The 285423-nt window shown below is 43.8% G+C and overlaps 1 protein-coding gene across 9 annotated transcripts; it reads left to right on the top strand.

Annotated features, from left to right (window-relative positions):
* The first annotated feature begins 104441 nt into the window (after positions 1–104441).
* On the top strand, positions 104442–272359 carry LOC110521825 (microtubule-associated serine/threonine-protein kinase 2). 9 transcript variants are annotated; one of them, XM_036969236.1, is made up of 26 exons: positions 140396–140661; positions 142710–142833; positions 143591–143785; positions 189247–189338; positions 189533–189586; positions 218473–218548; positions 224890–224968; positions 230018–230169; positions 244855–244930; positions 245147–245356; positions 251226–251327; positions 253831–254132; positions 254438–254646; positions 254999–255137; positions 255299–255431; positions 256035–256200; positions 256361–256585; positions 257044–257153; positions 257254–257408; positions 257795–258117; positions 264733–264942; positions 265198–265424; positions 265654–265776; positions 265898–266037; positions 266188–266375; positions 266494–272359. In XM_036969236.1, exons 2-26 carry the CDS (start codon positions 142784–142786, stop codon positions 268590–268592), a joined length of 5835 nt encoding a protein of 1944 aa, XP_036825131.1. In that variant the 5' UTR covers positions 140396–140661; positions 142710–142783; the 3' UTR covers positions 268593–272359. The 9 variants fall into 9 exon arrangements, with proteins under 9 accessions (XP_036825134.1, XP_036825138.1, XP_036825137.1 ...); XM_036969235.1 differs by having other exon boundaries at positions 140397–140661; positions 266185–266375; XM_036969239.1 differs by lacking the exons at positions 140396–140661; positions 142710–142833; positions 143591–143785 and adding exons at positions 104442–106555; positions 138301–138332 and having other exon boundaries at positions 266185–266375.
* Positions 272360–285423: the final 13064 nt, after the last annotated feature.

Raw genomic sequence — 285423 nt, 5'->3', positions numbered from 1 at the left:
CGAAAATATCTGCCAGCAATTTGTTGGATCCATTGAAACCCGCAAACATATGTTTGGTTATTTTGTTCAGTAGTGTGTGTATAGCAATGGTTCTCAACAGTTTTTGGGTACTGGAACCCCTGCATATTTTGAGGCAAGGCGGGCAAGGTTTTGAGCGGTCCTCAGGGATCTCCACTCCTATATTATATGTAAAGTTACTGGAATCCTTGTGGATCTGAATACATTCATTACACTTTTTTATTTCACGGACCCCTTCCAATTTCACCAGGGACCCAATGGAGTCCACGGACCCCTTCCAATTTCACCAAGGACCCAATGGAGTCCACGTACCCCTTCCAATTTCACCAGGGACCCAATGGAGTCCACGGACCCCTTCCAATTTCACCAGGGACCCAATGGAGTCCACGGACCCCTTCCAATTTCACCAGGGACCCAATGGAGTCCACGGACCCCTGTTTAAGAACCCCTGGTGTATAGTATGATATTTGTTCAGTAGTTTTCAGTTTTTAGTACATGACAAAACACTTACTAATTATTTATTTTATGTTATTTTATTTAAAATTACATACTTTGTGTGACATACTTGCCCATAGCTGTTACGGTGAGTGAATGAGGACCCAAAAGCGAACTAACTTAAACAGAGCTTCTTTAATAACCAAACATAGGTAGGCTCAGATAGACCGGCAGATTCCGACAGGACAGGACAAGGTTACAGCAAACATGACGATAGTCTGGCTCAGGCATGAAACACAACAAACAAGAATCCGACAAGGACAGGAACAAAAACAGAGAGAGATATAGGGGACTAATCAGAGGGAAAAGGGGAACAGGTGGGAGAAGGGGTGACGAGGTAGTCAAGAGGAGACAAGGAACAGCTGGGGGAAAGCGGGGGAGAAAAGGTAACCTAATACGACCAGCAGAGGGAGACAGGGTGAAAGGAAAGGACAGAAAGACACAACATGACAATACATGACATAGCTGCTGTTTAAAGAGTTGAGACACTGACTGAACAATAAATAAGTATTTTTGAAGGGTATTTTGGTTGATTTTATTTGGGTTATTCATTGAAGTAGTTATTTCGCTTTTAGAACTGTACTTATTTTGAGCTTTTGGTTCTTGTTAAGCTATTGTGCCACACACATATTTAATGACTATATAAATGTATCAGAAAAAGTCAAATAAAAAGGTCAATTCAATACGGAGACCAACTTTGTGATGGTTCTCAATGGAGATTATTTTAGATGAGATCGCACCATGTTCATTGTATTTACAAAAACTGCACCCATACACAGTGTACAGTACCATTTCCACCTACTGGCCTTTCTTGGTGTTGCTGGTTGTAAATACAAATATCTGCATACATACTGGACTGATAAGGAACACTGCTATAACTGTTATTAGTAGTAGTATTATAATGATTTAAACATTTGAACAAGTTGGGACAACCCTTCAGTTAACTACCTATCAATTATCCAGTAGTAGTAATTATGGTTCCTCAATATACATTTAACATATTACAACGTAGGCTATGTGTTACAGCACTACTTTTGGTGTTCCCCTCAGGAATGGCTATTGAGAAAATGTCATGTAATTGTCCCCTCCAAAGTTGATATCAGATTTTCGCCCCTGCCTCCGAAGCTGTACGTTAAATTGTGATGTGTCATGACGTAACGTATAGCACGCATAGAGCAACTCATTCTTTGACATACAGCCTCGCTCCACCAGGTGAGCGCTTCTCTCACAGTTTAAAAATAAGAAAGGGACAGGGTGAGGGGGGATACCTAGTTAATTGCCCAACTGAATGCATTCATTTTTTGCGTCATCACTTCAAGCCATCATGACTCTCAAAAGCCGCAACAGCCGGTGTTTACTTCTGAAGATAACTTTAGTGCCACCCTAAAAACTGGATTTAAAATTCGACACAAACCTTCAAATAGGTAATGACACATTATATAAACTCTTTATAGTGTTTCATTTACATTTTAGAGGTGATAAATTGGACAGATTGGGTGAAAAAATCAGTTTCCCCACACGGCTTATCTCCCACTTTCCCTATGACGCAGTAGGTTTCGCTTCCCCAGCCGCCATTTTTAAAAGACCCAACGGAGCTCATTGCCTTCTTCAATCATGGAGAGACGAACGTCATTGATTTTGCTGGAAAGGGGAGAAATCTTGCTTTTCAATGGTATTCATATTACAGTTGACCTGGAAATATTACGTTACAGCGCGACGTACAGAAATGCGGTAGCTTACAGTACATTTTCAGATATTGACAGAAAGTGGTTTAATTTCAAGCTAAAGCGTATTGTTATCTAGCTAGCTAGTGTTAGCTGGCTGGCTCCCTAGCTGATGATATTGTTCGTATCCCAGAGCCGTATTCATGCAGGGTAGTAACGACATGATTTGGCACTGTGTTCATTGTTATTTAACTAGCTAACTGTAGCTGGCTGGCTCGTTAGCTAACATGTGTACAACATCCATTGAATATGGCCAGTGTAAGTAAACGTCTGCAAAAAAAGCTAAATGAAATTGTTGCCAGCAGAGCTGGTTAGGCTATTTTCATGTTACCCATCAGTAAACAAATCATCGGCCAAAGTGTCAAGTGTGCATTCCGAGAGCAAAACAAGATGGGTGGGGCTAAAGCTTAAGAGGGTGTGAACGATGCTGAATGGATGTAGACAAAGCTCTTCACTAGATACCAAAACATTCAAAGGCCATTTTCTCAGAAGTGAGTTAAGAAATTGATCAACTTTCAGAGCAGAATTACTTACCCATTGTTCCTCAAATGCAGTGTATGATATACCATTTGGTAGCACTTAGTCTCTACTTTTATCCAATGTAAAAAACACAATGTCAAATTTTTCTGCATAAGACCGAATCCAGGTGGTGAGTCACATACAGTTGAAGTTGGAAGTTTACATACACGTTAGCCAAATATATTTAAACTCAGTTTTCCACAATTCCTGACATTTAATCCTAGTAAAAATTCCCTGTCTTAGGTCAGTTAGGATCACCATTTTATTTTAAGAATGTGAAATGTCAGAATAATAGTATAGAGAATTATTTATTTAAACTTTTAGTTATTTCATCACATTCACAGTGGGTCAGAAGTTTACATACACTCAATTAGTATTTGGTGGCATTGCCTTTAAATTGTTTAATTTGGGTCAAACATTTTCGGTAGCCTTCCACAAGCTTCCCACAATAAGTTGGGTGAATTTTGGCCCTTTCCTCCTGACAGAGCTGGTGTAACTGAGTCATGCTCGCACATGCTTTTTCAGTACTGCCCACAAATCTATAGGTTTGAGGTCAGAGCTTTGTGATGGCCACTCCAATACCTTGACTTTGTTGTCCTTAAGCCATTTTGCCACAACTTTGGAAGTATGCTTGGGGTCAATGTCCATTTGGAAGACGGATTTGCGACCAAGCTTTAACTTCCTGACTGATGTCTTGAGGTGTTGCTTCAATAATTTTCCACCCTCATGATGCCATCTACTTTGTGAAGTGCACCAGTCCCTTCTGCAGCAAAGCACCCCCACAACATGATGCCGCCACCCCCTTGCTTCACAGTTGTGATGGTGTTTTTTGGCTCACAAGCCTGACCCTTTCTCCTCCAAACATAATGATGGTCATTATGGCCAAACAGTTCAATTTTTTGTTTCATCAGACCAGAGGACATTTCTCACAAAAGTGCAATCTTTGTCCCCATGTGCAGTTGTAAACCGCAGTCTGGCTTTTTATTTTTTTACAATTAAATGTTACCCAATTTTCTCCCCAATTTCGTGATATCCAATTGTTAGTAGTTACTATCTTGTCTCATCGCTACAACTCCTGTACGGACTCGGGAGAGACAAAAGTCGAAAGCCATGAGTCCTCCGAAACACAACCCAATTAAGCCGCACTGCTTCTTAACACAGCGCGCATCCAATCCGGAAGCCAGCCGCACCAATATGTCGGAGGAAACACCGTGCGCCTGGCAACCTGGTTAGTGCGCACTGCGCCCGGCCCGCCACAGGAGTCGCTGGTGCGCGATGAGACAAGGATATCCCTACCGGCCAAACCCTCCCTAACCCGGACGATGCTAGGCCAATTGTGCGTCGTCCCACGGACCTCCCGGTCTTGGCTGGCTGCGACAGAACCTGGGCGCGAACCCAGAGTCTCTGGTGGCACAGTGAAGCAATGCTAGACCACTGGAGTTTTTTGAGCAGTGGCTTCTTCCTTGCTGAGCGGCCTTTCAGGTTATGTCGATATAGGACTCGTTTTACTGTGGATATAGATACTTTTGTAACAGTTTCCTCCAGCATCCTCACAAGGTCCCTTGCTGTTGTTCTGGGGTTGATTTGCACTTTTCACACAAGTACGTTCATCTCTAGGAGACAGAACGCGTCTCCTTCCTGAGCGGTATGACAGCTGCGTGGTCCCATGATGTAGGCAGCAGCCTCTAATGTGCTAGTGATGGCTGTTTAACAGTCTGATGGCCTTGAGATAGAAGCTGTTTTTTCTCTTGGTCCCAGCTTTGATGCACCTGTACTGACCTCGCGTTCTTGATAATAGCTGTTTGAACAGGCAGTGGCTCGGGTGGTTGATGTCCTTGATGATCTTTTTGGCCTTCCTGTGACATCGGGTGCTGTAGGTGTCCTGGAGGGCAGGTAGTTTGCCCCTGGTGATGCATTGGGCAGACTGCACCAACATCTGGAGAGCCTTGCAGTTGCGGGCGGTGCTGTTGCCATACCAGGCGGTGATACAGCCTGATGGGATGCTTTCAATTGTGCATCTGTAAAAGTTTGTGAGGGTTTTAGGTGACAAGCCAAATTTCTTTAGCCTCCTGAGGTTGAAGAGGCTCTGTTGCGCTTTCTTCACCACACTGTCTGTGTGGGTGGTCCATTTCTGTTTGTCAGTGATGTGTATGCCAAGAAACTTGAAGCTTTCCACCTTCTCCGGTGCGGCCCCATCGATGTAGATAGGGCAGTGCATCCCCCTGTTTCCTGATGTCCTTTTAACAAGGCACATCTGTTTATTGAAATGCATTCCATAAAGCTGGTTGAGAGAGTGCCAAGCGTGTGCAAAGTTGTCATCAAGGCAAAGGGTGGCTACTTTGAAGAATCTCAAATATAAAATATATATTGATGTGTTTAACACGTTTTTGGTTAGTACATGATTCCATGTTATTTCATAGTTTTGAAGTCTTCACTATTATTCTACAATGTAGAAAATAGTAAAAATAAATACAATTACTGGAATCAGTAGGTGTGTTCAAACTGTTGACTGGTACTCTTATTTATTTACATTTTTTCCCCATTTTGTTATTGAATGTTTAATACAATATACCTGCAGTGAAGCTGCTCAACAACTACATCACATTGTTAGATGACTAGACTCCCATCCAGAGCGACACACAGAACCAAGTAGGGTCAACTCCCTGATCAAGGGCACGTCGACAGATCTCCCACAAAGTAAAAAAACTGGGACCCAAACCAGGTATTGATCAGCCCAACCGCCAGCCCTCCAAGATCCCTCCCCCCACAGTTCCCCAAGAGCTGCCCCTCAACCATCTGAGACCCCCCACCCACACACACCCCCAAATTAAAAATATATATTACTAGTACTTAAAAAAAACATTTTACATTCCTCACCCCAAGGCCTCCCCATACCCAATGCACCAACAACCAAAAAAATTAACAAAAGAGAAAAAATAGAAATACAAAGGAAAACAACAATGCAAAAAACAACAGACATCAAGGACAACAAAAATCATAACAGCAAGGTCAATTGAATATGTTTGAGTGCATGTATGGCACTATTTACCAGTGTGTGTGTCCGTCTATGTGCACATGTGTGCATTTGAATGAGACTGTGTGTATATGCATGTGTACAAACACCTGCACGGCATCAGCCTCAGGAAAAACCTCAGCCTCAGAAAGACACTAACCCTCAGTGTCATTCAAACTTACTTTTTGTCATGTTTTATTTTGACTTGAAAAATATTTTTTGTACTTTTATCTTTGACCATCATTCTATCTCCCGCCCAGCAACTCCACACCGTCTCCAATTACACATCCCAGCCATCAGCTTCCCTCAGCCCCTCCCACCTACAGTGCCTTGCAAAGGTATTCATCCCCCTTGGTGTTTTTCCTATTTTGTTGCATTACAACCTGTAATATGAATTTAGATTTTTATTTGGATTTCATGTAAATGGACATACACAAAATAGTCCAAATTGGTGAAGTGAAATTAAAAAAATAAATTGTTAAATTATTTTTTTTTTAAACGGAAAAGTGGTGCATGCATTCACTCTCTTTGCCATGAAGCTCCTAAGTAAGATCTGGTGCCACCAATTACCTTCAGAAGTCACATAATTACATAAATAAAGTCCACCTGTGTGCATTCTAAGTGTCACATGATCTGTCACATGATCTCATTATATATACAGTTGTTCTGACAGGCCACAGAGTCTGCAACACCACTAAGCAAGGTACACCACTAAGCAAGGGGCACCACTAAGCAAGGGGCACCACAAAGCAAGCGGCACCATGAAGACCAAGGAGTTCTCCAAACAGGTCAGGGACAAAGTTGTGGAGCAGTACAGATCAGGGTTGGGTTAGTTATATAAAAACATCCGAACCTTTGAACATCCCACAGAGCATCACTAAACCCATTATTAAAAATGAAAAGAATATGGCACCGCAACAAACGTGCCAAGAGAAGGCCACCCACCAAAACTCACGGACCAGGCAGGGAGGGCATTTATCAGAGAGGCAACAAAGAGACCAAAGATAACCCTGAAGGAGCTGGAAAGCTCCACAGCAGAGATTGGAGTATCTGTCCATAGGACCACTTTAAGCCATACATTCCACAGAGATGGGCTTTACGGAAGAGTGGCAAGAAAGAAAGCCATTGCTTAAAGAAAAAAATTAGCAAGCACGTTTGGTGTTCACCAAAAATAATGTGGGATACTCTCCAAACATTTGGTAGAAGGTACTCTGGTCAGAAGAGACTAAAATTGAGTTTTGGCCATCTAGGAAAACACTTTGCCTGGCGCAAACCCAACACCTCTCATCACCCCGAGAACACCATCCCCACAGTGAAGCATGGTGGTGACAGCATCATGCTTTGGGGATGTTTTTCAGCAGCAGGGACTGGGAGACTAGTCAGGATCAAGGGAAAGCTGAATGGAGCAAAGTACAGAGAGATCCTTGATGAAAACCTGCTCCAGCGCTCTCAGGACCTCAGACTGGTGCGAAGGTTCACCTTTCAACAGGACAACAACCCTAAGCACACAGCCAGGAGTGGCTTCGGGAGTGGCTTCAGGACAAGTCTCTGAATGACCTTGTGTGGCCCAGCCAAAGCACAGACTTGAACCCGATCTAACATCTCTGGAGAGACCTGAAAATAGCTGTGCAGCAACTCTCCCCATCCAACCTGACAGTGCTTGAGAGGATCTGCAGAAAATAATGGGGGAAACTCAGGTGTGCCAAGCTTTTAGCGTCATACCCAAGAAGACTTGATTCTGTAATTGCTGCCAAAGGTGCTTCAACAAAGTACTGAGTAAAGGGTCTGAATACTTATGTAATGTGATATTTCAGTTTTTCTTTTTTTATAAATTAGCAAAAATTTCTACAAACCTGTTTTTATTTAGTCATTATGGGTATTGTGTGTGGATTGATGAGGGGGAAAACGATTTAATACATTTTAGAATAAGGCTGAAACATAAAATGTTGGAAAAGTAAAGGGGTCTTGAATACTTTCCGAATGCACTGTATTTCCAATAAAATGGTAGATATACACTCAGCAGCCAGTTTATTAGGTACACCACTACAGAAAGTGAGTCACGTGGCTATGGCTCGCTACAGTATATGAAGCAGGCAGACAGGCATCGATGCGTTCAGTTACTGTTCGATTGAACGTTACAATGGGCAAAACAATTGACTCAAAACTAATGATCGTCGGTGCTAGGTGCACCGGATCCAGTACCTCAGAAACAGCCACTTTCCTGGGCTTTTAACACACAACGATGTCCAGGGTTAATCGAGAATGGTGCAAACAAAAAAATCAAGTGGCAGTCCTGTGGGCGAAAACAGCTAGTTGATGAGAGGTCGAAAGAGAATAAGCAAGCTAACAGGTGGGCCACAAACAGACAAATAATGGCACAGTTCAAAAGTGAGAATAGTGTGACAAACAGCGGCATCTCGGAATGCACAATTCATCGATCCTTGTCCCAGATGGGCTATTGCAGCAGACGACAACACTGGGTTCCACTCCTATCAGCTAAAAACAAGAAGAAGCAGGTCTAGTGGGCACGCAATCACAAACACGGGACAATTGAGGTGTGGAAAACATTGCCTGGAACATGACAGTGAGTTCAGTTTACTCAAGTGGCCTGGACAGTCCCGACCTAAACCCAATGGAACATCTTTGGGATGAGATGGAACGGGCTGTTCGCAACATGAATGTACCGTTGTCCAATCTGGAGCAACTGTGTGATGCCAAAGCGTCAGCATGGACCAACCTCCCTGTGGAACGTTTCCGACACCTTGTAGAATGCCCCAAAGAATTCAGGCTGTTCTGTAGGCAAAGGAGTGTTCGACCCGGTACCAGATGTGTGCACCTAATTAACTATGTCGATGTAAGGCATTGAAGCCATCACTCGGCCACCTACTGTAGCTGGTCAGATATAGTGATTACTTTATTAGGAGAGATTGCTGGTATTCATAGGATTCTTGTTTTGTTTCTAAATTACAACACACAAAACCAATGTGAATAACACTTTAGAAATATTTTTATATACTTCATCATTGTTAAAAAAAACAAAACAAGATATTTTTCTGTGTCTGGTTTAGAAGGAACCACATCAGAATGGCAGGAGTGTACATTAAAACAGTACATAGCAGGAAGTCGGGGTCTGGTGTCAAGGGCAGAACCCCCCCCAAAATTTGTTTTGCATGTGTTATACAAAATAAGATGTTTTAGGGAGCTTTTAAATAAAAAGGAATAAAATAAAGTTTTCTATAAATGTTGTCCAACACTATTAAAATAAACTTCAAGAACTGAACAATTATATAAAGTGCTCGATAGGGAGAATTATACGTGGAAAATGTGACATGTAAAAAAATGAAAAATCATGTGCTTGGCAGCTGGTTAGAATGTTACCTATTTCAAACATGGGATGGCAGCAGTTACCAACACATTCCCTCTTCTTGCCTAGGGTCTAACGCCAAGGGCTGCATGCTTGTATTCATTGCGCACAATGTCTACATATGAAAAGCTGATGACAGATCAGATCTGAATTACTTTAGTGTGTGTTAAATACAACTTGAAGACTGCTGCTTAGTACTGGTTCAGGGCCAGTTGGATTTTTCCTCCTGATGGTTTACATGGAATTGGGTCAGGGAAATCTGACCAGTTAACTATTGTTTTTGAATTGGCCTGTGTCCTACTGTTACATGGCACATCTCTGGGTTTGTTTGTAAATGTAGTTAGGTATACAATGTATGAGTCACATGAGGTAAGTACTGTGTTTTGCCAGTGTTTAGTCTAGTGTGTGTATGTTTTGTCTGCCACTCCCCAGCCTGATTTGGGGCTCTAAACCCCTGGGCATAGGTGTAAAATTGCGTGACAAATCTCCTTTAAAAATGTCCAAATGTGTTATGTGTTATTTTGGATTAATTTGGACTATTTTGAGGAAGTGTATACTGGCTACGGCGTCTTCATGACAAACAGTACAATTGCTGCTTTTTTCTCATTGAAGGTTGAAGGTTTTTTAAGGGAGTATGCGAGCACACTCGTTCAGTTCGAACTAGTGTAGGCGCCAGCCGAACTGAATCATGCTGACACCTTTTAAAGCATTCCATGAAACTGAGTAGACTGGGAGCAGGGTTGAGTAGTAACGGATTACATGTAGCAGTAGTAACGTAATATGATTACAAAAATGTAAACTTTAATCAACCTGGGTAAATAAAAAAAAGAAAGTAATCAGGATTAGTTATTTTTATATAAAATTGCTGATTTACATTTTGGATTACTTCATCTAATATCAATAGGAACATTTGATGACATTGTCAGTCTTGCTGTTATTTCGCTCACCTTCAAGACTTCTCACATGCTCTCAACTCAGCAAGATTCTATTGTCCAGCTGATCGATGACCCATCAAGTGTAGATGGCTCCAGTTGATTGAATGAATAGGCAAGGTTTCCAAATCATTTACACCTGGCCCACTGGTCAATCAGACATTTGTAGCATATTTACAGTCAACTTGAACTTTGTCTCTGAATAGCGGGAGAGAAAATGCTTCCTGATTGCTGGACGCTCTGGCGGAGGAGTAGGGTTGATCCGAGCGTTCTGACCTCAACGGCAGTCGAGCACCCAATCTAATTGGCTAAAGTTGGCTAGCTTGCTAGCTACTTCCAGGACACAAATAAGAACACATCTCTTTGACTATTTTACTCACCCTAGCAGAGCTGGTTAGTCAGTTTTCATGTTACCTAGAGCGTTGGTGACTGTCACTGTGCTGCTGGCAACAATTTAATTACGTTGTTTTGCCAACATTTATTGACACTGTTCATATTCAACAGGTGTTGAGCGTTTGTAAATTCATCAGTTATTCTGTGCTCTGGCACACTCAGAAGAGTGCTCTAAAATCAGAGTAGATAACCAGAGTGAATTTACGAACGATTTGTAGACTGGAAATTGATCGCCCAACAGATATAATATTTCGCTAAAACATTACAATTTCAAACCTTAACATATCTCTCTGTTATGCGTGGGAATACTTTGGAAGAGATTTCCAAATTTAATATAATTAAATGTAATATAATTTGGAGCTGATTTGCTGGTGTTTTCACGGTATTTTATGTCCCAAAAATAAAATGTTATATATATATTTTTTACTTAGAAACCTTGAGGGTACAAATAAAAATCACTGCCAGTTGGGGAACCCTGGCATAGACCTATTAATTAAATTTACTGTTAGATAGTTTGCAGTGTAATTGATAGGCCTATCAGTGATAATTAGGCTATATTTAGAGTTTGCAAACTAACCACTTCCTCATGTGGTGAATTAGTCCCACATTAATTATTTTAGGTGATATTAGTGCCCAAAAAGATGTTAGCAAATTTCTCTATATTGAAAAAATTGGAACATTTTGGAACCCTAATTTGGATTCGTAGCCCAGTTGTCAAACCAAAAATTCATGACAATCACTGGTTAAGGTTGCACATCAAAGTATCTTGAATAATGCATTCCTGCTTGGACATGCTAATTAGTTTAACCCCGTAGAGTCGATTGTAACATAAAAAAATCCCCATAAAAATCTGTTCGTTTAAACTAGAGATATCTGTTGCACTTCCGCATCTGCGGTGAAAGGGCAGTGTTTGTCAGACCATGAAACATCCCGAAAAATCGGTCTTCTCACACAAACGTCTGTAGCGTCCGAACGGTTTGACCTACAACCTATATACCCCACGGGACTTGTCTGAAGGTAACCAGTACCAGTTTAGAAAAACATGTGTGCCTACTGAATAATTGGGTTAAGTATGAGTGAATAAAAAATACATATATCATTTCCTAGATCTAGGACAAACACTGCAAAACCTGTTTTCTTATTTATTTTTTTACCGTCTTTTTTTGCCATTTATGAATGTATTATTCAATGTACGTCTCTGGGCCATGGTAGTAAATGCCATTCTATTAATTTGTGTGCGTGTGTGTTAAAAGGGTCCTAAAATTCAAAATCAAGTAGCCAAATGATCCATAGTACAATTAGGGATGCACGATATATCGGTGAACATATTGGAATAGCCCGATATTAGCTAAAAATGCCAACATCGGTGTCGTCCGATGTCTAGTTTAACGCCTTGATGTGCAAAACCGATGTCAAAGCGGATGTGCATACCTATATAACGTGACGTTTTGACTCCACGTCAAATGTTGCCCTAAACGTGCAACACAGCATTCCTAAACTAGCCCACAATGACTGCTGTGGATCGAGCAGTCATTTTCAAAGAGTAACAACATTTCAGCGAGACAACTCAAAAGACGAAGATAAATGAAGATGAAGATAAAGCCAAAATAATGGAATTCATTTCCCTTGACAATCACCCACGAGAGACCGGTTGATGTTGGCTTTCACTGACTGGTCGGGCACCGGTACAAACAACCAAGTGCGCTATTTTTCAATTGTTGCCCTACCGGAGTTATATATACTATGGAACGCCGTTTGACTCTTTGTGTGTCAAAAAAGATACAGTAGCACTGTCAAAGCTGTACAAAAGTCTGCAAACATCGGCCACGAACAATGTGTTTACAATACAGCATTGGTAATTAAGCATCATTTGTTCGACCGCAACTTCTGCGGTAGCTAGCTTTAGCTTGGTACCTTACTAGCACCAATACAAAACAGCCTGAAAACAATGACCAGTAGAACCTGCAGTCATTTTCATTATTCTTAGCAATGATTTAGGAATCCATGTGAATAAGTATTAGCTAGGTTGCCACTTGTTGTTTGCCTATTGAAATTGAACTTCAGCTCATGAAAATTAATAGCTAGTCAGCAACTTAACTCTGTTGCCCAAAGCTAACGTTATAAGCAGCCAGCTAGCTTCATCTGGCTGGTGAGGCTTGGCCGCTCCGGATTTTGTGTTGTGAAGCTAGCCACAATAAGGATTAGGCACGATAGTGAAATTTGGTTTGCCTTCAAAATAAAAGTATGTAATTGACAGTAATGCAAATTAATACAAATAGTATAATAATGCTATACCTTTATTTTGAAGGCTAACCGCAAAGTCCACTATTGTGGCTAATTCTTATTATGGCTAGCTTCACATAGATGGGTCCGACCACCATTAACCAAACAAGAACTGTCTTATAAATTAGGGTTATTTTAGATGATGACACCTAGCAATATAGTTAGCTAGCTAACCATAGCTACTGAAACAGATGTTGCGTGTCAAAAAAGATACACATCAAATAACACAACGACCCAAACAGCGTTCCATAGAAATCCTGGTTGAGAATGAAACGACTAAACAAAATGAACAATGAAACAGCACAGCAAGTAAGTGAAATAAATAGGTTTTGATTATGTTTTACTGGTAATGGGGCCATACGTAAATGCCAACAAAATAACTTTTTGGTCAGTGTGTGTAAACTTCAGTTAAGAACAAATTCTTATTTACAATGACGGTAGGGACGACGTTGGACCAATTGTGCGCCCCACTATGGGACTCCCAATCACGGCCAGATGTGATACAGCCTGGATTCGAACCAGGGACTGTAGTGACGCCTATTGCACTGAGATGCAGTGCCTTAGACCGCTGTGTCCATCTGTGTGTGTTAACTATTTAACTGTACTAGAATGCTTAAAAGGCCGCAAAAATGGTAAATATTGGTTATCGTTATCAGTTTTTTTGGCAAGGAAACTATCGGTATCGGCCAAAAATGTCATATCGTGTATCACTAATGACCATCTTAAAATAATTCCATATGTCAGCTTGGATAAACCCCTGGGAAGCATCCATAGGTGCTTCAATCCCAGTACATACCATCTGAAAAACATCCCGCTTCCCTCTGTTATTGGACACAAGTCCTTTAGTTTCCAACTGGGCCCAGTTCAGACCCCCTAATCACAGGAAATCTGCTAGTGACTTCCCAGGGACCAGAATTGCAATTTCATTTTGAGATGTTGCTCAACTGTCAGTATGCTTGCACTTATCAGAATGCATCTCTCCCTTCACTCTGTGTGCAAAGAGGGGAGATGGATTTAGAGCCAGCAGCGAAAGAAGCAGGTTAATTAACCTACTGTTGACCAAATAATGGTTTTAGAACCCAAAAACCTGCAGGAACGTTGTGTAGCATAGTCACCAAAATTAGCGATGTAAGCAAAATTGCTTCGGTAAGAGGAGGGCAATGTTGTCTGTAATTTTCGGTTTATCGTCCCAGCTCTACTGATTTACTTAATTTTTTATGTAACTGTAATCGGTAACAGATTAAATTTTTCAATTAATCCACCCAACCCTGACTGGTAGTAACGGAGCTCCTCCTATGTTTTTCTCCTTCCTTCCCTCATCTCCTCTTTCTCTCCTCTCCTCGCTCTTTCTCTTTCTTCACCTGGGGCCTGACAATTAAACATGAACTATGGTGTGATTATGATAACAAGTGCCACAGATATTCTCCTCTTTTCTCTGATTTTGTTTCTTGGGGTTGTAAGTGTTAACACGGCAGCTGCTGCTGCTCTTCTTTCTGTGCACTTTGAAGATATACAATACTACTGTATCATAAACTCCTCACCAGGGATGCCAGACACCCTCAGTAGATATAGGGTAAACTACACTGTCTTCGTTTTCCCTCCAATTTCAATCCATTTGTTGTGTGTTCGGACAATAGGGTATGCAGATAGGGCAATTCATTTGAACACTCATTCCCACTAATCCCAGGCTCCAATTACAACATATAAACTGGGCCACCTGTCTGGTGGTTAGGAGAAATGTTTAAGAAAAAATCAGAAGCCCTTCTCTCTTTGATTGGAATTACATCCTGTTCCGGCAGCAGGTGTCTTCTAACAAACATATGATTTTATTTTAAAATGTAAGAAGCAAAGCGAAATGTCGCCATTTATTTTGCACCAAGTTGCAGCAAATAATTGATTTATCAGATAACATACAAGCCATCAGTGTATAAACTATCCTGTTTTACAAGCCTGTTATTAACTAAGACCACGAACATGGCTGGTAGAGGTGACCGCAATACGCGCAGCAAAGACTTAGTCGATATTGATCGCACAGAGCTCACATCCATTATATAAGAGAAGTTTTACGTGAAGCAATCACTATAGGTTTTGATCAAAAGTTGAATCCGATCCAATAATCAAAAGGGCTCAAAAAAGCATGGGTGCAAACTCAAAATCTGGGAAATCTAGAGACATTAGCAACAGATTTCTCCCGCTGGCTTGTAGAGCTGGATAAGAACCATGCAGAAATCAAAGCAGAGCACATGTCATTAAAGGAGGAATGACAACAAATCGAGGATCATAGTCGGAAATTCAACATCCATGTGCTGGGCATTCCCGACGTAATTGAAAACAACAACCCTACTTCATTAATTTGTTATTTTCTCTGCGAGGTGTTCAGCTCCGACGAACTTGGACACGTACCACCCGCACCAGGCCGCGCATATACAAGCCAAGTTGTATGATCACAAGGCTGTTTATCCTGGAGACGAAGCAGACCATTACGCGGCTGGCTGGAGAGGCTGCTGGCAATATGATGTACCAGTGCCAGAGAGTGCACATCTATGCAGATCTTAGCTGAGATGGTGAAAAAGAGTGCATCGTTCAACGAAGTGCGTACGCACCTGTGGGATGCAAAAGTGAGATATGGGCTGCTATTTCCCTGCAGGCTGATTGTCACTTTCCGGGACATCACGGTTACTCTCACGGACTCGAGACGCCAAGAATCACAATGCATGTACAGGTCATCAAACGGGCCTGAAGAGCAACAGCGTTGTTAGTCTCCCATCTCATCATTCAGACAGTAGCCTAGCTCTACTTCCATTCTGATGTAAATATGTATTTTATTTTGGCTGCTGTCATTGACGGGTTATGCAGCCTCTTAAGATTCAAGTAGTCCATCGCCTTATGATTTGGCCGAAGGCAACACAGATGCTTTTTATTTTGCTGTATTAATTAGGCCAATGGATAAATATTATTATGCTCACCCGTCAGTCGATAAGTAAAATGATTCTATAGATTCAAACTGAGCAGACTGCCTGTTAATGATGCCAATGATCAACAAGCTGTTTCTATTTTTTACGGCAATTATTATTATATTTATTGGGGACCATAATGGACAATCATTGGTCTTCTTTGCACCGCTCTGTGGAATCAAGCAGAGCAGACCACTCCGACTTGGTCCAACTGGCTGAGAATTGGTCTAATAGTTGACAAACTTTTTTTGAACTGATGATCTACCAATAATTAAATCATGTTGTTTGGAGCCCTCTTATGTATATGGTTACAACGATCCGAATAATCTAGGCCTATACAATATCTAATACCTCTTAAAGTTGTATGGCCATATTAGGATGGATTACGGTCAGGTAATAAGAATCCTTTTCATTTTTTCAGGGAGCATCCATTGGGAGTGAGAGGGGATGCTTTTTTCCCTAATTTCTTGCTTATATATGTGCTTATTGTGTTATTCTGTCTTGTGGTTTTGTTTTTCCTGTGTTTATTATGTCACTCCTAAAAATATTATGAATTTCAAAATGAAATGCTCAAATACAACATAATGTGAATGGTTTGGGAAGCACTTTGAAAAAAAAAAGGTATTTATTTGAATAAAGAGAGAGGGCACAGCTTTTCTACAAGAGACCCATCTCTTACCAACTGCTCATGAGCAACTTCGATCGGTATGGCTTGGCAAAGTGTTCTATTCCTCTTTTACATCCAACTCTAGAGGTGTTGCCATCCTGATTAGTGTATTTTTTCCCCAGAAGGAATGAAGTCTGAATGGTTTATTTGTGTTAGATTTTCTTAACAATGTTGAGGTCATCTTACTAAACTGCTGCTTGCCTAATCTCGATGACCCCAAGTTTGTTAATGATCTCACCATCATGGTGCCACAATTTAAAGTTCCTATCTTTTGGGGGTGGGTGGGGAGATTTTAATTGTATTTTAGATGGCAATTTTGATCAATCATCGACTAACGTTCAATCATTAGCCAATATGTCTCAAGATTTGGGACTTCAAAAAGTATGGAGAACAAGACATCCTAATGAATGGTGCTTTTCTTTTTATTGTCATGTACACAAATCCTATTCAATAATATATTTTTTTCTTTCTTCCATAAATTAGTTTTTCCGGAATTTCTAATTGTGTTTATTATACTATAATTTTTATCTAACCACTCTTCAATTTTTCCATTGAATTTGAGGAACCTCCTGTGACACAAGTCTTGAAGATTCAACATATTGCTACTAGCAAAATGATTAATTTATTGACTATGTTAATAGTCACTTCGATATTTTCTTTGAAGTGCACCGGAATGCAGCAGTATGCACTTTAATGGGATTCCCTGAAAGCCTACATTAGACGGAACATCATACCATTTGCTTCTTCTCTAAAAAGGAACACTATAGATGAATTAAAATATACTGAAAAGGACAAACACTTGGAGAATCTGCATTTGGTTACTGAAGACCCTCTCACACCAACTAGAGATTAAAAATAAAAAAAAAGAAGAGCTACAACCCTTTGAATACTCACGCTATAGAACTATCTATTTGAAAAACAAAACAAAGATGTACAGTACCAGTCAAAAGTTTGGACTCAGCCACTCATTCAAAGGTTTTTCTGTATTTTTAATATTTTCTACATTGTAGAATAATAGTGAAGACATCAAAACTATGAAATAACACATGGAATCATCTAGTAACCAAGAAAGTGTTAAACAAATCCAAATATAATTTAGATTCTTCAAAGTAGCCACCCTTTGCCTTGATGACAGTTTTTGCGCACTCTTGGCATTTTCTCAACTAGCTTCATGAGGAATGCTTTTCTAACAGTCTTGAAGGAGTTGTTTTGTCATTGTCCTGTTGAAAAATAAATTATATTCAAATGATAGTCAAAGCCAGTGTGTTAAAGTAGGGGGACTATCTGACTTACAGAATAATGTTATAAATTTCTTTGCTGCGAGCACAGACAGATCCAATATTTTTTCTTATTCTTGTTCCATGGAACTAGTTCTCTAGTCCCAAACAGACACACGATGGGTGTGCGAGGGATAGAACTATAAACATTCTGACAATGTGTTGATTACTGATTCCCAAAATATTGAAATATGATTGCATGTCCAAAATGTGATAAAGTACCCTTTTGCCTCTTACAGCGCTGACAAAGGAAAGACATTTCATCATTCATTTTGTGAAGTTTTTCTGGTGTATAGTAAACACTGTCAATGATTTTTAACAGAGAGTTTGTGTCTGAGGTTGTAGGAACATTTGTGTGCTTTCAAACATACACTGAACAGAAATAAACACAACATGCTAAAAGGTTAAATATTTGACTGAATTACAGTAGTAGGTCCAAATCTTTGGATTTCACATGACTGGGAATACAGATATGCATCTGTTGGTCACAGATAACTTTAAAAAAAGGTAGGGGAGTGGATCAGAAAACCAGTCAGTATCTGGTGTGGCCACCATTTGCCTCAGGCAGCTCGACACATCGAGTTGATCAGGCTGTTGATTGTGGCTTGTGGAATGTTGTCCCACTCTTCAATGGCTGTGTGAAGTTGCTGAATATATATCTTTTTTTACCGTTATTTTACCAGGTAAGTTGACTGAGAACACATTCTCTTTACAGCAACGACCTGGGGAATAGTTACAGGGGAGAGGAGGGGGATGAATCAGCCAATTGTAAGCTGGGGATGATTAGGTGACCATGATGGTATGAGGGACAGCTTGGGAATTTAGCCAGGACACTGAGGTTAACACCCCTACTCTTACAATAAGTGCCATTGGATCTTTAATGACCTCAGAGAGTCAGGACACCCGTTTAACATCCCATCCGAAAGACGACACCCTACACAGAGCAGTGTCCCCAATCACTGCCCTGAGGCATTGGAATATTTATTTTTAGACCAGAGGAAAGAGTGCCTCCTACTGGCCCTCCAACACCACTTCCAGCAGCATCTGGTCTCCCAACCAGGACCAAACCTGCTTAGCTTCAGAAGCAAGCCAGCAGTGGGATGCAGGGTAGTATGCTGCTGGCATATTGGCGGGAACTGGAACACACTGTCGTACATGTCGATCCAGAGCATCCCAAACATGCTCAGTGGGTGGCATGTCTGGTGAGTATGCAGGACATGGATGAACTGGGACATTTTCAGCTTCCAGGAATTGTGTACAGATCCTTGCGACATGAGGCCGTGCATTATCATGCTGAAAAATGTGGTGATGGCAGAAGATGAATGGTACGACAATGGGCCTCAGGATCTCATCACAGTATCTCTGTGCATTCAAATTGCCATCAATAAAATACAATGGTGTTTGTTGTCCGTAACTTATGCCTGCCCATACCATAACCCCACCTCCAATATGGGGCACTCTGTTCACAACGTTGACGTCAGAAAACGGCTCACCCACATAATGCCACACACATGGTCTGCGGTTGTGAGGCCAGTTGGACGTACTGCCAAATTCTCTAAAACGACATTGGAGGTGGCTTATGATAGAGAAATGAACATTCAATTATCTGCAAACAGCTCTGGTGGGCATTCCCGCAGTCAGCATGGCAATTGCACGCTCCCTCAACTTGAGACATCTGTGAAATTGTGTTGTGTGACAACTGCACATTTTAGAGTGGCCTTTTATTGTCTCTAGCACAAGGTGCACCTGTGTAATGATCACTCTGTTTAATCAGCTTCTTGATATGCAACACCTGTCAGGTGGATGGATTATCTTGGCAAATGAGGAATGTTCACTAACAGGGATGTAAACAAATTTGTGCACAAAATATGAGAGAAATCAGCTTTTTGTGTGGTAACCATTTCAATAACTGGAATGTAGTTCAATTTACACAAATCATGTACATTACAGGGTATGACAATTCCTAAGTAGTTAACATTTGTCAAGGACCATTTCCATTGAATTGGTCTTGTAAAGGTTTGGGGCTGAAGGTGTGGGTAAATATAGGCATAATCTATGCATTGGACCAATTTGACTTTGAAGAGAGTTTACCAAACTCTTCAAGCAATGACAGGAGGAATGGCATTGAGTATGAGGGGTCTTGGAGATAGAGCATGACATCATTGGCATGCAATGATATAACATTGCATTCTATTCCAATTGTAATTCCTTTAATTTGGTCATGTGCTCTAATCATTTATTTGCACTTTTCACACCAAAGTACGTTCATCTCTAGGAGACAGAACGCGTCTCCTTCCTGAGCGGTATGATGGCTGCGTGGTCCCATGGTGTTTATACTTGCGTACTATTGTTTGTACAGATGAAGGTGGTACCTTCAGGCGTTTGGAAATTGCTCCCAAGGATGAACCAGACTTGTGGAGGTCTACAATTGTTTTCTGAGGTCTTGGCTAATTTCTATTGATTTTCCCATGATGTCAAGCAAAGAGGCACTGAGTTTGAAGGTGGGCCTTGAAATACATCCACAGGTACACCTCCAATTGACTAAAATTATGTCAATTAGCTTATCAGAAGCTTCTGAAAACACGATAATTTTCTGGAATTTTCCAAGCTGTTTAAAGGTACAGTCAACTTAGTGTATGTAGACTTCTGACCCACTGGAATTGTGATACAGTGAATTATAAGTGAAATAATCTGTCTGTAAACAATTGTTGGAAAAATGACTCATGCACAAAGTAGATGTCCTAACCGACTTGCCAAAACTATAGGTTGTTAACAAGAAATGTGTGGAGTGTTTGAAAAACAATTTTTAATGACTCCAACCTAAGTGTATTTAAACTTCCGACTTCAAATGTATAAATATATTTTAGATTCTTCAAAGTAGCCATCCTTCGCCTTGAAATGCATTCCAGGTGACTACCTCATGAAGCTGGTTGAGAGAATGCCATGAGTGAGCAAAGCTGTCATCAAAGCAAAAGGTGGCTACATCAAAGAATTTAAAATGTATTTAACACTTTTGGTTATTACATGATTCCATATGTGTTATTTCATAGTATTGATGTATTCAGTATTATTCTACAATGTAGAAAATAGTACAAATAAAGAAAAACCCTTGAGTGAGTAGGTGTGTCCAAACTTTTGACCGGTAGTGTATATAAAGTTCCAGCTAGGCTCTAAGATAATCTCTGTCTGCAGACAGAACTGTGCATACTCCCAAGCAAGTAAAACACGCACACTGTGGACTGCTGGATAAACACTCAACTCTCACTTTAATCCAGGTAGAATTAAACAGTCTGCTGCAGGCCGCTCTATTAGATAATTATTACTAAGATTACGATGTAATGCATGGGTTGTGTTTCCTTAATAGTGATGGGGGGGAAATTAGATTTTATCCATTATTATTTTGTACTCTCGATTTGTAAACCCCCCCCCCCCCCCCCCCCCCCCCACACACCAAAAAATTGTGTTAGCTAGCACTAGTCAGCACCAGTACCTTCCCCAAAACTCCTTTTTAAATAGTGACTCAACATGTTTGCAGCACTTTAATTTCCATTCCTACTAAACACATTTTCTCATGCTCTCTATTCTCTTTGCAGCAAACCTAATGTATAGTGAAGCAATATGTTTGCTGTCAAGTTGCAATACATATATATTTGTGAGAATTGCAATACACTTCATATTGGCACCCAAGTATTGTGATAATATTGTATTGTGGCGTCCCTGGCAATTCCAAGCCCTATTGTTTTACCTACTTGTTTGTTTATAGGGATGGCATTGTTTGTGTTGGCTTGAGGGTATAACTGGCTTCCAAAAACATGACCCTGTGGTTAAACTGGTGTTTGTCTTGCAGCCAATGGTGACGATATCTTACTGTAACCCATAGCTAGTAACTTCCTCGTGAGTGGTGTTTTGTTCTGTAGTGGAAAACTAGCTGTAAACATGAAAGGACCTGAAACAAACCAACTGGTATTGAGATACTATACTCCCCTCATATCTGAGGCCTGTACAACAGTCAAGGATCTGGTATTGCGTGAAATAGCCACATACCACTACACCAGGGGTCTCCAACAGGTGGATCGCGAGCTACCAATAGCTCGCAAGCCCACCTATGAGTAGGTCGCCAAACAATTCTGAAAGTACATGCAGTTTTTCACGTGTTCCACCGCAAACTGTCACAAATAAATCTCACAAGTTTCAGACACTGCAAGCTCCCAGCTACTATCTAATCAAAGCAACATTGACATTATCCCACCCCTGGTTAGCCCCTATTGGCTTAAAAAGCCAAACCTACCACAATATCTGCCAATTAATTTTCAGCAATATTGCCCCCGTCTGTCAGTGTGGTGCACGCGTTTGCTTATCATTCCGTGTGTAATCAGTTGATGTGATAGCCGTCTTGTGTGTTGACAAATACTTTCGCCAAAACCGTGTCAATTAAATGTTAACTGCAGAGTAGGCTTACCTGGCAGAAGCATATCATTAGTGAGTATATCATTTGTATCTATTATTTATTTGCAAACTTTGCCATGAAATGAGCAGCAGCAGTACAGAACCATCACTAGAATGGCACATTAGAAAGCACTGCTAGATGCACAATTGAACAAACATGCGCAATTAATGTCATGTACTGTCATGTTGTGTCTTGTCTCTGTCCTTTCCCTTCACCCTGTCTCCCTCTGCTGGTCGTTGTTAGGTTACCTTTTCTCCCCCTCTTTCCCCCAGCTGTGCCTTGTCTCCTCCTAACCACCTCGTCACCCCTTTTCCCACCTGTTCCCTTTTTCCCTCTGATTAGGTCCCTATATCTCTCTCTGTTTCTGCTCCTGTCCTTGTCGGATTCTTGTTTGTTGTGTTTCATGCCTGAACCAGACTGTCGTCATGTTTGCTGTAACCTTGTCTTGTCCTGTCGGAATCTGCCGGTCCGTCTGAGCCTACTTATGTTTGGTAATTAAAGAAGCTCTGTTTAAGTTAATTCGCTTTTGGGTCCTCATTCACGCACCGTAACAGAAGAATCCGACCAAGAATGGACCCAGCGACTTCGGATCCTCTCCACTCAGCCGTCGGGATCCAGGGAGCGATGCTAGGCAGACACGATCAGGAATTGTCTGCTGCTCGACATGCCGTTGAGACCCTGGCCACCCAAGTCTCCAACCTCACAGAACAGGTTCACCATCTCCGCCTCGATCCACCGGCCACTTCCAGGGCTTTCGAATCTCCGGAGCCCAGAATCAATAACCCGCCGTGTTACTCTGGGGAGCCCACTGAATGCCGCTCGTTCCTCACCCAGTGTGATATTGTGTTTTCTCTCCAGCCCTACACTTTCTCCAGGAGCACTGCTCGTGTCGCCTACGTCATATCTCTCCTTATTGGACGGGCTCGTGAGTGGGGCACGGCAATCTGGGAGGCAAGGGCTGAGTGTACTAACCAGTATCAGGACTTTAAGGAGGAGATGATACGGGTTTTTGATCGATCTGTTTTTGGGGAGGAGGCTTCCAGGGCCCTGTCTTCCCTATGTCAAGGTAATCGATCCATAACAGACTACTCTATTGAGTTTCGCACTCTTGCTGCCTCCAGTGGCTGGAACGAGCCGGCTTTGCTCGCTCGTTTTCTGGAGGGTCTCCGCGCAGAGGTAAAGGATGAGATTCTCTCCCGGGAGGTTCCTTCCAGCGTGGATTCCTTGATTGAACTCGCTATTCGCATTGAGCGACGGGTTGATCTTCGTCACCGAGCTCGTGGAAAGGAGCTCGCGTTCTCCGTTGCCCCCCTCTCCGCATCACTACCATCTTCCTCTGCCGGCTCGGGTGCTGAGCCCATGCAGCTGGGAGGTATCCGCATCTCGACTAAGGAGAGGGAACGGAGAATCACCAACCGCCTCTGTCTCTATTGCGGTTCCGCTGGTCATTTTGTCACTTCATGTCCAGTAAAAGGCCAGAGCTCATCAGTAAGCGGAGGGCTACTGGTGAGCGCTACTACTCCTGTCTCTCCTTCAAGATCCTGCACTACCTTGTCGGTCCATCTACGCTGGACCGGTTCGTCAGCTTCCTGCAGTGCCTTAATAGACTCTGGGGCGGAGGGCTGTTTTATGGACGAGACCTGGGCTCGGGAACATGACATTCCTCTCAGACAGTTAAAGGAGCCCACGGCCTTGTTCGCCCTGGATGGTAGTCCTCTCCCCAGGATTCAGCGTGAGACGCTACCTTTAACCCTCACTGTTTCTGGTAATCATAGTGAAACCATTTCTTTTTTAATTTTTCGTTCACCTTTTACACCTGTTGTTTTGGGCCATCCCTGGCTAGTTTGTCATAATCCTTCCATTAATTGGTCTAGTAATTCTATCCTCTCCTGGAACGTCTCTTGTCATGTGAAATGTTTAATGTCTGCTATCCCTCCTGTTTCCTCTGTCTCTTCTTCACAGGAGGAGCCTGGTGATTTGACAGGGGTGCCGGAGGAATATCACGATCTGCGCACGGTGTTCAGTCGGTCCAGGGCCACCTCTCTTCCTCCACACCGGTCGTATGATTGTAGTATTGATCTCCTTCCGGGAACCACCCCCCCCCGGGGTAGACTATACTCTCTGTCGGCTCCCGAACGTAAGGCTCTCGAAGATTATTTGTCTGTAGCTCTTGACGCCGGTACCATAGTCCCCTCCTCCTCTCCCGCCGGAGCGGGGTTTTTTTTTTGTCAAGAAGAAGGACGGGTCTCTGCGCCCCTGCATAGATTATCGAGGGCTGAATGACATAACAGTGAAGAATCGTTATCCGCTTCCTCTTATGTCTTCAGCCTTCGAGATCCTGCAGGGAGCCAGGTTTTTCACTAAGTTGGACCTTCGTAACGCTTACCATCTCGTGCGCATCAGGGAGGGGGACGAGTGGAAGACGGCGTTTAACACTCCGTTAGGGCACTTTGAATACCGGGTTCTTCCTTTCGGCCTCGCTAACGCTCCAGCTGTCTTTCAGGCATTAGTCAATGATGTCCTGAGAGACATGCTGAACATCTTTGTTTTCGTTTACCTTGACGATATCCTGATTTTTTCACCGTCACTCCAGATTCATGTTCAGCACGTTCGACGTGTCCTCCAGCGCCTTTTAGAGAATTGTCTTTTTGTGAAGGCTGAGAAGTGCACTTTTCATGCCTTCTCCGTCACATTTCTCGGTTCTGTTATTTCCGCTGAAGGCATTAAGATGGATCCCGCTAAGGTCCAAGCTGTCATTGATTGGCCCGTCCCTAAGTCACGCGTCGAGCTGCAGCGCTTTCTCGGCTTCGCGAACTTCTATCGTCGTTTCATCCGTAATTTCGGTCAGGTGGCAGCTCCTCTCACAGCCCTTACTTCTGTCAAGACGTGCTTTAAGTGGTCCGTTTCCGCCCAGGGAGCTTTTGATCTCCTCAAGAATCGTTTTACATCCGCTCCTATCCTTGTTACACCTGACGTCTCTAGACAGTTCGTTGTCGAGGTTGACGCGTCAGAGGTGGGCGTGGGAGCCATTCTTTCTCAGCGCTCCCTCTCTGACGACAAGGTCCACCCATGCGCGTATTTTTCTCATCGCCTGTCGCCGTCGGAACGTAACTATGATGTGGGTAACCGCGAACTGCTCGCCATCCGGTTAGCCCTAGGCGAATGGCGACAGTGGTTGGAGGGGGCGACCGTTCCTTTTGTCGTTTGGACTGACCATAGGAACCTTGAGTACATCCGTTCTGCCAAACGACTTAATGCGCGTCAGGCGCGTTGGGCGCTGTTTTTCGCTCGTTTCGAGTTCGTGATTTCTTATCGTCCGGGCTCTAAGAACACCAAGCCTGATGCTTTGTCTCGTCTCTTCAGTTCTTCAGTAGCCTCCACTGACCCCGAGGGGATTCTCCCTGAGGGGCGTGTTGTCGGGTTGACTGTCTGGGGAATTGAGAGGCAGGTAAAGCAAGCGCTCACTCACACTCCGTCGCCGCGCGCTTGTCCTAGGAACCTTCTTTTCGTTCCCGTTCCTACTCGTCTGGCCGTTCTTCAGTGGGCTCACTCTGCCAAGTTAGCCGGCCACCCTGGCGTTCGGGGTACGCTTGCTTCCATTCGCCAGCGTTTTTGGTGGCCCACCCGGGAGCATGACACGCGTCGTTTCGTGGCTGCTTGTTCGGTCTGCGCGCAGACTAAGTCCGGTAACTCTCCTCCTGCCGGCCGTCTCAGGCCGCTTCCTATTCCCTCTCGACCGTGGTCTCACATCGCCTTAGATTTTGTCACCGGACTGCCTTCGTCAGCGGGGAAGACTGTTATTCTTACGGTTGTCGATAGGTTCTCTAAGGCGGCTCATTTCATTCCCCTTGCTAAGCTTCCTTCTGCTAAAGAGACGGCACAAATCATCATCGAGAATGTTTTCAGAATTCATGGCCTTCCGTCAGACGTCGTTTCGGACAGAGGTCCGCAATTCACGTCTCAATTTTGGAGGGAGTTTTGCCGTTTGATTGGGGCTTCCGTCAGTCTCTCTTCCGGCTTTCACCCCCAGTCTAACGGTCAAGCAGAACGGGCCAATCAGACTATTGGTCGCATCTTACGCAGTCTTTCTTTTCGCAACCCTGCGTCTTGGTCAGAACAGCTCCCCTGGGCAGAATACGCCCACAACTCGCTTCCTTCGTCTGCGACCGGGCTATCTCCTTTTCAGAGTAGCCTCGGGTACCAGCCTCCGCTGTTCTCATCTCAGTTCGCCGAGTCCAGCGTCCCCTCCGCTCAGGCTTTTGTCCAACGTTGCGAGCGCACCTGGAAGAGGGTCAGGTCTGCACTTTGCCGTTATAGGACGCAGACTGTGAGGGCTGCTAATAAGCGTAGAACTAAGAGTCCTAGATATTGTCGCGGTCAGAGAGTTTGGCTCTCCACTCAGAACCTTCCCCTTAAGACGGCTTCTCGCAAGTTGACCCCGCGGTTCATTGGTCCGTTCCGTATTTCTCGGGTCATTAATCCTGTCGCAGTTCGACTTCTTCTTCCGCGATACCTTCGTCGCGTCCACCCGGTCTTCCATGTCTCCTGCATCAAGCCCGTCCTTCGCGCCCCCGCTCGTCTCCCCCCCCCCCCCATCCTTGTCGAGGGCGCACCCATCTACAGGGTCCGTAGAATTTTGGACATGCGTCCTCGGGGCCGTGGTCACCAGTACCTCGTAGATTGGGAGGGGTACGGTCCTGAGGAGAGGAGTTGGGTTCCCTCTCGGGACGTGCTGGACCGTGCGCTGATCGAGGATTTCCTCCGTTGCCGCCAGGTTTCCTCCTCGAGTGCGCCAGGAGGCGCTCGGTGAGTGGGGGGGTACTGTCATGTACTGTCATGTTGTGTCTTGTCTCTGTCCTTTCCCTTCACCCTGTCTCCCTCTGCTGGTCGTTGTTAGGTTACCTTTTCTCCCCCTCTTTCCCCCAGCTGTGCCTTGTCTCCTCCTAACCACCTCGTCACCCCTTTTCCCACCTGTTCCCTTTTTCCCTCTGATTAGGTCCCTATATCTCTCTCTGTTTCTGCTCCTGTCCTTGTCGGATTCTTGTTTGTTGTGTTTCATGCCTGAACCAGACTGTCGTCATGTTTGCTGTAACCTTGTCTTGTCCTGTCGGAATCTGCCGGTCCGTCTGAGCCTACTTATGTTTGGTAATTAAAGAAGCTCTGTTTAAGTTAATTCGCTTTTGGGTCCTCATTCACGCACCGTAACAATTAAAGGGGAATTACACTCTTCCAGACCTAAACACTTTTTTCCTGCTGTGATTTAAGCATGGCCATGGACTCAAAATCACAGATTTTATATGACCCCCCTTAGAGTTGTTTATTTAAGCAATAAGGCCAGAGGAGGTGTGGTTTATGGCCTATATACCACGGCTAAGGGCTGTTCTTAAGCACGCCGCAACACGCAGTGCCTGGAGACAGCCCTTAGCCGTGGTATATTAGCCATTTATCACAAACCCCCCAAGGTGCCTTATTGCTATTATAAACTGGTTACCAATGTAATAAGAGAAGTAAAATACATGTTTTTTTCATTCATTTCATAACCATTATTTAACAGGTATATTGACAGTGCACTACTTTCTCTTGTACACTAAGGACCCAGAAGAGAAGAATGTGCCTATTTGAAATCTAGAAAAATGTGTCTCTTGTGACGTTACATTTTTTAAAAGTAACTCTCAAGCTAGAAAAGGTTGGAGACCCCTGCACTACACAGTACCCACCTATCCCAAGGACGCAGGTGGCTTGACATGACTGAATGACTGACACAAGAGGGCATTGTTTTGCCGTGTGTGTGTTTGGAAAACTATTTTGTAGTACAGAACAGGAAGCTGAAGCTTTGCTCTGGGAACTGTCTCCTGTGTGTCATCTCCTAGCCAGGATACAACACCACTTTCTCATTGTGTGTTTGTTTGAGCCTGAACACTGCCCGTGTGTGTGTGTGTGTGTGTGTGCCTCTATTGATCAAGCCTGTCTCGGCAGATCTGTGCTGCGTGTCAGTGAGCCTGCTCTGTGCTGCTGACAGCTAGCTACCCATGGGCGGCAGAGGAGTAGTGGTGCAGAAAGACAGCAGCAGGGGCCTGGCCAGCCAACCAGCCACCTCCAGACCTGCACTGCGCAAGCTGAGCCTCCTCCCAGCTGAGCCTCCTTTTTGTATACAATCTACATTAACAATCTAAATGGATCAAAAAGAGACAATAGAAAAAACTGTCAATGGCAATGTGAGAAAATTATGGTAACTAGTCTGGCCCTAATTCAGGTTCTTTTTTAATTTTTTTCCAGACCCCCTCCACACACACACAGGCTGTGCTGGCTCACAGAAAGAGTGGGTCATCGTCATTTTGGTCAAGGCTCTCTATGGCATGTTCAGCAACTGTAGGAGCTGACTTAAATGAGTAAGTAGCTGATGTGCCAAAAAGCTGCAAAACATTATCATGCAGCTGGTGCTCATAGCAAGCCTCACCAGACAGCTTCAGTCCACATCGAATGTACAGGATGGAGTTAAGGGTCTGCAAGGACATCCGATTTCTAAGTTTGCTTTTTACCACACTCATCTGGCTGAATACTCTCTCGATTTAAGCATTCAAGTGTGGCAAGAACAACACAGACACAGCAGCCATGGCATGTACTTCAAACGTGCTGATATCAGCTGCATCCTGGAACTTCCAAATCTCACTCCAGAAGCCCAGTGTGTTTTTTGTCTCATTCCATTTACTAAGATGGATGGCACGCCATTGCTGGACAATCTTGTCTATCTCTGCAGGGGAGTAGCCAAGGAGTTTGGCTATTTTCTTCTATTTCTCCAGGGCTCTTATTGTGCTTTAGAGTTTCCTCCACATTGAAAACTGACATGTACTGCAATGCTTCGTTGTTGTCCGGCAGTCTCACCCTCAGCTCATTAGTGGATTGATGTGGATTAACAGGGCTAAGGGTTAAGATAGGGGCTTTCATATGGAGATGCACATTGATTTGCTACTGTGCATTGAATGTGTGCATCATCAAAGAAGTCAATGTTTATTTAAAAAAAAAAATAGTTTACCCATTTTTCTCCCCAATTTCGTGGTCTCCAATTGGTAGTTAGTCTTGTCCCATTGCTTCAACTCCCATACGGATTCGGGAGAGGCGAAGGTCGAGAGCCGTGCGTCCTCCGAAACACAACCCAGCGAAGTCGCACTGCTTCTTGACTCAATGCCCACTTAACCCGGAAGCCAGCCGCACCAATGTGTCCGAGGATACACCGTACACCTGGTGACCGTGTCAGCGTGCACTGCGCCCGGCCCGCCACAGGAGTCGCTAGTGAGCGAAGGAACAAGAACATCCTTGCCGGCCAAACCCTCCCTTAACCCGGACGACGCTGGGCCAACTGTGCGCTTCCCCGTGGGTCTCCCGGTCTCGGCCGGCTGCGACAGTCTTGACTCGATCCAGGATCTCTAGTGGCACAGCTAGTACTGCGATACAGTGTCTTAGACCACTGCGTCACTCGGGAGGCCCAGAAGTCAATGTTAACACCAGAGATGACAAGTGTGTGTTGTTTACAGTAGAACATAGTTCATATTGTGTACATCGAATCAAATGTTATTTGTCACATGCTTTTTAAACAACAGGTGTAGACTAACAGTGAAATGCTTACTTACGGGCCCTTCCCAACTATGCAGAGAGAGAAAATAGAGAAATAATAGAAAAGTACTCATAAATGCACAATGAGTAACGATAACTTAGCTATATACACGGGGTACAAGTACCGAGTTGATGTGCAGGGGTACGAGGTAATTGAAGTAGATACTTTTGGTCATGGAGTGTATATGGACACCTGCTCACTGAACATCTCATTCTAAAATCATGGGCTTTAATATGGAGTTTGTTCACCCTTTGCTGCTATAACAGCCTCCACTCTTCTAGGAAGATGTTGGAACATTTCTTCTATTCAGCCACGAGCAGTAGTGAGGTCGGGCACTGATTGTTGGGCGACAAGGCCTGGCTCACGGTCGGCGTTCCAATTCATCCCAAAGGTGTTCAATGGGGTTGAGGTCAGAGCTCTGTGCAGCCCAGTCAAGTTCAACTATTCCAATCTCGACAAACCAATTCTGTATGGACCTCGTATTATGCACCGGGTCATTGTCATGCTGAAACAGGAAAGGGCCTTCCCCAAATTGTCTAGAATGTCATTGTATGCTACAGCGTTAATATTTCCCTTCACTGGAACTAAGGGGCCTAGCCCAGACCATGACAAACAGCCCCAGACCATTTTACAGTTGGCATTATGCATTGGGGAAGGTAACAATTCTCCTGGAATCCGCCAAACTCAGATTCTTCCATCAGATTTCCAGATGGTGATGCGTGATTCATCACTGCGCCTGGTGATCTTACGCTTGTGTGCGGCTTCTCGGGCCATGGAACCCCATTTCATGAAGCTCCCGACAAACAGTTATTGTGTTGAAGTTGCTTCCAGAGGCAGTTTGGAAATTGGTAGTGAGTGTTGCAACCGAGAACAGGCGCTTTTTACGTGCTACACGCTTCAGCACTCTGCGGTCGGGTGTTCTGTGAGCTTGCATGGCTGTGTGCTCAATTTTTATACACCTGTCAGCAATGGGTGTGGCTGGAATAGCCGAATCCACTCATTTGAAGAGGTGTCCACATACAATAGGCAGAAATATACTATATATACAAAAGTATCTATATTATATAGTCCCAGGGTCTTTTAATTAGTTATGGGCTTGGAAGGGACTATGGTGTTGAACGCTGAGCTGTGGTCAATTAACAGATTTCTCATATAGGTGTTCCTCTTGTCCAGGTGGGAGACGGCAGTGTGGAGTGCAATAGAGATTGCGTCATCTGTGGATCTATTGGGGCGGTATGCGAATTGGAGTGGGTCTAGGATGATTGTTTTGATGTGAGCCGTGACCAGCCTTTCAATGCATTTCATGGCTACAGATGTGATTGTCATTTAGACGGGTTATCTTGGTGTTCTTGGGCACAGGGACTATGGTGGTCTGCTTGAAACACGTAGGTATTACAGATTGGGTCTGGGAGAGGTTGAAAATGTCAGTGACACTTGCCAGCTGGTCAGCACATGCTTTGAGTACACGTCCTGGCAATCCATCCTGGTTTGTGGTCTGTTAATTAGAAATATTCTGTCTTTGCAGTGGGTTTGTGTGTGTGTTTTCAGGGATTATCTGGCTGGCTGGCTGTGTGTGTGTGTCTGTGTCCATGTGTTTGGCTGCAGCCTGTGTGGTGACTGTGATCCATCCCATCCCAGCCAGCCAGTGGGGCTTTACAGTGCTGGAGTTGCACTTAACAGAACTCACACACACTTTTCTCTGGGTAAATCCATCTGAATTCAATCCCTTTTTGACAGCACCCTTTTTGATTTGAACGAAACCTTCCATACATATTTGCCCATTGTAGAAATGCTCAGAATGTACATTATTGGACCTGAATGCCAAAACATTCAAGAGATAAAGGTTCTCAAAGTTGAACTATTTTTGCATACCCCACCATGCCATGAGACATCCATGTCTTCATTACTGGAAAATATAAATGGTTGAGATTGATATATTTAAAAATCATACAAACAGGGTTAAAACGTTCTTGAAATAATAAGTAATTTTAACTTGTCTTTTAAAAAAAAACTTTTAAGCATTCAGGTCCAAAAACATGTAATATTCACATATGTTGTAGTTTAGGCCCTATTTTAAATCATCTGAGGTTTTTGAGTTGTGCCTGCCGTTGGTTGTGACGTATGCTCTTGAATACAAAGTGGGCGTCATGTTTAGGCTGATAAATGGTCTAAAATTGAGACTTTCAAGTGGCACCACAAAGATGGTTCGAGGTCCACGTTGACTTGAATGTGAATATCTGTTGTTTTAAATTATACTGTCAGTCCTCCATAGAAAATGTATGGAAATCATAGAAATGTAGATAATAGAATAGACATGACCATTTAAATTGACATTTGACGGTGGATGATTTGGCCGCCATCTTTGTGATAGTAGTGTGCCAGCTAAGTTGCAGTGGTCTGAAGTGATAGGTCCATTCGAACATTTCTATGATTGAAATGACGCCCGACTTGTATTCAAGAGCATGTTCAACCGATGGCGGGCACAACACAAAACCCTCAGATGATGTAAAGTAGGGTCTAAGCTAAAACATACGCAAATATGAAGGAAAAAATATTACGCCTTGGTTAAGATTGGACTCAGTGGCTTTGGTAAAAACGGTACCATACTGTACATACCACACTGTACACAGAATATCATACAGAGAGACCACTGGAACATGAGAGAAAACACTCTAAGGCTGCAGAGGTCAATCAGCCGGTGTCCAGTGCAGATGTGAGTCTACTCAGCCCCGAGCCCTGCCTGTACATGCAGACCCATTCTTCATGACATACTAAGGACATTCTAAGGCCTGAGTGAGAACACGCAATCTTCCTGATCACACTCCAGGCTCACATCATAGTCTCACAGCAAGCTTTGTGGTCCTCAGTTAGCTCTGCTCAGTTGGTATGACACTTGCAATGCCAGGATAGTGGATTCGATTCCCGGGATCATCCACACTTAAAAAAATGTATGTACACATTAGTGTAAATCGCTTTGGATAAAAGTGTCCGCTAAATGGCATATAATCTTATTATTGTTATATATTAGATAGTCTCACTGCCCAGTCTCAGGTTGTTGTCCATGGCCCATTGAGACGGTGGGGTGTCAGTCAGGGTAAGTAGTATGTGAAATGTAGAAAAAAGTACCCCGAATGCGTCGTCTAATGCGCGATTGTGTTGACTCCCGCCATTTGTTCATTTTGGTACAGCATGTCAATTTATCTGATATCAGCTGTTGTCAAACACGTGAGTCGGAAAAGACGAGTGAATTTAACCACATGATCATACGGCAAAATTGGTATGCAGTTTAAGTATGTAGTACGCTAGTATGGAGGAAACTCAGTGGAGACCGCTCACTATGGAAAACATCTGAACCAGAGAGAAAGAAGTCATGCAATAAAGGAGTAATGTAAGCCAAGCATCAGGAGCTTTCATTTGAGAGAGAAGGATGGAGAGCTGGAGCCAAGGCTTAGTGATTGTGTCACGTTCTAACCTCAGTTCCTTTATTTATGTCTTTGTGTTAGTTTGGTCAGGGCGTGAGTTGGGGTGGGTAGTCTATGTTCTTTTTTCTATGTTGTGTTTATGTGTTTGGCCTGGTATGGTTCTCAATCAGAGGCAGGTGTCGTTCGTTGTCTCTGATTGAGAATCATACTTAGGTAGCCTGTTTTCCCCATTTTAGTTGTGGTTGATTTGTTTCTGTCTCTGTGTCATTACCAGACAGAACTGTTTCGTTTTCGGTCGTTCTACTTGTTATTTTGTTTTTGGTGTTCAGTGTAAATAAATTATCAACATGGACACGTACCACGCTGCATATTGGTCCGATCCTTCATACTCCTCAGAGGAAGACGAATTTCATTACAGATTGCCTGTTAATAATTATCCTCTACGGGATCGGTGTCCCTGCACCGGGACGGTTGAGCTAATGTGATTAGCATGACGTTGTAAGTAACAATAACATTTCCCAGGACATGGACATGGGCAGAAATTGGCAGAAAGCTTAAATTTGTGTTAATCTAACTGCACTGTCCAATTTACAGTAGCTATTACAGTGATACAATACCATGCTATTGTTTGAGGAGAGTGCACAACAACACAACTTTTATCACGGCAACGGGTTTGATACATTCACCTCTGAAAGTAAATAATGTACTTACATTCAGTAATCTTGCTCTGATTTGTCATTCTGAGAGTCCCAGAGATAAAATGTAGCATAGTTTTGTTTGATACATTTTTATAATTCAAATGTAGGAACTGTTTTCAAATGATTTAACCCTTGCTGTTTTTTTGTATGTGTTATATTCTACTACATTAATTTCACATTTCCACAAATTTCAAAGTGTTTAATTTCAAATGGTTTCAAGAATATGCAGGTCCTGAGCTACAGGCATTTAGATTTGGGTAGGTCATTTTAGGCAAAAATGGAAAAAAAAGGGTCCGATCCTTACCAGCTGGTGTAGTATTGATAGTGACACTCCTCTACAGGGCCTCCTCAGGCTACAGGGCATAACTAACTACCCGTGTTCGCACACTAAAATTCCCTCTTAACAACCGATGGTATGTGTGCCTTTAACAGCTGTATTTTCCCCTACCTCTCAAGCCTGACTGAATGCATGTGTAACTCTGCCACCTAGGTGTAAAGGAGTGAAATGCAGTGGTGGAGGCATTGAAACATACCGTACATTAAGCTCTCTCCTATGGCTATTCCCGTCAGTGTCACATGCTGCAGACACATACGTGCTGCTCACTAGCGGGCTGGAAGACAGCCTGCCTTGCCCTGGGGTAGCCTACACACCTGTGGAATGCACAGACCGGCATTGATCAGGTATAGAGGAATGTGGTATTACTAACCAGAGACCGGGAGACTTACTTTGATTCTGCCTCAACTTTTGATTGTTGACTAGATATACAAAGCTTGAACTGCTGAATTCAGGTTGTCTGTGTGTGCTTTTGCATCTGTGTATTTTTCAGGGTATTATTTGGGAGTGAGGGTTTGTTTGCTGTTTGTCCTGTGTTGCTGGCTGGCTGGTTGGGAGTAGCGGATGCGTTCATTCCAGCCCTTTGATGTGTGCGGCTGGGAGGTTTGAGGGGCGCGCTGAGGACGCGCAGGACATCCAGATGTTTCTGGAACACTCCTCACGACTCCAGGGGTTGATCTGGTGGCTTGGGAGAGGAAGGGATGACCTCAGGGTTGTTCCATGTCATTTCAGCAAGCCATGACACCCACAATCTCAGATTGTTCTGAAATGGTTTCTGCAGTTACGATGAACATTCAGGTTACAATATGTTGTTGAAATTAGCTAATTGATTGCACCCAAACTGGGCCTTTTCATTTGTAGGATTCACATAATATTAAATAAATATAGTACCTAACACCCGATTTACCAACTTAATTTGGAAAGTATTCAGACCCCTTGACTTTTTCCAGATTTTGTTACATTACAACCTAATTCTAAAAAGGATTAAATTGTTTTTCCCCCTCATCAATCTACACACAATACCCCATAATGACAAAGCAAAAACATTTTTTATTTTTTATTTAAAAAAAAACGGAAATATGACATTTTCATAAGTATTCAGACTCTTTACTCAGTACTTTGTTGAAGCAACTTTACTACGAGCTTGGCACACCTATATTTAGGGAGTTTATCCCATTATTCTCTGCAGATCCTCTCAAGCTCTATCAGGTTTGAATGGGGAGCGTCGCTGCACAGCTTTTTTCAGGTCTCTCCAGAGAGAGTTTCCATTGATCATCCTTGAGATGTTTCTACAACTTGATTGGAGTCCATCTGTGGTAAATTCATTGATTGGACATGATTTGGAAAGGCACTCACCTGTCTATATAAGGTCCCACAGTTGATAGTGCATGTCAGAGCAAAAACCAAGCCATGAGGTCGAAGGAACTGTCAATAGAGCTCCGAGACAGGATTGTGTCGAGGCACAGATCTGGGGAAGTGTACCAGAACATTTCTGCAGCATTGAAGGTCCACAAGAACACAGTGACCTCCATCATTCTTAAATAAAGACGTTTAGAACCAGCAAGACTCTTCCTAGAGCTGGCCGCCCAGCCAAACTGAGCAATCATTGGAGAAGGGCCTTGATCAGTGAGGTGACCAAAAACCTGATGGTCACTCTGACAGAGCTCCAGAGTTCTTCTGTGAAGATGGGAGAATCTTCTAGAAGGACTACCATCTCTGCAGCACTCCACCAATCAGGCCTTTATGGTGGAGTGGCCAGACGGAAGCCACTCTTCAGTAAAAGGCACATGACAGCCAGCTTGGAGTTTGCCAAAATGCACCTAAAGGACTCTGACCATGAGAAACAATATTCTCTCATCTGATGAAACCAAGATTGAACTCTTTGGCCTGAATGCCAAGCGTCACTTCTGGAGGAAACCTGGCACCATCCCTACGGTGAAGCATGGTGGTGGCAGCATCATGCTGTGGGGATGTTTTTCAGTGGCAGGCACTGGGAGACTAGTTCGGATCGAGGGAAAGATGAACGGAGCTAAGTACAAAGAGATCCTTGATGAAAACTTGCTCCAGAGCGCTCAGGATCTCAGACTGTGGGTGAAGGTTCACCTTCCAACAGAACAACGACCCTAAATACACAACCAAAACAATGCAGGAGTGGCTTCGGGACAAGATCCTGAATTCCCTTGAGTGGCCCAGCCAGAGGCCAGACTTGAAGCCGATCAAACATCTCTGGAGAGACCTGAAAATAGCTGTGCAGCGACATTCCCCATCCAACCTGACAGAGCTTGAGAGGATCTGCAGAGAAGAATGGGAGAAACTCCCCAAATACAGGTGTGCAAAGCTTGTAGCGTCATATCCAAGAAGACTCAAGGCTGTAATCGCTGCCAAAGGTGCAATTGAATTTACCACAGGTGGACTCCAATCAAGTTGTAGAAACATCTCAAGGATGATCAGTGGAATCAGAATGCACCTGAGCTCAATTTTGAGTCTCATAGCAATGAGTCTGAATATTTATGTAAATAAGGTATTTGTTTTTTATTTTGAATACATTTGCAAACATTTTGAAAAACCTATGTTCACTTTGTCATTATGGGGTATTGTGTGTAGATTAATGAGCAAATGTTTTTAGTTAATCCATTTTAGAATAAGGCTGTTAACAAAATGTGGAAAAGGGCAGGGGGTCTGAATTCTTCCAAAATGCACTGTATGTCTTAATTAAAGGGGCAGTGTTGTGTTTTGAGACAGGCTTGAGCATGCAAATAAGCCAATAGTCAGAGAGGTAGCCTACATTGTCTAATTCTCAGTTTGGTAATAATAATTACTTTATTTTGTAAAGTGGTTCCTTGCATCATACAACACAAAATATTGTAATTTACAGTTACCTATTTGGCCCATGGTGTTACAGACCAAGTAACACATGAATAAATGTCAAGCCCTTCATCATGTAAAAACCTTTTTTAAAGTCTTGTGCAATGTAGGCCTGCACATAGGCTACTGTAGGCTATATCATAGGAATCAAAAGCTATTTCTATGTGAATCTTATGGAATTTGCTCCATTGCTTTTGTTGGTAGGCCTACATTATGCTCAAATAGCCACAATAGCTTGTTAGCTACTGTCTAAAACTGTAAGAGTACAGCCTCAGTGTTCACTATAAATGCACGCCGGAAGTTGCACAAAATTCTCACAGCGTTCAAGTTTCCTCTCATAAGTATTAGAATTTGCTCGGTGCCCCCAAAATTTTGAGGGAACATTACTGGTGAGTATGCAGTGCAATATTTTCATCATCCAGGAATTGTGTACAGATCCCTGCGACATGGGGCCGTGCAAAATCATGCTGAAACATGAGGTGATGGCGGTGGATGAATGGCACAGCCTTGTATCTCTGTGCATTCAAATTGCCCTCGATAAAATGCAATTGTTTTGGTAGCTTATGGCTGTTGTTTATACTTACATCATTTAGCAGACAGTCTTATCCAGAGTAACTTACTGTATGTAGTGAGTGTATATATTTTCATAATAGCCCCCCTTGGGAATCAAACCCACAACCCTGGTGCTGCAAGTGCGTTGCTCTACCAACTGTGCTACATAGGACTAGGCTTTTTAATATGCAAGGATTATTTTGGCAAATGAGAAACACTCGCTAACATGGAATATTTTATTTCAGCTGATGAAATAATTTAAATGTTGCATTATATTCAGTATAATTTATGAATTCTATCAATTGAAATGGCCAATTTGGGTGCAATCAATTAGCTTTATTTCTCAGAGTTCAAATTGTCTTTCAACAAAATAATGTTGCATGAGTGGCTATCCTATCTGATTCAACGATTTCAGAGATGGTGGGTGTCAAAATACTCTTTCTTGTGCTTTTTGAGGTGGAATGACCCCTCAGCCAAGCCATGTTTCCATGGTGATGGATGTTTCAGAGGCCTTCGAAGCAAAAACAAATAGGCCTGACTCATCATACTGGCTCTACATCACATCCTCCATGTGTCTCTGGTGATCTCAGTTGGAATTGGTCTCAACAGTCAAAATCAATATACACTGCTCAAAAAAATTAAGGGAACACTAAAATAACACATCCTAGATCTGAATGAATGAAATATTCTTATTAAATACTTTTTTCTTTACATAGTTGAATGTGCTGACAACAAAATCACACAAAAATTATCAATGGAAATCAAATTTATCAACCCATGGAGGTCTGGATTTGGAGTCACACTCAAAATGAAAGTGGAAAACCACACTACAGGCTGATCCAACTTTGATGTAATGTCCTTAAAACAAGTCAAAATTAGGCTCAGTAGTGTGTGTGTCCTCCACGTGCCTGTATGACCTCCCTACAATGCCTGGGCATGCTCCTGATGAGGTGGCGGATGGTCTCCTGAGGGATCTCCTCCCAGACCTGGACTAAAGCATCCGCCAACTCCTGGACAGTCTGTGGTGCAACGTGGCGTTGGTGGATGGAGCGAGACATGTCCCAGATGTGCTCAATTGGATTCAGGTCTGGGGAACGGACGGGCCAGTCCATAGCATCAATGCCTTCCTCTTGCAGGAACTGCTGACACACTCCAGCCACATTAGGTCTAGCATTGTCTTGCATTAGGAGGAACCCAGGGCCAACCGCATCAGCATATGGTCTCACAAGGGGTCTGAGGATCTCATCTCGGTACCTAATGGCAGTCAGGCTACCTCTGGCGAGCAAATGGAGGGCTGTGCAGCCCCCCAAAGAAATGCCACCCAACACCATGACTGACCCACCGCCAAACCGGTCATGCTGGAGGATGTTGCAGGCAGCAGAACGTTCTCCACGGCGTCTCCAGACTTTGTCACGTCTGTCACGTGCTCAGTGTGAACCTGCTTTAATCTGTGAAGAGCACAGGGCGCCAGTGGCGAATTTGCCAATCTTGGTGTTCTCTGGCAAATGCCAAACGTCCTGCACGGTGTTGGGCTGTAAGCACAACCCCCACCTGTGGACGTCGGTCCCTCACACCACCCTCATGGAGTCTGTTTCTGACCATTTGAGCAGACACATGCACATTTGTGGCCTGCTGGAGGTCATTTTGCAGGGCTCTGGCAGTGCTCCTCCTGCTCCTCCTTGCACAAAGGCTGAGGTAGCGGTCTTGCTGCTGGGTTGTTGCCCTCCTACGGCCTCCTCCACGTCTCCTGATGTACTGGCCTGTCTCCTGGTAGCGCCTCCATGCTCTGGACACTACGCTGACAGACACAGCAAACCTTGCCACAGCTCGCATTGATGTGCCATCCTGGGTGAGCTGCACTACCTGAGCCACTTGTGTGGGTTGTAGACTCCGTCTCATGCTACCACTAGATTGAAAGCACCGCCAGTATTCAAAAGTGACCAAAACATCAGCCAGGAAGATTAGGAACTGAGAAGTGGTCTATGGTAACCACCTGCAGAACCACTCCTTTATTGGGGGTGTCTTGCTAATTGCCTATAATTTCCTCTTGTTGTCTATTCCATTTGCACAACAGCATGTAAAATGTATTGTCAATCAGGGTTGCTTCCTAAGTGGACAGTTTCATTTCACAGAAGTGTGATTGACTTGGAGTTACATTGTGTTGTTTAAGTGTTCCCTTTATTTTTTGAGCAGTGTATCACTTCAGTAACTGTCCACGCTTTACCACTGAATTAAAATCAGCTCCTCCTGTCCTTTCCCAGCAGCTCTCAACCACTAAACTGTCCCTGGACCAGTTACTAAGGGCAAAGCCTAACAAACATCATCCAACAATGTGATTGAGTGATTGATGGTGAATGGTAATGCAACTGGTGTGTATGTGTGCACTCTGCAGTCCATCTGCACAGAGGCAGAGCACAGTCTCCCAAAATGTGAAGAGCAGGTGTGTGTGTCTGTCTGTGTTAGTGCTGTCACGATACCAGCATTTTGACTTTGATACCGATATACTGACTGACTGGGGCTTGGTTGGCTTTGCTGAGGCGTGACTTCACTGTTGAACGGCTGCAGCCATGCATGACATGTTCCATTGCTGAGTGGACTGGGACGGACAGGCTACTGGACTTGTTGGGATTGGAGATTAGTGTTTTTAATAGGCCAGTCTTTTTTTTCTTCTCCTCCAACTCCTCTTTTTACTTTCCTCCTCCCTCTCTCTCTCCCTTGCTTCCCCCTCTCCATCCTCCCTCCTCTCTGTCACACTCTCTGTAGGAGTTTTCTGCGCCCCCGCCCCTGTTGTTCAGGAAGTTGAGTAACCCTGACATGTCCCATGCCGCCAACAAGACCAAACTACACCGACAGCTCAGCCAGGATGATGGCCGCACACGCCGTAGCAGTATGGCTATGACCGGTAAGAGAAACACACACACAATCCCAGAAACCCTAGACCCACTACAATTTGCATACCGCCCTAACAGATCCACAGAGGATTGCACTCCACACTGCCCTTTCCCACCTGGACAAAAGGAACACCTATGTGAGAATGCTATTCATTGACTAGAGCTCAGCGTTCAACACCATAGTGCCCTCAAAGTTCATAACTAAGCTAAGGACCCTTGGACTAAACACCTCCCTCTGCAAATGGATTCTGGACTTCCTGATGGGCCACCCCCAGGTGGTAAGGGTAGGTAACAACACATCCGCAACGCTGATCCTCAACACGGGCCTCTCAGGGGTGCGTGCTCAGTCCCCTCCTGTACTCCCTGTTCACTCGTGGCTGCATGGCCAGGCACAACTCCAATATCATCATTAAGTTTACTGATGACACAACAGTGGTAGGCCTGATCACCGACAACGATGAGACAGCCTATAGGAAGGAGGTCAGAGACCTGGCTGGTGTTGGTGCTAGGACAACAACCTCTCCCTCAACGTGATCAAGACAAAGGAGATGATTGGGGACTACAGGAAAAGGAGGACCGATCACACCCCCATTCTCATCGACTGGGCTGTAATTGTGCAGGTTGTGAGCTTCAAGTTCTTTGGTGTCCAGATCACCAACAAACTAACATGGTCCAAACACACCAAGACAGCCTATTCCCACTCAGGAGACTGAAAAGATTTGACATGGGTCTTCAGATCCTCAAAGTTCTACAGCTGCACCATCGAGAGCATCCTGACTGTTTGCATCACTGCCTGGTATGGCAACTGCTCAGCCTCCGACCGCAAGGCACTACAGAGTAGAGGTCGACCGATTAATCAGAATGTCCGATTAGGGTATTTTTGGGCGCCGATTAAAAAAGTAAAATAAATTATACCTTTATTTAACTAGGCAAGTCAGTTAAGAACACTTTCTTATTTTCAATGACAGCCTAGGAACGGTGGGTTAACTGCCTCGTTCAGGGGCAGATGACAGATTTTCACCTTGTCAGCTCGGGGGATCCAATCTTGCAACCTTACAGTTAACTAGTCAAACGCAATAATGACCTGCCTCTCTCTCTCGTTGCACTCCACAAGGAGACTGACTGCCTGTTACGCGAATGCAGTAAGCCAAGGTAAGTTGCTAGCTAGCATTTACATTTATCTTATAAAAAAACATCAATCATAATCACTAGTTAACTACACATGGTTGATGATATTACTAGATATTATCTAGCGTGTCCTGCGTTGCATATAATCTGACTGAGCATACAAGTATCTAAGTATCTGACCAAGCGGTCGTAGGCAGAAGCAGGCGTGTAAACATTCATTCAAACAGCACTTTCGTGCGTTTTGCCAGCAGCTCTTCGTTGTGCGTCAAGCATTGCGCTGTTTATGGCTTTAAGCCTATCAACTCCCGAGATGAGGCTGGTGTAACCGAAGTGAAATGGCTAGCTAGTTAGCGCGCGCTAATAGTGTTTCAAACGTCACTCGCTCTGAGCCTTCTAGTAGTTGTTCCCCTTTCTCTGCATGGGTAACGCTGCTTCGATGGTGGCTGTTGTCGTTGTGTTGCTCGTTCGAGCCCAGGGTGGAGCCCAGGAGAGGGATGGAAGCTATACTGTTACACTGGCAATACTAAAGTGCCTATAAGAACATCCAATAGTCAAAAGTTAATGAAATACAAATGGTATAGAGGGAAATAGTCCTATAGTTCCTATAATAACTACAACCTAAAACTTCTTACCTGGGAATATTGAAGACTCATGTTAAAAGGAACCACCAGCTTTCATATGTTCTCATGTCCTGAGCAAGGAATTTAAACGTTAGCTTTCTTACATAGCACGTATTGCACTTTTACTTTCTTCTCCAACACTTTGTTTTTGCATTATTTAAACCAAATTGAACATGTTTCATTATTTACTTGAGGCTAAATTGATTTTATTTATGCATTATATTAAGTTAAAATAAGTGTTCATTCAGTATTGGCCGATTTTAATCGGCATCGGCTTTTTTGGTCCTCCAATAATCGGTATCGGCGTTGAAAAATCATAATCGGTCGACCTTTACTACAGAGGGTAGTGGGTACGGCCCAGTACATCACTGGGGCCAAGCTTCCTGCCATCCAAGACCTCTATACCAGGTGGTGTCAGAGAAAGGCTCTAAAAATTGTCAAACTCCAGCCACCCTAGTCATAGATGGTGCTCCGGTACCGGTAGCAGAGAGAACAAAGTCGAGGTCCAACAGGCTTCTAAACAGCTTCTACCCCCAAGCCATAAGCCTCTTGAACATAATCAAATGGCTACCCGGACTATTTGCATCGCCCCCCCCCCCCCTCCCCGTTTTACTCCGCTGCTCCTCTGTTATTATCTATGCATACTCACTTTAATAACTCTACCCACATGTACGTATTACTTCAATTACCTTGACTAACCGGTGCCCCCGCACATTGACTGTACCGGTACCCCCTGTATATAGTCTCGCTATTGTTATTTTACTGCAACTCTTTAATTACTTGTTCCTTTTATTTCTTATTCATATTTTTTAAACTTCATTGTTGGTTAAGGGCTCGTAAGTAAGCATTTCACTGTAAGGTCTACTACACCTGTTGTATTCGACGCATGTGACTAATACAATTTGATGAGTCCATATGTGGCACTTCTGGAGTCTTAGGTCAGTTAGGATCACCACTTTATTTTAATAATGTGAAATGTGTCAGAATAATAGTAGAGAGAATGATTTATTTCAGCTTTTATTTCTTTCATCACATTCCCAGTGGGTTCAGAAGTTTACATGCACTCAATTAGTGTTTGGTAGCATTGCCTTTTAAATTGTTTAACTTGGGTCAAACATTTTGGGTAGCCTTCCACAAGCTTCCCACAATAAGTTGGGTGAATTTTGGCCCATTCCTCCTGACCGAGCTGGTTGTAACTGAGTCAGGTTTGTAGGCCCCCTTGCTCGCGCATGCTTTTTCAGTTCTGCCCACACATTTTCTATAGGATTGAGGTCATCAGGGCTTTGTGATGGCCACTCCAATACCTTGACTTTGTTGTTCTTAAGCCATTTTGCCACAACTTTGGAAGTATGCATTGTGTCATTGTCCACTTGGAAGATGCATTTGTGACCAAGCTTTGACTTCCTGACTGATGTTTTGAGATGTTGCTCTTATGTATCCACATAATTTTCCCACCTCATGACGCCATCTATTTTGTGAAGTGCACCAGTCCCTCCTGCAGCAAAGCACCCCCGTGCTTCACGGTTGGGATGCTGTTCTTCGGCTTGCAAGCCTCCCCCTTCTTCCTCCAAACAAAATGATGGTCATTATGGCCAAACAGTTCAATTTTTGTTTCATCAGACCAGAGGACATTTCTCCAAAAAAGTACTATCTTTGTCCCCATGTGCAGTTGCAAACCATAGTCTGGCTTTTTTATGGCGGTTATGGAGCAGTGGCTTCATCCTTGCTTGAGCGGCTTTTCAAGTTAAGTCGATATAGGACTTGTTTTACTATGGATATAGATACTTTTGTACCTGTTTCCTCCAGCATCTTCACAAGGTCCTTTGCTGTTGTTCTGGGATTGATTTGCACTTTTCGCACGAAAGTACGTTCATCTCTAGGAGACAGAACGCGTCTCCTTCCTGAGCGGTATGGCGGCTGAATGGTCCCATGGTGTTTATACTTGCATACTATTGTTTGTACAGATGAACGCGGTACCTTCAGCCGCTTGGAAATTGCTCCCAAGGATGAACCAGACTTGTGGAGGTCTAAAATTTATTTTCTGAGGTTTTGGCTGATTTCTTTTGAATTTCCCAAGCAAAGAGGCACTGAGTTTGAAGGTAGACCTCGAAATACATCCACAGGTACACCTCCAATTGACTCAAATGATGTCAATCAGCTTATCAGAAGCTTCCAAAGCCATGACATTTTCTGGAATTTTCAAGTTGTTTAAAGGCACAGTCAACTTAGTGTAAGTAAACTTCTGACCCACTGGAATTGTGATACAGTGAAATATTCTGTCTTTAAACAATTGTTGGAAAAATGACTTGTGTAATGCACAAAGTAGATGTCCTAACCGTCTTGCCAAAACTATAGTTTGTTAACAAGAAATAAGTGGAGTGGTTTGAAAACAAGTTTTAATGACTCCAACCTAAGTGTATGTAAACTTCCAATTTCAACTGTATGTATTGTCCCAAAAAAATCCACTATTCCCCAATTAGCCAGAGACAAAATTAATCTTTAGGCCTATATTACTATTTTATTGCTCCATCTATCTACGCAGCCACTACACAGTGCTGTGCAGTATTGCCCTTTTATACAGAGAGCTGCAGTAGGCAGAGAGAGAGAGATTGAGTCAGGCTGTCTATATTCACTAGTGAGGACAGCTGTCTGCTCTGAGCGCTATACACACTGTCTGTCTGCCCATATAGTCTGCAAACTGAGACCTGTAGCAGAACTGGAGAGTGATTGAGTGTGTGTGGGGAAAAAAAGGGGCTACCTAGTCAGTTGCACAGCTGAATGCATTCAACCAACGTGTCTTCCGCATTTAACCCAACCAATCAATCAACAGCGCCCTGGATGCAGTTGTTGTTTGGGATAAATGGGCTTGTTTAAGGGCAGAACGGCATATCGTTCCACCTTGCCGGCTCGGGGATTCGGACCAGCGTCCTTTCGGTTACTGGCTTAACGGTCTTAACCCGCTAGGCTACCTGCCACCCTACCTCTGTGTTCGCATGTGGCGTTCGTGCATGTGTACGAGTGTGTGCGAGGAAATGTATCACGACTCACAGCTCATCTGACCTAGATAATATGATAGGAATGTTGATAGCAGTGTTGTGATGTGTGTGTTGCCTCCATTGACTGTAAACGTTTGTAACAAGCTGTTGCTGCTCTAGGGCTATACCTACTGGCGGTGTATGGCACTGCAGGTTCATTCATGTGATCGATAAAATACAGTCTTCAGCTGTTCAACCCACCACTAGATGGCAGTATTATCAAATCTCTGAGTTCTCAGCTTTGGGCAATGCTGTAAGATACAGTGGGACAAAGTTGTATATATTATAGCTGGTTGAGACACTCACATTCATTGCATTTATTCTACACGCTCACAGCGTGGCCTTTAAAAAGTTGGTACATTACAGGGTCAAGAGGACAGGGAAAGTTCAAGGTTTTGTCAATTCAAATGTTTTGTAACTAACTACCGATGCAAATACCTATCAAAGGTTTGATTGTCAACCGTGTCAGTATGAATTAATTGTGTTGTCACGTTTCAGTGAGAAGGTGTCTTGACAGATTGGTAAAATGGTACATTGTGGTTTGTGTGAATGACATCAAGACAAATCTTTTTTGACTTTTTGAAAGTATCCAAAGCTATTGCGTCATGCAGCCATCAGGAAATTGTGGAAGCGGAAAATATGACCCGCGGAGCTGTTTTAGCTGAGCAAGCTCAAGGGGACATAAACAGATTTTTCACATAGTTGGATCGGGGAATTTGAACCAGTGACATTTCTGTTACTGGCCCAATGCTTTTAACTGCTAGGCTACCTGCCACTCCAACCACCCCTTCGGTTTCTGCCTTTAGCATAAATACAGTAGCTAACTACAGTAAGGTTCTTCGAGACTAAGTCCTCCAGTATTAGACAGCTTCCAGTAACAACCATTTTTATTTATCCTTTTCCTAACAGCTGTGTGGCATGCCTCAGGGTCTGTCTGTCTGTCTTGTGCTGAGAGGTTTGAATTACATTAGTTGTTCAGTTTCAGTACATAGGCCTATTGGTGAAACACATTAACCCCTCTATTCTCCTGTACTGTAGCTAAGGGCTATGAGATCAATGTCACCTAAGGCCTGAATGGCCCATTAATATCATTAACTGTCAACCTCGAGCCATCGTCACCATTGGGCAATATGGTTTGTTGATATCTTCACATGTATAAATTGGGCTCCCTGCCGTATTGGCTGGTGTAACAGGCATGTTGTGCCTTGTATGACACTGTCACCGTCTTCCCTAGTGGGTCTGTCTTGTTTGGTCAGGCACTCATTTAATTGAATACTCTCTCATACAGTACAGCGCTCTGATGAGGGGAGATGGGGGCACTGCTGTCTGGTCCCTGGTCTGGTCTGCACTCTGCAGGGAAACAACCCTGCATAGCCAGATGGTGTTTACATCCGGGCTAATGTGTGTTTTGGGCCTAGACTGTGCACTTGGTGTGTGTGTTTTCATGAAAAATACACAATACGTTGCCTATAATTCCTGGAAATCACCTATAATTCCTGGAAATCACCTGGTAACCTATCAGAGTCCCAGATGGCCAGAGAGTGGCCTACTCTAGTGGTCTTAAGTGTCCCCTGAGAGAGGAGCACCTGGACAGGATGAGGATAACACTCTCTCTCTCACACACACACACACACACACACACACACACACACACACACACACACACTGATTTTCTAGGATATTTCTCATTGGGTTCTTCTTTCTCTGGCACCCATCAGAACATCTAAGCTACAGCACTCGTCACCATGTACAGCCTGGTCTCATAGACTAGACGTAATATAGTAAATGTACATCTGGAACTCCCAAATTAGTATGATATGCTACGTTTTTTTAAAGGTTGTATAAGACAGATGGTTACTTAAGGCAAATATGAAAGTAGGGTGGTTAGTGGGCGTAGTAATGCAAACGTCTAGCAACCCAAATGTTGCGAGTTTCTTCACGGACAACTTTAGCATTTTAGCTAATTAGCACTTTTTGAACTACTTACTAATCTTTTTGCTACTTCACAACTACTTAGCATGTTAGGTTAAAGGGGAAGGGTTAGCTAACTTAAACTTAACCCCTAGCCTAGCTAACGTTAGTCACCTAGCTACCTAGCTAGAACAAATCATACATTTTACAAATTCGTAACATGTTGTATGTTTGAAAATTTGTAACATATTGTACATTTAGCTTTATTGCATACCATACAAAACGTAACATAACTAAATGGAGTGTCTCGGATTAACGTAAAGAATAATACGAAATGCTCTGAGACCAGGTTGCCATGTAAGACTTAGGTTGTAGTAAAGTAAAAGTTGAGAGCATCCCTTATAGACTACTAGGTGAATGACCTTGAAAACCAAAACCTTTCCACTCATTGAATTATTAAAATTGAAAGCGCCAGACGCTTGTCAAACACGTCCATAGTATGCGCTCATTGTGTTGACTCAACGCCGAGCAGTTTTCAAGTCCAGCTCAGTTCTATTTCTTGAGTTTAAGATGATGTAGGTATAATATCAGCTGAATAATGCTAGATTGATGAGAGAGAGAGAGCGTGTAAGCCAAGGTATTAACATAGTGACAGTTGCATACTATTTGCATTTGTGTAAAAATTAAAGGCTTAGCTAGAACGGGAATAAACGCTAATAAATAAATAAATGAATAAAGGGACTAGTCAGTGCTATTGTTCCACCGTGGCTCTTTTATATCTCTCCCCAGCTTCATCATTAAAACACACTCAGCCTGCCACAGGAGATGAGCAGGGCCTTTTGAAATTGGAGATCATAATTCAAACATAAAAAACAAAACAGTCTTTCTCCCTTATTGTCATCGTTTTACTCGCTTGGAAATTACCATTTTCTTTTCACTTGCTGATCTAAATAACCCATGTCCGCTTTGGTTTGCCAAGACAGGAAAGGTTAAGTGCCTTAAAATGAGAGGGCTGTTTTTCTTTCTCCCGCTTGTTGTGAATTGATGCTTTTATCTGAGGCGTGGTGGATGGAATCACTTCAAAGATCTGGGGATGAATATTAGAGAGGGTATTAACCTCAGCCTGTCACGGCTGGAACACACTGGAGGATGACTGACAGCTGGGACTGGGCTGGAATTAACACACGCACATTACACACACACACAGAAATCGAGCAAGGAAAATATTGTATTTCTAAGATGACACCTGTAGAGAAGTTGATCTAAAAAAAAAAAAAAATCAACACAAGTTTAAATGCTACTCTATTCAAGCAAGATTAACTTGAGTTACGTAAAGGACAACTTATTTAACTTGGACTCAATGACCTCATTGAGGAGTTCATCAAAACTTCTACCAAAATGAGCTGACTGTACTGATGATGATGTATGAAATATACATGAGATCATGATGAATAATTACTGTGAATAGGAGCCTAAACAGAACTGTCTCCCAGTGCCAAGATAGGGTGACACAACTGAACATGGCAGACAACGTCGCAACACATCAGACCTGTCTGTGGCTCATCTGTGTCTTCTCTCATCTGTCTGGGTCTGTAGGGTCTGTGTCCCTGCTTTGGACTGTTTGTCTGTGTCTTATGTGTCTGTTACTGCTGCTATGCCTCTCTGTGAGTCGTAGTGACTATGCGTCCTTGTCTGACTGTGCGCCAGTGTCCCAATGTAGTTTTTTGGACTATAGCCAGAGGGCCCTGTTTGTCAGTCTGTCAGTTGAAACCAGGCCGTTTCTTCTCCAACCTCAGCACTAAACAGCCTTGCTGGCCAAGGTCTGCTGAAGTGCAGTGATGACTCACGCTATCCTCCCAAGGTTACAGTGCCCACTCACAAAGAAAAGAGAAGTGAATGGAGTGAAAATAACTCTACATCTCTTTCTCTCTCTGTCTCTCCCTCTCCTTGTCTCTCCTTGGTTGTCATGTTCATAATTCATAGCCAAAGGAGGACAGCGTGTACCTGCAGTCACCTGGTGGGGGAGCTACTTTTAGCGCTTATACGTGACCAAAGTGATGTTCAGCATACTGTTTATTGGGATCCCTGTGTCTTAGTTCGGCCTGCCTTGAATGCTAAGGTAGCCAGCGCTGTTGGTCGGTGAAACGAAGTGGGTCGGTGAGCGGGCTGGCAGCACATGTCTTGGTGTGTGAAGTGTGTCCTTCAGTGCAGCAGTGTCCTAGCACAAGGTAGCTACTGCAGCATATCCTCTTATGTAGAAGATCAAGCTGCCTACTGCAGGCGGTGCACAGAGAGATGATAGGCTTTACAGCAGAGAGAGGCCTGCCTTGCATGACAACACAGCATAATTTATCTCCCCACAGGGAATCTTTCAAGCCACAGAAGGACAGAGATCTAATTAAGCAATAAGGCCAAGGGGGTGTGGTATATTGGCCATATACCACAAACCACCGAGGTGCCTTATTGATATTATAAATCGGTTACAAACGTAAATAGAACAGTAAAAATAAATGTTCTGTCATACCTGTGGTATACAGTCTCATATTCCACAGCTTTCAGCCAATCATCATTCGGGGCTCGAGCCACCCAGTTCATAATCTGTGTTTGATTGTGCAATGAAAGCATGAACATCGTGTTCCAGAACCCCAAATTAATATGATGGATGGTTTCACTTCACTCATTGTGTAAAAGTTGTTTCAGATTGTATTGTATTACTTAAGTAGCAGTAATACTTATTGCTATTTGGTCTTCTCCTTTGCTACCCAAGAAGACTCGAAGCTGAAATCACTGCCAAAGGTTCTTCAACGAAGTACTGAGTAAAGAGTCTGAATACTTACATATATGTGATATTTCAGTTTTTATTTTTTATGAATTAGCAAACATTTCTAAAATCCTGTTTTTTCTTTATGGGGTATTGTGTGTAGATTGATGAGGAACAAAAATATTTAATACATTTTTGAATAAGGCTGTAACCTACCAAAATGTGGAAAAGGTCAAGGGGTCTGAATACTTTCCAAAGGCACTGTGTATATATATTTTTTTCTGGACTGATGGCCTGTGTCTGACGGGAGGGAGGGAGCAGCGGTGAGGCCACCACTCACCTGACTCACCATCCCTCCGCTCTCCCTCCATCTGTTGAGAAAAGGGGACACAGTCTTCTAGGTGATGGCGAAACTCAAGTCGCACTGCATTATTTCTGCCCCATGCCACAATTCATGTTTTTTTTCTAGGGGGTATATCAGCTTTATTATTGCAGATAGATTGTAGCTTCCATCAATGTAATTGTCTGCATTTCCAATCCCACATGTATTTAAAAACATATACAGTGCTGAGAACAAGTATTTGATACACTGCCGATTTTGCAGGTTTTCCCACTTACAAAGCATGTAGAGGTCTGTAATTTTTTATCATCGGTACACTTCAACTGCGAGAGACGGAATCTAAAACAAAATCCAGAAAATCACATTGTATGATTAAGTAATTCATTTGCATTTTATTGCATGACATAAGTATTTGATCACCTACCAACCAGTAAGAATTCCGTCTCTCACAGACCTGTTAGTTTTTCTTTAAAAAGCCCTCCTGTTCTCCACTCATTACCTGTATTAACTGCACATGTTTGAACTTGTTACCTGTATAAAAGACACCTGTCCACATACTCAATCAAACAGACTCCAACCTCTCCACAATGTCCAAGACCAGAGAGCTGTGTAAGGACATCAGGGTTAAATTGTAGACCTGCACAAGGCTGGGATGGGCTACAGGACAATAGGCAAGCAGCTTGGTGAGAAGGCAACAACTGTTGGCGCAATTATTAGAAAATGGAAGAAGTTCAAGATGACGGTCAATCACCCTCGGTCTGGGGCTCCATGCCCAGCGACAGCCCCGAAACCTGAAGGATCTGGAGAAGGTCTGTATGGAGGAGTGGGCCAAAATCCCTGCTGCAGTGTGTGCAAACCTGGTCACTACAGGAAATGTATGATCTCTGTAATTGCAAAGAAAGGTTTCTGTACCAAATATTAAGTTCTGCTTTTACAGACATGCTTTGTAAGTAGGAAAACCTGCAAGATCGGCAGTTTATCAAATACTTGTTCTCCCCACTGTATATATACACAGTACCAGTCATACGTTTGGTACTGTATATATCATTCAAGGTTTTTTTTAAATTTTTTTTTACTATTTTCTAATAGTGAAGACATCAACACTATGAAATAACACATTGAATCATGTATTAACCCAAAAATTGTTAAACAAATCAAAATATATTTTATATTATTTCGAAGTAGCGAGCCTTTGTGTTGATAACAGCTTTACACTCTTGGCATTCTCTCAACCAGCTTCACCTGGAATGCTTTTCCAACAGTCTTGAAGGAGTTCCCACATATGCTGAGCACTGGTTGGCTGCTTTTTCTTCACTCTGCGGTCCAACTCATCCCAAACCATCTCAATTGGGTTGATGTTTGGTGATTGTGGAGGCCAGGTAATCTGATGCAGCACTCCATCACTCTCCTTCTTGGTCAAATAGCCCTTACACAGCCTGGAGGTGTGTTGGGTCATTGTCCTGTTGAAAAACCAATGATAGTCCCACTAAGCGCAAACCTGATGGGATGGAGTATCACTGCAGAATGCTGTGGTAGCCATGCTGGTTAAGTGTGCCTTGAATTCTAAGTAAACCACCGACAGTGTCACTAGCAAAGCACCCCCACACCATCACACCACCTCCTCCATGCTTCATGTGGGAACTACACATGCGGTGGTCATCCTCAAATTTGGATTTATCACACCAAAGGACAGAGTTCCACCTGTCTAATGTCAATTGCTCGTGTTTTTTGGCCCAAGAAAGTCTCTTCTTCTTATTGGTGTCATTTAGTAGTGGTTTCTTTGCTGCAATTCGAACATGAAGGCCTGATTCACACAGTATCCTCTGAACAGTTGATGTTGAGATGTCGGTTACTTGGACTCTGTGAAGCATTTAATTGGGCTGCAATTTCTGAAGCTGGTAACTCTTAATAAACTTATCCTCTGCAGCAGAGGTAACTCTGGGTCTTCCTTTCCTGTGGCAGTCCTCATGAGAGCCAGTTTCATCATAGTGCTTGATGGTTTTTGTGACTGCACTTGAAGAAATGTTCAAAGTTCTTGAAATATTCTGTATTGACTGACCTTCATGTCTTAAAGTAATGATGGACATTCGTTTCTCTTTGCTTATTTGAGCTGTTCTTGCCATAATATGAACTTGTACGAGATCTTCAGTTTCTTGGCAATTTCTGCATGGAATATACTTCATTTCTCAGAACAAGAATAGACTGACGAGTTTCAGAAGAAAGTACTTTGTTTCTGGCCATTTTGAGCCTGTAATCGAACCCACAAATGCTGATGCTTCAGATACTCAACTTGGCCAGTTTTTTGCTACTTTAATCAGCACAACAGTTTTCAGCTCTGCTAACATAATTGCAAAAGTGTTTTCTAATGATCAATTAGCCTTTTTAAAATTGATAAACTTGGTTTAGCTAACACAACGTGCCATTTGAACACAGGAGTGATGGTTTCTGATAATGGGCCTCTATATTCCAATGTAGATTTTCCATAAACAATCTGCTGTTTCCATCTACAATAGTAATTTACAACATTAACAATGTCTACACTGCATTTCTGATCAATTTGATGTTATTTTAATGGGCAAAAAAATTTGCTTTTCTTTCAAAAACAAGGACATTTCTAAGTGACCCCAAACGTATGAACAGTAGTGTATATATTTTTAACTAGGCAAGTCAGTTAAGAACAAATTCTTATTTACATCGAGGGCCTACACCAGCCAAACCCGGACGACGCTGGGCCAATTGTGCGCCACCCTATGGGACTTCCAATGAAGTTCAGTTGTGATACAGCCTGGATTCGAACCAGGGTATCTGTAGGGATGCCTCTAGCACTCAGACATGCTGCACCACTCTGGAGCTTGAGTAAAGGGTACAGGGTCTGAATACTTATGTAAATGTGATATTTCAGTTTTTAATTTTGTATAAACTAGCAAACATTTCTAAAAAACTATTTTTGCATTATGGGGTATTGTATGTGGATTGATGAAGGAAAAAAATAATTTAATACATTTTTTAATAAGTCTAATATAACAAAATGTGGAAAAAGTCAAGGGGTCTGAATACCTTCCGAATGCACTGTATAATAAATATATGTGTGAAATTTGTTTTGATTTAGAATAGACCACTATTATGCACCTGTCCCGAAACAAGCAGCACAATGTTTTTAAAATGTAATCTAGGCACTTAAATAGCGAATGGAGAACGCTTTTCCCGTGGTTAATTTGCATGCCAGCCAGGTAGGCTATACTCTTGTCATAAAGAGAAGCAATGTGCTTAACATTTAGTAAAGTTGAGAAATAAATAGTAGGTTACGTCTACAGATCATCCTCTTTTTAATAAAGGCCATCACTCTGTTTTCTCACGCAATTGCATAGCCTATAGAAATGTTGCGCAACATGAGCTCATAGGCTCTCATTAAGTGTTTTATTGGTTAAAGGGACAATAGAGTGCTGAATACCAGGCAGTTAGCAAGTTCGGTAGGCTTGTAATGGCCATCAGCAGATTCAGAGCTTGGAGAAGCCTATTTACCGTGACTAAACGGTTACTTGGAATTTGACTGCCGTCATGACTCGTGACTGCCAGTGTGGCACTAATACGGTCATCGTAACAGCCCTACTCATTGGTGAAAATCAACAGTGTCTGTAACATCTCACACCACACAGGTGTGATACGAGACTAAACAACCAGACAAATTCCTCTGAACTCTAGGCAAACAATAACAACACTCAGGTTGACCCCAGGAAATGTTACCAGAGAACAAAAGGCCTTGTTTGAACATGAGACAAAGACAACGGTCTTGTGTGTGTCATCATCCCAGTTCTTATTTATATTCCATATGTGTTGCCAGTTGTCACCTCTGTCCTGATAACTTCAGAATCTTCTCTCCTCGTTTGTCGGAGATGTGACCTTTTGAATATTTCTCAGGGTGGCAGAACTCAAACTCTAATTGGACGAAATGTGAGTGTGTTCTGTGAGCCGAGTTCCTGGGCGGCAGGTCAGCCATAACTACCGCTGTAATTACCAGTAGCTTCTGCATATCCCTCTCTCTCATCCCCTCATCCTCCACTGCTCAATGACTTTTACCCAGGGGCTTTCTTACCAACAGAATTGGGTTCTCTGCTTACCACCAGTCAAGCATTACCAAGTTTAGTAGAAAGGGTAAGAGGTCCAATAAATTATATTTATTTTCCACTGCATACATCCATGTTATTCTGTTTAATTCCATTAGTTAAAGGTTTCTTCCATCCATCCATCCATCCAGGCTTGTGGAAATTAATGAACAGAGTTGAGCTGTTTTACTTCCACTCTCCTGTTTGTCTATATTTAGTTAATTACCCGGGTCTCAGAGACTGATCTGGTCTCTAACTTCCCTTCCACCCCCCAATGGGGCAGCTTGCATTCTTGACTGGCTGCGTCCAGATAGCAATTAAGATGGGTAGGAAGAATTAAAAGCGTCTGCTTGAGATCAGTGGACATTTGGAGCAACGGGAGGAAAACAAAGCATAACATCATTCATGGCTCCAGGCAACACATTTTTTCGGAAATAATTGGCTGATGTGTGTTGTGTTTCTTTATTGTTATATTGTTTATTTATTTTTCTCCCACAAGTAAATTACACAAGCAGAGATTAAGGCTTCAGTGGAAATGTGCACCTTCTCCTCCAGCAAAGTAATCCTACCAGTCTGCCTTTTGAAGACAGCACATATTAAAATGAGGAAAAGGGGGAGGGTGGAGGGGCTGTTGAAGTAGCCTAGCTGATGAATAGTTTTGCTAGGCTTCCGTCATACTCCCACTGTAAACGATGATATGTTGTTTTTTAGATGACATTAAGAGAATGTAATGAATATTATAGGTTTACTACTCCTTTCCTATCCCTTCAATACTTAGTACCTTAGTACCTGTTCATCTGTCAAAGCAATAACACATTCTACTGTATATGCATGCGCAACCAAGAGGTTCCCCAGTAAACAGCCGGCACCTCAGCTCACCATAATCCTTCCTTTTTGCTTGGTAGGGCAGTAACTGCTCATAGTGTGGAACTGAGAAAAAAATATTTTATTCACCTTGGTTTCACAATAACTTTATGCTGTTACTTTTAACATGACCCCCATTTTCTCCAAAACACAATACAAGAGGCAGGATACTTGTCCACATGATTAAGCATGTATTTAATGTAGCAAAAATGACATTAACTAATTTTCAACCAAATGGGCAGTTACTGCCTTTTTGCTTGGTAGGGCAGAATAGCTAGCTAGCTAGCTAGCTAGTCAGCTAGCTAGCACAACATTTACTTATTTATTTATCAAACCCCCAAAAATGAACAAATTAGTTATAGAAACATTGACTTGTTTCTACCAGATTCTCTAAACAAAATGTTCAGATAATGTTTATTTCTTGTTTACTATCCGTTTGCTCTGGTGGTGTTGGCTACATTTGGCACATAACCTCAGAGCTAGCGTGGTAGAGAAAGATCTGCTTACCTTGTTAGCCAGCTAGATGAATTTCTCTCACAACAGCCAACATTATAACTCAACTAAATGTAGCTAGCATACAAATCCAATGTCTGACAGTAACAATGTTTACATCAACCCCTCTCTCCCCCCTCACCAATATGTCTCTCCTAGGTCGTCTTCTGCTTCCTTCAAAATGCAACTATATTTTACCCAGGTGTATTGCCCTCTTAGTTTCAGTTAAGAAACGGTAGTTTTAATAAACCGCTAGCTTGTGTCAGGCATGTATTATCGACCTCACGTTATGAGACCTAGCTACTGGTTTGTTTGCATTAAGTAAAGCTAGATTATAATACAAATGCTAGTGCTGACACCTTGTGGTGATAACGTGGAACTGATAGTAATTACACCAGGATTATACATAACATAAAGCAAACGCATTGTAACTTTATTTCAAGCGACATGTATTTTGAAATCAAAATAAAACATGTAAATATTCCTTTCTGCACAACTTTGTGATAGTGATATTTGCTAATAATTTCTCTCCTGTGCATGTCATCCTTAAGGGCTACCTTCATTACAAGGGTAGGGCTGGTATCTTTCAACATGTCTGGTATCCTTCAACATGGTTAGCCAAATGAATTGTCTAATGGAAAAGACAAACCCACACACTGATCTTGCCATTATCAGCCTTGTATTTTCTTTCAACTTATTAGCAAATGATTCTCCCACACACACACACACACACACACACACAATCTCAGATGTGTGAGAGCTTTTCCTATTTCTAATAGTATCATTTCAAATAGAGAAAACGGATAGTGGACACGAGACAAATACCCAGAGGAGTGACCACAGTGAAGAGTCTTTTAATTATTTTTATTTTTTTACATTGGCTGCAAAGTAGCAAAGTCATGTATGAGTTCCAACCACTGGAGGAGGACAGTAAGTGTAGCAGAATCAGCTCAACATTGCAGGAGGAGATCCTCCCACAGCTGAGATGCTTATGGTGTTTAAAATACAGATGCATTCATGTTTTAAAAAATCACATGCTCCAGGGGCCTCCCGGGTGGCGCAGTGGTTAAGGGCGCTGTACTGCAGCGCCAGCTGTGCCATCAGAGTCCCTGGGTTTGCGCCCAGGCTCTGTCGTAACCGGCCGCGACCGGGAGGTCCGTGGGGCGACGCACAATTGGCCTAGCGTCGCCCGGGTTAGGGAGGGCTTGGTCGGTAGGGGTGTCCTTGTCTCATCGCGCACCAGCGACTCCTGTGGTGGGCTGGGCGCAGTGTACGCTAACCAAGGTGGCCAGGTGCACAGTGTTTCCTCAGGCGCATTGGTGCGGCTGGCTTCCGGGTTGGATGTGCGCTGTGTTAAAGAAGCAGCGGCTTGGTTGGTTGTGTATCGGAGGACGCATGACTTTCAACCTTCGTCTCTCCCGAGCCCGTACGGGAGTTGTAGCGATGAGACAACAATATCATACAAAGATGGTAAATGGTTCGTGGGTTTAGACATCCATCTTAGTCCAAAATGAGATGATTGAATAGAAAGCAGAATGTCAGGGCTGGAACAGAAACCGCCACTCCCTTGGTCTATGCATTCGTTGCATTGTGGGTTTTTTTGTGCTTTTTTTGTCAAAGTTCTCTCTTTGCGACCTGGAAATCTAGGTAGCTGACGCATTTGTTGTTTTCAGCAGATCACGCTAACGCAAAACATTGGATGCCTGTCTATCCTGACATTATCTAGAAATATCTAGAAATAGGTGGTTAACTTGATAATCAACTACTACTACGCCGCCTCCTGCTGCTAGCGTTACCATCCACGCAGGCAAGTGTTAAACGGTTTACAGCCGCAACAGAGCAGCTGTTTACGAATGCGGCGGAAGTTCTTTGGGGTTCCAAGGCTCACTTTCGTTCCTCTTCAAAAAGCTGTTTGTTTAAAAAAAAAAGGTCTATAAGCTACAGCTGAAATGATCAGTGCCACGGTATTTTCAGCCAAAGCCGTTCTTTGGGTTTCATGATTCTGTTCATAGAAGTTCGGAGTTCTCCTAATATGAATGATTGATATTAGTAGCATTTCATTGATTACATGTAAAACGATATCCCTTGGAGCCCAAGCCCTTAGAAATAGATTAAATAGATCTGTATTGTGGGGATCTGTGATGGTGGTAAATTCCAGTAGGATTCTATTCATCTCTCAGACATTGTGCACTCTACTTTCTCACCATGAGAACACTTTTTTTTCTCTCTATTTCCTCCACCAACACACTACTACCTGAACACTAACCATATTAACACACAGTGGCTGTCATTCCATTCATTCCGTAACCACCACCCCCAGCTGTTCCATAATGGCCTGTCGCCTCTGACTGTGACCATTGAACAAGGTAGTGGTTAGCTAGTGAGAACAGTCTTTTGCTTTGCTTCTTTACCGCCTTTTCTCACCTATCCTCCCCCTTTTCTCTTTTGTTCTCTCCCTCCCTTTCTCCGGGTCTTGATGTTTTACCCCTTGGATTTCTCTCCAAACAAGGCCACCTGCAGGCAGCTGTGCTGTTGACTGTAGAGGTGTGTGTGTGTGTGTGGGCACGAGTTCCGTGTGCATCAGAGTTATCCATCTTTAGTAACTATCTAGGACTAGGAGGCTTGGCCTCAGCATAGCTCACATAAACAGTGGATTAATTCCAAGGAACCATCTGGCTTCCCATTGCCATCTCTAGAAGGGCATGCTATGGAAGGGCTTTGATTTAGCAGACATTAATGAGGGGTGGATCTCTCTTTGTTTGTACAACTCTGCGATGGGCAATTGGATTCCAGATTAGCTAGTTATCCATTAAAGTCCTTAGACTTTGAGAACTCTAGGACATGTAGGCCTATGAAAATGTGACTTTGCATATTACATTTCAAGTCAGATGAAACCACAGATGTCTCCACTATCCAGTTAACCTCTTAGCGTATCTGCTAGGCTAGCCCTCTGCTTTTGCTCTGTGTTCTGTGTGTTTGAGGTAGGGTGTAGAACAGAACAGAGGGCCTGGCTGTGTCTCTGTACCAGGGATGAGAATGGGGGCTCAGCGATGGGCAGAGAGGAAGGCAGCATGTCTCATTTCCTGCTGTGGTGCCTTCGCACTAGAAGTGCCCTTGGAGGGTAATGACTGAGAGTGTAGGAGACAGTCACAGCTAGACTCACCTGCAGACAGTACACTGGGCTCCAGCATTCACATCCATCTGGTTCCATGGTCAGAGTGTGTGTGTGTGTGTGTACTGTTTGTTTGTTTGAATCCCCGTTAGCTTTTGCCCCCTGCAGCAGCTATTCTTCCTGGAGTCCACAAAAAACACAAAACATGACAAATAACAAAACACTGATAGACAAGGACAGTCACACAAATTTGAAATACAAAGATATACAAACAAAACAGCTAAAAAAAATAATGTGTGTCAGTGTGTGCGTGTGTTTGTGTGTGTGTTCCCTCAGTCCCCGCCATTCCATGAGATGTTCTTTAATCAAATTGTTTGCTGTTTTGTTTTGGATGTGGGGGCTGTGAAGAGACCCCTGGTGACATGTCTTGTGGGTTATGTATGAATGTCTGAGCTGAATGTTATTTGATTATTGTCATTACAGTAATACTTCTCATAAAAACTTAAAGTCAAGGCATGCTGCTCTGTTTTGAGCCAGCTGCAGCTTTGCTATGTCTTTCTTTGCTGCACTTAACAATATTACCGTACAGTAATCAAGATGGGACAAGAGTAGAGCTGGAGCAACTCTGTGCACTATGTGTACGTAGGGCTATGTGTCCTTTCTGTCTAGCCAAGTGTGGGGGCTAGGGGGTCTGGAACTAGAAGCTGTAGCAGAAGACTGATGGCCAGGCAAGGGGGGCACACATGGCTGGCACAGCTGTACCCGTGCCCCAGGCTTCAGGGCCTGTCCCTCCCCGTCTGTCTGCTACTGCTGGGAGGGAATAAATTAATGAACCTGGAATGAGTCTGGTCTATTTTCAGCCTTCAAGGTGATTGGAGAATGACATTGAGTTACAAATGGGAGGAAATTAATGTGTTTTTATTAAGGGTTATTGTGATATTCTCAGAACAGAAATACTACACTATTGAGTTTCTATTAACCTTTATACATCTACCTTTTGGTGAGTTTGGTGATTCCTGTTCATTTCCCTTACAATTCTTTGGATAGGCTGGTTAGGCTCTATGTATGGGTTGTTGGTGTGGGAGCTGATGGAAGTGGAAGGGGCTTTGCCTTATTGATGTATGGCGCTGACTGAACTGATCACATGCCATTCACTGGAGAGAGAAAGTTCAGTAACTGATGACCTGATCTCTCTTTCTCTCTCTCTCTCACACACACACACACACACACACACACACACACACACACACACACACACACACACACACACACACACACAGTAACATTTTTGACTTAAGGTTTTTGTCTGTTAGGGGTGCCAGGTAGGTTGTGCCTACCAGAGGAAATATACATTTTGCCTTTTTGTTTGTGAGGGATTGAGTCCTGTCTGGTCCGTCAAGTTTACACCAATTCAAAGTACTCGTGTAAAGGTCAATATGGAAATACACTTTTCATAAACCCTTAAAACATCGGAAATAACTTCAATACCCCTTTTCTTTTGTGTTTGTTGTATTATCACAAGACATCACATCAAGTCACAAAAATAAAAACAACCTTGGTTCACTGGTAAATGTCCCGTACCTCGGGATAACAAAAATGTCCAGCCTGGTAAAAGAGTGCAGGGAACCCAAGTGACCTCAGTCATGCAACTGTCCTTCCAGAATGTGAAAAACCGGGCTCATTCATACAATCAGATTGATAATAAGATAACCTTTATTGTGTGTGGAAATCTCAGTAGTCTTCACCTACAACTGAACACATAAACCAACACAGTACATACCACACTAAAACAAATGAAATACTGTATGTAAAAAAAGTTGTAGTCAATCAGACAATCCAATCTGCCAACTAGATTTGCAGTGGAGAAATGCCACAGAGTACAGTGGAGAGCAACAAGGATACTGGTTGATCTTGCAACACGGCTACATTACACACTTTTAAATACAACAAAACAAACTGGGTATCAACAAGCTTCCATGCTGAGGGTTGAACACTTCCTCACTTGCACCACTGTCACAAACCCCTTTGCTCATCTGATGCTGGCTTTTTAATATAGAATTGAAAGGGAAGCGCCCCATCGGCAAGAGAAGCACTGAGATGGTTCAGACAAATTCAGGGCCGTCACAACACACACACACACACACACACACAGACCTTATCCTTCCCCCGCTTAACCACATCATCCATCAGCTATGCCTGAGCTGGACTGCCTCTCAAACTCACTCTAATCAGCCCGGCTGCAGTGTTGATGTGGGGTCAAGAAGATGCCACTCCTGGATTCCTTTACGTTGCCTTGGAGTGCTGAGACCATATCTGTCTCTCCACAGACCTAGCGCAGCACACAGCATGCACAAAGAAAAGACACCCGCGTCACCTTGGCAACTATCAGGAGGTGTTATGTATGTATGTTGTCTCTCTGAATGGATTCACTTTTCCCTGTTTTTCTATTTTCCTCTCACCAGCTTCCTGTCTTTGTTTGGCTCGTAGCTAACTGACTGATTTGGGAGCTGGTATGTTATTTATATATATATATATATATATATATATAAGTGTTAAACAAATCAAAATATATTTTAGATTTTAGATTCTTCAAAGTAGCCACCCTTTGCCTTGATGCCAGCTTTGCACACTATTGGCATTCTCTCAACCAACTTCATAAGGAATGCTTTTCCAACAGTCTTGAAGGAGTTCCCACATATGCTGAGTACTTGTTGGCTGCTTTTCCTTCACCCTGCGGTCTAACTCATCCCAAACCATCTCAATTGGGTTGAGGTCGGGTGATTGTGGAGGCCAGGTCATCTGATGCAGCACTCCATCACTCTCCTTCTTGGTCAAATAGCCTTTACACAGCCTGGAGGTGTGTTTTTGGTCATTGTTCTGTTGAAAGACAATTGATAGTCCCTCTAAGCGCAAACGAGATGGGATGGCTTTTCGCTGCAGAATGCTGTGGTAGCCATGCTGGTTAAGTGTGCCTTGAATTCTAAATAAATCACTGACAGTGTCACCAGCGAAGCACTCCCACATCATCACATCTCCTTCTCCATGCTTCACGGTGGGAACCACACATGTGGAGAACATCCGTTCACCTACTATGTGTCTCACAAAGACACGGTGGTTGGAAACAAAAACCTCAATTTTGGACTCATCAGACCAAAGGACAGATTTCCACCAGTCTAATGTTTACTGCTCGTGTTTCTTGGCCCAAGAAAGTCTCTTCTTCTTATTGGTGTCCTTTAGTAGTGGTTTCTTTGCAGCAAATTGACCATGAAGGCCTGATTCACACAGTCTCCTCTGAACAGTTGATGTTGAGTCTGTTACTTGAACTCTGTGAAGCATTTATTTGGGCTGCAATCTGAGGTGCAGTTAATTGCCGATTTCTGAGGCTGGTAACTCGAGTTTCATCATAGCGCTAGATGGTTTTTGCTACTGCACTTGAATAAACTTTCAAAGCTGGTTGAGAGTGTGCAAAGCTCAAGACAAAGGGTGGTTACTTTGAAGAATCTAAAATCTAAAATATATTTTGATTTGTTTAACACTTTCTTTGGTTACTACATGATTCCATATGTGTTATTTCATAGTTTTGATGTCTTTAAATTCTACAATGTAGAAAATAGTAAAAATAAATAAAAACCCTTGAATGAGTAGGTGTCCAAACCTTTGACTAGTAGTGTACTGTATATACACTGTATATATGCATATAGCTATGAAAGAAATTAAGAGTCCGCTGCAAAATTATCAGTTTCTCTGGTTTTACTAGGTGTGTGGTTTTACTAGGTGGTTTTACTAGGTGTGTTTATAGGTGTGTGTTTGGGTAAAATTAATATTTTAGTTTTATTCTATAAACTACTGACAACATTTCTCTCAAATTCCAAATGAAAATATTGTCATTTAGAGCATTTCTTTGCAGCAAATGACAGCTGGTCAAAATAACAAACCAGATGCAGTGTTGTCAGACCTCGAATAATGCAAAGAAAATAAGTTCATATTCATTTTTAAACCACACAACACTAATGTTTTAACTTAGGAAGAGTTCAGAAATCAATATTTTGTGGAATAACCCTGATTTTCAATCACAGCTTTCATGCGTCTTGGCCTGCTCTCCACCAGTCTTTCACATTGATGTTGGGGGACTTTATGCCACTCCTGGCAGCAACAATTCAAGCAGCTCGAATTTGTTTGATGGCTGGTGACCATCCATCTTCCTCTTGATCACATTCCAGAGGTTTTCAATGGGGTTCAGGTCTGGAGATTGGGTTGGCCATGACGGGGTCTTGATCTGGTGGTCCTCCATCCACACCTTGATTGACCTGGCAGTGTGGCGTGGAGCATTGTCCTGCTGGGGAAAAAAAACAATCCTCAGAGTTGGGGAACATTGTCAGAGCAGAAGGAAGCAAGTTTTCTTCCAGGACAACCTTGTACGTGGCTTGATTCATGCGTTCTTCAAAGACAAATCTGCCTGATTCCAGCCTTGCTGAAACACCCCCAAGACCCTCACCGATCATCCACCAAATTTCACAGTGGTTGCGAGACCTGGAGAGGCCTACAGACCAGTTGTCATTTGCTGCAAAGAAATGCTCTATATGACAATATTTTTATTTGGAATTTGGGAGAAATGTTGTCAGTAGTTTATAGAATAGAACAAATGTTTAATTTTACCCAAACACATACCTATAAATAATAAAACCAGAGAAATTGATAATGTTGCAGCGGTCTCTTAATTTTTCCCAGAGCTGTATATATATTTTGTAATATCCAATTGCGATCTTGTCTCATCGCTGCAACTCCTGAATGGGCTCAGGAGAAGCAAAGCTCGAGTCACGTGTCCCTCGAAACATGACCCGCCAAACCGCGCTACTTAACACCTGCCCGCTTAGCCCGGAAGCCAGCTGCACCAATGTGCCGGAGGAAACACCGTTCAACTGGCGACCAAAGTCAATCTTCAGGCGCCTGACACAGCTTGGGATCGAACCCGGGTCTGTAGTGACGCCGCAAGCACTCAGTGAACCCTAGTGTAGTGCCTTAGACCGGTGCGCCACTCAGGAGGACCCCGGAGCTGGTGTGTTTTAAGCAAAAGCACAAACACAAATGTATTATTCAAACCTGTTGATCGTGTTGAACAGATTCTTCCCTCCCTCCACATCGGTACTACTGAAGGCTCTTCCTCTATGATCTATATGTTTACTGGAACAAGACCAACTATTCAGGCTCTGGTCAGAAAGCCTTTCATAAAGTATAAAGTTAACACAGACCTCAGAGCCCCAAACAAACCAACAGCTCGCTGTTTGTTGCTTTCATATTTTCATTATTGTGTTTCTTTATGCCCCCAAAAGCTGTCGCTGCCAGTGTTTTTGTGCTTTCATTTTGCTTATACTTTTTCTGTCAACTTTTTGATGTTAGAAATGTCTTTGTGTTTGAAATTGCAGTGGCTTGATGTGGCTTGCCTTGATGTGATATTTGGGGAAGGGAGGGGGGCGGGGAGGGTGTGTTGCCTGCTCTGTTGTAAATAATTTGTTTGGGATTCTAGCTGAGGGGTATACTACAAAGTAGGATCAATGAGTTAGCCAGCTAGCTTTGATAAACAAATACAAATAACTACTCATTTTGTGGTTCATTAGGAAAGCTAAACTTTGTTTTTGGTTAGTTGGGTCAATCAGACCATTCAAATTTCAAGCTTATCTTTATAAAAAATGTTATTTCATAATATGTAGTTAACTGGCTAAGTTGTTGATCTTGCTCTGTCGTATACCCTTCGGAAGGAACTGGGGAGCTCTGCTTCTCTCTCCTCTCTCTCTGTCTCTCATTCAGCAGAGTTTAATCTTGAACACAGTCACGGGCACAAAAGGCAAACACATCCTTCTCCCATCTGTCTTCCACCACCCCTCCCTCCTCAGAATTGACAGTCATTGATTTTCCACAAGTTGCTTTAGATTGGCACACAAATCAGGCTCTTTAATTCATACTGGGCTCGGTCGCGTAGTCGTGAGCAGTTAGTGGCTTTATTTATGGGCCACACACACAAACACACCCCTCTACCCCTCTTCTCCTCCCCTGTCTTTGGTTGATAACAGGCACCCAGAGCCCTGAGTTGTTGTTGATTTAGGGTGATAGATTGCATGCAGGGATTGATGAAGTCTAGCAAGCGGAGCTTCCTTTATCCACTCAATGTGTCCGTCTCTAGTTAATGGGTCTTCTATTTCTCTCTCTCTCTGTCATCTACTGTGCCTTCAGAAAGTCACTGGTTTTACACAAAATACCCCAAGTGTCAAAGTGGAATTATGTTTTTAGAAATGTTTAGAAATTAATTAAAAATGAAAAGCTGAAATTCCTTGAGGCAATAAGTATTCCATCCCTTTGTTATGGCAAGACTAAATAGGTTTAGGAGTAGAATTGTGCTTAACAAGTCACATAACTGCCATACAACACTCATTCCGTGGCCTCCAACTGCTCTTAAACGCTAGTAAAACCAAATGCATGCTTTTCAACCGTTCACCACCATCACCACCCTGGATGGTTCCTACCTAGAATATGTGGACATCTATAAGTACCTAGGTGTCTGGCTAGACTGTAAACTCTCCTTCCAGACTCATATCAAACATCTCCAATCTAAAATCAAATCTAGAGTCGACTTTCTATTCCGCAACAAAGCCTCCTTCACTCACCCTAAACTTAACCTAGTAAAACTGACTATCCTACCGATCTTCGACTTCGGCGATGTCATCTTCAAAATAGCTCCCAATACTCTTCTCAGCAAACTGGATGCAGTTTATCACAGTGCCATCCGTTTTGTTACTAAAGCACCTTATACCACCCACCACTGCGACCTGTATGCTCTATTCGGCTGGCTCTCGCTACATATTCGGCGCCAGACCCACTGGCTCCAGGTCATCTACAAGTCCATGCTAGGTAAAGCGGCGCCTTATCTCAGTTCACTGGTCACGATGGCAACACCCACCCGTAGCACGCGCTCCAGCAGGTGTATCTCACTGATCATCCCTAAAGCCAACACCTCATTTGGCCGCCTTTCCTTCCAGTTCTCTGCTGCCTGTGACTGGAACGAATTGCAAAAATCGCTGAAGTTGGAGACGTATCTCCCTCACCAACTTTAAACATCTGCTATCTGAGCAGCTAACCGATCGCTGCAGCTGTACATAGTCCATTGGTAAATAGCCCACCCAATTTACCTACCTCATCCCCATACTGTTTTTATTTATTTACTTTTCTGCTCTGTATGTATATATATGACTCTTTTTTTTCTTTCTTTTTTTTCTACTGTGTTATTGACTTGTTAATTGTTTACTCCATGTGTAACTCTGTGTTGTCTGTTCACACTGCTATGCTTTATCTTGGCCAGGTCGCAGTTGTAAATGAGAACTTGTTCTCAACTAGCCTACCTGGTTAAATAAAGGTGAAATAAAAAAGAAAAATAATAAGTTGCATGGACTCACTCTGTGTGCAATAATAGTGTTTAACATGATTTTTGACTGACTACCCCATCTCTGTACCCCACACATACAGTTATCTGTAAGATTCCTCAGTCGAGCGGGGAATTTCAAATATAGATTCAACCACAAAGACCAGGGAGGTTTTACAATACCTCGCAAAGAAGGGCACCTATTGGTAGATTAGTAAATATTTAAAAAGCAGACAATGAATATCCATTTGAGCATGGCGAAGTTATTAATTGCACTTTGGATGGTGTATCAATATGCCCAATCACTATAAAGATACAGGCAACCTTCCTAACCCAGTTGCCAGAGAGGAAGGAAACCGCTCAGGGATTTCACCATGAAGCCAATGTTGACTTTAAAACAGTCGGGGAGTTCAATGGATGTAATAGGTGAAAACTGAGGATGGATCAACAACACTGTAGTTCTTCAACAATACTTACCTAAATGACAGTGAAATCAAAGGAAGCCTGTACATAATAAAAATATTCCAAAACATGCATCCTGTTTGCCATAAGGCACTAAAGTAAAACTGCAAAAATGTGTTAATACAAAACGTTATTTTTGGGGCAACTCCCAACACATCACTGAGTACCACTCTTTGTATTTTCAAGCATGGTGGTTGCTGCAAAATGTTACGGGTATGCTTGTCATCGGCAAGGACTAAGGAGTTTTTTAAGATAAAAAGAAACGGAATGCTTTCCAACATACACTGGGAGAGAAATGCACCCTTCAGCAGGACAATAACCTAAAACACAAGGCCAAATATACACTGGACTTGCTTACGAAGACTACATTGAATGTTTGTGAGTGGCCTATAGTTACAGTTTCAACTTAATGTAGATGTAGAATGGCACCGGAGGGGATGGCTGTCGTTTTACAGGCTCCTAACCAATTGTGTGTTTAAAAAAATATTTTGTACATAATGTTGAGCTACCATCTTATGACTGAAAAGAGCTTCTGGATATCAGAACAGCGATTACTCACCTCAAACTGGACAAAGATTTTTTATTTAATGAGTCGGACGCGAAGGATATAATGTTGCTCCCAGACAAGGTCCAAATCCCTGTCATTCACTGAAGAAAATAATGAAATACAGGGGGCGGAGATCAGGGTGCCTTGTGAGAATTCTTGGCGAGTGGGTAACCCGCCTCTATCATCCGTTCTATTAGCCAATACAATCACTGGAAAATAAACTGGATGAGCTACGTTCGAGACTATCCTACCAACGGGACATTTAAAACTGTAATATCTTATGTTTCACAGAGTCGTGGCTGATCGACCACACAAATAATATAGCGCTTAGCCTCTGCCCAGGTTTCCACATTATTATCTTTCGTCATAATTCATCCAGTTGCAATCGATTTCACCGTATAGCCCAAGTGTCATTTGCGATGATTTGTTTACATTTTTTTTCCGAATATCACATTGTTTTATGGGTACATAATCACGATAGGACAAAGGTTGATATCGCCCAATCTTAGTCTGTAACCCAAACCAGAGAGAGAGAGACAGACAGAGGAATGAATCAGAAACCAACCAGTGGTCAAATGAGGGAGACTGCTTTCCCATAACTATTTCCAGAATACACGCGCGCGCACACAAACACACACACACACACACACACACACACACACACACACACACACGCACGCACACACGGTTCCCCACCACTTTAAATGAATGGAGCTTAATTAAGAGAGTGAGCTATTATGTTCCTTATAAAATTAGCACATTTTGGGGGTTGTGATTTATCCGGTAGGGTTTCGCCTGTCCCACAGCTCCACACACTGAGAGTACTGAGGGTAATGTCAAACATCAATCAGTAAAAGGATCCAGTCAGCCTGTGGCCCATACATCTCTCTCTCTCTCTCTCTCTCTCTCTCTCTCTCTCTCTCTCTCTCTCTCTCTCTCTCTCTCTCTCTCTCTCTCTCTCTCTCTCTCTCTCTCTCTCTCTCTCTCTCTCTCTCTCTCTCTCTCTCTATTTCTGTTTTTTTCCTGTCTCTCTCCCTCTGTTCACTTGTCTCCTCCCCCACATGCCTTTGAACATTTCCTCTAGAGTGTTTGTGAAATATATTTATTTATACGACATATGACTGCAAACTACTTGTGTGTCTATAGGCTAGTAAGGCTACTCTTTGAATTAGTTGTATGAGATACATAGTATTCTTAGTTCTTGCTGGCCTCCCGTCCTGTCCCAACTACAGATCAGGTCAGCTCGACAGGTCACTGAGGACAGTTACCCAAAGCCCTATCGACTGCCCCTGTTCTTTGAGATCCCATTACGTCCCTCAGTTACTCCCATAGAATTAGGAATTAGAATACATTAAAATAAAAATAGTAATTTAATAGGTTCTCTATGGTCCCTCCTATATGTTTAGAAGAGGAGAGTACGGGCCAGGTTTAGACCAGCCGCGTGCTTTATATTACTGACTACTGTACACAGCAGTTACCTTCTTCCTTAATAATTATTGACCACTGACTCTGCCTCGACTGGCTTCATGAACTTGATATTATCACATCAGATTGGGGCTGGAGGTGGAGATGGATGTGGATGTCTCACTGCCTGGTTGGTTCAGGGGAAATAGGCCCATTGTGCAGTGTGACTCTTAGAGCTCTATTTTTGTCTGGCGCTAATGGCGGGGCTAGTGTCAAATGCACATTAGATTGCAATTTCATCATGTAAAAGCCGGCGCACGGGCATTTTCCAGCCCTAATGTCAGGTTCGGCAATTTATCTGTCTATCAGCACGCTTACGCTTAGATGGGAGTGGTTGGACATATTTTAAGCGTGATCCAAAATGCTAATTGCAGGCAGCGCTGGTATGGATATTTAAGACCATCCAAAAGCTGATTGTAGCAGGAGCGCAGTTGGTTAGGGCAAGTCTCCACACACCCACAACTTGTTTAGTAATCAAAACCCATCCCTTTCGCGCCGATGCCAGCAAGTGCACTGATAAGTAACAGTGAAAATAGCTAAACATATTTCAGACACACCCCTGAACATATAGAGCTACTGCCTAGATTTATCATTGCGTTAGGTTTGTTCAAAAAAAGAGCCCTTAGTGCCTTAGACAGGGATTATCGGTATTGACATGAGCTATCATTGATCTGGATTCGCTTTCGGTCGTTCCAGCTTTCACAGTGACTGCTGCTGTCTACCGCTGGGCTCAGAGATAGACCTATCATTTATCGAGATGATCATACTGCCTTTGGCTCCTGCCTGACTCTCTGCCATGGTGATATAGGCCTAATGGTATGTTTTTACTGCTCCGACTGCGAAGGAAGTAGATAGAAGTCTGAACGATATGGGTCTACCCAGACAGACATTGTGTCATGAATTCACAGATTTGAACACCTAGCTAATAACTATGGCTATGTTGATACAGCCTCTCTTCTCTAAGGACATTTCTGAACTCGTCATTTCCATACCACAGAGACTGTTATTACTTTCCCTGTCAATATTAAGTGGTGGGAAGAAAGTGGAACATGTTCACAGTGTGGCAATAAGAGCCACTCTAGGGGCTACATCCCGAATGGCAACCATTTCCCTACGTAGTGCACTACTTTTGACCAGACCCCTATGGACCCTGGTCAAAAGTAGTGTCCTATATAGTGAATAAGGTGTCATTTGGGATGCACATCCGGGTATCAGTCGCCTGGCTGGCTCCATATTTCTTCCTCCACTTCGTCTCTCTCATCATCTCAAACCCTGTTCTCTTCTCAGACATGTCATTTACCCTGATGTGTTTGTTTAGTAGTGCTATCTGTGGTCCTCTCCTCCTCTCTTAGGGAAACAATCACACTACATCATCCTTATTTCACCCTTCAGTGGCACCAATCATATTCTACTGCTGCTCTGGTTGAGTTAAGCTATCTTGTGTCTGAAATGGATCCACTTTGTATTTGTATATCCAGTTGAAGTCGGAAGTTTACATACACTTAGGTCGGAGTCATTAAAACGCGTTTTTCAACCAATCCACAATTTTGTTGTTAACGAACTATAGCTTTGGCATCTACTTCGTGCGTGACACAAGTCATTTTTCCAACAATTGTTTACAGACAGATTATTTCACTTATAATTCACTGTATCACATTTCCAGCGGGTCAGAAGTTTACATACACTAAGTTGACAGTGTCTTTAAACAGCTTGGACAATTCCAGAAAATGGTGTCATGGCTTTAGAAGCTTCTGATAGACCTCCACAAGTCTGGTTCATCCTTGGGAGCAATTTCCAAACGCGTAAAGGTAACACGTTCATCTGTACAAACAATAGTATGCAAGTATAAACACCATGGGACCACGCAGCTGTCATACCTCTCAGGAAGGAGACGCGTTCTGTCTCTTAGAGATGAACGTACTTTCGTGCGAAAAGTGCAAATCAATCCCAGAACAACAGCAAAGGACCTTGTGAAGATGCTAGAGGAAACGGGTACAAAAGTATCTAAATCCACAGTAAAACGAGCCCTATATTGACATAACCTGAAAGGCCGCTCAGCAAGGAAGAAGCCACTGCTCCATAATCGCCATAAAAAAGCCAGACTCCGGTTTGCAACTGCACATGGGGACAAAGATCGTACTTTTTGGAGAAATGTCCGTTGGTCTGATGAAACAAAAATATAACTATTTTATATGGCAACTGTAGAGTTTTAAAACAGCCTTTCACTCAAATACCGTTACTTTAAATCATTGCACGCGTGAGCTCTTATCTCTCCATCAACTCCATTCAAATTGCATCCAAACTAGATAACCCTGTTCTAGATTGATATATAACCCTATATATAGATGTCCTAGCCTACCTCTTTCAGGTAATACATTCAATGCAGTATTGGCCTTATATTTAGCTGAATGAATAATGGGTTATGCATAATAAGCTTCTAATTCATAGCCGCTGTCTCTTGGACGAGAATAGTTTGCTGGACATAATTTTTTGGAGCATTTCTTATACCAATAGACTTTTCAAAGAGGGACACAAGCTGTTTTTTTTTTTGTTGCTGAACTGTTAAATACGACAGCCAATAGAACTCACGGGTAGTTTGAAAGAAGAGTGAGCGCGCGATGGCGGTAGGCTATAGCAGTTATTTCTTCAGACCCATAACCATTCAATATTTGTGAAGAGAAGTGAAAGCCTTCTGCATCAACGATGACGACAAAAAGCTTATTTCATTCAACTGTTGAAAGCGAGGAAATAATTGAGCAACAATAGAGAAAGAGGAGGCTAATAACATTAGAGACACTATTATGAACTGCATATATGCATCGGCCTACTAATTATGCAACTAGGCCCTATTATATTTCAAAATTCAAATAATTAGCTAGCCTATGCTTTTAACTTTGTATGCCGCATGTGCTGCACCAGATTCTTATGTTTTCTCCCTGCTTTAATGTGTTTTGAACAATGTGCCTATTTCCAGTTCATATAATACAGTAATGAAAATAAATCAGAAAGATTAGCCTACTGGAGCTAGTTTCATTTATTTATCCAAGAGACCATATCTATGGGCTTTTATGTTTTTTTGTCATGCTTAATGTGCAGTAGACTGTGTCATATAACTTTTGGGCTTGGGCTCATTAAATGTCTTTTAATGTAGGTCTCATAAAATGTATGTAATGTATGGCTCATCAGGCTTGAATTTTCGATCAAAGCTCTTTTTAAATCAAGACGCAGGCCTATTTCTATGCTTTATAATGCTTTTGAATGAGACTTCCGTTTTTTTGGCGGGAAATACCGGGTTACTCGGGAGAAAAGGAATTTATTCTTGGGATGGAATCTTTGTAAAATACCGGGAAAATATTCCACCCTAATGTGGTTGTGCTACTGCATCTGTAGCTGTGAATAGCTCAGCTCTTTCTTGCAGTTACTTTGTCCTGTGCTCTCCCTAAGCTACTGTATCTCTCATACTGTACCTGAGAGAGAATAATAGTAGTTAACATGATTTTCGAATGACTACCTCATGTCTGTACCCCACACATACAAGTATCTGTAAGGTCCGTAACTCGAGGAGTACATTTCAAGCACAGATTTAACCACAAAGACCAGGGAGGCTTTTCAATGCCTCGCAAAGAAGGGCACCTATTGGTAGATGGGTAAAAAAAAAAAAAAAGCAGACATTGAATATACTTTTGAGCACGGTGAAGTTATTAATTATACAGATGGTGTATCAGTATAGCCAGTCACTACAAAGATTCAGGTGTCCTTCCTAACTCAAGTTTCCAGAGAGGAAAGAGTTAAATGGCTGTGAAAGTATAAAACTGAGGATGGATCAATAACATTGTAGTTACTCCACAATACTAACCTAATTGACAGAGTGAAAAGAAGGAACCTGTATAGAATGAAAATAGTCCTAAACATGCATCCTCTTTGCAACAAGGCACTAAAATAGAATAAATAAAAATAGGCAGGTAGCCTAGCGGTTAATTAATAGTGTTGGGCCAGCAACCAAAAGGTACCTGGTTCAAATCCCCGAGCTGACTAGGTGAAAAATCTGTCGACGTGTCCTTGAGCAAGGCACTTAACCCAATCCAGAGCTACTCACAGGAGCAATAAGAACATCTGCTGAATGACGTAAATGTAAATGTAAAGAAACTACATTTTTACAGATTACTGAGTACCACTCTCCACATTTTCAAGCATAGTGGTGGCTGCATCATCTTGCTAACATCAGCCTCTCTACGTCCTTGACTTGATAGTCTGGAACAGCTGCTTTGATGTTTCGGCACAAAGCAACCACAGTGAAAGGGCTGTGCCCTCAGACTTCAAGGCGGCACCCTACTCTGGTTGGATATCCCCGTTTCGAATTGAACGACAAATGTGATAAACAAAACGCACATACAAACCAGCACAAACCGTTTGGACATAGTTTGCCTCTAACATGAATAGGGTGCATAAATCACACACATTTTCAAAACATTAACAAAGATTCTACACTAAAACCACATATTAGGCCCGGGATTCCCAAACTCGGTCCTGGGATACCCCCTTGGGTGCATGTTTAGGTTTTTTGTCCTAGCACTATACACCGGATTCAAGTAATCAAAGCTTGATGGTGAGTTGGTTATTTGAATCAGCTGTGTAGTCCTAGGGCAACAACCAAAACGTGCACCCAGGCAGGGCCCAAGGACAGAGTTTGTGAAACCCTGTATTAGACAACTGCAACCTGTTAAATGTAATGATCTTGTGGCTAGCAAGAAGCATCTAACATTAGCTTGCATTGTTCAGCCCATGGAAATCCAGCAAGATAATAACTTTTGCTTGCTTGCTATCAACTCAAAATCGTATGTTTTCGTTATAAATGAACAAGTTAACTAATTAAAGGCTGCACATTTCCTTACCCCACTGAAGAAGTGATTACTTTCCTCTGTTTAGTAGGGCAATGATGTGAATCAATAATGCATTCTAGCTAGCTAGCTACTACTGTACTACCCATGTTCACGTCTGGCAAGTTTCCTCCCTGCCCCCTAATTTTGGCAATGCATGAACATGAAGTACCCTAAACATGAATAGATCATAGTCTCACCCAAAAAGGTCAAGACCACATACAGCAAGTATGACCAACGAAACCAAAAGAGATGAATCATCTTTCAGAAAGTCAACAGAGAAGAACATGAGCAACATTATTTTACAGGATGAGATAATGCATGAAGCAAACATGGAATGACTTAAAAATCTATCGTTTTTTAAAATTATTAACCCATCCACCACCCCTCCCAATCTTTGGAGGACACATGTTTTTTCACAGATTTTCTGTTAGATATATACATTTTACATACGTGGTACTTTTAAATAGAGCAATCACATAAGAATTATACATTACCGAACATAAACTCCTTAATCCCACCCCTCAGCCACTCAATCTTCGACCACCCTTGGTTTCCATGTGCCATGATGTTATACATTTTTAACCTTTCTAATCGTATAGTATCCACAGATTGTAAGCTGAAGATAAACCTTTCCTATGAGTATTGTTATATTTATTAACTGACTATGGCTTTCCAAATCCCCCAACACTATTTGTAAGGTTAATTTTGAATGTTGTGATTTTTTTAACCATTCCTGTACCTGTGACCTGAAACAAGCTACAATACATTCGGAAAGTATTCAGATCCCTTGACTTTTTTCCACATTATGAACATTAACATTCACATTTTGTTATTATAACAACACAGGGCAGACCCAGATGGTTTGGGTCTCTGGTATCTATTGAAAAACAAGGGGCAGGCAAGAGGCAGGTCGAGGACAGGCAGAAGTTCATAAACCAGGTCAGAGTCAAGAAAGGAGAGGGCAGCAAGTAGTTTGGAGATCAGCCAGGCGGGTACAGTGTCAGGGCAGGCAAAGGGTCAGAACCGGGAGGACTAGAAAAATAGAGACTAGGAAAACCAGGAGCACGGAAGAGCACGGAACAACACGCTGGTTGACAAGACGAGATGAACTGGCAACAGACAGAAGAAACCGGTATCAGTCAAAGGCCGAGCAATTGCCGTACCAGGCAGTGATGCAACCACTCGATGTTGCATCCTAGAACCTTTTGAGGATCTCAGGACCAAATACACAGGGAATAACGGTAACAAATGGGAGACACCTGGTGGGGGTTGGAGACCAGCACAAGACAGGTGAAACAGATCAGGGTGTGACAGTTGCAGTTGAAGTCGGACGTTTACATACACCTTAGCCAAATACATTTAAAAACTCAGTTTTTCACAATTCCTGACATTTATTCCTAGTAAAAATTCCCTGTCTAAAGTCAGAGATAATTATTTATTTCAGCTTTTACTTCTTTCATCACAGTGGGTCAGAAGTTTACATACACTCAATTAGTATTTGGTAGCATTGGCTTTAAATTGTTTAACATGGGTCAAATGTTTAGGGTAGCCTTCCACAAGCTTCCCATAATAAGTTGAGTGAATTTCTCCTGACAGAGATGGTGTAACTGAGTCAGGTTTGTAGGCCTCCTTGCTCGCACACGCTTTTTCAGTTCTGCCCACAAATTTTCTATAGGATTAAGGTCAGGGCTTTGTGATGGCCACTCCAATACCCTGACTTTGTTGTCCTTAAGCCATTTTGCCACAACTTTGGAAGTATGCTTGGGGTCATTGTCCATTTGGAAGACCCATTTGTGCCCAAGCTTTAACTTCCTGACTGATGTCTTGAGATGTTGCTTCAAAGACATCCACATAATTTCCCTACCTCATGATGCAGCAAAGCACCCCCACAACATGATGCTGCCACCCCCGTGCTTCACGGTTGGGATTATTTTCTTCGGCTTGCGAGCCTCCCCCTTTTTCCTCCAAACATAACAATAACATTATGGCCAAACAGTTCTATTTTTGTTTCATCAGACCAGAGGACATTTCTCCAAAAAGTACAATCTTTGTCCCCATGTGCAGTTGCAAACCGTAGTCTGGCTTTTTTATGGCGATTTTGGAGCAGTGGCTTCTTCCTTGCTGAGCAGCCTTTCAGGTTGTCGATATAGGACTGGTTTTACTGTGGATATAGATACTTTTGTACCGGTTTCTTCCAGCATCTTCACAAGGTCCTTTGCTGTTGTTCTGGAATTGATTTGCACTTTTCGCACGATAGTACATTAATCTATAGGAGACAGAACGCTTCTCCTTCCTGAGTTGTAGGATGGCTGCGTTTGGAAATTGCTCCCAAGGATTAACCAGAGTTGTGGAGGTCTGCAGTTTTTTTCCTGAAGTCTTGTCTGATTTCTTTTGATTTTCCCATGATGTCAAGCAAAGAGGCACTGAGTTTGAAGGTAGGCCTCGAAATACATCCACAGGTACCCCTGACTCTAATTGACTCAAATTATGTCAATTAGCCTATCAGAAGCTTCTAAACCCATGACATCATTTTCTGGAATTTTCGAAGCTTTTTAAAGGCACAGTCAACTTAGTGTATGTGAACTTGTGACCCACTGGAATTGTGATACGGTGAATTACAAGTGAAATAATCTGTCTGTAAACAATTGTTGTAAAAATTACTTGTGTAATGCACAAAGTAGATGTCCTAACCGACTTGCCAAAACTATAGGTTGTTAACAAGAAATGTGTGGAGTGGTTGAAAAACGAGTTTTAATTTTTATTTATTTTACCTTTATTTAACCAGGTAGGCAAGTTGAGAACAAGTTCTCATTTACAATTGCGACCTGGCCAAGATAAAGCAAAGCAGTTTGACAGATACAACGACACAGAGTTACAGATGGAGTAAAACAAACATACAGTCAATAATACAGTATAAACAAGTCTATATACAATGTGAGCAAATGAGGTGAGAAGGCAAAAAAAGGCCATGGTGGCAAGGTAAATACAATATAGCAAGTAAAACACTGGAATGGTAGTTTTGCAATGGAAGAATGTGCAAAGTAGAAATAAAAATAATGGGGTGCAAAGGAGCAAAATAAATAAATACATTAAATACAGTTGGGAAAGAGGTAGTTGTTTGGGCTAAATTATAGGTGGGCTATGTACATGTGCAGTAATCTGTGAGCTGCTCTGACAGTTGGTGCTTAAAGCTAGTGAGGGAGATAAGTGTTTCCATTTTCAGAGATTTTGGTAGTTCGTTCCAGTCATTGGCAGCAGAGAACTGGAAAGAGAGGCGGCCAAAGAAAGAATTGGTTTTGGGGGTGACTAGAGAGATATACCTGCTGGAGTGTGTGCTACAGGTGGGAGATGCAATGGTGACCAGCGAGCTGAGATAAGGGGGCCTTTACCTAGCAGGGTCTTGTAGATGACATGGAGCCAGTGGGCATTTAGTTTTACTTGTATTTAAGAGCAATTGGAGGCCACGGAAGGAGAGTTGTATGGCATTGAAGCTTGCCTGGAGGGTTGTTAACACAGTGTCCAAAGAAGGGCCGAAAGTATACAGAATGGTGTCGCCTGCGTAGAGGTGGATCAGAGACTCACCAGCAGCAAGAGCGACCTCATTGATGTATACAGAGAAGAGAGTCGGTCCAAGAATTGAACCCTGTGGCACCCCCATAGAGACTGCCAGAGGTCCGGACAACAGACCCTCCGATTTGACACACTGAACTCTATCAGAGAAGTAGTTGGTGAACCAGGCGAGGCAATCATTTGAGAAACCAAGGCTGTCGAGTCTGCCGATGAGGATGTGGTGATTGACAGAGTCGAAAGCCTTGGCCAGATCAATGAATACGGCTGCACAGTAATGTTTCTTATCGATGGCGGTTAAGATATCGTTTAGGACCTTGAGCGTGGCTGAGGTGCACCCATGACCAGCTCTGAAACCAGATTGCATAGCAGAGAAGGTATGGTGAGATTCGAAATGGTCGGTAATCTGTTTGTTGACTTGGCTTTCGAAGACCTTAGAAAGGCATGGTAGGATAGATATAGGTCTGTAGCAGTTTGGGTCAAGAGTGTCCCCACCCCTTTGAAGAGGGGGATGACCGCAGCTGCTTTCCAATCTTTGGGAATCTCAGATGACACGAAAGAGAGGTTGAACAGGCTAGTAATAGGGGTGATAACAATTTCGGCAGATATTTTAAGAAAGAAAGGGTCCAGATTGTCTAGCCCGGCTGATTTGTAGGGGTCCAGATTTTGCAGCTCTTTCAGAACATCAGCTGAATGGATTTGGGAGAAGGAGAAATGGGGAAGGCTTGGGCGAGTTGCTGTTGGGGGTGCAGTGCTGTTGACAGGGGTAGGAGTAGCCAGGTGGAAAGCATGGCCAGCCGTAGAAAAATGCTTATTGAAATTCTCAATTATGGTGGATTTATCAGTGGTGACAGTGTTTCCTATCTTCAGTGCAGTGGGCAGCTGGGAGGAGGTGTTCTTATTCTCCATGGACTTTACAGTGTCCCAGAACTTTTTTGAGTTAGTGTTGCAGGAAGCAAATTTCTGCTTGAAAAAGCTAGCCTTGGCTTTTCTAACTGCCTGTGTATAATGGTTTCTAACTTCCTGAACAGCTGCATATCACGGGGGCTGTTCGATGCTAATGCAGAACGCCATAGGATGTTTTTGTGTTGGTTAAGGGCAGTCAGGTCTGGGGAGAACCAAGGGCTATATCTGTTCCTGGTTCTAAATTTCTTGAATGGGGCATGTTTATTTAAGATGGTTAGGAAGGCATTTAAAAAAAATATCCAGGCATCCTCTACTGACGGGATGAGATCAATATCCTTCCAGGATACACCGGCCAGGTCGATTAGAAAGGCCTGCTCGCTGAAGTGTTTCAGGGAGCGTTTTACAGTGATGAGTGGAGGTCGTTTGACCGCTGACCCATTACGGATGCAGGCAATGAGGCAGTGATTGCTGAGATCTTGGTTGAAGACAGCAGAGGTGTATTTAGAGGGGAAGTTGGTTAGGATGATATCTATGAGGGTGCCCGTGTTTAAGGCTTTGGGGAGGTACCTGGTAGGTTCATTAATAATTTGTGTGAGATTGAGGGCATCAAGTTTAGATTGTAGGATGGCTGGGGTGTTAAGCATGTTCCAGTTTAGGTCGCCTAGCAGCACGAGCTCTGAAGATAGATGGGGGGCAATCAGTTCACATATGGTGTCCAGAGCACAGCTGGGGGCAGAGGGTGGTCTATAGCAGGCGGCCACGGTGAGAGACTTGTTTTTAGAGAGGTGGATTTTTAAAAGTAGAAGTTCAAATTGTTTGGGTACAGACCTGGATAGTAGGACAGAACTCTTTGCAGTAGATTGCAACACCGCCCCCTTTGGCAGTTCTATCTTGTCTGAAAATGTTGTAGTTTGGAATTAAAATGTCTGAATTTTTGGTGGTCTTTCTAAGCCAGGATTCAGACACAGCTAGAACATCCGGGTTGGCAGAGTGTGCTAAAGCAGTGAATAGAACAAACTTAGAGAGGAGGCTTCTAATGTTAACATGCATGAAACCAAGGCTATTACGGTTACAGAAGTCGTCAAAAGAGAGCGCCTGGGGAATAGGAGTGGAGCTAGGCACTGCAGGGCCTGGATTCACCTCTACATCGCCAGAGGAACATAGGAGGAGTAGAATAAGGGTGCGGCTAAAAGCAATAAGAATTGGTCGTCTAGAACGTCTGGAACAGAGAGTAAAAGGAGCTTTCTGGGGGCGATAAAATAGCATCAAGGTATAATGTACAGACAAAGGTATGGTAGGATGTGAATACAGTGGAGGTAAACCTAGGTATTGAGTGATGAAGAGAGAGATATTGTCTCTAGAATCATCATTGAAACCAGGAGATGTCATTGCATGTGTGGGTGGTGGAACTAATAGGTTGGATAAGGTATAGTGAGCAGGACTAGAGGCTCTACAGTGAAATAAGCCAATAAACACTAACCAGAACAGCAATGGACAAGACATATTGACATTAAGGAGAGGCATGCCTAGTCGAGTGATCAAAAGGGTCCAGTGAGTGGAGAGGTTGGTTGGGGGTCACGGCGATTTAGACAGCTAGCCAGGCCATCGGTAGCAAGCTAGCATAGGATGGAGGTCTGTTGTTAGCCACCTCTTGCGTTCGGTCAGTAGATTAGTGGGGTTCCGTGTGGTAGAGGGGATTAATCCAAATCACACAACAACAACAAAAATAAGAACAATAGATATAGTTATAGAGACCCAAGAAGAAAACATAATAATAATAAAAATAAATAAATTGTCAGATTGTCTATTCAGATAGCAGCCGGTAAGACAGCTAACGGTTAGCGGGCCGCAGATGGGCGTTCAGGTAACGTCGCGACGGAGGAGCCAGACGGACAATTCCCTCGGGTAGATAACGTCGGCAGTCCAGTTGTGAAGGCCCGGTGGGGCTCCGCGTAGGCAGTAAAACGGGTCCGGATAGGTGACTGCAGCCCAGGAGTGAATGATGGAACTCAGGAGTGATTGACGGAGCTGGCTAGCACCGGAATAATTGATGTTTGCTCCGGAATCGACGAAAGCCGATTGTCACACGGATAGCAGCTAGCTAGCTGTGAGATCCGGGTATGAATGTCCAGAGAGCAGTTGAAATCCAGGGACATGGAGAGAAAAATTGGTCCGGTATGTTCCGTTCCGAGCCGCGCTGCGCCGTACAAAACTGGCGATATATTTTCGAGCTAAAGGATAGCTGATGACCACAAACCGTGGTTAGCTGAATACCAACGATTTGCCAGTAAAGAAGCTAACTAGCTTCTGATTAGCTTCTGGATTAGCTTCTGGGCTAGCTCCTGGCTAGCTTCTGGCTAGCTTCTTGGAGTTTCTGGCTAGCTTCTTGGAGGATTACAGATCTGAGGTAAATAATACTTTTTTATAAATATAAATTGGTGAGGCGGGTTGCAGGAGAGTGTTTTGAAGATGAGTTGATGGAATATAAAAATAAAATGTATGTGAAAAAAAGTTGTAAATATATATATATACAGGACACGACAGGACGAGGACAAAAGACGTCTGAACTGCTATGCGATCTTGGGTTTTTTGACTTCAACCAAAATGTTTATCAAATAATGTATTAACAGTTTGTTAACTAATTAAACTATTCTTCAAAATATAACTTGTAAATGTTTGGCTTTTCTCACCAGCACTGATTTTGCTGGCAGCTGCTTTATAGATTTATTTATTTTATTTGCAATGACTCCAACCTAAGTGTAAGTAAACTTCCGACTTCAACTGTATGTTACAGCCTTATTCTAAAATAGTTTAAAAAAAAATCCCTTATCAATCTACTCAAAATACCCCTTAATAAAGACAATGTAAAAACAGGTTTTATACATTTTTGCAAATATATTTAAAATAAAATCAAACTGAGGGCTCAGAGCAAAAGAGCTTTGGACTTTTCACTGGAAAGGGACAAAGGTGTTTTTCCCGGACTTTTCCAAGGAGGTGCGAAATACATTCATGGATGTGAGACATATGGGACGAAAATACTCCTTGTAATACCCTGCCGTGTTCTGGGTTACTGTGAGAGGATTACTACGTTGTTTCACTGACCCAAAGGAGGCAAAGAAGGGTGCCGCAGACGTCAATGAGGCCAAACAATCTGAATTGCGTGGTAGGCTATGGAAGATCCACGTGTTGGCAGTGGTTCATCACGGATGGACTGTCATTTTTCCCTAAGCTGATAGGAAATTCTCCTATGTTGTGAGTAACAGTCTCACTGAGTGTTTATGCTGCGAATGCTACCTACAATTGATCTTTCTGTAGGATTATATTCCAAGCATAGCATTCTGTTTTATGGTCATAGTAGGGATAAACATATCTATTATTTTAAGTTTTCACTCTTATCATAACAGCAATAGTTGGTCAAAATAGGCCACAACAGGCGTGTTCGTGCCATGCGTGATGGGCACAACCCAAAGTGTTAGTTTATTTTATTATTATTATAAACCTATACCCGTCTCCCTTTGGTGTTTGTTCTCTGCTTACGTTCCTGCCTTATGGAATTAGACAGTTCATGAGAAAGGTAATCTCTTCTCTGTGTGAGTATAATGATCAGCCTGTCTTTATGTTCAATGCTTTTGATTGATCCATGTCATTTCTATGACATGTCATTGCTGTTGTATCAAAATGTATATGGCCATGTCTATATTTGGTGTTGGTTAAACATTCTTATTCTGGTTGGAGCGTCAGTGCACGGAAGACCTCGAGACACTTCACATGGATGAAGGCCTGGTTTTGGGGAAGGGTGTATCTTGTGGGTTTGGGATATATTTATGACATATTTGTTGTTTGTGAAGTTTAGTGTTCTAGGTGGGGTGCACTACCAGTTGTTAACTTTCTCCAAGCACTGGCTATCCGAAACGCATTGATTTAAAATACTCTAACAGTCGTCACGTTTTGGTAATAGTATATTTACATCCTTTCAGACATGATGACCAATGTGATTAAAATGATGGTGTGGAATGTGAAGGGATTAGGTTCATATTCTAAAAGACGAAAGGTATTGAATTATCTTAAAAACACTCAGACGTGATTATGCTCCCAGAGACCCACCTGCTGGGAAAGGATGCTCCCTGGGTGGGAGACAGATGGGTGGGCATTGCTTAACATAATACATTCAACCCCCAAAAAAGAGGTGTCTCTTTCCAAAAGTATACATGTTCAAGTGGAAAAAAATAGTTTAAGGATAAAGAGGGAAGAATCTTGATTTTTACTTGTAAAGGTTTCATTCAGGACAAAATATAATATTGGGGAATATTTATGCTCTGAATGAACAGGACCCAGACTTCTTTCCTTCAACTTAATAAAATCATATTTTCGAATAGGCACTCTGTTTATTCACGCACTGACTACTTTCTGATCTCTCACTCTCTCATAGATAAAGTGGGTGCTTGCAGTGTGGGCACGACAACTATGACAGATCATGCACCCATTGATCTGACTGTTGGGATAGGAGAAGAAAGAGATCCATGTAAATGTTGGCCAATGAACACCAGCCTCTTACAGGACAAGGTGTTTTGTGAAGTCCTTAAAACACACATTACGATATTCTTTGAAACAAAGAACAGTATGAAACAGGTACACGCCTGGGAAGCTTTTAAAGCATACACAAGTGGAGTAATGATACAACGGTCAGCTAGTATTAAGAAATTAGATTAACAGAAAATTGATGAACTTGAACCAGAGCTCAAAACTCTGGAGAGGAAATATTGGTCCAATCTTAAAAACATTTCTCTGGTAAACCTGACAAAAACCAAATACGAGCTGAATACTTTATTCAGTAAAAAAGTTGAATATTTCCTATACAGGCTGCAGCAGAGATGGTACGAATCAGGTGGAAAGGCAGGAAAACTGTTGGCCAGTCAATTTAAATCTAGAGAAACAGATTGGCAAATAGGTGGAATCAGAAATAACACAGGCAAACTGATTACCAATCAGAAAGAAATAAGCAATATATTTTGAGACTTCTATCAGGAACTTTATACTTCAGACGGCCCTTTAGATATGCAGAAAGCAGAGGTATTCTTTCAGAATTTGAACCCTCCTAAACTAACATCGGAAGACAGGATTTGGCTCGACCACCCCATTCTTTTGGAGGAATTGACCGAAACTATAAGACAAGCACCCAGTGGTAAAACTCCTGGGTTGGATGGGATACCCAGTGATTTCTATAAAAGGTTTGCAGAGCAGCTTAGCCCAGAAAAATGTAAAACATTTAACACATCGATTGACACAGGTGAGCTCCCACCTTCTTCTATAAGTAATGCAGTAATTACCCTAATCTTCAAAAAGGGAAAGGATCCACATGAGTGTTGGGAGCAATCGTCCAATGTCTTTGATAAATTGTGATGGAAAATTGTTTACAAAACTTCTGGCAATGAGGGTGAATCATATCATAAATCCAGTCCAGGTGGGATTTGTGAAAGGCAGCACTTCATCTGACAATCTTAGACGCCAGCTGCATGTCATCTGCAAGGCTAAAGATTAGCATACTTTAGTGGCAGCCTCATCCCTAGATGCAGAGAATGCCTTTGATAGGGTGGGCTGGGACTACCTGCATTACACTATAAATATAATAGTACAAAAGATGAGAAGCCCGGTCCAAACTAATTCAATTTAAAGTTTTTAATAGGATTTATTGGACTCCTCTGAGGTTGAACAGAATATGTTTGATAGAATCCAACCTATGCTGGAGATGTCAGTCAAGTACAGGTGACATAATCCATATGTTTTCTAACTGTCCTAGCTTACATACCTTTTGGCAGAAGGTAATGAAAAAAACGTGGGATATTCTGAGTATCGCAATACCTGCAAATCCTGCTTTGCTATTACTGAATATCACTAACGATATTGATAGACCGAGAAGCTCATGTTTAACCTGGCTAAAAGTAAGTCAAACCACAGCCAAAAGAGTCATATTGAGACATTGGAGGGAGAATGACCTTCCCTCATATAAAGAATGGTACATAGCCTTGGCAGAAACAGTTTCATATGAAACATTGATTTTTATAATGAATCGTAAACTCTGACATCTGGGGACATTTTCTCTCAGAGATAGAAAGAGAAAACAATCTGTAAAGGCCTCCAGACATACATTCATGAATGGTAGTGGTAGGATATTTTGTTTTGTTTGTTTAGTTCATTACTTTTGCTAGAATATTTGTTATGGGGGGGAGGGGGGGGGGGGGTTGTAAGGTTGTTTCCTTTTCCATCTTCTTTATTGTATGTGCGGTGACGGTCGGGGGTTTGGACACTCCTACCCATTCAAATGAGTGGGTGGGTGTGTGCAGGCTTTTGACTGGTAGTGTATATTAATGTCTGACAAGTTATTGTTTAGTGCTAAATGTAATTCAATTGCATTGTCATATCGTGAAAGGAAACAATAAAAACTATATATAAAACTATAAAAAGTAATAATAATATCACATTTATGTACAGTGCCTTGCGAAAGTATTCGGCCCCTTTGAACTTTGCGACCTTTTGCCACATTTCAGGCTTCAAAAATAAAGATATAAAACTATATTTTTTTGTGAAGAATCAACAACAAGTGGGACACAATCATGAAGTGGAACGACATTTATTGGATATTTCAAACTTTTTTAACAAATCAAAAACGGAAAAATTGGGTGTGCAAAATTATTCAGCCCCCTTAAGTTAATACTTTGTAGCGCCACCTTTTGCTGCGATTACAGCTGTAAGTCGCTTGGGGTATGTCTCTATCAGTTTTGCACATCGAGAGACTGACATTTTTCCCATTCTTCCTTGTAAAACAGCTTGAGCTCAGTGAGGTTGGATGGAGAGCATTTGTGAACAGCAGTTTTCAGTTCTTTCCACAGATTCTCGATTGGATTCAGGTCTGGACTTTGACTTGGCCATTCTAACACCTGGATATGTTTATTGTTGAACCATTCCATTGTAGATTTTGCTTTATGTTTTGGATCATTGTCTTGTTGGAAGACTAATCTCCGTCCCAGTCTCAGGTCTTTTGCAGACTCCATCAGGTTTTCTTCCAGAATGGTCCTGTATTTGGCTCCATCCATCTTCCCATCAATTTTAACCATCTTCCCTGTCCCTGCTGAAGAAAAGCAGGCCCAAACCATGATGCTGCCACCACCATGTTTGACAGTGGGGATGGTGTGTTCTGCTGTGTTGCTTTTACGCCCAACATAACGTTTTGCATTGTTGCCAAAAAGTTAAATTTTGGTTTCATCTGACCAGAGCACCTTCTTCCACATGTTTGGTGTGTCTCCCAGGTGGCTTGTGGCAAACTTTAAACAACACTTTTTATGGATATCTTTAAGAAATGGCTTTCTTCTTGCCAATCTTCCATAAAGGCCAGATTTGTGCAATATACGACTGATTGTTGTCCTATGGACAGAGTCTCCCACCTCAGCTGTAGATCTCTGCAGTTCATCCAGAGTGATCATGGGCCTCTTGGCTGCATCTCTGAATTGGATTGTATTTATCATCATTAGTCATTTAGGTCAACATTGGATCATTCAGAGATCCTCACTGAACTTCTGGAGAGAGTTTGCTGCACTGAAAGTAAAGGGGCTGAATAATTTTGCACGCCCAATTTTTCAGTTTTTGATTTGTTCAAAAAGTTTGAAATATCCAATAAATGTCGTTCCACTTCACGATTGTGTCCCACTTGTTGTTGATTCTTCACAAAAAAAATACAGTTTTATATCTTTATGTTTGAAGCCTGAAATGTGGCAAAAGGTCGCAAAGTTCAAGGGGGCCGAATACTTTCGCAAGGCACTGTAAGTATTCAGACCCTTTACTCAGTATTTTGTTGAGGCATTTTTGGCAGTGATTACAGCCTTGAGTCTTCTTGGACATGATGCTACAAGCTTGGCATATCTCTATTTCGGGAGTTTCTCCCATTCTTCTCTGCAGATCCTCTGAAGCTCTCTCAGGTTGGATGGGGAGCGTCACTGCACAGCTATTTTCAGGTCTCTCCAGAGACTGTGCGATGTAGTAGGGAGTTATTTCCAACAGGCCAATATTCTACATAGTACAGCGCATAAAATGTGGTAATTAACTACAATGACAATAATCCATTGCGCATGTACTTGTCCGGTCTGTGTTTCTTTTATGCCTGCTATGGAAGAGAGAAGAATGCGCAATCGATCACGAGATCATATAGAGAGCAGCTGTTTCTTCGCAAAGTATCTCTACCTGAAAATACATGATCTAAGTGATTGATAGTTGGTATTCAGCAGTCATAAAAGTATGCCTTATTTACTTTGAAGAACTACAAAATAGTGATGTTGTCAGACAATCATAGGCAGCAGCTCTACAGAGATGAGAAGATGACTTGGAATGAAATAATACAATTATAAAATAAAACGCATGGAATACACACATCTTAAATATTTTATTAATGTAAAGTAATGTGAACAAATTATGCTTAATAAGTGATAAGCAGTACCATCATGGGACCTTTATTCATTGTTTTGCTCTGTGTTGTTACAGCGTTCAACCCACATAATGAATGCATAGTGCATTTAATGTTTAAAAAACAAAAACAAAATTGAAAATGGTGATTATAAAAAAAAAGAAAATCGAACCCCGAAACCAAACCGACCTCAAAAAGCACTAATCACTCAGAATTAGGTACTTGAGGAACACCTTGACTCCATAAACCATTCTGAGTTAAGAACACCATCCTAATATTGAGTTGCACAATGCACCCCCTTTTCCCCTCATAACAGCCTCAGTTCGTTGGGGCATGGACTCTACAAGGTGTCAAAAGTGTTTCACAGGGATGCTGGCCCATGTTGACTCCAATGCTTCCCAGAGTTGTGTCAAGTTGGCTGGATGTCTTTTGGGTGGTGAACCATTCTTGATACACACGGGAAACTGTTGAGCGTGAAAAACCCAGCAGCGTTGCAGTTCTTGACACACTCAAACCGGTGCGCCTGGCACCTACTACCATACCCCATTCAAAGGGACTTAAATCATTTGTCTTGACCATTCACCCTCTTAATGACACACAGACACAATCTATGTCTCAATTGTCTCAAGGCTTAAAAGTAATTATTTAACCTGTCTCTTCCCCTTCATCTACACTGATTGAAGTGGATTTAACAAGTGACATCAATAAGGGATCATAGCTTTCACCTGGATTCACCTGGTCAGTCTATGTAATGGAAAGATCAGGTGTTCCTAATGTTTGTAAACTCATTGTATAGTCTTGACACTCTCTCTCTCTCGCACTCTACATGTCCCTAGGTTATGCTGGCACTAAGAAGACATCCTTTGCCAACAGTATCGTTTGTTGGCATTGGAAAATTACACAAAGTTAAGACCTCATTAAAATACATTTTTGTTTTATGTTGTGTTTCACTTTGAAGACACTGAGGGTCAATGGCCACTAGTAAAGTAGTTGACATGGGCTATGATCTGTAGTGATGCCTTCTCAGCATGGCTTCTCATGTTTAACTCTCTCATGTTTAACTCTGAAAAGAAGGAAGCCTGTACAGATAAAATAATTATTCCAAAACATGCATCCTGTTTGTGACAATTTCCTAAAGTAATACTGCAAAAAATGTGGCAAAGCAATTCACTTTCTGTCCTGAATAAAAAGTGTTGGGCAAATCCAATACAACACATTACTGAGTACCACAAAGCATAGCGGTGGCTGCATCATGTTATGGGTATTCTTGTAATCGTTAAGGACTGGGGATTTGTTCAGAATGAAAAATAAACAGAATGGAGCTATGCACAGGCAACAGCTTATAGGAAAACCTGATTCAATCTGCTTTCCACCAGACACTGGGAGATTAATTCACCTTTCAGCAGGACAATAACCTAAAACACAAGGCACTGTTGCTGTGTCAGACTCGTTCTGTAATTTGAGTTTGCAGATGGGAAAATAAACCCTCATAAAATGTCTGAACATGCTTGTGAATTGGTGTGTATGATGTTGTATTATTGAAGAGTGTGATGGTTTAGATGAGAAGCTGCTCTTATAGCATTCTTCCAAACTGTCTACTGTGGGATTTACGGTATTACATGTGTGCAGGGAGAATTTAGCACCGCTGAAGCCACAGTAAGTGTAGCTAAAGTGTAGCTAAATCTGTCGATGTGTCCTTGAGCATGGCACTTAACCTTAATTGCTCCTGTGTCGCCATCAATAATGCCTGATCCCTGGCCGTGACCCCACTCTCCGAGGGTCTCTCAAGGGGCAGTGGGATATGCAAAAAACACATTTCCAATTCACACATGCGTATAATACACATGTACATCTGTGAAAAAGCACAAATGTAAGCACCCATCTAATTATAATGGGAACACGAACAATGTGTATATCTGGCGACTTACGAGACCGGCGCTGGTAACACGTCTAGTGAATCTGAACAGGCCCTTAGTCTCGGAGGAGAAAAGCCAGAAGTGTGAGTCTTCGCTACACAGCTACAGTTGAGCGGGATTGTTATCCCTCTCCCCCTATCCTCATCCTCCCTATTCCAGTCAGGATGAGGTAATCGGGTTAGTTAGACCATATCAGTAAGAGCTTTGATTATAGAGGGGAAATTGAATTGGTTCCCCTTTTTCAGCCCCCTCCCCGGGCCTTCAGTTCTCCTCCTGCTCTGCAACACTAGATGCCACTCAGTTCAGCTGCCTGCTACAGCAAATCACTGGATAGCCTATCTGATGAATCCATTTGTTCCTCTCTCCCTCAATCTCTATCTCTCGGTGACTGTTCCTGTTGCTATTATTCTTTTACTGTTTTTTTTCTTCAAGTTTCACTAGCGACCCAGTGTGCTGTAACTCTTCTCAAAGTTGTCATGTCTCAAAGTGCTTTGTCTGCTGAGAAATGGTAATAACCATATTGTATGTCCAGGGTACTCCTTTGATGACGCCAGTTGGAGGTTTGCGTGTGTGTGTGTGTGTGTGTGTGTGTGTGTGTGTGTGTGTGTGTGTTACATATGGGTTGTGTTTTATTTCCTTATCTCGGGGGAATGATGTACTTTCCTAGCAGCAGCACAGTTAAGAGGACAGCAGCAGTGCTGTTCTCATTCCTAGGGCTGGCAGAATCGCCTTGTAACCGACAGTTGTGGATGAAGACTGTCATCAAAATAAAATAACCTGTATAACCGCTTAAAATAATACTAAATACGCTACCGTTCAAAAGTTTGGGGTCACACACACATATATATATATATATATATACAGTGCCTTGCGAAAGTATTCGGCCCCCTTGAACTTTGCGACCTTTTGCCACATTTCAGGCTTCAAACATAAAGATATAAAACTGTATTTTTTTGTGAAGAATCAACAACAAGTGGGACACAATCATGAAGTGGAACGACATTTATTGGATATTTCAAACTTTTTTAACAAATCAAAAACTGAAAAATTGGGCGTGCAAAATTATTCAGCCCCTTTACTTTCAGTGCAGCAAACTCTCTCCAGAAGTTCAGTGAGGATCTCTGAATGATCCAATGTTGACCTAAATGACTAATGATGATAAATACAATCCACCTGTGTGTAATCAAGTCTCCGTATAAATGCACCTGCACTGTGATAGTCTCAGAGGTCCGTTAAAAGCGCAGAGAGCATCATGAAGAACAAGGAACACACCAGGCAGGTCCGAGATACTGTTGTGAATAAGTTTAAAGCCGGATTTGGATACAAAAAGATTTCCCAAGCTTTAAACATCCCAAGGAGCACTGTGCAAGCGATAATATTGAAATGGAAGGAGTATCAGACCACTGCAAATCTACCAAGACCTGGCCGTCCCTCTAAACTTTCAGCTCATACAAGCAGAAGACTGATCAGAGATGCAGCCAAGAGGCCCATGATCACTCTGGATGAACTGCAGAGATCTACAGCTGAGGTGGGAGACTCTGTCCATAGGACAACAATCAGTCGTATATTGCACAAATTTGGCCTTTATGGAAGAGTGGCAAGAAGAAAGCCATTTCTTAAAGATATCCATAAAAAGTGTCGTTTAAAGTTTGCCAAAAGCCACCGGGGAGACACACCAAACATGTGGAAGAAGGTGCTCTGGTCAGATGAAACCAAAATTGAACTTTTTGGCAACAATGCAAAACGTTATGTTTGGCGTAAAAGCAACACAGCTGAACACACCATCCCCACTGTCAAACATGGTGGTGGCAGCATCATGGTTTGGGCCTGCTTTTCTTCAGCAGGGACAGGGAAGATGGTTAAAATTGATGGGAAGATGGATGGAGCCAAATACAGGACCATTCTGGAAGAAAACCTGATGGAGTCTGCAAAAGACCTGAGACTGGGACAGAGATTTGTCTTCCAACAAGACAATGATCCAAAACATAAAGCAAAATCTACAATGGAATGGTTCAAAAATAAACATATCCAGGTGTTAGAATGGCCAAGTCAAAGTCCAGACCTGAATCCAATCGAGAATCTGTGGAAAGAACTGAAAACTGCTGTTCACAAATGCTCTCCATCCAACCTCACTGAGCTCGAGCTGTTTTGCAAGGAGGAATGGGAAAAAATGTCAGTCTCTCGATGTGCAAAACTGATAGAGACATACCCCAAGCGACTTACAGCTGTAATCGCAGCAAAAGGTGGCGCTACAAAGTATTAACTGAAGGGGGCTGAATAACTTTGCACGCCCAATTTTTCCGTTTTTGATTTGTTGGAAAAGTTTGAAATATCCAATAAATGTCGTTCCACTTCATGATTGTGTCCCACTTGTTGTTGATTCTTCACAAAAAAATACAGTTTTATATCTTTATGTTTGAAGCCTGAAATGTGGCAAAAGGTCGCAAAGTTCAAGGGGGCCGAATACTTTCGCAAGGCACTGTATATATATATTGTAATAATTGGAATGAACAGCTGACTGAAGACTGCATGTCCAGGCATTCGTGCAGTTGAGTCCGTTCCTGCGATAACATGGACTCTTAACAGGGTGATGAAACGGTGTTGCCCATTGCTGAAACAAGCAAGGTGTGTTAGAAAACAATGAATAGAATGGGCTTGGAACTTTTAAACCTGGGTACACTCGCAATGGCTGCCTGGTATTGTGATGCAATCATTCCCATGGTAATGTAGAATGTTCATTCAAATGATGCTTCTATCTCAAGGCTATCAGCTTCTATCTCAAGGCCATCAGACTGCTAAACAGCATATACTAACTCAGAGAGGCTGCTGCCTACAGTGGATTGCGAAAGTATTCACCCCCTTGGCATTTTTCCTATTTTGTTGCCTTGCAACCTGGAATAAAAAATAAAACACTTTTTTGGGGGGGTTGTATCATTTGATTTACACAACATGTGTTGTCTTGTGAAACAAACAATAATCCCCCCAATGTCAATACTTTGTAGAGCAAACTTTTGCAGCAATTACAGCTGCAAGTCTCTTGGGGTATGTCTCTATAAGCTTGGCACATCTAGCCACTGGGATTTTTGCCCATTCTTCAAGGCAAAACTGCTCCAGCTCCTTCAAGTTGGATGGGTTCCGCTGACAATCTTTAAGTCATACCACAGATTGTCAATTGGATTGAGGTCTGGGCTTTGACTAGGCCATTCCAATACATTTAAATGTTTCCCCTTAAACCACTTGAGCGTTGCTTTAGCAGTATGCTTAAGGTCATTGTCCTGCAGAAAGGTGAACCTCCGTCCCAGTCTCAAATCTCGAAGACTAAAACAGGTTTCCCTCAAGAATTTCCCTGTATTTAGTGCGATCCATCATTCCTTCATTTCTGACCAGTTTCCCAGTCCCTGCCAATGGAAAAACATCCCCACAGTATGATGCTGCCAACACCATGCGGGGATGGTAATTCTCGGGGTGATGAGAGGTGTTGAGTTTGTGCCAGACATAGCTTTTTCAACTGACCAGAGTACCTTCTTCCATATGTTTGGGGACTCTCCCACATGCCTTTTGGCAAACACCAAACGTGTTTGCTTATTTTTTACTTTAAGCAATGGCTTTTTTTCTGGCCACTCTTCTGTAAAGCCCAGCTCTGTGGAGTGTACGGCTTATAGTGGTCTAAAGGACAGATACTCCAATCTCCGCTGTGGAGCTTTGCAGCTCCTTCAGGGTTATCTTTGGTGTCTTTGTTGCCTCTCTGATTAATGCCCTCCTTGCCTGATCCATGAGCTTTGGTGGGCGGCCCTCTCTTGGCAGGTTTGTTGTGGTGCCATATTCTTTCAATTTTTTAATAATGGATTTAATAGTGCTCTGTGGGATGTTCAAAGTTTTGGATATTTTTTATAACCCAACCCTGATCTGTACGTCTCCACAACTTTGTCCCTGACCTGTTTGGAGAGCTCTTTGGTCTTCATGGTGACGCTTTCTAAGTTGTGCCCCTTGCTTAGTTGTGTTGCAGACTCTGGGGCCTTTCAGAACAGGTGTATATATACTAAGATCATGTGACAAATCATGTGACACTTAGATTGCACTCAGGTGGACTTTATTAAATGAATTATGTGACTTCAGAAGGTAATTGGTTGCACCAGTTCTTATTTAGGGGCTTCATAGCAAAGGGGGTGAATACATATGCACGCACTGTAATGACTTCCACCCTTCCTGTTCAGGTGGTGCTCAGCGGTCGGTGTCACCGGTCTACTAACTGCCACCGATTCCCTTTTCCTTTTCTGTTGGTTATGTCTTATTGGTTTCACCTGTTTCTCGTTTGGAGTTTGGTTTAGGGCTATTTAAGCCTGTTGTTTTGGCATGACCTTTTCTCACCGGAATAAATACGGTTTTCCTTAAACCTCGGCTCTCCACGCCTGACTCCGCACCCACCACTCCTAGTTACGTAACAGAAGCCCGCATCTAGTAACACGCACCAGTTTTCAATTTTTTTTTTCAATTGTAAAAGAAATTTAACAAGTAATTTCTTTTCATTTCACTTCACCATTTTGGACTATTTTAGGTTTGTCCATTACATGATATCCAAATAAAAATCTTTAAATTACAGGTTGTAATGCAAGAAAGTATGAAAAATGCGAAGGGGGATGAATACTTTTGCAAGACAATGCACGTTGAGACCCAATCGCTGACCACTTTAATAAATGGATCACTAGTCACTTTAAATAATTTACTCTAAATAATGGACACTTTAATAATGTTTACGTGTCTTACATTACTCATGGCACATGTAGAGTTGAAGTCGGAAGTTTACATGCATCTTAGCCCATTACATTTAAATTCAGTTTCACATTTCCTGGCATTCAATCCTAGTAAACATTCCCTGTCTTTGTTCAGTTAGGATCACCCCTTTATTTAAAGAATGTGAAATGTCAGAATAATAGTAGAGAATGATTTATTTCAGCTTTTTTCATCACATTCCCAGTGGGTCAGAAGTTGACAAACACTCATTTATTATTTGGTAGCATTGCCTTTAAATTATTGTTGTTTCATCATACCAGAGGACATTTCTCCAAAAAGTACGATATTTGTCCCCATGTGCAGTTGCAAACCATAGTCTGGCTTTTTATGGCGGTTTCCGGGCAGTGGCTTTTTCATTGCTGTGCGGCCTTTCAGGTTATGTCAATATAGGACTTGTTTTACTGTGGATATATAGATACTTTTGTACCTGTTTTCTCCAGCATCTTCACAAGGTCCTTTGCTGTTCTTCTGGGATTGATTTGCACTTTTCGCACCAGAGTACGTTCATCTCTAGGAGACAGAACGTGTCTCCTTCCTGAGGGGTATGACGGCTGCGTGTTCCCATGGTGTTTATTCTTGCATTCTATTGATTGTACAGATGAACGTGGTACCTTTAGGCTTTTGGAAATTGCTCCCAAGGATGAACCAGACTTGTGGAGGTCTACAGTTTTGGCTGATTTCTTTTGATTTTCCCATGATGTCAAGCAAAGAGGCACTGAGTTTGAAGGTTGGCCTTTAAATACATCCACAGGTACACCTCCAATTGACTCAAATTATGTCAATTATGCTATCAGAAGCTTCTAAAGCCATGACATCATTTTCTGGAATTTTCTAAGCTTTTTAAAGACAGTGAACTTAGTGTATGTAAACTTCTGACCCACTGGAATTTTGATTCAGTGAATTATAAGTGAAATAATCTGTCTGTAAACAATTGTTGTAACATTTATGTGTCATGCACAAAGTAGATGTCTTAACCAAAACTATAGTTTGTTAACAATACATTTGTGGAGTGGTTGAAATATGAGTTTTAATGATTCCAACCTAAGTGTATGTAAACTTAACTTCAACTGTATGTACTGTATTTTATACCATCCATTGCACCTTGCCGATACCGCTCGGCCATTGCTCATCCATATTCTTACATGTACATATTCTCCATCACCCCTTTAGATTTGTGTGTATTAGGTAGTTGTTGGGGAATTGTTAGATTACTTGTTAGATATTAATGCACTGTCGGAACTAGAAGCACAAGCATTTCGCTATACTCGCATTATTATCTGCTAACCATGTGTATGTGACAAATATATTTTTATTTGATTTGAATTGATATTTTTTTTGTATTTCATATTTTGTGTAATGTCAGTTGAGTTGAACCAACAATTCACTGCACTTTCTGATTTTATTTCCTGCTTTGCTCCTATGGGTACACCCGCAATGGTTGTCTGTCCACCAATTATGCCATCATTGACTTGAATGGGGACGTAAGTTCTATTAATTCTATTTCTATGGCATTCAGGAGCCGAGGGATGGAGAAAATGTATGTAAAAAATAATAATATGAGACCACGGTCATTTGACTGGCCAATTACTGTCACAGCCCTACTCATTCCTCAACAACAGAACAGCCTGTTTCCACCTGGATAACATCAGCTCCTGGGCCTAGCGTAGCTGCCTAATAATGAGTCTATGACTTATCTCAGGTTCATCCATTGTCATTTGATTGGAGCTTCCTGTCTTATTGAGGATTGGTTAACCCGAGTGTGGTGTTCATGTTTTTCTTATTCACCCAATGTTTACAGGTTTGATGTACCCACAACATTGTTTTTAATTTTTTTAACAATACAGCCATAACAATTTAAATCCTTAATACTTAGATGTTGGCATATCAATTGCAAGCAATATAGATAGCATACATGGTTAATATTTGCCATTTACTTCTGCAAGATCACATTTATCAATAAAGGCACTATTATAATCAAGACATGGGTGGAATAAATCATGTTTATCTTGAACAAATATAAATTAAACAAGGTTTTCATCACCATTGACGTTTATTGCTTTGAACTGAACAAATACAGTATTTTATGGAAATGTTAAATGAGCCACATTTGAACACAAATTAAGGCCGGTCTACACACCACATGAGGGACAGAGTTTTACTGTGTGTATGTAACGGCGTTCGTCTGTAGGAGGAGGAGAAGCGGACCAAAGCGCAGCGTGGTGGTTATTCATATTTTAATAAATCACTACACATGAACAAACTAACGAAAACAAGAAATGTGAGAACGCAAAACAGTCCTATCCTGTGACGACAAACACAGTGACAGGAACAATCACCCACAAACACACAGTGAAACCCAGGCTACCTAAGTATGATTCTCAATCAGAGACAACTAATGACACCTGCCTCTGATTGAGAACCATACTAGGCCGAAAACATAGAAATGCCCCAAAACATAGAAAAACAAACATAGACTGCCCACCCAACTCACGCCCTGACCATACTAAATAAATACAAAACAACAGAAATAGAGGTCAGAACGTGACAGTGTGGTTGCAAATGTATTTCTTGCACTTGACGCATGTGTACTGTCTCTTCCTGTACTTCTTGGGTCCACACACATCGCAGCGCTTCAGCTTGTTGCTACCGGCTGCAATCTAGAATGATGAAAACACTTAGTTCAGGAACATCTCACTCACTCACGTAGTTACAGCAGGCCAAGGTAGGAGCGTCAGACACACACACATGCAACAACATCACTCACACTTACTTCTGGTATTGGAGTTGTTGCTTCTGTGGGTCGGGCAGATGGGGCACCAGCCTTCTCCTCCTGAATCCTCTTCACGATGGCTGCAGATGCTGGGGTCCTATTTATATGTTGCCTCCTCTGGATTTGAGGTCTTACCAATGCCTTGCCAAGCTCCTCGAGAAAGAGCCGTCTCCTCTGGAGCTTTCCTCTGTTCCAATCTGGGTTCAACGCCATCCAGAGGACAAATGTGTTGTACGCCGAGATGTCCAAGATGTTGAAGAATATCAAGTGGCTAGAGTAGGGTTCTTCTTTTGCAGCTGTAGCCAGTCACCAGCTTGTCTAAATTGTTCACTCCTCGTATTTCACACCATTTTAAAGATGAACTTGTTGTAAATCCAGCCACAGTGTCCGATTTCAAAAAGGCTTTACGACGAAAGCACACCAAACGATTATGTTAGGTCAGTACCTAGTCACAGAAATACACAGCCATTATTCCAGCCAAAGAGAGGAGTCACAAAAAGCAGAAATAGAGATAAAATGAGTCACTAACCTTTGATGATCTTCATCAGATGACACTCATAGGACTTCATGTTACACAATACATGTATGTTTTGTTCGATAAAGTTCATATTTATATCCAAAAATCTCAGTTTACATTGGCGCATTACGTTCAGTAGTTCCAAAACATCCGGTGATTTTGCAGAGAGCCACATCAATTTACAGAAATACTCATAATAAACATTGCTAAAAGATACAAGTGTTATGCATGTAATTTTAGATCCACTTCTCCTTAATGCAACCACTGTGTCAGATTTCAAAAAAGGTTTACCGGAAAAGCACCCCATGCAATAATCTGAGTACAGCGCTCAGACAACAAAACAAGCCATATAGATATCCGCCATGTTGTGGAGTCAACAAAGTCAGAAATAGCATTATAAATATTCACTTACCTTTGATGATCTTCATCAGAATGCACTCCTAGGAATCCCAGTTCCACAATAAATGTTTGATTAGTTCGATAAAGTCCATAATTTATCTCCTTTTTGTCTGCGCGTTAGTACACAATCCAAACTCACGACGTGCGGGCAAGTCCAGGTGAAAGTTCAGATGAAAGGTCATATTACAGTTCGTAGAAACATGTCAAACAAAGTATAGAATCAATCTTTAGGGTATTTTTAACATAAATCTTCAATAATGTTCCAACCGGAGAATTCCTATGTCTGTAGAAATGCGATGGAACGCAGCTACCCCTCACGTGAGCACGCGTGATCAGCTCATGCCACTCTGGCAGACCTCTGACTCATTCAGCTCCCATTCCCCCCTCCTTCACAATAGAATCTTCAACCAAGGTTCTAAAGACTGTTGACATCTAGTGAAAGGAAGTGCAAAATGACCCCATAGACACTGTATATTCGATAGGCAATGACTTGAAAAACTACAAATGTCAGGTTTCCCACTTCCTGGTTGGATTTTTTCTGCCATATGAGTTCTGTTATACTCACAGACATCATTAAAACAGTTTTAGAAACTTCAGTGTTTTCAGCAACTGGGCCTGAGTAGCAGACAGTTTACTCTGGGCACCTTATTCATCCAAGCTACTCAGTACTGCCCCCCAGTCCCAAAGAAGTTAAGCTGCTCATCAACAGTAAAGTTGGGCCCAGGGTTGGAAAACAGGGGGGAGGTGGTCCACCCACTTGTCCCACACTGACCTGATTGCAGCTGGCTTGTGTCTCTGCCGCCGAGCTAGTCTGATGTCTCAGTTATCGAAGCAGATAATCCTGGAAATAATGTGGAAGTTTTCCAGAGACATTGTTGCTCAGAAATGTTCTCTGCCAGTTTCTGCATCCCACATGGATTCTGTGGATTCCCCATTGGATCTGAAAACCCCAGCAAGGATAATAACCTCAAAGTATGCAAGGCACACAGTGAAGGCACACAGTGGACCCGAACACCACGTATGAAAAATAAATGTGTAGGGGGCTGCACAGTGTGCACTCAATGAAAATGTGTTATTTTATGAGCCAAGGCCAATGAGTCTCAGGTTGAAAAAATTATTCATTGTATCAGTTTTATTTTAGTAAACATTGAAAATGGGTCCCACAGACCCGAACTCCACACAAGGGTTAAGCCTCTCTTGGCAGGTCAGAGGGAAGTGGACGGCATTGTTGGATTAAGCCCTTCACTGCTTTCTCCAAGCTCTTCCTGAGTGCTGTACATTATTGTAGGTGGGTGCTCCATCTGAACTCTTTCCCCCTACTGTGCCTGTGCTGCTGGGGTATTGGCCAATGAGCATCCAATCTAAAGCCGTAGTCTCTATTCATGTCCTCCCCTTGTGTCTGTGAGCAGCAGGGAAGTTCAATTACAGCAGCAGACCAGGGGAGGAACACGGGGAGGAGGCCTTTGGCCCGACACACTACAGCCAGCCTGGCCAGGCAGTCTGGCGTATGTTCCCTAAGATAAGTAGCTCCACTCCACTAGCTCTGGAATGGAGCTTCAAATGGGACAGACTGTGGTCAGAGGATTGCGAAATGAGAACAAGATCTAACTCTCCCTCTTGCTCTTCCCCTCCCTCCCTCCGTGGTTGGAGCTTGAGAAGCTTGAAGTAGTCCGCAGGCTTCCCAGCCAAAACAGTTCGGAAGAGCATATATTATTATATATTATATTATGACGACATTTTGTTTGCTTTGGTTGTTCAGGCACACTCAATTATTTTCTGGAGGGAAGCCGAAGTTCGGAGCCGAAGTCTACGCCCCTTCATCAGTGATTGGCAAAAAGTTATGACAGAGTTATCTTAAATTAATTCAGACTATTGTGAGGAAGTGTATACTGGCTACAGCATTTCAAAATGGACAAAACACTACTATTGCCGTTTTTTCCTTGTTTTTCAAGCGAAAGTCTTTTAAGGGAGTATGCGAGCACATTTGTTCGGTTTGGCTAGCCGAGTTCAGCTAGGCACCAGCCGAACTGAAGCATGGTGACTCCTTTAGTCAGAGTTTTCTTATCAGTCTTCTGACGATGGGGTTTATGTGATGGTTTCTCTGCCAGCTCTCTGTACTGCTGCTCTCTGTCCCGCTCTCTCTGCTAGAAGTGTGGCTTCCAGTCTTAGATTTGGGCTGGGTGTAACATTATAGCTCCTGTCTGAAGCACAGAGCATCTGTTTTCCTGCTCAGACGTGTTTCTGTGAGATATACAGTACCAGTATAAAGTTTGGACACACCTACTCATTCAGGGGGTTTTCTTTATGTTTGACTATTTTCTACATTGTAGAATAATAGTGAAGACATCAAAACAATGAAATAACACATAAGGACTCATGTAGTAACCAAAAAAGTGTTAAACAAATCACATTTTTTCAAAGTAGCCACCCTTTGCCTTGATGACAGCTCTGCACACTCTTGTTTAACACTTGTTTGGTCACTACATGATTCCATATGTGTTATTTTCTAGGTTTGATGTCTTCACTATTATTCTATAATGTAGAAAATAGTCAAAATAATGAAAAACCCTTGAATGAGTAGATGTGTCCAAACCTTTGACTGGTAGTGTATATATATGCATATGATGGTGTGTAAAGACAGTAAATTAATAGAAAAGGTGTGTACAACAGTAGCTAAATTTCTTAAATGTCTGATTAATTTTAATTTTCCTGGTCACTTGTCCAGTGGTACATTTTTTAAACGGAAACCCTGGTGTCTGTCTGTCTGTCTGTCTGTCTGTCTGTCTGTCTGTCTACTATATTTTTTGGTGTGTGTGTATTTGTGCATACAGTACTACGGGGAGTTAGAGTATTTATGTACTGTGTGTGTGTGTGCGTACATAGCAGGTGCGTGTGGATAGTACGGGCACACGAAATCCTCCCTCGTTAAGTGGCCTGACTAAGGAGTGCTATAAAATGTTTACGAGACCCTCCGGACGGACAGGGGACAGGCTGAGCCATGAGAGGAAGTAACAGTACACTACGGTACCACGGCAGCATTACAGAAGATATCTATATTCATGAGGCCTCGTCTGCATAAATCAGGCCAACTCTACCGCCGCCATGGAGCGCTACGCTAACAGGCAGGCAAAAAATACACAGTGAGATAGCATAGCTAGCGCTTGTCTTGTCTCAGCTGGCCCTTGTCTCTAAACTCTTGTGTTATCTGTCAGCGGGTCCTGGTAATGGGGACGGAGATATGGAAAGAGAGAGATGGAGAGCGAGAGACAAAGGTCATGGTGGTGTGTTTGCACACTAGCTAGAATGCCAATGGGCGCCTGATCTGGAGTGGGAGGAGATAAGGGGGCTACTTTATAAGTATCCACTCTTCCTGGTCTGGTGGCTGGTGAATGTATGACCAGTGGAAAATAACTTACGGCTGAGTGAGGTCTGGGGCAGGGCTCTGTGTCTCTGACCCCTGATCCCTGACCTCTTAACCTGTGGGGTGGTAAATTATTATGCTAGCTCAACTGAACCTGTGGTTTTATAGTATATACTGTACAATATGGCATTTGTAACTTTCTGTGAAGACTAGAATGTATGGTAGAGGTCTTCACGGGTCCAAAGAGTTGGACCTGTTCTGAAATGGACCTGGTGCTTTCTGACCCAGACCCGATAGAGACCCGTTCCGAAAGGACTCGAGTACAACTAGACCCGTTCCGAATAGACCTGGTCCGATCAGAGTGTGGGAAGCAGCAGAAAAGTGAGCAAAAAAGTTTATTTTAAGGTACTTTAATAACCAGACCTGAAGCGTAAGAAGAGGGAGAGAGATATGCTGATTATCAGGCGGAGGAAGGGCCGTACTGTGAGCGAGTGACACGAGCAGTGAGGAGAGGGCGGGAGGGAGAGACAGCAACCAACCAAGCCGACTCGCGCTATGGTAGACTAATAGCTGCCATAGCTAGGATATAAATTGTTCAATATGACTACGTGGGTCCCCCAGGAGGCGCAGTGGTCTAGGGCACTGCATCGCAGCGCTAGCTGTGCCACCAGAGACTCTGGGTTCGCGCCCAGGCTCTGTCGCAGCCGGCCGCGACGGGGAGGTCCGGCCGCGATTGTGGTTGCAGTGCATGTGATTTCTCATCCTACAGTCACAAATAACAACAACAACTCCTTTCAGAATATTAAGTAACAGCCTACCTGTTGGCTCTTGGTTGTTGTAGCCTATCCTTCTCCTTTAACTTTTGATTCCGCCATTTTCCGTTGATTAGATAGATACTTACGTTTGCCACACACGGAGGCTCTATGACTGTAGCCTATTACCGCTTTGAAGCTACACGTGCCACGCTCCACTCTCGTGAAAAGCAAGGGCAGCAGTATAAATGATGAAATGTATCTCTCTGTGTCTACTGCAGCAGTCGCGTTCGGATCTGTACATGGGCCCTTCCGGACAAGTCAGTTAAAATTGCACATACCCGAGACCCGTGACAATCAAATCAAATCCGACCCGACCTGTGACATTATTTAGAATTCTGGATCTGGACCCGGATCAGGTTTCGGGTATTCAGGTACAGGTGGAGCCTTGAAGACCTCTACTGTATGGTACGTACACTATGTGTGTGATTGGATGAATCTAGGTGAAGTATAGTCATCTAAAAACCACATCAGGGTGTGATGCCTGCTAGCCTAGTCTGTCTCTATCTCTCTACGTCGCTATTCATTCTCTGTCTCTACCCCCATACTCCCTCTCCCCTCCTTCTCCCTTTCTCTCTTACATGGCTTGTGTGTTATTTCACGCAGAGGTCACTCGGCTTGTAGTGTGTCTCTTCTACATTCTCTTCTGCTCCCCTTCGCCTTTGACACACACACACACGCATGCACACACACACAGTGGGGCCTCCTTATTACGAGTGATACCCTGAGGAGAGGGGTTGTAGTGGAGTAGGTTGTGGGGTTGTCACCTCAAGGCTTGACAAATTCTTATTTGTAATGACGGCCTACCAGGGAACAGTGGGTTAACTGCCTTGTCCAGGGGCAGATCGACAGATTTTTACCTTGTCAGCTCGGGGATTCAATCCAGTAACCTTTTGGTTACTGACCCAACGGTCTAACCACTAGGCTACCTGCTGCCCCAAATGTATGTTACAGTATGTACTGTAACCCATGTTTACATGTAGAGTAGCATAGTGTAAAACTCACTATAGACACCATACCTGGACCTATTGGTGCCAGAATTCCTTGACCCGCTCACTGATCCTTTCAAAAGGAACTGTGTACAACTGTTTCGTTTGAGCAATGGCAGTCAGGCTGATACTTTCCACATTGTGGAATGCCAGGTTGTCCTCTACAATTCTGGTCTGAATGTCTCTGTTTTATTGCATTGTCAGCAATGACCAATCCTACAATGGCATGCTCTTGGTCTTTACTGAGGAGCTTTTCTCTTCCCCCAGAAGGAGGAAGACATTGCGTAGAGGAACAAAAATACATCGTATGTATTTGCGTTGGAACTGGTGAACTTGTTGATTCTTCACAAAAAAATACAGTTTTACATCTTTATGTTTGAAGCCTGAAATGTGGAAAAAGGTTGCAAAGTTCAAGGGGGCCGAATACTTTCGCAATGCACTGTATCTCTACCTGAAAATACATGATCTAAGTGATTGATAGTTGGTATTCAGCAGTCATAGAAGTATGCCTTATTTACTTTGAAGAACTACAAAATAGTGATGTTGTCAGACAATCATAGGCAGCAGCTCTACAGAGATGAGAAGATGACTTGGAATGAAATAATACAATTATAAAATAAAACGCATGGAATACACACATCTTAAATATTTTATTAATGTAAAGTAATGTGAACAAATTATGCTTAATAAGTGATAAGCAGTACCATCATGGGACCTTTATTCATTGTTTTGCTCTGTGTTGTTACAGCGTTCAACCCACATAATGAATGCATAGTGCATTTAATGTTTAAAAAACAAAAACAAAATTGAAAATGGTGATTATAAAAAAAAAGAAAATCGAACCCCGAAACCAAACCGACCTCAAAAAGCACTAATCACTCAGAATTAGGTATTTGAGGAACACCTTGATTCCATAAACCATTCTGAGTTAAGAACACCATCCTAATATTGAGTTGCACAATGCACCCTCTTTTCCCCTCATAACAGCCTCAGTTCGTTGGGGCATGGACTCTACAAGGTGTCAAAAGTGTTTCACAGGGATGCTGGCCCATGTTGACTCCAATGCTTCCCAGAGTTGTGTCAAGTTGGCTGGATGTCTTTTGGGTGGTGAACCATTCTTGATACACACGGGAAACTGTTGAGCGTGAAAAACCCAGGAGCGTTGCAGTTCTTGACACACTCAAACCGGTGCGCCTGGCACCTACTACCATACCCCATTCAAAGGGACTTAAATCATTTGTCTTGACCATTCACCCTCTTAATGACACACAGACACAATCTATGTCTCAATTGTCTCAAGGCTTAAAAGTAATTCTTTAACCTGTCTCTTCCCCTTCACCTACACTGATTGAAGTGGATTTAACAAGTCGTTCCACTTCATGATTGTGTCCCACTTGTTGTTGATTCTTCACAAAAAAATACAGTTTTATATCTTTATGTTTGAAGCCTGAAATGTGGCAGAAGGTCGCAAAGTTCAAGGGGGCCGAATACTTTCGCAAGGCACTGTACATATCCACCTCAATTACCTCGTGGATTCGAGGATTCGTTACTAGTACTGGTACCCTGTGCATATAGTTAAATAAAGGTCAAATAAAAAATATAGCCAAGTTATTCATTGTGTATTTATTCCCCATGTTATTATTTGTCTATATGAGTAAGCATTTCACTGTCAGTCTACACTTGTGGTTTACGAAGCATAACATTTGATTTAATTTGACTCTTCTCGTTCCTTCTCTTCCTCTACACCTCCCTTCACTCCCCTCCCTTCATCTACTGTCTTCCCGTCCCCCCTTTGTTGGTGTTGAAAGAAAACAACACTGATGGTAAATATCTTTGTAAATCTTTAAAAAGTGTTGAAAACAACCAGAATAGTGTATTGCTAGCTGAATGGAAGACTTTGCTTGATTCTGGGATTTGGAGGGATTATTCAAAGGAAAGAAGAAAATGAGAGAGAATTAAGCTTTAGAGGAGAAACAGTAGCTTGCTGTTAATGACACAGTGGAGACTGACTTTGTTCAAATATTGTTGATAAATTATTAATCAGCCTACTGTCAGATCAGAGCACTCATGATTAATTCATTGTAATGCAATAATGCCTCAGCACGGACCAGTGACTAATATGTATATGTGTGTGTTCTCCTGTGTATGCCATATGTGTGTTCAAACGCAGCCCCTTGTTTCGATGAGAGAACAGAGCTGTGGCGAGTGAGGGGTGGACAGAAAGCGAGGCAGAGCTTTTTTCCCTCCTCCATTCATTCTATGTAAATTCACTGCCGACTGCTTGTGTGTGATTGGCTGGCTCCCCGAACAGTTCTTCTGACGAACGAGAGAGGACGCGAGAGTAGACGAAGGGAGGGAGAGAGAGAGAGAGGGGGAAAGAGAGCGAGAGAGAGAGGGAAAGAGGGAAAGAGAGCGAGATCCCACACTCTAAAGGAAAGAACGGGGGAGGTGCAGGAGCATGTGAGTGCATTGACACATACAGGAACAGAGAGAGAGAAACGGAAACAGAGAGAGGAAGAGAAACAGCCAGGGACAATGCCAGAGAGAACCTCTCGCTGCTCCGTAGACCCTGTTGATAAAGGTGCGTTGTTACCAAAAACGTGAGCCCATCTGCCTCCCCAAGACCACCTGCACTGGGAGACCACCTGCCACAAACCACCCTGGGGACAACTGATGCCAAAGGACCAGAGAAGAGACAGAGAGAATAGTGCCTTTTGGTTGTAGCAGCATTCCAGTAAAGAAACTCGTCAACCAACAGACACATCTGGGTTCTCTTTAAGGAAAGACAGGATGAGAAGAGACTGACATCCTCTCCTTTTATCACTCCCAGCTGCGATGGATCCCCCTGTGCATTACGCCGAGCACACAGACTTGAACCTGGGAGAGGTGCATGTGCGGAGAGAGAACAAGAGAGAAATGAAGAGATGACTGCTGCATATGACAGGCATTCCTATCTTTTGTGTGTTGGGGCCAACATTGCAATCTGCTGCAGGTGCCTCCTGCCTCCTCCCTCTGCTCTTCCTTGTTCTGCTCTGAGGGAATGGCTCTGCTGGTCTGAGTAGAGATAAGAGGTGCTGGCCTTTTCCTTTCTACGGTTTGTAGGCTGCTGCTCTGCTGTTTCTAGAGTGCTGTGTGTTGTTCACAATACTTATTCTGCCTTTTCTCCATCTCGGGCAGTCCAAGTGGAACGTCTATTACAGAGAGAAAGAGAGAGCACACAGTCTAGCCTTGAAGCTGTGTAGATGCTTGGAAGCTCACTGCCCACTGTGCTGGACTGGAGTTGGACTCACTCATCAATACTGCGCTCAAAAAAAAACAACCTTGAAAGCAGAAAGCACCTTGTTCTTCAGACTGTTTGTTCTGAGGGGGTTAGAAGCCTTGTATGTATGTGTGTGAAACAAACAATCCACCCCGAGGAGTGTACGTGTGAGAGTATTGTGTGCGTTTACAGTCTTTTTCTAATTAAGCTGGCAGACTGCAGTGAGACGGACGATCAGCCTGGGCGCCTCTTTCTCTCCCTCTTCCCACTTAGGCCCCATTGTGATCATTAATGTCTGTTGCAAACTGCCCATGAATTATGGAGTAGTGAAGTCTCCATAGAAGTAGTGACTGTGGGGAACAGATAGACGGACAGAAGGATGGTCAGAGAAAGAGTGAAATAGAGAAGAGGGGGGGTATAGAAAACAGATAGTTGTAAGCTCCAACTGAACATGTTCTCTCTACTGAGCACAGACTCAGTGGAGGTGTGTGAGAGAGAGAGAGAGAGAGAGAGAGAGAGAGGGAGTTGTGTGCCCTTCGTTGAGCAGATGAATGAGAGAGGAGCTTAGAGACAACACGTGATTCACAGAAAGAGAACTAGAGGGAGGACGAGAGAAGCAAGCTCGCATACCACTATCAACCTAGTTACATCGGCGCTGCACCGGCTGCACCGACAGGCAACGATGTAGCGTGGCCTCATTGAGAAGAACGGAGAACAACCACTGCTGCTGAGCCTTTCATTTTCAGGGGGAATCTTTTGAAAGTCACCATACAGTGTTTATCAGGGAGAGACACCATCTAAGCAATTCTAGAAATCAAAAGGGGGACTGTTTAGCGTGTTGCACCGACCAGCAGAAGCCTCAAGACTGCCGAGGCATGAGGCAAGCAGACCGTCTGAAAGAGAGGAGAGGTATTTCTTCCCTCTATGGACGGTGACACATCTAGTTCCCAGAGTAAGGTCCGAATGAATCCTGCTGGACCAGAGGAGCGAGGGAAAGAACTATGAGCTAAGTCACCCTCAGTGATCGACCCCTGAAAGGTGCCTGCTCACCACCCCCATCCTGGCGCAGAGGACCATCTCTCGATCTGTACCCCAACCCCAGAAGAAAGGGTGTTTCTGTACCCCTAAAGGAGGGGTGAAACTGTCTGGATAGAGACTCTACTGTTTGACTGTACAGCAGCAGGAACATGGATGACTCCAGCATTCTGAGACGCAGGGGTCTACAGGTAAGATGTGTCCCCGACCGACCACCAAAACATCAACAAGCACCCCTCACACCCACATGCGACCAGAGTGTCGGTTTGTTGCGTTCGTGTACTGACCCCGGGCATTGCGTAGGCTATTCAGTATGTATTACCTTCTCTCCTTGGTACTACTGTGCTGTCGGAGTGCTGACTACTTGTTATCAGTCATAGTGTGTGCTTCCTGGAAGTGGCTGTGGTTGTGTTTAATATCAGTGATACTGTGCGTCGCGATCACTCTGCTTGATGCAGACGGGCAGAAACAGTAGAGGGAGGCCACGGCGACAGCAGCCAGTGGTGTCAGCATCATTCACTCCCCAAATCTACAACAGCACAAACCCCTGGCAGAGAGGAGCTTCACAGACCAGCCCCAGAATCAGGAGTGAATTAGCCAAGAATATCCTTCTCCACCAGGCAACCCTCAATCCATCTACAGCTCAATTCATAGAGTGGACTAGACTGTACAGTCCGTGGTAATACTACTCATAGTACACTATGTGGTGCTAATTCTTTAGCATTCTTCAATGAAGAATGAAAGCAGGTAGAATGAGGGTATTGGCTGAACTGACCTGGGCTGAATAGGTTCATTCCTGGATAAGTTTAATGTCCAGAGCCTTACTGTACCTCTCATTTTGAGTTGGCCTACATATTCTGCCAAGTAACGGACTTGTTTAGTTTATACGGAGGATTCATACAGTCCACAACAAACCCATATACTTTCTCTCTGTACTATGATTGTGCTGACTGTCCATATACTGGCTTAGGCCATGTCTCCAGGCCATGTGTGTGTGAAGCTGGCTCTGGTGTGACCTGGCTCTGCCCTGCAGTGACAGGGATGCCTGTCTCAGCTGTCCAACCCTGCTGAAGTCATGCTCTCTGCCATGCAGTGACACACACACACACACACACACACACACACACACACACACAAACACTTTCTTACTTCATATCACACACACAGAGACAGACACTCTATCCAGTGCTGTTTTCCTCCAGCAGTAGGTTAGTTGTGTAACATCTTCCTCAAACCCTGACTGGCCGTTGAAATAGCTGCAGGCTGATGTCGAGCAGAGATTTTTAATGTGAGACAGTGTCTTTAAAGGAACTAGTCGGATCACTCTTTACAGCATGTCATAGTGGGACATTCTGATGTCGTAACAGAAAACAGGGTGGTCTGGTTAACCATAGGGTAACCTGACTCTGTCTGCTTAAAGAAAGTGATGTGTAATAAAGAGGAGTGAGACACAGAGTGTCTCAGTGAGGCCTGTGTAAAAGCAGCCTGATATTTAAGAGGACATACAGTATTTCTTAATGGGCCACAGATTGCGGGATGGGTCACTCCCTGGGTTGCAGTTGGAAACGGATTGATCTGAAAAGAGGACCTCAGCTCAGACTATTTGATTTTGTGTGTGAGTGGAATATGTGCCTTGGGTTCTTTCTGTGAATGTGCCAGATTTTGTTTATGTTTCATGGTGCATTTGTGAGTAACTTTGTGTGCGTTTGTAGACACTCTAATGTACTTGTCCTCTTGCTCAGTTGTGCACTGGGGCCTCCCACTCCTCTTTCTAGTCTGGTTAGAGCCAGTTTGCAGTGTTCTGTGAAGGGAGTAGTACACAGCGTTGTACAAGATCTTCAGTTTCTTGGCAATTTCTCGCATTGAATCGCCTTCATTTCTCAGAACAAGAATAGACTGACGAGTTTCAGAAGAAAGGTCATTGTTTCTGGCCATCAAACCCACAAATGCTGATGCTCCAGATACTCAACTAGTCTAAAGGCCAGTTTTATTACTTCCTTAATCAGCGCGACAGTTTTCAGCTGTGCTAACATAATTGCAAAAGGGTTTTCTAATGATCAAGTAGCCTTTTAAAATGATAAACCTGGATTAGATAACACAACATGCCATTGGAACGTGCAATGGTTGCTTTATAGTGGGCCTCTGTAGATATTCCATTCAAAATCAGCCATTTCCCGCTACAATAGTCATTTACAACATTAACAATGTCTACACTGTATTTCTGGCAGGCATATTCACGGTCATTTACAACTTTCAATTTTATGTTATTTTAATGGACAATTTTTTTTGCTTTTCTTTAAAAAACAAGGACATTCCTAAGTGACGCCAAACTTTTGAACGGTAGGGCTGTAACCCAAACTAAGGGCGAGGTGTAAACCTCTAATAAATACACGGGACGAGACGCGTGATTACAAGTGCACACTAACACGGTAACGCCAAAGCCGATTGACCAGAGCACAGGTACTCACAAGACCAGCAGACATGGAACAATAACCAACAAGGACAATGGGGAACAGAGGGCACATATGTACACATACTAAATCAGGGGGAATGGGAACCAGGTGTGCGTAATGAAACAAGACAGTCCGGGGTTGGTGGTAACAATCCAGTTCAGTGACGCCTTGAAGGCCGGTGACGTAGACCCCTGGAGCTGGTGAACGGAATGAGCAGCATTACCCGGGGGAATCCGTGACATAGAGCATGTCACTTGTTTACAATGTGCAAGGAAACTGGAGTGCTCGGAGTAGATATGTACAGTGCCTTCACCCCTTGACTTTTTCCACATTTTGTTGTTACAGACTGAATTTAAAATGGATTAAATTGAGATGTGTGTAGGCCAGTGACAAAACAAACACACCTTAATGTCAAGTAAAAAATGAAAAGCTGAAGTGTCTTGAGTCGAGTATTCAACCCCTTTGTTATGGCAAGTCCAAATAAGTTCAGTAGCAAAAATGTGCTTAACAAGACATAATGAGTTAGGTGGACTTTTGAATGACTACCTCATCTCTGTACCGCACACATACAACTATCTGTACAGTCCCTCAGTCGAGCAGTGAATTACAAACACAGATTCAACCACAAAGAGGAGAGAGGTTTTCCAATGCCTCGCAAAGAAGGGCACCTATTGGTAGATGGGTAAAAAATATAAAAAAGCAGACAGTGAAAATCCCCTTGACCATCGTGAAGTTATTCATTCATTTTCTCCGAATCCAGCAATTAAACTCTGTAACTGGGCTAAAGTCACCATTGGCCTCATTGTGAAATCCCCGAGCGCTTTCCTTCCTCTCCGGCAACTGAGTTAGAAAGGGCGCCTGTATCTTTGTAGTGACTCTACTACCTGTTCACCCGCAGCTGTGGGTGAACAGGTAGTACAGGAGGGTACTGCTTGTCATCGACAAGGATTAGGACGTGTTTTATGATAAAAAGTCACGGAAAAGAGCTAAGCACAGGCAAAATCCTAGAGGAAAACCTGGTTCAGTCTGCTCTCCAACAGATACTGGGGGAGAAATTCACCTTTCGGCAGGACAATAACCTGAAAACCAAGGCCAAATATACACTGGAGTTGCTTACCGAGACAGCATTGAATGTTTCTCCCACTTTGAATATCTTCCACTTTGATATTACAGAGTATTTTGTTTAGACCAAAAATGATAATTACATCCATTTTAATCCCACTTTGTAATACAACAAAATGTAGAAAAAGTCAAGGGGTGTGAACACTGTCTGAACTGTATAGGGGCCCTGCATAGTGGTAAGCTGACGATGCATCAGGATATATGATAAACAGAGGAGCAGCAGCATGTATGATGATTGTATGTGAGTGTGTGTGCATGCGCGTGTGTCAGTATGGATGTGAGTGTTATGTGTGTGTGTGTGAGCAAATGAAGTGTGAGTGAGTGTGCATGGAGTCATGTGCATAAATAAAAGGCTCAATGCAGATTGTCTGTGTGTCCATTTTGTTAGCTATTTAGCAGTTTTATAGTTTAAGCAGTTTTATGGATAGAAGTTGTTCGGGATCCTGTTGGTGTTAGACTTGTTGCTCCAGTACCGCTTGCGGTGTGGAAACAGAGAGAGCAGTCTATGGCTTGGGTTGCAGGAGTCTTTAACAGTTTTCCAGAGGCATTCCTGGATGGTCCTGGATGGTGCAACTGTAACTTTTTTTAACATTTGAGGGCCGATGACAAATCTTTTCAACCTCCTGAGGGGGAAGAGGCACGGTCGCACCTTCTTTATGACTGTGTGTGTGTGGACCATTTTAAGTCCTTAGTGATTTGGTTGGGGGTGTGCTTGCCTGCCTCGTTTCCCCATGTTGAGGGTCAGCGTGGGGACGGTAATGTTGCCTACCCTCAGCACCTGGATTTGTCCTGTCAGGAAGTCCAGGATCCAGTTGCAGAGGGATGTGTTCAGTCCCATGGCCCCAAGCTTGGTGATGAGCTTGGAGGGTACGATATCAGCTGATGTACGAAGGGCTATATAAATACATTTGATTTGATTTGATACGATGGTGTTGAACGCCGAACTGTAGTCAATGAACAGCATTCTCACATAGGTATTCCTCTTATCTGCCTTGGTGAGGGCAGTGTGGAGTGCAGTTGAGATTGTGTCGTCTATGGATCTGTTGGGGTGGTAAACAAATTATAGTGCACCTGGGATGTCTGGGATGATGGAGTTGATGTGTGCCATAACCAGCCTTTCAAAGTACTTCATGATGAATGATGTGAGTGCTACAGGGTGGTAGTCATTGTGGTAGGTAGCCACAGAGTTCTTGGGGACGGGAGGAATGATGGTGGTCAGACTTGGCGGTTACGGACTGGGACAAGGAGAGGTTGTAAATGACCGTGAATATGCCTGCCAGCTTGCTCATTCTCGGAGGACGTGCCCTGGAATACCTTCCGGCCCCGCGGCCTTGCGCGTGTTGACCCAGTTAAAAACCTTACTCACTTCAGCCAACGTGTGTGTTTTTTTGTTAATGCGTGAGAATATGTGTCCGCTGGCCCGTGTGCAGACAGACAAAGGGTCAGGTGTGTGTGTGTGTGTGTGTGTGAGAGAGACAGCGAGAGACTAGGCCCACTGTTGGATAAAGCAGTACTGAGCTTTGACTGCATGAGTGTTTTGTCTGGCCAGTGGACTGTGTGTGCTGGCTGGGGGAAGGGTTGTTTTGTTTCTCCAAATCCTCTGTGTGGCTGGATGCCTACGCGGTACTGTACGGCTGGACGGCAGAGACAACACTATCAGCTCCCACCCCGGAAACACACACACACACACACATACACACAGCGTTCATACCCCTGGGGTGACTTCCAACGCTAATAGTGTAGGTAGATGGACGTCAACAAAGAGAAGACACATGACTTGTTGTTAATCTCAGTGTATGCTCCTCAAAACCTCAGAACATCTAAACTGTATCCCTTTGGAGTAGACATTCAAATGGGCCTGGGGTGGGAGGTCAAATAGGGGCGTTACCCTGGTAGGACTGTGTGACAGTCGAAATGCACTGGCTGAGCGGTGAGTCATTTGGTCTACGGGACTAAGACATCTACACACACACAGGTGCCGGTACACACCTGCTGGCAGTCCGTTTCCATTCCAAATGGCTGTCATGTGATTTCTCTAATGGTCCCAGATCTGCCATACTGGGCTGTTAGAATGGCTCACTCTGATGTACACTAACACTTCACTAACATCTTTATTATGCAGTCGTGTCTGGGTATTTCGGTTGGAGAACGGCACTCCTTTTCACACTTTTGAATATTTTGTTTGTTTGAAGAGAAGACTTGGTTTGGAGAGTACCTGAAACGTACAGTAAGATAGGAGTCAAGTTAATGTTCGCTAAGCCCCGCCCCAGAGTTTTGGGCAACCTATCGCAGCGCTCTGATGGATAACAAATGAGTCTGACACCTCGGACAAGCAGCATTTTTATTTTTATTTCACTAGGCAAGGCAGTTATGAACAAATTCTTATTTACAGTGACGGCCTACCCCAGCCAAATTCGGGCGACGCTGGGCCAATTGTGCGCCGTCCTATGGGACTCCCAATCATGGCCGGTTGTGATACAGCCTGGAATCGAACCAGAGTCTGTAATGACACCTCTTGCACTGAGATGCAGTGCCTTAGATAACTGCGCCACTCGGAAGCTATGCAGGGTTTTTTTCTGCATACAAAAGTATTGAATGGGCGGCCTACAGCATGTCCAGACATTATAATAAAAATAATAATAAAAATATATTTAAAGAAATATATAGATGAATATAATTTCCAGATGGGGCGGCAGGGTAGCCTAGTGGTTAGAGTGTTGGACTAGTAACCGGAAGGTTGCGAGTTCAAACCCCCGAGCTGACAAGGTACAAATCTGTTGTTCTACCCCTGAACAGGCAGTCTGCCACCAGGCCGTCATTGAAAATAAGAATTTGTTCTTAACTGACTTGCCTGGTTAAATAAAGGTAAAAAAAAAGATGGAAAAACATTTTCAGTGTTAACTTATATGACTAAAACCAGATGTAAAGTATGTAGAAAAGATCATGGACTTATTATATTTTTTAAATAGGATCATCTTTGAGAACTAACAATCACCAAAATAAAAGTTAGACAGTGAAATTTTAGGTCGGCTACTGCACTATTTGCCACCACACCCACCACACCCACACCCCCACCACACCCACTACCTAAGCCCCATTTTGATCCAGAAAACAACGTTTTCATTTAAAAAAGTAAATGTTTAAATGGCTAAATAATTTAACAGTACCCCAGGGGTATTTGCAACTATGATACCTGAAATACGGAGTATCCGGAATTTTGTAAATGTTTTATTATCAGAAATTATACTGTTGTTGCATTGTTTGTTAGATAGCTCTCATTGAATACGTTGCTAACGCTAGCTAAGTAGCTATACATAGTTATTATAACTTGTTTTCTACAAAGGCATGTTAGTAAGCTAAGTTGGCTGTATAATACATATAACTCATCTGATGTCGACATACCTGAGAGTCTCCTTCCTGGTCTGCAAAGGGTAGTCTGTGTTTAATTTCATTGTGCATTAAAAACACAGTTTGAGATCATTGTGAAGGGTTTTCTCCAGTGGTTTGAAAGGGGAATTGGGCTTCCCTGGAAATTGTTGACCGAGGTTGCAACAGTAACCAAGGGAGGGGGCAGGGTTTAGCGAAGGGTCATACTCGGATCCTTTTTCTGTTTCCATCAGGCAAAAGGGTTAACAATTAAAACAGAGAGGGGTTGAGTATTGTCCATGCCTTTTTGTTTTGGCTGCATATTTCCTCCTTTGTCTAGACAGACAGACGAATAGATGGAGAGTCAGACAGAGAGGTTGATCAGCAGAAAGCTTCAAAGTGTCAATGTGAGCTCAGGTGCGGAGAGAGAGGAGGAGGAGGAGGAGGCTGGGAGGGGAAGTGGGGAGTGCCACGGGGCATCTTACTCTTCTGACGGTGCTGGCAGGACAGGGCAGGCTGGTAAATGGTTATCCTGCTTCACTGGGTTGGTAGGCGAGGACACGGGGGGTGGTAGGGGGAATTGTACCTGCAGAGTGGAGGGAATGAGAAGAGGGGGAGGGAGTGAAGGGGAGCTGGGAGGCAGAGGTGGAGAGATAGAAGATGGAAAGGAGAGGAGGTGAGAGCAAGGGGGTTGTTGCATTGCGGAGTTGGCTGACTGAATGACTGAAGGCAGCACTTGAGCCCTGTTAAGGCTGGCATGTAGGCTAACGGTTAACACATTCATCTGTACAAACAATAGTACGCAAGTAGAAACACCATGGGACCACGCAGCCGTCATACCACTCAGGAAGGACTCGCGAAATGTCCTCTGGTCTGATGAAACAAAAATAGAACTGTTTGGCCATAATGACCATTGTTATGTTTGGAGGAAAAAGGGGGAGGTTTGCAAGCCGAAGAACACCATCCCAACTGTGAAGCACGGGGTGGCAGCATAATGTTGTGGGGGTGCATTGCTGTAGGAAGGACTGGTGCACTTCACAAAATAGATGGCATCATGTGGAATGAAAATTATGTGGATATCTTAAAGCAACATCTCAAGACATCAGTCATGATGTTATTAAAGCTTGGTCTCAGCTGGGTAAAGTTGAAGCAAAATGGCTTAAGGACAACTAAGTCAAGGTGTTAGAGTGGCCATCACAAAGCCCTGACCTCATCCTATAGAAAATGTGTGGGCAGAACTGAAAACGTGTGTGCGAGCAAGGAGGCCTACAAACCTAACCCAGTTACACCAGCTCTGTCAGGAGGAATGGGACAAAATTCACCCAACTTATTGTGGGAAGCTTGTGGAAGGTTACACAAAACATTTGACCCAAGTTAAACAATTTAAAGGCAATGCTACCAAATACTAATTGATTGTATGTAAACTTCTGACCCACTGGGAATGTGATGAAAGAAATCAAAGCTTAAATAAATAATTCTCTCTACTGTTATTCTGACATGTCACATTCTCTAAACAGGGAATTCTTACTAGGATTAAATGTCAGGAATTGTGAAAATTTGAGTTTAAAGGTATTTCTTTAAGGTGTGTGTAAACTTCCGACTTCAACTGTATGTAGATATAACTAGGATTAAAGTGACAGGAAATAGACAGTAGCAGCAGCGAATGTGATGAGACAAAAAAGTTAGTGAGAAAGGATGCAGATAGTCCAGGTAGCTATTTAGAAGTCTTATGGCTTGTGGGTAGAAGCTGTTCAGGAGCCTTTTGGTCCCAGACTTGGCACTCCGCTACCACTTGCCGTGCCGTTAGCAGCGAGACCAATCTATGACTTGGGTGGCTGGAGTCTTTGACAATTTGAAGGGCCTTCCTCTGAGACTGCCTGGTATAGAAGTCCTTAATATAGCAGGGAGCTTGGCCCAAGTGATTGCTTGATGAAAGTGCTGTTGCCTACCCTCACCACTTGGGGGCGGCCCACCAAGAAGTCCAGCATCCAGTTGCAGAGGGAAATGTTCAATCCCAGGGTCCTTAGTTTAGTGATGAGCTTGGAGGGCACTCTGGTGTTGAACGCTAAGCTGTAGTCAATGAACAGCATTCTCACGTATGTGTTCCTTTTGTCCAGGTGGGAAAGGGCAGTGTGGAGTGTAATAGAGATGATGTCATCTGTGGATCTGTTGAGGCAGTATGCAAATTGGAGTGGGTCCAGGGTGTCTGGGATGATGGAGTTGATGTGACCCATGACCAGCCTTTCAAAGCATTTCATGATGTGCAATTTTCAAGTCTTGCCATAGGTTTTCATGACGATTTAAGTCAAAACTGTAACTTGGCCACTCAATGACATTCAGTGTTGTCTTGGTAAGCAACTTCAGTGTTGCTTATCATGTTAAACCATGTTTTAGGTTATCGTCCTGCTGAAAGGGAATTTGTCTCCCAGTGTCTGTTGGAAAGCTGAACCCTGTTTTTCTCTATAATTTTGCCTGTGATTAGCTCTATTCCATTCATTTTTATCCCCAAAAAACTCCCATGTCCTTGCCGATGACAAGCATACCCATAACATAATGCAGCAAAATATGAAGAGTGGTTCTCAGTGATGTGTTCTGTTGGATTTTCCCCAAACGTAATGCTTTGTATTCTGGACATAAAATGTATTTCTTTGCCATTTTTTTTGCAGTTTTACTTTAGTGCCTTATTGCAAACCGGATGTACATTTTGGAATAGTTTTATTCTGTACATGCTTCCTTCTTTTCATTCTGTCATTTAGGTTGCGGAGTAACTACAATGTTGATGATCCATCCTCAGTTTTCTCCTATCACAGCCATTAGACACTAACTGTTTTAATGACCTCATTGGCTCATGGGAGGACTGCCACAAGAAAGGAAGATCTATAGTTACCTCTGCTGCAGATGATACGTTCATTAGAGTTACCAGCCTCAGAAATTGCAGCCCAAATAAATGCTTTGCCGAGTTCAAGTAACAGACACATTTCATCAACTGTTCAAAGGAGACCAGGCCTTCATGGTCGAATTGTTGCAAAGAAACCACTACTCAAGGACACCATAACCTCTTACCCCCCTACTTTTTCAATTTCCGCCTGAAGACATACCCAAATCTAACTGCCTGTAGCTCAGGCCCAGAACCAAGGATATGCATATTCTTGGTTTCATTTGAAAGAAAACACTCTGAAGTTTGTGTAAATGTGAATTGAATGTAGGAGAATATTACACAATAGATCTGGTTTAGATAATACAATGAAAAAACCATACGTTTTTTATTTGTTTGTTGTATCATCATCATCTTTAAAATGAACAAGACAAAACAAACATTCAGATAGGATAATGGGGACAATTTCAGCGAAAAACATAAGAGGGCAACAGTACTTGTGCAAAGTTTAAGAATGATAACTTCCAAAATGAGTATGCTACATGACATTTATCATGAAGTCACCCAGGTGTCCCACACAAGTATCCCAAATGTACCCAAGTGGCCAAATTGGTGAAGTTATACATTTTGAATGGAATAACTATATACAAAATACCAAAATGGTATTCTAACACACCCCCCCAAAAAATTTCGAAAAGACATGATTTAAAAAAAATACATTTACAAACTTACACTTTCAATATTTGGAAGACCCTCGGTCCTCTACACAATATTGTGCTGCTGATGCCAGGTACCATAGCTTTCTGCTGTAAAGCACAGGGTCACCAAGCATGTGGTGCAGGTGATCAAATCAAATCAAATGTATTTATATAGCCCTTCGTACATCAGCTGATATCTCAAAGTGCTGTACAGAAACCCAGCCTAAAACCTCAAACAGCAAGCAATGCAGGTGTAGAAGCACGGTGGCAAGGAAAAACTCCCTAGAAAGGCCAAAACCTAGGAAGAAACCTAGAGAGGAACCAGGCTATGTGGGGTGGCCAGTCTGACTGTGCCGGGTGGAGATTATAACAGAACATGGTCAATATGTTCAAATGTTCATAAATGACCAGCATGGTCGAATAATAATAAGACAGAACAGTTGAAACTGGAGCAGCAGCAAGGAGTCATCATGTCAGGTATTCCTGGGGCATGGTCCTAGGGCTCAGGTCCTCCGAGAGAGAGAAAGAAAGAGAGAATTAGAGAGAGCATATGTGGGATGGCCAGTCCTCTTCTGGCTGTGCCGGGTGGAGATTATAACAGAACATGGCCAAGATGTTCAAATGTTCATAAATGACCAGCATGGTCGAATAATAATAAGGCAGAACAGTTTAAAGAAACTGGAGCAGCAGCACGGCCAGGTGGACTGGTGACAGCAAGGAGTCATCATGTCAGGTAGTCCTGGGGCATGGTCCTAGGGCTCAGGTCCTCCGAGAGAGAGAAAGAGAGAAAGAGAGAATTAGAGAACGCACACTTAGATTCACACAGGACACCGAATAGGACAGGAGAAGTACTCCAGATATAACAAACTGACCCTAGCCCCCCGACACATAAACTACTGCAGCATAAATACTGGAGGCTGAAACAGGAGGGGTCAGGAGACACTGTGGCCCCATCCGAGGACACCCCCGGACAGGGCCAAACAGGAAGGATATAACCCCACCCACTTTGCCAAAGCACAGCCCCCACACCACTAGAGGGATATCTTCAACCACCAACTTACCATCCTGAGACAAGGCTGAGTATAGCCCACAAAGACCTCCGCCACGGCACAACCCAAGGGGGGGGGGGGGGGGGCGCCAACCCAGACAGGATGACCACATCAGTGACTCAACCCACTCAGGTGACGCACCCCCTCCAGGGACGGCATGAGAGAGCCCCAGTAAGCCAGTGACTCAGCCCCTGTAATAGGGTTAGAGGCAGAGAATCCCAGTGGAAAGAGGGGAACCGGCCAGGCAGAGACAGCAAGGGCGGTTCGTTGCTCCAGAGCCTTTCCGTTCACCCTCCCACTCCTGGGCCAGACTACACTCAATCATATGACCCACTGAAGAGATGAGTCTTCAGTAGAGACTTAAAGGTTGAGACCGAGTTTGCGTCTCTGACATGGGTAGGCAGACCGTTCCATAAAAATGGAGCTCTATAGGAGAAAGCCCTGCCTCCAGCTGTTTGCTTAGAAATTCTAGGGACAATTAGGAGGCCTGCGTCTTGTGACCTTAGCGTACGTGTAGGTATGTACGGCAGGACCAAATCAGAGAGATAGGTAGGAGCAAGCCCATGTAATGCTTTGTAGGTTAGCAGTAAAACCTTGAAATCAGTCCTCGCTTTGACAGGAAGCCAGTGTAGAGAGGCTAGCACTGGAGTAATATGATCAAATTTGTTGGTTCTAGTCAGGATTCTAGCAGCCGTATTTAGCACTAACTGAAGTTTATTTAGTGCTTTATCCGGGTAGCCGGAAAGTAGAGCATTGCAGTAGTCTAACCTAGAAGTGACAAAAGCATGGATTAATTTTTCTGCATCATTTTTGGACAGAAAGTTTCTGATTTTTGCAATGTTACGTAGATGGAAAAAAGCTGTCCTTGAAATGGTCTTGATATGTTCTTCAAAAGAGAGATCAGGGTCCAGAGTAACGCCGAGGTTCTTCACAGTTTTATTTGAGACGACTGTACAACCATTAAGATTAATTGTCAGATTCAACAGAAGATCTCTTTGTTTCTTGGGACCTAGAACATGCATCTCTGTTTTGTCCGAGTTTAAAAGTAGAAAGTTTGCAGCCATCCACTTCCTTATGTCTGAAACACATTCTTCTAGCAAGGGCAATTTTGGGGCTTCACCATGTTTCATTGAAATGTACAGCTGTGTGTCATCCGCATAGCAGTGAAAGTTAACATTATGTTTTCGAATAACATCCCCAAGAGGTAAAATATATAGTGAAAACAATAGTGGTCCTAAAACGGAACCTTGAGGAACACCGAAATTTACAGTTGATTTGTCAGAGGACAAACCATTCACAGAGACAAACTGATATCTTTCCGACAGATAAGATCTAAACCAGGCCAGAACTTGTCCATGTAGACCAATTTGGGTTTACAGGTGATGGGGGACTTCATTTTGCAAAGAACACAGCGACGCCTCCATGCTGTGCCCTTTTGGCCCTGAGGCACACCCATGCCTGCAGAAATACATTTGGGCAGATAAACACCACTTGTGGCAGGAGCAGAAGGGACAGAGGTAGAGGGGCCAGAACGTGGTGTAGTGGTGCTGTGGTGCTGTAGCCAGCAATCTCCTTGATGAGCAGCTCTCTGAAGGCTAGCTGTGAGATGGGGGCTTTCCACAGCTCTTAGCCATTTCCTTGTGTAGGATGAATGCATTCACCACAGCAATGTCGATGAAATGATAGAAGAAGGTCTTGTACCATTTCATCGTCTTATGGAGAACATTTTAGTAGCCTATCAGCGCATCTAACAGATCCACACCTCCCATGCTCTTGTTGTAGTCCTTTATTGCAGTTGGAATGGTGACATTTTTTGCGGTCCATGCCCCAGTAGTGCTGAGACAACAGGTGTCCGGCTGGATGAACCAGCTTCAGTGGGGGATGGACACCTTGGCACTGGGGGCTCCCATTCGGAGTCAGTGTCACTGTGAAAGAAAATGTTCAGTTAGAATAGTTTCACATATGAGCCCTTTATCAACAGGTATAATAAACAGATATATATAGAGTACAGGGAACATAAAGTTGAATATATTATTATAGACCTGCTAGATATACTGTCTCATTTATATGATGACAGACCAGCTAGATCTACTGTCTTTATTATATTACAACAGACCAGCTGTATCTACTGTCTCCATTTCACTTTGGCCATTGTTGTGGGCCTCCCCCCTCAACAGCCTCAAATAGGCTATTTCATGTGGGGGTGGGGTGGGGTGGATTATCTGTCTGTAAACTATTGTTGGAAAAATTACTTGTGTCATGCACAAAGTAGATGACCTAACCGACTGGCCAAAACTATAGTATGTTAACAAGAAATGTGTGGAATGGTTGAAAAACGAGTTTTAATGACTCCAACCTAAGTGTATGTAAACTTCTGACTTCAACTGTGCTGCCGCAAGTACAGGCATTGTGAACAAACACAAGGCTCGTCGTCAATGAATTGCGTTGTATCCGTTGTCTGTTTCTGATGTGCGCGAGTGATGTCCCATACACTAGGCATTATTTACCTCTCCCTACTACTGGTTGCTCTGTTTTAAAATGCAACTCCCCACACTCAAAAATGGGGGGGGTGATTGAGCCTGGGAGTGGAACAGGGTTAGCGAGGGATTGTTTTAGCTTTGCTAACTAGGATCACACTCTGTTAGTGTCACCCATTCTGACTGACACCCAGTTACACAGACTCCGTGCTTCTTTTTCTCCCAGTCAGCTTTCAGTTAGAATGCCTCAGACCACACAACCCCCCCTGAGCATTGCCATCCTTGGCATCCATCACCTCTTCTGCCCGTTTGGAACAGTGACATCTCTGATTACATAAGCCCGACGACCAGCCCTCTGCTCTCTCCCTCATCTCTCCCTTTCCACCCTTGTTCATTACCTTCTTTCTGGTCTCTTCCTTCTCTTCCCATTCTCTCCTTTCTTTCCCTTCTCCCCCTCCTCCCCCTTATCTGCCGGAGGCCCATTTCTTGTTCAGTTACCACATAAAGCAGGTTAAGGACAGCTTAACAGGCTTAAACATGCACTTTGGCTGGAACAGTCTGGTCCTCAGTAGTGGTGGTGTTGACTTGTTTGTTTGATAGTTGGGAGATAGTGTGGGGGATAGTTTGGAGAGGGGGAGGGTCGCGAGAGAACAAGGTGGCCCTTGTCAATGCTCGAGCCCTGCAGAGACCACAATGCCTGGCTGCTGTCTGTTTCATGCTTGTTCTGCCTCTCTTTTCTCTTTCTCGCTCTCCCTCTTCCTCCCTCTCGCTCTTCCTCTCTACGCCTGCTCTGTGGATAAGCCAATTAGAACCAGGCGGTGAGCTCATTCCGCATCCACGGAGAATGGTGGGCAGTATGAGCTCGTCGCTACACAAGTGGAGAGTGAGAGAAAGACAGGGGAGAGTGATAGAAGAGAGAGAGCAAGAGACCCATATGACCGCACAGGTCAGGAGAGGAGACTTGTAAGGGACACTCCAAAGCTGGTTGAATGTGGCCCTTGTCCCCTCCGTGTCTCCTCCCCTGTGTGTGTGTGAGTGTGTGTGTGTGTGTCACAGGCCTGTCACAGAGTACATTAAGGTGAGTCATCATCTCCCAGTCAGAAACGAAGCAGATAAGATGGAATGGAACAAGCTCTAATTGAAAGACTGATAGGCAGCTCTGCACATCACACTCACACAGAGATGTGGAGACGGAGATACTAGAGGTTATTTCAAGTGTATGAAGTGGATTGCAAATGCATACACGCGTGTGTACACAGACGAGACACGAGACGCTACTGAGCTGGGAGGACAGGGGGCAGGAAACCTCTCACTCTGTTAATTCGGTGTTTCCTCACACCGTGTTTGCTTGAATATAAACCCCCTCCTCTCCTCCCTCTTATTGATCAGCCATATCTAGTCATGTTCTGTCTGTTCACCAGGCTGTGTTGGCCAGGGGGCGCAACTTCACACACTGTGAAATTGAATGTCTAGACACCCCCTGCTCTCACTGCCTCAGGCCCGAACCATGTTTTATCAACTGTTTCTGAAACAACTTTGGAGAAATAAGTATCTACTGTCTAGGTTCTGTTTGTCTCTCTGATAAATAGGCACCGGCCTCAGAACATACGGGCTTGGATGATTTGCGTCCCCCACCCCCCTCTCAATCTTCCTCTGTGGTGTTACGTTTATATTCCCCCCTCCCCGCTCTGTGGCTGTGTGAATGGGTAGGGCCCTTTCTGTCTCTCTCCCCCAGAGCCTCTCTCACAGTAGGCATTAATCACATCAGCAGTTACAATGGAGAGGAGCTGTGAGTGTGTCGGGCCACAGCAGGAAAGGAGAAGGGAGGGAGAGAAAGGGGAAGAGGTTAGAGGGAGAGAGTGCTTTGATCTGATGCCTCTCACGTGCCTCCCTCTCTCCCAGGGGAGCCTCCTCTGTCTCTACACGCTGCCATCCCTCACTTCACTCTGGATAATGAGTGTTTTTCTCTTTAGCTCGCCCTCTCTCTTCCCACTCTGTTGCTCTCTCTCCATTGTTATCACTCTACTCCACTCTCTCGTTTCACACCCTATATTTTTCTCCCTTCATCAATTCTTCCCTGTCTCTCTTTCCAGCCCTCTGTATCTCCCTTCCCTTCGTTTTTTCTTTGTTTGAGGAAAGATTTAGCCATGCAGTCATGTTATTGTGTCTATTAAAGTTGTCATCTATACATTTCTATCTAAAATACCCGGAAAGGAAAATCTAGTCAGTTGCACTACTGAATATATCTTCCACGTTTAACCCAACCCCTCTGAATTGGAGAGGTGCTAGGGGCCGCCTTAATCGACACCCGGGCAGTAGTTGTTGTTGGGGGTTAACGGCAGATTTCCCACTATGCCTGGCTTGGGGATTCAAACCAGTGACCTTTCGGTTACTGTCCCAACGCTCTTAACCGCTAGGCTACCTGCCGTACCTATAACTGACAAGGCACAGCATAGAGGTACAGTAGATCACCTTGGATTTAGTCAGTTATTACGCTGTATGAATATTTCTCCACAATCTCCCCATTGGCTTTAGAAAATCAAGTTGTTCAACAGCCTTACAAAAATAAAATCATCTTTGGTAGATACGAGAGCATTTCCATTTACCAGCCCGTTGATACAGAATATTGCAGAATCCAACCTCGACATGGCAATGTATAATATCTTACAGGTCCATTGTAATACTAATACATATATTGTATTTTTCCCTGCAGAGTCAATCTCTGTTACAACTTAAATGGTATTTTCCTACAGTGCTCTAACGTCTGTTTCAGAGATGTATAGATCCGGGCCTTGTGTGTACAAGACAAACGACCCACTCTCCTTCTCGTCTGTGTGTGTGTGTGTGGTGTGCGTGCGTGTACTGATACGTAGGTAGTGAGACGCATCCGGGTGTACAGTAGATAGGTGCAAATTGAAGCTGTTTTCTCCTCTAGCAGAATTGAGTGATGGTCGCGGAGAGATGACAGGAGGAGAGAAGGTTTCACTGTCTGACTTACGATAATGAACTGGGGTCTCAGCGGGCACAGAAACCAGGAAAGGAGAGAAAAGAGGCGGGAGGGAGGGGGTAAAGAGCGAGGGAGGGATGCGGAAGGGTGCCAGAGACAAAGGAACTTGAGACGGCTTCATTTCTGCCCCTGAAGACTCCTGGCCTAACTGCACTCTCTTCCTCCTCCTCTCCCTCTCTCTCTCTGCTTCGTTGTGTAAATTGGCAAATTTTCAGAACAGCAATCCGATAGTCGGGAACAAGTCAGTAATTGCAGTAGAATCTGGGTCAGACATGCCGTAAGAACATATTTAGTATTTCAGTTTAAAGCTGCGACGATAGTGGCGTTACTGTGGTGTAGTCCTATAAACATGGTGTACAGTAACGAGTCAGACCACACCCTAGTTAGCTGACTAGGCTAGGATATCTCTTGTCAGTTAGGGAGAACTCCCATGTGGTTGTCCATGATGTGTCTGTCACAGCCCATCTCCCCATCATTAATATTGTCCTTCAGTACAACACCCCCCCCCCCCCCCCCCCCCCCCTACTCAGAATCAGCTCGATATGCTGCTCGGTTGTCCTCTTGAGTGCTCTGTCTCCCATGGGACTAGATACTAGCTAACATGCTATTCTGTCAAGCCAGGACACGCGCACACACACACGGCAGCCATCCCTACTAGTGTGCTAATCCTCGCTAAACCACCACAATTAGCCACATCAAAGCTCCAACGCTAATGCAATGTATACGGCGGTTGATGTTGGAGTGTTTTTAAGTTTGAATTTCATGGTCGTATATATGTTCTGTGTTGACGGATTGTTTTCCTCCCCTCGTGACCTTGTTTCACAGTCCTTGCTGCGCCGGGTAAAAACCACACACACTCATAAAAAACCCACATCTCTGGGAGGGACTGGGAGTGTAGATCTCATGGTAATGTAGTGTGTGTGCGTGTGCGTAATATACTGGGAGTAGTGTATGGTCTCTATGGTAAAGTTGCTGTGGTGTGGTGGTGAATGACGGTCAAGGGGTTGCCAATAATCCTGTGAATGCTGTTTCTAAGAGATGGCGGGAGAGAGAGGGATGGAACGGGAGAGATGATCACTGTCGTCTTTGAGGAGGAGATGGGCGTCTCCTCGTGAATATCTCAGGGTGCCATGTTTACCAGTCAGACAGGCGGGGCACTGTGTCGTGTGGGTCCTGGTTTGACAGAAGGGAACTTCAGCTAGGGGCTTCAGCAGTGAGCGGTGGGGATCGCGGCGGTGCGCTCTCTAGCTGCAGATGTTAGTGGGTTAGTGGAGTGAGGAGACGTTCTGATTAGCCCGGAGTTGTTCCATTCAGCCTGGGGAAGGGAAAGGATAGAGCGAGGGAAGGTGGGGGACAATGGCGTCCCATTCATCCACAGCAGCCCTCCTTGGTGGAAAGATGAAGGGAGAGCGGGAGGGAGAGAAGGGTGGTGGAACTACGCAATAGAGGAAGTAATCAGCATGTTGTCTCAGATAAACCATGCAGGACGGCAGGAATAACATGCCTGGATAATTGTGCAGATGTACCACTCTGCGTGTGTGTGTGTGTGTGCCTATGTTTGTGCGTGTGTGTGTCTGTGAGAGAATCGAACAGCTGCAGCAGTTGACGTCCAAGCCCCTTTCCGATTGCCTCAGGAATTGTGTAACAGTGTGTGTAGGGGGTGTGAAAGTGTTTCTGATGCAGCCATGGGACTGTATACCACAGCTGTACTGTAGCAGCAGAGGAATAGCAGAGATGCCGAAGGATAGAGGGTAGGAAGAGGGAGGAATTGTCATTCAGAATTAAGGAGCACAAAGGACGATGTTGGACAGACCTATCACATGAAGGACAGAGGATACTGTAGACTTTGCAGGGACACAGCACAGTACATCTGGTGTTCTCTGTATAGTGAATCATGAAATGGCAGTGGCACTGGTGACATCAGGAAGTCACATCTCTCTTTTTCTCTCTGTCTTCTATCCAGACCCCTTTCTCAATTCAATTCGATTTAAGGGCTCTATTGGCTCGAAAACGAAATCTCTCTCTCTCTCTCTCTCCCACTCTCCCTCAGAAACACACACACACACATGTGAATGTATCTGGGGGGGAGGGGGGGGGGTTAGCTTGACTCAGTGTGTCTGAGGTGTATGTTTTAAATTTCTCCCTCTCTCTCCCACTCTCCCTCAGAAACACACACATATCTGAATGTAGCTGGGGGGGGTAGCTTGACTCAGTGTACCTGAGGTGTTGGGTTCTTCTGCTCCAATAGGTCTGTCTCTAGCTCAGCCTCTCTGCTGTGCCTCAGTCCCTTCTTTCCTCTGTTCCTGGACCACGTCTCCTCTGCCCTCGTCTCCTCTCTTCTGCTCCTGCCTTATGCAATATGGATGAAAAGCCAACGTGAGACACAGTGCTCTATCCAATTCTTCTATTCACTCTGCTCTGTCACTCTGCTGGGATGACAGGGATAGAGTTGGCGCTTATGGGATATTTATTTAGCTGCCGGAGAGGCAGGTGCTGTGTTGGAAGCAGTTGGCAGACTTGTTGTCTTTGTTTGATATCTAAGTGGTCTGATGAAAGATAGCCTAACCTTTCAAGTCGATTCATATGGTTTTGTGAGCCTGTTAGATAGTTTCCTCAGGAGTGATTTAATGACTTGCAGCCCATGTTCTACAGTCGAAGTCGGAAGTTTACATACACCTTAAGCCAAATAGTTTTAAACTCAGTTTTTCACACAATTCCTGACATTTAATCCAAGTAAAAATTCCCTGTCTTAGGTCAGTTAGGATCACCACTTTATTTTAAGAGTGTGAAATAATAGTAGAATAATAGTAGAGAGAATGGTTTATTTCAGCTTTTATTTCTTTCATCACATTCCCAGTGGGTCAGAAATGTACATACACTCAATTTGTATTTGCTAGCATTGCTTTTAAATTGGTTAACTTGGGTCAAACGTTTCGAGTAGCCTTCCACAAGCGTCCCACAATAAGTTGGGTGAATTTTGGCCCATTCTTCCTGACAGAGCTGGTGTAATGGAGTCAAGTTTGTAGGCCTCCTTGCTCACACACGCTTTTTCAGTTCTGCCCACACATTTTCTATAGGATTGAGGCCAGGGCTTTGTGATGGCCACTCCAATACCTTGACTTTGTTGTCCTTAAGCCTTTTTGCCACATCTTTGGAAGTATGCTTAGGGTCATTGTCCATTTGGAAGAACCATTTGCGACCAAGCTTAACTTCCTGACTGATGTCTTGAGATGTTGCTTCTATATATCCACATAATTTTCCTTCCTCATGACGCCATCTATTTTGTGAAGTGCACATGTCCCTCCTGCAGCAAAGCACACCCACAACATGATGCTGCCACCCCCATACTTCACGGTTGGGATGGTGTTCTTCGGCCTGCAAGCCTCCCCCTTTTTCCTCCAAACATAACGATGGTCATTATGGCCAAACAGTTCTACTTTTGTTTCATCGGTCCAGAGGACATTTCTCCAAGAAGTACGATCTTTGTGCAGTTGTAAACCATAGTCTGTCTTTTTTATGGCGGTTTTGGAGTGTGGCTTCTTCCTTGCTGAGTGGCCTTTCAGGTTATGTCGATATACATTTGTACCTGTTTCCTCCAGCATCTTCACAAGGTCCTCGGATTCTGGGATTGATTTGCCCTTTTCGCACCAGATTACGTTTGTCTCTAGGAGACAGAACGCATCTCCTTCCTGAGAGGTATGACAGCTGCGTTGTCCCATGGTGTTTATACTTGCGTACCATTGTTTGTACAGATGAACGTGGTTCCTTCAGGCATTTGGAAATTGCTCCCAAGGATGAAACAGACTTGTGGTGGTCTACAATTTTATTTCTGAGGTCTGATTTAGTTTGATTTTCCCATTATGTCAAGCAAAGAGGCACTGAGTTTGAAAGTAGGCCTTGAAATACATCCACAGGTACACCTCCATTTGACTCAAATGATGTCAATTAGCCTATCAGAAGCTTCTAAATTCATGACATAATTTTCTGGAATTTTCCAAGCTGTAAAGGCACAGTCAACTTAGTGTATGTAAACTTCTGACCCACTGAAATTGTGATACAGTAAGTGAAATATTCTGTCTGTAAACAATTGTTGGAAAAATTACTTGTGTCATGCACAAAGTAGATGTCCTGACCGACTTGCCAAAACTATAGTTTGTTAACAAAACATTTGTGCCATGGTTGTAAAACGAGTTTTAATGACTCCAACCTAAGTGTATGTAAACGTCCGACATCAACTCTACATTCGCTTATTTCATTGTCCACATAGGACATGAAGTGAATTTGCAGTTTTGTTTTCATGTCAAACTACCAGTCAGCCGAATGAAGTGCTCCACCCTTGCTCTACTCCATCATGTTAATGATTGCTGCTAGTGCTACCCCTCCTCCTTCTCTCATTCTCCTTCTCCCTCTCTCTCTCTACCTCCTTTTCTCTGACCAACTCCATGCACAACAATCCCCCTCTCTCTCTCGCTCTCTCTCCATATCATCCTCACTGGCTCCATTTAAAGACAGCAGACAATTAGTCAGAACAAAGTGGGGGGGGGGCTCCACTCCTGTTGCTCTGTGCATGGATTAGAAACCATCCCAATTGGTGCTCCATGTCCTCCAAACATCTTTCATGCACACACACACACACACACACACACACGCACACACACGCACACACACGCGCACACACACACGGTTCCAGCTCCCTGGTTAGGCCACTAATGGGGTTTTATAGCTAGCGTTAATGTGTCACTAAGTGGAGGTGTTGAGTCCTAATGGCTCTCACAACGTGTGTCACTCTGACAGATCCAGTGACACCAGACCCTTCCAGACCCAGACACTTATTAAGTTATCCCCATCGGCTTCGTTAACACCACTGGCCCTGTCCCTGCCTGGTCCTGTCTCAATGTTCCTACCTGTCTGCGTCGCTTAAATGTGCAGGTGAGTGGCACAACTTTCCGTGGCTTGGGCCATGGCACATTTCTCTTAACATCTGCTTCTGCACAAACCTATTGTCTTCCCTGGAGTTTGCTAATGATGGGCCAATCTCATCTAGACCAGAAGGCCCTACTGTATTCAATCACTATTCCAAATCCTCATTAAGTGGAAATACCCCTCTAAGCCTTTGGCCTGGCATGGGTTGCCACCATCTCTCACATCACAGTGTGCTGCCTACCTGTTTAGGCTTCTTGGCTCCTCCTTCGCGCCACTCTGGGCAAGTACAGGAAGCTGAGTCTCCTGCCCTCAAATATGGTCCATTATGCCTGGGCTAAGTAGATACACTGCCTGGGATTGGACTTCAGGAGCAGACACACCTGCCGTGGGAGGACGGGTATTAGTTGGACTAGTTTATACACAATGTGTGTCTTTAAGGTGAGATAGTTGGGAAGGAGGGGGGAGAGAGACGGAGATAACGGAAAGGAGCGAGACTCCCCATCCCGCATGCGGGAGCGTAATCATCGCCTGACACTAATTAGCATAACGCAACGGACATAAATATCCCTAGAAAATGTTCCTATTCATGAAAATCACAAATGAAATGTATTGAGACACAGCTTAGCCTTTTGTTAATCACCCTGACATCTCAGATTTTCAAAAATATGCTTTACAGCCAAAGCTAGACAAGCATTTGTGTAAGTTTATCGATAGCCTAGCATAGCATAGCATTTTGTCCAGCTAGCAGCAGGTAACTTGGTCACGGAAATCAGAAAAGCAATCAAATTAAATCGTTTACCTTTGATGAGCTTCAGATGTTTTCACTCACGAGACTCCCAGTTAGATAGCAAATGTTCCTTTTTTCCCAAAATATTATTTTTGTAGGCGAAATAGCTCCGTTTGTTCTTCACGTTTGTCTGAGAAATCGCCCGGAAATTGCAGTCACGAAAACGACTAAAAATATTCCAAATTAGCTCCATAATATCGACAGAAACATGGCAAACATTGTTTATAATCAATCCTCAAGGTGTTTTTCAAATATCTATTCGATAATATATCCATCGGGACAATTCGTTTTTCAGTAGGGCCGATTGGAGTAATGGCTACCTCTGTATTTTACGCGAGAATCTCTCTGGGGGCATCAGGTGACCACTTGCGCAATGTAGCCACCTACGGCTATTCTTCAACACAAATGCGTAAAACTACGTCACAATGATGTAGACACCTTGGGGAATACGGAGAAAGCGTAATCTGGTTGATAGCCCATTCACTGCTCAATAGGGACTCATTGGAACGCAGCGCTTTCAAAACATGGGGCACTTCCGGATTGGATTTTTCTCAGGTTTTAGCCTGCAACATCAGTTCTGTTATACTCACAGACAATATTTTTACAGTTTTGGAAACGTTAGAGTGTTTTCTATCCTAAGCTGTCAATTATATGCATATTCTAGCATCTTGTCCTGACAAAATATCCCATTTAAAACGGGAACGTTTTTTTTTCCAAAAATGAAAATACTGCCCCCGAGTCACAACAGGTTTTAAGGTGAGATAGTTGGGAAGGTGGGGGGAGAGAGACGGAGATCAGGGAAAAGGAGCGAGACAGGGAGCAAAAAAAGGTGTTTCTCTGAATGGGAGAGAAATATGTGATGGAGAGAGAGATGTGTTAGAGGTGTTAATCTGAACAGATCATTAGCTGGTTTCATCACCTTCTCCCTCTGTGGTTCTGTGGTGGTGAAATCACTGCCATGTGCCAAAGACATATTGTCACGGCAGATCTCCTTTTCGTCTGAAGAGGAGTAAGGATCGAACCAAGATGCAGCGTGGTAAGTGTTCATGACGATTTATTAAAAATGAACTGAACACTGAAATACAAAACAATAAACGATGTGATGAAACCGAAAACCGAAACAGTACCGTGTGGCGACAAACACTGACATGGAAACAAACACCCACAAACCAACAGTGAAACCCAGGCTACCTAAGTATGATTCTCAATCAGAGACAACTAACGACACCTGCCTCTGATTGAGAACCATACTCGGCTGAACACAAAAACCAACATAGAAAAACAAACATAGACTGCCCACCCCAACTCACGCCCTGACCATACTAAATAAAGACAAAACAAAGGAAATAAAGGTCAGAACGTGACACATATCTAATTGCAGCTCAAATAAGAAGGGGAAATCTACCGCACCGATACGCTAAGAGGTGAACTTTCACTCCTCTTAACCTATTACATTGAAATATTGGGAGCGTTCTAAATGGTGACCGAACAGCTCAATAAGTCATCAGCAGCTGGTTCTATTATGTAACATGGGTCAGTCACACTGTCAGGGCTGACTGAGCTAAGTGGGCTCGCAGGCTGCATTTTAGAATACTCACTCTCTCTGACTGTGTCACCTGTTGGAGTGTCAGAAGCTGTCTCTGAGCCACAGAGAGTAGTGTAGAAAGATAAAATAAAACGACTGAACATTGAGTCTAGAAACTTGGGGGAAAATTTGAAATGACACCTACTTCTCCACGTGGCTCTGGCTGAAAGTACTGCTGTGTAAAGTGAATAGGAAAAGTTGTAAACCCTAGTAGCCTGTAAGAGCTTACTAGTTTCTCCTGGAAGTATCGGATATTCCAGGCAAACTCCTGGCACTTCACTGTATACTCCACATAGGAATTTGTTGTTTGTGATCCAACCCTATAGAGCAGCATCTTTGTTGTGTAGCCTATACGATGATGGGAGCAGTTGATTGGTATGCAGTGTGGCGGTAATGTAAAGAATACCTTGCCTGCTACCTCTGATGGAAGTTGTCTGTTTGTTTCTGTGTGCACATGTCTACAGTACAGTATTGGTGGTGTATGTGCACAATGATGCCAGCCTTTGTATTTTTTTTCTCTGTGTGCATACGTGCTTCCAGGACAAATTAAACGCTGCTAGTGTATGTACAGTGTGTGTGTGCGTGCGTGCGTGTGTGTGTGTGTGCTCACATTAGCATACCTTAGCATCCTCTGTTCTGGCCTACTCAGCAGACCTGTCCTTCTGTCTGTCTTTGCCTTCATCAGTCAGTCAGTCACCATGGCCTCAGGGAAGTGCCCTCTGCCCACATGTCTGTGCCTGCCCACCCTCTACCCTGCTGGCACTGCCAGGCCTATCACTCACCCCTCTCCTCCCTGGCAGAGCAGGCAGGGGCGGAGAGAAGAGGGGGGGGGGGGGGGGGGGGGGGGGAGGGGCGCAGTAGTGTTTTCCACAAGTACGTAGAGGAGCCAGCCAAATAGAAACAGTAGCCAGCCCTCTGCCGCGAGTTAGACATTTTTTGACTAAGCTTAGCTCTATTTTGGGGGCCTCTGGTACGTTCCAATTTACCTGGCTGCCCAAACTCCTTACTACGGCCAAACGCTACGCCCGCAGACGTTAGTTTCTTCTCCATAGCGAGCCTGGATCTGAGTAGCTCCCTGACGATTGCTAGAACGCAAACACATTATAATCGTTCTGATTGGTCCCAGAAACTGATGGGTTGACTGATCCAGATCACACTTGGGTAAAGCAGCTTTGTTACTCTGATTGGTTAGAAATGATCCAATCGCTGATGACGCAAGTTTGAGTTGTCAGGCAACATTCTAATGCCTTGATTCCATCTGAAATACACAGCAAAAATGTTGAATACTTTAGCAATTATACCTCCCAGATATTTATATATGTTTTATTGTGGTATTGTTTAGAAAGACATGACTTTACAATTTAAATGACTGAAAATATATGAATTCAGTGTATTGTTAGTTGTTTTGGATATCGTCTAGGCCTATGATCATTACTATCTTCTAAGTAAGAGAACATTAAACTTCTTGAGAAGAAATTGTTATTTACAGTTTTACTGCAATATATGAATTGCCACAATGATGTTTGTTTTTCAAATGATGTATTTTATTAATACAGAACAATGAAGTAAGTAGCCCACATTATCTTGAAAATGACAGATTTCTATTTTTAAGGTTTTCACTCTCACAATCACACTTTTGAATGGAAAAACAACAAAATTGGATGTTATAAGTCCACAACAATGCTTAAACCACATCGGGAGACGATTTTGAGGTCTGGGAAAAATCTGAGAAATTTAGATTTTTGGGTGTATTTTTTTTTCTTCACCTTTATTTAACCAGGTAGGCCAGTTGAGAACAAGTTCTCATTTACAACTGCGATCTGGCTAAGATAAAGCAAAGCAGTGCGACAAAAATAACACAGAGTTACACATGGGATAAACAAACGTACAGTCAATAACGCAATTTAAAAATCTGTTTATACAGTGTGTACAAATGAAGGAGGTAAGGCAATAAATAGGCCAATAGTGGCGAAGTAATTACAATTTAGCAATTTACACTGGAGTGTATACATATATATGTATATATATGTGCAGATGAGGATGTGCAAGTAGAAATACTGGTGTGCAAAAGAGCAGAAAAACAAAAACGGGGATGAGGTAGGTAGTTGGTTGGATGGGCTATTTACAGATGGGCTCTGTACAGCTGCAGCGATCGGTAAGCTGCTCTGACAGCTGACGCTTAAAGTTAGTGAGGGAGATATGAGTCTCCAACTTCAGTGATTCAGTGATAGTTACCTTTTAATTCAAGTGTGCACATAGCAAGAGGCTATTGTTTAGCAGTGTTTTTGTACGGCACATGTGATGGAAGAGTTTGCAAAACAAATAGCCACTGGATTGATGAAAATAATCACAATATAATTCTGCCAGGTAAGCATATGCTACTTTGTAGTTAATATTTAATTGAAAAGGTTTTTGGGAAAGCCTTTCGGTCTACCAGAATACTTTTTTTTCATTAGCATCATTGCTAACAGCGAGCCGCACACACACAGGCAAGGGCATTCCCGTTGCCTCGTCAGAAAGTTGCAGGAAATACGAACCACTGATGAACGGCTCTCACACCGATGCTATTTGGTAGGCTACACTGACTGGCGAGACGAGAGTCACTCACTTCAGTGTCACTGTCTGCCAAGCCCTGCCAAGCCCTGGCGACATCCTAGGAGATCCTTTGGTTTACTTGTCCCGGTGCGATTACCTTGGACATGGCTCAGAGCTACAGCTGTCTGTCTGTTAGGGTCTGTAGGCGGCTGTGTAACTAGGGGAGGCACTTTACCCCATTTACAGAGGGTTGGGTTGGACACTTGATGAAGCCTAGGCCTACGTTCAATAGGACTTTATCTGTCTACTAGCCAACTACTGTATATGCAGGGTGGGAGTGGTGGGTTTGATGTCATCTTTCACCTGTTAAGTTAATGTTGTTAGTTATGTGTGCATTTAGCTCAGGGCATGGCCATACTATCTCAAATATCTGTCCACGGTCTACATCAGCAACCCGCCAAATGTCCTGGGTGAGTGTACTCGACGAGAGCACTATGTGGCACAGCCCACTCTCTTTCCCTGCCCATGTCTCTACTAGTGTGGAAGAGGTGAACAAAATGATTGTTGTCTATCAACAATGGCAAGCCACCTGTGTCTGACAACTTGGATGGACAATTATTAAGGATGATAGTGGACTATATTGCCCTCCTATTTGCCTACCGGAAAGTATGTGCCCTCAGCCCTGGAGGGAAGCAAAGGTCACCCCGCTACCAAAGAATAGCGATGCACCCCTTTTACTGGGTCAAACAGCCGACCAGTTGTATTTGGCACAAACCATTCACTAAACCCTAAACCTCAACTAAATCTTGCAATTAATAATGTGGACGTTGAGCAGGTTGAAACTAAACTACTTGGTGTAGACCCTGAATTGTAAACTGTTCTGATCAAAACATATTGATGCAACGGGTGGGGAGAGGTATGTCCGTGAAAAAGCGCGGGCTCTGCTTTCTTGACATCACAATCAACAAAACAAGTCATTACAGGCCCTAGTCTTTTTGTACCTGGACTACTGTCCAGTCATATGGTCAAGTGCCACAAAAAGGACATAGGCAAATTACAATTGGCCCAGAACAAAGCAGCACGGCTGGCCCTTAAATGTACACAGAGAGCTAACATCAATGACATGCATGTCAATCTCTAAAAAGTAGAGGAGAGATTGATTGCATCACTACTTGTCTTTGTGAGAGGTATTGGCATGTTTGAAAGCACCCAGCTGTCTGTTCAAATGACTAACACACAGCCCGGACACCCATGCATAACCCACAAGACATGCCACCAGGGGTCTCTTCACAGTCCCCAAGTCCAGAGTAGACTCCAGGAAACGCACAGTACGACACAGAGCCATGACTACATGGAACTCCATTCTACATCAAGTAACTCATGCCAGCATTAAAATGAATAAAACTACTAAAGCCGGGCGTGCGCAACACGATTTTGGCTTTTTGAGATTGGAGACAAAATTCCCATGTCGTTGCCTACTTGGGGCTCACGACCGTCACCGACGCCCGTTTAATGTGAGCGGGTCAGAGACGTAATCTGAGGGCTACTGATCCCGTCTTTGACTAGTCCCAGAGGTCCCCTTGATTTTCAAACATGTTTGACTTTCTCGGCTTAAAATCGGCAATGCCCTTGTCGTGTGAGATGTGCCCCGAACACGTTTTTAAAGCGGTGGTCAGCCATCGCCAATGAGAGCTCTGCCAGAGAAGAAGCCAGATGACGTTGTTTCGCATCCCCCATAATGTGTAGACTCTCGAGCAGGAGCGATGACCACTTGTGTGTGCGTTTGTACTTGCCTTTCACCAAAGCCAAAGTGTCAAATCGTTACAGCTCTGTATGGCAAGCGCTCATATTTCACTGAAAGGTTCTATGAGGCTGCTTTGAGCCACAGCTCGTTCTAGCTACGTTTAACAATCTACTGACATCATCACTTCGTAGTTTTTTTGCGAGACAGCGTGGCTTCGAGAATCCTCACGACCAAGTGAAAGAATCTCATAGTGTGTTGAATCTCGTAGTGTGTTGAACCCCGTCTGTGCCACATCGTTTAGTGTGCGCACCACTACGTTGGCAAGACTTAAAACTACAGGAAGACAGTCGTTTAATGTGAGTCTCAGCGATGTTAGGATTCTGAAAGTCGTGTAGTGTAGACCCAGCGTTATGGAACAACATGGACTGTGAAGAGACACACACACATAGGCAGACACACACGTGCATACTTACACTACAGGATTTCCCTCGACTAACCTGTACCCCCGCACATTGACTCGGTACCAGTACCCCTTGTATATAGCCTCGCTATTGTTATTTTATTGTGTTACTTTTATAAAAATGTTTACTTTAGTTTATTCAGTAAATGTTTTCTTAACTCTATTTCTTGAACTGCATTGTTGGTTAAGGGTTCGTAAGTAAGCATTTCGCGGTAAGGTCTACACTTGTTGTATTCGGCACCAGTGACAAATAAGATTTGAGTGAATTTTTACACCCACGCTAACACACCACTCTACACACGTACATTTGTGTAATTGTTGTAAAGTGGTATTATACATTTAGTGGTCTAATGATGGTATGTGATGTACTGTTTTGTTGGTGCCTTAATGTGCCTTAATGTGTTTGGGCTAATGGGGATCCATAATAAATATAAATCACAATTCCCTCCTCTCTCTCTCGCTGTCATGTCGGTTGGACCTAGAGGAATATTGATGCTTGTGTTCCATCGAGGAGATTACTTTCGTTTTTTTTTTGTGTGGCGGTTACCATCCAAACTGTCAATCCAGCTAATTTCCTCATCACCCTGCCTTTGAGATATTACATGGCCAGCTGATGTGTGTGCGCTTGTGCGTGTGTGTGCTTGTGCATGTGTGTCATGGAGATTTTAATATTTTGGGGGGGGGTTGGGGAGGAGGTGAACATCCCCACTCAAGGATGTGGGGCAGCTCAGCCCCACACACACACACACACACACACACACACACACACACACACACACACACACAGCGGCAGCCCTAATGCAATCAGTCTGCCAGAGAAGAGATGCTGAGAGCAATCCTTTCACATTACAGGGCTATGCGTGGGTGGCTGGTTGGTTGGCAGAACGTACCCCCTTTCTCTTCCCCCTTTCCTCTCTCCCCTCCCTGTTCCTCCCTCTCTCCCTCGGCCAGGCTTCAGCCCATCACCCCTTTAATAGCATCTTCCCTTGTTTCAGATTGTTTGATAAGACTGTATTAATGGCAGTCTCCTATCCTGTTTTGTCTCAATGTTACAGTGTTACCTGGATTTACCCCCCCAGTCCCTCCCCCCAGTCCCCTGATAAGATCTATATATCAGGCACCCTGCAGAGCTCTCTAGCTGAGCTCTGAACAGCATCTGTAGGGAGGCAAATTGAGTTGAGGCCTCCCGGCCCTCAGAGAGTTAGCTAGAGATAGAGGGGAAGCAGATGTGTTACGGGGCTCTGCAACACACAGACACACACACACTGTCGATGACATTAGTCCTGTGTTCTGGGCTTCTAATGGAATCAGGCTGTTTAGTCCTGAGAGCTATGTTGTTGTTTATCTAGACTCCCTAGAACACACCGAGTGCTGACACTTACTCACACTAACACTACACATCATGAAGCGTAGAGACACACACACATATATATATTTTTTTCTCCCACGTACTGTCCTCTCTTTAAACTCCATATCTCCATTAGCTCACTAATAATTAACAATAATAATAGACACTAGAGAGAGAGAGGGTGAACGAGAGAGAGAGAGCGAGAGAGCTACTGCTCGTCTGACAGTGATGTGGAGACAGCCATCCTGAGTCCGAGTCCGAGAGTGGGATGGAGAGTGAGGTTGAGAACGCTAGCCAGCAAGCAGACAGACTGTATCTATGCAGAAGTGCTCCTGTCACTAACTAAAAAGTAGGGTTCTGCCTGCTAAGTGTGCACTTTGAAACGGTCTGTGTTAATATTCAACTATCAAGCAGAGAGACCGGGAAGGAGCGAAACACGCAGTGGGCTTGAAAGATACACCGCGGTCGGGCAATGTGGAGCAGCAGATGCCTGCTCCCTTCATCGATCTGTCTTTCAGTCTCTTTCTCTTCCTCTGTCTGTCTTTATGACAAGGTCCTTTTTCTCCTTCAGCTATGTTCTCTTTTGACCTGGGGTTACGACACACTCCACCCCGAGGCACACGTGTCCTGTCGGTGTTCAGAGCCTGTTAGAACAAGCCCACTCTTGTGTTTATCTGTGTGTGTCTGCCTGTCTGCCTGTCTGTCTAGTGGCTATCTGATTCAAAACACTGACTCACACACACACACACACAAACACACACACACACACACACACACACACACAGCCTATCGCGAGTGTGTTGCTGATGGTAAACAGTGTCAGGGGTCCAGGTGACACACGCTGTTGGGTAGGTGTTAGTGTTCTGTTGTCACATAGAGAGCTCACACACCCACCCACCCAGTAGTCACCACTGTGATCATGTTCATATCTATTTCATATCAACACAAACCTGATATTATAGCTACAGAATCATTGTTCTCTCAGCAGAGAGTGGTTTCTCCGACTTGGCCCATGCTATTGTTACTCCCTTGAGAACTGCAGGTCCGTTGAACACTCAGGTCAAGGGTATTTCAAATGACCTTACGATGGAAATAGCCTGCCTCTAGGTTGTGTTTTTACACTGAATACAGTGCAAGCTGTGACTACCAGTCATTGCCATTAAAACATAAACCATGGATCAGCTGAATGTTGTGCTGTGCCACCACTGTAAGGAAGACATTGCTATTTGCTTTGCTACTCAACAAATTCAGATGGTGACACAGTGCCACCTAGTGCCATTTTCAGGGTTTTACACACGCTTCCTCACTGGACGTCAAGCAACACTGTGTACATGGGATTTTTATTTACATCCCAAATAACAAACAACTTTAACACTGTATATCGCCATGTGTCTAAATGATGAGTACACTGACATGTCCTCTCTCTCTCTCTCTCTCTCTCTCTCTCTCTCTCTCTCTCTCTCTCTCTCTCTCTCTCTCTCTCTCTCTCTCTCTCTCTCTCTCGCAGAAGGAGCTCAGTCTTCCGAGGAGGGGGAGTTTGTAAGTACCCATAGCCGTTCCATCTCTATTCTTGATTCACTTCTCCAGCCTTGCCAAGGGCAGAGGCGTCCTTCTCTCCGCCCGTCTGTAAACAGGAAAGCCTCTATGGAGAGTTGCACTGAACCGGGCTCTGTGGAACCCTGCAAGGACTCCATTGTGTATACTGTGACTGTGTAACACCGCCTTGAAGAGCAATGGGGAGGAGAAAGTTGACTCTTTCTGTGAGACTCTTTCTGTGAGACTCTTCCTGTGAGACTCTTCCTGTGCTGAGGAGGATTTGACGCTTCAGGGTTGGGCCAGATACTTGGGCCTGGTCTGCGAGCTCCTCCATCCATTTTTTTAAATGTAGGATTATTAAAGGCTACACTGAAACCGCCATTGGTTGGGCTCTCTAGATCACTGTCGCTAACGTAAGAGAGGGGAGAGAGGGATCTGCTGATGGAAAGATGATTCGTCTTAAAGAAAATGTGATAAGAGGGAAGTCTGGATAGAGAGAGGAGGAAAAGGGGACCGCTGTAGCCAGTCCGTGCTCTCTCGGATCGACTCTGGGCTCCAGAGGCTCTCTCTTTGTCTCGTTCATTTTCTCTTTTACGGTCGTATCACAGACTGCCAAGCTCTGTCAAACCCCGGACAACCTTGTGGCATTATGCAGACATGACGGCAGCATGTGAGGTAGCATGTTAGTGGGCGGGCGAAACGAGCGGGCGGGCGTGTTAATTCCACAGGGAATTACATTTATTTAATTTTTTTTACACCATACACTTTCTGTCTCTTTGTCTCCGCGGACACACAGCACATCCCATTGGGGGCTCAATCCATTTCCATATTCCCATTGTCAGAATCCTGTGTCTCCTCTAACCCCTTGCATCACATGGTAAAGGCATACCTCAACATGTCCCGTGAGGTATCCAGTTTGACGTTGACCGTTAGAGCGAAAGCTTCGCCATTTGGAAGTTGACGTGGCAAAAGATGCGTTTGCAATTCCATCAAAAGTTGTCAAATCCCCACCTTGACCACACAGTACGACGAACTGCCTTGTCAAGAAAGAGAACAGTACAGTGAGGTCTGAAGGGTTACAAGTGGAAGCTCATTGGGATGGGGCAGAACAGGCCTGTAGCTTAGCGTCCACAGTGGCTCTGCTCTGCTCTGAAAAGTAACCCAAACACGACACAAAAGTTGTATCTTTCATCTCTTATTTGCCACAGTGTCTTTGAAGACAGGCCTGCCCTCGTGAGAATGTATGTGTTCACTTGACCGGTGAGCAGAACAGAGCTAGGAGATTCCAGGCAGCTTTTGGGCCAGTGGTTGGGCCTCACTTGTGTATCAAGAATAGTCCACCACCCAAAGGACATCCCGCCAACTTGACACAACTGTGGGAAGCATTGTGGTCAATATGGGCCTGCATCCCTGTGGAACGATTTCAACACCTTGTCGAGTCCAGGCCCCTGCTACAGCAGCAGTGATAGGAAATGTAAAATATATAGTTTTACTTCACTCATGTCCTCTTGCTCTCGTGTCCTCTTGCTCTCATGCTCGCTCCCACTCAAGGATGTGGGGCAGCTCAGACACACACACACACACACACACACACACACACACGCAAACAAAGTTTCATAGCCTGTAGACAGTGGTCATACGTCAGTCCACTAATCAGGCTGGATTAGTTTAGTGATGCTCCAGCGCTAACGCTAGCAATAACCATAGCCCCTACTGTAGCTTCTTTGATCCAGACCCATTGTCCCTGTCCCTGACCAGGCATGTGATCTGCGTTTAACCCCTACATAGGCAGGCTCCCTCACCAGGGACACTTGTGTCCCTCTGATTCCACAAACAGAGATTGGGTATTGGAGAGAACAGGGAGATGAGGGGTAGAGAGAGGAGGTGGGGGGCTAGCTAGCCAAAATAAGGCAGGGGCGACAGCTGCACCTCCCACAGGGTCTTGTGATAACATGAGAATGCTCTGTGCCTGCCTGCTGGGCGTGTTAGTGCTGTGTCAGTGTGTTCTGGAGCTCTCTCTCTCTCTCTCTCTCCCTCTCTCTCTCTCTCTCTCTCTCTCTCTCTCTCTCTCTCTGTACTCTACCGCTCAGACAACACCAGTGAGAGTGACCGTAGCTCAGGCTGTATGCCCTCTCTCGCTCGCTCTCTCTCTCTCTTTCTCTCTGGCTGAAGAAGCAGTGACCAGGGTCAAGCTCTCCATTTGGACACTACTGTTTGACAGTCACAGAGCGCAGTCAAATCTCCAGGACACTGCAGAGGCAGAGGACAAACTGACAAGCCATCCCCAGGATCGGGGCTCTTAGCTTGGGGATACTGCCTGCGTAGGATTTATGTGAGGCTATTCGAACCAATGCTGACCTATACTTGACCTGTGTGTGTGTGTGTGTGTGTGTGTGAGTGTGTGTGTGTGTATGTGTGTGCGTGCGTGCGTGCGTGCGTGCGCGCGCGTGCGTTCAGAAGACAGGGGGTTGCTTGGAGAGTGTTTCTGAATGGTTTGATGTTATTATAGCTGGATCAGGGAGAGACAGATAGTGTGTGTTTGTTAGAGAGATGGATAGTGTCTGTGTGTTAGTGTGTGTGACTCAGCAGCAGTGATAAGCTGTTATGAGTCCTGCTCTGTGTCAGTACAGAGCACTGAGAACACTGTAGCCTAGATACCTGGCATTCAGTGCGTTCGGGAAAATATTCAGACCCCTTTACTTTAAAAAAAAAACGTTTTCCACACGTTACAGCCTTATTCTAAAATGGGTTAAATACTTTTTCCCCTCATCAATCGACACACAATACCCCCTAATGACAAAGCAGAAACATTTAAAAAATAACTATTCACACCCTTTGCGTTGAGACTCAAAATTGAGCTCAGGTGCATCCTGTTTCCATTGATCATCCTTAAGATGTTTCTACAACTTGATTGGAGTCCACCTGTGGTAAATTCAATTGATTGGACATGATTTGGAAAGGCACACACCTGTCTATAGAGGTTCCCACAGTTGACAGTGTGTGTCAGAGCAAAAACAAATCCATGAGGTTGATTGAATTGTCTGTAGAGCTACGAGACAGGATTGTGTCAAGGCACAGATCTAGGGAAGGGTACCAAAACATTTCTGCAGCATTGAAGGTCCCCAAGAACACAGTTGGCTCCATCATCCTTAAATGGAAGAAGTTTGGAACCACCAAGACTCTTAATAGAGCTGGTCGCCTGGCCAAACTGAGCTGTCGGGGGAGAAGGGCCACCTCAGCGTGGTGACCAAGAACTTGATGGTCACTCTGACAGAGCTCCAGAGTTTATCTGTGGAGATGGGAGAACCTTCCAGAAGGATAACCATCTCTGCATCACTCCACCAATCAGGTTTTTATGGTAGAGTGGCTAGAAGTAAGCCACTCCTCAGTAAAAGGCACATGACAACCCGCTTGGAGCCAAAAGTTACCTAAGTTACCTACTCAATGCCAAGCGTCACGTCTGGAGGACACCTGGCACAATCCCTACAGTGATGCATGGTGGTGGCAGCATGCATGATGTTTTCAGTGGCAGGGACTGAGACATTAGTCAGGATTGAGGGAAAGAGGAATGGAGAAACGTACAGAGAGATCCTTGAGGAAAACCTGCTCCAGAGCGCTCAGGACCTCAGACTGGGGTGAATGTTCACCTTCCAACAGGACAACGACCCTAAGCACACAGCCAAGACAACGCAGGACATGCTTCGAGACAAGTCTCTGAATGTCCTTGGCCCAGACTTGAACCCGATCGAACATCTCTGGAGAGACGTTCCCCATCCAACCTGGCAGAGCTTGAGAGGATCTGCAGAGAAGATTGGGGACAAACCCCAAAAGCAGGTGTGTCAAGCTTGTGTTGTCATACTCAAGAAAACTCAAAGCTGTAATTGCGTCCAAAGGTGCTTCAACAAAGTACTGAGTAAAGGGTACGAATACTTATGTAAATGTCATATTTCAGTTTTAGTTCTATTTTTTTGCTCAAATTTCTACAATTCAGTTTTTGCTGTGTCATTACGGGGTGTTGTGTGTAGATTGATGAGCGGGGGAAAAAAACAATTGAATCCATTTTAGAACAAGGCTGTAACATAATGAAATGTGGAAAAAGTCAAGGGGTCTGAATGCTTTCCGAATGCACTGTGCCTGTCTGTTTACTACACAGTCCGCCCCCCTAGGCCTCTTAAGATTGACAGCTTGATTTTGGATTGTGTTACACACACACCATTACTCACTCATACACACAAGTGTGCCTGCACACACACATAGACACACACAGTTACGTATACTCATTGTGTGTTATGAAGGACTGGTCAGTGAGGGCTTTGTAGTGTTTTGTTTTGAGAGGAGGTGAGCGGTCAGCTCATTGGCCAGCATGGCTTTGATTGACAGGAGGCAGAGTCCACTGGAGCAACACTGACTTTCACCCTGAGCCCACCCCTTGCTTTACCGTTGCCATTGGAAACATGATGAAGAGGAGGAAGGAGAGGCCAGGAGCTCCCGACCTGCGCATGCAGTAAGACACACTCACACACACACTGACCACAAAGGGTTAACTGACCCTACTGTATGCGTGTGAGTCTCTGCCCTTTTTGTTGTGGAGCTGTAGTTCTGAGAGTAGAGTGATGGGCCCGGCAGCGTCGGTTTACACCCCCTCCGACACATACAGTGCACACACACAGCCGCGGAAACACAGATCAGCACTCAGGCTGAGCGGAAAAACTGGAGGAGAGGTGGAGGAAAGTGAGGAGGTAAAGAAAGGGGGAAGATTAGGAGGAGAGGTTAGAGGAGAGGGAAATCCTACATTCGCAGAGGGGGGTGGGGGGGTAATTTGCCAGGTTACTGCCCAGTCATACACGCATACACAGTCATATACACACAGCAGGCTGCTGCCAGGGTTATATTCTCACACATTCTGGTCACTCGCCAGGAGGTCCAGACCTGTTTTAGACTAGTCCCATATGGCTCCTCTCTACCCAGCCTGCCAACAGCCCTGCCTTTCCAAGTGTTAACGCCCAGTCCGTACCAGCCTCAGAGCAGAAGGCTGAGTGATCCACTGCCTGAGTACACAGCCAAGCTTTTGCTTTCTTTATCAAAGCTTGTATGGAATGAAGTTAGGCTAGTTACTAGTCGTACAATAGTTAGTGTTGGTGGTGATTGTGTGGCGATTTTTAAACCCCACTGTTGTTCATCAGACAGTACTCTCACCTTCCCACTATTCTTCCCCTCCATTTCCTCCTTCATCCCATCTGCCCGTCCGTGGCGAACTGTAGAATCTGGCCGGCCGCTCAGCACCGCTGCCATGGCAACACCAGCCTCCTGCAGCACCTGCTCTCTCCCACCTCACTCCCTCCCTCCTTCCACACCTCCTCCTCCCAGCCCTCCCTCCTCCTCTACTCCACCTCTGCCCACCCAGAGGGCCCACTATCAGCCCCTGTCCACCAGGTGGTAAACCCCTTCCTCTGGAGGTAAGACTGGCTGGGTCTGTGTGTCGACTGGTGTTGGTATGGGTAGTACTGGCATGTGTTTATGACCCGGTCCCTTAACTCCGAGAGTAACAGTTCCCTTAAAGGACAACTCCGCCGCTTTTAACATTTGGTTTGTTATTATTAAGTATTTAGTGATATGTTACACAGGTTTAGTGTAATTGTATGATTTCATGCCTATTGACTGTGTAGTGATGAGCTAAACCGGGAACTTGCTTCTCTGTGACGTCTCTGATCCCAGAGATGACTAATACAAGAAATTATGGACAGTCATTTTCAACGATCTATATAACTCCTTGCTATATGTTGTTCTGTTTGTCTTTGTCTAATAACATCTGTAAATATTTTATCCATTGTGCCCTTTCCAAATAGTCTATATTTTCAGTCTGAGAGACTAGGATTCCGTAATGATTTGCCTGTAAATGCCGTAATAAATGTTGTGTTCTTCTAACAGCCTACATGTTGTTTGGACTGTTGTTTAAGGCAGTCACCAAGATGAAATGTAGTTGTTGTTGTTGAAACACTATTATTTTTGATGTAGCAGTTGGGCTAGCTAGCATGCTAACTAGATACAGTAACTCTGTGTTATGGTTTGCGTAGGTAGTTAGCATCTAAATTTGAAATATTTTGAAGTGTATTGCAGTTGATTGGTGACAAGGACAAGGGCATGAACATATATTCAGCACGACATTCATGCAAGCATTACAGTATATTTACAAGCCAAAAGTAATGTGAAATGCACTCATTACTTGTGACATAAGCAATATATTTAGACTAAGCTTCGTCTGGGCTTGATAGCCAGCTAGGGAGATGAAATGCACCCTGGGAATCATGGTATGCTGTAGACTTAGGCAATACAGAAGCTTCAAAATGACAAAAACAAGGAATCGTGCAGTATGACTAACAAAAACAATACAACCTCAAAATGTGTATCAATTCTTAAGTAGTGCATAGTAATTGGTTAGAAAGTGTCAGAATTGTCCTTTAAGACATGTGTGTACATGTGTCTGTTGAGGAGTGTGAGAGGGAGACAGAGGGAGAGTGTACTAATACCAAACAAGAAACTAGCTGATAGCACTCTAATGTTACAGGCCCTCTCATAAAAGGCATCACATTCTGTGTGTTTAAGACCTTGAGTATGTGTGTTCGGACTAGGTACAGTAAGCATGTGTGTGTTTGTAAAGCAGAGTCAGCTTAGTTGTACTACTGAATCACTACACACAACCTATTCGTGCAGTAGTGACTATGTAGAGACTTGTAGGGATTGTGTTGCTCAAGATACTCAAGTGGAGTTTTGTTGTCGTGTTCAGCAGGAAAACAGTACTGTTTCAGTAGTAAGTAGAGATTTGTACTACTTGATGTTGGAAGTAAATAAGTAGTCCAAACACTACAGCTTTACTGCACAGGAATGTCTGTAGCAGTGGATCCCAAACTTTTTATTGTCCCGTACCCCTTCAAAACATTCAACCTCCAGCTGCGTACCTCCTCTAGCACCAGGGTCAGCACACTCTCAAATTGTTGTGTGCCATCATTGTGAGCCTGCCACACACACACACACACACTATACGATACATTTATTAAACATAAGAATGAGTGTGAGTTTTTGTCACAACCCGGCTCGTGGGAAGTGACAAGGAGCTCTTATAGGACCAGGGGACATATAATAATATAATAATAATCAATCATTTTGCTCTTTATTTAGCCATCTTACATATAAAACTGTATTTGTTCATTGAAAATTGTGAATAACTTACCACAGGTTATTGTGAAGGGTGTGCTTGAAAGGATGGATGCACATAACTCTGTAATGTTGGGTTGTGTTGGAGAGAGTCTCAGTCTTAAATCATTTTCCACACACAGTCTGTTGCCTGTATTTAGTTTTCATGCTAGTGAGGGATGAGAATCCACTCTCACATAGGTACGTGGTTGCAAAGATCATCAGTGTCTTAACAGCACGATTTGCCAAGACAGAACCCCTTGTTGCAATTTCGATGAGGCTCTCTTGTCCAGATATTGGCAAGTGGACTGGAGGCAGGACATGAAAGGAATAACGAATCCAGTTGTTTGTGTCATCCATTTCGGGAAAGTACCTCACTCAGGTGCTTCACTATATCACATTTGACATTGTCCGTAAGCTTGAGTTCATTTGCACACAAAAAATCATACAATGAAGGAAAGACGTGTGTGTTGTCCTTGTTAATGCAGACCGAGAAGAGCTCCAACTTCTTAATCGTAGCCTGAATTTTTTCCCGTACATTGAATATAGTTGCAGAGAGTCGCTGTAATCCTAGATTCAGATCATTCAGGTGAGATAAAACATCACCCAGATAGGCCAGTCGTGTGAGAAACTCATCATCATGCAAGCGGTCAGACAAGTGAAAACTATGGTCAGTAAAAAAACTTTAAGCTCGTCTCTCAATTAAAAAAAAAACGTGTCAATACTTTGCCCCTTGATAACCAGCGCACTTCTGTATGTTGTAAAAACGTTAGCAATTGCTTGCACGCTCGTTACCACTCCACTATGTCTCCCTGTCATGGGTTTTGCACCATCAGTACAGATACCAACACACAAAGCTGTCCAGTACGTTACAAATATCCTCTCATGTTGTCCTGGTTTCATGGGTTTTGCAGAAGAGGATGTCTTCCTTAATGGACCCCCCCCCCCCCATGAACGTAACATATACCAGGAGCTGTGCCAGGCCTGTTGACACATCCAGCTGTAACGCATAGAATTCACTGGCTTGTATGTGAAGCAGTAATTGTTGAAACAAAACATGCCAATTTGAAAGATAAGCCACGGGAGGTTTTTGAGCGAGAATTAAGACGACTTTCGAATATTAAGACATGTATAAAAGCAACAGATACCATTAATAAGAACGGGCTAGAAGCGTATGGTGAGCTACCGAGTGGCTAGGACAAGGCAAGCCCAATACTATTGTGGAGGACTTAGGTCCAACGTCTCTGTCTGTTGTTCCGTGCTTTCCCGGGTAAGGGGGCAGTAGCTCTTCGGCTGCATCAGATTCACAACTGTCAGTGTCCATGCTAGCTGGGCTAACCACAAATGTAGAATTACTGATGCTAGCATTGGGATGTGCTCGTGGAAGCAGAACAACTTGTTTCGTCGACAGGTGCAGGTGTAGTACTGCTGGTAGTAGCAGTACTACCAGTAGAGCTGGTATGCGTCTCTATGGACGCAGGCCTTCATTTGTTTAACCATTTATCCTTTTTCGAGCAAACGGAATGAGCAGCAGCTATGTTTGGCTACATACGGACCGTTAGTATAATTCCGGCGAGAGAGTAACGGTTAATGTGATTGGATGTTAACTATTTGACTAGGCTACCTGCATTTGACATTGTGTTGCTATTTCACTGAATACTAGATGCTTTAACTTTATTTTTGCCGGTGAAACAAGCCTAAAAAAAACTCACCCAAATGTATAGCCCTGTTGGAAAATATAAATGGACTGTTTGAAAATGTGAATCACATTTGTATTTGGCATACCCCCGACAGCATTGGGGTACATGTACCCCAGTTTGAGAATACCTGGTCTATAGCAATCAGGTAGCGCTTTTTACTACTCGATGTAGGTTGTAAATAAGTATCACAACACTATAGCCAGATAAAACAGGAAGTAGTTGGCTGTAGGACAATCCTGAATGTAGTCATCTTCCGTCCTTTGTCATCCTGTCTGTCATAGCTATTATGCTGACACCATCTGTACGTTTGACTTTCCTATATGTTTAATGAATACTTTCATGTCTTTGTTATTTTTTTTTGTATAACTTTTTAACACAAACGATTGCTAGCCAAAACAGTCTTAGCTGTTATCCATTGTCATAGAGATCGCTGTCATTGTTGGGGCGGCAGGTAGCCTGGTGGTTAGAGTGTTGGGCTGGTAACTGAAAGGATACTGGATCGAATCCCTGAGCTGACAAGGTCAAAATCTGTCGTTCTGCCCCTGAACAAGGCAGTTAACCCACTGTACCCTGGTAGGCATGGAGGGTCAGTCCTTGCATCTAATGCTCTGTCTGTTAATCTGAGAGTGGTTACATATATAATTTAATCATATTATTATATGTAGTAGAACGTGATGGGTTAGAAGAAGCCTACATAACCAACCCATAAAGTAATATTTAACATCCATATATGGCCAGCTGTGTAAACTTTAACATTGATTTATCCTGCAATAGATGTTGTTCAATTGGTAACATACATTTTTGTATTTTTCTAATGTCTCTTCAGGGGAAAGTAATCTAAAAGTAATGGAATGTAATCAGATTATGTTACTTTCATTTAGAAAGTAACCTACCCAACCCTGCTAATAAGTATGTGTGTTTGTATGCAAATGTACAGTATATTCATATTGGTATACTTACCCATTCTACTTACCTCTTAACCTGTTGCCAAGGAGGCTCTCAACATAAGAAGTCTGGAGGCCGTTGTTTATGAGATTAACATTGTTTATCAAATGTTTTTCTGTGTTGTTTTATGTGACCTCTGTCAGCAGATGATTGGTAACGGCTTATAATTGGTTGTCTCTTCTGCTTGTCTTTATTTTCTGAAAGGTTATGTGGTGGAGAAATGTGGCTGCAACACAAAAGAGGATCTGAAGATAGTTAAATCAAAGCTGAATGAAGACAAGGCCTCAAAGGGATTAAGAGAAAAGTGTAAATATTTAATAGGTATTTAATAATAAATAAATACAATTATGGTAATACATTTTTTGGGTATAAGCGTGTAATTTCTTCTTTGGTGATACAGCTACAGTTAGAACAATTAGGAAATAAAATGTGCACTAGTCCACTAGTGACACCGTAGTAAAACAGCAAGACGTCAATAGTGGTTTTGAGTTGGCAAACAGAAGTGAATGTTTTCGATAGTAATTCAAAAGGGTTTATGTAGGAAATGAAAAAGTAGCAGCGGCAATTCAGTTGTGATCAGTAGTGACACAACACTACACACTCAGATGGCACGGCACTAGTAATTCAATAGGGATTGGGTAGACATACAGCAGTGACGTGTAGGCATTGTGTAGTAATTCAATAGGGATTGGGTAGACATACAGCAGTGACGTGTAGGCATTGTGTAGTAATTCTCAGTAGGTACACAGTAGTCATTAAGGGAGAATTATGTAGTGATAGTAGTGAAACGTCTCAATTTATCACCCATTACTACATAAATCGGTGTTGTGTAGATCAAAGGAGCTGATGTGGACTACAGGAAATGGAGGGAAGAGCACTCCCCCCCATACTCATCGACACACGGCTGTAGTGGAAATGAATCAAGAGCTTCAAGTTCCTCGGTGTCCAAAACACTAAGGAATTCTCATGGTCCACACACTCCAAGACAGTTGTGAAGAGGCCATGATAACACTTCTTCCCACTCAGGAAGCTAAAAAGATTTGGCATGATCCTCAAAAAGTTCTACAGCTGCACCATTGTGAGTCATCTTGATTGGCTGCATCGCCACTTGGTATGGCAACTGCTTTGACATCCAACTGCAAGGTGCTACAGAGGGTAGTGCGCATGGCCCTGCCATCCAGGCGCTCTAATGCCAGTCGGTGTCAGAGGAAGGCCCTAAAAATTGTCAGAAACTCCAGCCACCCAAGTCATAGACTGTTCTCTCTGCTACCTCACAGCAAGCGGTTCCGATGCACCAAGTCTGGAACCAACAGGACCTTGATCAGCTTCTACCCCTAAGCCATCTGACTGCTAAATTAGTTAGTCCAGGTAGCTATTGGCAGTGGTGAGTAAAAGTAAATGACTCAAGTAAAAGTGAAGGTCACCCAGTAAAATACTACTTGAGTAAAAGTCCAAAAGTATTTGCTTTTAAATAAGGAATTTTCTTTTAAATATACTTAAGTATCAAAAGTAAATGTAATTGCAAAAATATATTTCAGTATCCAAAGTAAAAGTACAAATAATAAAATGTTCTTAAATTAAGCCAGTCAGAAAGCTTCATTTTCGTGTGTTTTTTTTAATTTACGGATAGATGGACACGCTCCAACACTAAGATATCATTTACAAATGAGGGATGTGCTTAGTGAGTCCGCCAGATCAGAGGCGGTAGGGATGACCAGGGATGTTCTCTTGATAAGTGTGTGAATTAGACCATTTTCCTGTCTTGCTAAGCATTCAAAGTGTAACAAGTAGCAAGTAGGGGAGCTCACACAGAATCTGCATTGGTCTTTTTTGACTCATCGCATAGGCTGTTGCTACTGTTTATTATCTATCCTGTTGCCTAGTCACTTTATCGATACCTATATGTACATATAGGTGGCAGGTAGCCTAGCGGTTAGAGCGTTGGACTAGTAACCGGAAGGTTGCTAGATCGAATCCCAGAGCTGACAAGGTAAACATCTGTTGTTCTGCCCCTAAACAAGGCAGTTAACCCAGTGTTCCTAGGCTGGTATTGTTAATAAGAATTTGTTCTTAACTGACTTGCCTAGTTGAATAAAGGCATACAGTGCCATTGGAAAGTATTCAGACACCTTGACTTTTTCCACATTTTGTACGTTACAGCCTTATTCTAAAATGTATTAAATAGTTGTTTTGTCCTCATCAATCTACACACAATACCCCATAATGACAAAGCAAAAACAGGTTTTTAGAAATGTTTTGCTAATTTATTAAAAAAAAAATGAAATATCACATTTACATAAGTATTCAGAATCTTTACTCAGTACTTTGTTGAAGCACCTGTGGCAACGATTACATCTCCGAGTCTTCTTGGGTATGAAGCTACAAGCTTGGTACACCTGTATTTTGGGAGTTTCTCCCATTCTTCTCTACAGATGCTCTCAAGCTCTGTCAGGTTGGATGGAGAGCGTTCCCGCACAGCTATTTTCAGGTCTCTCCAGAGATGTTAGATCGGGTTCAAGTCCGGGCTCTTGCTTGGCCACTCACTTATGTTCAGAGACTCCTGCATTGTCTTGGCTGTGTGCTTAGGGTCGTTGTCCTGTTGGAAGGTGAACCTTCGCCCCAGTCTGAGGTCCTGAGCGCTCTGGAGCAGGTTTTCATCAAGGATCTCTCTGTACTATGCTCCGTTCATCTTTCCCTTGATCCTCACTAGTCTCCAAGTCCCTGCCGAAGAAAAACATCCACACAGCATGATGCTGCCACCACCATGCTTTACCATAGGGATGGTGCCAGGTGTGCTCCAGACGTGATGCTTGGCATTCAGACCAATGAGGTCAATCTTGGTTTCATCAGACCCTTAGGTGCCTTTTGGCAAACTCCAAGCGGAGTTTGCCAAAAAGCATCACTCTTTTAATGAAGAGTGACTTCTGTCTGGCCACTATACCATAAAGGCCTGATTGGTGGAGTGCTGCAGAGATGGTTGTCCATTTGGAAGGTTCTCCCATCTCCACAGGGGAACTCTAGAGCTCTGTCAGAGTGACCATTGGGTTCTTGATCACCTCCCTGACAAAGACCCTTTTCCCCAGATTGCTCAGAATGGCCGAGCGTCCAGCTCTAGGAAGAGTCTTGGTGATTCCAAACTTCTTCCGTTTAAAAATTATGGAGGCAACTGTTTTCTTTGGGACCTTCAATGCTGCAGATATTTTGGTACCCTTCCCCAGATCTGTGCCTTGACACAATCCTGTTTCGGAGCTCTACAGACAATTCCTTCGACCTCATGGCTTGGTTTTTGCTCTAACATGCACTGTCAACCTTATATAGACAGGTGTGTGCCTTTCCAAATCATGTCCAATCAATTGAATTTACCACAGGTGGACTCCAATCAAGTTGTAGAAACATCTCAAGGATAATCATTGGAAACAGGATGCAGCTGAGCTCAACTTTAAGTCTCATAGCCAAGGGTCTGAATACTTATGTAAATACCGTATTTCTGTTTTTTATGTTTAATACATTTGCAAACATTTCTTAGAACCTGCTTTTGCATAGTCATTATGGGCTATTGTGTGTAGATTGCTGACATGTTTTATTTTTTAAATCCGTTTTAGAATACGGCTGTAACGTAACAAAATGTGCCAAAAGTCAAGGGGTCTGAATACTTTCCGAAGGCACTGTATAGCCAGTACCACCACTGAGGTATATAATTAAAACCCACCCCAACTAGGGCTATCTGATATATGAAAACGATCACTAAAGTCAACAGGTAGCCTATTGTTGTGACGAAGATGCGTCCGTAGCAGATTGCTAAAAGATACTTTATATGGATAATATTAAAGTAGGCAGGGAACCCTGTTTTTGCCTGGCAAAATAGATCAAATTAAACAAGTGCTTTCTGGTTACTAATCTGGATATGTGCGCCGCCTATGTGCGCCAATGCTGATGACTGGTCAACAATCAAGACACGCAAGTTTTTGCTTCTGAAGCATAGATAAGATGTTTTTCAATCAAGAATTTGCTGCAATGCCATAGGCCTATGTTTGTGACCAGATTGAAGAAGTAAGGATATAAATATAAAATACAAATGGTAGGCTACAAATATGTTTGACAACACAGTACCAGTTCAACGTTTGGACACACCTACTCATTCAAGGGTTTTTCTTCTTTTTTTTTTACTATTTTCTATATTGTAGAATAATAGTGAAGACATCAAAACTATGAAATAATAACATAATGACCATCGTTATGTTTGGAGAAAAAAGGGGATGCTTGCAAGCCCGAAGAACAAAATTCCAACCGTGAAGCACGGGTGTGGCAGCATCATGTTGTGGGGGTGCTTTGCTGCAGGAGGGACTGGGGAACTTCACAAGATAGATGGCATCATGAGGGAGGAAAAGTATGTGGATATATTGAAGCAACATCTCAAGACATCAGTCAGGAAGTTAAAGCTTGGTCACAAATGGGTCTTTCAAATGGACAATGACCCCAAGCATTGTCCATTTTGTAGTTGTGGCAAAATGGTTTAAGGACAACAAAGTCAGGGTATTGGAGTGGCCATCACAAAGCCCTGACATGAATCATACAGAAAATATGTGGGCAGAACTGAAAAAGTGTGTACGTGCAAGGAGGCCTACAAACCTTACTCACCAGCTCTGTCAGGAGTAATGGGCCAAAATTCACCCAACTTATTGGAGGAAGCTTGTGGAAGGCTACCGAAATGTTTGACCCAATTTAACCAATTTAAAGACAATGCTACCAAATACTAATTGACCCACTGGGAATGTGATGAAAGAAATAAAAGCTGAAATAAATCACTCTCTACTATTAATGTGACATTTCACATTCTTAAAATAAAGGGGGGATCCTAACTGACCTAAGTCAGGGAATTGTTACTAGGATTAAATGTCAGGAATTGTGAAAAACTGAGTTTAAATTTATTTGGCTAAGGTGTATGTAAACTTCCAATTGTAATAGCACTCCAATTGTAATAGCACTCCAATTGTAATAGCACTCCAATTGTAATAGCACTCGCAGCTTTCCAATAAAACAAAATCTGAGACATTTATGATCTGTTTACATATATTTTAGAGGCTATTTATACTGTAAATGTGTTTAAAACCCATATAAGCTGTATTTATAATTATATCACAATATTTTAGGTTGACTATAATTCTATAACATAGTTTCTGATGCATAACATGCCTTACTTTTATTTTCCTGCATAAGTAAAATCAGGAAATGCATCCCCTAAGCCTCTACTGCCATTCATTCCAATTAGACTGGTTTTATATTTCTCCCCGACCAAGAATGTTGCCATTTTTTTGCCCATTTCTGTAACTTTAATGCTTGACATTTCCCATCTTGTAATTTAATAGGATCTCAATGATACTAACCTTGTATCCCATAGCAACATTGCATGTAGCGGTCAGGGCCTAACTAGACCACCGACTGCCCTTCTGCAGTACAGCCCGCCCATACAGGACCCGTTTAAAAGAAGTTTAAATACCTTCTTCGACCCTTGCCCCTGGAAATGATGTATGTTCTAAAAATCACACCGTCGAGGCTCACCCTTGACGAGTGAGGGCATCAAAGATGCTGGGTTTAAAGAGAATGTGAGGCGTGTTTCCCAATGAATCCAATGCAATGTGGACAGCAGAAGCTGTTGGGTACCGAGAGAATCAGGACACATGGATGATCACACATCCATTGCTCCTAATTTATTATAGAGGCTGCTTCACTGCTCGCAGACAGGCTGCTGCGATGTGGTCAAATTGGTTGCGGTTTGCCGGCATGATCTGCTATCTGTCCATCATTCTTATGGACTTATATGTGACTCACCACCTGGATTCTGTCTTATGTAGCAACATTTGAATTTCTGTTTTTACATAGTTAAAAGTAGAGACTCAGAGCTACAAAATGGTATATCATACACTGCATTTGAGGAAACAATGGGAAAGTAATTATGCTTTGAAAGTTGATCATCTTGTAAACTCACTTTTGAGAAAACCGTCTTTCAATGTTTGTTTTGGTACTAATATTGGAGAGCCCTATTTTGTCTACACCCATTCAGCATTGTTCACACCCTCTTAAGCCTTAGCCCCACCCATCTCTTTAAGGGTTGAGCCATCCGTTCTGTACAAACTTGCCGGCTACTTCCAGACATCTAAGAGAGAGAGAACAGTTCACTGATCATTACTCGCCCTATCGCTCTATCTGTTGTTTCGCGTTTAGAGCGCACTTATGTGTATAACGACCCAGCCAGCTAACGTTAGCTAGCTAACAGTACACTTGAAATGAAACCACTTTCTGTCAAAATTAGATGAGTAATTTCTGAAAATCTTACCAGTAAACATCATGGCTAGACTCGTCTCCTGTCTGATGCATGGTCTCCGTGCATGGTTGCCCTTAGTTTGACGATGTAATCAAGACTGGTGTTTCCTCCACCTCCTAAGCTATCATACTCGAATTCCACTGATTTCAAAACTCGGTCCTCCAGAAAGTGGAGAGCATACACATAACGTTAGCTAGTGAGCCAGCTAGTTAACAGTGCACTTTAAATTGAAACTTAGGTTTATGCAGTTTTACTATGCAATATATGTTTTTTAAAAGCCACGTTCGACCTGATTACCTAAACATACTAACCAATTCCAGTAGACAGACGCGTGCTATATGGTAGACCAATCCAAACTCATGTCTCGGCTTTTCCAGCCCACTCATTATCTCAGCCAATCATGACTAGCGGGAAGGTTGCTCACTTTTTCTGTGGCTAAACCAACTAGGCTTGTAACTTAACAATTTCATTCCTACAGATGGCATACAAGTTTGATAGTAAGGCACATGAAAGTTCACATGGTGGAGAAGGCATTTCTGCCACAAAAAAAAGCATTTTGATTAAAAATATATATTTTACATTCAAACAGCTCTCCTGTGAATTCGTGACTTGCGACATACGCCAAGTTTCCTGAATCGGGTCACATATGTGAATGCAATCTCAGAATTGCAATTGCGTAATCAACATCAGAATTTAAACTTGCGTTCATTTCACTAAGGCTATATACATTGTTATTTTTCTGGGTCTGTCATGTATTGTCATGTTGTGTCTTGTTTCTGTCCTTTCCCTTCACCCTGTCTCCCTCTGCTGGTCGTTATTAGGTTACCTTTTCTCCCCCTCTTTCCCCCAGCTGTTCCTTGTCTCCTCCTAACTACCTCGTCACCCCTTTTCCCACCTGTTCCCTTTTTTCCCTCTGATTAGTCCTCTATATCTCTCTCTGTTTTTGCTCCTGTCTTTGTCGGATTCTTGTTTGTGTTATTCATGCCTGAACCAGACTATCGTCATGTTTGCTGCAACCTTGTCCTGTCCTGTCGGAATCTGCCGGTCCATCTGAGCCTACCTATGTTTTGTCATTAAAGAAGCTCTGTTTACGTTAATTCGCTTTTGGGTCCTCATTCACGCACCGTAACAGAAGAATCCGACCAAGAATGAAGCCCTGTTTACGTTAGTTCGCTTTTGGGTCCTCATTCACGCACCTCTAACAGAAGAATCCGACCAAGAATGGACCCAGCGACTTCGGATCCTCTCCACTCAGCCGTCGAGATCCAGGGAGCGATGCTAGGCAGACACGAGCAGGAATTGTCTGCTGCTCGACATGCCGTTGAGACCCTGGCCACCCAAGTCTCCAACCTCACAGAACAGGTTCACCATCTCCGCCTCGATCCACCGGCCACTTCCAGGGCTTTCGAATCTCCGGAGCCCAGAATCAATAACCCGCCGTGTTACTCTGGGGAGCCCACTGAATGCCGCTCGTTCCTCACCCAGTGTGATATTGTGTTTTCTCTCCAGCCCAACACTTACTCCAGGAGCACTGCTCGTGTCGCCTACGTCATATCTCTCCTTACTGGACGGGCTCGTGAGTGGGGCACGGCAATCTGGGAGGCAAGGGCTGAGTGTACTAACCAGTATCAGGACTTTAAGGAGGAGATGATACGGGTTTTTGATCGATCTGTTTTTGGGGAGGAGGGTTCCAGGGCCCTGTCTTCCCTATGTCAAGGTAATCGATCCATAACAGACTACTCTATTGAGTTTCGCACTCTTGCTGCCTCCAGTGGCTGGAACGAGCCGGCTTTGCTCGCTCGTTTTCTGGAGGGTCTCCGCGCAGAGGTAAAGGATGAGATTCTCTCCCGGGAGGTTCCTTCCAGCGTGGATTCCTTGATTGAACTCGCTATTCGCATTGAGCGACGGGTTGATCTTCGTCACCGAGCTCGTGGAAAGGAGCTCGCGTTCTCCGTTGCCCCCCTCTCCGCATCACTACCATCTTCCTCTGCCGGCTCGGGTGCTGAGCCTATGCAGCTGGGAGGTATCCGCATCTCGACTAAGGAGAGGGAACGGAGAATCACCAACCGCCTCTGTCTCTATTGCGGTTCTGCTGGTCATTTTGTCACTTCATGTCCAGTAAAAGCCAGAGCTCATCAGTAAGCGGAGGGCTACTGGTGAGCGCTACTACTCCTGTCTCTCCTTCAAGATCCTGCACTACCTTGTCGGTCCATCTACGCTGGACCGGTTCGTCAGCTTCCTGCAGTGCCTTAATAGACTCTGGGGCGGAGGGCTGTTTTATGGACGAGACCTGGGCTCGGGAACATGACATTCCTCTCAGACAGTTAAGGGAGTCCACGGCCTTGTTCGCCCTGGATGGTAGTCCTCTCCCCAGGATTCAGCGTGAGACGCTACCTTTAACCCTCACTGTTTCTGGTAATCATAGCGAAACCATTTCTTTTTTAATTTTTCGTTCACCTTTTACACCTGTTGTTTTGGGCCATCCCTGGCTAGTTTGTCATAATCCTTCCATTAATTGGTCTAGTAATTCTATCCTCTCCTGGAACGTCTCTTGTCATGTGAAATGTTTAATGTCTGCTATCCCTCCTGTTTCCTCTGTCTCTTCTTCACAGGAGGAGCCTGGTGATTTGACAGGGGTGCCGGAGGAATATCACGATCTGCGCACGGTGTTCAGTCGGTCCAGGGCCACCTCTCTTCCTCCACACCGGTCGTATGATTGTAGTATTGATCTCCTTCCGGGAACCACTCCCCCCCGGGGTAGACTATACTCTCTGTCGGCTCCCGAACGTAAGGCTCTCGAAGATTATTTGTCTGTAGCTCTTGCCGCCGGTACCATAGTCCCCTCCTCCTCTCCCGCCGGAGCGGGGTTTTTTTTTGTTAAGAAGAAGGACGGGTCCCTGCGCCCCTGCATAGATTATCGAGGGCTGAATGACATAACAGTGAAGAATCGTTATCCGCTTCCTCTTATGTCTTCAGCCTTCGAGATCCTGCAGGGAGCCAGGTTTTTCACTAAGTTGGACCTTCGTAACGCTTACCATCTCGTGCGCATCAGGGAGGGGGACGAGTGGAAGACGGCGTTTAACACTCCGTTAGGGCACTTTGAATACCGGGTTCTTCCTTTCGGCCTCGCTAACGCTCCAGCTGTCTTTCAGGCATTAGTCAATGATGTCCTGAGAGACATGCTGAACATCTTTGTTTTCGTTTACCTTGACGATATCCTGATTTTTTCACCGTCACTCCAGATTCATGTTCAGCACGTTCGACGTGTCCTCCAGCGCCTTTTAGAGAATTGTCTTTTTGTGAAGGCTGAGAAGTGCTCTTTTCATGCCTCCTCCGTCACTTTTCTCGGTTCTGTTATTTCCGCTGAAGGCATTAAGATGGATCCCGCTAAGGTCCAAGCTGTCATTGATTGGCCCGTCCCTAAGTCACGCGTCGAGCTGCAGCGCTTTCTCGGCTTCGCGAACTTCTATCGTCGTTTCATCCGTAATTTCGGTCAGGTGGCAGCTCCTCTCACAGCCCTTACTTCTGTCAAGACGTGCTTTAAGTGGTCCGTTTCCGCCCAGGGAGCTTTTGATCTCCTCAAGAATCGTTTTACATCCGCACCTATCCTTGTTACACCTGACGTCACTAGACAGTTCGTTGTCGAGGTTGACGCGTCAGAGGTGGGCGTGGGAGCCATTCTTTCTCAGCGCTCCCTCTCTGACGACAAGGTCCACCCTTGCGCGTATTTTTCTCATCGCCTGTCGCCGTCGGAACGTAACTATGATGTGGGAAACCGCGAACTGCTCGCCATCCGCTTAGCCCTAGGCGAATGGCGACAGTGGTTGGAGGGGGCGACCGTTCCTTTTGTCGTTTGGACTGACCATAGGAACCTTGAGTACATCCGTTCTGCCAAACGACTTAATGCGCGTCAGGCGCGCTGGGCGCTGTTTTTCGCTCGTTTCGAGTTCGTGATTTCTTATCGTCCGGGCTCTAAGAACACCAAGCCTGATGCTTTATCTCTCTCTTTGTCTCTTCAGTTCTTCAGTAGCCTCCACTGACCCCGAGGGGATTCTCCCTGAGGGGCGTGTTGTCGGGTTGACTGTCTGGGGAATTGAGAGGCAGGTAAAGCAAGCACTCACTCAAACTCCGTCGCCGCGCGCTTGTCCTAGGAACCTTCTTTTCGTTCCCGTTCCTACTCGTCTGGCCGTTCTTCAGTGGGCTCACTCTGCCAAGTTAGCCGGCCATCCTGGCGTTCGGGGTACGCTTGCTTCCATTCGCCAGCGTTTTTGGTGGCCCACTCGGGAGCATGACACGCGTCGCTTCGTGGCTGCTTGTTCGGTCTGCGCGCAGACTAAGTCCGGCAACTCCCCTCCTGCCGGCCGTCTCAGGCCGCTTCCCATTCCCTCTCGACCGTGGTCTCACATCGCCTTAGATTTTGTCACCGGAATGCCTTCGTCAGCGGGGAAGACTGTTATTCTTACGGTTGTCGACAGGTTCTCTAAGGCGGCTCACTTTATTCCCCTTGCTAAGCTTCCTTCTGCTAAAGAGACGGCACAAATCATCATCGAGAATGTTTTCAGAATTCATGGCCTTCCGTCAGACGTCGTTTCGGACAGAGGTCCGCAATTCACGTCTCAATTTTGGAGGGAGTTTTGCCGTTTGATTGGGGCTTCCGTCAGTCTCTCTTCCGGCTTTCACCCCCAGTCTAACGGTCAAGCAGAACGGGCCAATCAGACTATTGGTCGCATCTTACGCAGTCTTTCTTTTCGCAACCCTGCGTCTTGGTCAGAACAGCTCCCCTGGGCAGAATACGCCCACAACTCGCTTCCTTCGTCTGCGACCGGGCTATCTCCTTTTCAGAGTAGCCTCGGGTACCAGCCTCCGCTGTTCTCATCTCAGTTCGCCGAGTCCAGCGTCCCCTCCGCTCAGGCTTTTGTCCAACGTTGCGAGCGCACCTGGAAGAGGGTCAGGTCTGCACTTTGCCGTTATAGGGCGCAGACTGTGAGGGCTGCTAATAAGCGTAGAACTAAGAGTCCTAGATATTGTCGCGGTCAGAGAGTTTGGCTCTCCACTCAGAACCTTCCCCTTAAGACCGCTTCTCGCAAGTTGACCCCGCGGTTCATTGGTCCGTTCCGTATTTCTCAGATCATTAATCCTGTCGCAGTTCGACTTCTTCTTCCGCGATATCTTCGTCGCGTCCACCCGGTCTTCCATGTCTCCTGTATCAAGCCCGTTCTTCGCGCCCCCGCTCGTCTCCCCCCCCCCCCCCCCCATCCTTGTCGAGGGCGCACCCATCTACAGGGTCCGTAGGATTTTGGACATGCGTCCTCGGGGCCGTGGTCATCAGTACCTAGTAGATTGGGAGGGGTACGGTCCTGAGGAGAGGAGTTGGGTTCCCTCTCGGGACGTGCTGGACCGTGCGCTGATCGAGGATTTCCTCCGTTGCCGCCAGGTTTCCTCCTCGAGTGCGCCAGGAGGCGCTCGGTGAGTGGGGGGGTACTGTCATGTATTGTCATGTTGTGTCTTGTTTCTGTCCTTTCCCTTCACCCTGTCTCCCTCTGCTGGTCGTTATTAGGTTACCTTTTCCCCCCCTCTTTCCCCCAGCTGTTCCTTGTCTCCTCCTAACTACCTCGTCACCCCTTTTCCCACCTGTTCCCTTTTTTCCCTCTGATTAGTCCTCTATATCTCTCTCTGTTTTTGCTCCTGTCTTTGTCGGATTCTTGTTTGTGTTATTCATGCCTGAACCAGACTATCGTCATGTTTGCTGCAACCTTGTCCTGTCCTGTCGGAATCTGCCGGTCCATCTGAGCCTACCTATGTTTTGTCATTAAAGAAGCTCTGTTTACGTTAATTCGCTTTTGGGTCCTCATTCACGCACCGTAACAGGGTCAATCCGAACCTCAACAGAAGAGGGTTAATTAAGCCTGCATTTCTTGCCATCTACTTGAGTCATTTGGACAACAAAGGAAGGCCTCTTCAAAACGTATACCTCAGAATGGATAGAGCAAGTTAGCAAACCAAGTTAGCAAACCTTCATAATTTCTGGTCTACCAAGCACATGATAATATCCAATAATTTGCCTATACTTGTCAAGACGACAACACGTCACTTCGCTCTGGATTACTTAGGGTTTTCTACTTGTACATGTTATCAATGCGTATTCAAAAGTTATCAATCCATAAAATAGATTGTCAGACCTGGCCTACTCAATAGCTATATTCACGTTGACCCTATCAAAAAACTTTCACCAATTGTATGGCTGCTAATTAAAATAGGTCTTAGTTTTCTGAAAATGGTGTTGAACATTTATTTAACTTTCAATCTACGAACATATTTTTCTCTTTGATTTACCTCAATGTTTAAAACGGTAACAAAATGCCACAAGAACAGCAAATTCTAAACATGTCCCTTCTTGAAACCTTATTAAGTCATATAAATAAAGCAGTCATCTAAATCGGTGGTCACCAACCTTTTCTGAGTGAAGATCACTTCCTGAGTCAAAATGCAAGTAAAGATCTACTGCTAATGACTTAAAGTAAGCCTATGCAACATTAATTATGTAGCAATGAGGTTAATGCAGTAGGCCCAATACATTATAACTGCATATTGGCTATGCTTGAATTACCTTTCCAATGTTATTCTTCTCAGACCATTTTGAAATTATAGATATTTTTTAATGTAAATAAATGATTTGTTGTTTTACTTGTGAGCATGGTCTGCAAGGTCTCCCTCCCTCCGCTGAGAAAAGGGAACACAGTCTTGTGTACTGAAGTCACACGGCATTATTTCTGCCTCATGCACCAATTCATGTTTTTACTCTTGTGACTAGAGAAATTAAATATTTCTCGGTATTAAAAAAGACAAAAGCCGCTAATAATAACAACGCGAGCTTATCGGATCACTTTGCTATACTCATTCATTGCAGCTGCAGTGCTGGTTGTGGCGCGAGTGTAAGTAAGGAGAACGCGCAATGTATGGCTTATAAAAGTGTTGAACAAAGTGTTGACAGTGCTAAATAACAACTGAAACGTGAACCTACTCATAAGAAATTCAGATCGCCCGGTTGATGACCACTGATCTAAATCATGGAGCGAGTAACCTGCAGCTCCTCATTATAAAATGAGACCAAATCGTTTGGTTAATCTAACATGGATACACACCTAAAACAAGGATGGTGTTTTTTATGGCCGTAATTACATCCGTGACAATGCGTTCACCTAATCAAATTGTGAACATGAACAACCCATACCCTTTACAGTTATCATATCACTGTTCACGGGAATGCAAGAAAAATCCGCCCTACTCAATACAAAATGCAACATTACAACTGATGCGTTAGGGTGACTAATCAATCACATAATCTGCTCCAGATCATTGGAATGTGAATCAGAGACATACCCGGCACCTCAGGATATAACCAAGGGATGTGGACGGCAAGTCCCCACCTCCCCACCTCCTCCGCTGTTGGTACATCAGGCTCTTCACTTTCTTTTTCAACACTGCGTTTTCTGACTTTCTGACTTTTATCATTCCAAAGCACTAAACCGAGAGCCATTTATATTTTTCATTTCCACCTTCTCTTTTGTAAATACTTCCTCAAACCAGCCTTTCTTAACCATTCCACATATTTTGTCACCTCACAATACTTCAATGACAAACGGGAGCTCACACACTCAATACATATCTGACACCCACACATACAATACACCTCTAGTATTCACACAATTGAACATACCCCTAAAAATGTATTCTACTTTACACCCACCTAGTGGGACAGATAATCCTGGTTTAGAGTTTCACTCTATGGTCCTTCACTCATAAAGCTTCACACTAATGGAGTTGGTCCCCCCTTTGCTTCTATAACAGTCTCCACACTTCTGGGAAGGCTTTCCACTAGATGTTGGAACATTGCTGCGGGGACTTGCTTCCATTCAGCCACAAGAGTATTAGTGAGGTCGGGCACTGATGTTGGGCAATTAGGCCTTGATCGATGTCAGCGTTCCAATTCATCCCAAAGATGTTCGATAGAGTTGAGGTCAGGGCTCTGTGCAGGCCAGTCAAGTTCTTCCCCAAACTGTTGCCACAAAGTTGGAATCACAGAATCGTCTAGAATGTCATTGTATGCTGTGTGTCGTAACCCGAACCATGAAAAACAGGCCCAGACCATTATACCTACTCCACCAAACTTTACAGTGGGCACTATGCATTTGGGCAGGTAGCGTTCTCCTGGCATCCGCCAATCCCAGATTAGTCTGTTGGACTGCCAGATGGTGAAGCATGATTTATCACTCCAGAGAATGCATTTCCACTGCTCCAGAGTCCAATGGCGGCGAGCTTTACACCATGGTGATCTTAGGCTGGAGTTTGTCTGCTCGGCCATGGAATCCCATTTCACGAAGCTCCCGACAAACAATTATTGTGCTGACATTGCTTCCAGAGGTGCTTCAGCACTCGCCGGTCCTGTTCTGTGTGATTGTGTGGCCTACCACTTTGCGCCTGAGCTGTTGTTGCTCATAGACTTGCCACTTCACAATAACAGCACTTACAGTTGCCCAGGGCAAGGCAGAAATTTGACGAACTGACTTGTTTGAAAGGTGCCATCCTATGACGGTGCCAAGTTGAAAGTTACTGAGCTCTTCAGTAAGGCCATTCTACTGCCAATGTTTTCCTATGGAGATTGCATGGCTGTGTGCTCAATTTTATACACCTCTCAGGAACGGGGGTGGCTGAAATAGTCAAATCCACTAATTTGAAGTAGTGTCCACATACTTTTGTATATACAGTACCAGTCAAAAGTACTAATTCAAGGGTTTTTCTTTATTTTTATGATTTTCTACATTGTAGAATAATAGTGAGGACATCAAAACTATGAAATAACACATATGAAAATATGTAGTAAACAAAAAAGTGTTAAACAAATCACTATATATTTTATATTTGAATTTCTTCAAAGTAGCCACCCTTTGCCTTGATGACAGACAGTTTTGCACACTACCAATAGGTGCCCATCTTGCGAGGTATTGCAAAACCTCCCTGGTCTTTGTGGTTGAATTGGTGTTTGAAATGGACTGCTCGACTGGAGGACCTTACAGATAATTGTATGTGTGGGGTACAAAGATGAGGTAGTCATTCAAGTCAAACACTTTTATCATGCAACTTATTTTGTGACTTGTTAAGCACATTTTACTCCTGAACTTATTTAGGCTTGGTATAACAAAGGGGCTTGAATACTTATTCACTCAAGACATTTCAGCTTTTCATTTTTAATTCATTTGTAAAAATTATTCCACTTTGACATTATGGGGAATTGTGTGTATGGCAGTCAAGCTTATAGCAGTGAGGCTATTACTGTGTAACTCTGGTAGGGCATCAACTAAAAAATAGCGCACGTGGTAGTGTGTACCTGTGCTCGACCAGTCGGCGAAAGCCAACATCACCCACAAAAGAGAACAGTTGATTGTCAAGGGCAATGAATTACAGTGCCTTGCGAAAGTATTCGGCCCCCTTGAACTTTGCGACCTTTTGCCACATTTCAGGCTTCAAACATAAAGATATAAAACTGTATTTTTTTGTGAAGAATCAACAACAAGTGGGACACAATCATGAAGTGGAACGACATTTATTGGATATTTCAAACTTTTTTAACAAATCAAAAACTGAAAAATTGGGCGTGCAAAATTATTCAGCCCCCTTAAGTTAATACTTTGTAACGCCACCTTTTGCTGCGATTACAGCTGTAAGTCGCTTGGGGTATGTCTCTATCAGTTTTGCACATCGAGAGACTGAATTTTTTCCCCATTCCTCCTTGCAAAACAGCTCGAGCTCAGTGAGGTTGGATGGAGAGCATTTGTGAACAGCAGTTTTCAGTTCTTTCCACAGATTCTCGATTGGATTCAGGTTCTGGACTTTGACTTGGCCATTCTAACACCGGGATATGTTAATTTTTGAACCATTCCATTGTAGATTTTGCTTTATGTTTTGGATCATTGTCTTGTTGGAAGACAAATCTCTGTCCCAGTCTCAGGTCTTTTGCAGACTCCATCAGGTTTTCTTCCAGAATGGTCCTGTATTTGGCTCCATCCATCTTCCCATCAATTTTAACCATCTTCCCTGTCCCTGCTGAAGAAAAGCAGGCCCAAACCATGATGCTGCCACCACCATGTTTGACAGTGGGGATGGTGTGTTCAGCTGTGTTGCTTTTACGCCAAACATAACGTTTTGCATTGTTGCCAAAAAGTTCAATTTTGGTTTCATCTGACCAGAGCACCTTCTTCCACATGTTTGGTGTGTCTCCCAGGTGGCTTGTGGCAAACTTTAAACAACACTTTTTATGGATATCTTTAAGAAATGGCTTTCTTCTTGCCACTCTTCCATAAAGGCCAGATTTGTGCAATATACGACTGATTGTTGTCCTATGGACAGAGTCTCCCACCTCAGCTGTAGATCTCTGCAGTTCATCCAGAGTGATCATGGGCCTCTTGGCTGCATCTCTGATCAGTCTTCTCCTTGTATGAGCTGAAAGTTTAGAGGGACGGCCAGGTCTTGGTAGATTTGCAGTGGTCTGATACTCCTTCCATTTCAATATTATCTCTTGCACAGTGCTCCTTGGGATGTTTAAAGCTTGGGAAATCTTTTTGTATCCAAATCCGGCTTTAAACTTCTTCACAACAGTATCTCGGACCTGCCTGGTGTGTTCCTTGTTCTTCATGATGCTCTCTGCGCTTTTAACGGACCTCTGAGACTATCACAGTGCAGGTGCATTTATACGAAGACTTGATTACACACAGGTGGATTGTATTTATCATCATTAGTCATTTAGGTCAACATTGGATCATTCAGAGATCCTCACTGAACTTCTGGAGAGAGTTTGCTGCACTGAAAGTAAAGGGGCTGAATAATTTTGCACGCCCAATTTTTCAGTTTTTGATTTGTTAAAAAAGTTTGAAATATCCAATAAATGTCATTCCACTTCATGATTGTGTCCCACTTGTTGTTGATTCTTCACAAAAAAATACAGTTTTATATCTTTATGTTTGAAGCCTGAAATGTGGCAAAAGGTCGCAAAGTTCAAGGGGGCCGAATACTTTCGCAAGGCACTGTACATTATCTTGGCTTTAATGGATTTTACCTTTGAATTGTCTCGTATGAAATGTTATTACTCTTTCAAATGACTGCTCGACTTGTTGACTGCTCTATCCACACAGCAGACAATGTGGGCCAGGTTAGGAATGCTGTGTTGCACGTGTAGCGCAACATTTTACGAGGCATCATTACGTCCTGTACCTACGTTATATAGGTATGCATGGTAGCTTAGGTTTAAAAAATATATGGTGATGAGAGGAAGCCCAGTGGCCGGCGATGGGAGAAGATGGAGCCAGATGGATTTTGGCCGACATTCTACTAATTTTCTCATTGATGAAACATTTGATCTCAGTGCAGTTTTCCGTTCCCAGAACTAGTTCCCAGAACTAGTTACGTCGACTTTACCCTTTGCCAAAGTTTCTACAAATTGTGTTGTTTAGGAGTGCAAGTGCGAATTGAGTTATTGCACACGCGCACTTCACAGAGTAGGCGTTCCTTAATGTAAATATGCAAATACATGCTAGAACGTTCCAATAGGATCTCAGCTCCTTGCTTGTTTTGCCCACTATGATTAATTTGCTCCCATTGGAAACAACAGGCTGTGGTCTATCTTGGGTTAGTTCTAAACATCTTTGGTGACCCTGCAGCCTGTGTCTGTCACGCTCTGCTAGCTTCTGTTCTTTCTCTGAGGTGCTACTGCTAACGTATTCCTCTGTTAGTTTGCCTGGTGGAAACAGGAGCCATAAGCATTAGGCACACAGCACTACCCCAGCACTGTCACGCAACTGACACTAGCACGCTCACCTGCCCCCCAACACAAACTTCCCTGCTATCTTTTTTTCCCCCTTCTATCTTGTCTTGTTTTCTGATCTGTTGCTGGCTGGTACCTTTCATTACACACACTACTAAAGCGCAGGCAGCTGCGTAATACATAGAGAGAAGTATTTGTTTCTACTGAGAAGGTAAATCTTAAATCCACTATGTTCTGTTCTGTCTGATAATGAGTTTGTTTCTCCCTGGGCTCCCTGATACTTTGCATGCACGCACACAACACACACACCCCAGATGGGCGGTAGATGGTGCAGAGAAAGCACTGGCAGTAGAGTTAATAGGTGTTTACGCAGGCTGCACCTTTAAATGTGATCCACGGAGAGAGGCTGGCCACTGAGCTAAAGGGAGTGAGGGAGGATGAGAGAGAGAGGCTGGCCACTGAGCGGGAGGGAGGGAGGTAGGGAGAAGCAAGACAGAGGGGAGGGGGAGAGAGACTGTCAGGCAGATAAATTGAGAAAGAGATTGAGAGGGAGAGAGCACACTGAGGTTGCTCAGATCAGCGCTAGCTAGCGGTGCAGGTTGAGACCAGCAGCAGTTTTAGCTTTAGTTAGGAAGCAGAAGCCGCATCCTATCCATCTGTCCAAGCTGCCTGTCTGCCTGCCTGCTGCCAGTAGCTGGCGTACGTATGTCTGTGTGTTCAGAGGCTGGCGGGCAGTGTCGTCTCTGTGTGTGTGTGACAGCTATGTGTGTGGAGCTGCAGGACCATGTCTGACTCTTTTTGGACTGTGCTCTCCAATTTTTCCCTGCCGGAGAGAAGCATGCTGCGCCGATCCAAGAGGTATCTCTCCATTCCCTCTTCTCTGATCCCTTGCTTTCTCAGTTTTAATTTGTCTGTCTCTGTAATGTGTCTCCTTACCCCTTTTCCCTCTTCCTCTTTTTTAAATGCGTCTCCTCTCCCTCTTTCTCTCTGGTGTGTTTTCAGCTGGACTTGGTTTTAAGATGAAGGTCAGGAAATGACTTTTGCCAGTCTGGTTTAGGGATAATAGGTTGCATGCAGTTGCTTGCGCTTTGTGAGGATTTGAGTTTCCTTGTTTTGAACATTTGTGAGGTATGATCTGACCATATTGCACACATTTAGCCCAGTTCTTTTGCTCTCTCCCTCCCTCTCTCTGTCTCTCTCGCTCTCTGTTTCTCTCTCTCGGTTTCTCTTTTTCTCTCTCGGTTTCTCACTCTCTTTCTTTAAATATGTAGATGTGGCTTTTAGACAGGGAATACAGCGCTGTACTTATAGTACCAGAAAATGTCTAACTCCCTGTTAATAACAGTGAGCTTTGTAACCAACACTCACACACAGACACACTTAACATCTTTCTACAGTCAACAGTGTACACTCTTAGGAACAAAAGGTGCTATCCAGAACCTAAAGGGATTCTTTGGCTGTCCCCAAAGGACAACACTTTGAAGAACCATTTTTAGTTCCAGGTTGAACCCTTTTGGTTCCAGGTAGAACCCTTTTGGTTTCCATATAGGACCCATTCCACAGGGGGTTCTACCCGGAACCAAAAAGGGTTATCCTATGGGGACAGCCGAATAATCCTTTTGGAACTCTTTTCTAAGAGTTTTCTAAACGCTTAGACACATTCTAGGCAGACAGACAAACAGACAGATAGACAGACAGGGAGTTAGGCAGGGACGAGGTGACTCTTGCATAGTAACAGTGTGCTGTGCTGTGCTGCCTAGGGGGTGAGTGAGTGGGCAGGCAAGGTTGGGCTCGCTCTCACTGATTCACTGTAGTCTTATGGACTTGACATGGAACTGCTAGAGCAACTAGACTATGGATGTAGCCATTCTAGCAAACTGAAACCTCCTTAGTTTGACTGTGCTGGTGATGTGAGCACTGCCTCTCACGCTCTCTGGAAATGTACTCCATCTCTGCTCTCAGTTTGATCTGCTGTCGTATAATTCCTCAGGTCTCTCCTGCTCTATGTGGCTCACACCTGTGAAGTGTGTATGTACAGTACCAGTCAAAGGTTTGGACACATCTACTCATACAAGGGGTTTTCTTTATTTTTTTACTATTTTCTACATTGTAGAATAACCAGCATGGCTACCATAGCATTCATAGCAAAACTATGATATAACTATTTTCTACATTGTAGAATAATAGTGAAGAAATCAAAACTATGATATAACACATATGGAATCATGTAGTAAGCAAAAAAAGTGTTTAACCAATCAAAATAGATGTTTTAGTTAAGATTCTTCAAAATAGCCACCCTTTGCCTTGATGACAGCTTTGCACACACTTGGTGTATTCTCTTAACCAGCATCACCTGGAATGCTTTTCTAACAGTCTTGAAGGAGTTCCCACATATGCCACATTGGCGGGGTTTTTTCTCACTCTTTGTGGAGGACAGGTCATCTGATGCAGCACTCCATCACTCTCCTTCTTGGTCAAATAGCCCTTACACAGCCTGGAGGTGTTGGGTCTTTGTCCTGTTGAAAAAAAAATGATAGTCTCACTAAGCGCAAACTAGATGGGATGGCTTATCGCTGCAGAATGCTATGGTAGCCATGCTGGTTAATTAAGTGTGCCTTGAATTCTAAATAAATCACAGACAGTGTCACTAGCAAAGCACCATCACACCTCCTCCTCCATACTTCACGATGGGAACCACAGATCATCCGTTCACCTACTCTGCATCTTACAAAGATACTGTGGTTGGAACCAAAAATCTGAAATTTGTACTCATCAGACCAAAGGACAGATTTCCACCGGTCTAATGTCCATTGCGGAAGACACATTTCAGTTGAAGGCATTCAATTGTACAACTGACTAGGTATCCCCCTTTCCCTTCCTGCTCGTGTTTCTTGGCCCTAGCTAGTCTCTTCGTATTATTGGTGTCCTTTAGTAGTGGTTTCTTTGCAGCAATTTGACCATGAAGGCCTGATTCACACAGTCTCCTCTGAACAGTGGATGTTGAGATGTGTCTGTTACTTGAACTCTGTGAAGCATTTATTTGGGCTGCAATTTCTGAGGCTGGTAACTCTAATGAATGTATCCTCTGCAGCAGAGGTAACTCTGGCTCTTGATTTCCTGTGACGGTCCTCATGAGAGCCAGTTTCATCATAGCGCTTGATGTTTTTTGCGACTGCACTTGAAGAAACTTTCAAAGTTCTTGACATTTCTGGATTGACTGACCTTCATGTCTTAAAGTAATGATGGACTGTCATTTCTCTTTGCTTATTTGTGCTGTTCTTGCCATAATATGGACTTGGTCTTTTACCAAATAGGGCTATCTTCTGTATACCACCCCTACCTTGTCACAACACAACTGATTGGTTCAAATGCATCAAGAAGGAAAGAAATTCCACAAATGAACACCTGTTAATTGGCACACCTGTTAATTGAAATGCATTCCATCTGACTAACTCATGAAGCTGGTTGAGAGAATGCCAAGAGTGTGCAAAGCTGTCATCAAGGCAAACTTCTTACTTTGAAGAATCTCAAATCTCAAATATATTTTGATTTGTTTAACACTTTTTTGGTTACTACATGATTCCATATGTGTTATTTCATAGTTTTGATGTCTTCACTATTATTCTACAATGTAGAAAATAGTAAAATTAAAGAAAAATACATGAATGAGTAAGTGTGTCCAAACTTTTGACAGGTACTGTATGTGCGTTGTCTACAGCCACTGGGCTCTGCTGGACTCCGATACGTCCACTCAGAAACACAGGTGGATGTGCACACACACATACACAATGTACTTTCGTTCACTTATCTAGATAGACTGATTTTAGATATTTGTGTGTGTGTGTGCGCGCGTGTGTGTGTGGTACCACAGCAGGGTGAGTTTAATGAGTCACCTACGCAGCTGTTTGCTCACTGTTAATTTATCTATCCTGTCAACTCTGCTCCTGCCGCTGTCACTGCGTAGTGTGTTTGTGTGTGTGACTCTGTGACAGGGTGACAGGGCCCTGTATGTGAATGGTAATTGCATAGTAGATAACCCCTGTCTCATTCACAGACTATCTATCTCTGCTAATCCCAACGCCTGTTTACATAGCAGCAACCCTGCTGCTCACCTTAACCTAGCCCCTGCATGTGTGTGAGCGTGTCTGGGAGCATGTGTGTGAGCGCGTGCACATGTGTGCATGTAGGACTTAGAAGGGCTCAAAACTGTGACCAAAACACTTGCATTTGTAACTCTTTGACTTGGCAGTGCGACATCATTTTCTAATTGGTCACGATAATTGGTGCCAGTGAATTATTTTGTTGTTGTTGCTGGTCACGTTAGTTTTTGGTTCACGATTTTATGTATCAATATTTATTCAAAAAGCAATGGGTATGCAACAATGGGTTTGCAGACCAGGTATTCAAAAGGTTTGATCTTTGCAATGGTCTATTCAGTCATCATGCACTGTTTGAATGAAAAGGTGTAAAAGCTTTTCCAAATAACCTTCCCAATTAAAGGTTGACAGCAAAGTAGGCCTACCTGGCATAATTATATCTGATGATTTATATCAATAGTGGGGCATTTGTCTTGCAAACTCTGACATCACAAGTACTTGTAGCATGCACTATACATTGTACAGTACAAAAACTATCTTGCTAAAAGCACAATTGAATTAAAGGGCTCTACACCCTCCCAATAATGTTTGCCTGATTGGTCCCAGACCTCAAGTGGTATCCTGATTAGAATTCGTGTGGACTTAGAACATCCAATTTATTAAAAAATAAATAAAAATGGGGGGGAAAAACTGAAAAAAATAGGAAGACTCAGAAACCTTGAAATGTAAAACATGATTAACTGAATTTACCAAAGGATGAAAAAAATATGAAATTTTATAGGGCCCTACAAAAAAAATATTATTTGTGTAGGTCATTATAGGCTACTTTCTCAGCCCGTAAAAAAGATAACATTTAAATGAGGTATGCATTATCCTCTTTCCCGGGCAGTATTGTTTTCATTCTGGCCAGTAACTTTTATTTGGCACTGGCCCGGTGTACCACTGGCAAATTTACCTGAATGTCAAGCCCTTTAAGGGCATGCTAGTTTAAAAGATGATTAATCATTATTGGCCTGGTTATGTGTGGAATGTTATGGGACACAGGTCAGGTCATTATGGGCACACATCAGCAAAAAAAAAATTGGTGCTACCAAATCATGTGCTAGCGCAATCAACTGAAAAAGTTGGTGGCTGCTTAGTTGAGTTCTCTTGCATGGGCATATATGATATGGTAGATTATTTCTGTGATGTGTGATATGCTACCATCAATACCATTGTTTAGTGTGATGACAGATAGCTGTGTGACAGGGACACCCGGCCTGGCTGTGTGTGTCTCAGTGCTGTTAGCTGAGTCAATTGGGAGGGGGGCAGTAACACGGTATACTGTTTTGTGTTCGTGCACCGGCTCTGAGGAGTAGCTTGAGAGATGCTTGAGAGATGGGAATGTGTGCAAGAATGTTCTGTAACATGTCCAGACCTAGTCAGTGCTTCCTGAATGTCCCCGTGGAGCTCTCAGCCTCTCTGTTTGAAACCTCTCTCTTCTTATCTCTCCTCCTTTCTTCATCTCTCCTTCTCTCTCTGTGGGAGCAGATATGGGGCTATCTCTGTGGGAGCAGATATGAATTATTCCTCTGACTCAATGAAGTGAGCGAGGGAGCCTCGCTGTGTCCAGGCCACCTGTCTCTGTCTGTGCATACGTCACTCATATTGTGTCTCTACATTGTATTTATATCCCAGGGTGCGTGCGTTGCGTGTTTAGCCAGCCTGTCATTGTATTCTGGAAGCCTTGCCATGGAATGTGCTGCAGTGTTACGTTAGGGATTGATTATTGTATCCTCCATCCTCTGTTTTTCTCCCTCTCTTCACCCTTTTCCCCTTGACCTTTTTGTCTAATGATCTTGTAGTCGTAGCTTCCTGGCTGTGAGGTATTTGTACAGTCATAGCACAATCAATACCTGATTGAGGCAGTAGAGACCTTTTTATTAGGTACACCACCCCTTTCACGTAAGTGTTTGGCTCCTACAGACAGTGAGTCACGTGGCCGTGGCTTGCTACATAAAGCAAGCAGACAGGCATCGAGGCATACAGTTACTGTTCGATTGAACATTAGACTGGGCAAAACTAGTGACCTAAGCGACTTTGAGCATGGTTTGACCAATGATGCCAGGTGCGCTGGTTCAAATATCTCAGAAACAGCCAGCCTGGGCTTTTCGCGCATGACAGTGTCTAGGATTTACCAAGAAAGTTGCAATGAACAAAAAACATCCAGTCAGCAGCAGTCCTGTGGATCAAAGCATTGGAAAAGCATTCCTCATGAAGCTGGTTGAGAGAATGTCAAGAGTGGGCAAAGCTGTCATCAAGGCAAAGGGTGGCAACTTTCAAGAATCTCGAATATAAAATGTATTTTGATTTGCTTTTTTGGTTACTACATGATTATTACATAGTTTTAATGTTTAATGTTTTTACTATTATACTACAATGTAGAAAATTGTTAAAAAAAATGTAAAAAATAAAGAAAAACCCTTGAATGAATATGTATGTCCAAACTTTTGACTGGTACTGTATGTATATATATATTTTTTGTTGTTGATTTGTTTAACACTTTTATGGTTACTACATGATTCCATATGTGTAATTTCATAGTTGTAATGCCTTTACTATTATTCTACAATGTAGAAAATTGTAAAGATAAAGAAAAATCCTTGAATGAATATGTGTGTCCAAACTTTTGACTGGTACTGTGTATACCAGCCAAATATATATATATATATTTGACTGGTATACACAGTATGATTTGGCTGTCGATACTGTTGTCCTGTGGCTAGAGAGAGAAATGTTGCTGGCTAGTCTGCCTCTAAATCCGTCCATCTATCTTCCCTACCATTGTATACGCGGTACGCCAGACCCCCTGCCTGCCTAACTCTTGGCCCCCACCCTCCTAGAAAATTTGTCTGGTTGTTAATTTGAGGCCCTTTTGCACTACTGTAAGTAGTGGAAAGGCTACATCATACATGTAGGCTACCAGAACCAGTGAGGGTGATTCCGGTCTCTCTCTCTCTCAGGTCTGTCTGTCTCCGGTTGACTTCCTTCTAGCAGTGATGTTGATTCAGGTCGCTTTGTTGACCCCCTGTTAGTGTCTCTGTATAATTGCATTCTAGTGTTAGCCTAATTGGCTTGTCACATCAGCTGAGTGTAATTATGTTGTTTAACTCCTGATGTGTGGCGTCTACCCGCCTGCCTGCCTGCCTGCCTGCCTGTCGAACCCCCGGCCGGCCTCCTCATTGAACTGTTTGGTGAGACGATTAGAGCCAGTAATTACTTGTATAAAGACATTTATTAATTGACATTTAACATTCAAATCTCATTTTACATTTCCAATTCCTCTCTCGTCTCTCTGTTTTGTGTGTAGGTGTGTATGCGTGTGTGCCAGGCTTTCCTTAGGAAAATGTGGCGCCAGACATTTTAATTTAACGGACATTTGAGAAATTTACTGCACCCATATGCATTGACAGAAATCCCATTTAGATTATGGTTATTCATCTTAACAGAACATGCAACTCGAGGATGCACAGCGGTCGTCCTTCTTTCCCAAATCTGATGCGCACTTTGAAGATGTTAGAATAACTGCTACATTTACTTTTCCTTAGCCAACAAGACCAATAACAAACAGGAAAGTCACTAGCCTATGTCAATCTAATATCCCCCATAAAAGTTGACATAATCTATTGGTCCACGCAAGAAAGAAATAGCCTATTCCGAACAGACTCTGTCTGGGACAGTTGAGGGGCGTTAGATCCCAAATTCATACAACCAGTAGACCTGGTCAACATAAAACAATATTTAAAAAGCATACAACAGCTCTAAACTTTAATTTTCTTCACATTATAAGTGTGCACAAGGCAGTAGGCTACATGTGAATGTTCATCCATAATGTAATTAACGGGAAAACACTTTGTAAAAAGCACACAAATCATGCGAGCGGTTTCATGTGACAGAGATGAAAATACCTGAAAGAAGGGAGATCTAAAGATGCAACAACTAGCATGGTTTGCTTATATGACTAGGATTGTGCCTTTGGCTACTGGGTCATGAAAGCAAGTTGATTTGAAAACCAATAGAACATAGACTACTCGTTTCAATGGCTCCAGTGGGCACGCGATCACCAACACTGGACTAGTCAGAGTCAGGATTTGGCGTAAGCAGCATGAGTCCATGGCCCCATTCTGCCTTGTGTCAACGGTACAGGCTGGTGGCGGTGGTATAACGGTGTGCAGAATGTTTTCCTGACACACGTTAGGTCCCTTGATATCAACTGTGATTTGTTTCAGGAAACTAGGTGTATGTTGTGTGTCACTACTTCACAGGAGAGGCATTTGAACATAAAAATGTTTTGGGCAGAATGCCTTCTGGAACATGTGAACTTTCATGTACCTTAATAATAAACTTGTATGCCATCTGTAAATACTAATGAAAAAAAAGATGTTGGTTTAGCCACAGAAAAAGACAGGAACCTTCCACTTGCCATGATTGGCTGAGATAATGGATGGGATGGACATGCCGAGAGATGAGTTCAGATCGCCATGTAGCACGTTTCTGTCTAGCATGAGCTCTCAAAAAGATAACACAGAAGGCTGATGTATAAAACACCTGTCTCCTGATTATATCTTCAATATTACAGCCTATATTACAGAACTGCTCCTCCTGCTTCTCTCTCTTGATGCTTATTTTGTGGGTGGATGCATCAAAGTGTACCTCCTATTGTTAAAGGTGGCAAAGCGGTCAATGACACTATTGTGGCTTAGTGACCCAAGCACTTCACCCTCAATGGACATGGCTGCAAGACGTGCAAGCCTTTTCTGACCCATTGTCTTCTGCAACCAGGAGTGCAGCTGGTGCAGTGCACTAAAGGACCTTTCACAGGAGCAGCTGCTCACAGGGATTGTGAGGGCAACCTGAAGGATTTCCTTCACAGAAGGAAACGTATCATCATCCAGGAGGTTATGCACAGCAAGTATATCTTTGGGAGGATGTCCAGTCTCTCTTTTCCACGCAAGAAAGTTTCTGGCCACCAACATATCTTCTGTTTTAACATCAATACCGTAGTGCTTGGCAAACTCAGTTAAGCATGATGTATCTAGGATTTTTTTTTGAGTTGGGCCTGCATGCCTGTACGAATGCCTTTGAGCAGACCTGCATCTACAGTCGAGAATCACTGGTCAAGCTCACAAACCATCCTGTCCAAGCAGGGGGAACAACAGTTTTCATTGTTTGGGAACATGACAATTCTGTGCCTAAACCAAGGAGGTCTCCACCACAAAATCTCCCATTTTCGTTTGATTGCGCTTTCTTGCTGCATCAGCCTCTGGAATATTGTGAATTTCAGTGCTTTTGTTCTGTCATACAGTTCTGTGGCAAATGCATCGGTGCGTTTGCCTATCAGTGCGTCACATACAGCTTGTTTACAGATTGTTTCCTTTGGACCCACTCATGACACCTGCACCATCATAGGTCTGTGCAACACACTTTAGGCCTGCTACCCCTCTCATTTGGAGCTGCTGTTGCAACTCATTTGCTATTGATTGGGCATCAAATGACCTGATTTCTGCTAGTGCTAGTAAATGCTCCTTAACTGTCCCCTCTGTCACATACCTAACACATAGAGCCAACTGTTCAGACTGCCCATCCCTGGCCTCATCCGCCATAATGGCATTACATTCCAGACTTTGACATCTCAGAGACTAGGGTGTCCGTAATCTCTTGAGCACAGCAGTCGATCATGTCATTTTGAGATTCTGGAGAGAGATACGTTGCATTTGATTTAGTATTGTACCTTTGCAGGAAAGGGTCAAACTCCTTCAAAAGCTCCATACATTCAAGAAAGTTCCCTTTATTTGTGATTCCACTAGATTCATCATTAGCAGGGAAAGAGAGCCCCTGTCCTCCTAGCAATATCACTAGCATGGGCAAATGTTAAAATCTGAGCAATATTCCCATGATTGCTAGTTGCCTGGTAGCTTTGCCATGCCACAACACTGGCTGTGTGTTTGTGCCATCTCATGTTTACCAAAGATGAACAAAGCTTTTTTTCCCCAATTTTTGCAGCCATTACTGACAAAATAATCAAATGTAATGTTTTTTGCTCTACCCAATTGTATTTCTCACACCAGCAGTGCTGAAATGCCCTTTTCTGTGAACCAAAACGTTAGCGTGGGTAGCTATTCAGCTTCACATGTCTGGGCCCAGTGTCTTTGTCACCTAAATCGCTCTCATTTCTGGAAGGAGTTGCTGCAGTGGCTTGATTACTTTCGTTCTCTGGATCTGTTTGTTGTCCCTCTCTCTCTGGATCTGTTTGTTGTCCCTCTCTCTCTCTGGATCTGTTTGTTGTCCCTCCCGCTCTGGATCTGTTTGTTGTCCCTCTCTTTCTGGATCAGTTTGTTGTCCCTCTCTTTCTGGATCTGTTTGTTGTCCCTCTCTCTCTGGATCTGTTTGTTGTCCCTCTCTTTCTGGATCTGTTTGTTGTCCCTCTCTTTCTGGATCTGTTTGTTGTCCCTCCCTCTCTGGATCAGTTTGTTGTCCCTCTCTGTCTGGATCTGTTTGTTGTCCCTCTCTCTCTGGATCTGTTTGTTGTCCCTCTCTTTCTGGATCTGTTTGTTGTCCCTCTCTTTCTGGATCTATTTGTTGTCCCTCCCTCCCTGTATCTGTTTGTTGTCCCTCCCTCTCTTGATCTGTTTGTTGTCCCTCTCTTTCTGGATCTGTTTGTTGTCCCTCCCTATCTGGATCTGTTTGTTGTCCCTCTCTTTCTGGATCTGTTTGTTGTCCCTCCCTCTCTGGATCAGTTTGTTGTCCCTCTCTGTCTGGATCTGTTTGTTGTCCCTCTCTTCCTGGATCTGTTTGTTGTCCCTCTCTTTCTGGATCAGTTTGTTGTCCCTCTCTCTCTGGATCTGTTTGTTGTCCCTCTCTTTCTGGATCTGTTTGTTGTCCCTCTCTTTCTGGATCTGTTTGTTGTCCCTCTCTTTCTGGATCTGTTTGTTGTCCCTCTCTTTCTGGATCTGTTTGTTGTCCCTCTCTTTCTGGATCTGTTTGTTGTCCCTCCCTCTCTGGATCAGTTTGTTGTCCCTCTCTTTCTGGATCTGTTTGTTGTCCCTCTCTTTCTGGATCTGTTTGTTGTCCCTCTCTTTCTGGATCTGTTTGTTGTCCCTCTCTTTCTGGATCTGTTTCTTGTCCCTCTCTTTCTGGATCAGTTTGTTGTCCCTCTCTTTCTGGATCTGTTTGTTGTCCCTCTCTTTCTGGATCTGTTTGTTGTCCCTCTCTTTCTGGATCTGTTTCTTGTCCCTCTTTCTCTGGGCATGCTTGCTCTCTCTCACTTACACAGCTCGCATGTTGATCTCTGCCTTGCACAGAAACCTCTCTTTCTGCATGACCCTTTAAGATATCACGAGCATAATTTATTTATGCCTAACAAATGTAAGACATATTCTGTCATTTGCTGTACAAATTTAACTGAAAGCTTGAACATCTACTCGCTTTTCTTTTTTATCACTAACCTTCATCAGACATGCTCCCTCAGCCCTGTCAGCCTCCAGATTATTTCCCTCATTCTTGTGTGCTGTGTTCTGGCATGTATTGTTATTAAACTCATATTTAGGCTTAATAGGTGATTATTCAGTTTAAGTTTTAATTTGTTTGTTTGAACTGTTAAAATCTTAATTTCTCACCGGATTGGCCTTCGGCAGAGCTGCTGGCACTGCCTCTCTTGAAGAATTTCTGTATATCCATCTAACGTTAGTCGTTAGCTAGCCTACAGTTGAGAAATTCAGGATAATACAATGACATTGTGATCAACACTATGTCACCTTCTCTACACATTACCTACTTATAATTGTAATGGCCTACTGAATGAAAGCAATTGAGTATGAAAATATATGTGCATGATGTTACGTCATCTGTCTCATTTATAGCCTGGCACAGATAGCAAAACTACATTAAATACAATGTTAATTAGATATCATCGCCACATAACTTATGTCGAATTTAAAAGACAGCGTTAACGTTACCGTTAGCTAGCTCGTAACATCAGTTACACTGTAACTTACAGGCAGCCTCACAGTAAAACGTTAACATATTGGTTAACCAAGCTTTGATTATGACCAAAGTCTATAGTAGTGAATAATCTCTCTCTGTCTGTTCTAACTCACCACAAATTCAAATCATAGCCTATCTGCATGACTCCGTTCTGTCAGAGCCTTTTCCTGTCCGTTTACTGTTTGCTAACAGTCTCAAGCCACAGAAGTAGCTAACATTAACCAAAATGTTAGCTACAAGTAGACCTAACAGTCACTAGCACTCTCTGCAGTCTCTGCAGCAGCAGCCTCCCCCACGTCTTAGTGCTCGCCCGGTAAGAAGTTTAAGATGTGATGGAACGGTTGACAAAAAAAAAAAAGAAACAACAGAGAAAATATATTGACTGATATATTGATTTATTTAGGGGGGGGGGGGGGGGGGGGGGGGCTAATGAAGGCCTAGCGACATCCCTGTCGGATGACAATAGAATGTTCATGATGTCACTTCGACAACTGTATACAGACATGTCGATAGTATAAACCAGCCTTTAGTCTTGAAGTCTTTTGTTGTACACTACCGTACTTACTGTTTAGCACATGGCTTCATGTGAATCCTTAATGAGATGGGTGGGGCTAAGGCTTAAGAGGGTGTGAATGATGCTGAATGGGTATAGACAAAGAGGAGCTCTCCAGTAGGTGTACCAAAATATTCAAGGGTCATTTTCTCAAACTTTCAAAGCAGAATCACTTTCCCATTGTTCCTCAACTGTAGTATATGATATATATTTTTAAAGTAGAGTCGCTGCTTTAATCCAATGTAAAAAACACAATTTCAAATGTTGCTACTTAAGACTGAATCGAGCTGTCGGTCACAATTGAGCAACATTTCTTTGCCCCAAAGAATTCAGTCTGTTCTGGAGGCGTCCAACCCAGTACTAGATGTGTTTAAGCATGACCAGTCAAAAGGATTTATAATGACTTTAGAAAGCATTCACACCACTTAGTTTTTTCCACATTTTGTTGTGTTACAAAGTGGTATTAAAATGGATTGAATTCTACTTTTTTTGTCAACACTCAAAATACTCAAAGTCAAAAAGTGGAAGATAATTTCTAACGTTTGAACTTTTTTTTTCTAATATATTTGTATTAGATAAGTATTCATCCCCCTGAGTGATAACAGCTGTGAGTCTTTTAGGGTGTCTCTTAAGAGCTTTGTACATTATATGCTCATTTTTAAAACATTTATTCTTCAAGCTCTGTCAAGTTAGTTGTTGATCATTGCTAGACAGCCATTTTCAAATCTTCCCATAGATTTTCAAGACGATTTACGTCAAAACTTTAACAAGGCATCTTGGTAAGTAACTCCAGTTGTAACGGTTCTCTTGAGTTGAAGGAGAGGCGGACCAAAACGCAGTGAGGTTTCTATTCATGGTTCTTTAATAAAGCACTTCACATGAACAGACTAACAAGAACCGTGAAAACCTAAAACAGCCCTATCTGGTGCAAACGCAGCGACAGGAACAATCACCCACAAAACCCAACACCAAACAGGCTACCTAAATATGGTTCCCAATCAGAGACAATGACTAACACCTGCCTCTGATTGAGAACCATATCAGGCCAAACATAGAACTAGACAAACTAGACATGTAACATAGAATGCCCACTCAGATCACACCCTGACCAACCAAAACATAGAAACATACAAAGAAAACTATGGTCAGGGTGTGACACCAGTGTATATTTGGCTTTGCATTTTAGGTTATTGTCCTGCTGAAAGCTGGAATTGTCTACCAGTGTCTTGGAAAGAGGACTGAACCAGGTTTTCCTCTAGGACTTTGTTTGTCCTTGCCGATGACAAGCATACCCATAACATGATGCAGCCACAACCATGCTTGAAAATATAAAGAGTGGTATTCAGTGATGTGTTGTGTTGGATTTGCCCGAAACATAATACTTTGTATTCAGGACTAAAAGTACATTTCTTTCCACATTTTGTGCAGTATTACTTTTGTGCCTTATTGCTAACAGGATGCACATTTTGGAATATTTTTTATTCTGTACAGGCTTTCTTCTTTTCACTCGGTCATTTAGGTTAGTATTGTGGAGTAACTACGTTGTTGATCCATCCTTAGTTTTCTGCTATCACAGCTATTTAACTCTGTAACTGGTTTAAAATTACCATTGGCCTCATGGTGAAATTCCTGAGTGGTTTTGTTCCTCTCTGTCAATTGAGTTAATAAGGACACCTGTTTCTTTGTATGGAAAGCCTCCCTGGTCTTTGTTGTTGAATCTGTACTTGAAATTCACTGCTCGACCGAGGGACATTACAGCAAATTGTTTGTGTGGGTTACAGAGATTCAAAAATCATGTTAAATATCCTTATTGCACACAGAGTTAGTCCATTCAACTTATTATCGGACTTGGGAAGCACATTTTTACTCCTTTTTTGTTTTTCTCCCAGCGCCAGTTTTATTTTTCGCTTTTCATTTTTTTTATTGGCCAATAGCCAGCTATTACCGGCTACGGAAACCCTGGTGTGTGTGTGTGCATGTGTGTACTGTGGCCAGTGGGTGTTTATTGGTATGCATCCAACGTAAGCAGCCAAGCTTGGGTAAGAATTCCTTCATGAGAAGCTGTGTGTTTGATAATTCTCTTACCATCTGTCGAGATGCACGCTCTGCAGTGTGAGCTGTCCTCTTTATGGAACCGTCAGACCCTCCTCCCTTTGACCTCTAACCTCTACTTGTCAGAGTGGTCAGGGGTCAATGCTTCTGGTCCAGGTAGACAGCATCATGGGATGTCTGAGAGGCCCAGTGGCAGCTGTATGGATGGACCTCTCTGGCCTCTCTCTGAGAGAGAGAGAGAGAACAAAAAAGATGGAGTGAACAAAGCACCAACAGAAAAGGCTAAAGCCTAAAGCAGCCTAGATCTAGGATAATTATCCTGGCTCTGTGTGAGGAGAGAGATGATGTATTTCCTAGAGGTTGACCGATTACGATTTTTCAATGCCGATAACGATTATTGGAGGACCAAAAAATGCCGATAACGATGAATAAACAATGAACACTTTTATTTTTAACTTAATATAATACATAAATCAAATCAATTTAGTCTCAAATATATAATGAAACATGTTCAATTTGGTTTAAATAATGCAAAAACACAGTGTTGGAGAAGAAAGTAAAAGTGCAATATGTGCCATGTAAAAAGCTAACGTTTAAGTTCCTTGCTCAGAACATGAGAACATATGACAGCTGGTGGTTCCTTTTAACATGAGTCTTCAATATTACAAGTGAATAATTTTTAGGTGGCAGTGCAGAAAGCAGAGCTTGTCTGCATGTTCCCCTGTCAGTCCGCTTATCATAAATGATCCCGACCTCACTGAACACTCTCTCGCTTGGGACCGAAGAAGGTGGGGGACAGAGAAACGTCTTTGCCAGTGGAGCGAGTGTTTGAAGTCTGTCCTCATTCTGTTTCAACCACTCCAAAGGCAAGCCACTCTCACATGTTGCTCTGTTCAAACATCCTCTGCAACATGTGTAGTGTTGAGTTCCAGCGAGTTTGAACTGTTTGGATGATGCTGTGTTTGGGATGGCCAAGCGCTTCCTGAATGGCCCTCAGCCTCTGTTTGGCCAGTACAGAGTGGTCGAAGTGAGTTGCAAAACCTCTTCAACATGGCAATAATGTCTAGCACACCTCTCTGACTGGATAGTCCATCATTGATTACAAGCTCTAGGGTGTGTGCACTGCAGCTGAAGTCTGGAAGCTCTGCCAGTCTCATACCTTTCACCATGTTTGCCCTACTGTCCCTGAGGATTTCCCAGTATTCCAACATGGTCAAGAACATCTCTCTGATGTGGTTTCCTGTGTGTGATCCAGTCATAGTCTTGACATTCAGCACAACCTGCTTTCTTGTCCAGACATTGTCAATTAAATGTCCAGTAAGGCTCATCAGGGACCCAGCAGTCAGTTGTGAATGCCATGTGTGGACTCTTTCGTGTGTTTTATCTAGCATTTCTGTGCGATATAATTTTTCATCTTTGATCCTGTACCGGGGTTCAGCACCACTGTGAATGGCTGGTTGTCAGTGGCAATCATCTCAATAATTGCTTTATCCATCTTCTTGGCCCTTGGGTCTTTGTCCTGCCATTTTGTTTGTGTATTAAAACGTTGTACGATTGTACGAGCCAGCGATGTCTGTGACATGTCTATCACTTTTTCATTGTGAAGAATTTGCCTTTGCTTTTTTTCATCATTGCTTCCTTATGGGCTTTTGGATGGGTGTTCTTAAGGTGATTCCACAGGTTGATGGTATTTTTTGATTTAGCCGTTGCTGACCCCATGCTTACATCTTTATCACAAATAAGACACCTTGCTTTCCCTGGTGCCGATTCAATGTAATAGTCCCACACTGGTGCTCTGCTTTTCTCTGCCATCTGTAAAATTAATATAATCATACATACACGCACAGCTCTCTGAATTGACAAGGATAATGAAGACACAAATACTCTCAACTGTTTGAATAATAAAACTAGACTTTAAGTTACCTGTGATGAATGTTGAAAACAAAAACTGTCATTTCTATATGCAGGAAATTCTATTTTAACAATAATCCCCATGACACCTTCCAGCAAAATCTGAAAAGCGGTTCCTTCATTCATTGATTCCATAGGATATTTTTAGATTCACTTAAAATAAGGTCTGTGTTTCGTGTAGGCTTACACCACCGTGACAATTTGATAACTGTGCAGATATCCATAGGACAAGGTAACTCTGATCAATATTGGCTAAATATATGTGAAGATAATTTTTTGGGGTAGAGTGGATTTATGAAAATATGTTGACAAATATTACCTTATCCTAGTGAGATTTACACGAGTATCAAATCGCTGAAGCGGTTTAAACCTGCACGAAACACAGACCTTATTTGAAGTAGATCAAGATATTCTCTATGGAAGACATGAACGTAAAAATAATGAAGGAACCCCTTTCAAGTTCAGCCGCAAGTTATTATAGGAGTTATGACTCTCTATACCATTTGTATTTCATATACCTTTGACTATTGGATGTTCTTATAGGCACTATAGTATTGCCAGCCTAATCTCAAGAGTTGATAGGCTTGAAGTCATAAACAGCGCTGTGCCTCAAGCATTGCTAAGAGCTGCTGGCAAAAGCAGTAAAGTGCTGTTTGAATGAATGCTTACCAGTCTGCTGCTGCCTTCCACCACTCAGTCAGACTGCTCTATCAAATATCAAATCATAGACTTATAATATAATAAACACAGAAATACGAGCCTTTGGTCATTAATATGGTCAAATCCGGAAACTATAGTTTCGAAAACAAAACGTTTATTCTTTCAGTGAAATACGGAACCGTTCCGTATTTTATTGAATGGGTGGCATCCTTAAGTCTAAATATTGCTGTTACATTGCACAACCTTGAATGTTATGTCATAATTATGTAAAATTCTGGCAAATTAATTACAGTCTTTGTTAGGAAGAAATGGTCTTCACACAGTTCGCAATGAGCCAGGTGACCCGAACTGCTGCATATACCCTGACTCTGCTTGCACTGAACATGAGAGAAGTGACACAATTTCCCTTTTTAATAATAATTGCCTGCTAACATGAATTTATTTTAACTAAATATTCAGGTTTAAAAATATTTAATTAATTCATCACCCGTTTGGCGAAGTTGAAGTAGGCTGTGATTCGATGATAAATTAACAGGCACGCATTGATTATATGCAATGCAGGACAAGCTAGTTAACCTAGTAATATCATCAACCATGTGTAGTTAACTAGTGATTATGCAAAGATTGATAGTTTTTTATAAGATGAGTTTAATGCTAGCTAGCAACTTTCCTTGGCTCCTTGCAGCCACAAGGTCATTCTGATGCTGCTCTCTCATAACAGGTGGTCAGCCTGCTACACAGTCTCCTCGTGGATTGCAATGTGATCGGCCATAATCGGCGTCCAAAAAGGCAGATTACCGATTGTTTTGGAAACTTGAAATCAGCCCTAATTAATCGGCCAATGCCAATTAATCGGTCGAACTCTAGTACCTCCCACCTGGTTACAGAGGTAGGCAGGTTGGTACTGTTGATGTATTCGCAGTAGCTGGATGATCCCACCAAACTGGATGATTCCTTTCATCAAACATACTTATAACTTCTGGGACCTCACTCAGGAGAGAGAGAGAGAGATTTGTTTGACCTGAGACTTGGGCTTTACGATGAGTCTCTGTTAAACCTTTCCTTAGTGTATAACGCTTTGAAGTAGACTTTGAGCACACACACTCACACAATCCTATTTTCCTAACTTAAATCTTAAACTCCTAAACCTAACCCCATTCCCTAAAATAGCCTATTTCCTTCTGGGGACTGGCAAAATGTCCCCACTTGTCCGAATTTTCCTCGTTTTACTGTCCTAGTGAGGATTTCTGGTCCTCACAAGGATAATAAAAACAAACACACACACACACACACGCGTGATGATCGCTGGGGGGTGGTCCAGAGGGGTGCTAGGGCCCCCACTTGGACGTCGGGTAAATTATTTATTATAATTATAATAATTAGCTTTTTCCTGCAATCTCGAGCCATAATCATTATGTTTAATTCTGCAGTGCCTTCAGGAAGTATGCATACCCCTTGACTCCAAATTGTGTTGTTTTACAGCCTGATTTTTTTCTCTCACCCATCAACACACAATACCCCATAATGACAAAGTGAAAACATGTTTTTAGAAATGTCGGGAGATCTGGGTGATTGTAATTACAGACCAACTTTCATTTCACGCCCCTGCCTGCCTCCCTCCACACAGCCGCTCTCTTACCATAGCTATGTTAATGTGCCAAGGCCTTGTTGTGGATTTGATTTGGTCCTGTTTTTCTCTCCACCTAGACAGGATGTTGTTAAATATGTCTGCATGCGGTGAAGTGTTTCTCTAGTCTCTCTACTACCCCTCTGTTCTCGCCATCCTCCCGTCACAGCCTTTGAGTAGCAAAGTGCATGCCCTGCCCACCTAAGGATCTGTCTTTTTCTATTTCCTGAGTTTGAGGGGTGCAAAATCCACTTGTCACTTAAATGTCGCTGGATTGATTGCTTTCATTGTACTCCTGCGACTCTTCAATGCTCTCGCTTTTTTTCATCCGTCAACATTACTACCGCGGAAATGTTTGCAATGGCCTGTCAAACACAACCCGGTAATGGCTGAAATGGGATCAACGGAATACATCGTTTTTCCGTTCCGTCGCTTTGTCTGGGATTCAGAGCATCGTCTCGACACTTACATCACAAGAAAGAGAAGAAAGATTTGTGACATTGAAAAAAAGTTTTTTTTTGATACTGTTGAAATATTTACACATTTGAATCGCTGAAATGAAAGAAACTTCCAAAAAATAACACTCGGATTATAGTGATATTATGTCTGATCTCGCAAATAATGTAAAGTACAGTATGTATAGATAGGTGTAATCAGTGGCAATTTCAGCATGTAAATCTTGGTGGGCCAAAACAAGATTTAATATTGGGGATGCATGCTAGCAAAGCCACTACACAACACTGAACAAAACATGAATTGCACTAAAACGGTACATAAAGCTGTCCCAACAGCAGTCCCAACAATTTACCACTGCTACACCTGGCTATCAGTGGAGATTTGTCTGGTTGCTAAACAGTTCATTTTCTCTGCCAGATGCCATTTTATCTGTGGCCAATGATCTTGAGCCTTCTTGGATGGCTACTTCTAATATAACTCTATGGCAGCACCTAAGGGGCTTGAATTTTCAAGCTCTACCCTTAGACATGAGTGACAGAACACTGAGCCAATCACGCCATATCTAGAGAACATTACCAACCCCTACGCTCTGTATTTTCTGCTGGCTGCCCCACCACCACAGAAAGCACTGAGCTAGGTTGAAACACCTGCATTTTGGAGCTGCCTTACTCAAAAAACAAAAAAAAACAAAAAAATCATTTTTGTATGCGGCTTTATTAACGCAATTATTATTTTTTACATTGTTTGTAAACTGATATGTGACAAATAGTTATATATATATATATATATATATATATATATATATATATATATATATATATATATATATATATATATATATATATACACAGTGGGGCAAAAAAGTATTAGGTCAGCCACCAATTGTGCAAGTTCTCCCACTTAAAAAGATGAGAGAGGCCTGTAATTTTCATCATAGGTACACTTCAACTATGACAGACAAAATGAGAAAAAAAATCCAGAAAATCACATTGTAGGATTTTTTATGAATTTATTTGCAAATTATGGTGGAAAATAAGTATTAAACATGAGTTTTAGGTTGTAGTTATTATAGGAATTATAGGACTATTTCTCTCTATACCATTTGTATTTCATGAACCTTTGACTATTGGATGTTCTTATAGTCACTTCAGTATTGCCAGTGTAACAGTATAGCTTCCATCCCTCTCCTTGCTCCTACCTGGGCTCGAACCAGGAACACAATGACAACAGCCACCCTCCAAACAGCGTTACCCATGCAGAGCAAGGGAAACAACCACTCCAAGTCTCAGAGCGAGTGACGTTTGAAACGCTATTAGCGTGCACCCCGCTAACTAGCTAGCCATTTCACATCGGTTACACCAGCCTAATCTCGGGAGTTGATAGGCTTGAAGTCATAAACATCTGCTGGCAAACGCAAGAAAGTGCTGTTTGAATGAATGCTTATGAGCCTGCTGCTGCCTACCACCGCTCAGTCAGACTGCTCTATCAAATCATAGACTTTGCTATAACATGATAACACACAGAAATACAAGCCTTAGGTCATTAAAATGGCCGAATCCGGAAACTATCATCTTGAAAACAAGACGTTTATTCTTTCAGTGAAATACGGAACCATTCCGTATTTTATCTAACGGGTGGCATCCATTATTCTAAATATTCCTGTTACATTGCACAACCTTCAATGTTATGTCATAATTACGTAAAATTCTGTCAAACTAGGCGGCCCAAACTGTTGCACTGACTCTGCGTGCAATGAACGCAAGAGAAGTGACACAATTTCAACTGGTTAATATTGCCTGCTAACCTGGATTTCTTTTAGCTAAATATGCAGGTAAAAACATATATACTTCTGTGTATTGATTTTAAGAAAGGCATTGTTTATGTTTATGGTTTGGTACACATTGGAGCAATGATACGCACTGCATCGATTATATGCAACGCAGGACACGCTAAATAAACTAGTCATATCATCAACCATGTGTAGTTAACTAGTGATTATGATTGATTGATTGTTTTTAATTAGGTAAGTTTAATGCTAGCTTGCAACTTACCTTGGCTTACTGCATTCGCGTAACAGGCAGTCTCCTCGTGGAGTGCAATGTAATCAGGTGGTTAGAGCGTTAGACTAGTTAACTTTAAGGTTGCAAGATTGAATCCCCCGAGCTGACAAGGTAAAAATCTGTCGTTCTGCCCCTGAATGAGGCAGTTAGTTAACCCACCGTTCCTAGGCCGTCATTGAAAATAAGAATGTGTTCTTAACTGACTTGCCTAGTTAAATAAAGATTAAATCAATTAAAAATTTAAGAAATTGGCCAAATCGATGTCCAAAAAGATTTCCGATTGTTATGACAACTTGAAATCGACCCTAATTAATCGGCCATTCCGATTAATCGGTTGACCTCTAGTTCGAACCACCGTCTCCTCTTTCATCACCTCTCTTCTCCTCTCCTCTTCAAACGTGAAACTATCTTCTCTCCCCTTCTCCTCTTTCATCTCATCTCTCCTCATCTGTCCTCTCTTCTCCTCTGCTCTCCACTCCTATGCAGGCTCCCTGCTGTAGACCACCTGCTGTGAAATACAAACATTAAGCAGAGCTCACTGATGGCACTGTTAGTTTGCTGTGTGTGTGTGTGTATATACCTGTTTTGTATGCTTGTGTACTGAACATTAGCGTCATCATCATTGCAGCAGTACTAGGCTAGCAGCTATAGTAGTAGTGCAAAGACGTCATTGAGCTCTGCAGGTGTTTTTATGTTGGGATTCTTACTGCGAACAGTTAATGGCTTATTATACTCATAAAACTAGAGATCAACAGTAACGGACACACACACACTGACACACTGTCCTCACGGACAGACAGAAGGACAGGCACACACACACACACAGTCCTTTCTTTCTCTCTCACACACACACCCACACACACACACACACACACACACACACACACACACACACACACCCTCCTCAGTCAGTCACCTCACACAAATCCAATGTAGTGTGCAGTTCTGATCAGTGGGCATTGAGTACTGTACAGGCTTCCAGCTGTGATGATTGGGTCTTTAGAGAGAGAGAGAGAGAGAGAGAGAGAGATGAAAAGCTGTTCAGACTGAGTGGAGCCGTTACTGAGAGTGGGGACAGAGAGAGAGGAGGGACAGAAACACAGAGACTCTGGGGTCAGCTGGAACACTGTGTGTGTGTGTGTGTGTGTGTGTGTGTGTGTGTGTGTGTGTGTGTGTGTGTCTGTGTGTGGAGCTGCTACACTGTTCCTTTAACTAGGTCTACTGTAACCCCTAATGTGCTTGAAGTGGAGAGTCTTAATAAAGCAACTTTTTCGTTGATATGCGGACACTGGAAGAGTGAATGGAGTGTTGATAGAACACATTATGGGAATAAGTGTTCATCTGGTTCTGGTTCATCTGGTACTGGAAATCTCCTCCCAGTTCAATTGAATATACTGCCTCGGTGTGTGTGTGTGTTTGTGTGTGTGTGTGTGTGTGTGTGTGTGTTGTCGTTTTTAAGTGTGTTTGTGGATCTTCTCTAAGTGTGTGTGTCTCCTTTCTCCCCAGCTGTCGGACCAGCAATAGGAAGAGCCTGATTGTGACATCCAGCACCTCTCCTACACTACCCAGACCACACTCGCCACTACATGGACACCCAGGTAACACACACACACACACACACACACACACACACACACACACACACACACACACACACACACACACACACACACACACACACACACACACACACACACACACACACAACCCTCATCAAATATGGAGCTTTTATATGGAGCAGTTCATTATAACATAAACAAACAGCATGCTGTTTCTCTCTGGGGGTTTTCAGCAGAAAAGTCTACATGTGGTCCACCAGAAATACAGCATCACATCAGTGTTTTCCGTAAGTACATGGAGTAGCTAGCCAAATAGCAAAAGTAGCCAGCCAGGGAGTTCCAGGAAAGAAATTGCAGAACAAGCTCTATTTTGGTGGCCTCTGGCACATTCTGATGACTTGATTCCATCCAAAATACACAACTAAATTATTGAAAACGTTAAAGGGATACTTCAGACTTTTATCTGCTTCCATAGAGTCAGATTAACTCATGGATACCATTTTTATGTCTCTGTGTCCAGTGTGAAGGAAGTTAGAGGTAGTTTTGCTAGCCAATGCTAACTAGCGCAATGACGGAAGTCTATGGGTATCTGCTAGCAAGAGCACTCCAAGAAAACGTTCACAAGTTACAAAATCTTAAAATACATTTTTATTATACTGTAATATTGCTCTAAAAGTTTAATTTTTCTCAGAATCAGCTCTTACTTCAGAAAACAATCCCACAACACGCTCGGCATCCCACAGTGAGGAAATACAAATCCATGCTCACCCTTCATATACTTGTGGGTAAAAAAATATTATAAACTTGTGGGTTAGTTGTATGGAGATAGCTAGCAATTGCATTAGTATTCCACTGCCCACTGCACTGAAGATAGGAAACACTGTCACCACTGATAAATCCACCATAATTGAGAATTTCAATAAGCATTTTTCTACGGCTGGCCATGCTTTCCACCTGGCTACTCCTACCCCGGTCAACAGCACTGCACCTCCCACAACAACTCGCCCAAGCCTTCCCCATTTCTCCTTCTCCCAAATCTGCTCAGCTGATGTTCTGAATGAGCTGCAAAATCTGGACCCCTACAAATCAGCCGGGCTAGACAATCTGGACCCTTTCTTTCTAAAATTATCTGCCAAAATTGTTGCCACCCCTATTACTAGCCTGTTCAACCTCTCTTTCGTGTCGTCTGAGATTCCCAAAGATTGGAAAGCAGCTGCGGTCATCCCCCTCTTCAAAGGGGGTGACACTCTTGACCCAAACTGCTACAGACCTATATCTATCCTACCATGCGTTTCTAAGGTCTTCGAAAGCCAAGTCAACAAACAGATTACCGACCATTTCGAATCTCACCATACCTTCTCTGCTATGCAATCTGGTTTCAGAGCTGGTCATGGGTGCACCTCAGCCACGCTCAAGGCCCTAAATGATATCTTAACCGCCATCGATAAGAAACATTACTGTGCAGCCGTATTCATTGATCTGGCCAAGGCTTTCGACTCTGTCAATCACCACATCCTCATCGGCAGACTCGACAGCCTTGGTTTCTCAAATGATTGCCTCGCCTGGTTCACCAACTACTTCTCTGATAGAGTTCAGTGTGTCAAATCGGAGGGTCTGTTGTCCGGACCTCTGGCAGTCTCTATGGGGGTGCCACAGGGTTCAATTCTTGGACCGACTCTCTTCTCTGTATACATCAATGAGGTCGCTCTTGCTGCTGGTGAGTCTCTGATCCACCTCTACGCAGACGACACCATTCTGTATACTTCTGGCCTTTCTTTGGACACTGTGTTAACAACCCTCCAGGCAAGCTTCAATGCCATACAACTCTCCTTCCGTGGCCTCCAATTGCTCTTAAATACAAGTAAAACTAAATGCATGCTCTTCAACCGATCGCTACCTGTACCTACCCGCCTGTCCAACATTACTACTCTGGACGGCTCTGACTTAGAATACGTGGACAACTACAAATACTTAGGTGTCTGGTTAGACTGTAAACTCTCCTTCCAGACCCATATCAAACATCTCCAATCCAAAGTTAAATCTAGAATTGGCTTCCTATTTCGCAACAAAGCATCCTTCACTCATGCTGCCAAACATACCCTTGTAAAACTGACCATCCTACCAATCCTCGACTTTGGCGATGTCATTTACAAAATAGCCTCCAATACCCTACTCAACAAATTGGATGCAGTCTATCACAGTGCAATCCGTTTTGTCACCAAAGCCCCATATACTACCCACCATTGCGACCTGTACGCTCTCGTTGGCTGGCCCTCGCTTCATACTCGTCGCCAAACCCACTGGCTCCATGTCATCTACAAGACCCTGCTAGGTAAAGTCCCCCCTTATCTCAGCTCGCTGGTCACCATTGCATCTCCCACCTGTAGCACACGCTCCAGCAGGTATATCTCTCTAGTCACCCCCAAAACCAATTCTTTCTTTGGCCGCCTCTCCTTCCAGTTCTCTGCTGCCAATGACTGGAATGAACTACAAAAATCTCTGAAACTGGAAACACTTATCTCCCTCACTAGCTTTAAGCACCAACTGTCAGAGCAGCTCACAGATTACTGCACCTGTACATAGCCCACCTATAATTTAGCCCAAACAACTACCTCTTTCCCTACTGTATTTAATTAATGGATTTATTTTGCTCCTTTGCACCCCCATTATTTTTATTTATACTTTGCACATTCTCCCATTGCAAATCTACCATTCCAGTGTTTTACTTGCTATATTGTATCTACTTTGCCACCATGGCCTTTTTGCCTTTTACCTCCCTTATCTAACCTCATTTGCTCACATCGTATATAGACTTGTTTATACTGTATTATTGACTGTATGTTTGTTTTACCCCATGTGTAACTCTGTGTCGTTGTATGTGTCGAACTGCTTTGCTTTATCTTGGCCAGGTCGCAATTGTAAATGAGAACTTGTTCTCAACTTGCCTACCTGGTTAAATAAAGGTGAAATAAATAAGTAAATAAAATAAAATAAATAAAAAAGATGGCCAAGCTTTGTGTGGTAGCAGGGTGTACTGTAGCAGCACTTGCTATGCATATGTGAGTATGCCTCTATGGCTATGCAAATTAAACACTTTGTAAAAAATGTATCCCACTTTGTAAAAAGCAAAAAAACACCTGTAATATATTCAATTACATTTTTATTCTATGAAGATTGTAATTGTGTCAATATGTTGTGAATATTTGTAGAAAAATCCTCACAGCTGTTTTCCAAACTAAAATGGGAAGTAGAACTTGCGGCGCACCAGTTTACCATGTACAGTAGGCTACAGATGTCCCACCGTGTGAGTCATCAAAATTACGATCTTGCGTTCGGGCCTTTCCGGCAGTCTTTGTGGTTGTTATGCGGGGAGCAGGAATTGTACAATTGTAATCTAACAAAAAAAAAATGTAAAGTTGTAATTAGTTTATATACATCACCAACTATATAAATATCTGATAGGGTCCATTACCTGCTACCTTACCTCCTAGACAGGTAAAATTAGTTGTGGTATTGAGTAGAAAGATGACTTTACAATAAAAATTACTGAAAATGTATGAATTCAGTGTATTGTTAGTTGTTTTGGATATTGTCTAGGTCTAGGCCTATATGATCAGGACTATTTACTAAGTAAGATTACCTTTTTTAAACTTTAAACCTGTCTTCTTGAGATTAAAGTGATATTTAAAGTTTTACTGATATGAATTTCCACAAAAACATTTTTTTTCAAATTATGAATTATATTGGCTCAGCTGCTGTGGACACATAGGGTAAGGAAGCCAATGTGTCCTTCTGTAATTTAAACCTTTAACAGTTTGGCATGTCAATCAATCAATGTGGGTGGGATTGTCAGGGGATGGGGCAGGTTGTGTGTAAATCATAGAGTTAGGGTTTCAGACCTGCCAATCAATCACTGTGGGTGGGACTTTTTTGGGAAGGTTGTAGATTATTAATCTAGTCAGAATAAATATTTTAGTCTTCTCTTTGACCCCCCCCCCCCCCCCCCCCCCCCCCCCCTTCCCGCCAGATTGTGCACCCCCACTTTTATACAATGTCAGGCACCCATGAATAGACCTACAGCTATGATTGAAGAATGAAGCAGGTGTTAAACAGGGGCTTTGCTACACAGAAAACAGTCGACTACTCCATTGTTGACACTTTCAGCAAATCAGTAGGCCTATGTCAACATATTTAATACGACCATATACCGTGCTTTCAGAAACTATTCAGACCTCTTGACTTTTTCCACATTTTGTCACAGCCCAAAACAATCTTAAAACCTGTTTTTGCTTTGTCATTATGAGGTATTGTGTGTAGATTGAGGGAGAACAAAAATAATTTAATCAATTTTAGAATAAGGCTGTAACGTAACAAAATGTGGAAAAGGGGAAGGGGTCTGAATACTTTCCAAATGCACTGTAAGTATCATGACAGTTACTTTTATAATTTTCTATCTGTTTTCTTGTATTATATTTTGGACCAGAATGGACCTCTCCAGTACCTACTGTTCCTGCAGTGAGGATTCAACATCTTCATAGAATGTTTTCAGAATTTCTCTGCAGATAATCGGCAAAAAGCAGTAGTAGCCTACCAGTATGCAAATTAGAGAGACAAACGAACGGCTCTCTCACCGATGTGTTTGTATTTGTTAAGGATCCCCAGCTACTCTACCTGGGGTCCAGCAACATTAAGGCAGTTATATACAATTTAAAATATGACATTACACATTCACAACACTACTATCACATATCTACAATCCAACATCCCATGTGTACATGTCTGTAGAGTGCGTGTCTTATCATGTGGAAATGTGTCTGTGCCTGTGTGTGTGGGCCTCTTCACAGTCCCCGCTTGTTCCATTAAAATAAATCTGATTCTACTGCTTGCGTCAGTTACTTGATGTGGAATAGAGTTCCATGTAGTCATGGCTCTATGTAGTACTGTGCTCCTCCCATAGTCTGTTCTTGACCTGGGGATTTTGAAGAGAGTTTTGGTGGCATGTCTTGTGGGGTGTGCATGGGTGTCCAAACTGTGTGTTAGTAGTTTAAACAGACCTCGGTGTATTCAGCATGTCAATACTTCTTACAAAAACAAGTAGTGATGAAGTCAATCTCTCCTCCACTTTGAGCCATGAGAGATTTACATGCATATTATTAATGTTAGCTGTCTGTGTACATTTAAGGGCCAGCCGTGCTGCCCTGTTCTGAGCCAATTGTAATTTTCCAAGGTCCTCTTTGTGGCACCTGACCACACGACTGAACAATAGTTGTCACGACCGTCGTATGAACCCTGAGGGCTCTCTATGGTCAAGGTGTGACAGTAGTCCAGGTGCTGCAAAACTAGAGCATGTAGGACCTGCCTTGTTGACAGTGTTGTTAAAAAGGCAGAGCAGCGCTTTATTATGGACAGACTTCTCCCCATCTTAGCTAATGTATCAACATGTTTTGACCATGGCAGTGGTCACCACAACTTGCTAAATTTCCACATTATTTGTCACAAGAATTAGTTGAGGTTTAGGGTTTAGTGAATGATTTGTCCCACATGCAATGCTTTTAGTTTGAAATATTTAGGACTAACCTATTCCTTGCCACCCATTCTGAAATGAACTGCAGGTCTTAAGTTAAGTGTTGCAGGGATTTCACTCGCTGTAGTAGCTGACGTGTATAGTTTTGAGTCATCCGCATACATAGACACGCTGGCTTTACTCAATGCCAGTGGCATGTCATTAGTCAAATTGAAAGCAGTCTTAACACATACACTTTTCAATCAGCAGACTATGATCGATAATGTCAAAAGTCTAATGTCAAAAGCCGCACTGAAGTCTAACGTTTGGTTCCGTTCACCTAAAAAAATCTGGTTGTTCGTGATCAACCGGTCACTGGGTAACGTAAACTCACCCCATTCCGTACGAATGTGCGCAACCGCAACATTCAAACGAGGCTACAAAGAAAACTAATGGGACTCTAGCGACTGTGTTGACGTCAAAATCGGGGGTTTTAACTACGTTTCTATTCAAGCATTGATCGACATGGTAATGGCTCTATAGTATTGGAGAAAAGTTGAAACAAACTGACCCTCCGTTACATCGTGACGTGTCATGTCGTAACGTACAGCACGCATAAAGCAACTATTTCTGGCTTACAATCTCTCTCCACTAGGTGTAGCACTTCTTCATACCTAGTAATTGTTTTGCGTCATCGTTGCATGCGATCATTATTCTCAAAGCCGCTATTTACTTCTAAGATCACTTTAGCACCGCCCTAAAAACCCGATTCAAATTCGACACAAACCTTCAAATAGATATGTAATGACACATTATATAAACTCTTTATAGTGTTGTATTTACATTTTAGAGGCGGTAAGGTGATAAGTTGGACAGATCGAGTGAAAAAAAACAATTTTCCCACACAACATCTCTCCTTCTCACTATCACGCATTAGTTTCGCTTCCCCACCCGCCATTTTTTAAAAGACCCGACGGGGCTCATTGCATGCTTGAATTATGCAGAAACGGGCAGCGTTTAGGTCATGTAATTGATTCTGTTGGAAAGGGGAGAAATTGTCAATGATATTGACATTACAGTTGATCTGGAAATATTACGTTTTTGGGGCGCTAAAATAAGGGCAATTGTACGGACCAAGGCGATGTACAAAAGTGGGTGAGTTTACGTTAGGGTACACTGGCAAGTCTCGACAAGGGCTTCGAATCCTAGGAAAATACTAACAAGATTACTTGTCTAGATGCGATACCATGGACATTTAACTATGTTGTATGATTTATGAATACCAAAGGGATATACAGTATATTGAACTTTATTAATTCAGGTCGACATCTTTTATAAACTAAGCTGTTGGGTCGTCAATCAAAAAAACAGTAAATAGCCTATGCGCCCTGTCTCCGTGGCTGGCTATAGGCCTATGAAACATGCAAAAGAAAACAAATGAATGTGCCACAAAACAATAATTAAGTGGCTTTCAACTCATCGTTACCACTTACATTACATGGGACGTGTAAATTCACTCACAGGAGACAATGAAGAAGCATCATGGTCTTCCCTCCTCAGTGAAAATAAATTTGACTGCAGCCAACCACAGCACACAAAATAACACAGGTACCGAGAGGCGGGACAGACAGCAGTGTTTCGCTGTCATTGCTTGCTTTGTGACTGACAGGCGCCTGTCCTATCAATGGATCACTAGAAAATGCATATCGTTCGTTCTAGCGGGAGAAAGGCTATACAGACTTTTCTGACTAGCAAATTGAAACTTTTAAATGAAAAGAAGACTAGTTAATTTCTGAAGTGGAAAAAGTAGCCGGCTGTCATTGAGTAGGGTGTCCAATCAAAAATGCATACTTTGATCATATGTTAATTTTGTAGATAATCCTCTGAGAAAACCAATGGTCCAAACCTTATGTCTCAATCATTATCCGTTCAAACGTTATTGGAGTTTTCACCTTTGTAGGATTAAGAATGAAGGTGACTAAGTTAAATCAATAAGAGGCCAGAGAAAAATAATGGTCAAAAATCTGGGAAATTACATTGCGTCAACTAGTCTGGATTAAGAATTAAGGCTACTAGCTACCTGTCAGGCTCACTTTCCTGTTGAACTCGTCATCTTTCTTCTCGAATACACAGGACATCAAATAATATAGAGGTAAGATGGACATCGATTTTGAGACATGACATGTATACACTTTTCATATTCATTTGAAATTCCTCTTCTTTTTCAAAGATTTCTCACAAAAACAAGCGTATCTCTGTGAAATGTCAATGGCGCACTGATGCCATGCTTTTTATTTTCAAAGCCTTTAACATTTAATTCAGCTCGTGTCATGCTAATTGAGCTTTTTGCCACTCGCGGAAACAACTTTGAAGACGACGACCACAAAATGTAAAATGAAAAATTGAAAACGATGACCACAAAATGTAAAAAAGTTACGAGAAACCTGCACAGCTATGTCAACAGAGCTCAGTTCTTATTATCGGATGTTGCGAAATCCGACTTAAAAAAAGATATAATGCTAATAATGTGTTAGAGAATGACCTCGTTGAATGATTCAGAACAATTATAATCATATTTGTCTTGGTAAAATTTATTTTATTAACATGAGTAAGTAAAATTTAAACAGCAAAGCGTGTTTCCACGCACACTGGGTAGAGTGGATGGACACCTTTCAATGAGTCTGTTACCGGATGTTTAGCCTACAAAACACTGTACATACAATAATTTATTTGCATACGACCCAATTAGGAGCTGAGAATACACACTGAGCTCTGCACAGTCAGGGCCTAGTGGCTCTGCTGTTCCTGTGACATTAGAGTGTGTGTCTGTGTGGATAGAACCGGAACCACTGCATGTGGAGACAACCGTTCCATGACATGGAAAAGTGCCAACACAGCATGGATCCACCCAGCAAGTCACACATACAGAGAACACTCATACACATTCAGCAAATAGTGTTCACTGGTTGTTTAGTCAGAGTCAACGCGTTACATACTGTAGCTCCTTGTCGCTGGGGATTGTGTACATGTCTGTGTGTGTGCGCTAGGGTTGTGAACGTTTTAACGTTAAAACATTTAAACAAAATTGGGATCCTTTACTGTTAAGAAAAATCCCTAATGGATAAACAATGTTGTTGTTTTTTTTCCTCCACTGAATTAAAATCAAAGTGCAGCTTGCTCGCCTGCTCTTAATCTTCGCTAATAATGTGAGTGTGTTCAGTCTTCAATCTGTTGCATGTAGAATATCCTAGCCTATTCATTGATGATAGACCCTGCTTTACTGAAGTTGCGAAATACAACATTCCATTGTGAAATACAGTTTTTGATTGTGGATAGCTTGACCTAGTGCAGGGTTCTGACTCCTTCTGCCTGGTGGCCGACCTGCCTATTCTATGTCCCTCCTCTCTCTCGCAGTCCCTCGCTAGCTCGCTATGAAAGATGTGAGCGTTTGTGTTCGCGGAAGTATGGCAACTAATCTGTCTCTGTTCCAAAAATATTGAATTTTAGGAGTCGATTCCTAGCAGAAGTTTTCTTTCTACTGAATGTCATGGTAAATCACAGTATTTAACAAACTTTAAAGTTATTATTTTAGGAGAGAGTGGTCTGCGCGCAAGCAGCATACAGGCAGGCTGCGTGCAGGCAGCTCAAGATTATTTGATTGACAGTTCTGCCCACCTAGTGATGGACGTTAATCCCGGCTCAGATGGGGCATTCCTATACAGACAAGAAAAATGCCCATTCAGTGGCGCTTCGAAACTATCTCCAGAGAAGGTTTCATGTCGGCGTTTGAAAAGCTGTAGTGTACCGTTACAGACAAACAAACATGCCATTGCCGAGGCGCTTTCAAGGGTATATGACTGCGGTAGATGTCACTTCATTGCCTGGCCCTAGCGGTCATGTGTAAAAAGACCATTATTCTGCATTGTGAATTGATGTGGAATTGTATGGTTATTTTTTTCTCTGAATGTTATGATGTTTAACCTCTAGCGTCTAGCCGAAAATTCAGTCATTACAACGCCGAACTTTTCTTCCAAATTAACTCCATAATATCGACAGAAACATGGCAAACGTTGTTTAGAATCAATCCTCAAGGTGTTTTCACATATCTATTCGATGATAAATAATTTGTGGCAGTTGGGTTTCTCCTCGGAAGCAAAGAGAAAAATACATGCAGCTGGAGATTACGCAATAATTGCGACGGAGGACACCAAGCGGCCACCTGGTATATGTAGTGTAAAATGGTCAATCTTCCAATGATATGCCTACAAATACGTCACAATGCTGTCGACACTATGGGGAAACGACAGAAAGTCTAAGCTCATTCGTGACCCATACACAGCCATATAAGGACTCATTGAAACACAGCGCCTTCAAAATCTGGGGATACTTCCTGTTTGAAATTTCCTCTTGGTTTCGCCTGTAGCATCAGTTATGTGGCACTCACAGACAATATCTTTGCAGATTTGGAAACGTCAGAGTGTTTTCTTTCCAAAGCTGTCAATTATATGCATAGTCGAGCATCTTTTCGTGACAAAATATCGCGCTTAAAACGGGAACGTTTTTTTATCCAAAATTTAAAAGAGCGCCCCCTATATCAAAGAAGTTAAACGTTTAGCAAAATTGTCCATTTGTCACATCCCTAGCATGTGCACGCACGCACCCACACCCCTCTTCCAAAGAGATAGATATAGAGAACAAGAGAAAATTGGAGGAGAGATAGAGAAAGGAGCTGGAGAGAATAACAGACAGGCAGACAGGAAATCACAGCACTGTCTCAACAGGGGCTGTGGCCCGTGTGTTCTTATTGGTGGATTAAGTTGAGCCTGGTGACATTTAGTGAAATGCAATCACAACCAGCTCATTTCTTCAACAGGAAATAATAAAACTGTATAGGCTGTCAAGCACACACGCTCACACGCATGCACACACACGCTCACACACACACACACAAACACTTTGGGTTGCAGGACATGCTGGAGGAGAGAAGCTATGATCTTGACCTCTGGCTTCTATTGACTTTTCTGTCATCGCTCCCTCTAGAGCACCCACACATGTGCACTCGGTGGCCAGTTTACTAGGTACACCACCCCGTTCACGAAAATGGTTCGCTCCCACAGAAAGTGAGTCACGTGGCCGGCTGTGGCTTGCTAAACTGAGCAAAAATATAAACTCAACATGCACAAACAACTTCAACGATTTTACTGAGTTACAGTTCATATAAAGAAATCAGTCAATTTGAATAAATTCATCAGGCCCTGATCTATGGATTTCACATGACTGTGCAGTGGTGCAGCCATGGGTGGGCCTGGGAGGGAATTGATCCATCCACTTGGGAGCCAAGCCACTGGGGAGCCAGGCCCAGCTAATCATAATTCGTTTTTCCCCACAAAAGGGCTTTATTACAGACAGAAATACTTCTCAGTTTCATCACCTGTCCAAGTGGCTGGTCTCAGATGATCCTGCAGGTGAAGAAGCTGGGTGTGGAGGTCCTGGGCTTACGTGGTCTGCGGTTGTGAGGCCAGTTGGACGTACAGTACTGCCAAATTCTCTAAAACGATGTTGGAGGTGGCTTATGGTAGAAAAATTAACATAACATTCTGTGGCAACAGCTCTGGTGGACATTCTTGCAGTCAGCATGCATATGGCACGCTCCCTCTAAACTTGAGACATCTGTGGTATTGTGAGGTGTGACAAAAATGCACATTTTTAGAGTGGCCTTTTATTGTCCACAGCACAAGGTGCACCTGTGTAATGATCTTGGTATGTCAGACCTGTCAGGTGGATGGATTATATTGGCAAAGGAGAAATGCACACTAATGGGGATGAGACACATTTCTGCACAACATTTTTGAAAAATAAGCTTTTGGTGCTTATGTACCATTTCTGGGATCTTTTATTTCAGCTCATGAAAATGTTGCGTTTAGATTTTTGTTCAGTATACAGTATCTTCAGAAAGTATTCACACGTCTGGACTTTCCCCACATCTTGTTGTCTTACAAACTGGGATTCAAATTGATTTAAATGTAGTTTTTGGGTCAACGATCGACACAAAATACTAATGTCAAAGTGGAAGGGGGAAATATATACTTTTGGGGTAAGTCTCTAAGAACTTTGCACACCTGGTTTGTACAATATTTTCACATAATTCTTCAAGCTCTGTCATATTGTTTGTTGATCATTGCTTAAACAGCCACTAAAGTCTTGCCATATATTTCCAACTCCAGTGTATATTTGGTCTTGTGTTTTAGGTTGTTGTCATGATGAAAGGTGAATTTGTCTCCGTGTCTCTTTTGCAAATCATCATCATCTGCTCATTCATCACTCCAGTGTTAATCTGCTAAATTGTAATTATTCGCTCCTATGGCCTATTTATTGACTGTCATTGACTTGTTTATTGTATTGTTGGCTTGTTTATTGTTTATTCCATGTGTAACTCAGTGCTGTTGTCTGTGTCACACTGCTTTGCTTTATCTTGGCCAGGTTACAGTTGTAAATGAGAACTTGTTCTCAACTCGCCTACCTGGTTAAATAAAGGTGAAATAAATTTTAAATAAAAAAAAACAGGCTGAAACCAGTTTTCCTCTAGGATTTTGTCTGTGCTTAGCTCTATTCTGTTAAATGTTTTATCATAAAAAAACATCCTGGTCCTTGCCAATGACAAGCATATCCATAGCATGATGCAGCCACCACCATGCGTGAAAATATGAAGAGTGATACTCAGTGTAGGTGTTGTATTGGACTTGCCCCAAACATAACGTATTGTATTCAGGACGTATAGTGACTGGGTGTATTTATACACCATAAGGTGTAATTAACTTCATCATGTTCAAAGGGATATTCATTGCTGCTTTTTTTGTACACATCAAATAATAGGTGCCCTTCTTTGTGAGACATTGGAAAACCTCCCTGGTCTTTGTGGTTGAATCGGTGTTTGAAATTCACTGCTTGACTGAGGGACCTTACATATAATTGTATATGTGGGGTACAGAGAGGAGGTAGTCATTCAGAAATAATGGTAAACACTATTATTGCACACCAAGTGAGTCCATGCTTCTTATTATGTAACTCTGGTAAGACGAGGGGTGGGGGTGTGTGTCTATTTGTCAATAACAACTGGTTCGCAATGTCTAATATTAAGGTAGTCTCGAGGTATTTCTCGCCTCGAGTGCCTCATGATAAGATGTAGACCACACTATCTACCAAGACAGTTATCATGTTATGGTGAGTGAATGAGGACCCAAAAGCGAACTAACTTAAACAGAGCTTCTTTAATAACCAAACATAGGTAGGCTCAGATAGACCGGCAGATTCCGACAGGACAGGACAAGGTTACAGCAAACATGACGATAGTCTGGCTCAGGCATGAAACACAAACAAGAATCCGACAAGGACAGGAACAGAAACAGAGAGAGATATAGGGACCTAATCAGAGGGAAAAAGGGAACAGGTGGGAAACGGGGTGAATGGGTAGTTAGAGGAGACAAGGAACAGCTGGGAGAAAGCGGGGGAGAAAAGGTAACCTAACAACGACCAGCAGAGGGAGACAGGGTGAAGGGAAAGGACAGAGACAAGACACAACATGACAGTACCCCCCCACTCACCGAGCGCCTCCTGGCGCACTCGAGGAGGAAACCTGGCGGCAACGGAGGAAATCCTCGATCAGCGCACGGTCCAGCACGTCCCGAGAGGGAACCCAACTCCTCTCCTCAGGACCGTACCCCTCCCAATCGACAAGGTACTGGTGACCACGGCCCCGAGGACGCATGTCCAAAATCCTGCGGACCCTGTAGATGGGTGCGCCCTCGACAAGGATGGGGGTGGGGGGGGAAGACGAGCGGGGGCGCGAAGAACGGGCTTAATACAGGAGACATGGAAGACCGGGTGGACGCGACGAAGGTATCGCGGAAGAAGAAGTCGAACTGCGACAGGATTAATGACCCGAGAAATACGGAACGGACCAATGAACCGCGGGGTCAACTTGCGAGAAGCCGTCTTAAGGGGAAGGTTCTGAGTGGAGAGCCAAACTCTCTGACCGCGACAATATCTAGGACTCTTAGTTCTACGCTTATTAGCAGCCCTCACAGTCTGCGCCCTATAACGGCAAAGTGCAGACCTGACCCTCTTCCAGGTGCGCTCGCAACGTTGGACAAAAGCCTGAGCGGAGGGGACGCTGGACTCGGCGAACTGAGATGAGAACAGCGGAGGCTGGTACCCGAGGCTACTCTGAAAAGGAGATAGCCCGGTCGCAGACGAAGGAAGCGAGTTGTGGGCGTATTCTGCCCAGGGGAGCTGTTCTGACCAAGACGCAGGGTTGCGAAAAGAAAGACTGCGTAAGATGCGACCAATAGTCTGATTGGCCCGTTCTGCTTGACCGTTAGACTGGGGGTGAAAGCCGGAAGAGAGACTGACGGAAGCCCCAATCAAACGGCAAAACTCCCTCCAAAATTGAGACGTGAATTGCGGACCTCTGTCCGAAACGACGTCTGACGGAAGGCCATGAATTCTGAAAACGTTCTCGATGATGATTTGTGCCGTCTCTTTAGCAGAAGGAAGCTTAGCAAGGGGAATGAAATGAGCCGCCTTAGAGAACCTATCGACAACCGTAAGAATAACAGTCTTCCCCGCTGACGAAGGCAGTCCGGTGACAAAATCTAAGGCGATGTGAGACCACGGTCGAGAGGGAATAGGAAGCGGCCTGAGACGGCCGGCAGGAGGAGAGTTACCGGACTTAGTCTGCGCGCAGACCGAACAAGCAGCCACGAAACGACGCGTGTCATGCTCCCGGGTGGGCCACCAAAAACGCTGGCGAATGGAAGCAAGCGTACCCCGAACGCCAGGGTGGCCGGCTAACTTGGCAGAGTGAGCCCACTGAAGAACGGCCAGACGAGTAGGAACGGGAACGAAAAGAAGGTTCCTAGGACAAGCGCGCGGCGACGGAGTGTGAGTGAGCGCTTGTTTTACCTGCCTCTCAATTCCCCAGACAGTCAACCCGACAACACGCCCCTCAGGGAGAATCCCCTCGGGGTCAGTGGAGGCTACTGAAGAACTGAAGAGACGAGACAAAGCATCAGGCTTGGTGTTCTTAGAGCCCGGACGATAAGAAATCACGAACTCGAAACGAGCGAAAAAACAGCGCCCAACGCGCCTGACGCGCATTAAGTCGTTTGGCAGAACGGATGTACTCAAGGTTCCTATGGTCAGTCCAAACGACAAAAGGAACGGTCGCCCCCTCCAACCACTGTCGCCATTCGCCTAGGGCTAACCGGATGGCGAGCAGTTCGCGGTTACCCACATCATAGTTACGTTCCGACGGCGACAGGCGATGAGAAAAATACGCGCATGGGTGGACCTTGTCGTCAGAGAGGGAGCGCTGAGAAAGAATGGCTCCCACGCCCACCTCTGACGCGTCAACCTCGACAACGAACTGTCTAGAGACGTCAGGTGTAACAAGGATAGGAGCGGATGTAAAACGATTCTTGAGGAGATCAAAAGCTCCCTGGGCGGAAACGGACCACTTAAAGCACGTCTTGACAGAAGTAAGGGCTGTGAGAGGAGCTGCCACCTGACCGAAATTACGGATGAAACGACGATAGAAGTTCGCGAAGCCGAGAAAGCGCTGCAGCTCGACGCGTGACTTAGGGGCGGGCCAATCAATGACAGCTTGGACCTTAGCGGGATCCATCTTAATGCCTTCAGCGGAAATAACAGAACCGAGAAATGTGACGGAGGAGGCATGAAAAGTGCACTTCTCAGCCTTCACAAAAAGACAATTCTCTAAAAGGCGCTGGAGGACACGTCGAACGTGCTGAACATGAATCTGGAGTGACGGTGAAAAAATCAGGATATCGTCAAGGTAGACGAAAACAAAGATGTTCAGCATGTCTCTCAGGACATCATTGACTAATGCCTGAAAGACAGCTGGAGCGTTAGCGAGGCCGAAAGGAAGAACCCGGTATTCAAAGTGCCCTAACGGAGTGTTAAACGCCGTCTTCCACTCGTCCCCCTCCCTGATGCGCACGAGATGGTAAGCGTTACGAAGGTCCAACTTAGTGAAAAACCTGGCTCCCTGCAGGATCTCGAAGGCTGAAGACATAAGAGGAAGCGGATAACGATTCTTCACTGTTATGTCATTCAGCCCTCGATAATCTATGCAGGGGCGCAGAGACCCGTCCTTCTTCTTGACAAAAAAAACCCCCGCTCCGGCGGGAGAGGAGGAGGGGACTATGGTACCGGCGTCAAGAGCTACAGACAAATAATCTTCGAGAGCCTTACGTTCGGGAGCCGACAGAGAGTATAGTCTACCCCGGGGGGGGGTGGTTCCCGGAAGGAGATCAATACTACAATCATACGACCGGTGTGGAGGAAGAGAGGTGGCCCTGGACCGACTGAACACCGTGCGCAGATCGTGATATTCCTCCGGCACCCCTGTCAAATCACCAGGCTCCTCCTGTGAAGAAGAGACAGAGGAAACAGGAGGGATAGCAGACATTAAACATTTCACATGACAAGAGACGTTCCAGGAGAGGATAGAATTACTAGACCAATTAATGGAAGGATTATGACAAACTAGCCAGGGATGGCCCAAAACAACAGGTGTAAAAGGTGAACGAAAAATTAAAAAAGAAATGGTTTCACTATGATTACCAGAAACAGTGAGGGTTAAAGGTAGCGTCTCACGCTGAATCCTGGGGAGAGGACTACCATCCAGGGCGAACAAGGCCGTGGGCTCCTTTAACTGTCTGAGAGGAATGTCATGTTCCCGAGCCCAGGTCTCGTCCATAAAACAGCCCTCCGCCCCAGAGTCTATTAAGGCACTGCAGGAAGCAGACGAACCGGTCCAGCGTAGATGGACCGACAAGGTAGTGCAGGATCTTGAAGGAGAGACAGGAGTAGTAGCGCTCACCAGTAGCCCTCCGCTTACTGACGAGCTCTGGCCTTTTACTGGACATGAAGTGACAAAATGACCAGCGGAACCGCAATAGAGACAGAGGCGGTTGGTGATTCTCCGTTCCCTCTCCTTAGTCGAGATGCGGATACCTCCCAGCTGCATGGGCTCAGCACCCGAGCCGGCAGAGGAAGATGGTAGTGATGCGGAGAGGGGGGCGACGGAGAGCGCGAGCTCCTTTCCACGAGCTCGGTGACGAAGATCAACCCGTCGCTCAATGCGAATAGCGAGTTCAATCAAGGAATCCACGCTGGAAGGAACCTCCCGGGAGAGAATCTCATCCTTTACCTCTGCGCGGAGACCCTCCAGAAGACGAGCGAGCAAGGCCGGCTCGTTCCAGCCACTGGAGACAGCAAGAGTGCGAAACTCAATAGAGTAGTCTGTTATGGATCGATTGCCTTGACATAGGGAAGACAGGGCCCTGGAAGCCTCCTCCCCAAAAACAGATCGATCAAAAACCCGTATCATCTCCTCCTTAAAGTCCTGATACTGGTTAGTACACTCAGCCCTTGCCTCCCAGATTGCCGTGCCCCATTCACGAGCCCGTCCAATAAGGAGAGATATGACGTAGGCGACACGAGCAGTGCTCCTGGAGTAAGTGTTGGGCTGGAGAGAAAACACAATATCACTGGGTGAGGAACGAGCGGCATTCAGTGGGCTCCCCAGAGTAACACGGCGGGTTATTGATTCTGGGCTCCGGAGATTCGAAAGCCCTGGAAGTGGCCGGTGGATCGAGGCGGAGATGGTGAACCTGTTCTGTGAGGTTGGAGACTTGGGTGGCCAGGGTCTCAACGGCATGTCGAGCAGCAGACACTTCCTGCTCGTGTCTGCCTAGCATCGCTCCCTGGATCCCGACGGCTGAGTGGAGAGGATCCGAAGTCGCTGGGTCCATTCTTGGTCGGATTCTTCTGTTATGGTGAGTGAATGAGGACCCAAAAGCGAACTAACTTAAACAGAGCTTCTTTAATAACCAAACATAGGTAGGCTCAGATAGACCGGCAGATTCCGACAGGACAGGACAAGGTTACAGCAAACATGACGATAGTCTGGCTCAGGCATGAAACACAAACAAGAATCCGACAAGGACAGGAACAGAAACAGAGAGAGATATAGGGACCTAATCAGAGGGAAAAAGGGAACAGGTGGGAAACGGGGTGAATGGGTAGTTAGAGGAGACAAGGAACAGCTGGGAGAAAGCGGGGGAGAAAAGGTAACCTAACAACGACCAGCAGAGGGAGACAGGGTGAAGGGAAAGGACAGAGACAAGACACAACATGACATATCATCTATATTCTTCGTAGCCGTCTATTTACCACCACAAACCGACGCTGGTACGAAGACCACACTCAAGGCCATAAGCAAACAAGAAAATGCTCATCCAGAAGTGGCGCTCCTAGTGGCCGGGGGATTTAATGCAGGCAAATTTAAATCCGTTTGACCTCATTTCGAGCAGCATGTCACATGTGCAACAAGGGGGAAAAAAAACTCTAGACCACCTTTACTCATCACACAGAGATGCGTGCAAAGCTCTCCCTTGCCCTCCATTTGGCAAATCTGACCATAATTCCATCCTCTTGATTCCTGCTTACAAGCAAACACTAAAGCAGGAAGTACCAGTGACTCTCTCAATGCAGAAGTGGTCAGATGACGCGGATGCTAAGCTACAGAACTGTTTTGCTAGCACAGACTAGAATATGTTTTGGGATTCATCCAATCGCATTGAGGACTATACCACCTGAGTCACCGGCTTCATCAATTTTGTGCATCAACAACATCATCCCCACAGTGACCGTATGTACATATCCCAACCAGAAGCCATGGATTACAGGCAACATCCGTACCGAGCTAAAGGCTAGAGCTGCCGGTTTCAATGAGCGGGTCACTAATTCGAACGCTTATGAGATATGCTATGATATGATATGCCACTATGGCCTCAGACGAACCATCAAACAGGCAAAGTGTCGATACAGGACTAGATTGAGGACTAAGATTGAATCCTACTACACCGGCTCTGACGCTCGTCGGATGTGGCAGGGCTTGCAAACTATTATGTACTACAAAGGGAAACCCAGCTGCGAGCTGCCCAGTGACGTGAGCCTACCAGATGAGCTAAATGCCTTTTATGCTTGCTTCGAGGCAAGCAACACTGAAGCATGCATGAGAGCACCAGCTGTTCCGGACTACTGTTTGATCATGCTTTCCATAGCCAATGTGAGCAAGACCATTAAACAGGTCAACATTCACAAGGCCGCGGGGCCAGACGGATTACTAAGACGTGTACCCAGAGCATGTGCGGACCAACTGGCAAGTGTCTTCACTGACATTTTCAACCTCTCCCTGACCAAGTCTGTTTTACCTACATGTTTCAAGCAGATCACCATAGTCCCTGTGCCCAAGAAAGTGAAGGTAACCTGCCTAAATGACTACTGGACCGTAGCACTCGTGTCAGTAGCCAATAAGTGAACTGAAAGGTTGGTCATGGCTCATATCAACACCAGCTTACCGCCCCAACAGATCCACAGGAACACCTATGTGAGTATGCTGTTCATTCACTACAGCTCAGCATTCAATACCATAGTGCCCACAAAGCTCATCCCCAAACTAAGGACCCTGGGACTAAACACCTCCCTCTGCAACTGGATCCTGGACTTCCTGACAACACCCTCAGGTGGTGAGGGTAGGCAACAACACATCTGCCATGCTGATCCTCAACACGGGGGCCCCTCTATGGTGCATGCTTTGTCCCCTCCTGTGCTCCCTGTTCACCCACGACTGCGTGGCCAAGCACGAATCCAACGCCATCGTTAAGTTTGCTGACGACACAACAGTGGTAGGCCTGATCACCGACAACGATGAGACAGCCTATAGGGAGGAGGTCAGAGACCTGCCAGTGTGGTGCCAGGACAACAACCTCTCCCTCTACGTGAGCAAGACAAAGAAAATGATTGTGGACTACAGAAAAATGAGGTCCGAACACGCCCCCATTCACATCAACGGGGCTGTAGTGGAGCAGGTTGAGAGTTTCAAGTTCCTTGGTGTCCACATCACCAGGAAACTATAATGGTCCAAACACACCAAGACAGTTGTGAAGAGGGCACGACAAAGCCTTTCCCCCTCAGGAGACTGAAAAAATGTGGCATGGGTCCTCAGATCCTCAAAAAGTTATACAGCTGCACCACTGAGAGCATCCTGACAGGTTGCATCACCGACTGGTATGTTAACTGCTCGGCATCCGACCGTAAGGTGCTACAGAGGGTAGTGTGTATAGTCCGGTACATCACTTGGGCCAAGCTTCCTGCCATCCAGGACCTATATACTGGGCGGTGTCAGAGGAAGGCCCAAAAAATTGTCAAAAACTCCACTCACCCAAGTCATAGATTGCTCTCTCTGCTACCGCACAGCAAATGGTACCGGAGTGCCAAGTCTAGGATCAAAAGGCTCCTTCACAGCTTCTACCTCCAAGCCATAAGACTACTGAACAATTAATCAAATAGCCACCTGGACAATTTGCATGGACTCTTATTTGTTTATTTAATTTAACTTTTAACTTCATAGGAACTTGACTCTGTACCGGTACCCGCTGTACATAGCCTCGCTACTGTTATTTTATTGTTGCTCTTAAAATATTTTTTCATATATATATATATATATATATATATATATATATATATATATATATATATATATATATATATATATATATTTTTTTTTACTACAGTTTATTTTAGTAAATACTTTCTTAACACTTATTTTTCTTAACTGCATTGTTGGTTAAGGGCTTATAAGTAAGCATTTTGCGCTAAAGTCTACAGTTGTAATCGGCGCATGTGACAAATAATAAAGCACATTTTTACTCCTGAACTTATTTAGGCTTGCCATAACAAAGGGTTTGAATACTTATTGCCTCAAGACATTTCAGCTTTTCCTTTTGTATTAATTTGGGCGAGAGAGCTCCTCTTCCTACTGCTGGATTTGTGGCTTCACACAGTTATCTCTGTCTCTCTCTCTTTTATCTCTGCCCTTCAGCCGACTGACTGTCTCTGCCCAGAAAGATGCTGTTGTGTTACTGTGGCAACAGACCTAGTACCACCCTGTCTGTGCCCCATCTGGCGTCCTCTCTGCCATCCCAGCCGTGTGCCACTGCAATCTGGGAAAACATGAACCGCTAACTAACTACAACACCATTAAGATAATGATCAACAAGTTTGCATCTGGTCCCCAGTTATACCTCACTTATACAAGTAACTTTACATTTGAGAGATATTAGTAAGATACTGCAATTAGCCAAATGCAGCCAGAGACCATATTTTAATAGCTTAAGGCTTCAAAAGTGTGATGGCTTTATAGTGTTACTTTGTGCTAATGCTGTGAAATAATTTGTCTCCTGACGGCTATAAAGACATAGTTGTGCTCCTGCTGTTGGTGAGGCTAGCAGAGTTGTAAAGTAACGTTCTGATACCTTATAACTCTGTGTGGGGGAGAGGGGTTCTGACTCATCGAGATTAATTAGCACACTCCTCTACTGCAGAGTGGGATTTTAAACTGCTCGCTGTCTGATTTCCCCGTGGCAACCCATATCTAAGAGAGCCACTCACTTCCAATGAGAGTTGCAGCCCTGTCAATCATCCAAAAAAACAGTTTATGTTCACTTCTGTCTGTCTACACACCGACCTACTGGATTGTGCTTCTCTTCTGCACTCCCTCGGTTAGTTCCTATTGCTGATAGTCAGTCAGTCATGTAGTCAATCATTTAGTATGTCAGTCATTTAGTCAGTCAGTCAGTGTTAATTCCATCTGATTCTCCCTCAGCTCTAGCAGCATATAGAGTTAACAGTTTAATCATGTCTCTGCTTTAGACGTTTCTTGCCTAATTACTTAATACTAATGAAATGGAGGACTTTTTTTTATAACTCTGAAAAATGACTTGGATTAAATAGACTCTCTCTCTCCCCCTCGCTCTCTCTCATAACCACATTATTTATCTCCCCCTCCCTTGACATCTCCTTTCCCTCTTGCTGTATCTCTCCTCCCTCCCTCTCTCTCAACTCAATTTATTTCAATGGGCGTTTATTAGCATGGGAAACAGTATGTTTACATTGCTAAAGCAAATCTCTCTCTCTCTCTCTCTCTCTCTCTCTCTCTCATTCGGTGGTGATCGTGAATTTCCCCAGAGATTCTGCTGAGAAAAAAATGGGGTCCACGCTGAAAAAGTTTGAATGCCACTGAGATGGAGGGATGTGTGTTAGTGATGCTCCGGTTGACTCATAACCGCAGCCCCTGTGGTTGTATCCGCAGAGCGGATAGGTTTAGATTAATTAAATATTGTGTGGCTGAAGGGCGGCTGTGTGGCGGATGGGTTGAATAAAGAGAAACAATACCTTAAAAAAATCTATGAATGTATAATCGCTGTGCAATTTATATAGGCTACATTGAGGTTTTTCATACATTATTTTAGGCTTTCTGGTATAAGTGCATAAGCCTAAGCTTCAGGGCTTAACTGTATGCGCCAAATATTGCTTTTGGGAACTGGCAGAAAAAGTTCACGTCAATCCACGGAGGTAAAAAGGACATTGTCTAAGTTGAACTCAATAAGAGAAACGCTGCGAAAGAAGAGTTGAAAAATAAAGAGAGGGGAGGGCCAGAAAAGTAATGTTTGGAAAAGATTTGGTCAAGTAGTAAAAGAGGATGATAGCAGTGCCGGCCTTGTTATGTGTGATGATTGTGAGGCGCTATCCAAATTTGACAGACACAAGACGGGCCTTTGACATGTCAAGGGAACGGTAGCCTACTGTTTAGATGGTGTTAAATCAAAACTGAAATCTGGACACTGACTGTAGATCTATAACCTCTCACATAGCCTTAATAATAACTCCTAGAATGAGAGTGAACCATTTGTTGCAGTAAAATTATGCACCAAAAGTAGGGAAAATTTGGACTTGGGAACAGGAGTGGAGAAATAGGCTGGAATTCTTTCTGCATCTTGAGAGAATGCAGTGTTCAGGTCTGCAGAGGTGCTGTCTTCATCATTAAAGTGTGACGACATGACTATCATGATTTATTTATCGAATAATTACCTACTACGTTTAATTATTACTCGATTAAATGAATCATGTAACTATTAACTCACTAGGAATTTGGGCCACCACGGGAAAAGTTTATTTAATGAGTTGCCGTTTCCCAAATTAACTCAAGAATATTGCGTCATACCAGTCATCAATCAATAATTTCTTCATATCAGTCTCATTCTGAATGTCTTTGACCTTGTACATCTGCACGAACCCTAACCTAAGTGATGAATCAGCAATACACAAATTGTCTTAATTATTTATTTACTAACTAACTAAATAATCACATAGAAATACATAAACACACACACACACACACGCTATAAGTTATTGATTACTAAAATAATGCATATGAAAGGTCCCTAGTGGACTAACCTGATATGACAGCTTGTTACACAATGAAAAGGGGTAGGGAAATGATAAAGAGCGGGAGAGACAAAAAGAGTGGACTTATCATACATACATTTGGAAACTACGCTCACCGTAAATATTTAGCACCCTAACAACCACTTATTCGGATTAGAAATGCAACAAATATTTACGCGTAGATGTCTTTCTCGGTCGTCTCTCTGTTGAAACCACTCAATCTGTCTATGGGGAGTAGTTCCCATCTATGGGGAGTAGTTTGATATAAGTCGCTGGATGTCCACCAGAAGTCACAATATCCTTCTTAGTTGTTGGCTTCTTTTGTTCTGGAGTGTTCTTAGAATGGATACATCAGGGGTGTATCACACGGTGGTGAGAGGGAACTGTTCTTCCCTCCCGTCTTGGTCAATTGTCCTAGACTACTTCACAATACCCAGTTGCAGACTGAGAATGTTTGACCTATTCCTTTTAGTCCTTTTAAGCACTCTGGCCTGAGTAGCATAGCCACTGTCACGGACTCCCCCAGTACTGCTGCTCATTCTGTGCACCAGTTCCGGAGGTCTATGTCAGCGGCCTCTAGGCGTTCATGAACTGTCTCATTACACACACCTGATTCCAATTCCCCTGATTAGTAATTGTCTGTATGTGCCCTCTGTTCACCATTGTCTTGTCGGTTATTGTTCCCATGTCGGTTGGTCTTGTGAGTACCTGTGCTTTGTTATTTCGTCTTCCGTGCTGCGTGTGTTGTGCACTTGTTATTACGGGTCTCGTCCCGTGTATTGTTGTGCACTTGTTATTACGGGTCTCGTCCCGTGTATTGTTGAGCATTTGTTATTATGGGTCTCGCCCCATGTAATGTATTGTGGGTCCCGTGTATTTTACCTCGCTCTTTTGTTTGGGTTACATCCCTGTGTTTTTGGATACGTGTTTGTTTTGGGCTTCGTCCCCGTGCCTTTTCATGGCATATTGTATATTTTGGGCGGAGTATTAAACCCCCCCCCCCCCCCCCCCCTTTTACAAATTCCTGCGCCTGTCTCCAATAATTTATACAACGTGACAGCTACTGACTGGCACAAGTTTTGCAAGAAAAAAAAAAAGTCAAAAATCACATTGTTATCTTTTCACAAATAGTTTCATATTTAATCATATGTTTTACAACATTTAGATGTAAATCTGATATATACATTGTGAAAGCTCTTAAAGTTACAATGTTTCCGTTATAACGTCTTTCTGATCATTTTAATGACATCACAAAATAGACATTCCTTTCCCATATTTCATCTGTCATCATTCCCAACATTATTTATGTTAGAAATATTGTTTCAGTGTCCATTGTTTGATGTTGAAGTTTTGGCGGCACGGTCTCTCTGTGTACCACAGCAGACATTCCATTCTCCCAAACTGATGAGCCAAAGGGAGAGTTTCTGCAAGGTATTTACTACCGGTCATTAAGTCATAAAATCGGCCCAACTCCATCCCTCTCATGACAGAAGCGTCATAAAAGCTGATCGTATTTCTACCACATAAAATATGCATCGAAGCCGAACTGAAACACGTTGTGTCATTTTTACATCTTTCTTTTTCTTTACCACCAGTCAAACTGATGTCATTTGGACATTTTGCATAGATAATCTTTTCCTTTTTTTTGTTGAGTTATTGTATTTTCTCTCCAGTCTCCGCAAAGACGTCTGTATGAGTGTGTTTGTTTATGTGGGAGGTAAAATGGGTCACTCTCACTGCGATAGCTAGCTGTCTGTCTGCATACATCTCTTCTTTCATGAGTGGCAACCCAATTAACATGACTCCAGGGGTGTAGAACGAGGATAGGGTTTCTCCCATCAGGGAAACACATAGAGTTGAGGAGGATTTTAGTGCTGAAATTCCCATAGGGCTCTCTAACAACTCTCATATCTCACACCATGGGCTCTCAAGTGCAAATGGAATAATACACCTCTGAATCGCTTTTAACCTTGATACGCACGCACGCACACACACACACACACACACACACACACACACACACACTGTGTCTTTGTTTCCCTGAAGTAAACTACAGTATCTCTCCTCACCATAATGTAATGTCATTCTTTGCCTGTGTGTATCACCCTGTGTGTCTGTGAATGCGACTTCATTTGAATAATGGTTCCCGCTCTCAGTGAGGTGTGTATCTATTCATCTAGCCCCCTGCCTGCTTGTATGCACTGTATCTATGTGGCGAAACACAGTGCAGAGTGATTGAGCTCATGCCTCTAAGCCTCCTAATAGCCCCTCTGAGGCCCCAAGCCCATTTAAAAACAGCTTTCACTGACAGGCCCCAGCCTTAACACACTGCTCAGTGTTACGCACTCCAAGTTCCAGGACACACATACACACCACATACTATATACACACACAAAGACACACTCACTCATACACACACACACGCAAGAGGAGCCAAGTGTTTCCTACTCCGGCAGATAGACAGGGAATTAATTAATAATTAATTAATATTTAAAGGCCCAGAGCAGTCAAAATGTCCTGTGTTTTGTATGATATTGTGAATCAAATTAACGAAATGAAATTAACACTGTTAAAGTGTGCAAAAAAAAATGTGATCAGTGTTATTTCCTGATAGTTGCTTGTTGAAAGTGCAATCTACACAGGACCGTCTAAGGGAGTTCAGGCTTGCCTGATGACATCACCTGGCGGTAAATTGGTCAATAAACCAATAACAAAGAGAGCTCCAAATCTCTCTGCCAATAACAGCTAGTTTTAAGTTGTCCTCTCCCACTCAGACCACTGTCAGACAGTCCTAGTAAAATTCTTGCTTGAGAAAGCTTTTTAGCTACAAAAAACTATTTTGGCCAAATTTGATAGAAAACTGTTACAGTAAGGTTTTTATTATTTATTTAACGAGGCAAGTCAGTTAAGAACAAATTCTTATTTACAATACCGGCCTACACCGGCCAATCCCGGACGATGCTGGGTCAATTGTGCGCTGCCCTATGGGACTCCCAATCACGGCCGGATGTGATGCATCCTGGATTCGAAACAGGTACTGCAGTGACGCCTCTTGCACTGAGATGCAGTGCCTTAGACCAAGGTACTTAATTGTAACCCAGAATGATTTGATATGGATATAAAAACAGCAGTATTGGGCCTTTAAAGGATCTGTTCTGGCGAAAATACATAATTGATGCAGGAGGGAGGGAGGTGGGGACCAACCCCCGGCACCCCGTCTGCTATGCTTCACCACCCAGTGAGGGGTGAGAGCAGCGCCCCACATGTTTCACCCTCTCCCCATCTCCCCTGTCCCACTCAGATTGATTGGGATGATTTATGTGAAGCGGATTTGGCTTTTCCATGTTGAGCAATTTGTTACGTCACACCCCGGATTTTCTCTATGTTGAGCTGTTGGGTACCCACAATGTAGGCTAATTAGCAGACAGACATTGAGGGTTCTATATATATACCCGAACTCCAGATCAATTAATCAACCCTGCTCTCTTTTACGCTTTCTTTCTCCCACCCCCCCCCCCCCCCCCCCCCTCTCTCCATCCCCACTCTCCACTGTCTGTACTGCTGTATGATTTAGTCTATATTGAGACAGTAGTAAGATGTTAAGTTCTGAGTAGCTTGTTGGTGTCCATCTTCTTTCTCTAATGGTCTGTAAATGCTTTATTCCTCTCATTCATCTCATTGCGCTCTGATTGTGCTGCTTGTTGCTGAGAAGAACCAGACGATTAGCAGCCCATTGATCAAACACCCCTTTCATCCGGATCCTCCCCGCCTCTCCTCTTGTCCTCTCCTTACAGCGTCTGTCCCTGGCTAAATTAGAACACTCCAACAAGAGCTTTGTGATCTCTGAAATACCCTTTCCTGTCGGAAATGAGGAAGACGAAGGGATGAGGAGGGGAGGAGGTGTGATGGGGGGACGTATTTGCTGTTTAGCGTATGCTGAAGGAGGAGTTGGAGGGTATACTGCATGTAGGCCCTATGCAGTACACACACACAGGGATGACAGAACAATAGTTTTCAGTAACCTTTCACATGCCAATAAAGGTTAAGGGTTTTCATCTAACCTGTGTGATTGTGGTGTTGGGTTATTTTTGCTGTCAAGCTCCTGCTCAGCACAGTCCAAGCTCTTCTCAGTCCTTGCACCCCAATGGTGCAAGGTATTTTCTGAAAACTGCATTGTTGGTTAAGGGCTTGTAAGTAAGCATTTCACTGTAAGGTCTGTTGTATTCTGCATATCTGACAAATACATTTGATTTGATTTTACCAGCTTCCCCCTGAAGCTAGGCTAGCAGAGTCCCTGACCATCTTCCGAAAGCACCTGAAACCATACATCTTCAAAGAGTATCTTAAATAATAATAAACAAATATATATATACAGTGGGGAGAAGCATTTAATTCACTACCAATTTTGCAGGTTTTCCTACTTACAAAGCATGTAGAGGTCTGTCATTTTTTATCATAGGTACACTTCAACTGTGAGAGATGGAATCTAAAATCCAGAAAATCACATTGTATGATTTTTAAGTAATTAATTAGCCTTTTATTGCTTGACATAAGTATTTGATACATCAGAAAAGCAGAACTTAATATTTGGTACAGAAACCTTTGTTTGCAATTACAGCGATCATACGTTTCCTGTAGTTCTTGCCCAGGTTTGCACACACTGCAGCAGGGATTTTGGCCCACTCCTCCATACAGACCTTCTCCAGATCCTTCAGGTATCGGGACTGTCGCTGGGCAATACGGACTTTCAGCTCCCTCCAAAGATTTTCTATTGGGTTCAGGTCTGGAGACTGGCTAGGCCACTCCAGGACCTTGAGATGCTTCTTACGGAGCCACTCCTTAGTTGCCCTGGCTGTGTGTTTCGGGTCGTTGTCATGCTGGAAGACCCAGCCACGTCCCATCTTCAATGCTCTTACTGAGGGAAGGAGGTTGTTGGCCAAGATCTCGCGATACATGGCCCCATCCATCCTCCCCTCAATACGGTGCAGTCGTCCTGTCCGGTATGCAGAAAATCATCCCCAAATAATGTGTCCACCTCCATGCTTCACATTTGGGATGGTGTTTAAGGGGTTGTACTCATCCTTCTTTTCCCTCCAAACACGGCGAGTGGAGTTTAGACCAAAAAGCTCAATTTTTGTCTCATCAGACCACATGACCTTCTCCCATTCCTCCTCTGGATCATCCAGATGGTCATTGGCAAACTTCAGACGGGCCTGGACATGCGCTGGCTTGAGCAGGTTTTCTTTGAGACTGTGGTCCCAGCTCTCTTCAGGTCATTGACCAGGTCCTGCCGTGTAGTTCTGGGCTGATCCCTCACCTTCCTCATGATCTTTGATGCCCCACGAGGTGAGATCTTGCATGGAGCCCCAGACCGAGGGTGATTGACCGTCATCTTGACCTTCTTCCATTTTCTAATAATTGCGCCAACCGTTGTTGCCTTCTCACCAAGCTGCTTGCCTATTGTCCTGTAGCCCATCCCAGCCTTGTGCAGGTCTACAATTTAACCCTGATGTCCCTACACAGCTCTCTTGTCTTGGCCATTGTGGAGAGGTTGGAGTCTGTTTGATTGAGTGTGTGGACAGGTGTCTTTTATACAGGTAACAAGTTCAAACAGGTGCAGTTAATACAGGTAATGAGTGGAGAACAGGAGGGCTTCTTAAAGGAAAAACGAACAGGTCTGTGAGAGCCGGAATTCTTACTGGTTGGTAGGTGATCAAATACTTATGTCATGCAATAAATTGCAAATTAATTACTTCAAAATCATACAATGTGATTTTCTATATTTTTGTTTTAGATTCCCTCTCACAGCTGAAGTGTACCTATGGTAAAAATTACAGACCTCTACATGCTTTGTAAGTAGGAAAACCTGCAAAATCGGCAGTGTATCAAATACTTGTTCCCCCCCTGTATATACAAAAAACACTGTCCTGAACCAACACTTGCACTTGACAACCCCCCTTCCAGCTCTGATTTTGCTGATAGCCACTTTATTGAGGAAAAGTGTACTTACTATGCCTGTGATATGTGATTGTCCCACCTAGCAATCTTATTAAGAGCGTCTACTACTGTAAATGACTCAAATGTAAATGCTAATCTATTGCGTAGTTTCACTACCTCTTATTACACACAATTCACTGACATGCCTATGTAGGGGGATTTTATATCCTTTCTCTCCCCTGGGATTAATTTACTAACTAACTAAGTCTAGAATCTGGATTTTGTTTCTTTTTATGCCGTGTTTAATTCTTCTCTCTTTTCTGCTTCTCTCTCCCTCTCTTTCTCCGTCTCTCCCAGGGAGCAGCCCTCTGGACAGCCCCAGAAACTTCTCCCCCAACACGGCAGCACACTTCTCCTTCGTTCCAGCTCGCAGGTGAGCCAGGGGGTCAAGGGGCAGGGTTTCCGTTTTGGAAAATGTGGCACCGGGCAATGTGACCGGGAAGATAACAATTTTCCGACCATTTGACAAATTTACCGCACCCATATGCATTGAGTGCGTAACCCGTTAGGTTGTCCAGCCACGGTGCTCAGAATGACAGAAATAGCATTTAGATTATGCTAATCCATCTTAACAAAACATGCAAGTCGTGTAATGAGGCAGCCAATTAAACTTAATTTTCAAACTTTTGCCAAAATGCAATTTGCGGGGGGGAAAAAACATTCTTAAACAGTGCACCTGATGCGACCGGTTCCGTATGTGACAGATGTGAAAATCTCAGAAACGTAGAAAGAGGGGGAATCTAAAGATGCAACAACTAGGATAGGTTGCTAATATGACTAGGATTGTGCCTCTGGCTTCTGGACAACCGAAGAAAGTTGATATGAAAACCAATAGAACAGGGGAGAAATGCTGGTTTCAATGACATGAGGAGGTCTTTAAAAAATTATTGACTCCACTTTTTTATGGTCGGATTTTGCCTAAGCTACTTTGAAGCAAGGTAAGATATGCCTCATAATATGAAGTAAAAGGCTCTGTCAAAATAGGCACTGTATGCTGTGTGCGTGTGATAAGTAAGATCAAATCAAATCAAAATGTGTTTGTCATGTGCGCCGAATACAGTAGACCTTACAGTGAAATGCTTACTTACAGGCTCTAACCAATTGTGCAAAAAAAGGTGTTAGGTGAACAATAGGTAAGTAAGGAAATAAAACAACAGTAAAAGACAGGCTATATACAGTAGCGAGGCTATAAAAGTAGCGAGGCTATAAAAGTAGCGAGGCTATATACAGTAGCGAGGCTATAAAAGTAGCGAGGCTACTTTTGAGTTAGTATGTACATGTAGATATTGTTAGAGTGACTATGCATATATGATGAACAGAGAGTAGCAGCAGCGTAAAAAGAGGGTTGCGGGGGGCACACAATGCAAATAGTCCGGGTAGCCATTTGATTACCTGAGTCTTATGGCTTGGGGGTAAAAACTGTTAAGAAGCCTTTTGTCCTAGACTTGACACTCCGGTACCGCTTGGTAGTAGAGAGAACAGTCTATGACTGGGGTGGCTGGGGCCTTTGACAATTTTTAGGGCCTTCCTCTGACACTGCCTGGTGTAGAGGTCCTGGATGGCAGGCAGCTTAGCCCCAGTGATGTACAGGGCTGTACGCACTACCCTCTGTGGTGCCTTGCGGTCAGAGGCCGAGCAATTGCCATACCAGGTAGTGATGCAACCAGTGTTGCAGCTGTAGAATCTCGATGTTGCAGCTGTAGAATATTTTGAGGATCTCAGGACCTATGCCAAATCTTTTTAGTTTCCTGAGTTGGAATAGGCTTTGTCGTGCCCTCTTCACGACTGTCTTGGTGTGTTTGGACCATTTTAATTTGTTGTTGATGTGGACACAGAGGAACTTGAAGCTCTCAACCTGCTCCACTACAGCTACTACATTATGGTGTTGAACGCTGAGCTGCAGTCAATGAATAGCATTCTCACATAGGTGTTCCTTTTGTCCATGTGGGAAAGGGCAGTGTGGAGTGCAATAGAGATTGCATCATCTGTGGATCTGTTTGGGCGGTATGCAAATTGTAGTGGGTCTAGGGTTTCTGGGATAATGGTGTTGATGTGAGCCATTACCAACCTTTCAAAGCACTTCATGGCTACGGACATGAGTGCTACGGGTCTGTAGTCATTTAGGCAGGTTGCCTTTGTGTTCTTGGGCACAGGGACTATAGTGGTCTGCTTGAAACATGTTGGTATTACACACTCAATCAGGGACATGTTGGTATTACAGACTCAATCAGGGACATGTTGAAAATGTCAGTGAAGACACCTGCCAATTGGTCAGCACATGCCCGGAGCACACGTCCTGGTAATCCGTCTGGCCCCGCAGCCTTGTGTATGTTGACCTGTTTAAAGGTCTTACTCACGTCGGCTACGGAGAGCGTGATCACACAGTCATCCGGAACAGCTGATGCTCTCATGCATGCTTCAGTGTTGCTTGCCTCGAAGTGAGCATAGAAGTGATTTAGCTCGTCTGGTAGGCTCGTGTCACTGGGCAGCTCGCAGCTGTGCTTCCCTTTGCAGTCTGTAATAGTTTGCAAGCCCTGCCATATAAGACGTGTCGGAGCCGGTGTAGTATGATTCAATCTTAGCCCTGTATTGACACTTTGCCTGTTTGAAGGTTCGTCGCAGGGCATAGCAGGATTTCTTGTAAGCTTCCGGGTTAGAGTCCCGCACCTTGAAAGCGGTAGCTCTACCCTTTAGCTCAGTGCGAATGTTGCCTGTAATCCATGGCTTCTGGTTGGGGTATGTAAATATAGTCACTGTGGGGACGACGTCCTCGATGCATTTATTGATGAAGCCAGTGACTGATGTGGTGTACTCCTCAATGCCATCGGAAGAATCCCGGAACATGTTCCAGTCTGTGATAGCAAAACAGTCCTGTAGTTTAGCATCTGCTTCATCTGACCACTTTTTTATAGACGAGTCACTGGTCTATAGTTTTGGCTTGTAAGCAGGAATCAGGAGGATAGAGTTGTGGTCGGATTTACCAAATGGAGGGCGAGGGAGAGCTTTGTACGCGTCTCTGTGTGTGGAGTACAGGTGATCTAAAATTGTTTTCCTTCTGGTTGCACATTTAACATTTCAGTTCTACCAAACACAATTTGGTAGAACTGATTTAAGTTTCCCTGCATTAAAGTCTCCAACCACTAGGAGCGCCGCCTCTGGGTGAGTGGTTTCCTGTTAGCTTATTTCCTTATACAGCTGACTGAGTGCGATCTTAGTCCCAGCATCTGTCTGTGGTGGTAAATAAACAGCCACGAAAAGTACAGCTGAAAACTCTCTAGGCAAGTAGCGTGGCCTGCAATTTATCACAATATACTCTACTACAGGTGAGCAAAATCTAGAGAGTTCCTTTGATTTCGTGCACCAGCTGTTGTTTGCAAATATGCACAGACAGCCCCTCCTCGTCTTATTGGAGTGTGCTGTTCTATCTTGCCGGTGCAGCGTCTTTGTTGTAGAAAAAAATCTTTGTCTAATCCGAGGTGAGTGATCACTGTCCTGATATCCAGAAGCTCTTTGTCTAATCCGAGGTGAGTGATCACTGTCCTGATATCCAGAAGCTCTTTGTCTAATCCGAGGTGAGTGATCACTGTCCTGATATCCAGAAGCTCTTTTTTTGCCGTAAGATACGGTTGCAGAAATATTATGTGCAAAATAAGTTACAAATAACGCGGGGAAAAACACATATTAGCACAATTGGTTGCACAACTGCTGACATTTTTTCCGGCGCCATGATGACTAACGCAAATGTGCACATTTATCCCAATACATTATGCAAATGAACCTATAGACCAATAAGCATGACAGTCAAATCCATTTCCATCGACTGGTATTTCCATCAATTAATAAAGAGCATTATTTTTCAATGGATTGTTTTTTGTTTTGCGGGTCAATTTGGCCAGTAACAATTTGATTTATCGGATTATCGGCCAAAAGCCGACAATTACCAACTAACGGAAACTCTGGTCAGGGGTTAGCTCACTGGGATCAAATGACTTAATATGTCTGATGGTGATTGTCTTCATAGTTATGCTAGGTAGAAAGGACTATTACCTCATTCTATTATTTGAGCCATACTGCTCATTGACAGTCACCTGCACACCCACAGCAGAGCCAGTTTCCCCAAGCCCAGCTCCAGTTCAATAGTTCACAGCAGAAACTGTGAAGAGTGGAGCCCAAATGGATGCCATTTATCCTCCAGAGTTTAGCCTTAAAATCCAATCCCTCCCATGGCTAATACTCACAGCACCTCTGTGCTCCTCTTTAAATGATAATTGAAAGTCTGGCTAATCAAGCCCATATCATCTGAATGTTTGAAGCCTGGTTGAATATCCTCTTATCTGTCACAGCCTTTGACTAGGAAGTGTAATTACAGAAGTAGAGATAGAGAGCCTGTGTGGAGTTAAGCACAACTCAAGATTAAAAGGATAAATTCGTTTCATAAGTCGTTCTACACGAGGCGAGAGATATGACATGTGCTGGTATGATGGTCTTCTGTTTGGAAGAAGATACCACTTCTTCTGCCCTGAACCTCAATAAATCAGGTGACACAGGAGACAGAGAAATTAACCTGAAGCAACAGTGCCACCCAGTGGTGAAGTGTCATAATGCAGGATGAGATCTGCAAAAAAATGGTTCTGCAGTGCTCATTACAAGAACACATGTAGCACTATCCTCTCTCCCACACAGTCACGGGCACAGGGCTGACAGGTAACTTCTCACCTTTAACCTTTTACCTCCACCCCCTAACCTTCTCCTCTATCTCCTGTCCTCTGCCCTGAATGGAAACACCAAGGCCCGTATTCACAAAGCATCTCAGAGTATGAGTGCTGATCTAGACTCTGTCCATATAAACTAATTCATTATGATCTAAAAAGCAAATCTGATCCTAGATCAGCACTCCTACTCTGAGATGCTTTGTGACCTCTACAGTGCCTTCAGAAAGTATTCACACCCCTTTCACATTTTGTTGTGTTACAAAGTGGGATTAAAATGGATTTAATGTAATTTGTTTATCAATGATTTACACAAAATACTCTAATGTCAAAGTGGAAGAAAAATGTTTGAATAATAATAGTAAATTAATGGAAAATAAAACACTAATATATCTTGATTAGATAAGTATTCAACTCTCTGACTCAATATGTTAGAATCGCCTTTGGCAGCAATTACAGCTGTGAGTCTTTCTGGGTAAGTCTCTAAGAGCTTTGCCTAGATTGTCCTATATTTGCCCATTATTCTTTACAAGGTTCTTCAAGCTCTGTAAAATTGGTTGTTGATAATTGCTAGACAGCCATTTTCAAGTCTTGCCATAGATTTTCAAGCCGATATAGGTCAAAACTGTAACTAGGCCACATTTAGGAACGTTCAATGTCGTTTTGTTAAGCCAACTCCAGTGTATATTTGGCTTTGTGTTTTAGGTTATTGTCCAGCTGAAAGGTGAATTTATCTGCCAGTGTCTGTTGGAAAGCAGACTGAACCAAGTTTTCCTGTAGGATTTTGCCTGTGCTTAGCTCAATTCTGTTTATTTGTATCCTGAAAAACTCCCTAGTGCCTGCCACTGACAAGCATACCAATAACATGATACAACCACAACCATGCTTGAAGATATGAAGAGTGATACTCAGGAATGTGTTGTTGGATTTGCCCCAAACGTAACGCTTTGTACTTCAGGACAAAAAGTACATTTCTTTGCCGCATTTGTTTTTCAGTATTACTTTAGTGCCATATTGCAAACAGGATGCATGTTTTGCAGTATTACTTTAGTACCTTATTGCAAACAGGATGCATGTTTTGCAGTATTACTTTAGTGCCATCTTGCAAACAGGATGCATGTTTTGCAGTATTACTTTAGTACCTTATTGCAAACAGGATGCATGTTTTGCAGTATTACTTTAGTGCCATATTGCAAACAGGATGCATGTTTTGCAGTATTACTTTAGTGCCATATTGCAAACAGGATGCATGTTTTGCAGTATTACTTTAGTGCCATATTGCAAACAGGATGCATGTTTTGCAGTATTACTTTAGTGCCTTATTGCAAACAGGATGCATGTTTCGTCGGTACAGTATATTATGTTAGTATTGTGGAGTAACTGCAATGTTGTTGATCCATCCTCAGTTACCTTCTATCACAGCCATTCAACTCTATAACAGTTTTAAAGTCACCATTGGCCTCGGTTTCCATCCAAAGTGTAATTACTAACTGCACCATGCTCAAATGGACATTCAATGTCTATTTTATACATTTTTTTTACCCATCTACCGATAGTTGCTCTTCTAGGTGAACCATTCGAAAACCTCCCTGGTCATTGTGCTTGAAATTCAAGTATGGCCATCCCAAACCTGCATGGACCTGCCCTATAACCAGGACTGTACTCCCTCCTGCAGAACATATTTCATTTAATCTCATATTCATTTATATGTTGTCGTCTTGGCAGAAGGTGTGTGTGTGTGTGTGTTTATTGGTTTGTGTCAGTGTGTGTGTGTGTGTGTGTTTGCTTGCATGTGTTTGTGTTTGCAGACATTGTCTGTAGTGTTCAAGTTCTTACAGACATCTAGCTCGGAGAAGCACAACTTTGGTACCATGGCTCCATCAAACCTTTCATAGTTAACCCAGGTAACTTGTCTGACATTAATCCGTTCCATCCTCTCTGCTCCTCCATATCTCTCTCTCTTTCTCTCTCTCTCTGTTTCCCTCCATTTCTATCTCCTTCTCAGGACGGATGGCAGGCGCTGGTCTCTGGCATCACTGCCCTCCTCTGGATATGGCACCAACACACCCAGCTCCACTGTCTCGGTGAGTGTGTGTGTGTGTGTGTGTGTGTGTGTGTGTGCGTCAAGGTCAGCCATCGAGGCATTCAGTTACTGTTTGATTAAACATTAGAATGGTCAAAATGAGTGACCGTAGCGAATTTGAGCGTGGTATGATCGTCGGGGACAGGCACGCCGGTTCTATTTTCCCTGAAACGGACGGGCCTCCTGGGCTTTTCACGCACAACAGTGTTGAGGATTTACTGAGAATGGTACAAAAAGAAACCCACATGCAGTCCTGTCTAGGGATGCACGATATATCGGTGAACATATTGGTTGTCTAGTTTAACGCCGATGTGCAAAACCGATGTCAAAGCTGACGTGCATACCTATATAACGTAGGTACATGATGTGCATACCTTTATAACGTGGGTACATGATGTGCATACCTATATAACGTAGGTACATGATGTGCATACCTTTATAACGTGGGTACATGATGTGCATACCTATATAACGTAGGTACATGATGTGCATACCTATATAACGTAGGTACATGATGTGCATACCTATATAACGTAGGTACATGATGTGCATACTTATATAACGTAGGTAGATGACGTGTATACCTATATAACGTAGGTAGATGACGTGTATACCTATATAACGTAGGTACATGACGTAAGGACGCCACGTAATATTTAGCGCTACAGGTGCAACACAGCATTCCTAACCTAGCCCACAATGTCTGCTGTGTAGATCGAGCAGTCAACAAGTTGAGCAGTCATTTGAAAGAGTAAGAACATTTCAGCAAGACAACTCAAAGGCAAAATCCAAGATAATGGAATTCATTGCCCTTGACAATCAACCGTTCTCTGTCGTGGGTGATGTTGGCTTTCGCCGACTGGTCGAACACCGGTACACATTATCAAGTGAGCTATTTTTCAGATGTTTCCCTACCGGAGTTACACAGTAACTGCTATTAACTTCACGACTGACATTTGGACCAGCGATATCAGCCCCATGAGCATGCTGAGTCTGACAGCACAGTGGGTCGTTGAGGATTTCGTACTGAGGAAAGTCGTATTGCATGCTCATGAATGTGCTGGTTGTCATACCGCTGCTGCCATTTCAAGCTCCATTCAAACAACTGACTCGAGAAATAAACTCACCAACTGCGCCTGCAGCAGATGTGATACCCTTCGTCATGGCATTGAAACGCCTGCTCAGCAAAACTGCCGACAGACTGTGCACAAGCGATTCGGTGGCATTATCTTTTTACTGTGTCGCCACCATGCTCGATGCTATGTACAAGGACCTCTACTTTGATGCAGACAAGAAACAGGGTTTACGTGAAATGTTAAATACACAGCTGGACAAGATGGAATCGGACACAGCGACAGTTCGCAACGAGGAAGAGAGACCACAGACAGACAGAGCTGAAACTTCACTGCTTGACATGATGAAATCCTGGTTGAGAATGAAACGACTAAACAAAATGAACAATGAAACAGCACAGCAAGTAAGTGAAATAAATAGGTTTTGATTATGTTTTACTGGTAATAGGAACATACGTAAATGCCAACAAAATAACTTTTTGGTCAGTGTGGTGTGTGTATCCTTTATTTAACTAGGCAAGTAAAATTCTTATTTACAATGACGGCCTACCCCGGCCAAACCCAGACGACGCTGGGCCAATTGTGCGCCGCCCTACGGGACTCCCAATCACGGCCGGATGTAATACAGCCTGGATTCGAACCAAGGACTCTAGTGACGCCTCTTGCACTGAGATGTAGGGCCTTAGACCACTGCGTTCGTTCGTGTTTGTGTGTGTGTGTGTGTTAAAATTTTAAAAAATGTAATATTGGTTATCGGTATAATTTTTTGGGGCAAGGAAAATATCGGATATCAGTATCGGCCAAAAATGTAGTGCTGGTGCATCTCTAATCATGTCCCTTGATACCAATTGAGCAACATTTCCATCCCCTGAATAATTCAGGCTGTTCTGGAGGCAAAGGGGTACCGACCCAGGACTAGATGAGTGTACCTAATAAACTGGCCACTAATGTATAGCTACTGTATACATAAATTGAGTCAAATTGTTTCTTGTTTCATTTATGTCTTTGGTCACGTTCGCAAAAACCAACACCCTAATGATTGGTTGACAACAGAGCCTCCCACAATGCAGGTGATGGCTGCAGGGTGAAGTTGGTGAAGAGCAACTGCAGAAACTTGCCGTCAAAACTTAATGACGTTTGATTGTGATTTTTGTAAAGTTCATGCAGTTGGCATTTAGGCACGTCAGACAATTCTTTAACCCATTATGCATGCAACACAATTTGAAAGGCGGCGACCAATGGTGTTCACCGACTTGACAGATGTGGCCACTGAGATGAGCACGATGCAAGACTTTGCTCTCACACAGTCACACAGAGTATACAGTATGTGCATGTATACGCGCTTCACGCTGCTACAACTGGTAGCTACAGGACCGAAACAGTGGAGAAGTTTAACCTCTCGCTTCAGCACTCCTGGTTGTTATGGAAGTTGACCCATTACTACTGTTTACTTTGTGCATCTACACCATCTTGCTGACACTACCTAACCTATGACCTGACCAATCACCTTATGCATTACTGCCCACCGTCAACAAAAACTACACAGCACATAATTGGCTCCTAGCCTACAAGCATAGGCTACTTTCTGTCCCTAACACTTAAACTGAAACTAAATAATATCTAAATTTTATACAAATGTTATGATAAAACTTAAACCAAATCAAATTTCAAATGGAAATCCTAACACTAGAGCATTCGGAAAGGATTCAGACGCCCTGACTTATTCCACATCTTGTCATGTTACAGCTTCACTCGTAAATCTACACAATATGCACCATAATGACCCAGCAAAAGCAGGTTTTTATATTTTTTTGCAAATGAATAAAAAATGTAAAATGTAAATACTACTTTTACATAAGTATTCAGACCCTTTACACAGTACTTTGTTGAAGCACCTTTGGCAGCGATTACAGCCTCGAGTCTTCTTGAATATGACGCTACAAGCTTGGCAAGCTTCTCTGCAGATCCTCTCAAACCCTGTCAGGTTTGATGTGGAGCGTCGCTGCACAGCTATTTTCAGGTTTCTCCAGAGATGTTAGATTGGGTTCAAGTTTTGGCTCTGGCTGGGCCACTCAAGGATATTCAGAGACTTGTCCCGAAGCCACTCCAGCGTTGTCTTTGCTGTGTGTTTAGAGTCGTTGTCCTGTTGGAAGGTGAACCTTCGCCCCAGTCTGAGGCCCTAAGTGCTCTGGAGCAGGTTTCCATCAGGGATTTCTTTGTACTTTGCTTCATTCATCTTTCCCTCGATTCTGATTACTCTCCCAGTCCCTTCCGCTCAAATACATCCCCACAGCATGACGCTGCCACCATCATGCTTCACCGTAGGGATGGTGCCAGGTTTCTTCCAGACGTGACGATTGGCATTCAGGCCAAAGAGTTCATTCTTGGTTTCATCAGACAAGAGCATCTTGTTTCTCATGGTCTGATAGTCCTTTAGGTGCCTTTTGGCAAACTCCAAACGGGCTGTGTGTGCCTTTTACTGAGGAGTGGCTTCCTTCTGGCCACTCTACCATAAAGGCCTGATTGGTGGAGTCGTGCAGAGATGGTTGTCCTTCTGGAAGGTTCTCCCATCTCCACAGAGGAACTCTGGAGCTCTGTCAGAATGACCGTCGGGTTCTTGGTCACATCACTGACCAAGGCCCTTCTCCCTTGATTGCTCAATTTGGCCAGGCGGTCAGCTCTAGGAAGAGTCATGGTGGTTCCAAACTTCTTCCATTTAATAATGATGGAGGCCACTATGTTTTGGTGGACTTTCAATGATGCACAATCCTTTACACAATCCTGTCTTGGAGCTCTACGGACAATTCCTTCGACCTCATGGATTGTTTTTTTTTCTCTGACATGCACTGTCAACTGTGGGACCTTTTATATAAATAGGTGAGTGAGTGCCTTTCCAAATCATGTCCAATTAATTGAATTTACCACAGGTGGAGTCCAATCCAGTTGTAGAAACATCTCAAGGATGATCAATGGAAACAGGATGCAGCTGAGCTCAATTTTGAGTCCCATAGCAAAGGTTCTAAATACAAAATAAGGTATTTCTGTTTTTTATTTAAAATATTTTTTTGTAAACCTGGTTTCACTTTGTCATTATGAGGTATTTTGTAGATTGTAGATTAATGGGGATATGTATTTATTCCATTTTAGAATAAGGTTGTTACGTAACAAAATGTGGAAAAAGTGAAGGGGTCTGAATACTTTCTGAATGTACTGTACCTTGGTGTGTGTGCATGCATACAGAATGTATTTTTTGTACTTTTGTACTATGGGGGATGGTAGATTGACATAGGCTAGTGCTTTTCCTGTTCGTTAGGCCTACTCATCTTGTTGACTGACGAAAAGTAAATCTGGACGGACAGTTCTTCCAATATTTTCAATATGCAGTTGCGTCCCCAATGTGTCTGTCTTCACTTGTTGCCTGTGAGAAAGACCCGATCACGTTATGGAGAGCCATGTGAGTGAGAGGTGCTTAGGAGCTTCAGGGCACAACGCTGCACTCTGGGCCAAGGGCACAATGTCCACTGGCCGCAAAAGGCATGCATTCTTTTAGGGTGCACATAGGGGATGCCGTCGTGAAATTCGAGGCATGATCAAGTGATTGTCAAATTGTGAATGAGAGACTAATGAAATGTGTACAGCCTGCGCAAAAAAACTAAGCAGAGCTCATGCCTTTCAAGCTACTTTTTTCAAATCATCATTAGTCTCATCATGCAGCTATCCCAAACCGTTATCCCAATTTTAAACTCTCCAGAGTTTGTTCAATCACAGTTTTTTTTATCTCTTCTTCAAAGGCAACAGCCCAGTTGAGTGTAGAGCACACGACCATAGCCACTAGCCAGGAGTTACCATTCCCAGCCCCAGTTACTCGCTGCTAGCAATGGGCTCTTTTGCCCTTGTACTCCCTCCCTCTAGCAGTTAGCCGCTACTAGCGCCCGGCTCTTCTACCCTTGTAATCCCTCCCTCTCTGCTTCTCACAGTCATCCTGTTCATCCCAGGAGAAGCTGCACCAGCTGCCCTTCCAGCCCACGGCGGACGAGCTGCACTTCCTCACCAAGCACTTCAGCTCCGAGAGCATCACCGACGAGGAGGGACGACACTCGCCCATGCGCCCCCGCTCACGCAGCCTCAGGTAGGATATCCGCCAGAGACTCATACACCCACACTTCAGTACAATGCCCAGTGCCCACTCAAACCCCCCTTTGCCATCCTCCTGCAGTGTCTCACCTAAATGACTGTCTGTTGTTTGTCAGTAGGCCTATCTGTAGGCTGTAACTTTCGTAGACACAAAGGTATTCTACCTGTAGTTGGTAGACAAAAAGGTCAGGCCCTTCTCATTGACACATCACTGGCAGGTGTGAGTGACTGTGACCTCTTCAGTGTGGGTGGCTGGCAGCAGAAGCCTTCTATCACCTGTCTACTGCCCTCAGCCTCAGACTCCTCGCTCGTTAGCTATCACTCCCTGTCCCTCTTTCTGTCTGTCTGTCTCTATCTGTCTGTCTCTCTCTCTCTCTCACTTTACCTCTGTCACTCTTGCTTTTCTCCACTGCTCTTTCTCTGTCTCTCTCCACCTCACTCTCTTTCTCACTCGCTCACTCTCCATCTGCCTCCCTCTTTGTGTCCCTTACTGGCCTCACTTTTTCTGTGTCTATCAGTTTTTGGAGCCAGAATGGACACTACATGACCAAAAGTATGTAGACACCTCCTTGTCGAACATCTCATTCCAGAGTCATGGACATTTAAAATGGAGTTGGTCCCCCTTTTGTTGCTATAACAGCCTCCACTCTTCTGGGAAGGCTTTCCACTAGATTTTGGAACATTGCTGCGGGGACTTGCTTCCATTCAGTCACAAGAGCATTAGTGAGGTCGGGCAGTGATGTTTGGCGATTAGGCCTGGCTCGCAGTCTGCGTTCCAATTCATCCAAAAGGGGTTTGATGGGGTTAAGGTCAGGGCTCTGTGCAGACCAGTCAAGTTCTTCCACACTGATCTCGACAAACCATTTCTGTATGGACCTTGCTTTGGTCATGCTGACATAGGAAAGGGCCTTCCCCAAACTGTTGCCACAAAGTTGGAAGCACAGAATTTTCTAGAATGTCATTGTATGCTGTAGTGTCAAGATTTCCCTTCACTGGAACTAAGGGGCCTAGCCCAAACCATGAAAAACAGCCCCACTTTACAGTTGGAACTATGCATTCGGGCAGGTAGCGTTCTCCTGGCATCCGTCAAACCCAGGTTTGTCCGTTGGACTAGCCAGATGGTGAAGCGTGACTCATCACTCCAGAGAATGCGTTTCCAATGGCGACGAGCTTTACTCCACTCCAGCCGATGCTTGGCATTGCGCATGGTGATCTTAGACTTGTGCGCTGCTGCACAGCCATGGAAACCCATTTCATGAAGCTCCCAATGAACAGTTATTGTACTGATGTTGCTTCCAGAGGCAGTTTGGAACTCGATAGTGAGTGTTATAACCAAGGACACACTACGAGCTTCAGCACTCAGCGATCCCGTTCTGTGAGCTTGTGTGGCCTACCACTTCGCGGCTGAGCCGTTGTTGCTCCTAGACGTTTCCACTTCATAAAAACAGCACTTACAGTTGACTGGAACAGCACTAGCAGAGCAGAATTTTGACAAGCTGATTGTTGAAAAGGTGGCATCCTATGACGGTGCCACATTGAAATTCACTGTGCTCTTCAGTAAGGCCATTCTACTGCCAATGTTTGTCTATGGAGATTGCATGGCTGTGTGCTCGATTTTAGACACCTGTCAGCAATGGTGTGGCTGAAATAGCCGAATCAACAAATTTGAAGGGGTGTCCACATACTTATGTGTATATATAGTGTATCTATCTCATTCAGTGAATCTGTCACTGACACTGTGTTCTCTGAGTTCTGAGGTGCCAGAACTGGTGGCATCTCAGCTGATCAGCAGTTCAGCTGTGCCTCCCTGTCCTGCCCTGTTCTGTTATGACCTGCAACTGTCAGTCTTAATCCCCTCCCTTCTTCCTTCTCCTCCTCCTCCCCTGGCTCCTGTCTCTGCATTCAGTTACCCCTCCTTTCAAAAGCTAAACATCAAACAGACTAGCTACTGAAAGTCCCAAACTTTCTGCCTTAGCAGCAGACATATCTCATCTCTACACCCCCTCTCCTCTCCTCTCTTCTTGTCTCGTCCCCTTCATCTGTGTGGATTTAGAACACACTGCTTTCATCTCACTCTATCCTCATGAATGGAGAACAGAAAATGGCTCTGTTGGTATGATATGAGAGATACACTTCACACTTAGAGAGAGAGAGATGAGGTTTAGTATTAAGATGACTCGATGAGACAGAGGCCTAGCCGTTCCCCTCCTACTAGGCCGTATCTCTATCTGAATGTGCTCTCAAGGGGCTTGCCTGCCACTCAGGCTATAGGAATGAGATGTATAAATATCAGATGAGGTATGAGGGAAAGGCATTACTAGCCGTTTACAAATGACTATCCCTGCTGTATGACTTTACTGTATGCCTCAGCAAGGATTAATCATCTGATGAAGGAGAGAGATGGGCAGTGATGGAGAGAGAGAGATTTGTAGGGGGAGAGAGAGAGAGGGAGGATGGTAGGGGAGAGTGAGGCTTTCGGGGGTGAAAGAGATAGTGAGAGAAGGATGGAGGAGCTTCAAAGAGGGTGATTGCTATAGAAATAAAGAGAGAGAACGGGTGGGAAAGAGTGCTACAAGGCAGATGAGGTGAGGGAAAGAGTGCTACAAGGCAGATAAGGTGAGGGAGAGCTTGTGAAAGAGCGAGAGAAAGCTAGGGATGCAACATTTCACCGATACGCATCGGCCCCTGATTCAAATGTTTAAGATACAAGTGCATCGAGCTGCGGACCCCAAACCAATCCAAATTAAGTATGCATCGATCCAGTGACGATTTTAGCATGTAAATCTTGGTGGGGAAAATTCCCATTTTTTTTTATTTTATGCATGTTGTTGTGGGTGAAATTCTAAGATTATTTTATAATACTGTTATTGCATCAAAATATTGTTTTATGCAACAGAATAAGGGGTTCTTAAAACTATATTGTGTCTGTGTGAACTGAGAGTGGGCCTCTGGGGCTTAATGCTGACAGTAGATTTATGATGCCTTAGGCCGCATTCATTCATGTGAGGGAGATGGCTATGGTTTGACTGGAAGGTACCAGGGAGAGATGGCTTGGGTGTGGGTTTCTAAACAATGAGAACAGTCTATACAGCAGATACTGTCTGTTGTGAATTCTTAACACTGCTACACCACTACACTGCCACCTGATATGGCTGACTTTCATAAACAAATGTAGTTTCTTCTGACAATTGAGACGTACAAACTATGGAAAAAGGGAACAATGAGTGGATGAGGTAATCCGTAATTTCGAGTAAGACATTTTAATGAGCAAGCTAAGATGGACGTAATCAATATAACTATTTGTACAGTGATATAATTCCTAAAACAGGCTAAAGGCTACATGTGCACCACCATATCAGAACACTAGGCTAAGTTATAAGGGGGAAAGGGGCCAAATGATTAGGGTGAGGCACATGGGCTACTTGCAGCTTACTACACAACATACACTTAGTATTACTTTCTTAGCTACAGTATGCATATCTCCCTGGTATATTACATCATTTATGCAGCAGCACACAATTTGTGGGCATATTTTGTCAACCTACACTCTGTATTTTATGCTGGCTGCCCCACCACCACAGAAAGCACTGCGCTGGGCTGAAACACCTGCATTTTGGAGCTGCCTTACTCAAGAAAGCAAAAAAGAGACCATGTTTGGATGTTGCTCCAATTATTTTTTGGGGACATTGTTTGCAAACTGATATGTGACACGTATTAATGGCAAAATAACATGCAGGTGGGGCTCAAAACCCTGAATGACGTTTTGCCACTACAACGGGTCAGAAAATCGATTCAAACGTTACAACTCGCCGGTTCACACATTCTTTTAGCTTATATTACATTCTTTCTACCTTTCGAAAATAGGACAACTGATGTGTCCTTCCCTTCAGTGCCAAACTGCATGTAACTGTGCTACAACCCCAGCCGATATCAGTAGCCTAGTTAAACTGCACTCTGTGCCCAGCTTCGCACCCTGACCAACGCACGGTAGGCCGGCCTGTTCTTGATCTTGCTGTACCTTCAGCATTCAAATGCTAAAATGGCCTGCGTGATATTTGGCTTTATTAGTTGACAAAATACTGTATGTATACGGAATAAAAATATAAACGCAACATGCGACAATTTCAAAGATTTTACTGTTACAGTTCATATATCATTCAATTAATTCAATTGAAATACATTTATGGATTTCACATGACTGGGAATACAAATATGCATCTGTTGGTAGGGGTGTTGATCAGAAAATCAGTATCTGGTGTGACCACCATTTGCCTCAGGCTGTTGATTGTGGCCTGCGGGATGTTGTGCCACTCCTCTTCAATAGCTGTGGGAAGTTGTTGGATATCGGCGGGAACTGGAACATGCTGTCTATCCAGAGCATCCCAAACATGCTCAACTGTCATAGTCATGTGTATAGGTGGCAGGGAAGTCAGGCGCAGGAGAATAAAAACTTGGTGGAATGGAGTAGTTTAATAACTTAAAACACTCCAAAACCATGAAATACAATGAAACAAAGTGGGTATGAGGACCCGTCGTGGCACCAAAATACAAAACATGAATACTGAACATAAAACAATCTCTGACAAAGACATGAGGGAAAACAGAGGGTTAAATACACAACAGGTAATGAATGGGATTGAAACTAGGTGTGTATGAAAACAAGACAAAACCAATGGAATATGAAAAATGGATCAATGATGGCAAGAAGACCGGTGACGTCGACCGCCGAGCACCGCCCGAACAGAGAGAGAGAGGGAGAGGCTTCGACTTCGGCAGAAGTCGTGACATCAACGGGTGACATGTCTGGTTAGTACGCAGGCCATGGAAGAACTGGCACATTTATAGCTTCCAAAAATTGTGTACAGACCCTTGAGACATTGGGGCATGCATTATCATGCTGAAATATGAAGTGATGGCAGATAGAACACACCTCCAGGATGTGTAAGGGCTATTTGACCAAGAAGGAGAGTGAGCCCCACCCTCTTCAACATATACTGTATATCATTGAGTTGGCGAGAGCACTAGAACTGTCTGCAGCAACCGGCCTCACCCTACTAGAATCTGAAGTAAAATGCCTACTGTTTGATCTGGTGCTTCTGTCACCAACCAAGGAAGGCCTACAGCAGCACCTAGATCTTCTGCACATATTCTGCCAGACCTGGGCCCTGACAGTAAATCTCAAAATAATGATGTGCCAAAAAAGGTCCAGTCGCCAGGACCACAAATACAAATTCCATCTAGGCACCATTGCCCTAGAGCAAGCAAAAAAACTATACAAACCATGGCCTAAACATCAGCGCTATAGGTAACTTCCACAAAGCTGTAAACGATCTGAGAGACAAGGCAAGAAGGGCATTCTATGCCATCAAAAGGAACATAAAATTCAACCTACCAATTAGGATCTGGCTAAAAATACTTGAATCAGTTATGGAACCCATTACCCTTTATGGTTGTGAGGTCTGGGGCCCACTCACCAACCAAGAATTCAAAAAATGGGATAAACACCAAATTGAGGCTCTGCCTGTAGAATTCTGCAAAAATATCCTCTGTGTACAACGTCAAACACCAAATAATGCATGCAGAGCAGAATTATGCCGATACCCGCTAATTATCAAAATTCAGAAAAGAGCTGCTAAATTCTACAACCACCTAAAAGGAAGCGATTCCCAAACATTCCATAACAAAGCCATCACCTACAGAGAGATGAACCTGGAGAAGAGTCACCTAAGCAAGCTGTTCCGAACACAAACAGATCAATGTTTGGGATCATTGTCATGCTGAAAGACCCAGCCACGTTTCATCTTCAATGCCATTGCTGATAGAAGGAGGTTTTCACTCAAAATCTCACGATACATGGCCCCATTCATTCTTTCCTTTACACAGATCAGTTGTCCTGGTCCCTTTGCAGAAAAACAGCCCCAAAGCATGATGTTTCCACCCCCATGCTTCACAGTAGGTATGGTGTTCTTTGCATGCAACTCAGCATTCTTTGTCCTCCAAACACAACGAGTTGAGTTTTTACCAAAAAGTTATATTTTGGTTTCATCTGACCATATGACATTCTCCCAATCTTCTTCTGGATCATCCAAATGCTCTCTAGCAAACTTCAGACGGGCCTGGACATGTACTGGCTTAAGCTGGGGGACACGTCTGGCACTGCAGGATTTGAGTCCCTGGCGGCGTAGTGTGTTACTGATGGTAGGCTTTGTTACTTTGGTCCCAGCTCTCTGCAGGTCATTCACTAGGTCCCCCCCGTGTGGTTCTGGGATTTTTGCTCACCGTTCTTGTGATCATTTTGGCCCCACAGGGTGAGTTCTTGCATGGAGCCCCAGATTGAGGGAGATTATCAGTGGTCTTGTATATATTCCATTTCCTAATAATTGCTCCCACAGTTGATTTCTTCAAACCAAGCTGCTTACCTATTGCAGATTCAGTCTTCCCAGCCTGGTGCAGGTCTACAATTTTGTTTCTGGTGTCCTTTGACAGCTCTTTGGTCTTGGCCATAGTGGAGTTTGGAGTGTGACTGTTTGAGGTTGTGGACAAGTGTCTTTTATACTGATAACAAGTTCAAACAGGTGCCATTAATACAGGTAACAAGTGGAAGACAGAGGAGCCTCTTAAATAAGAAGTTACAGGTCTGTGAGAGCCAGAAATCTAGCTTGTTTGTAGGTGACCAAATACTATTTTCCACCATAATTTGCAAATAAATTCATAGAAAATCCTACAATGTGATTTTCTGGATTTCTTTTTCTCATTTTGTCTGTCATAGTTGAAGTGTACCTATGATGAAAATTACAGGCCTCTCTCATCTTTTTAAGTGGGAGAACTTGCACAATTGGTGGCTGACTAAATACTTTTTTGCCCCACTGTATGTAGACTCAGTGAGCATAGCCTTGCTATTGAGAAAGGCCGCCGTAGGCAGACCTGGCTCTCAAGAGAAGACAGACTATGTGCACACTGCCCACAAAATGAGGTGGTAACTGAGCTGCACTTCCTAGCCTCCTGCCAAATGAATGACCATATTAGAGAGACATATCTTCCTCAGATTTCACAGAACCACAAAGAATTTAAAAACAAACCCGATTTTGATTAACTCCCATATCTACTGGGTAAAATACCACAGTGTGCCATTACAGCTGCAATATTTGTGACCTGTTGCCACAAGAAAAGGGAAACCGGTGAAGAACAAATACCATTGTAAATACAACCCATATTTATGTTTATTTATTTTCCCTTTTGCACTTTAACCATTTGCACATCGTTACAACACTGTATATATACATAAGATGACATTTGCAATGTCTTTATTATTTTGGAACTTCTGTGAGTGTAATGTTTACTGTTCATTTTTATTGTTTATTTCACTTTTGTATATGATCTACTTCACTTGCTTTGGCAATGTTAACAAATGTTTCCCATGCCAATAAAGCACCTTGAATTGAATTGGGTGATGGAGTGCTGCATCAGATTACCTGGCTTCCACACTCACCCGACCTCAACCCAATTGAGATGGTTTGGGATGAGTTGGACCTCAGAGTGAAGGAAAAGCAAGACTGTTGGAAAAGCATTACAGGTGTCTACCTCATGAAGCTGGTTGAGAGAATGCCAAGAGTGTGGAAAGCTGTCATCAATGCAAATGGTGGCTACTTTGCAGAATCTCAAATATAACATATATTTTGGTTACTACATGATTCCATATGTGTTATTTCATAGTTTTGATGTCTTCAATGCAGAAAATAGTAAAAATAAAGAAAAGGCCTTAAATAAGTGTCCAAACCTTTGACTGGTATTCATTGGCTATGTCATAGCTAATTTTTATAATTATAATTAATTATAATTATAATATTGATACATTACTAACCCAAACACTTAATCTGCAAAAATGACAAGTTAGTTAGTGGTTCATGGTGATTTCAGAACCAAAGTGTGTGTGTGGAGGGGCTACATCCCCCCCCCCCCCCCCCCCCCCTCTGTGATAGTAGGGTGGTAGATGCCTAGTCTCCTTTATGGCTCAGCTAAGGTGCCTAGATAGCACATACACCATAGACACACACACACACAGAAGTCAGCTCAGACAGATCCAGCTCAGCAGCTAATTTTAATTTAGAATGGAAAACTCATGTGTTTGTGCGTCAAATGTTACTGCATCGAATCGTATCTCATCGAACCGAATCATTTCAGACTATAACGTATCGTTCCTGTATTTTATCAGAGCCCATGTATCTAGATCCGTATCGAATCGTCTTGAAAGGGAAAGATGAACTTTCTTAGGGAAAGCACGGGAGGGAGGGAGAAAGCTGAGTCTCAGACCAGCTAATTAAGATTAAAGAAAGAAGCAATCATATGTTAATTTCATGGCCTTATTATCAGCCATGCTGAGAGTGATGACTGCAGTGCTTATTCTCATGTCCTTCCTCTCTCTATACCTCTTCCTCTGTTTTTTCTCTCTTTCTTTCTCTTCCAACTCATTCTTCTGGAGTTGTAGAAATAATCTCAACATGTTCATCCATCATAGGCTTGTCATATCCAGTGGTGGGTCCTGTTTTAATGAGCAGCACAGAGCCTCACAGACAGACACAGAGACAGTCACACACACACACAGTCACAGATGGTGTATTTAATTAAACACTTCTACCCTACCCTCAGCAGCTCAGCCCTTCATTTTGGGTGTCACCTTGTTGAATGTATTACCCATGTCATTAGCGTCTCATCGAATGGGGCTCTGAGGTGCTCACACACACAAACATACAGTGGCTTGTGAGAGTATTCACCCCCCTTGGCATTTTTCCTATTTTGTTGCCTTACAACCTGGAATTAAAAATGTTTGGGGTTTTGTATCATTTGATTTACACAACATGTCTACCACTTTGAAGATGCAAAATGTGTTTTATTGTGAAGCAAACAAGAAATAAGACAAAAAAAACAGAACTTGAGAGTGCATAACTATTCACCCCCCCAAAGCAATACTTTGTAGAGCAACCTTTTGCAGCAATTACAGCTGCAAGTCTCTTGGGGTATGTCTCTATAAGCTTGGCACATCTAGCCACTGGGATTTTTGCCCATTCTTCAAGGCATCCTGCTCCTGCTCCTTCAAGTTGGATGGGTTCCGCTGGTGTACAGCAATCTTTAAGTCATACCACAGGTTCTCAATTGGATTGAGGTCTGGGCTTTGACTAGGCCATTTCAAGACATTTAAATGTTTTCCCTTAAAACCACTCAAGTGGTGCTTTAGCAGTATGCTTAGGGTCATGGAAGGTGAACCTGTCACGTTCGTCATAACGAGGAGACCAAGGCGCAGCGTGATTTGAATACATTCTTCTTTATTTACGAAGAACACTAAACAAACTAACCATGTAACAAAACGACCGTGCCGCTAATAACGAGTGCTGAGAGGCAACTACACATAGACAATCACCCACAAACCAAAATGGAAAATGGCAACCTAAATAGGATCCCCAATCAGAGACAACGATAAACAGCTGTCTCTGATTGGGAACCAATTCAGGCCACCATAGACCTACATTTACCTAGACAATCCCAAAACCCCATAGATATACAAAAAACCCTAGACAAGACAAAAACACACATACCACCCTCATCACACCCTGATCTAACCAAAATAATAAAGAAAACAAAGATAAATAAGGTCAGGGTGTGACAGAACCTCCAAAGCTCAATTTTAGTCTCATCTGACCAGAGTACCTTCTTCCATATGTTTGGGGACTCTCCCACATGCCTTTTGGCAAACACCAAACGTGTTTGCTTATTTATTACTTTTAGCAATGGCTTTTTTTCTGGCCACTCTTCTGTAAGCCCAGCCCAGCTCTGTGGAGTGTACGGCTTAGAGTGGTCCTATGGACAGGTACTCCAATCTCCGCTGTGGAGCTTTGCAGCTCCTTCAGGGTTATCTTTGGTCTCTTTGTTGCCTCTCTGATTAATGCTCTCCTTGCCTGGTCCTTGAGTTTTGTTGGGCGGCCCTCTCTCAGGTTTGTTGTGATGCCATATTCTTTCCATTTTTTAATAAAGGATTTAATAGTGCTCCATGGGATGTTCAAAGTTTCTGATAGTTTTTATAACTCAACCCTGATCTGTACTTCTCCACAACTTTGTCCCTGACCTGTTTGGAGAGCTCCTTGGTCTTCATGGTGCCACTTGCTTGGTGGTGCCCCTTGCTTAGTGGTGTTGCAGACTCTGGGGCCATTCAGAACAGGTGTATATATATATATATATATATATATATATATATATATATATATATATATATATATATATATATATACTGAGATCATGTGACAGATCATGTGACACTTAGATTGCACACAGGTGGACTTTAATTCACTAATTATGTGACATCTGAAGGTTATTGGCTGCACTAGATCTTATTTAGGGGCTTCATAGCAAAGGGGGTGAGTACATATGTACGCACCAATTTTCAGTTATTTTTTTCATTCCACTTCACCAATTTGGACTATTTTGTGCATGCCCATTACATGAAATCCAAATAAAAATCAATGTATTAAATTACAGGTTGTAATGTCACAAAATAGGAAAAACGCCAAGGGGGATGAATACTTTTGCAAGGCACTGTACATACACCCCCCTGCCCCTCACACACACACACACCCCTCCCTGCCCAGCCTCTTCTCCGTCACGGTCAATTAGGTCCTTCATTTCCCCAGTCGCATGCCTCACCGGTGTTGGGGCAATGTTATTCTCTCTCTCTCTCTCTCTTCTCTCTCTCGCTCTGATTCACTTCATTTATCCTCTTCATCATCCTCTACCTTTTTCTCTTGAGCACCCTTTTCACGTAATCTGACGTCAGTGTTTAAAAAGCTCACACTGCCAATTCACCCGTTTCTAAAACGCTAATCCTTTAAGAGAAATGGTATTGTGCTGCAGTATATAAATGAATAGCGACAACAGGCTTCAACGGTCTTCAAAGTTCAAGTTTATTTCAAAGATCTTCTCAGCCTATTAACACACAGGCTTATACTGTAGATCCAAAACCTCCCCCCCCCACAAGTATAATTTGAGTCTGTGTTCAAGGTCGTTTTCTCAAATGACTTATGAACATATTTTTCTGGGCTGTCAGTCTGATGTTAGTCATTCTCAGGACCTTAATGATTCTATTAGCAGCTCGTTTGAATGTGAGGCTTATTCAATAAAGTCACATATCACTCAAAGCAACTTCACTCACAGACAAAGGAAAATATCCTTAAAATATTTGAGTATTTATGAAGCAGCCACTGTGCATCAATCTCTGTCGGAGCTAACCTTTTGGTTGCTGTGGCAGCAGTGACATGGCTATGATTGTATTTCTGAGTGATTAAAAAAATAAAAAAATAAAAAAAGAACAGTGGTGTGTGGCAGGACTCAGAGCTGAGAACGTTTCTCCTCTCGGTTCGTGAAGATGACTGGCATACATTTTATTTTATAAGCAGACAGTTCTACTAAATTAGTATGTTAGGCGTGTGTAAGAGAAGCAGAGGATATTCGAATATGTTCTGAGAAGCTCACCTTCCAGCAAGAGTGTTAAGATGATGATAAACAGCTCCTGTGAGGTTGACCTCATATGTCACATTCAGTGTGATCTCATTCAATTATGCTGGGTAATAGGCAACAGAATGGTTCATAAGATGAGCGAGCTGTCGGTGGAGGACGATAGGCAATACCTCATCCCCCTGGTCACATGACCACACCTCCACACGACACACAGATGACTCACACAAACAGTCACATCTGTGGACCCCAAATTCAATTTTGTGCCGGCCACACATTCCCCCACCGCTTCCAATACAATGCTATATAACACAGCCGCTCAGATTGGAATGTCTCTCTCTCTCTCTCTCTCTCTCTCTCTCTCTCTCTCTCTCTCTCTCTCTCTCTCTTGCTCTCACACACACCATGTCTCAGAAGGGAGTCTCATTGTCGCCTCATTGCTTCAGACAGAACCCCCAGTTTATTCTCTGCTGTGGTGGTGTGAGTGAGAGACAGAAAGGTCATGGCTGTCTCCATTTGTTCCTGCTAGCCAGACTTTTGATGTGGCGAGCGAGATGGAGAGAGAGAGAGGAAGGGGCTGATGCACACAGACTAAATGAGCCATCACCGCTACACATCACGCTCCCCAGGGAACTGACCTTTCCAGCCATAGACATCCACCAGTATGAAATCCTCGATGAAGTCCTGACAGACAGATAGGGTCCTCAGACTGACTCTCAGACACACTGTCAGGAACATAACGCACACATCCCCTGCCTGGTCTCAAGAGCCATCAGCTCTTCATGTGTGTGTGACATACAGTATGTGTGCAGCCATGTATGTCCATGTCTGTGTTTCTGACCTAAGAGCTGTCATCCTCTTCAATGTATCTCATGCCCTCTCTGTCTGACCTGACCCTCCATCCACAGTATCCCTCTACTGGTGCCTTGGGACTTGGAGCTCACTTCTGTCATGCTGTACTGCAGCTCAGGGATACTGAAAAATACAGAACCCTACTACCATGCAGTATACTAGTCTCTCTGGACTTATGTAAACTAGACTCCCAAGCTACAGTCTCTCTGGACTGGTGTAAACCAGACCGCCAAGCTACAGTCTCTCTGGACTGGTGTAGTCTAGACCGCCAAGTTACAGTCTCTCTGGACTGGTGTAAACCAGACCGCCAAGCTACAGTCTCTCTGGACTGGTGTAGACCAGACCACCAAGTGTAGTCTAGACCCCCAAGCTACAGTCTCTCTGGGCTGGTGTAGACCAGACCACCAAGCTACAGTCTCTCTGGACTGGTGTAAACCAGACCGCCAAGCCACAGTCTCTCTGGACTGGTGTAGACCAGACCACCAAGTGTAGTCTAGACCCCCAAGCTACAGTCTCTCTGGGCTGGTGTAGACCAGACCACCAAGCTACAGTCTCTCTGGACTTGTGTAAATCAGAACACCAAGCCACAATCTCCCCGGACTGGTGTAGACCAGACCGCCAAGCTACAGTCTCTCTGGACTGGTGTAGTCTAGACCACTAAGCTACAGTATCTCTGGACTGGTGCACAACAGACCACCAAGCTTACGTCTCTCTGGACTGGTGTAGTCTAGACCGCCAAGCTACAGTCTCTCTGGACTGGGGTAGACCAGACCAGCAAGTGTAGTCTAGACCCCCAAGCTACAGTCACTCTGGGCTGGTGTCAACCAGACCACCAAGCTACAATCTCTCCGGACTGGTGTAGACCAGACCGCCAAGCTACAGTCTCTCTGGACTGGTGTAGTCTAGACCGCCAAGCTACAGTCTCTCTGGACTGGTGTAAATCACACTGCCAAGCTACAGTCTCTCTGGACTGGTGTAGACCAGACCACCAAGTGTAGTCTAGAGCCCCAAGCTACAGTCTCTCTGGGCTGGTGTAGACCAGACCACCAAGCTACAGTCTCTCTGGACTTGTGTAAATCAGAACACCAAGCCACAATCTCTCCGGACTGGTGTAGACCAGACCGCCAAGCTACAGTCTCTCTGGACTGGTGTAGTCTAGACCGCCAAGTTACAGTCTCTCTGGACTGGTGTAAACCAGACCGCCAAGCTACAGTCTCTCTGGACTGGTGTAGACCAGACCACCAAGTGTAGTCTAGACCCCCAAGCTACAGTCTCTCTGGGCTGGTGTAGACCAGACCACCAAGCTACAGTCTCTCTGGACTGGTGTAAACCAGACCGCCAAGCCACAGTCTCTCTGGACTGGTGTAGACCAGACCACCAAGTGTAGTCTAGACCCCCAAGCTACAGTCTCTCTGGGCTGGTGTAGACCAGACCACCAAGCTACAGTCTCTCTGGACTTGTGTAAATCAGAACACCAAGCCACAATCTCCCCGGACTGGTGTAGACCAGACCGCCAAGCTACAGTCTCTCTGGACTGGTGTAGTCTAGACCACTAAGCTACAGTATCTCTGGACTGGTGCACAACAGACCACCAAGCTTACGTCTCTCTGGACTGGTGTAGTCTAGACCGCCAAGCTACAGTCTCTCTGGACTGGGGTAGACCAGACCAGCAAGTGTAGTCTAGACCCCCAAGCTACAGTCACTCTGGGCTGGTGTCAACCAGACCACCAAGCTACAATCTCTCCGGACTGGTGTAGACCAGACCGCCAAGCTACAGTCTCTCTGGACTGGTGTAGTCTAGACCGCCAAGCTACAGTCTCTCTGGACTGGTGTAAATCACACTGCCAAGCTACAGTCTCTCTGGACTGGTGTAGACCAGACCGCCAAGCTACAGTCTCTCCGGACTGGTGTAGACCAGACCACCAAGCTACAGTCTCTCTGGACTGGTGCACACCAGACCACCAAGCTTACGTCTCTCTGGACTGGTGTAGTCTAGACCGCCAAGCTACAGTCTCTCTGGACTGGTGTAAATCACACCGCTAAGCTACAGTCTCTCTGGACTGGTGTAAATCACACCGCCAAGCTACAGTCTCTTTGGACTGGTGTAAATCACACCGCCAAGCTACAGTCTCTCTGGACTGTTGTAGACTGACCACCAAGCTACAGTCTCTCTGGACTGATGTAGAGCAGACCACCAATTTACCGTCTCTCAGGACTGTTGTAGACCAGACCATCAAGTTACAGTCTCTCTGGACTGGTGTAGACCAGACCGCCAAGCTACAGTCTCTTAGTTCTCCACTCATATCTCTGTATGTTTGTCTTTTTTCAGCCCTGGTCGCTCACCCATTTCCTTTGACCATGAGATCGTCATGATGAACCATGTCTACAAGGAGCGCTTTCCCAAGGTACCTTCCCATAACAATGATTCGTTCATATCAGTCTTAACATTTGTTTATTATGACTTAGTTGACATTAATACATTCAGAAATGAAATACCTAGAATTAAAATCTTAACCAATTCACGACAGTCCTTCAATGAGCTTTGCCATTGTAATAAAGCTCCCTATGAGCTGTCTGGAAGGTGAGCATATGTGAGTCAACTCTCCCCCTCTCGTCCCCAGGCCACGGCTCAGATGGAGGACCGTCTGGCTGACTTCCTATCGTCCTCGGCTCCTGACAAGGTGATGCCCCTGGCCGACGGGGTCCTCAGCTTCATCCACCACCAGGTCATAGAGCTGTCCAGAGACTGCCTGGATAAAAGCCGCGAGGGTTGCATCACCTCACACTACTTTTACGAGCTGCAGGAGAACTTGGAGAAACTGCTACAAGACGTGAGTGGACTGTTTGTTTTAATTTTGGGAGTTAAGGTGGATTTGAGGAGTTTCATCCTTTGCACTGATATTCGCCAACATCAGTAGAACAATTAATTAAGTGACGATATCGTCCAATTCGTGTTCATTTAGACACCTGTTTGTTAACCCTTGTCACGCATGGTTTCACTAAGGTCCTCACTCATCATCATTAAGCCTGTCAAGTCTGTCATGCAGTTTGTCAACACATCGTGATGTCATAGGATGAGGACACCACTTTGACCTGTTTAGGTCATCAGAAAAACATAAACACCCTTCCTCTCTCCTTCTCCCCCTCCCACCCTCATCTCTCTCTCTCTTTCTGTCCATATGGGACACATTCCCCCACACCTGCCACCAATATGTTAGTCACAAGACGGGTTGGTCTGTGTTAGGACTTGAGGGACGTTCAATAGTGTGTGTGATGTCATTGATGTCTCTGTTATCTCAGTTACAGTGCCGGGGTGCTCATGGTTGTGACATTACTGCTCCCAGTGGCCTCGCCCGGCGCCCCCCGGTCGACGGAGGGTGGGGTGGGGGGGGGGGGGGGGGGGGGGGGGGGTTCTCCTCTCCCTGATTCTAATTTCATGGCCCAACAGTCAGCAGAGGTGATTGATGAATCTCCCAGACACCCAGGAGGAGGGGTGCACCGAGAAAGAGGGAGCGAGACTAAGGGAGGGAGGGAGGGGGAGAGAGAGAGAGAGAGAGACAAAGTTAGGGAGGGAGCGAGCGAGCGAGGGATGAAGCCATAAGAGGAGGGGTCTGCAGGGAGTTTTCCAGTCTTGGATTGGCTGTTTAAACCATCCTGTGTTAGGGCTGATGCCTGTTAGAATGTGGTTTGTGTGTGAGAGACAGAGAGAGAGAGAAAGAAAGAAAGAAGCAGACAGAGTATTAACCCCACGAGAGCCACATGCTGGCCACATTTGGAGAACAGAAAGAACATTGTATCACCTTCACGGAACTAATTGGGCGACATGGTTCGGGGGGCTTAGCAGAACGCAGTAGGTGGCGCCGATATAAACGTGCTGTGGAATGAGGCAGTGAACAGGTACCCAGAGCGGAGGGATCCGGATGGCCAGCGTCGCGTTTTTTCCCCGATATTTCCATCGCTCTGGCCCAGGATGATGTGTCGCGTGTCGTGGCAGAGGAGGCTGGAGGAAGAGGAGGTGCTGCAACATGTTTTGGAGCAGAGGGAGTGGAGGAGAAAGTGGAGCACACTCACATGGGAGTGTGATCACAACGCTTTTCCAGTTAAGTTGTTGTCTTGATGTCTGTTTGCGGTTGGGGGGGGGGGGGGGGGGGGGATGTTTGGACTGAGGTCAGGTCAAGGTCTCTGCTGGACCGTCTTAGTTGGTTACAGGTATATCTGTGACAAGGGATCGGCATTGTGAAAGTTGATGCTTATTATTTAGTAACAAATGGTAGGCTATTGCATACTTTTTCGGCTTGGAAAAGGTCACAGACCTCTTGTCATATGTTGTCTGCCGCAAACCTTCGTATGTTGATTCAGTGTATGTTATTTGGCACCTACATGCAGTCAGTCCATGTTGTGAGCCAGTTGTGGCGGTCAGTGCTCTTCTCCATTGTCTTGTTCTTCACCCCTCTAACCCTATCCCCCTTTCAGTCTCTGTCTTGTCACAGCTCCAGGCCACTACTCTAACCCTCCTCTAGCCAGGCCAGGCCATCCATCCATTCCCATATATCCATTCACCCCACGCGGCGACACCATTTAAAAAACGGCACAGGAGACCACCTGATCCACCTCAACCTCTACCTCGACCTCGGGCCTGAGTGACTTGTCGCCATAGCAACCCCCCGCCTCTGGCCCAAGAAGGACCCCTGTGTAGACTTTAGAGGCCCAGGTCACCTGAGGTGGGGAATGAGGTAGTTAGCTAGCTAGGTTGCCTGCTCAGCACTCTCCATCAGTCACAGTGTGTCAGAGGTGGTCCTTTGGCTGGCTGGCCATCACTCACTGGTAGTCAGGTCTTACAGGCAGTTTAGAAGATGCACACACTCGCACAGACGCACAACACACACAAAGCCACACCCATTTGCACACACTCACACACATACAGAGACACTAGGGGTGTGCCGATCGTATCCGTTTTATCACACTTGATACTCGGAATCAGATTTACTCTTGATCGGAAAACCCAGACGTGCGCTTTAAATGCTGGTAAAGTCTAAACCTCAAGTGCACATTACTGCGCTATCGCTCAGAGCGTATCGTTGTGTTCCTTCACTCATTGACACACATTTTTAGACGACCCGACAGATGAAAACTTACTTTAGTCCTATTCAATTATAAACGAAATAGGCTAATAAATACCCTAATGTATGGCTGGCTACTAGTGTCTGCATTTATTCCAGACACAGATTTAAATGAAGGTAGGCTAATTCGTATACTGTTTCACTTTCGAGAGGAGCAAAACTTCTCTCTACTGACACTTATGCCGCAACATTTGTATATTAAAAATAAACTACATTTGTCATTTTATTTTCTAATGATATGTCACTTGGTAAACATGCCTGGGCGAGAATAAATAATAATAGCAAGCAAGCATGGGTTTGGATCACGATATAACGACAGATGTTGTCAGCAATGGAATAATTATACGGACAGACAGTGGGCATACTAAACAACGCCACGTAGACAGACAAAACGGCCATATCACCTCAGCAAAGTCAACAGGAAATAACTAGATTGAACAACAATGACTAGCTACGGATTCTGATTCATACACAATGTTTAGAGAAGGGGAGACTTGTGCCCTGAGACGGGTGACTGCGATTGAGTGAAACAGAACCGCGTGTTTTTATATGTGGTGAAATGAGAGCAGAGGGAGAGCGGCTAATTCTAATCCAATCGTTGCAGCTGGCTCAACCGATACCCCGCCTGTTTCTTTACAGACAGATGAACTAGCCAATAGTTGTTTGGAGCACACAGCCCTTCACACTGTTTGAGTGAAAGAGAGATGTGTGCTGCCAGCTGAAAATTACTTTTTTCAGATCACGGATAATTACAAAAAATACCTGTGTCCTAATCATATTTGGAAAATTGTCCATATCCGTTACGATACTCGTTTTGTCTGTGTACTCGGAGACACTCTTCTCTCCCTCTCTCTCACACACACACACACACACACACACACACTGTCTCTCACACTGACACAGCGTAGTTAATTAGCCGTTGTGAGTGTGAATGACGGTCCCACCGCTGCCCATTACTCACCAATCACTTGTCTATAATGGGAGGAGATCCTCCATTCCTCCCTCCATCTTCAGCACTTTGGCGCTTTCATTTCCTTTATAAATTATTCAGGAGCTGATTGGAGCCCCTAGGGCCCCTGCTGCCTGCCTACCTAGCAGCCTGTCTAGCTGCCTGCCTGTCTAGCTGCCTGCCTGGTCAGCCTGCCTGCCTGTGTGTGTGTGTCTGTCTGCCTGCCTGTGTCTGTCTGCCTGCCTAGCTGCCTGCCTAGCTGTCTGCCTGGTCAGTCTGCCTGCCTGTGTCTATCTGCCTGCCTGCCTGTCTAGCTACGTGCATGAGCTGCCTGCCAGGTCTGTCTGCCTGCCTATCTAGCTGCCTGCCTGGTCAACCTGCCTGCCTGCCTGTGTTTGTCTGCCTGCCTGTCTAGCTGCATGCATGAGCTGCCTGCCTGGTCTGTCTGCCTGCCTGCCTGTCTATCTGCCTGCCTGATCAGTCTTCCTGCCTGCCTGCCTGCCTGTCTAGCTGCCTGCCTAGCTGCCTGCCTGCCTGCCTGGTCTGTCTGTCTAGCTACCTGCCTGTCACTATGGGATGTTTCTATTAGCCCGTGGCCGACGGACACCTGGCCAGGCCTTGTTTATTAACAGTCTCTGGCTCTCTATTAGGCTGCCTTCCACTACACCTACCTGATGGATGTGTGTTTTACACACTAACATTTTGACTATCTTCCCCCCTTCAGTGTTTTCAAGTATCAGAGGTGCTGTCTAGGTGGTTTTCTGTGGTAAATTACTCTGTCCAAACTGACAGCATGTTTCCGTGGTATATTTTCACTGTATCAGTGAGGTCATTCTGCTTTAGCTAGCTAGCTGCTTCTCAGTGTCAGTCTTTATTGTATGTTTAAGTGATAATGCCAGAGAAGCCGGTGTTTGGAGGAAATATTGGCACGGGTGTGCGTAGATTGCCAGAAAACCGTGCCAAGATATCCTCCAAACAATGGCTTCGAGGGCATTATCACTTTTATATAATGGGTCACCAACATATTCAAATAATGATTGACATATTTTTAATTAAAAACGTTATTTTTACGAATTTATTAAAACTATTTCATCCTTCCACAAGATATCGTCCCGACACAAATCTAGGGTTGCTACTCGAGCCGGCTGGTTGTTCGTTCTATCGGTTCGGTTGCCAGATGTCACACCCTGACCTTAGAGATCCTTTAGATTCTCTATTTGGTAGGTCAGGGTGTGACTAGGGTGGGAAATCTATGTTCATATTTCTTTGTTGGCTGAGTATAGTTCCCAATCAGAGGCAGCTGTCTATCGTTCTCTCTGATTGGGGATCACACTTAGGCAGCCCTTTTTCCCACCTTCTGTTGTGGTATCTTGTCTTTGGTTGTTGCATGTGTTTGCACTCCTAGCTTTACGTTTGTTGAGTTGTTTATTGGTTTTGGTGGAACATTTAAAATGAAAAGAAAATGTACGCCTACCACGCTGCACCTTGGTCTTCATTTAACGACGAGCATTACACCAGAGACCCGACCCAATCGTTCTGTCTTTTTGTTCTGGTACCTATGGACGCGACCCAGTAGTTTGTTCTAAATGTTCTATTGCCATACTGACTGGCAACGTTCTTATCTCTTGCTTGCTAGCCAGCCAACTATGGCTAACTTACAGTCACGTCAAACATTGCAGCCAGAATAACAACATTGTGATGGCATTTCCATTTGTTTAGGCTGTTTTCCAATGACATTGATTTGGACACATCCATAACAGTGAGCTAATGAGGCGTGATTTCGCCTGGCATAGAGAATGTGCTCTCTCATCAGGACACTGTTGTTCAGAGGAGCTAGCCAACAACACATCTGACACAATATTTTCAAACTGAAGCTGGAAAGACTGCTAACCAGCTGCACTTCATTTCATTTGACCTTTTTTCAATTGACATTTCTTTGTATATATCCATAAAAATGGTGCCAGCTGATTCATGAAACTCTGACTGTGTTTGTCTAACGACAAGTTCCATACTATGGGACAGCAGGAGATCGAATATGAATATTGAAACAATGTTGCAAATGTCGGAGAGACAGACAGCAAGGTTTATACAAATATCCGCTTTTGAAAACTAAATGTTGGTCTAAAAGAAATGTGAGATAATGTCTAGATGCTTTTTATTGTGGAGATCAAGTTTATAAATTGCCTGGCTGGGTTGATGAGACAGTGGATTGAACAGTCAGATGGAACAGAGTAAATAGGCATTTTAACGTCATAGATTTAGCCAGTGTTAACTTGTGGAATAGACACCGGCTGGAATGCGGTTTTAACCAATCAACATTCAGCATTAGACCCACCCGAATAATGGAGTGTATCGACTGCATGTATCTTTTCATCTTCTTTCCTGTGTCATCTATGAAAATTGACAGATAGGTGAAGCTGTTTTTATACGAAAAATCAAGTCTGGTTGATGTAGAATTGATTATATACTACTGATTGTGTATAAACTATCTTTCTGATCATGTATAGACTAACACCATTCTATCTTTCCCCAATGTACCTCTGAGGTGACTGCCTATTGCTGCAAGTAGTACTGATGGTTTCATACTACCAGTGTACTTTCTAACTCTTCTTCTCTCCTCTCTGTGTCTAGGCTCACGAGCGCTCTGAGAGTGTGGAAGTCACATTTGTGACCCAGCTGGTGAGGAAGCTGATGATCGTCATCGCTCGGCCAGCACGCCTGCTGGAATGTCTGGTAAGAGGAACGAGAGGGGGGAGACTGGGAATTATCGGAGGTGTTTTCCCAACAATGCTTCCTTCAAATGAATGAACATCTCACACCTAAGTGCTTACCGGAGGGAGATAGACGATGAATGTCTATGTCTCGGTTTTTAAGATGACACAAAAAATACATTTTCTTATTTTTCTCATAAATGGGTTCCTATTTGCAAAAGACAGTCATTTTCTCCCTATGGTTAATAAGCCACCTAGCCATTTACTCCTAATCGTGTGGCAACTCAACCATTATTATTATTGTCATCTGTCCTCAGAGGCAGATGCACTGCACGTGCAACAGCCTACAGCACATACTTTATGTATCACCCATAGGAGCTCCCTCCCATCCATCCAGCCACCCAGCTCCATTTCTCAAGCAGCCCAAGCATGCGGCTGCTCTCTGCCCAGCTAGGGAGAGGGCAGTGGGGTGGCCTATCCGGTGCTTCATCACCCCCTCCTCCTCCTCCATGGCTAAGCAGCTGGAACCATCCCTCCACCTCATCACTCTCTCTGGAGCTGGGAGGTAGAGAGGGAATGACAGAAAGGGGGGTGGAGAGAGGGAGAGGCTGCCACGTTGCTCACGTCTGTATTTTTGACTAATCACATGCAGCCGATCCTGTGACAACACACAAGATGGGTTTTTACAAATGGACATACACACAGCTTGGAGAGAGGTGGTGGTGGGGGTACACTGGGTGGTAGAATACATATCGGCAAGTCCAGATCGGAGGAGTCTGCAGTCACATGCGGTGTCCCACAGGGGTCAGTGCTGGGGCCTGTCCTGTTTTTAATTTACATGCTCCCTCTGCTAAATCCTCCAAGATTACAACATCAACTTCCACTACTACGCTAACGATACCCAGGTCTACATTAACACAAAACTGGACTCCATCTCTGCCCTAGCAAAACTCAGCAGCTCCCTAAAGGACATCAGGGCATAGATGAATGAGATTTTCCTCCAGTTGAACAGTAGCAATACTGAGGCTATGCTTATTGGGAAAACCAAGCAGGTCACCAGTGCTGGAAACCTCTGCCTCCCAGCCAAATCGCTACAGAGGCTCCGACTAATCCAGAACAGTGCTGCCAGGGTCCTGACCAGGACCAAGAAGTCTGACCACATCACCCTGATCCTGGCTCAACTCCACTGGCTACCGGTCAACTACAGGATCGACCTAAAAATTCCAATGCTTTTATTTAAAGCCTTGAATGGAATGAGCCTCACCTACATCAGCCACCTCACACTCTCCTCTCCAGCCACTCCCTACTGAAACACGTCTCCGAACTATCGGGGACCGACCCTTCTGCTACCTAACCCCTCGCCTATGGAATGCTCTCCCTGACCATCTGAGATCTAGTCTGGTACCGGCCTTTTTAGCTAACATTCCATTCCTTTCCACTCCATGACATTGCCAAAGAGACTGCCTTTCGGCAATCTCAACATTCAATATACAGCTGGATTTACGGCGGAGTTGCTCATCAGTTGTTGGAAATAGCATTAATATTTTCCATGACAACATGGTGAGCCTCTAAAATATAATTAAATTATAACAAAGTAAAAAATAAAAAAAACATTTAGCTGTTAGCTAGGCAAGTTGTTGTATTTTGAGGCTTAAAATCAAAGCAAAGAGGTTTTGTGGTTAGAATTGCAGTAGCTCTGTATTTAGTTTGAGAATTTAGATGTGCGCTAGCAGCTTTGGACAGATTGGTTTTGTCTGGACAAACAAAACACTTTGCTTAGCAACCGCATACCAACGTGTTCTGTGGAGAGAAAAAAAGTTATGGAATTCCAATATTTGGATAATCGCTGTGATTGGAGGATAGCTGTGAGGGTTATCGAATCAGGATCAACTCCTCTGTAGCTCATTGATGATAGAATGTTCACATTTGAAGATGACAGAAAGGCCAGTCTCTTTGGCAATTACAAGGAGTGGAATATTCGCTAAAGAGACGCTCCATCACTCAGAGCTTTTAAAATGGGCCTTAAAACCCACTTCTACAGACTATTCTTTTTCAGTCCTAGTCCCAATATAAAATGTATTTAGCACCTTGCCCAATATTGCTAATTTACATGCTTTGATTCAAAATGTATGTTGTTTTTATTGTATATATTTTTTTTTTTCCTCAGTGAAGCTTTGAGATAACTCTGTAAGGAAAAGTGCTATACAATTACATGTATTATTATTATTAGAAAGTCTTTGTCAGATGACAAGGAAATAAAGGAGTGTTCACATACTATACAGTACAGTGCTGTTGTGGATTATTTTGCAGTACATTCTCATTACCTCCTGTTGATTATGCGCTCATGATTTGTGCTGTGGTTGAGCCAGTGAGCCACAACCAACAAACAAACAAACAAACACACACATCCCAACCTGTATTGCATTGGCTGCATGACTTTGGCAGATTACAACACCTTCTTCTCTAATCCACCCTCTCCTTTCCCTCCCTCTCCCCTCCCCCTTCGGTCTCTCCCTGGTGTACAGGAGTTTGACCCGGAGGAGTTCTACCACCTGTTGGAGGCAGCAGAGGGCCATGCCAAGGAGGGCCAGGGCATCAAGTCAGACATCCCCCGCTACATCATCAGCCAGCTGGGTCTCACCAGAGATCCCCTGGAGGAGATGGCCCAGCTGAGCAGCTACGACAGTGGGAACCCAGACACGCCAGAGACAGACGACTCTGTGGATAGTCGAGGGGCCACGGTACCTGTTGTAGCTCCCCCTAAAACCAAGGCCCCACGGGAGGAGGACTTTGAGAACATCAAGCTCATTAGCAACGGGGCTTACGGGTAAAGGCAGACAGCCAGAGGCAGGCTTGTACCTTTATAAGACAGTAGATTAAGACTGAAGCGTCCCCATGGGTGTGTTAGCCCATGACAATGACGATAATGATCATGATACCCTTTAATTATTTATCTTCTCTTCCCCTTCTCTATCTCTCTCTCACCCCTCTCTCTCCATTTCTCTAACCCCTGTCTCTCTTTCCCTCTCTCTCTCTCTCTCTCTCTCTCTCTTTTGTGCTCTCTCTCTCCCTCCCCCCTCTCTCCCTCTTCTTCCCTCCCCTCCTCTCTCCCACAACCATTTCTCTCTGCAGTGCTGTGTTTCTGGTGCGTCACAAGGAGACGCGTCAGCGTTTTGCCATGAAGAAGATCAACAAGCAGAACCTAATCCTAAGGAACCAGATCCAGCAGGCCTTTGTAGAGAGAGACATCCTGACCTTTGCTGAGAACCCCTTTGTGGTCTCCATGTTCTGCTCCTTCGAGACACGCAGACACCTCTGTATGGTCATGGAGTATGTGGAGGGTAAGGGCTGATCATACGGCTCATTTAAACACACAAGCAAGCAAACAAACAACAATGGACTCCTCTGTACGGTCATGGAGTATGTCGAAAGTAACAGCTGATCATACACACAGTTGACATACATCAGGGCTGGCCAACCCTTTCCCTCGAGAGCTACTAGTTATGCAGGCTTTTGCTCCAAACACACCTCATCCAGCTGATCAAGGCCCTGATGAGCAGCTAATTAGTAGAATCGGGAAGCGGTCCCCTTCTTCCTTACACATTGTGTACACACTGACACCGTTTCTTCCAACCGCATGCTTGTGAGTGGGGGTGCATGTGTACTGACTGTCGTTGCCTCTGCCCTCCGCAGGTGGTGACTGTGCCACCCTGCTGAAGAACATTGGGGCTCTGCCTGTGGACATGGCACGCATGTACTTCGCTGAGACCGTGCTGGCACTGGAGTACCTCCACAACTATGGCATCGTACACAGAGACCTCAAACCGGACAAGTAACACACACACAAGAAGGCTGTATCTGTCTTGCAACTTCATTCTGATACTTCATGGGCTTCAGCAATTCACCCGCTGTAAGCGCTATTCACCATCTCACAATGCTTCCATCTCTCTCTCTCTCTCTCTTTCTCTCTCCTTCCCTACTTCCTTCCTGCAGTCTTCTGATCACTTCGATGGGCCACATCAAGCTGACAGACTTTGGCCTGTCTAAGATCGGTCTGATGAGCCTAACCACTAACCTGTATGAAGGACACATAGAGAAGGATACCAGGGAGTTCCTGGATAAACAGGTACAGAGAGAGACACCTCTGGCGCCCCAACACATAACACCCTAACTCTGCCACTGGTCACTCAATCTTCCTTTATGTATAACAATGTGTATGACAGAAGTGTATGACGATGTGTACAGGTATGAGAACGAATGCAACATTGTGCCGTTAAGAGTGTATCAAATCAAATTGTATTGGTCACATACACACGTCTAGTAGATGTTATTGCGGGTGTAGCAAAATGCTTGTGTTTCTAGCTCCAACAGTGCAGTAATATCTAACAATTAGTATCAAACAATTTCACAACAATACACACATCTAAAGTAAAGGAATGGAATTAAGATTATATAAATATTTGGATGAGCAATGTCGGAGCGGCATAGACTAAAATACAGTAGAATATAATATAATACAGTATAAACATATGAGGTGAGTAATGCAAAATATGTAAACGTTATTAAAGTGACTAGTGTTCCATTATTAAAGTGACTAGTGTTCCATTATTAAAGTGGACAGTGATTTCAAGTCGATGTATATAAAGCAGCAGCCTCCAAGGCACGCGTGCTGTTTTCAGTTTTCTCCTTGCCTACACTTGACCCTTCCCCCCCGTGTGTGTGTTACCAGGTGTGTGGTACACCAGAGTACATAGCCCCAGAGGTGATCCTGAGACAGGGCTATGGGAAGCCAGTAGACTGGTGGGCCATGGGGGTCATCCTCTATGAGTTCCTGGTGGGCTGTGCCCCTTTCTTTGGAGACACGCCAGAGGAGCTCTTTGGACAGGTCATCAGTGGTGAGCACCAGAGATAACAGGAGCCCATTAAACACAGGAGTCTGCATTTCTAACGGAGAAAAAAAGGACAGAAAAAAAAGAGAAAAGTGATTGCTGTGTTTTCTGAACAGATGTGGGGAAAAATGCATCTGACTACAGTTTCTGCTCTCCGTCTCTGTAGATGAGATCATATGGCCAGAGGAGGAGGAGGCTCTTCCTAACGATGCCCAGGACCTCATCTGTAAACTCCTCAGACAGAACCCTCTGGAGAGGCTGGGTACAGGCAGTGCATTCGAGGTGAAGCAACACCGGTTCTTCTATGACCTGGACTGGAACAGTCTGCTGAGACAGAAGGCAGAGTTCATCCCTCAGCTGGAGTCAGAGGAAGACACCAGCTACTTTGACAGTAAGTCACACCTATTCTACATGATATACAGTGCATTTGGAAAGTATTCAGACCCCTTCCCCTTTTCCACATTTTGTTACTTTACAGCCTTATTTTCTGAAATGGATTAAATTAATGTAATGTTTTTGTTTTTGAAAAACTTGACTAAATTTTAGAATAAGGCTGTGACGTAACAAAAATGTGGAAAAAGTCAATGGGTTTGAATACTTTCCAAAGGCACTGTAGACATACCTATACTAACACCCTGAACCTACCCTGCTATTCCTTTACTCACACTCCATAGTCATTGAAATAATAGAATACCGTTTAAACAGTCGCTGTACTTCAACATAGAGCTTACCCTTCATAACTGCTCTACACACGCTTATTCTATCTTCCAGTCTCCGGGTACTGTGTCATGAAAATGAGTTTGTCATGTAACTTAATCTCTCTCTCTCTCTCTCTCTCTCTCTCTCCAGCCCGTTCAGACAGGTACCACCACATGGACTCTGAAGATGAGGACGACACTAACGATGACGATCACGTAGAGATGCGCCAGTTCTCCTCCTGCTCGCCCCGCTTCAGCAAGGTAAACCACGCTCGCACATACACATACAAACATTCACACACAACTGCCACTGCTGCAAATGTAATCACTCTGTGTACTCGATGTAATTAAAACTGTGTAGGTGTACAGCAGTATGGAGCGTCTCTCCCTCCATGAGGAGAAGCGGGCCCCCCCACCCACCAAGCGCAGCCTCAGTGAGGAGGGAGGAGAGCGCATCGACAGCCTCAGTGGGCTCAAGTCCAGAGACCGCTCCTGGCTGGTGGGGTCACCTGAGATGTGAGTATAGGGGCTCTTCTGAGGCCAGCAAACCAAAGCCTAATTTACTATAGTTTATACTAATTATTTAAGTCTTCCACTGTAGGAGGTGTCTGTGTCTTGCATCAAATTAAATCCAATTTTATAAGTCACATGCACCGAATACAACAGGTGTCGACCTTACAGTGAAATGCTTACTTACAAGCCCCTAACCAACGATGCAGTTTAAAAAATATGAGTAAGAATGAGAAATATCACCAACAACAGAACTGTAGCCTTATAGATTCTAAATCCCTAGCACTTTACTTAGTTAGGGTAGTTGACACAACCTTTTGATAAACATTATATTCGATAAACTTAGTTGTTCTGCATTTGTAACATCCCTCTCCTGTGTCTCCCTCCCACAGCCTGCGTAAGCGTCTGTCCGTCTCGGAGTCGTCCCACACTGAGAGTGACTCCAGCCCTCCTCTGGCGGTGCGTAGACGCTGCTGCTCCGCCATCATCGAGATGCCACGCTTCGCCATCTCCGCGGAGGAGGAAGGAGGGTTTGCCCCCAGTCGTAAGAGCCCCAGCCTGCTCAGCCAGACCCCCGGGGGAGTCAGGGGACCCCGCAGTGAGGAGCTGCCCCTCTCCATCCCAGAGCTCCCAATAGAGAGAGAGCTGAAACTGGTCGAGTCCCCCACCACACCTGGGTCCATCACCAGCCAGCTCAGCAGAACCACACTCACACGTCAGTACTGGCTAAACAATATACTCACTCTATAGATGGGTGTCTGCTTTGATTACATTCACATGACCAGGGATGCAAACTAGTCACCTTTTGGGTGTGTGTGTGGGGGGGGGGCATTTGGAAAGTTTGAGGTGAGGGAGAAAGTGTGGTGCAACAAATCAATCATGTTAGCATTGTTAAGTATCTTGCTATAGTAGCTGGATCGAATTAACGTTATTCGTTAGCTAGCCAGAGAAATGTTGGGCAACATTAGCCAACTTAGCTGATCAAATAATTGAGTTTATTGTTTGAAAATTAGCTGGCTAATAAAGTCAGACAGCTAGCTAGCTAATGTTACAACATCAGATGAGCTAAGTGACCTTACCAATTCGCTATAGTATTAACTGGTGTACGACTCATTGCCATTCTTCAAGTTATAACGCGTGAGTTGCTTCATGGACCCTGGCAATCTGTGTGAAATGTTAACTAGTTAACGAACTAACTACTATCTGTGAACTCGTGTTTTTGCCTCTACAGTATGTGGTTCAATTTCAGAATAGGATCTACATGATCTGTGTGTAAAATAAAAAAAGTGGTTAATGTGAACCTAACTCGCAGCTAAAAAAAATGTAAGGAAAGCAATCCAATGTTATTTGTTGCCTAGACTGTACTGCAAATGACACTCAAGTCTTGAGAAAAAAACAATACACTAATATTGCAGTTAGCCATGACAGCCTTCATAATAGAATGCTTGTGACCACACACATGTTGCACTTGGAGAAAAAAAAAACATCTTAAAAGTAGAAATAGAATGAAACAAACAGGCATTCTACTTTTGCTCTATTATATAGTGGTCATTATAGTAGACATTGATCAAGTGCACAAAGCTACATGTGTGCAAAAATAACTTTTACTGAGTAAAAAAATAAATGACCCCCCCCCCCTCACTCACACAAAAATGTCACTGTCAAGTTCAACACAACAAAAGCAATATATTTGGGCTACACTGCACATTATTACATTGTACACTTTCTGCCTGTGGACATCCGTTCTACAATGTGCCAGCAGAGCATGATACACTTTGTTGGCATAACTGATCTCTTTCAGGCAGAGAGCCTGGCATACCCCTTTTTATCCACTGTGTTGAAAGAGGGGGAATGTGTGGCATTTCTTTCCCCTCTACTGGCATCCAGCTTAAGCCAGGCCCAGCTCCAGCTACACTTGATCCCTGAATCCACTTGTCTCCTTGCCGTTCTTCAAGTTTTAATGCGTTAGTTGCTTAATGGACCCTGGCAATCTGTGTGAAATGTTAACTAGTTAACGAACTAACTACTATCTGTGAACTAATGTTTTCATTTCAGAATGAGAGAATTAGGCGTGGCTTGTGGATTCAGGGATCAAGTGCCAAAAGCAAGACAGTAACCACAAGCACATATCTGGATCCACAAAGAAATTGTTAATTGGCCACAAAATCTATTTTGCAATGGACATCTCAGTCTCCGGACTTGAATCTCATTGAAAACCAGTGGTTTGAATCTATGAGGGCAGTCCATAAGCGCAGACAACGGATTCTGTATGGAGGATCCCTCCCAATGTGTTCTCTAACATTATAGAAAAAGGCTCATTGTCGTTATCCTTGCAAGGTGAGGCATTGAATGGTATTGAAAACAGGGGTGTACATTTTGACCCCTACCTTTTTGATAAAAAGATGATTACTTGTTAAACAGAATCTCTTTCTCTGAGCAATTGTATTAGTATAAAATATGACAATTGTAACGGTTGTCGTTGCATGAAGGATCGGACCATAGCGCAGCGTGGTAAGTGTTCATGATTTTTATTTACACTGAACACTAGAACAAAATAACAAAGTGGGAAATGAAACCGAAACAGTCCTGTCAGGTGCTGAACACTAAACAGAAAACATTTTTTCCCTACTAGCACTGACTTTGCTGATGGCTACTCTATTGAGGAAAAATGTACTTACTACGACTGTGATGTGTGTGGTTGGCTTAACCAAGCTGTCTTAAGATGAATGCATTGTAAGTCGTTCTGGATAAGAGCATCTGATAAATGATTCAAATGTCAATGTTTTGGTTGTGTTTTGGATTATATTTTTCACAATAGAAACTGAATGGTGAATAATAAATTGTGCCATTTTGGAGTCACTTTTATTGTAATTAAGAATAGAAGATGTTTCTGAACACTTCTACATTTGCCATTTTAGTCATTCAGCAGATGCGACTACATTTAGTGCATTCATCTTTTTATGGGAGGGGGAGAGATAAGACAGATGTCTTATTTAAAATTCTTATTTAAGATGCTCTTCTACAATCATGTGGATGCTACCATGATTATGGATAATCACGAATGAGTCGTGAATCATGACGAATGAGTATTACAGAGGCACAAAGGTCATGCCCCCCCAAAACATTTTTAGTTTGTATACTCTCAACTGCATCTCACTTATCATTATTCATGATTCATTCATGATTTTTTTTTAAAGCATGGCATTATCAGGATTCATTCAAAAGTGTTCCGAAACATCTTATCTACTCACTTAAGTCCTATTCACACAGGTTATGTCATTATTAACCGGGCATGTCTGTTTCTCCAGAGGATGATTCGGACAGGATTCGTTTTACCAAACTGCCCCCGTCTAATTATTTTTATCTTCTCATTCAAAATGTACCGTTATTGCTACACCCGCAGTAACATCTGCTAAATATGTGCATGTGATCAATAAAGTTTGATTTGATTTGGAGTCTGTTCTAGGCTTGAAGACATTTCAACTTGTGGCCTAATATTGTCAATAAGAACCATTCATTCATTCATTCATTCATTAACTGACGTATTTTTTTGAATTGATCAATTCATTGGCGCAATATCAGCCACTTAACCTTTTAAAAGAGAAATGGGCACTGAGAAAGTTGACAGATCATTCATCTGTAGGCTATGTGCATAGCACTTTGTTTTAAGCATCATTGTTCCCGTGTTCAAATCAAATACATTTCTATTTGTCAAATGCGCCAAATACAACAGCGAAATGCTTACTTACAAGCCCTTAACCAACAATGCAGTTTTAATAAGTGTTAAGTAAAAAAATAAATAACAAATAGTTGAAGAGCAGCAGTAAAATAACAGTAGTGAGGCTATATACAGGGGGTACCGGTACATAGTCAATGTGCGGGGGCACTAGTTAGTTGAGGTAATTGAAGTAATATGTACATGTAAGTAGAGTTAAAGTGACTATGCAGAGATAATAACCAGAGAGTAGCAGCAGTGTAAAAGAGGGGGTGGGGGGGTCTGGGGGGGGGGGGGGGGGGGGCATTGCAAATAGTCTGGGTAGCCATTCGATTGGCTGATCAGGAGTCTTATGGCTTCGGGGTAGAAGCCTGGTATAGAGGTCCTGGAAGGCGGGAAGCTTGGTACCAGTGATTTACTGGGCCGTACACACTACCCTCTATAGTGCCTTGTGGTCAGAGGCCGAGCAGTTTCCATACCAGGCAGTGATGCAACCCGTCAGGATACTCTCGATGGTGCAGCTGTATAGCTTTTTGAGGATCTGAGGACCCATGACAAATCTTTTCAGTCACCTGAGGGGGAATAGGCTTTGTTGTGCCCTCTTCACGACTGTCTTGGTGTGTTTGGACCATGATAGTTTGTTGGTGATGTGAACACCAAGGAACTTGAAGCTCTCAACCTGCTCCACTACAGCCCCGTCGATAAGAATGGGGGCGTGCTCTGTCCTCATTTTCTTGTAGTCCACAGTTATCTCCTTTTGTATTGATCACATTGATCAGGTTGTTATCCTGGCACCACACGACCAGGTCTATGACCACCTCCCTATAGGCTGTCTCATCGTTGTCGGTGATCAGGATGTTGTGTTATCGGCAAACTAAATGATGATGTTGGAGTCGTGCCTGGCCATGCAGTCATGGGTGAACAGGGAGTACAGGAGGGGACTGAGCACGCAACCCTGAGAGGATTTCCGTGTTGCGGATCAGCGTGGCAGATGTGTTGTTACCTACCCTTACCACCTGGGGGCGGCCCGTCAGGTAGTCCAGGATCCAGTTGCAGAGGGAGGTGTTTAGTCCCAGGGTCCATAGCTTATTTATGAGCTTTGAGGGCACTATGGTGTTGAACGCTGTGCTGTAGTCTATATATAGCATACTCACGTAGGTGTTCCTTTTGTACAGGTGGGAAAGGGCAGTGTGGAGTGCAATAGAGATTGCATCATCTGTGGATCTGTTGGGGCGGTATGCAAATTGTAGTGGGTCTAGGGTCTCTGGGACAATGGTGTTGATGTGAGCTATGACCTGCCTTTCAAAGCACTTCATGGCTGCAGATGTGAGTGCTACCGGTCGGTAGTCATTTAGGCAGATTACCTTAGTGTTATTGGGCACAGGGACTATGGTGGTCTGCTTGAAACATGTTGGTATTACAGACTCGGTCAGGTTGACAGGTTGAAAATGTCAGTGAAGACGCTTGCCAGTTAGTCAGCACATGCTCGGAGTGCACGTCCTGGTAATCTGTCTGGCCACGCGGCCTTGTGAATGTTGACCTGTTTAAAGGTCTTACTCACATCGGCTATGGAGAGTGTGATCACACAGTAGTCGGGAACAGCTGATGCTCTCATGTGTGCTTCAGTGTTGCTTGCCTCGAAGCGAACATAGACGTTATTTAGCTCATCTGGTAGGCTTGCGGCTCTTCTTCCCTTTCCTGTCGTCTGTAATAATTTGCAAGTCCTACCACATCCGACGAGCGTCGGAGCCGGTGTAGTACGATTCAATCTTAGCCCTGTATTGACACTTTGCCTGTTTGGTTTGTCGGAGAGCATAGGGTGGATTTCTTATAAGCGTCCAGATTAGAGTCCCGCTCCTTGAAAGCGTCAGCTCTACCCTTTAGCTCAGTGCGGATGTTGCCTCTAATCCATGGCTTCTGGTTGGGGTATGTACGTACGGTCACTGTGGGGATGAGGTCATCGATGCACTTATTCATGAAGCCAGTGACTGATGTGGTGTACTCCTCAATGCGATCAGAAGAATCCCGGAACATATTCCAGTCTGTGCTAGCAAAACAGTCCGGTAGTTTAGCATCTGCGTAATCTGACCACTTCCTTATTGACCGAGTCACTGGTGCTCCCTGATTTCGTTTTTTGCTTGTAATCAGGAATCAGGAAGATAGAATTATGGTCAGATTTGCCAAATGGAGGGCAAGGGAGAGCTTTGTACTGTGTGTACTGTGTGTGGAGTAAAGGTGGTCTAGAGTTTTTTTTTCCCTTCTGGTTGCACATTTGCACATGCTGGTAAAAATGTTCTTCCCCAAACTGTGACCAGCACCTGTTAAACACTGTAATACCCCTCAAAACACAGCAATGTCAGTTCTCACTGGATCAATATTATCAGAGGACCTTGGAGTTTGCCAAAAAACAGTAGGTTATTCTGTCTGGAATTATTACTCTCCCGCCATGTGAAAATGACTGACATGACAGATTCTCACGTGACTAAAATTACAGATGTGGTGTTTTGTGCTCATGCACATAATTACTCTACCCGACCTCCCCTAGTAAAACGTATCCCGTTCAAATGAAGCTTTAGAAATAAAATTACTCCAGTCATTATTCAGTTACTATTTGGCAAAATACACTGAGTGTACAAAACATTAGGAACACTTTCCATGACATAGACTGACCAGGTGAATCCAGGTGAAAGATATGATCCCTTATTGTTGTCACTTGTTAAATCCACTTCAATCAGTGTAGATGAAGGGGAGGAGACAGGTTAAATAAGGATTTTTAAGCATAGAAACAATTGAGATATGGATTGTGTCTGTGTGCCATCCAGCGGGTGAATGGGAAAGACAAAATATGTACGTACCTTTGAATGGGGTATGGTAGTAGATGCCAGGTGTATTGTTTTGAGTGTGTAAAGAACTGCAATGCTGCTGGATTTTCCCCCGTTCAACAGTTTCCCATGTGTATCACGAATGGTCCACCACCCAAAGGACATCCAGCCAACTTGACACAACCGTGGGAAGCATTGGAGTCAACATGGGACAGCATCCCTGTGGAAGGCTTTCGACACCTTGTACAGTCCATTCCCCGATGAATAGAGGCTGTTCTGAAGGCAAAAGGGGGTGCAACTCAATATTAGGAAGGTGTTTCTAATGTTTTGTACACTCAGTGTAACCGAAAACAAACTGCCATCCCAATGAGTTGCAAGGCATAATGGACCACTAGTTAGAATATATTTTATTTAGCAGATTATTTCATCCAAAGCAACTGACAGGCATGCCTGCATACATTTGACATGTGTGTGGTTCCAGGAATCAAACCCACATTCCTGGCATTGCAAGTGCCATGCGCTACCAACTGAGCCACACAGGGCCACAAATAAAAAAGTGGCATTCTGAACTGTCACCTCAGGAAAAATTTGATCTCAAATCCAAAATGCTGAGGTATGGAGCCACATTTTTGCTTCACTGTCCAAATAAATATACTCTGCAATACATTTACATATTGAACACTGATTTATAGGTGCACTTCTATTTTTTTGTTGCTATATACCTGGTACTCTGTTTTCTCTATATTTACCTCTCTATTCTTCTCCGCCCTTCCTCCCCCCTCTCTCTCCATAGTGGGTAGTTCAGGAGATGTGTGGGAGCGTGGTACAGTGTCGGGAGCAGACAGCTCTACCTCTACCCCTAAGGCCATCAGTGACCTGGCAGTTCGGAGGGCCCGCCACAGACTGTTGTCTGGAGACACGGACAAACACACCCAGTCCAGACCCCTCAACAAGGTCATCAAGTCTGCCTCTGCAACTACGCTCTCACTCATGATCCCTCCAGGTACACATGGGGGTGTGTGTGGGGAGGGATAATTAGTGTGTGTGTGGTGTGGGCGCGTGTGTGTGTGGTGTGGGTACTTTTTTTCGTGTGAGTGTTTCTGTTTGCATTTCTTTCTGTTTTGAGGTTATTGGTTCTTGGCCTTAGCATTCAGAACTTGAGGTAAAACTGTTGGTAATATAATACAGGTGTGTATGTATATACTCTATTTACTACTGGTCTGCTCTCCCTATCAAATCTCCTCTCCCCTCTCATTAGACCACCATGGAGCCTCCCCATTGGCCAGCCCCATGTCACCCCACTCCCTCTCCTCCAATCCCTCATCCAGAGACTCCTCCCCCAGTAGAGACCTTTCGCCGGCCGTAGTCAACATCAAACCCCCCATCATCATCCACCGGGCGGGCAAGAAGTACGGCTTCACCCTGCGGGCCATCAGGGTGTACATGGGAGACACGGATATCTACACCGTACATCACATAGTCTGGGTGAGTAGTAGGCCCAAACAACACTGGCTGCTTTACGCTTATTGCCTTAAACTAAAAGAGATTTTACACTACTGGTTATCCGGTTCTTCATCCGATTCAAAGACAGAGTTACCAGTGAGTTGCCAGTGATATGTTGTATATTTTCAATCTCTCTGCCTCTCTCTCTTTCCATTTTTCTCTCCCTCCATCTCTCTCTCTCTCCCTCTCTCTCCCTCTCTCCCTCTCTCAGCATGTGGAGGAGGGTGGTCCTGCCCATGATGCAGGGCTGAGAGAAGGAGACCTCATCACTCATGTGAACGGGGAGGCTGTCCACGGCCTGGTCCATACTGAGGTGGTGGAGCTCATCCTCAAGGTGCGCGCACACACACACACACACACACACACACACACACACACACACACACACACACACACACACACACACACACACACACTCTAGCTCCTATCTTATACGTGTTGTGTCTTACCCTCAGAGTGGTGGTAAGGTGTCCGTCTCAGCCACGCCCTTTGAGAACACCTCCATCAAGGTAGGCCCCGCCCGCAAGACCAGCTCCAAATCCAAGATGGCGCGTCGCAACAAAAAGACCAAGACCAAAGATGGAGGCCAGGAAAGGTTGGTCTCTTAGCTGAGTGATCTCACACACTTCCCATGCACCGTTCCTCTCAGAAGTCAAGGTAGACGGAACATAAATTCTGTTAAATGGATTGTTTGTTTGTGTCTTTTAAACTCTTCAGCTGTGTGCGTGTGTGTTTCCATTAGCAGCGGCAAGAAGAGGAACTCTCTGTTCAGGAAGATCACCAAGCAGGCGTCTTTGCTCCACACCAGCCGTAGTCTATCCTCTCTCAACCGCTCCCTGTCTTCTGGAGAGAGTGGACCAGGGTCCCCCACACACCTGTCCCCCAGGTCACCTACACCTGGCTACCGCTCCACGCCTGACTCTGCACACTCTGGTAAGATACACACACACGGGGCCACAAACACAAACCTTGCACAAGGTCTTGAAAAGGTCATAAAAGGTGATGATTATAACTGCGTAAAGGTCTGACTGTGTGTGTTGTGTTTTCTCAGTAGGGGGAAACTCGTCTCAGAGCAGCTCTCCCAGCTCCAGTGTTCCAAACTCCCCAGCCAGCTCCGGTCACATCCGGCCCAGCTCCCTCCATGGCCTCGCCCCCAAGCTCCAGCGCCAGTACCGTTCCCCTCGACGCAAGTCAGCCGGCAACATCCCCCTATCCCCCCTGGCCCGCACCCCCTCCCCCACCCTGCAGAGCACCTCCCCCCAACGTTCTCCCTCCCCCCTGCCCAGCCATGCTGTGGGCTCCTCCTCTATGGGCCAGTCTTTCCCCGTGAAACTCCACTCCTCCCCTCCTCTGGTCAGGCATATCTCCAGGCCCAAGAGCACTGAACCCCCCCGCTCCCCACTCCTCAAACGAGTACAATCCACCGAGAAGCTAGCCTCCTCCCTCTCCTCCTCCTCCTCCTCCTCCTCCTCTCCCTCTGCGTCGGGGGCCGGAAGTGACAAGAAGCTGCCTGTAGCGGTGACAGGACGTAAACACAGCCTGGACATCTCCCACCAGGAGTTTAAGAAGGAGATGCTTCAGAGAGACCCCAGTCTGCAGAGCCTGCAGGAGTCCGCTGGGGAGAGAGAGGGGGTGCTGGGGGTGGGGACAGGGGTGGGGGGTCGCGGGGGCCCCGTGGAGAAGGGCAGCCTGCAGAAACACCCCTCCTCCAGCAGGAAGCTGGGGCGTCAGGAGGGGGACGTCGGACCGGCAGCCGGGTCCCTGGGGCTGGCCCCCGGGAAGAGCAAGCTAAAGGACAAGCTGTCAGCCATTAGACAGGACCGGGCTGAGAGGAGGGAGTCACTGCAGAAGCAGGATGCTATCCACGAGGTGGACTCTTCAGAGGACGAGACAGACGAGGGGTCGGAGGACAGCCAGGACGGGAGGGGCAGGAACACCTGTACTTTCACCCCGCCGCTGCTCCGCCCCACCTCCGTCATGGCCACCGCCCCCCGCACTGGACCCGGGGGCACCCTCCCCTCCCTGTGTCTGTCCCCCTCCTCCACCCTGCTGCCCAGCAGAGCCACCATACCCTCCACAATCCCCGAACACAAGCCCACTCAGAGTGCTCCTTCGCTGGGAGGGAAAGACAGCGGCTCAGCCTCCTCAGATGACTGTGGGAGGAGAGAGGGGAAGGCTCCAGACGCCAGCTCCAAGTTCACCCAGAGCCCCCTGTCCAGCACCTTCGCCACACCCGGCAGTGCTTTCATCTCCATCAGTAAGGACACCTTCCTGAAGCCTGCTGCTCCATCTTCACATCAGGAATGGAGGAGCCCCAAGCTACCTGAGCCCAGAGGGAAGAGCAGTAGTCCTGGGTTATGGAGTGAGGAGAGAGACTCTGGCCTGGAGGCCCCCAGATCCAGCCCCACTGGATCCATAGATGGCAGATACATAGCCCACACACCCATCTCTTCCCCAGGCATCACCAAGGAGAAAAAGGAGGCCGACAACCGGAGGCAGGCTGCTGCTGCCGCCGCCGCTGCAGCCTACGCCACCCCAGCCTACGCCATCCCCAGCCCCCCAGCCCAAGTGTCAGGGTCAGAGAGTGGGGTGGATAAGGTTGTGTCCCAGCTAGCCACTGTGGCTAAGAGCTTCCTGGTCCCCGTCAAACTCACTATCCCTGGGGCCAAGGAGGCTTTTGAGAGGGCCAAAGACCAGAACCAGAAACCCTCCGACCCCCCTCACCCCAAGGCCACACCCGACTCACCCCTTACCACTACCACCACCACACCCCTCTCCCCCTCCCCCTTTAGACACCCTGCCCCTCAGCCACCGCCCCGCCTGTCCTCCCAGTCTCCCTCCCGGCAGCCCTCTTACAAAACTGAGCCAGCCCCCCCTCCCCCTCCACAGAGGGCCTCCCCTCCTAAAGACTGTGCCCCGGGGCCCCAGGCCCACCCAGAGAGGCCATTGGTGGGGTTACGAGGCAGTAGGGAGACTCCAGCCATTACAGCTGTTACTGCACCAAGGCAGGGGCCCACCAACACACACACCCAGACCCCTACTGCAGCCTCGGAGCAGCGCAAGAGGCCAGACCCAGCTGCCCCACAGAGACCCAACCCTGCCTCCGCAGCCTCCACCCCACAGGACAAAACCAGCAGCAAGAAGACGTAGCAGAAAACAAGACTCACAAAACACCCATGACAATACAGACTGCTGTCACGAGATTTTAATCTTAAATCCACAAACAACTGCATGTTTGGAAGAGAATAATAATTTATTCAAAACTTTTTGCAACACACAAATCATTATGAGGGAGAGCAAGAGCGAGAAAGAGAGAGCGAGAGAGAGAGTGAGATTGGGGATAGATCTTTGCCCTGACTGTGTATGTCCCAGAGGCATCCAGGCTCGCCGTGCCTCTCTTGTTCTTCTTATTCTGTGTTTTATCATTCAGACATGGATTAATGTTCCTGTGAAATCAGTCTGTGTTTGTTTCTCCCTGCAAAGAAACACAGGGGGGGGGGGGGGGGGCTAGAAATAAACCGTGTTAGTTCACTGATCCACAGGGAAGGATTAACAAACGCCCGCACTAATGTTTTTTTCTAGTAAACTGCCTCGTTACCTTTCCCCTTGTAGTTCCAGTAGTCCGACGTGTGTTCTTAGCTGGCCAATAGATCAGGTCGTGCCTTATAAACAAAATGGCACCCCACCCCACCCCACCACTCCACCCTGCCTGCCTGCCTGCGTGTGTCTCCAGTCGTCCGTGACTGAAAAGGGTGTATCTCAGCAATAAAAGTAGCGTGTGCTTCGCTATCAGTGTAAAATACAGAACAGTCTGTTAATGAAACCATCTGCATTGCTCACGTTTACACACTCAGCAGTTTACAAAAAGGCAAATTACATTGTGTATTATTATTATTACTCCCTCGTGGCCTAACGCTGCACTCTGTCTCTCTAACAGTATAATACTGCAGGCTGGCTAGAGAACCCTCTCGTCCCTGTGTAACACACTATTAATGAAGCGGCTGTCAATGTCTCCTAAAGCGGTGTTTTTGTGTTGTATATCATAGCGCTCCACGGTAAACTCCTTCCCCATCCGCTCCACTGGCCCTTCCATGACTATAGCTGGACCCGCCAAGTGTACCCGAATAGAGCGCTATGTGGGTGTGAGCATGTGTCGTGGTGGCTAGGATACCTAGCCTAGCCATTCACCTTGTAGCTGCATGATAGCCTCACCAAATCCACACCCCCTGACTCAAGGGACATGTTTTTTAAATGATAAAGGAAAAGTAGGATGTTCATATCACAGCCTTTACATAGGATGGACTACAGGTGAGGTGGGGAGGTTCCCGGTGATCCGGTCACAGACTGCCCTGGGGACAACTGGTCGATCTGGTCCCTGGTCTGATTTGATCGCATCTTGTTTGGTCAACCACACAGACCGACGCGGTGATGAGATCAGAGTCAAGTGGTTAAAGATGAGGTACCGTCGGATCTAGTAAAAGAGATTTGGGTTTGTGTACCAGGCAGAAGCTCGATTACCCAGACTCCTCGGTAACCGAGGCAAGGAAGTCAGCTCACAGGTCTGTTTACGGGCCAGTCAAAAGTACTACAGCAGGCACACCAGCTACCTATAAACTGTATTATGACAACCAGTGGTTTTCCACATCCATGGACCATTATCTTTATTTCTAGCCCCTGCGCACTCTGTTTTTATCAGCCACTAAAGGTGTTGATTTGACTTTGTATCTGGACCAACTCGCTGTGTTCTCTGTGTTACGCCTCTTGTCCTGTAAAGCTAGCAGACTTTACTTTCTATATGCGTGCAAGAGTATGTATTGTCGTCTGGCTGTCAGATGTATATATACGAATATTTAAAGGTCTGTTTTTGTGTGTGTTTTAGTTAGGGTAGACTTTGTTAGTTACCTGTTAGTACTGCCTGTCCCTGATAGGCCTGATGCTCGACTGATGTCTCAGTTGGCCTATAGGGTCGGGACGGGCCAGTAGGGGGGTGGGCTTTGCACAACCCTTTTTATCTCTGTCAAATGGAAACTAAATAAAAAAGGGCCAATCAGATCCCTGGCTTTTAGGTCAGCCACGACAATGTCGACCAATCAGTGAGCTGAACACCCCTATGATCTTGTGTGCCACTGCTCTGTGTGTGAGTGTTTGTGAGTGTGTCTGTTAGTGTGCAAAGAGGGGATGCTTTCACGGTGCAAAACTATGGCCATGTGACTACCTACATCGTACATCGAAATTATTTTTGGTGTGCGAGTTCAAATCTCCCTCCTATGCGTGTCGGTCCACAGTGTGTCCTGCAAAGTTTACGTTGCTGTTGGAGATGTTGCAGAGAGCGGCTCTGGGATGACTGAGGGTGAGACAGGACGATATCTGTCCGGTGTCCTAAGAGATACTGTAGAGGTCTGTGCTGTCAAATACCTAACCCCAGACAGACAGACAACCCCGTTGACTGACTGACTGTGGCTTCCAATCTGTGTAATATGTTTACATGTTGTTCTTCTATCTTTCTCATCCGGAGTCCTCCGTGCCACTTGCAATCCACCCCTGTAACAGAGAGTGATCATTATCAAAGCCGACAGCCTTTCCACATGCTAAAGTTTCCCCGGATTATACCAGGGTGACGAGCTTGTCCTGGTCTTTACATGCACATTGTAATGTAAACCTAACCACTGATGTACCACAGACAATGTTAATGTGGAGGAACAGCACGTCATGTTTAAAGGTTGGGCCCTGGTCAAAAGTAGTGCACTATATGGGGAATGGGGTGCCATTTTGGCAACGTCCTAAATCACCTGCAGTGCGAATAGTTGTCTCCTCTCGTGCAGAAGGATCGAGGTGAGATAGGTAGATTAGTTGGTGAGGTATAGGCCTCACAGAGAGCTACCTGCTGTCATTTGTCACAGGGACATATCGGCCAAGCTTAGCGCTATGATTTAACCACTTGCATATTACCCAGGCATCCTCCCATCTGGTAGGCTCTGCAGGTGGTCCTGTCGTTATTGCTACATGGACAGCTGCTATTCTCTCTGATCAATATGAGTGCCATCCTCCACCGCCCGGCGCCAGCCTCACCATCCCCTGACAGCAAACACTTAATGTTGTATCACACACACACACACACACACACACACACACACACACACACACACACACACACACACACACACACACACACACACACACACACACACACACACAGTCCCATGTGTGATGATGATCGTCCGGCCATCTGTCTGATAGTCAAGTCAAGTGTCAGTTTCCCTGGTGGAGTCATTAATCTCTAGCCCAGGGCTGTGTGCTGCCCCATGCTCCTAGCACACACACACACACATACACACACAGCAAATTCAGCCAAACAAAACACTGCCTACGCCTAGCCTGGGACCGTCGCCTCCAATTTTCAACTAGGCCTCCCCCAGAGCCCGAAGCCACGGTAACCACCCGCCATAGGGGCACTCCCTCTCTCTGTTAACCCTGTGTGTAACCTCCACCCTGGACCTCCCAGTGTTTTAACCTAACTAGATCTCTAAAAGACGGAGATCCATCCAGGATGTGTTTTTTACTGTATCCGCAGTGTGGCAAAGCCCATAGCAGTGTCAGGGCTGTCCACCGTCAGTGGGTAGAGACCAATGCCACTCAACTGAACTGAAGGTAGAAAATACAATTGACTCTATACTACGGACTGGACTTCTGGGGGGTTTTCTCGGCCAGTATTTTAATGGGCGTGTGTGATCCTTTGTGTGTACAGTGTGTTTGAAGCTGAAAAGTGTGAAGGAGAGGAGTGAGGGTTCAAAAGGGTAAAAAAAAAAAGATTGCTAGAGTAAAGCCAGTGCAATATCTTTTTATGTTCTGTTGTGGTAAACGCATGTTGTTGTTGTTAATCCTACCTTATCTTAATAATAAAGTTTTTTTTAATGTAACTTTGTTGTGATATGCAATTGTTTATTATTGTCATTATTTCCTTATGAGTATAGTATGAGATGATGATCTGTGGTGCGTAGTGGGCCTCTGGCACAAGATAAATACAGTAAGTACTCTTCATTTTCACCAAATTGATCGACAATGCCATAAAACAATGTATTGTCGGGCATTTGACACCATAGTGCTTTTAATATTCATAGAAATTCCCTTTTACGGCATCTGACACAACAAACTGAAATCACCATTTGGATTTTTACCTCCAATGAATGTTAGACGGAAGACAAGTGTTGATAAATGGATGACAAATGAAACCGTACTCCTGTCCCTGCCACCACTTTAATAGATTACACATACGCCTCTTTACCAAGGTAGCAGCCCTCTCTCTTTCTCTGCTCGGGAAAATCTCGTAAAAAAATTGAATCATTACAACTGCCCTTCCTTCTGAAGCGTTTATTTTTAAAGCCATTTGTCCCAGTCATGTCCACTGTTCTCCGACGGTTAGAAATGACAGTAAATTATCTGTAAACTAATTTTTGTGTTCTTTATCAGTAAAGTGGCCTGCCGTCTGTTAAGTCGAGTGAGGCGACAGTAATGCTCTGTAAATGGAATGATCTGGGGGTTAGACCGACTGTCTGTCTCTCTCTCTCTCCAGCCCTTCTCTGGAAGATTTCTGGCCTCTTAATGGCCTTGAGAGACAGCTTGAAGCAGGGCTGCAGTACATTTTACCCAGGCTAATGTGTACCGCAAGCCTCACCACACCGCCAGGGCCAGAGACGCACGACAGCCAGGGTTCAGGGGTCAGAACGCCTGATTTAAACGACACCACAGCCCGGGATAATTGGGTCCCTTTTCTCCTCCACTTCCCCGTCCGTCCATTCCTCCATCCATCCATCAATCCATCCATAGGGACCTGTCAGAGTGGAGGTGTAAGAGGAAGAAGGGAGGAACCTCTGGGGGATGCCAGCACACAGCCCATAGAGACGGTAGTGAGCTGCACTCTGACAGCGAACAATACCCCCCGGCCTACACCGACACACTACATACACCCACCCGTCACACACAGGGTGAGAGCTAGAGCTGGCTGGTTGACAGCCAGGCGGTGCGGGTGATCGCCTCTCTGACAGAGCTCTACATGACCGGCAAATGCATTCCTGTCGGTGTGGCAATAGGCAGGGCCACGCCACTGCCATCCTGACAACTGACAACCTACCGGGGGAGGGGGGTGGAAGGGGTCGATAAGCTCTTTTTTGTTGTTCAAGTTTTCCTTTTTCCTACCACCCTTAGTCCCTGTAAACCAATGGTTGTTTTCTCTAGGAAGAGGAAAGAAAAGTGGTATCTCTTTCTCCCTATTGCTATAGGACTTTATATCTATCTTTTATCATACAGAAACATTGGGTTGTTCTAGATCCGTTCTAGGGTAGACTACTCACCTGACTACAGTGAAAGGCTAAAGCAAGTTGTTGATTGGCTGAGGCCTGGCAGAGAAGGATGGCCATCGATTGGCTGAGGCCTGGCAGAGAAGGATGGCATCCCATTACTCTGTTCTCTCTAATTGCTCCCCAGTCTGTAGGCACCAGGTGCCAGGTACTTAATGAGGTCCTAATGTATGGCTACTGTACACACACACACACACACACACACACACACACACACACACACACACACACACACACACACACACACACACACACACACACACACACACACACACACACACACACACACACACACACACACAATACACCTGATGTATGGCAACTGTTCGTCTACTCTCTCCCACTATACACCATGACGCCTTGGGGACTATTAGTCCATGAAATGGCTGCCATTGTAAAACGTCATAGAGATGGATTGTTGTTTTAGGTTTTTGTGTGAAAAGGGCGATATACCATTCTTTGTCCCTTTGAGATGTTGAGGAGGTATGCCCATAAGGGATGGACAGAGGTGGGGTAAGTGGTGGATTTTAGAGTATGATAGTTGATGTCTGTGCACCTGTCCTCTTCGTTTGTTGGGGGGGTTGATGTGGGAAGGGGTTAATTAGGTACCACAGATGGGAGTGTGTAGGGTGTGGGCGGAGTCCCTTGTAGGTGGTGTGGCCAGGGTGGGGTTGAGGAGAGGAGGTGTGGAGAGGGGTACGGGCACCTGGGTTCTCTATCAGTGTCTGACTGATTAATTAAGATGTCAGCCAAGATAAAAGATCCCGTCTTCACAGCACCGCTACTCTGCTGCCCTGGAGGACACACACAGTCAGTCTTATCAACACCAACACTGCGTTCAGATGACACAGTACACACCTCATTACCTGCCTGCGCGCACTTCTCTTCCTTTGTCTTGTTCCTCCCTTTACTTCTCTCCCTCTACCACTGTCTCTCCATCTCTAGGTGGTAGGGGTGGTCTAGTGGTTAGTGTTGTACTTGTAACCGAAAGGTTGCTAGATCAAATCCCCGAGCTGACAAGTTCAAAAGCTGTCGTTCTGCCCCTGAACAAGGCAGTTAAACTACTAGGCTGTCATTGAAAATAAGAATTTGTTCTTAACTGACTTGCCTAGTTAAATAACTAAAAAAGGTGTGGTCTAATTAACTTTGTCACTGTATTTTCTTATTGTCAGGCCATAGGCCTATAAATCACAGTTGCAATGTATATGAACGAAAAGGTTAAAGAGCGGTCTAGTGGTCTTAGGCACTGCTTCGCAGTGCTAGCTGTGCCACCAGAGACTCAGCCGGAAGCGACCGGGTGGTCCATGGGGCGACGCACAATTGGCCAAGCATCGTCCGGGTTAGGGAAGGTTTGGCCGGTAGGGATATCCTTGTCTCATCACACACTAGCGACTCCTGTGGTGCACCGGGTGCAGTGCACGCTGACCAGGTCGCTAGGTGTACGGTGTTTCCTCCAACACATTGGTCGGGTTGTGTTAAGAAGCAGTGCGGCTTGGTTGTTTTTCGGAGGACGCATGTCTCTCCCGAGCCCGTACGGGAGTTGTAGCGTTGAGACAAGACAGTAACTACTAACAATTGTATACCATGAAATTGGGGAGAAAAAAGGGGATACAAAAAAGGTTTCAGAGCAAACAACACAATTATCTCAACACATAATTTGTACATTCTTTTTTGGATCCCTCACTTGGCTTCCCCCAGTGATATTACCCACCCACCACTACTGACTCTATGGTACGGCTACCGTTTTATGGCCTCCTAACCAACTGTGCTATTTTGTGCGTTTTTTCGCATTGTTTGTAACTTATTTTGTACATAATGTTGCTGCTACGGTCTCTTATGACCAAAAAGAGCTTCTGGATATCAGAACAATGATTCCTCACCTCGAACTGGATGAAGATTTTTTTCCTTAATTAACCTCTCTGGAATATGTGGGACGGTAGCGTCCCACCCCGCCAACAGCCAGTGAAAGTGCAGGGCGCCAAATTCAAAACAAGAGAAATCTCATAATTAAAATTCCTCAAGCATACAAGTATTTTACACCATTTTAAAGATACATTTCGTGTTAATCCTGCCACAGCATCTGATTTCAAAAAGGCTCTACAGCGAAAGCACCACAAACGATTATGTTAGGTCACCACCAAGTCACAGAAAAACACAGCCATTTTTCCAGCTAAAGAGAGGAGTCACAAAAAGCACAAATAGAGATAAAAATAATCACTAAACTTTGATGATCTTCATCAGATGACACTCATAGGACTTTATGTTACACAATACATGTATGTTTTGTTCGCTAAAGTGCATATTTATATAAAAAAAATCTAATTTTACATTGGCGCGTTACGTTCAGTAGTTCTAAAACATGCAGTGATTGTGCAGAGCCACATAATTTTACAGAAATACTCATCATCATCATAAATGTTGACGAAAATACAAGTGTTATACATGGAATAAGAGATATACTTCTCCTTAATGCAACGTTATGGAAAAAGCAAACCATGCAATAATCTGAGTACAGCATTCAGACAACAAAGAAGCCAAAAAGATATCCACCATATTGTGTAGTCAACATTAGTCAGAAATAGCCTTATAAATATTCACTTACCTTTAATGATCTTATGTCCAAATAGCTTATTTTGTTAGGACGTTTGGTAAACAAATCCAAACGCGTGTTCAGGTCCAGCCGAACGTCGGACAAAACGTTATATTACAGGTCGTAGAAACTTGTCAAACTAAATATAGAATCAATCTTTAGGATGTTTTTATCATAAATCTTCAATAGTGTTCCAACTGGAGAATTCCATTGTCTGTAGAAAAGCAATGGAATGAGAGCTAACTCTCTCGTGACCGCGCCTCACGAGACTGTGGCACTCTGCCAGACACCTGGCTCAAACCCCTCTCATTCGCGCCCACTTCACAGTAGAAGCCTCAAACAAAATTCTAAAGACTGTTGACATCTAGTGGAAGCCTTTGGAAGTGCAAAATGACCCCATTTACACTGAATATTGGAATGGCAAAGAGTTGAAAAACTACAAACCTCAGATTTCCCACTTCCTGGTTGCATTTTTCTCAGGTTTTTGCCTGCCATATGAGTTATGTTATACTCACAGACATCATTCAAACAGTTTTAGAAACTTTGGAGTGTTTTCTATCCAATACTACTAATAATATGCATATATTAGCATCTGGGACAGAGTAGCAGGCAGTTTACTCTGGGCACCTTATTCATCCAAGCTACTCAATACTGCCCCCCCCCCCTGTCACCAAGAAGTTAATGAGTCCGACGCGAAGGATATACTGTTTCTCCGAGACCAGGCCCAAATCCCTGAAATTCATGTGAAGAAAAGACAGGGGACGGGGACAGAGATTGTGAGAATTCGTCGGCAAGTGGGTAACCCGCCTCTACCATCCATTATATTGGCCAAAATGCAATCACTGGAGAATAAACTGGATGAGCTCCGTTCAGATTATCCTACCAATGGGACATTAAAAACTGTAATATCTTATGTTTCACCGAGTTGTGGTTGAATGGCCAGACGGATAATATATAGTTGGCTGGGTTTTCCATGCATCAGCAGGACAGAACAGCTACTTTCAGTAAGATGAAGGGTGGTGGTGTGTGTCTATTTGTCAATAACAGCTGGTGCGCGATGTCTAATATTAAGGAAGTCTTGAGGTATTGCTCGCCTGAGGTAGAGAACCTCATGATATTCTGTAGACCACACTATCTACCAAGAGACCACACTATCTACCAATATTCTGTAGACCACACTATGTACCATAGCCGTCTATTTACTACCACAAACCGATGCTGGCACTAAGACCGCACTCAACGAGCTGTATAAGGACATAAGTAACAATGAAAATGCTAATCCAGAAGCGGCACTCCTTGTGGCCAGAGACTTTAATGCAGGAAAAGTTAAGTAGGTTTTACCTCATTTCTACCAGCATCTCACATGTACAATCAAAGGGTAAAATTCTCTAGACCACCCTTACTCCACACAGAGAGATTCATACAAAGCTCTCCCTCGCCCTCCATTTGGCAAATCTGACCATAATTCAATCCAGTGACTTGTTCAATACGGAAGTTGTCAGATGACGCGAATGCTACACTATAGGACTGTTTTGCTAGCACAGACTGGAATATGTTCTGGAATTCAACCAATGGCATTGAGGAGTAAACCACCTCAGTCACCGGCTTCATCAATAAGTGCATCGACGACGTTGTCCCCACAGTGACCGTACCTACATATCCATACCAGAAGCCATGGATTACAGGCAACATCCGCACCTAACTAAAGGCTAGAGCTGCTGCTTTCAAGGAGTGGTACACTAATCCATCCGGACACTTATAAGAAGTACCGCTATGACCTCTGACGAACCATCAAACTGGCAAAGCGTCAATACAGGACTAAGATTGAATCCTACTATCCTACTGCTTTGACGCTCGTCGGATGTGACAAGGCTTGCAAACTATTACGGACTAAAAAGGGAAACCCAGCCGCGAGCTGTCCAGTGACGCGAGCCTACCAGATGGGCTAATGCCTTTTATGCTCGCTTCGAGGCAAGCAACACTGAAGCATGCAGCTCCGTAGCCGATGTGAGCAAGACCTTTAAACAGGTCAACATTAACAGACGGATTACCAGGACGTGTACTCGGATCATGCGCGGACCAACTGGTAGGTGTCTTCACTGATATTTTGAACCTCTCCCTGACCGAGTCTGTAATACCTACATGTTTCAAGCAGACCACCATAGTCCCTGTGCTTAAGAAAGCGAAGGTAACCTGCCTAAATGTTTTCAGCCCTGTAGCACTCAAGTCGGTAGCCATAAAGTGTTTTGAAAGGCTAGTCATGGCTCACATCAACACCATCATCCCGGAAACCCTAGACCCACTCCAATTCGCATACCGCCCCAAAAGATCCACAGATGACGGAATCTCAATTGTGCTCCACACTGCCCTTTCCCACCTTGACAAAAATAACACCTACGTGAGAATGCTGTTCATTGACTACAGCGCAGTGTTCAACACCATAGTGCCCTCAAAGCTCCTCACTAAGCTAAGGACCCTGGGACTAAACACCTCCCTCTGGAACTGGAGGTGGTAAGGATAGGCAACACTTCTACCATGCTGATTCTCAACACGGGGCCCCTGCATGATTAGTCCCCTCCTGTACTCCCTGTTCACCCACGACTGCGTGGCCAAACATGACTCCAACACCATCATTAAGTCTGCTGATGACACTACAGTGGTAGGCCTGATCACCGACAACGATGAGACCGCCTATAGGGAGGAGGTCAGAGACCTGGCAACGTGAGCAAGACAAAGGAGCTGATCGTGGACTACAGAAAAAGGAGGGCCGAACACATCCCCATTCACATCGACTGGGCTGTAGTGGAGCAGGTCGAGAGTTTCAAGTTCCTTGGTGTCCACATCACCGACGATCTATCATGGTCCAAACACACCAAGACAGTCGTAAAGAGAGCACGACAACACCTTTTCCCCCTCAGAAGACTGAAAACATTTGGCATGGGTCCTCAGATCCTTAAAAAATTCTACAGCTGCACCATCGAGAGCATCCTGAATGGTTGCATCACCGCATGGTATGGCAACTGCTCGGCATCCGACCGTAAGGCGCTACAGAGGGTAGTGAGTACAGACCAGTACATCCCTGGGGGCCAAGCTTCCTGCCATCCAGGACCTATATACTAGGTGGTGTCAGAAGAAGGCCGAAAAACACTCCAGTCACCCAAGTCATAGACGGTTCTTGCTGCTACTGCACAGCAAATGGTACCAGAGCGCCATGTCTAGGTTCAAAAGGCTCCTTAATAGCTTCTAACCTCAAGCCATAAGACTGCTGAACAATTAATCAAAAGGCCACCCGGACTATTTACATTGCCTCCCCCTCCCCCTTGACTAGCCTGTACCCCCGCACATTGACTTGGTACCGCTACCCCCTGTATATAGCCTCGTTATTGTTATTTTATTTTGTTGCTTCTTGTGACAAATAGTATTTGATTTGATTTGACACACACACACTCTTCACCTGCCGGCCAAGAGCTGTGTGCTGCTTCCTCCAACTCTCTATGGTTGAGAAGAAGCTGAAACAGCCTTGAAATGCAGTTGTGTGTAAATACATGGTCACAGTGTTGTTTATATGATGCGTTTTGATTATTAAGAATGTTTGTATTATTTGTGAGCCATGACTCCTGCTACCTTTATTTCATTATTGGAGTCATCCAGGCTTATGCATTAATATGCACTGAAAGGTATTGGTCTCACAAGGCAGATCTGTTGGTTGCTGGCCTTTAAATTGGTGATCATGACCACCAACTGTACGGGGGGGTTAAAACATTTGTGGTGTGGTGGCATTAATCCACTCAAGATAAAACAAAAATTATAATAAAACAACTAACGCCCACTCCTTCAGCTATTCAAACTTCCATAACTCCCTCCCCAGGCTCTGTGGCCTGAGAGGGTATCACTGCTCTTGAATCACCTCATGCAACTCCTTCGCTGAGGAATCACTGTTCAAGCAAACGCCATCCAGCTGGAGGAGAGAGTGTCCTTGCTAGTTGCACGCACAACCTCCCTCACTCCAGGACAACAAAGCTCTTTAGTGCGACAAATCCAAGATGGCAGCATGTCAAATCGTTTGTCTGTGACTAGTACATTTTAACTTATTTTAACTTACCTATTCATTTATGGTTGAGTAACTTCCTTGTTGTGTAGTGCAAACTATTTTGTTTTTGCTGGTGTAAAGATTACGGGTCCTCCTCAACTCGGCACTTCATTACTTGAAGTTTACCAAAGTAACCCTATCTCTGGCTGGCCTGAGTGCCTCCTTCGTCTGCGGAGTGTCTTGTCCAAGCTGCTACTTTTTGCTCTCCACCTGGCTGTCAGTGGCAGCTTCAACAATCCCCAACCCGTTCTCTCAATCGACCTCAACACCCAATCCACTCACATGCGCAAATACTCACATTCAGACTGATACATACAAGCTGTCCCTCTCTCCCCTCACCTTCGTTGGCCTCTATTTTTTACATTTGTCAGAGAAAATTATAACTTTCGTGGTATTGCTTTGTGCACTGACTTTACTGAACTCTGGAGAAAACTAACATTGTCGCTGGGTGAGGACATCTGACAATGTGCTCTCCCGTCCATTAGACATGTTGTCTGCGGGAACTCGTTATTTTTCACTCGGTCCACTCATCCAAGTGCCGATGTATTTGTGGCATGATGTGAACAGTACGAATTTGTGTCACTACCAAAGTCTAATGGTTTTAAATGACTGTTTTGTATTGTCTGGAAACTCACTTGTAGAATTCGCTTGCAGTAGTATCAGGTAACGTGCAACCTAACCCTGGCCCTGATATGTAATGTCTCCAAACCCCCTCTGATTTGTATGTATGTAAAAACAAAATTCCCTGTAAGTGTGTCAAAGTCTGAAACTATTTGTAAACAGTTGGAATTTCTTACTTTGAATCTTGAGGTTTCAAAGGGTCTCTCTATAACTGTGATTGGCTGTTATTGACCCCCCTCTGCTCTCGATGATGCATTTTCTTCTCTGGTGCACTTTATCTCTAAACTTCTTTACAGTGAAATGATCTTGATTGGTGATCTCAACTGGTGTTGGTTAAAGCCGGAGTCTGTTTTGTAATTCTATGAATCTTACCCAGTTGCTTAACTCACCCACTCGCCCAAATCTTAAATGCCCAGATAAACCTAGCCTGATTGATTTGATATTGACAAATGTTCCACATAAATATTCTGCGGTTGGGTTTTTTTGTAATGATTTAAGTGACCATTGTGCTGTTGTTGCTGTTAGAAGTACTAAGATTCCTAAGACAAACCCACGCTTTATTCATAAGAAAAAATTGTTTTATTTTGACTGGAGCAAGATTGAGCTTATCCCTGATGTGGAAACTGCCTGGAAATTCTTTCATGATGATTTTTTTCCAAATAGTAAACACACATGCCCCATTCTGCAGGTTCAGGGTTAAAGATAATACATGGTTTTCTTCTGAGCTGTCTTGTATTATTCACGACCGTAATCTAGCCTGGGCTAAAACAAGGAAATCATGTTCTGATGCTGATTGGCTTAATTTTAGGCAGTTACGAAACAAGTGTTCTTTTCTTCTCAGGAAGGCCAAGTCTGAATATTTTATGTCCGTTACCACTGATAACCTGAATGACCCTAGAAAGTTTGGAAGGCTATTAAGTCTATGTCTGGTAACAGTAATGTTAATGAATTACCGTCATGTGTTTTGAAGGACTCTGTTGCTGTATATGACAAAACTGAAATGCTGAATTGTTTCAATGAGCACTTTGTATAATCTGGTAGGCTGTTTGATTCAGTGTATTCTGTCTCTGTACAACCCTGTGTGGATGAACCAGTTAGAGCTGGTCAAACTTTTAGCTTTTTGGCATTCTCAGTGCAGGTGGTACATGAAGCCCTGAAATCCTTAGATCAGAGAAAGCCTGCAGGTCCTGATCTTTTGGATCCCTGCTTTTTAAATCTGGCAGCTGATTTCATAGCTGAACTACTTACATACAGTACCTGTTCAATCTAACCCTGGAATGTAATGAAATTCCCGAAAATCTGGAAATCAGCATTTATCCTACCACTTTTAAAAGGGGGAGATCCAACTCTTAAATAATTATAGGCATATCTCAAAGCTGTCACCCCTGGTGAAAATACTTGAAACCCTTGTGAGTGAACAGCTAAAACAGTTTTTATTTACTAACTCTATTTTATCAATATACCAATCGGGCTTCAGGAAGAAGCATAGCACAATTACAGCAGCCATGAAGGTTTTAAATTATATCACTGAAGCCCTTGGCAAAAAACAGCACTGTGTCTCACTGTTTATTGATCTCTCTAAGGCTTTTGATACAGTTGATCATGCTATACTAAGGCAGAGATTGTTGAGTGTAGGTCTTTCAGAGCATGCAGTTCATGGTTTGCTTACTATCTGTCTGATAGAACTCAGTGCACTCAATTTGATGGGCTTATGTCTGTTAAATTGTCTCTATTTAATGGTGTGCCCCAAGGCTCTTTACTTGGTCCTCTCTTATTCACTATTTATATAAATGATTTAGACAAAAATTTCTAAAATGATCAACTTCATTTTATGCTGATAATACTGTTATTTACTATTGTGCCTCATCTCTTACAAAAGCTTTCCAGAACTTGTAAACTGCTTTTTATACTGTTCAACATACCTTGTGTCAATTGAAGCTTATCCTCAATACTGACAAAACTAAACTAATGGTGTTTTCTAAAGCAAGAAATATAACCTTTCACCTATTACCTGTCAGGGCAAGGAGATTGAGGTTGTAACCTCATATAAATATCTTGGAATTTTAATTGATGACGGCCTCTCTTTTAAATTGCATATTCAACAACTTACAAAAAATTTAAGCTGAAATTTGAATTTTATTTTAGGAATAAGGCCTGTTATTCTTTTGAAGCCAGACGGAGGCTTGTATCAGCTACATTTATGCCTTTACTAGACTATGGGGATATTGTATATATGAATGCTTCCGCTCAGTGTTTGAGATCAATTGACACCCTTTACCATGGCACTTTGAGATTTATTTTAAACTGCAAAACCCTTACTGCACTTTGTATACCAGGGTTGGCTGGCCTTCTCTAGTCACTCGCAGGCTCAGGCACAGGTATATTTTTATTTACAAAGCCATTTTGGGTTTACTACCTTTTTATTTGGGCACTTTTATTGTTCAGAAATGTGGTGGGTACTCTCTTTGTTCACTGGACTTTATCCTGCCAACTGTTCCAAATATCCGAACTGAATTTGGTAAAAGGGCTTTTATGTACTCTGCTCCATCATCTTGGAACACCTTACAAAATACTTTTAAACTGGAAGAACCTGTCCCGATTGGTATTTTTAAATCACTGATGAATGATCTTGAGACTGATTCCCTGACCTGTCAATGTTTTTAATTTGCTGTTTTTGATTTTGTAATACTCTTGTGAATTCTATGGTTTTTACTAAATTTACTTGTAGTTTTTCATGTTGTTTGTCTGTAATTTTTGTAATGACTTGGTGCTGCCTATCTTGGCCAGGACGCTCTTGAAAAAGAGATGTTAAATCTCAACGAGCCCTTCCTGGTTAAATAAAGGTTAAATCAAATCAAATAAATATTTTAGTCCAAGGAACCAGTCTGCCGCATCCACAATAATGCCCATCGTCCTGGACTTTCCCTCTACATTGCCATACAATGATCACCATTGCCATAAAAACCACCAAGTTCACCTTCTTTACATGCATCATATCTGGATCCTGCAGGTGGGGGACCAACTCCGCAGCCCGCCTGTTGTTCAGTGTCATCCCTCCCCCCATTATCACTATTATACATGACTATTATACTACAGGTTCCTGAGACGAATGTTCACGCTGAGCAGCAGGCTCAGTTGACAGCTTCTGCCTAACTTCAATTTGAGCTTTCTTTATCTAACCATTATCGACAGCAGTCCATCCAATAATCTCCTCACTCTTCCTCCCTACTTTGCTTTGCTACCTACTCCCTACTTTGCTAGCGTCATCGGCTTCAGAATCTTAACCTACTTCCTTTTTTCTCATCGACCCCAAGCCGTCTTCAAGAGCATGCTCCCCTTATATCCTTATTCTATTGAGATTTTCCTGAAACCAGACAACTTTCAACTTTCTCATAATTTCTCCTGTTTTTACAGGTTTGTAATATATAACTATAAAAAATGTACCATCAAATAGTAAGGTCAAATGTTTTGCTAACTATTTCATAGGTTGTGTGATGTTTAAGGTGCATGTTTTTGTTGTTTTTGTCTAAGCTAGAAAATGCTAAGTCTCCCCATTATTAGTAATGAAGCCATGCTTGGTGGAAAGGATTTAACATGGAGGTGAGCCTAACAAAATTGCATTGCAGACTTTTAGAAGTTCTAAAAGTATGCGGACGCTAGTTAGCCCTGGTATGCTTAGATGTTCATTTATTTTACTGTTAGCTGTACACTGCTAGTAGGGGTCATTGTAAATTGGAATGTACAGTACCTTCCACTAATATTGGCACCCCTGGTAAATATGAGCAAAACGGGCTGTGAATTTTTTTTAAACAATTTTTTATCCTCATGGTCTATCATTTAAAATATTCAGAAAACGCTAACCTTTAATTGAAGTAAAATAATTGAAAGAAAAAATCTTAGCATAAAACAAAAAAAATTCTCAGATGTGTGCCACAATTATTGGCACCCCTTAATTTAATGCTTTGTGCAACCTCCCTATGCCATGATAACAGTCTTCTCCTATGATACGTAATGAGGTTGGAGAACACATGGCAAAGGATCTGAGACCATTCCTCCATACAGAATCTCTCCAGATTCTTCAGATTCCAAGGTCCACGCTTGTGGAATCTCCTCTTCAGCTCACCCCAAGGTTTTCTATGGGGTTTAGTTCAGGGGACTGGGATGGCCATGGCAAAAACATGAATCTGTGGTCAGTGAACCATTTTTGTGTTGATTTTGAGGTGTGCTTTGGATCATTGTCCTGGAAGATCCAACCTCGGCCCAGTTTAAGCTTCCAAGCAGAGGCAGTCAGGTTTTGATGTAATATCTGCTGGTCCATGATACCAT

The sequence above is a fragment of the Oncorhynchus mykiss genome, chromosome 30 (genome assembly GCF_013265735.2).
Source record: "Oncorhynchus mykiss isolate Arlee chromosome 30, USDA_OmykA_1.1, whole genome shotgun sequence".
Lineage (NCBI taxonomy): Eukaryota > Metazoa > Chordata > Actinopteri > Salmoniformes > Salmonidae > Oncorhynchus > Oncorhynchus mykiss.
This window is presented reverse-complemented; position numbering and strand designations above follow the sequence as displayed.

Excerpts from the sequence above, each read along its gene's own strand:
- LOC110521825 (XM_036969235.1), top strand. The coding sequence starts at position 142,784 with ATGATGAAGAGGAGGAAGGAGAGGCCAGGAGCTCCCGACCTGCGCATG. Across the intron at positions 265,777-265,897 it reads TGGTGGAGCTCATCCTCAAG|AGTGGTGGTAAGGTGTCCGT; the intron begins GTGCGCGCACAC and ends TCTTACCCTCAG. Across the intron at positions 266,038-266,184 it reads AAAGATGGAGGCCAGGAAAG|CAGCGGCAAGAAGAGGAACT; the intron begins GTTGGTCTCTTA and ends TGTTTCCATTAG.